Raw genomic sequence first — 273273 nt, forward strand, 5'->3', positions numbered from 1 at the left:
TGAATGATGATAGTAATTCCTTGTTGTATGTGGTGTGGTTAATGGCTCCTGAGTCTATAAGACAGATGTTTTCTTTCCTTACTTGGCTGGCCAAGGCCGTAAAGTGACTGACTTTCTCTAGAGCTGTCTCTATGCCCTCTTCTGTCTCTTGGGTTGGGGGAGTCTCTGCACCTATGTCTGCTGTCTGAGGAGTGCCTGTCTGGGAACTGTGGTCTGTGGTCTAGTCCAGTGGTCCCCAACCTTTTTATCGCCGCGGCCCGCTGAGCGCGCGCAGGGGTGGGGCCGCGGCCCGCTGAGCGCGCGCAGGGGTGGGCCCGCGGCCCGCTGAGCGCGCGCAGGGGTGGGGCCACGGCCCAGGAGCCTTTGCGCAGGCCCATTGCGCACGGCCCAGGAGCCTTTGCGCAGGCCCATTGCGCACGGCCCAGGAGCCTGAGCCTTTGCGCAGGCCCATTGCGCACGGCCCAGGAGCCTGAGCCTTTGCGCAGGCCCATTGCGCACGGCCCAGGAGCCTTTGCGCTGAAGCGTTCCTGTCCCCCGGCCGCTGCGCGGCCCGGTGCCAGGTACTTCACGGCCCGGCACCGGTCCGCGGACCGGGGGTTGGGGACCACTGGTCTAGTCTGTCCCTGCGATAGGCGTGTTCCCTATTTCTTGTGTTTCTGGGACAATCCCTCTTATAATGGTTTCTGGAACCGCACATGAAGCATTCGGGCGTGTTGTGGTTTCTATCTTGGAACTCTACTCTTTTGGCTGGTTTATGATCTCTGCGGCATAAGGATCGGTCTTTCCTCAGGTTGTCCTCAACTATCAATTTATTGGTTAGTGTTTCTAAAGTGAGGTGTTCCAAACTAAGGCTGTCCAGCTGTATAATGAAACTGTCCCAACTGGAGTCTAGGGAATTAATAATAATACTTATCATGCTTCCCTCTGTTATGACTTCCCCCCTCTGTATTAGCTCGGCCCTAGTGGCGTTTCATGTTAGTAGGTGCTCGCTCATGGAGGTCCCTGCCTTGGCTGAGTGGAAGTCTCTAGAAATTCTGGTGGTGGCCATGCTCTTGCTGTAGAACAGACTAAACATTTTTTGTATTAGTTCCAGAACAGTTAAGTGATGATTGATGCTGGGATATATACTGGGTGAAATGCTAGCTATCAACATATAGTATGCTTTGTGGTGCAGACAGTCTAATTCAAATGTCCATGGCTTTTCAGGAGGGTCAGTGATCAGGAATAGCAAGTTCTCCCTTAAGAAGATAACCTGGAGTTGTTGGTTCCACTCTAGGAGATTTGTCCCATCTAATCTTAACGTAGGAAAATCATTTGGCAATGTCCCTGTGCTATGTGTGAGGCTACTTAAAGGCTGTCGCTGTCCATGGTTTTGGACATGAGGGAACTCGCAATATGGCACGGGTATGCTTGCTGTTAGTCTGTACTGACATGCTTCTATGGTCTTTTCTTCTCTCTTTGTAGGCGGATTCTGCGCATGCTCAGGATTCATTCTCATCCAGGAATCGCTGGGGAAGGAGCTTGAAGCTGTAGCTCCTGGGTGGAGGCCCCATTCGATTGGATGGGTCCCCAGCTCGGTCTTGAACAGTCTCAGGTGGTCAGTGGGCACTTGGGACGTCGTCTGGATTGCCGGGGTGCTCCTTGGACCATTCTGGTGACTCGGATGGCTCGCAGTAGTCGGGTGAAGGTGCGGGAGGCCTGGTCCGACGTGGTAGCTGCAGGCTGGGACCGGGCCGAGATCCACGCCTGTCAGATGTTCCAGGCGTCTCGGTTGGGGTCACTGGATTAGTGAGTGCCCGATTTGTCCTCTTGGTTCCGGAGTAGGTCTAGGCGGCGGCATGGTGAGGTCCCCGGTGGGTTGCCGGTTGTAGCAGCATCCTTGTTGTGGCGGTCGCGTCCCCTGAGTAGTTTACAGCGGTGGTCTCTTGCGTGTCAGCTGCCTTTTCGGGCCCCTCCTGGGTGTCTGGGTGTGGGCCTGGTAGCTTTATTTTTGTACCTAAGGCCGTGGTTAACACCCGTATGACCTTATCAATGTCGAGCTCGGTAGACGAGCTTATTTGGTTGGATTCTCGTTCACCCTCTTCTTTGTGGTTGTTTTCCCCAGTTGCTCGCAAGTAGGCCTCGGCTCCCGCCTTGTAATTCAAATCTTGGGAGCCCCTTGGTGATTGGTTGGCCATCTTTGGTGATGTCACTGTCCAAGATGGCCGCCGCGAAAAAAGCACGAATTCATCCTCAGCTCTTTCGGTGGGGGTGTAGTAAGGGGGCATATTTCCTACCATGTCGATGTTTGTGTGATTCGATTCAGCTTCGTCCTCTCCAGTCGCTGCTCTGCAGTCCTCAATCAGGCTTCAGAGGTTCGCGATGAGATCCTGCTTGGTTGGAGCTGACTCTATCAGGTTCAGCAGTTTTCTTCTGAAGTCGCCTTCCTCGCTTGCGATGGCCTCGGAGTTGTTTTCTTTTTCAGTTTGTTCTCTCTCGATTTTGGCTGGGGTGCCTGGGTTAGAGATCTGCTTGTTCATGTCCAATGTCTCTCTTGGCATAGCTCCTGCAGGCAATAGCCGTGCTACCATTTTCTTCATAAAGGCTCGGGTGTTTGCTCTTCCCCTTGCTTCAGGCAGTTTAGGTGTTCTTGACATACCTTGGAGTAATTGGGCTAGTAACCATCCTCTGCTACCATATTGTTACTAATTTCTGAGGATCTGACCCAATAACTCCAGTAAATATTTATTTACAACATGTCTATCTATTACAGGTGATCAGCTGGAACAACCTCTGGATTTCAGAACAGCAACTTATATACCTGAGAGGTGGGGTCAAGGTAAGGAAGAGTTAAGGGGGAGATCATGTGGGAGTGGTTTGTGTTAACCCTTACTTTGCCATGCTGCATGCCTCATGTACTGTATGTTAGGCATTTATATGTGACAGAAAAAGCCCAAAGGAAGCAATTGTGTCTCCTGAGATCTTCCTTTGGAATTTAATAGAAGCATGGGTTGTGTGCTAATTTAAGTCGTATAAATATGGACAAATCCAAACTTCTTGGAGCCAATGTGAAATGTACCAAGAAGTGAAGCAAATACATAGAAAAATTACAAACAAGAGATAGAAGATCCAAAGCCATCATATATCTTAGGTCAAATGAGCTCTTACCTGGAGCGTGAGGTTTCGCAGTATTTCCTACAGTAAGGACAAGAAAAAGTATGTTATTTAAGGACACTTCCAGGTGTCTTTCCTTGCCACCTTCCAATTCTTCCCATTTTTTAAAAAAAAGTTCAGATTAACCACATCTCTTCTGACTGTTTGAAGACATTGGGATGATAGTAAGTATGAAGATGTTTGCATTTTACAAATCTAAAGAGGCTGAACAGAACTGGCATTCAATCCATCTCATTATGTGCTGGAATGTGCTGAGATGGACAAAAGAGCTCAAAGAAAAGGAAGATACGGAATATTATATAATCTGGCATAAATGGTATCAGTAGTTAGAGAGTAGAAATAATGGATAATAAAAATAGGGGTGAAATTTGAAAATGGAAAGAATGAATATGACAATGTATAGAATGTACAAAATCAATATAATTGTTAAGAGGTACAATGTAAATAAAAGAGAAAGGGACAAGAAGAAAATGGAATAGTATAAAGGGAAACGGGGGAGAATGTAAATATTAAAAAATGGTCCCACTCGTCATCTTCAGGCTGGTGCCTTTGGCTTCATGCCTGTGCAAGCAAAGCGTGATCGGAACTGCTGTCTCTCTATAAATACTAGTGGGGAGGTGTGGGGTGCTGGCTTTGTTGCTGTGAGCGGGTTGGTTGCCTGTGTTGTTACATCTTGATTAGTTGATGGAGTTGATGTTTGCAGATTAGTCAGCTGTTTCGTAACATCCTGTGTGGGTGAGGTCCTTGATGACAGTGAGAAGCACCTGTGAACACTTATTGAGTCATATACTCAATGGGGAGACCCCATCTCATAATCATATTCATAAGTTTATTTGTCAAGCATGTATAAGATAACAGGAAAAAGTATAAACATAATTTGAATACATGAAAAGAGTAAGTAAAAAGGAATATTAGGACAGGGATGGTAGGCACGCTGGCTCACTTATGCACGCCCCTTACAGACCTCTTAGGAATGGGGTGAGTTCAACAGTAGACAGTCTAATGTGAAAGTTTTGGGGGTTTGGGAAAGAAATCTCAGAATCAGGTAGTGCATTCCAGGCATTGACCACTCTGTTACTGAAGTCATATTTTCTGCAATCGAGTTTGGAGAGATTTACCTTGAGTTTGTATCTATTATTTGCTTATGTATTGTTGTGATTGAAGCTGAAGAAGTCGTTGACAGGAAGGACATTGTGGCAGCTAATTTTATGTACTATGCTTAGGTCAGACTGAAGTCGGCGTAGTTCTAAGTTGTCTAAGGCCAAAATTTGGAGTCTGGTGGCATAAGGTATTTTATTGCGGTTAGAGGAATGGAGGACTCTTCTCGTAAAATATCTCTGGACTCTCTCAATTGTATTTATGTCTGATATGCAGTGCAGGTTCCAGACAGATGAGCTGTATTCAATAATTGATCTAGCAAATGTTTTGTATGCTCTAGTTAATAGTACAACATTACCAGAGAAGAAGCTATGCAAGATTAGGTTAACAACTCTTAATGCCTTTTTGGCAATGTTGTTACAGCGGGCTCTGGCACTTAGATCTTTAGAAATGAGTACTCCAAGGTCCTTGACAGAGTGAGGGTCATCTACAAGGTCATGTCCATCTAATTTGTATTTTATGTTTTGATTTTTTTTACCAATGTGCAAGACAGAGCATTTGTTGGTTGAGATTTGAAGTTGCCACGTGTTAGACCAATCTGACACATAGTCAAGGTCTTTTTGAAGGGTAGTTCCATTGTTGGTGATGTTGAATAGTTTAACATCATCAGCGAAGAGAACACAGTTGCTTTTAATATAATCACAAAAGTCATTTATGTAAAGTATGAAGAGTGTTGGACCTAAAACACTGCCTTGGGCAACACCGCTATTAACATGTACAGGATTTGATAGAGCGCTTCCTATTTTGACCACTTGTTGTCTGTTTGACAGGGAGGCAGCTATCCATTTATGTAGGAGTCCAGAAATGCCATAGGATTTTAGTTTTAGAAGTAATTTGTCGTGTACCACTGAATCAAAAGCTTTACAAAGTCTATGTAAACTATGTCTATTGCTTTGCCCTGGTCGAGATGTGTAGTCCATATTTTTTGCAATGTAGTTGTAGATTACAGGATAATTTTTTTCTGAAACCAAATTGTTTGTTAGAAAGCAGGTTGTTTGTCTCTAGGTGGAGGGTAATAGATTGGTTAATGATTGATTCCATGACTTTGCGGGTGATGCAACATAAAGAGATTGGTTTGTAATTTTCAACTAGGCTAGGGTCTCCCTTTTTGAAGATAGGGATGAGCTTGGCTTGTGACATTGGTAGGGCAAGATGTTGGTACTGAAAGATTTTTCAAAAATTATGCTTAGAGGTTCTGCAATTGCAGTGGAAAGCTTTTTTAAGAAGTATGCACATAGTCCATCAGGTCCAATAGATAGAGATGGTTTTCAATTGTGTAGTGCCTTTTCAACATTGTCTTCTGTAAAATCAATATGTATAAGATCACTGTAATCGTTGTAATTGTCTGTAGTATGACTGGGAAATATTGGGTATGTGTTGTTGCTGTTTACAAAGACTGAGCCGAAGAACATGTTAAAGAGATTGGTTTTAACGGTTTCATCAATACAGTCTTCATTGTTTGGTCCTTTTAGGGGTGGGATGGATCTCGAGTCTTTAAGTTTGTTGTTTACAAAATTATAGAAGGCACAGGTGGATTTTGTGTGTAGAAGGTTTTCTTCTTGCTTGAAGTGATAATTGGTGCATTCAGTCTTTATTTGTTGGCATAAATTTTTGTAGCGGTTTTTGAACTTAGCTACATAGTTTTGTTTTTTCACCAAAAAGATGTTTTTCTGGATTGTAATTTCCTTATTGTTATTGGTAGTTTATTTTTTCTGGTTTTGTGGGATATTAGTGGTACCTAACGTTTAATGATTCCTTTCATCTTGCTATTGGAACTACACAACTGCCTGGAAGCAACCCAGATGTCTTCAGTGGCAAGTGATAGTTAGAAATCAAATTTCTGGGAAGACCAAGGTTTTTTTCCCTCTTTTCTGTACTCCCATGGGTTCCATGTGGCCAACATGCCATTGGTACCACCCACAGTATTCCCTGTCCCATCTGATTTCATTAAAAACGTGCCTTGACTAATGATAAAAAGACAGGAATTTATTTCTAGTAATGCTTCTGGGGCCCATATGGATTTTACAGAAGTTCTTGCAAAATAAAATGGAAGTGGCTGAAGTGTGTGGGTGTGGGTGTGGGTGTGGGTGTGGGTGTGTAATAGAGAGGGGGGCGAGGGAGGGAGAGACAGAGAGATAGGGAGAGACTAAGGTGGTAGAAAATACTGTAGGAAGCTAGAAAAGTAAGCCTCTCTCTCTGCTTTTGAGGAGATGACCCACAACTCCCATGAAGCCATTGTTTGGGAGTTTCCAAAGGGTATTCTCAAAATTCCAGATCTAGAAAATAAGGGGATCTCACTGGTATTCCTCAATGGGCAACGCTTCCTGATAATACACTCAATCTATATTGTGATATTTTCTACCCCTAAGGTCTCCAGATATCTTAGAACTACAACTCTCAACATTTTCAGCTAACCGAGCCTAGTTGCTTTGCTGAAGACATCAGGAGGAAAGATCTTTGAACTTTCACACTCTGTAGAAAATGTACAGTAGCACACTGCACATTTTAGTACAATTTTAAAAGACACTGTTTTTTGGGGGAGGGGTATCTCTCTCTCTCTCTCTCTCTCTCTCTCTCTTTCTCTTTTCTTCTCTTTCTCTCTCTCTGATAAATATGCAACTATCCAGAAACATATCCAGAAACAGTCACAAAATGGTTTCTATCCTAGAAACAATGACCTCAAAATGCAAAGTACAGTAAATTTCATAAAATACTTTTTAAAATGTTTAATTCATAAGGAAAACAGTTCAAGGAAACGATATCAAATTTCTCAGCAGTTCTTTTCCTTGCTGCTTTGTCATTAAAGGGATAATTTAAAATCCAGGAAGAGCACGGCAAGGCCAAACCATATATTTAATATTTCAGTTACTGAATTACATTTCTAACAACATGGGAATTATTAACTCTTATGAAATGTATCTCGTTAATAAATATAGAATTTTTACCTTGCAGGTATATTAAGTACATGCATAATAAAAAAAAGAGAAACGAAGTTTATCTCTGTATAATGAAACAATAGAGTTGGAAGGGATCTTGGAGGTCTCCTATCCAACCTCCTGATCAGGCAGAAAACTATAAACCATTTCAGACAAATGGTTGTCCAATCTCTTCTTTAAAATGTCCAGTGTTGGAGCATTCACAACTTCTGGAGACAAGTTTTTCCACTGATTAACTATTCTCACTGTCAGGATATTTCTCCATAATTCTAGGTTGCTTCTCTCCTTGATTAGTTTCCATCCTTTGCTTTTGTCCTGCCTTCAGGTGCTCTGGAGAATAGATTGACCACCTCTTCTTTATGGCAGCCCCTCAAATATTGGAACACTGCGATTGTGTCACCCCTAGTCCTTCTTTTCACTAGACTAGACATACCCAATTCCTGCAACCGTTCTTCATACGTTTTAGTCTCCAGTCTCCTAATCATCTTAGTTGCTCTTCTCTGCACTCTTTCTAGATTCTCAACATCTTTTTATATCGTGACAACCAATTCATTAATTAATTCGGGGGGGATATAAAATTGTTTCAACATACCAAATGCATCACAGTCCTTGCTGCATTCGTTGAAGGTCTGAAAATTATTTGCATTGCCTCCGCAACCACTGTAAGTAAACGATCGGCATCTCTTGTTGTGTGCATCATAATAATAGCGAGGAATTTTACCTTTGCACCTTCCTTTCCTGGCCCATAATTTGCATTTCCAAGGTGTTTCTAAAAGGAAAACATGGGTGTTGGAAACTAAAGTTCTGAGACTATTTTTTTTTATGTCCTAGTTTCACTGAAAGGAATACAGTAGCACTAGCACTTAGACTTATATACTGCTCCATAGTGCTTTACAGCAGGGGTGAAATCCAGCAGGTTATGACAGGTTTTGGAGAATGGAAATTTTGAGTAGTTTGGAGAACTGGCAAATACCACCTCTGGCTGGTCCCAGAGTGGGGTGGGAATGGAGATTTTGCAATATCCTTCCCCCAGGAGTGGGGTGGGAATGGAGATTTTGCAGTATCCTTCTCCTGCCATGCCCACCAAGCCATGCCCACTAAACCACACCAAGCCCACCAAGCCACGCCCACAGAACTGGTAGTAAAAAAATTTGGATTTCACACAGCATTATCCCAGCAGGTCACAATGTCAGGATATTGCCCCAACAACCTGGGTTTTCATTTTAGTGACCTCAGAAGAATGGAAGACTGAATCAACATTAAGCTCCTCAAAATTGAACTCTGCTTTGGACAGAGTTAGCCTGCAATACTGCATTCTAACTATTGTGCCACCATGGCTTCTACAGTAAACCCCCATGCAACTGGTCATCAAAATGCAGTGTGATGCAGATACTTGGGAACAAGGCTTGCAGAGATGCTGGGCAGGAGAGCATGCACTGTGGAAGGAGCAGTTGGAGTGGAGTATTTGCAGCAAGATTTGTGAAGGCATCAGGAAGCTTTCCTGGAGAAATGGCAGCTGATGGACAGGAGAGGTGACAGAAGAGGAAATGGGAAGCAAGAGAAAGATCACATATGTTCATTACAGCTTATTGTAGGATGAGGAGTAGACATAATCCAAGCTAGATAGTCCACAATCAGAAAACACACAATGTCTTCAAAATTACCAAGGGAAGAGTCAAAGACTTAGTCAGGAACACTTTGAGGTTGAAAACATAGCAGGAGTCAAGAGCAAGAATAAACAAAGTGCAAAGCTAGATGTCAAAGTTGGTTTCAAGCAACAGAAGGTAGTCCTGGCATGGTTTAAATCTTCTTCCTGCCGGCATGTACAGCTGAACCTTTCCTTGCTCAATAGTTGCCAATAATGAGGCCCCAGGCTTGTTTGCAGAGTCACCATCTTGCTTGTGAGGTCCTTACTTAATAGGATGTGAGATTCTCAGGGTGGGGAGGAGGTTCTCCCTGCTTCTTGACACCCAAGATGGCTAAATCAGGATCAGTGCTGGCTGAGGAGGGACCCAAGAGGGTGTCACTGTTTGTTTCAGCAGCTGTAGTGACATCATCTGGCCAGATCTAATCAGCTCATGTCTTGGAGCCCTGACTCTGAGATCATAACTATATTAGTTCTTGTCCAATCCTCTGACATCTCACAGAATAATACTCCGATATTTTCCAAAAATGATTGTTATTGGTTCTAAAATCATGCACGCCTACTCTTTCTCTACCATCAGATTGACTGACTCTCAACCCTTGTGCCTGTGAAACAGATGCTCTATTCCTAAGCTAGGGTTCATCCCATCATCAGGCTAACAGGGCTCACAGTATTATAAAAGAAAAGTGCCCTGTATATTCTATGCCATGGAAGGAAGATCTCAGCTGCTCTTCAGATGTAAACAGCATACAACCTGCTTCACGCCAGCAGGAGATATAAACAGAGAAAGGAGATTATCAGAAAAGGAAGAGGTGGTGCAGAAAAAGAATAGCTGTCCCATTCAGTTTGTCAAGTGTCATTTTGGGTTCGGTTCTAACATCGCAGCACCCCAACACACTAAGACAAGTTCCCTATCCTTTCCATATATATCCTTTATGTCCTTGTAGAAATGTGACTCTAGTAATGAGATTATCTTGTTTATTTAAAGGCACCCACACCAACAATAAATTATGAATCCCCCGGAGTTTGTTGTGCAGGCAACAATGGACTCTTACTTTTCCTCCATTGTATATCTCCCACGATATTTTCCCAGGTAGAAAAGAAGCCTACAAATAAAAATAGAGACAGCAATGTTAGTAGATAACAATGTGGGAAGAGGGATCAAAAGAGGGCCTAGCTTAGAGTTATTGCACAGCCACAAGAGGCATAACCTTGACCTCCTCCATGAAGTTTTATCTGGTCATTCCCAGGAGAAGGCAAGCAGTGTGGTGAGATTCTTGAACACAGGCAATATACAATAAAGTTACTGATTTTAGCTACTCATGAGTGGCTCTGGTTTCTTGTGCCTGACAACAGTGAGCTTAAAATGACGTCATTTATTTATTTGATCATTTAGACCAGAGGTGTCAAACTCAAGGCCTGTGGACTGCAACTGGCCTGTGGGGTGCTTAGATCTCGCCCACAGGGCCACCCTGGAAACAGTGAAGGACCAGGGGTGCGTGGCCAGCATCCACAGCAAAACAGTGCTTTCTTCAGGGGCTCCCGAGGGATCGTCTATATCGCAGCCATCTGGGGGTCTTTTTTGACCAAAGCTGTCCTGTAGTGACAGTGAACGAGAGAGGCACAGACTGGCAGGCACAGGGAAGTTGCAAATTCCCATGCTGGTCAGAAGAAGCCTCTCAATCAGATGGCTGAGAAAACAGCCAGCGAGAGCTGCTACAAAGCTGGGGCGGCCACAGCAGAAGCATGGAAGTAAAGGGAAGTTTGGATCATCTGGGTGAGATGCCTGCTTTTCTTAAAAATACAAGTTTCTTTTCATATCCTCCTGGAAATAGCTAAAAGAGGAGAAAGTGGCAAAAAGAGAGGAGGGGAGAGTGGACTTTTGTCAGCTCCACTCCAACAATACAGCAGCGAGAAAAGTGGGCAAACCCAAATGAAAGAAGACAAAATTAAATGAATTAGCAGAATTGATTTGGACAATAAGAGAACAAGAGCAGAAAGCCTGATTGAGTATTTTTAAACTTTTTAATCTTAAGAAATGAAATTGAATTAAATTTAAGTGATGGAATGAATTGTTTTTAAAAGGAAAAACTTTTTCTACTACTCCTGGGTGAAAATAAACTGCAGTGCCACCTAGAGGCACCACTAAAAGGATAATGAACTGAATAATAAAGTTAAATGAACAAGACATGACAAGAATGACCTTGATAATGCTTGCTGAACTGATTAGAAATTGTTTGGCCTAATAGACTGAGGTACACTGAGAGCCTTGTATCTTTTGAAATTTGCAAAAGAAGAAGTAACAGGAAAGATTATTGACAACTCCCATTCAGTTTGGCTTTTGGGATTTCTTTTTCCTTTAGTTGTGGATAATAGAGTGGAGATTCTACTTGTTAATTTCTAGTTCCTTTTTCTTTCTTCTTCAGTTGCTTTTTTAACAATTGGTTGGATTGTGTTTTTCTTTTCTTCTTCTTCTTCTTCTTCTTCTTATTTTTGTCTGTGCTTCTTTTTTGTACACAGACATTCCTCTTTTTTTTTCTTCTTTTTTTTCTGGCTTGTTGGCTTTTTGGTCTAGTTAATTCCTCACCAGAGGAAACTTGGACTAAGGTTAGAAAAACCTGAAGATTAAGATCATGAACGTTGGATTTGGATTGTAATTTTTCTATTTTTATTGTTTTATTTTTTGTTATCTCTCTTTGTCTCCTTTTTATTTTTATTTTTTCTTTTTGGTTGGTTGGCTTATTTTTGTACTTTTACTTTTTTCTTTTAATTCACCCAACAGGGTGGATTAAATATTTGGATTATAAATTCTATTTGGATTATAACCTGATGGATTATAATATCAAGACACTACAAGATGAAGAAAACAACATCTGCCTTCAACAGCCTCGGCAACAACTTCTAGCCCTGCAGCTCAGAGAACATTGGACACTATGACTATGCAACTGGAATTAAAAAATATGATACAGGCATTTTATGAAGACTTCAAAGAAAGAATAGGCAAATTAGATGAGAGAATGGAAAAAGTAGAAGGGGAATTAAAAGATGTCAAGGGGATAATTGAAAAAAAATGAACAAAGGTGGAAGAAAAAGTAGAATCAATGGAAAAAAGAGTGGGAGAGCTGGATGACAGACTTATTAATAACTAATAAAAACCAGGAAAAGACAATTATTTCTTTAGAAATAGATCATGCAGATTATTATCTAAGATTTCAAAACATAGGAGAAAAGGGGAAAATTTAGCTGAAATAATGGCAGAGTTGTTGGCGGAAGCAATGGAGGAAACTAAAGAAAAGATATTGAGTGAGATCAATGAGATTTTTAGAGTACCTGTGAGAAACAAATTACCATGAGAAACAAAGCAATGAGAAACAAATTACCTGGGGAGGTGCATGTAAGATTCACCAAGAAAGCAATAAAAACAGAGATATTAAAGACAGCAAGAAACAACCCAATAAAATATAAAGGCAGAGAGATAGTGGTATTGAAACAAATACCTAGAAGAGTAACAGATCTGAGAAAAGAGTACCTGTTCTTGACAAAATGTTTAATTAAAAAAGGAGTGAGCTTTAGGTAGTTAATACCGGAAGGAATATTGGTGAATTGACTGGAGCAAAGACACAGATTAGACTCGCTAGAGAAGGCAGAACTATTTTATGATCAATATTTGGAACTACAAGAAAAGGAGAGATTGAGAGAGGAAAGAGAGATTACATACCAGGAAGAAACAGTGAAAGAAAAAGATGATCAAACAAGAAAAAAGAGCAATAAGAGAAGGGGCAAGGCTAAAAGATGTTAAAGAACAAAGAGAGACAAGAACAACAAGATCAGTAAAGACTATTAATAAGTAAACTATGGAGGAAGAAATAAAAGCAATATTGATAAACATAAATGGATTAAATTCAGCAATAAAAAGGAAAAGAACTTTAAATAAATTGGAAAAATTAAAAATGGACATAATATGTTTACAAGAAGCTCATATTAGAAAACAACATAAAAAACTTTTGGAATACCAAAAATTGGGAGAAGTATTTACTGCACTGGCACATCAAACTAAAAGAGGTGTAGTACTATGCATTAAAAAGACACTAGCACCTAAACAAATATTTGCTGATGAAGAAGGGAGGATTATTATGGTGGAAGTAACAATGAACTATAAACAAATACTCCTAGTGGCAATATACACCCCAAATGACAATCAAGAAGATTTTTATGGAAAATTATACAGAAAAATAATTGAAGTTGAGTATGAAAATATTTGCATGACGGATGATTTTAATGCAATAACAGAAGTTGAACTGGACTATAAAACCACAAAGATAAATAAGAAGCCCAGAAAAACTCTTCCAAAAGCCTTTTTTTTATAATGGTGGAGGAATTAAATATCCAAGATGTTTGTAGAAAAAGATATCCAACAGAAAAATGATACACTTTTTATTCAAATAGACATATGTCATGGTCTAGAATAGATATGATGTGGATATCAACTGATTTATTAGTTAATATACAAGATATAAACATTGAAGCAAGCACATGGGCAGATCATAATTCGATCACAATTATATGGAAGGGACAAAAAAAGAGATCAAGATGGACATTAAATCAAACAATATTAAATGAAAAAGAGTTTCAATAATTTATGGAGAAAGAATAGACTTTCTTTTTCAGAGAAAATAAAAAGGAAGATACTTCATTACAAAATGTGTGGGATACAGCGAAAGCATACATTCAAGAATTGGCAATGACTTATTTGGGAAAAAAGAATAAAAAGAAAAGACAAACTCAAAAAAATTCAAAGAGGAGTATAAGAAATTAGAAATGGAACTACAGAAAGATAAGAGGATTAAATAAGAGGATTAAAAATCAAATGGACCTTAAAAAACATGAATTGAATCTAATTGAAAAAGAGGATTTGGCACTCGAAATAAAAACTTCTAAGCAATTTTTTTTTTGAAAATGCAAACAAGCCAGGAAGATGGTTGGCATACAAAATGAAAAAGGAGAGAGGAAAAAAGTTAATCAATCAACTAATAGATGAGGAGGGAACTATATGCTATCGAAATGATGAAAAGAAGAAAATAGTACAGAATTATTATGAGAAACTCTATAAACAAGACACAATATCAGAATAAAGGATAAAACAATACCTAGAAAAATCTGAATTACCCAAAATACCAGAAGATTATAAAAAAGCATTAGAGGAAAGAATAACAATGATAGAACTAACAGAGGGGACTAAAAAACAAAAGAATGGCAAAACGCCAGGCCCAGACAGATTGCCAGCAGAGCTATATAAAATATTACAAGATGTAATAAGCAACACAATGCTGGAAGTATTTAATGAACTCCTGATAGAAGCGAAGATACCAAACTCGTGGATGGAGGTATATATTACTCTTATACCAAAAGAAGATACAGACCTGCAACAAATAAAGAACTATAGACCGATTTCCCTATTAAATGCGGATTATAAAATATTTGCATCAATAATGGCTGATAGATTGAAGAAATTGTTCAAAGAATTTATACACATGGACCAAAATGGTTTCCTATCCAAGAGACAGATTAGAGATAATATGAGAATAATTCTGAATACTTTGGAATATTATGAAGCACATCCAGAAAAACAAACGGCATTGATGTTTCTTGATGCACAGAAGGCGTTTGACAACGTAAATTGGCAATTTATGATAAGACAACTACAGACTATGGATTTTGGGGGGAGATTTATAAATATGATTAAAACAATGTATTATAAGCAATCAGCAAAAGTGATGGTAAATGGAGATATGACAGAGAAGATTAATATTATGAAAGGCCACAAGACAGGGTTGTCCTCTATCGCCATTATTATTTGTGTTGTGACATTAGAGGTATTAAATAGAAATATAAGACAAAATGAAGAGATAAAAGGTATTAGAATTTAAAAAGAAGAATATAAACTACAGGCATTTGCAGATGATTTAGTCTTTATTTTAGAGAAACCGCAAGCAGTTGGGCCAAAATTAATAGAACAAATAGAAGAATATGGAGAAGTGGGAGGGTTGAAAATCAATAAAGAAAAAACAAAAATATTGGTGAAAAATTTCTCAGAGAAACAGAAAAAGGAGTTAATGGAGAAATTGGATATTCAGATTATTCAGAATTCAGTGTATTATGCAAAGTGTATTATGATTAAGGAGGATAATTACTACAAATCGAAAAGACAAACCGATACAGATTTGGAAAGATGGAAGAATCTACAATTATCATTAATGGGAAGAATAGCAACAATTAAGATGAATATATTAACGGAAGATCCCGGACCTGCGCACGTTTCGCCGTACTCTCAAAACTTTTCTATTTCAGCAAGTTGGCCTGGCCTTACTCCCATTTTTTAAATTTTTTAAATTTTTTAATTTGTGATTTTATAAATTGGGTGTTTTAATCTGTGTTTCGGCCGAAATATTTAAAAATTTTAAGGGATTTTTTTAATATTTGTATTATCTGTATTTTATCTTGGCTGTTCACCGCCCTGAGTCCTTCGGGAGTAGGGCGGTATAGAAATTTGATTAATAAATAATAAATAAATAATAAACAAGATTGTTGTTTTTATTTCAAACCATACCGATAAAAATAGAATTATTATTTTTTTGAAAATCTTAATAAAATAATAATGAAAATTATATGGCAAGGGGAAAAAGTGAGAATTATTATAAAAATGCTACAAGATGCAAGACTCAGAGAAGGCTTTGGACTACCAAATTGGGAATTATATTATCAGGCATCAACATTATCATGGATGAAAGAATGGATTGAATTAAGAAACACAAAGTTATTGACATTGGAGGATCATGATCTGCAACTGGGTTGGCAGGCTTTTTTATGATATGGGAAGAATAAGATACATAGTTACTTTCAAAGACATTATGTAAAAAATGCAGTATGGGAGAAAGTTAGAGAAAAATGTTATTTGAAAATACCAATATGGCTTTCAACAACGGAAACATTAGTACATTCAAATATTATTAACATGGGAAATATTATTAGATATAAAGATATTTTATCTGAAAAGGGGGAATTGAAAACGAAACAAGAATGAGAAGAACAAGGGAGTGATATGGAGTGGTATGCACAATTGCAAATACAATCGAGATTTGAAAAAGATGCAAAGTTATACGGTTTTTATTTGGAGATGACAGAGTTGGATGAGATATTCACAGGAACAAGTGAGAGAATGATGAAAAAATTGTATAGTTACTTGCTTTCTATTAAATTAGAAGAAGAACAAGTAAAAGAAACAATGATAACATGGGCAAAAAACTTTGGATACACACTAGAGTTAGATAAATGGCAACAACTATGGGAAAGAAACTATAAGTTAACAATGGCAATAGCATACAAAGAGAATTTGTGTAAAATGTTTTATAGATGGCATATGTTTAAAAGATTGGCAAAAATATTTAGATAAATCAACTAAGTGTTGGAAATGTTACCAGACACTGGGATCGTATTACCATATGTGGTGGACATGTGCAGAAGCGAGAAATTATTGGGCAAAAATTCAGATTTGGTTAGAGAAAATGACTCAGCAACATATTGACTTAAAACCGGAGCTCAGTATTTTACCTGAGAAAATTAGTAAAGAAAATGTATATTTGATTATTCATGTAACAACTGCAGCGAGAATTGTATCTGCACAAAATTGGAAAGCGGAAAAAATCCGCACAGAGGGAGAGGTAATTAAGAAAATATTAGAATGTGCAGAAATGAATAGATTAACATTAGCAATTAAAGGGAAGGAAGAATCAGAATATTACAACATATGGGGCAATTTTATTATTGGATAGAAAATGAATATGGACAAAAAGTGGTGCAAAATTAAATAAATCCGGAAGAAAAATGTTCTAGCAGGAGATATATTAAATTGAAATGTAAAAGCAAAGAAATGTATATATTATGATGACACAAAAATTTGTACCCAGATTACACACTGAATGATAAATGATGTAATGCTTGTTTTAAAAAATAAAAAACTTTTTATAAAAAAAGAAAAAGAAACAGTGAAGGACCGGCCCATGGTGCCGCTGCCAGCAAAAATGGAGCTCAGGAGGGCCCAGCACGGCTGTCACGGGCTCCATTTTTGCTGGCACAGTGCTCCCCCAACATGTGTGAAATTGAGCTGGCCATGCCCCCTGGCCACACACACCCCAGCCCCACAAGGTTGACCACAACCCTGATGCGACCCTCAATGAGATTGAGTTTGACACCCCTGATTTAGACAGCAGAGAGGTCAAGGATGAAATGAGAAAAGCAAGAGACACTAAATCTTCATCAGTTAAAGAGAACAAAAGTGATATCGCTAAAGTAATGCAATAATTATTAAATTACTGTGCTTGGACCCAGTATGTGAATAATATTAAATTGAAAGCCTTATTTATGGGTTAATTAAATTTAACGATTCTAAATCACAACTTCTAACTTTTTACGCTAGTGATGACCAAAAACACAGTCAAGAGGATTTAAAATGACACAGCATAAATAAATTCAACAGGCATTTTAAAAATCAGTTTTAAAAAGCTTAAGAGGGAAGAGGTTCAGTGGCCTTACCAAATCTTTTACATGTGTAATAACAGTCCAGCAGATTTACAAAGTTATTTTTATTGCCACCACAACCTCCATAGACGAAGCTCTTACACGTATTGCTCTTGTAATCGTAGTAAAAATTCTCAAAGTCTTCATTACATTTTCCCTTTTTGGGTGGTAGTTTGCATTTTCGAGGCATAAATACTGGGAGGAAAGAAAAGGGGAAAAGGAAAAAAAGGTGTGTCAGACACATTAATATGTCTTATGAAAAATGAAGATATCAATTTTGAGTTACATCTGAAGTGCTTTAAGCTTACTTTTGAAAGAAAGAAATAATAATAATAATTTAAAACAATGTTTCCGGATTTCCTGCAAAATGGCAGGTCTTCATTGACTTCGTGAATAACTAGCTGAGTCCTACCACAACATGCTTCACTGATGCCTGAATAAAACCATGGGAAGAACGGGGCAGTTCTGAGCTATAAACTCATTAAATGCCTGGATTCACACAACACATGAAACCACAAAAACTAATCAGTAGATTATAGATGTGTGACTCACCCATTTGAGTGTGTTTTGCTTGTTGTGATCTGGTTAAGTAGGTTTCTATGATACACTTTACTGCGGTTCACTAGACCATATTCATGAACTATGTTATCGGCATTCACACAACACACAGTCCCATCAACTAACCACCCAAGTTGGGTTTTTGTTCAGAACATTAGGCCACATTGTGTTAAACCAGATTGTGGATGAGTGCAGCTAACTGCATAAGTGAAAAATGACAGAGCCTCTCTCGAAGTGTTCTGCAACAACTTTGCTCAGCACAATGACTAGTTATGGTTCTCAATCTGTGGACCAGGGGTTCTCAACCTGTGGTCCACTCCACAGATCTCTGGGTGGGCTTCGATGTTGCAAAGGCTTGAAGAAATGTTATGATTTAAATGTTGAGTTAAGTCTTGTTGGTCCAGGGCCACAAAAGGTATTTGAAGGGGGTCCATGGTGCAAAAATGTTGAGAACCACAGGTTTAGACACTTCCCAATCCACTTAGTTATTTATAAAACTTTCCTTTGTTTCACATGAAGTGGCAATCCACCCGTTATGACATATTCAACAAATCCAGAATAACGGAATTGTGAGAACAGTGTGAAAAAAATAATACAGTTCTGGAATCCCCCAAAGCAAGAAATGAATGAAAGAAATCATGCAAGAGTTGCACAAGTTTAGCTGAACCCGAAGCCCTTTGCAAAATTTACAGTCTCTAAAATTATAAAAGTTACAGCCTGGATGCATTTCAGGCAGTGTCTGAAAGGAAGCACTTTGCCTATAAACTGTACCTTTCTGCACAGATCCAGGTATGTTAAGTTCCAGGAGAATTATAAAATAGATGATGGTGCCCCAATTCTGCATGGCAAGTGCTTGCTTCCAAGTATCTCCTTAATATTGCATCTGAGAAAGGAGCCGATTAACTTTCAATACTCAGGGATGCTTTGAACCTGTTCTATTTTAGTTCATGGTATCCTGTATTTTAACTGCTCTTCAGTTAAGGTTGATTGCCTTTTAGTTCAGGACACCATGGAACCATTAAGTCAATCAAGTGGCCTTCTTACTACCAGGTTTCCAGCCCACAACTGATGAACAGAACATCCTGTTCTTTCAAAAGATAATGCTAATCCTCAGCAAAATCATACCCACACTCCCTATGACATTCACATCCAGGCCACAGTGTTCCTCAACTTCCTCTATGTTGTATATGCAAAAACAATTCTGTGTACCTTTGTCTTATAGAATAGAATAGAATAGAATAGAATAGAATAGAATAGAATAGAATAGAATAGAATAGAATAGAATAGAATAGAATAGAATAGAATAGAATAGAATTCTTTATTAAAGACAAATTCCTTGTGTGATTGGACACACAAGGAATTTGTCTTTGGTGCATATGCTCTCAGTGCACATAAAAAGACAAGATACATTCGTCAAGAATCATAAGATACAACACTTAATGATAGTCATAGAGTACAAATAAGCAATCAGGAAACAATATCAGTATAAATCGTAAGGATACAAGCAACAAAGTTACAGTTACACAGTCATAAGTGAGAGGAGATGGGTGAGAAGACTTATTGTAATAGTAATGCAGCCTTGTGAATAGTTTGGCAGTGTTGAGGGAATTAAAGTCAAGAGCTTCATCATTCTCCATGATCCATTATGCTCCTGTATGAATTCACCTTGTTGTTCATCTAAGAGCTGCGGTGGCATAGTGGTTAGAGTGCAGTACTGCAGGCTACTTCTGCTAATTGCCGGCTGCCAGCAGTTTGGTAGTTCAGTTCTCACCGGCTCAAGGTTGACTCAGCCTTCCATCCTTCCAAGGTCAGTAAAATGAGGACCCAGATTGTTGTGGGCAATAGGCTGACTCTGTAAAACCACTTAGAGAGGGCTGTAAAACACTGTGAAGCGATACATAAGTCTAAGTGCTATTGCTATTGGCAACTGAACAAATTGATTGGGAGCTCACCTACAGTAAAATAATTGTCATTAACGCTACCTTCAACGCTTTGTCTCAGCTTAATAACCACAGTAATAGCAAAGATTAAGAGTTGGTTACAATCAGGGTTTCCTAGAATCTGTTGGACAGGATCTTATAAATCAGGGGTCCCCAACCCCCGAGCCAGGGCCCACTATTGAGCTGTGGTCCATTTGGAACGGGACCGCATAAGCATTGGGTGAGCATGCACTTGTGCAAAGTTCCATTTGTGTGAGTAGTGTGCACTTGCATGAGTGGTGGGCATTTGTGTGAGCAACTGTGTGAGTGGTGGGTGCTCTTTTTCGTGCACAATGCTCCGTGTATGTGAGTGGCGGCTTGTGCAAATGGAGTTCATGTGCCTGCTGCTCACATGGAACCATCCCCTCTCTACTCCTTGCCAGTCCACCAAGCTGGAAAGTTTATAAATCATGATCAATCCACATTCACTGGCCCTCTAACTCCAGTCTGAAAGCTAGTGGTAGGGTGGAGTCCATGTCATTTCTAAGACTATTCTACTTCTTAACTGCTCTTCCTGTCTTAAAATGTTCTTCATATTTATTTTACTTTTCTATTTTTCAAATCTGGTGTCAGGTTCCACATGTCCAAATGTTGATTACTTGACTGTGGGAATGCTGCAACAGTCGTAAGAGCAAGGACAGGTCATAAGACACTGTTTTCAGTGTCGTTGTAACTTCAAATGGTCATTACATGAATGGTTATAAGTCATAACACTTTAACAGGTTAACAGAGTTGGAAGGGACCTTATAGGTCATGTAGTCCAACCCCCCACCCAAGCAGGAGACCCTACATCATTTCTGACAAATGGCAGTCCAATCTTTTCTTGAAAGTCTCAAGTGATGAAGCTCCCACAACTTCCAAAGGCAACTTCTGTTCCATCGGTTGATTGTTCTCACTGTCAGAAAGTTCCTCCTCATTTCTGGGTTGAATCTCTTCTTGATCAGTTTCCATCCATTATTCCTTGTCTGGCCTTCAGGTGCCTTGGAAAATAGCTTGACCCCTTCCTCTCTGTGGCAGCCCCTCAAATATTAGAACACGACTATCATGTCTCCCCGATCCTTCTCTTCACTAGACTAGCCATGCCCAGTTCTTGTAACCATTTTTCATATGTTTAAGTCTCCAGTCCCCTAATCATCCTGGTGGCTCTCCTCTGCACTTTTTCTAGAGTCTCAACATCTTTTTTATAGTGTGGTGACTTAAACTGGATGCAGTACTCTAGGTGTGGTCTTACTAAGGCTTTATAGAGTGGTATTAGTATTTCACTTGATCTTGATTGCATCCCTCTGTTAATGCAATTTAGGACTGCATTGGCTTTTTTGCCTGCCGCTGCACACTGTTGGCTCATATTTAGCTGGTTGTCCACTAAGACTCCAAGATCCCTCTCACATTTACTGCTATTAAGCCTGGTTTCACCCAGTCTATATGTGTACTTTTGGTCTTTCTTACCTAAGTGTAAGACTTTGCTTTTCTCTACATTGAATTTTATTTTGTTAGATAGCACCCAGTGTTCAAGTCTGTCAAGATCCAGCTGGATCTTGAGCTTATCTTCAAGGGTGTTAGCTATTCCTGCCAGCTTAGTATCATCTGCAAATTTGGTAAGTTCCCCTTCTATTCCCTCATCTAAGTCGTTTATGAAGATATTGAAGAGTACTGGGCCTAAAACAGAACCTTGTGGCACCCCACTGCTTACTTCTCCCCATGTAGACTTAGACCCATTAAGGACTACTCGTTGAGTACGGTTTGTCAGCCAGTTGCAAATCCTTCTGGTGGTCTGGTTTTTTTCTAGCTTACGAAGAAGTGGGTTGTGGTCTTCTTTGTCAAATGCCTTGCTAAAGTCTAAGTGTATTATGTCCACAGTATTTTGCTGGCCTACTAATTTAGTCACTATGTTGAAGAATGAAATAAGATTGGTTTGGCATGATCTGTATTTAACAAACCCGTGCTGGCTGCTAAACTTAAAGATTTCTCCTGTCCAGTCTTTTCTGATTCTAGGGATTGGTGTCACTCTGCCCTAAAAAAACCAAAAAACTTACCCTATGACAAAATGTTCATGATAGAAGCTCATACTTTCTTGATAATGGTAGTATTACTTCTAACTAGGCACAAACATGCTGCTTGACAAACTTTTCAGGTTTTTTGCCCAGTATAAATATTAAACTAAATGATCTGTAGATTATGTCCTCCTTCCCTTTTTGAACATTGGGGCATCGTGTTCCTTTATCAACACCTGCATCTCATTATTTCTCTAAGAGATTTCTGAAATTACAGGGTGACTCTGCAGCTGCTCTATTTTAGCAAAAAGTACGTTCTGTGCTTAAATAAAAAAATACAACTGTCTTTCGGTTATGAACACAGTGAAACAATAAAATCGATCAGTTTAACCTTGGTGTTGCCAAGTGTACAGCCCTTCAACAACAAACTGAGCAATATGTCCATTTGAAAATCAACCTTAAATTTACCAAAATAATTTGGAAATGCAGCCAGCCACACAGACAGAGATAGATAGCACGGAATGAAGTTGCTTTTATTCAAAAGGTTATGAGTTCTCCTACAAAACAGATCGGAGAGTCTGTGCTTTGAAGAGTTCAGGAATTCCATCTTTCTTATCATGGTAAGTGTCCTAAAATGATACAGGCAATGTTGTGGAAAAAAGAGAGAGAAGAGAAGGGAAGGGAAAGGCAGGGAAGGGAGAGAAAGAAAGAGAGAAAGAAAGAGAGAGAGAGAGAGAGAGAGAGAGAGGGAGAGAGAGAGAAAGGAAGAAAGGAAGAGCAAAAGAAAGAAGAAAGGAAGGAAGAGAGAGAGAGAGAAAGTAAGTAAGTGAAGGGCAGGCAGGCAGGAAGGAGAGAGAGAGAGAGAAAGAAAGAGAGGAAGGAAGGAAGGAAGGAAGGAAGGAAGGAAGGAAGGAAGGAAGGAAGAAGAAAGGAAGAGAGAGAGAGAGAGAGAAAGTAGGTAAGTGAAGGGTAGGCAGCCAGGAAGGAGAGAGAGAGAGAGAGAGAGAGAAGAGAAAGAAAGAAAGAAAGAAAGAAAGAAAGAAAGAAAGAAAGAAAGAAAGAAAGAAAGAAAGAAAGAAAGAAAGAGAGAGAGATGTTATAAATCCACCAAAAGTAATATATCCATTATTACTATACTCACTGTATCTACATCATTAGCTAGATTGGATGCATTAATACAAGTAATGTAGTAATGCAGTAAAATACAACCACAGGACAGGTTTAGATATCATACAGCTCCAGCTTCTAAAGGCTTTGGGAAACCATGTGATGATGCTATCAAATATACAGACATTTTTACTCCTTTCTTTTATCAAGGAGTGGTAGATTTTAAAGCACACAACAGATAACTGCTTTGGCCTCAATACCATGACCACTTGATTCTTCTTCTTCTTCTTCTCTCTCTCTCTCTCTCTCTCTCTCTCTCTCTCTCTCTCTCTCTCTCTCTCTCTCTCTCTCTCTCTCTCTCTCTCTCTTGCGTTTTTTAATCTTTGTAAATCTCAAATATCTGGGTACCCCTGATAACAGAAAATTACTCCTTACTCCATGGTTCAATCTATGTTCAGTACTAGCATGGAAGCATCTTTTCTAGGCTGCCCTTGAAAGCTACAAGATAGCTTGGAGAAGTTGGGATGGCCCTACCTTCCTATAACCTCTCTTCCCTCTCTACCTGAACCACCTGGGCAATCTACTGCCATAACTGACCTTCTGCCTAGTATTGTAGATCACACCTTTAACTTTTCCTAAGCATGTTTTTTTTTTCAATCTCCAATTCCACCAAACCATTTTGAACTCCATATAATGTTCTTCACTCCAGCCAATTTTAGAACATGGAAGGTCACTCATGGCCCCTAACCACGGCACAAAGATAACTTGTCAATGGTTGGTGTTGCCTTTGTCCCATGCCTGCCCCATAGCAGAGGCAAAGCCACCCGTAGCTGTTCCAGTTTAATGGAGTTTTTTCTCTGGTTGTGGTACCCATTTTGCCATCAACATGAGAGAGGGAACTTCAGTGACAATGTGTTTGATAAGGTGGTCAGGCATTTGGGTCTGCAAGCTCCTTTCTCACTTTGGGGTTGCGTTCATAAAATATGTATGATGAAAGAAAAATTTCTGCTTTGGGCTCATCCTTCCCCCATGGCTGAGGGACAACTTTTTTCCTGGAGCCATTCAGTTTTGAGCAGAGGGAGGCTTTGATTTTTTTTCATCTGGGCTTCAAATGGTTGTCCAACGTATTTGAAGGGTAGCCAGTGATGGAAGGTTTACTTCCATGCATGAATTACACCAGAGGTGTTAAACTCAAGGCCGGGAGCTGGATCCGGCGCATGGGGTACTTAGATCTGGCCTCTGGGGCCGCCCTGGAAATAGCAAAGGACTGGTCCGGGGTGCCTCTGCCAGAAAAAACAGAGCTCGCAAGGGCTGCACACGGCCCTCCCAAGCTCCATTTTCAATGGCAGAGGGTTGCAGAAGGCCATCCCAGCTGAAAACAGAGCTTGCGAGGACTGTGCATGGCCACCCCAAGCTCCATTTTTGCTGGCAGGAGGCCGTCACAGCCAAAATGGAGCTCGGGAGCCCGTTTTTGCTGGCAGAGCACTCAGGCCACCACAGGTGCCCCCAACGCATCGAGCGATGTCGAGCTGGCCACGCCCACCTGGCCACGCCCACCCTGGGCCCCAAGGTCAAAGAGAACCCTGATGTGTCTCTCAATGAAATTGAGTTTGACATCCCTGAATTACACTAAAACAGAAGTGAAGGTGCGATGTTGGTGGGGAAATATGTAAAATGGCTGGAACGTACCAAACACATCACACGCCTTTACACAATCAATATAGTTTGAAAAATTGTTTTCATTGCCTCCGCAGCCATGGTAAGTAAACGCTCTGCACCGATGGAGTTTAAAATCATAATAATATCGAGTACTATGTTTTTTGCACCATCCTTTTTTGGGATATAATCTGCATCTCCTGGATGTAACTAAAAGATAAGAAAATAGGGTGAAGGACAACCCCTTCCCATAATTCTCCCCTCCGTCGTCTGTGGAGATTCTCAGTCATCCAGCTCATAATTATCTCAAAGGTGCTTTTTCAAAAGGCAGCGGGACTATTTTGTTTTTTCTTTCAGGAAGAAGAAGAAAGAAGCTTAACCCGAGAAGCTTCATCAGTTGTGATAGCAGGGGTGGTGGTATATATTAATCTTTATAATCTGTTCCAATCTTCCCATTTTTTTCCATATTCATTTCTTTTATATAATTCTTTATCACAAATTAATCATTTTTCACCATATCTTGTTATTTCAGCTTCTGCCATATTATTCTTTTTTTTCAAGTTTACTGAAGGATCACTACCAGTATACTGAAGGATACGTGGAAGGATACTGTCTTAACTGTCAGTACCTACTGTATTTTTCGGAATATAAGATGCACCTTTTTCCCCCAAAAAAGAGGGTGAAAATCTGGGTGTATCTTATACTCCGTATGTTGCCCCACCCAGCCTCTCAAACGGAGGTTTCAGAGGCTGAAAAAAGCCTCTGAAAGGAAGCTTCAGAAAAAAAGCCTCCAAACAGAGCTTCAGAAAAAAAGCCTCCGAAATAGAGCTGTTTCGGAGACTTTCAGAGACAGAAAAAACAGTTTTTTTCTGAAACAGAGTTTCAGAAGTTTCAGAGGTTGAAAAAGAAGCAAGACACAGAGCTTACAATCAACAAACCTGTTGCAAAAATTCACCTCTGGGAACAGCTGATTGGGGGTATTTCAGGAGGCCGATCCACCCGCCAATCAGCTTTTTTAAAAATTTCCTCCCCAAAAACTAAGATGCGTCTTATACTCTGGTGTGTCTTATACTCCAAAAACTACAGTATCCTTCTATTCCCGCTGTCCCCTGCCATCATAACTGATGAATTTTCTTGGATGAGAAGCTAAATATTTTCTTCTTCCTCCTCAAGGAAAAAAAAAAGCGTCTTTGAGTCTCCGTTACATCACATCTTTTAGAAGTACAGAATGATTCTGGAAAGGAGAGGCAAGAAAACCTGTTCATCTATGCCTTTCCTTTCCTGCCTCCCAAGACAGTCCCATCAAATGTCCAGCAAGAGAGACCTTCACGTATGAACCAGTTCTCCAGGATCCCAGATTCAATGAAGGCATGGATTGGAAGGGAATTTACAGATCGTGTCCAATCTCCCTTTGGCATAAGTTTCTTACTAAACCATCTCTGAAGGGTATTCATCCAATCTGTTCTAAATCCAATCTAGCATGAAGGAATTCTCTAGAGCAATGGTTCTCAACCTCTGGCCTATGGACCAGTGGTGGGTACCTAGTTAGAAAAACATGACCGTTTTTCACAGTTATGAACTTTGCAGCATCCCCATGATCACATGGTCAAAATCCAGATGCTTGGCAACTGGCTCATATTTATGCCTCCCAAGGTCATGTGGTTACTAACTTATCAACGGCAACGATTCACTTAACAACTGTGGCAAGAAAGGTCGTAAAATGGGGCAAAACTCACTTAACAAATGTCTTGCTTAACAACGGAAATTTGGACCTCAATTGTGGTCGTAAGTGGAGGACTACCTGTAGACAGGACGAGAGGTCCATCCACCCATTATTTCAGTCCTACCCAATTTTAGCGTGTTTCAATCAACTTGAAAAATAAAAGTTTACCCATCCCTGCCATTCTTATTGCTGATGGCCTGTCTCTTGTGATGTGATACTCTTTTGTGTGCAGGCACATACACACCAGTGGTGGGTTTCAAATTTTTTTACTACCGGTTCCGTGGGTGTGGCTTGGTGGGCGTGGCTTGGTGGGCATGGCAGGGGAAGGATACTGCAAAATCCCCATTTCCTCCCGCTCCGCTGGGACTCGGGAGGCAGAGAATAGATGGGGCGGGCCAGTCAGAATTTTTACTACCAGTTCTGTGGGTGTGGCTTGGTGGGCGTGACATGGCTTGGTGGGCGTGGCTTGGTGGGCGTGGTAGGGGAAGGATACTGTAAAATCTCCATTCCCTCCCCAATCCAAGGGAAGGTTACTGCAAAATCCCCATTTCCTCCCACTCAGCTGGGACTCGGGAGGCAGAGAATAGATGGGGGTGGGGCCAGTCAGAATTTTTACTACCGGTTCTCAGAACTACTCAAAATTTCCACTACCGGTTCTCCAGAACTGGTCAGAACCTATGGAAACCCACCTCTGATACACACACTTTCATTGTGAGTCCCTGTAATATACTGTACAGACAACAGCATACATACGTTTCTTCCAGTCAATATTTCCAGCTGTGTTTTCCGTGGGTAACTCAAGATCTAAGAATAAGAGACAACTGAGTGAATATTAGATGCAAATATCCTGCTTGGAAATAATATTACAAGAAGTCCTCAGCTTATGGCAGTTTACGTAACTTCATTCAAAGTTCCAACGGCGCTGAAAAAAATGACTTATGACCATTTCTCACACTTATGACCGTGGCAGAATCCCCATGGTCAGGTGATCAACAGTCAGATGCTTGGCAACTGGTTCAGTGTCCCAGGGCCGTGTCACGTGATCCCCTTTTGCTGCCTTCTGACAAGCAAATGCAATCGGGAATCCAGATTCATTTAACAACCAGGTTACTAACTTAACAAATGCAGTGATTCGCTTAACAACCGTGGCAAGAAGAGTCGTAAAATGAGGTAAACTCGCTTAACAAGTGTTTCACTTAGCAATGTAATTTTTGGGCTCCGTTGTGGTCATAACTCAAGGACTACGTGTACTTTATATCATTTTCAATAAAGATCAAATACGGGAAAACATTAATCAGCTCAAATACATTGTCTAAACTTTCATTAAGGAAAAATTCCTTATTAGAATAACATTGTTAAATAAAAAGATTGCTTTTTATATCATATGGGGATTAATGAGGAGTTTAAAAGTGAAAGAGCATTAAAAAAAAAGTGAAAGAGCATAATTTTAATATAGCCATCAGGAAGCTCAAGCATTAGACAGAAAAGGAAAACAGAAACATCCATAAATTAAACAGAATGGTAGTAACAATGTAGATAAAACAAAACTAGGTGATAATGCTTAGAACATTACCTGATATACAGGTGGTTCTCAGTTTACAACAGGTCATTTAGTGACCATTTAAAGTTACACTGAAAAAAAGTGACTTATGTCCATTATTCACACTTACGACCGTTGCAGAATCCTCATAGAGACGTGATCAAAATTTAGATTTTTGTTCTGCCCCAGCTACGGACCCCAAAGAATGCAGCACGCACAAAGTCCATACAAACCTTAGTTTACTAATTAAGGACTACTAATGAGCTTTCTTAGTAGTTGTTCAAATACAAGTGCAGTTTAAATCAGTCTTTTCTGAACAAGGGCTATTAATTTAACTTTATTAACAGCCAACAAAAATCCAAAGAATAATAACTCAATTCTAAGGCACAGTATTTCAGATAACCGTAATCTTACTGTGGTTGGCAGAATGCCCAGAAGCAATTTGCAGGAAGCTGATAAGATAAGCAAGACAAGACACGAAGGTATGTGAATGAAGTTGTTCCCTGCAAATTGCTTCAGTCGGTGTTCTTCCTTAAATAGGCTAAGGGAGTGGCCAATTAGCCCCAAACCTTACTCTCACGGAGACCTCCTCCTGAGGAGCCACTCCTGCCTTTTGGCAGCTCTGCGTGCCCGTGCATCGAGAAGAGGCTCCTCCTTTTCCCCCTCTTCACTTATGGGAGCTTCTGGAGGTTCTGAAGGCCCTGGCTGAATCCCCACCTCTGGCACCACATCTTCTCCAGCCTCCTCATTGTCTGACTTGAGTACCAGCTGCACAGGCTGCTGGTGCAGCATCCCCCCAGCCTCCTCGCTGTCGGAATCAGCTACTAGCTGTACAGGCCGCTAATGGGCCACAACAATGTTTAGAATCTGGTTCATATTTATGACGGATGCAGTGTCCCGGGGGGGTGTCACGTGATCACCTTTTGCGATCTTCTGACAAGTCAAGGGGGGAGCCAGATTCACTTAACAACCGTGTTACTAACTTAACAACTACAATTATTCACTTAACAACTGTGGCAAGAAAGGTCGTAAAATGGAGCAAAAGTAACTTGCCAAATGTTTCACTGAGCAACAGAAATGTTGGGCTCAATAGTGGTAATAAGTTGATGACTACCTGCATAGTAAAACAAATGCACAAACACACACATATCTGCCAGAGAAATCCAGTAACAATAATTACAAATTTTGCAAGAGGGACCAAAATGATTCAGCATGAAGCATGAAAATAAATCTTCAGATACCTTCAAAATTAACAAATTGAGAGTTCAAATGTAAGCAAGTCTTGGCAGCTCCTTACCAAATTTTTTACACTGGTAAAGACAATCCTGTAGAGTGGCAAAGTTATTTTTATTGCCACCACAACCTCCATAAACGAAGTTCAGACATATTTTTTTCTTGTGATCATAGTAAACCCTTTCCAATGCTTTTTTGCATTTTCCTTCCTTTGGTGATAATTTGCATTTATGTGGTAGTTGTCCTGGAAAATATTTGAAAAAGAGAAGAACAAAGATTTTGCAGAGACTTTAATCTTAACTTGAAAAACATCAAGTCCATGAACTGAAAGATGTACTTTATGTACTTTAAACTTCATTTTGAAAACAGAAACAAAATTATTTGAAGTCTTGTTCGCGAAATTACGGCAAAAGAGCTGATCTACACTACACTTGTTACCGGTTAGCAAAGGGCTTCATTCAGTTCCTGAATTTATTTATGTAGTCTGCTTCCTTGAACTGTAACCTATTCCTCGGTTTTACACAATGCACTAAAACAACTATGTAACTACTGTATAGTACCAAGGTAGCACTGAATAAGTGATCTGGTTAAAGATGCTTAGTTTGTCACTGACTTGCAATAATAATAATAATAATAATAATAATAATAATAATAATAATAATAATAATAATAATAATAATAATAATAATAGTGATGCACGAATTGAAGATAAGCAGCAAGAAAAAATCACAAAGTACCGGGACTTACAAATTGAAGTTGAGCGACTGTGGAAAAAGAAATCGTGTGTTGTCCCGATTGTAATTGGAGCCCTCGGAGCAATACCCAAAGGGCTACCCCGCTATTTAGAAATTCTAAATTTGCCGGACTTGAACATTTTGACTCTACAAAAAACCACCTTACTCGGAACAGCTTACATCCTCCGAAGATACCTTAACAGTTCCTAGGTCCTTGGTTAGGACTCGAGCTGCTGAGCTATTAACCAGCCTCAAAGGCTGTGAATCTCACTAAAGATTAACCAATAAATAATAATAATAATAATAATAATAATAATAATAATAATAATAATAATAATAATAATAATAATAATTTTATTTCTATACCGCCCTTCTCCCAAAGGACTCAGGGCGGTGTACAGCCTATTAAAAGCACATGACAAACATCAATTAAAATAATTTAAAATTATTAAATAATTCGGCTCAATTTAAAACCCCAGAAATTTAAAACACCCAATTTAAAATTATTATGTTGATAGCCCGGCCTGGCAGAACAACAGGGTCTTCAGTGCGCAGCGAAACACCCGGAGGTCGGAGATCTTACGCACTTCCGGGGGCAGTTCATTCCACAGGGCTGGGGCTCCCACAGAGAAGGCCCTCCCCCTGGGTGTCGCCAGCCGACATAACTTGGCCGATGGCACCCTGAGGAGACCCTCTCTGTGGGAGTGGACTGCCCGTGGGAGGCTATTGGTGGCAGAAGTCGGTCTCGAAGGTACCCGGGTCTTATGCCATGGAGCGCTTTAAAGGTGGTGACCAACACCTTGAATCGCACCCGGAAGACCACTGAGAGCCAGTGCAGCTCGCGCAGGAGGGGTGTCACGTGGGCACAACAAGTTGCGCCCATAACCACCCACGCGGCCGCGCGGACCAGTTGGAGTCTCCGAGTGCTCTTCAAAGGGAGCCCCATGTAGAGAGCATTACAATAGTCCAGCCGGGAGGTGACAAGGGCGTGAGTGACCGTGCGCAATACTCTGGTTTCTCTTCAGATCGTATAAATCTTTTGCGCAAGGCATCCCGATCCAGAAAGGGCTGCAACTGGCGAATCAGGCAAACCTGATAAAAGGCCCCCCTGGCCACGGCTGTCATATGCTCTTCTAAAGACAGCCGCGTGTCCAGGAGGACACCCAGATTGCGAGCCCTCTCCGTGGGGGGCAAAGATTCACCCCCAATAGTCAGCGATGGCACCTGCTGACTATATTGGGGCGCCGGAAGCCACAGCCACTCGGTCTTGGAGGGGTTGAGTCTGAGCCTGTTCCTCCCCATCCAGACCCGCACGGCCTCCAGGCAGCGAGACATCACATCAAGGGCATCGTTGGGGTGGTCTGGGGTGGAGATGTACAGCTGAGTATCATCAGCGTACAGATGACACTTCACCCCAAAACCACGGATGATCTCACCCAGCGGCTTCACATAAATGTCGAACAGAAGGGGCGAGAGGACCGACCCTTGCAGACCCATATGAGACAGGTTCCCACCAGTCTTCTCTTGGCTTCCCATGTATGTTCTCAGTGCTCCAAAATGAATAATAAATAAAACATAAGATAAAATCACTGCACAATGTTAGCTCAATTCCCATTCCTATGCAACCCTTCCTTTTTGCAGCTGTTGCCTAACATCCAAGATACAGAAAGAGTTGCACCGAGGGTGACAAGCTGCCCAAGAGGAAGAACGTTACCTGTTAAGTCTTACCTTCCTTCTGGCAGCCAGATGTGACAAATTGTAGGATCAGCAGAAGGCAGATGGAGCCCCAGGCGTGCATGGCAATTTGCTTCTAGAAAATATTTATTTCTAGGTAAACCCAGTTTTGTCAGTGCTTAAGGGAGAGAAACCAATCCCTTGGAGTGAGTCAGTTAGATAGATTTTTTTCTGAGGCTGCTCTGCTTTAACTGACGTTCTCTTCCTGTATTTAAATAAAATATGACTGCTTTTGAGCCAGGAACACGGGGAAACCATAAAGTTAACCTTGGGTGGTCAGGCATTCACCTCTTGAGCATATCATTTTATTCATGGATGGATTTGATTTATATGCCACCCATCTGATCCTACAAAACAATTAGGAACTTCCTTGGTTAGAGGCAAGTGGAATTTGGGGATCCTTTGGGAATTGTAAAAAACAATAGAGAGAGGCTATCACAAGATGCGGGGACGTAGTGGCTCAGTGGCTAAGACACTGAGCTTGTAGATCGAAAGGTCGGCAGTTCATCGGTTTGAATCCCTAGTGCTGCGTAACGGGGAGAGCTCCCATTTTTGTCCCAGCTTCTGCCATCCTAGCAATTTGAAAGCACGTAAAAAATGCAAGTAGAAAAATAGGAACCACCTTTGGTGGGAAGGTAACAGCATTCCATGCGCCTTTGACGTTTAGTCATGCTGACCACATGACCAAGGAGACGTCTTCGGACAGCGCTGACTCTTTGGCTTTGAAACGGAGATGAGCACCGCCCCCTAGAGTCAGGAATGACTAGCACATATGTGCGAAAGGAACCTTTACCTTTACCTTTTATCACAAGATAGCTATGGCAGGGCCTGGCCATAATTTGCTCAGCTTTGTGTGGTCTTTTTTTTGCAGATCCAACTAAATCAAGACATTGGTTTTTCTGTCCTCCCTGTTTTTACTTTTATTTGAATGCCAATGAGACCTCTCTGGAATACATAGATATTCTTGGATATGAAACTGTGCATCGCCTTAAAAAAATGCAAATAACCTTAAAAATAGGAATGAGAAAGGGATGTTGCTTATGAATGATGTTTTCATACAGCTCATTTCTGGAAAGTGAATAAAAGTGTTTTTACGTGGATATAAAATCAGAACAGGTTTGGCAGCACTAACTCTGACTAACATAATTTATTAAAAGGCATAAGCTTTTCTGAGCTGCAGATCATGAATCAGCCCTGGCTAACATTAGCCCAGATCCCCAAAAAACAGGAGCATCACTTGATCACCCCTGGCACTGACAAATTCACCATTAGTCAATTGCAAAAGGCAGCTTTACCTGGAACAACTTACATCCTGCGATGATACCTGAAACACCATAGAGCTGTGATGGCGAACCTATGGCACGCATGCCACAGGTGGCACACAGAGCCATATCTGTGGGCACGTAAGCATTGCCATAGGTTAGCTCCAGCACGCATGTGCACGCTGGCCACTTGATTTTCGGCCCTCCGAGGCCCACTGGGAGTCAGGAAACAGGCCGTTTCTGGCCTCTGAAGGACCTCTCGGGAGTGGGGAAGGCCATTTTCACCCTCCCCAGGCTCCAAGAAAGCCTCTGGAGCCTGGGGAGGGTGAAAAACGGGCCTACTGGGCCCACCGGGCCATCATGTTCCAAAAGTGGGGAGGAGCGCGGGGGGCATCACGTGCTTGCGCGGAGGGCGTGGCATATTGAATTATGGGTGTGGGCATGCACGCGTGCAAACCCCCTGCGCTCCCCCCGCTTTTGGCACGCCACGGCAAAAAGGTTAGCCATCGCTGCCATAGAGCATCCATACCTGTCCATTCCAAGCTCCTTTGGGAAGGACTCGATAGGTGGACAAAAATGCCAAATCCAGCCTAGACATCTGCCTCACTGTGCAATGAAATAATTTCCCACATCAAAATCTAAGCCAGTGAACTCGAGTTTATTTATGCAGATTTATTCTAAACATGAGAGTCCTTGGTAACTTTACACCTTGACCTCTTTCAACTATTTTTAAGATTAACGGTAAGGGCTCTAAAGTTACTCTAAGATCAATGGCCACAACTAACTTCTACAACTACCGTATTTTCCAGCGTATAAGATGACTTTTTAACACAAGAAAATCTTCTCAAAATTTGGCGGTCATCTTATACGCTGGGTGTCGTTCTCCTGTAACCAGGCAGACCAGCCCGAAAGGCTTAAATGGCTCTGGTGATCCAAACTCTGATGATCCCAGCTTTGCCTGCTAATCAGGCAACTCAGCTGGGATTGCCAGAGCCATGTAAAAGGAAAAAGGTTTTCCCCCTCCAGCTTGCTTACCTTAGCTGCTAGTCGCAACGCTTGCCTTGCTTCGCTTGCCTGAATCCATTCCATCAGCAAGCCACTCCCTGCCTGCAATCAAGCAGGCAGGGAGTTGTGGACTTCAACTCCCAGAATTCCTCAGCCAGCAAAACAAAGCTGGCTGAGGAATTCTGGGAGTTGAAGTCTACAAGTCTTAAAGTTGCCAAGGTTGGAGACCTCTGTTCTATTGGGTAAGTTTTTTCCCCCTTTGGGAGCTTTAAAAAAAATAGTTAATTGGGGTTTTTTTTAGTTGTTCTTTTTTAGACCTAGCCATTTAAAGTTTAGGAAGTTTTAAATTTAGTTTTCATATAAAAAGAAAAATAAAATAAAATAAAATAATATTTGTGCAGCTTTCTGAGATTTAGTGTGTTTCTGTAGTGTTTCACTCTAACTACACAAACACACAAAATCTCACAAAGCTGTATGTGGAATTTTGTGTGTGTAAAGTGTGAAAGTTGTTTTTTGGGCTTTTTGTGGCTGTGTGAGGTTCCTGCTTGTTGCAGGGGCCATTTTGGGTCTAGCATAGCTGCCTTTACATTGTGGGTGAGCCAGTTGATGTTTTTTAATTTTTATTTGGTGTGCATTGGAAGAGGGGTAGTCTTATACGGCGAGTATAGCCCAAACCTTATATTTTAACAGGAAAAGTCGGGGGTCGTCTTATACGCCCAGTCGTCTTATACGCCAGAAAATACGGTAGTTTTCTATTTTAAGCATTTTTAATGTTTAAACTAGGAACTGTGGTGGCACAGTGGTTAGAATGCTGTATTGCAGGCTAACTCTTCCTACACCCTGTTCAATGTTGACCGGCTCAAAGTTTACTCAGCCTTTCATCCTTCTGAGGTTGATAAAATGAGGACCTAGATTGTTGGGGACAATATGTGAGAGTACTGTAAAGCATTAGGGAACAGTATATAGTAGTTATTGCTAATGCTAATGCTAGCACTAACTCAACAGAGAATTATAAAGATTAAAAACCAATTGAAGGCAGAACTTTTCCTTTAGGACAGATGGATACATGGTTAGAAAAGAGATATGGAAGATTATTTCAATATGTGATTACTGCATATTCTACTACCTCAGACTATTATATGCACAAAGCTGGAAAGATTCAACAGTCTGTGGTTGTTTCACCAACCAGGGCGACATTGGTGAAATTGACAGAAATTGTTGGGATGACCAGACGGATCTGTTTGATTAGGGAAAAGTCATTATCAACATGTGTTATCCAGTGGTGGGATTCAAATTTTTTTACTACCAGTTCTGTGGGCGTGGCTTGGTGGGCGTGGTGTGGCTTGGTGGGCGTGGCTTGGTGGGTGTGGCAGGGGAAGGATACTGCAAAATCCCCATTTCCTACCAATCAGCTGGGACTCGGGAGGCAGAGGATAGATGGGGGCGGGGCCAGTCAGAAGTGGTATTTACCGGTTCTCCGAACTACTCAAAATTTTCACTACCGGTTCTCCAGAACTGGTCAGAACCTGCTGAAACCCACCTCTGGTGTTATCTCTCCTACAGGAGCTGCATTGGTTGCTGATTTGCTTCTGGGTGTTGTTTCTGGGATGGGGGTTATTATTATTATTTTATTATTTTTATTATTTTTATTTCTGGTATATTGTGTTTTTATTTCTCGTAAGCTGCCCTAAGTCTCTCTGAGCCAGCAATATGAATTTTCCAAATGAAATAAATATTCATCAGTGACTGAAAGCTCCTTATGGGCTTTTTGCATACAAAGAAAACAGTTTTGGGGCTTAGAGTTTGATAATAGAAAGAATAAGTTCAGAAAGAAGGGAAATATTTAACCTTGTAGAAAGAGGTTTGATTAGAATTATGTCTCTAACTGCAGAGGGGAAGCTTGGAAACCACTTCTTTATATTTCTTTGTATGTTTTTTGTTCTTTTATTTCCTTTTTTTCTATCTCCTTTTTTCTTTGTCCTCCCCTTTCTCTTTCACATTTACTCTATTTTTTTTATTGCACTTCCTTTGCAGAATGAATCCTTTTATAGCTTGTAACTTCTGTGCAGAAAGAGAGTAGTCGGATGTCAAAAGTGTGGCTGAACATGATGTCTTTTTATCTTCTTTTTATCTTTGTTGTCCTTTTCTCAAATCATAAGAGAAGGGGGATATAGAGAAACAGCCTCCCAAATTAGAGGGTTTCTTCACAGTTGTTGCCTTTTTTCCTAGTAAATTACATTTTTTAAAAATGTGAACGTTCTGGTTTTCTTGCTTCGCTTTCCAATTGTATGAAGGTGAAATGGACGTTTTTGCCTCTAGCCAAAGACGGTGAAATTCCAAGCCAGGTAGAATGAGGTGTGATCACGTTTCTCTCTGCTTTTTTTGTCAAGACCCTTTGACCCCCACATAACTCTTCAGGTTTCTCTCTCTCTATAAAAGAAAATGAGTAAACTAAAGGCAACTTTAAAAGTATTCACTCCCCAAGCCACCAGAATGAATTCCAAAACTAACTGTGAAGCTAACGCAGTACCCGAAATCCCAGTAAGTTGTTTCATTTTTCGGTTCTAATAATGCTCAAACTGGGAAAGTGCATTTGGCAGATGAGAGATATAAAGAATAAAATAGTGCAAATTAAAGGGCTATTGCTAAAATCACTCTTTGTGCTTTTGAGCAGTTGTCCCACCACTATGAACTGTGGATTTTTTTAAAGTCATACAAATGCTAATTTATCAAATTATCAAATTTATTCTCTGTTCTAATCAAACTGCTTATTTTGTATTAATTTATCCATAAATCTTTGGAGAGAGGAATGATAGCGAGGAAGGGTGGGGTTAGGATAGCCGATTAGACTAAGAAATGGAATTTTTTACATTTAGTAAAAATAGTAAAAAAAATTGCATTTCTTAGTCTAATTGGCTATCCAAAGCAGTTGGATGGAGAATAAGCACTCAAAGCAAGTGAACCTTAGAATAAATATATTCATAACACTCAAGCCTTTATCTTTTTAATAGACACTTGAAAAGGAAAATAGCACCAAGAATTCCCCAGTTCAACCCTGAGCTACTTATATTGAAAAGGAAGATAATTTGCTCAACCCTTGCCTTTCTTAGCTGGTCCTTATTTTAAGGGATTATTCCATTTAAGAACTCACTTAACAAGTGAGTTTAACAACTCACTTAACAAGTTTCTCACTTAGCAACATCAATGTTGGGCTCAAGTGTGGTGACAAGTCAAGGACTACCCATACTAAGAAAGGATTTTTCCACTTTGCTCAGGTTATTAAGGGAGTCCACTTTTATTTAAAAGGCTTGGTGTGCAGAAGTAGTTTTCTGCAATTTGGTGACCTCTCTTGTTTCCTGTATAAATGGCCACCTAAGAAGAAAAAGATGGGTGAGATTTGGGAGGGGGTAGAACAGAGGTGGGTTTCAGCAGGTTCTGACCAGTTCTGGAGAACCAGTAGTAGAAATTCTGACTAGCCCTGCCCCAGGGGTGGGTTCGAAATTTTTTTACTACCAGTTCTGTGGGCGTGGCTTATTTTGTGGGTGTGGTTTGGTGGGGGGGGGGTAATGTGACTGAGTGGGCATGGCCAACTTTTTTTAAAAAAACTTTTAAAAGCATTTTTTCTACAACCTTAAGAGGTTGCAGAAAAAAATGCTTTTAAAAGCCTCTGACAATCAGGCAACTCAGCTGGGATTGCCAGAGGTTTTTAAAGGCATTTTTTTTCCCTACAACCTCTTCGGCTGAAGAGGTTGTAGAAAAAATGCTTTTAAAAGTTAAAAAAAAAAGCCTCTGATGAGTTGGGCGGGGTAAGCGAGTGGCGACCGGGCCGGGACCAGTTCGGGGGCATGGCCAGCCAATGTTATTACCGGTTCTCCGAACTACTACAAATTTTTACTACCGGTTCTTGTGAACCGGGAGCAACCCACCACTGCCCTGCCCCCATCTATTCTCTGCCTCCCAAGTCCCAGCTGATCGGGAGGAAATGGGGATTTTGCAGTATCCTTCCCCTGCCATGCCCACCAAGCCACATCCACAGAACCAGTAGTAAAAAATTTTGAAACCCACCACTGGGGTAGAATAACATTCTTCTGAACTTCCGTTTACCAGCTAAGCTGCCGACTCTTTCCCCAGGGATTCAAGTTTATCCCCAGAATCCCAAGAGACAGGAAGCAAGTCATTCTCATCTCCTCGGTGTTGGTGCTTCTGACAGCAGTAATTATTGCAGCCATTCTCATTGGAGTGTATATTACTCAGGAATACACTGAAAGGGTGAGTAGGAGCTATAAGGGCTCAGTCCTTGAGCATTTACTGATTGTTGAAGTTACAACAGCACTGAAAAAGTGACTTATGACCAGTTCTTGCACCTACAATCCGTGCAGCATCCCTACAGTTGCATGAACAAAATTTGGGACTTAGGAACAGGCATGTATTCATGATGGCTGAGGCTTCCCTGGGCCATGGACTTACCATTCGTGATCTTCCGAGTAGGCTACCAACAAGCAAAGTCAGTGTGGGAAGCTGAATTCATTTAGTAACCATGTGATTAATTTAACAACCATAGCAATGAAAGTTCATAAAATTGGGGCACAACTCGTTTAACTGCCTTGCTTAGCAACAGAAATTCTGGTCCCAGTTGTAGCCATAAGTTGAGGATTGCGTATGCCCGTGATGCCGAACCTATGGCACGCAGGCCAGAGGTGGCAAGCAGAGCCCTCTCTGTGAGCATGCATGTAATCGCCAGCTGTTCTGGTTTCTGGCGTGTGCATGCGTGCCAGCCACCTGGTCACACTGGAGCGCTGGAAACCCAAAGACCAGTTGGCCATGCACATGCACACGTGGCCTGCTAGTCTTCAAGTTTCCAGCACTCAGGCGCACGCAAAGACCAGCTGACTGGCACTCATGCGTGTGCAGGAAATCCAAACACCAGCTGGCCGGTGCACGCATGCGCATCAGCCAGCTGGTCTTTTGTTTTCTGGTGCTCCGGCATGTGCAAAGACCAGCTGGCCAGTGCACATGTGCATGCTGAAAGCCCGAAGACCAGGTGGCCAGTGCGCACATGCGCATTGGTCAGCTTGTCTTCTGGTTTTTGGTTCACTGGTGTATGTGCATGCGCGCCAGCCAGCTAGTCTATGCGCGTGCCAGAGCACCAGAAACCCGAAGACAAGTTGGCCACTACGCATGCGCGCACTGGCTACCTGGGCTTCAGCGCAACCAGGTGGCTGGCACACATGCACGTGCCAGAAACCAGAGGAACAGCTGGAGATGGCGCACATGTCCACAGAGAGGGCTCTGTGTGCCACCTCTGACATGCATTACATAGGCTTGCCATCACACATGTGTGCAGCTGTTCTTCAGGTTTCCAGTGCTCCGGCGTGTGCAAAGACCAGGCTGGCATGCATGTGCATGCCAGAAACCCAAAGACCAGGTGGCCAGTGCGTGCATGCATGATGGCAAACCTATGGCACGCATTCCAGAGGTGGTACGCAGAGTCCTCTCTGAGGGCACGTGCACCGTCGCCAGCTGCTCCTCTGGCTTCCAGCACGTGCCTGCGTGCCAGCCACCTTGTCATGCTGGGTTTCCTGTGCTTCGGCGCACGTGAAGACCAGGTGGCATGTGTGTGCCGGAAACCCAAAGACCAGGTGGCCGGCGCGCGCATGCACATTGGCCAGCTAGTCTTCGGGTTTCTGGTGCTACGGCGCATGCACATTCCTTTTCTGCCCCTGCTACGGACATCAAAGAACGCAGCACACACAAAGTCTGTACAAACCTTAGTCTACTAAATTAAATCAGTCTTTTTCAAACAAAGGCTGTTAATTAACTTCCTTAACAGCCTACAAGAATCCAAAGAATAAATAATCGTAATCTTACTATGGTTGGCCGAAAGCCCAGAAGCAATTTGCAGGAAACTGATAAGAGAACTAAGATCAGGACACGAAGGAGAGTGAATGATGTTCCCTGCAAATTGCCTCAGTCGTCGTCCTTCCTTAAATAGGCTAAGGGAGTGGCCAATTAGCCCAAGCCTTACTCTCGAGGAGACCTCCTCCTGAGGAGCCACTCCTGCCTTTTGGCAGCTCTGCGTGCCCATGCATCGAGAAGAGGCTCCTCCTCTTCTTCCTCTTCACTTATGGGAGCTTCTGGAGGTTCTGAAGGCCCTGGCTGAATCCCTGCCTCTGGCACCACATCTTCTCCAGCCTCCTCATTGTCTGACTCAAATGCCAGCTGCACAGGCTGCTGGCGCAGCACCACACCAGCCTCCTCGCTGTTGGAATCAGCTACTAACTGCACAGGCCGCTGACGGGCCACAACAATTCCGGTTTGGGTACTCAGTGCCGAAAAGTTTCGCCATCACTGACCTATGCAGTGGCAGCTTAGATGACCTCCTTGAGATGAATTATGCCAACAAAGAAGAATACACAAAACACGCTTCCTAGTTGTGTCTTGTCTCCTGTGCAGATAATCAAAACCATCAGCAATGGAAAGGATGGTCAGACCGTAGAGCGGACCATGATGGTGAACAACCAGGAAAGAGTGGCTGCATTTTTGATCAAGGCCAATAAGACTTCGGCAACAGTTGTCTATGACTATAAACATGTAAGAAATATTCCAAGCCAAGGAGCTCCCATCCTTGCCCCAACTCCTGCCCACCTAGTAGTTTGAAAGCATGCAAATAAATAGGCACCATTTTGGTGGGAAGGTAACAGCGCTCTGTGACATCACGCTGACCACATGACTGTGGAAATGTCTTTGGACAGTGCTGGCTCAACGGCCTTGAAACGGAGATGAGCACTGCCCCTTAAAATCTACAGGGACTCCTTTTTACTTCAGAGTTGAGGGGCATCCCTAGAAATTAAATCCAACTTCCTAATGAGTGCGGAAATCCAAATTAAAACCTCATTGTCAGACAGCCGTCTTGCCTTTGCTTGAAAATAGCCAACAAAAGGGAGTCTACCAGCTCTTGAGACAGCCAGTTCCATGGTCTTAACATTTTGCTAACATTTACAGTCTCAAAATCTTTTCATTTATTCTGAGCATGCTGGTTCTGTTTTTGCTCCTAGCATCTGATTGGCATCCGAATTAAGGATCAAAAACAATGCTCAGTGGTGGCAATGGATTCAATTGACGTTCCCAGTTTAAATGAAATCACCCACAGAATTGAACAGTTTGATGAACAGGTGAGAAAGAAGGGGTGGGAAGAATTGCTTGTTGCCTTCTTTGTCAAATACTACGATGTAGAAGGGATAACCTAGCAAGGATTTGTAACAATTTAAGTGTCACTTAAGTCAGACAGGTGGCATAGAAATTTGATAGATAGATACATAGAGAGAGAGAGAGAGGGAGAGAAAGAGATGATAGATAGATAGATAGATAGATAGATAGATAGATAGATAGATGATAGATAGATAGATAGATAGATAGATAGATAGATAGATAGATAGATAGATGATAGATAAAAATAAAACAATAGCCATCGGAATTACTTTGCCCGAGAACAGATATGCTTGTTCCCATCATATAAATGGTTTGAACAGAATAATTGCATTCACACATAACATGAAGGGCATTTCCCAGTTGTAGCACGATGTGGGCATAGTGGGGAAGTTTCTCAAACGCAGAACTGCTAGTATGTTATATAAGCTTTCCAAAGGCAACAAGATTGCAATGGCAGCTGGGAAGTTCTGCAAACTTTTCAGTCTATCCATTTCTATTTGTTGCCACAACTTTTCCTGATGTAGCATCTCCTCAAACAGTAATAGATAGATAGATAGATAGATAGATAGATAGATAGATAGATAGATAGATAGATAGATAGATATGGATGGATAGATGATAGATAGATAGAGATAGATAGATAGATAGATATGGATGGATGGATAGATAGATAGATAGATAGATAGATAGATAGATAGATAGATAGATAGATATGGATGGATGGATAGATGATAGATAGATAGATAGATAGATAGATAGATAGATAGATAGATAGAGATAGATAGATAGATAGATGATAGATAGATAGATAGATAGATAGATAGATAGATAGATAGATAGAGATGGATGGATGGATGGATGGATGGATGGATGGATGGATGGATGGATGGATGGTGGGGCATGCTAGCATTTTTCTTTTTGTGAAGAAATAGGTCAATGTTCAAAATACAAGTTTAGAACTATTGTATCTGGGTAGTAGTGAGAAATGCTAGTGATTGGTAGAAAAAACGAGGAATTCACCCTGTGAAATCCCAAAAGATACTGGTTACTGAGGACAATAAATAAGCATTGCGATCCCATTGCAATCCGGTAGTAAAGGTAAGTAGAACCCACCCGTTTGGGGGTTTTTTTGAATTTTTTTTTATTTTTAAAACATAAAACAACATCTTTTTGGAGCAAGAGTTTGGCCCGGTATAACATAGATATAAATTCCCAAATTCATCCATTAACATCTTAAGACAGACAAAAAATAGCAAAAATAACAAGAGAAAAAAAAAAAACCACCCAAAATCTAAACCCAATTTTTATCATTCAATCTAACATCTTATTCTAACATTTAAGTTTCTATTATGTAGTCACCCTAACTCTCAAACTTCAAATCCAAACAGCATTTTATAGTATTCATTTATCATTTATCAATCAGTATTTCATGTATTTTCTGTACTTCAAAGACCCAAATCAAGTCAATGTTTCCTTTAGGACACATCTAATAACCAATATAAAATATTGGTTAATATTATTGGTTAATAATATAAAATATTTCATTCCTCTCTGAAAGACATTTTAAAGTTGATATCCATTCTTCAAAGGTATCTCCTTCATTCCTCCTAGGTTTATTTTTAGCTGGATTGCAGCTTAATTAGTTGGTTTCCAAGGATGCTTTCCTCCACTCCTTACCTTATTTATTGGCTGGATCACAGTTAGTTTTAACTGCTTTACAACATTTTCTCCTTTACTCCTCCTAGGTTTATTTTTGGCTGGATAACAGCTTTTCAGCTGTTTTCCAGGGATGCTTCCCTCCATTCCTAACCTATATTTTGCTGGTTCACAGTTTAGCTTTAACTGCTCCCCAGTATGTCTCCTCCTCTCCTCCTAAGTTTATTTTTTGCTGGATAAGCTATTTTCTAGGGATACTTTCCTCCACTCCTTACCTTATATTTAACTGGCAGAACCCACCCCTGTTGAGCTCATAAGGTCATGGTATCCAAACAGATCTTTAACAGATCTTTTAAAAGCTAGTAGGGCAACTTGACATGTATACAGTAGCCAACAAATTTAACTCCTCTACCCATTGATATTACGTAGCCGAGTAACAAAACAACTGCAGGAAGAGAAATGAAGTGAGAGATCTCAACAATTCAACCCTGAGCTACATTTATTATCCAGTATAAATCTTTAAATAGTCAATAACAGAGTTCAATTTTGGGTTTGTTTTACACTGGGTTGAGATTGGCTTGTTGAGGATGTCTTGAGGACAAAATATAACAGTATGAGCTATCATAGCAACCATGGGCTTCTGCACCAAAAGAATCTTCCAAGTCAAGGAACTGGATCATGAAAAATATGCAAATTTCTTCGCCGTTGAAGAAATTAAGTTCCAATCCATTCTACCAATTTGTTTATAAGCCATTTCATCTTCTTTCATAAAGGTTTCAGAAAACAACAGCTTGGTCTACAGCTTCAAGAAGGGAAAGCTAGCTGTTCGCACCACTCTTGGAACAACTATAAATATCCTTTGTGGTGATATCCCTATCTACTGGGCTGAGGTAAAACACTGCTTACTTTGAATGCTATACTTGCTGGAAACTACTATCTAATAAGGCATACAGTTTATAATAGATTGTTGAAATAAGACCTCCATATTTTGGATAAGGAGGAGCGATACTTTGACGCTTTATAATCTAAAATCATCTCTTCCTTATTTGCGTGGAGGAACAAGACAGCTACATTGTGAAGCTAGACCAGGATTTCTCAGCTTTGAGCCCTCCAGATCAGGGGTCTCCAACCTTGGCAACTTTAAGACTTGTGGACTTCAACTCCCAGAGTTCCTCAGCCAGCTTGCTGAATTCTGGGAGTTGAAGTCCACAAGTCTTAAAGTTACTGAGGTTGGAGACCCCTGCTCCAGATGATAGCATAGTTGTCCTTCACCCAATGAAAGTTGTCATAGCAACCAGTATCCTCCATGCCACACCTGTGCAAAGAGTATCCTCTATGCCACACCTTTGCACACCTGTGCAAAGAATACCTGTCTCAGGAATTCTGGGAGTTGAAGTCCACAGGTTGTAAAAGGGCCACATTTGCCCACCCCTGTTCTAGGGGAAGATAAACCTATTTTAATCCTGTGAAAAAGATGCCTCTTTCATCCTTTCCACCATCCCTGCCATCATAGTAAATTACACATACAGGTAGTCCTTGATTTACAACCACAAATGAGCCCCAAATTTCCGTTGCTAAGTGAGACATTTGTTAATAAATTTTGCCCCATTTTACAACCTTTCTTGCTACAATTGTTAAGTGAATCACTGTAAGTTGTTAAGTTCGTAGCACAGTTGTTAACTGAATTTGGCTTCCCTATAGGCTTTGCTTGTCAGGAGCTCACAAAAGGTGATTGCTTGACTCCTGGGACACTGCAACCGCCATAAATATGAACCAGATGCTAAGCATCTGAATTTTGATCTCCTGACCCCCGGGGGATGTTGCAACGGTTGTTAAGTGTGAAAAAGATCGTGTCACTTTTTTCAATGCCACTGTAACTTTGAATCGTCACTAAACGAACTGTTGTAAGTTGAGAACTACCTGTATACAAAAAGTTGTATACTAAGCTTCAGAGGGGAACTTTGCAAGTCAGGGTTTGTCTGTCCCTCCTTCTGTATTTTTATTAGCCTGTGATGTGGACAGTATCTCTTCTGGGGATATTACGCTCAGGAGATACCCAGTTTTTTTATTTCTCTGATTTTCAACCTTTATACTATTGACTTAATTTGAGGGCGGGTGGGGTTGGGAATTGAACCTGGTAAATACAGTAAAAGGATAGGGCCAGTGGAGACGCTTTTAATTCTTTCAATGCTGTGTTGTCATTAGTTTGAAGTCTCACTTCTAGTCTATCAGCAGTCTTCTACTTGATACTGTACTTCCTTTCCTGTAGAGTTGTCTTCTATGGACTCACCCAATTCTAAGGAGGTCGTACTTGAGGAAAGACACACAATCTTAGAGAAAGGTACTTCTTTGCTCCAATAATTATTTTCTTCTTTTGTAGAAACAAGAGAAGGAATTGCGAATCACCCTTTGCGTAATTTCGATTATCAGTATTTGCATCAAGATACTTTAAACCCATTCATACTTCCATGTGTTTCTGCCTTGGCCATTCCTTATATGTAAAAGTCCATAATTCTTGGTATCATACTAATTTCCAAACACAATAGTGCCAGAAGAACAGGTGCATCCTTGTCATTCAGTGATTCCTCTTCATTGACATTAATTTCCTCAATTAAAAAAAAATAGTCCAGTTGCCTTTTGAAGAAGCATCTTTGAGACTACTGACATTAACAATAATCTGGTGAATTTCATTCCTAAAAGATGGAGAATAAAAGACAGTCTTGAAGTCCATACGAGTGTTTTCTCTACTTTATCGCCTGGTTGAGCAAACGGGACAATCTCAGGATTGGGGTTAGTAAGTTGTAGGAACGATGCGACTTCCAGCCCAGCATCTGGAGGCACATACGTCATTTTATTTTATTTTTATTTTATTTATTTTGTCAAACGTGTATAAGGTAACAGATATAGGTATAAACATGATTATGAATACATGAAATGGATACAAATAAAATGGGGACAGTAGGACAGGGAGGGTAGGCACATTGGTGCGCTTATGCACGTGCCTTACAGACCTCTTAGGAATGGGGTGAGGTCAACAGTAGACAGTCTAAGGTTAAAGTTGTGGGAGTTTGGGGAAGAAACCACAGAATCAGGTAGTGCATTCCAGGCATTGACCATTCTGTTGCTGAAGTCGTATTTTCTGCAGTTGAGTTAGGAGTGGTTTACCTTAAGTTTATATCTATTGTGTTCTCGTGTATTGTTGTGGTTGAAGCTGAAGTAGTCATTAACAGGTAGGAGATTGTAGCAGATAATTTTATGTACTACGCTTAGGTCAGACCGAAGGCGGCATAGTTCTAAGTTGTCTAAGCCCAAAATTTCAAGCCTGGTGGCATAAGGTATTTTGTTGTGAGCAGAGGGCTCTTCTCGTGAAATATCTCTGGACTCGCTCAATTGTATTAATGTCCGATATGCAGTGTGGATTCCAGGCAGATGAGCTGTATTCGAGAATTGGTCTAGCAAATGTTTTATATGCTCTAGTTAGCAGTACAATATTACCAGAGAAGAAGCTAGGTAAAATTAGGTTAACAACACTTAATGCCTTTTTGGCAATGTTGTTATAGTGGGGCTCTGGCACATTGCCAGATGCAATGGATTCAAATTCTGACACCTTCAACCAGCGCGAACATGAGAGTCAAGTGCATTTGAAGAATTCTAGGGAAGAGAAAAAACATCTGCAATCTTTGTGCTGCCTATCAACATCATAAACCCCACCTATAAATATACACCATTCTAAAACCTAAATAAGGCATAATGTTTAGCGTCAGATGTAACGCTACGCTGCATACCGTGGTGTAACCACAATGATTTTCAACTTAAGCTGCTTGAAGATGGGTGAACTTCAACTCCCAGAATTCCCCAGCCAGCATTGGTCTACAACAGGTCTTCAAACGTGGCCGCTTTAAGACTTGTGGACTTCAACTCCACAACTAGTGGAGTTAAAGTCCACTAGTCTTAAAGCGGCCACGTTTGAAGACCTCTGGCCTACAATAACAAGGGCTTATCTCATATACACCATACATACTTGCACAAGATAACATAGTTATAATGCTAAACGTTACAGATCAGCAGAAGAAAGAATCCAGTTTAGGCTCATCCCTGAGCAACCTTTCTGATTTCCCTATTTAATTGCAAGGAGACAACGGGAGGAAAAAAAAATCCTGTTAGGGAACCCGGAACCACCGACTCCACAACTTTCTTCTCTACTGTAGTTTGGTATCCATGGAAGCGAGGAAAGAGGCTACATGGCGGTGGGGGGGGGGGGGCGGGGGGTGGAGAGAGAGAGAGAGAGGAGAGAGAGAGAGAGGGAGACGTTCTAGGATCTAGACTCGTTACAGGGAGGGGGTGTTTGTGTGGAAGGAGATGCCGCTCCTTCCGCCGCCGGCTGTTCTCCTTTCCCGCCGAGAGGTAAGCGGGTTTGGCGTCGCTCGCGGCGGCGTTGACTGGGCGGGAGGCTCCGCTCGCGAGGCCGGGACTTTTGAGCGGGCCTGGGGGTGGAGGTGGTGGTGGTGGGGAGGGCAGACGGGTTGGGGCTGCTTCGCGACCCTCTTCGCCTGCTGGGCACCGCGGCTGTGGCTGAATGGCCGCCCTCGCCCCTCCGCCTGTTTGGAAGGGGAGCTGCTCCCGAGTTTCCCCTCAGTGCAATGTGTGCGAGTGCAGTGTGTGTGTAAGAGGAGCTGCTCCCGAATTTCCCCTCAGTGCAGGTGTGTGTGTGTGTGTGTGTGTGTGTGTGTGTGTGTGTGTGTAAAAGAGGAGGTGCTCCCAAGTTTCCCCTCGGTGCAATGTGTGCGAGTGCAGTGTGTGTGTAAGAGGAGCTGCTCCCGAATTTCCCCTCAGTGCAGTTGTGTGTGTGTGTGTGTGTGTGTGTGTGTGTGTGTGTAAAAGAGGAGGTGCTCCCAAGTTTCCCCTCGGTGCAATGTGTGCGAGTGCAGTGTGTGTGTAAGAGGAGCTGCTCCCGAATTTCCCCTCAGTGCAGTTGTGTGTGTGTGTGTGTGTGTGTGTGTGTGTAAAAGAGGAGGTGCTCCCGAGTTTCCCCTCGGTGCAATGTGTGCGAGTGCAGTGTGTGTGTAAGAGGAGCTGCTCCCGAATTTCCCCTCAGTGCAGGTGTGTGTGTGTGTGTGTGTGTGTGTGTGTGTGTGTAAAAGAGGAGGTGCTCCCGAGTTTCCCCTCGGTGCAATGTGTGCGAGTGCAGTGTGTGTGTAAGAGGAGCTGCTCCCGAATTTCCCCTCAGTGCAATTGTGTGTGTGTATCTGTGTGTCTCCAAAGGTTGATATTTCCTCCCCTCCTTCATTTACCCACTTTGCAGCACTTAGAAAGGGGCTCCCGCCCGGGACTGGCAAAAGCTTGTACAGTTGACTAAGCTATAAATCATGGCTTGCAAGCTCTCTCCTTCCCCCCAATGAAGATTTCCACATGATTTCAAACCCAAACAGAAAGGAATTCCTTTATGGTTTAGCCCAAGGACTAGTAATTAATTCTCCCAAGGGGCCACATGAGAACCTGGGACCCTGATTTTTCCTACTGTTTTCTTTTGTATTTCGTATTATAATATATATATTATATTACGTTGTTTTGATTAGCTGCTCCTGCTAAGAATACATGTTGCGTCTTATTTACATTTGATTTCTAATATCACAGGCCGGTCAAGGACAGCCAAAGGACCACCAGATGTGATTTAGGAGCAGTAAAATGGCCCTTGTCTGGTTTAGCACAATCTATGAACGGAGTGTAATCTGACTGATTCTCTTCGCAGTGAGACATGTTGGCTGTTTTCTTGGGATGTAAGTAGGGAGAACAGATTCATTGGAGAAAATGGCAGATTAAGGATCTAAGCCGCCTTCCAAAAGACAATGTTTTGATTATTGGTCCTGAAAATCCAGAAGAAATTGTATATTGAAGTTAAAAAATATATAAAAAATAAAACCCTTACCAATTTGTGTGTGTTTGGGGTGGAATGTGTTGGGGGGGTGCCTTTTTGAAGTAGGTAGTTTCTCTGAACTGATAGATGGTTTCTTTTTTAATCAGGAAGTGTGGAAATTTTGTAATGGCAGACTATTTGTCAGCATTAATCAGGGTTGAAATCAGATAGTTCCTGCATCTCGAAAATTCTTTCGGTTCCTGCTTTTCATCTCAGCAGATCATGTTTGGCAACTAACTTACTTCCCAGAAATGGGGGGGGGGGGGAGATGGTATGATATATTGTTGATTCGGTGTCGTAAAAGTATGAACTAGAAAGTAAGAGTTCAGAGTTCAGTTGGGTTATAAGTGCCTTGGATTTAAATCCTTCACGTGGGAATAGATTGTCCTGGACTCAAGAGTGACTCCTTTGGGGGATGATCTGTATGTGGTGCAGAGTGCAGAGTGCAGAGTGGGTGATTAAGGCTTTCTATTATTAGCCTTACAGTCAGTCTGTGATCTGTAACTTAAGGACAGTAAAACTGATTTATACTGCGGTTATGGTTTGTCCAACACAAAGCCAAGAGGTGTGGCAGGTGCACCATACTTTTCTTTACATTGCTCATTGCTTTTTATCAATCTTTGCAGCTTGCCATATTGACCCAAAGGTGTGTTTTCGAGAGGCAACTGGAGTTTCTGGTTTTTCTTTGAAGACATTTCGCTTCTTATCCAAGAAGCTTCTTCAGAGCTAAAGAAGCTTCTTGGATGAGAAGCAAAACATCTTCAAAGAAAAACCAGAAAGTCCAGGTGCCTCTCAAAAAAGCACCTTTGGGACAAACAAACATGAGCTAGATGACTGAGACTCTCCATAGACATAATATGGCTTGCCATATTATGTGACTTGGGATTGATCAGTATTTTGACTTTTTGCGTATGAGTTGTGATTTCTGGAAATTCTGCATTATGATCTACAAATCATGTTTCAAGATCAACATGCAATGGAGATTAAACTATGCATGCTTGTTTACTAGGCATTTTGATTTAGCCTGCCATCTGTACAATGCACGGTAGCCTTCCCATTTCATGTCTCTGTGTTTGCCTTCAAACCATTCTTGACTCCTGGCAATTGCCTAGAGAGGTCCCTGCAGATTTCCTGGCAAGATTTTCAGAAGCGATCTGCCATTGTCTTTTTCCTTTATACCAAACTGATCTCCTTCCCCAATTAGTGTTCTATAAATATTTTGGTCAACCATTCCAAATGTCCCAGCAAGCATGAGATATCTGGGAATTCTTAAGAGTTTTCCTCCTTGCAAGATGAAGGAATATACGGAATACAACTTTTGACTTGTGTTTGGTTTTCAAAACAAAAAAAGGAAGGGGAATAGAATGTTGCCAAAGTTGCTGATGGAGCCCTAAACTCTGAACAGCAAGTCACATTTAATCTACAAGAGGTCACTACCCTATTTCTCACATCACACCTGAGGACTTACGCAACTTTTGATGAGAAGACTTCTTGCCAAGATGTTTAATATCTGAAGAATAGGTATAAAACCCTTATTCCTGGCATTCCTAAACTAATCCAGTTTTTATTCCAGGCAGAGCTGTGGAGTCGGGAGATAAATGTTCCGACTCCGACTCCGACTCCTCAGTTTTTTGTACTTCCGACTCCGACTCCGACTCCCCGACTCCGACTCCTCTGTATTAATATGCGAATGTATTTTATACATTCCTTGAAGGAAAGAAAGGCAACATACATGTCATTACCACAGGACTACTGGCTGGGAAGCCAACAGTCTACTGTATTGAACAGTTTAAGCAAAAGACAAACACAATGAAAACAACAAAGTTTTATTAATTTTTTTTTATTAATTTAATTAATCAAGTTGCTGGATAGTAGCAGCAGGCATAAACATCAGGAACAGGAACTTTACCAGTTCAAAAATACAAACCACATTATTTGGTTGTTTTAGAACAAAAACAAAGCTTATCTATATGAACCAAAAACAAAATCTGTAAAACCTAGAAATGGTTTATATTAATCTTGAAATGTAGTTATAGGCTTAGCAAATGCAAATCAATTCAATGTAGAGTTCTAAGGAAGAGAATTGCCTCTGCCAGATCCTCTTTCATAGAGGCTCTTAAGTCAGACTTTATTATTTTTAGGGCTGAAAATAATCTTTCGACACTGACTTGGGTGGGTGGCATTGCAGTAACTATTCTGGCCACATCACTAACGATCTCTGGATAAACAAGGATGGCTTCTTCAACAGTAAGTTTTGATGAGCGATCATACTTTTCAACTTCTTTTAGTGCTTTATAAAACTCCTGTTGGAATTTTTTTATTTGGACATTTACTGGTTCTGTAACGCTTATGCGACATCGCTTTCCTTTAGCAACTTCCATTTTGTCTAAGAAGGAATCAAAGTCTAATTCTTCGTTTGAAGAAGATGATTCTGAGTTACCACTATTGCTTAAAAGAACTCCATCCTCCTGTGGAGGTATTTCAGGTCGTAATCCCTTCATGCGAACTGCTACATCATAGAGGGCCTTTTTCCCAGTAGCAATCTGTTTACTGTTCAATAAAAGTCGGCTCATTGGGTCGACATAAATAGCCGCTAACAAGATTTCATTTTCCAGCAAAAGACTCTCTCTTTTCATCATTGAAGATGCAATGCCCTCAGCTATTAACCCTCCATTTTTGTTCAGGCGATATAACAGGCTCTTCCATTCCAAGAGGAATTTACCCGGGGTTAGATCATCACATTGCAACCTCTTGGTGACAGTGAAGGGGTGAGAAAGAAGGTTCTCCAGCTCTTTTGTTTGTGTCCACTGGCTTGCAGTTAATGCAAGATTTTCATTGTCCATTTCTTCTATGAAGTCTTTAAGTTCAAGCAAACGCTTCACCATTAAATAAGTGCTTCCCCAGCGAGTTGTTTGATCCAAAATGGCTCCTTTTCCTGCACGTCTTTTCAAAATTGCATCTGTTTTTGGGGCCCTGGCTGCAACAGTTACTTGCCGTAATTTGCCAATTAATGTAGCTGCATGGCGATCTTTTAATCCATCTCTTATGGCAAGTTGCAGTGTATGAACAGCACATCGCATATGATGAATAGTAGCAAGCTTCAATGCTTCTTCAACAAAGTTGTCTAAAAAAATGTCAGCATTCTCTTCAGTTTCTAAACTTTCTCTAATACTTGCAGAGCTGTCTTCCTCTAAGTCTAATATCTGTTTGATACCTTCTTCATCTGCCTTCATCTTCTCAATTGTGCTCAACATGTTAGAAGCGTTATCTGTCACAACACATAAAATCTGTTCCTTTTTAATTTCAAAATCTTCTAGAACACCCTCCACTAACTTCTGAAGGTAATCACTGGTGTGATGTGCCTGAGTGTCCTTTACTCCGAGGGTCCGTGTTATTGTTTTGTTATTTTCATCCACAAATCTAACATTAATAGCGAAATAATTGACTCTGTGACGTGTGCATGCATCCATTTTAAGGAAGACAAAACGTCCTTTCATAACTTTCTGTAGTTCTTCCTTTTTACATTTGGCCTCCTCAATTATAAGTTTCCTTATACTTTCTCTTTCCAGAGAAACACCAAGTTTTTTTGCCATTTCTCCATTTAGGCCTAAAAAGGCTGTCTGTGAAAAGAAGGATAGTGGTACACTATTCTTTACTACCATTTCAATAATGTGGTGTTTGAATTTTTCTGGTGTCATCCTTATGGTAACTTTGTCAGATATAAAGAATTTTCTTATTTGTGATTGTTCTCCAGTAGATTTCTGAACGTTTTTTGTCACAGAAGTAGATGCAATGTTTTCATTGCTATCTTTCTCATTCACGGCTTCTAACACTTTGGGATGAAAACGCTGTAAGTGTCTTTTCAAATTTGATGCTCTTGTAGGTGCATTTTTATCAGGCCCACTGAAACTGCTAATTTCTCCTCCCTGACAGGGAACGGCAGGCAGCGCTGGGTAGACTCTGTCAGTTGACCAATCAGGACCGGGTCTGCTAGGAGTTTAAGCCCCGCCCTTCCTGTCGTTCCCCAGTTTATCGACTCGGTCGACTTGGACACTTGTGTCTCCTGCATCCTCTGAGATAGAAGATTTAAATCAATCAATTTAGGACAAAAAAAAAAAAAAAAAAAAAAAACAACGTCTGGAAGGAGTCCGGCTGCGATCCCAGCTTCCCAGCCTGAGAAGGGGGGATTTCTTTCCGCCCCGCGCAGGATCGATTGCCGCTCCTCGCTGCCGGCTGGCAGCTTCAGGCAGGGCCCACGAGTTCGCTCCGTAGCCCTGTCCTGCACCGCGCTTTCTGGCCATCTCTAAATAGGCGCTTTTGCTGCTCATTGAAGCCTTTGCTTCGCAGCTTCCACCTCCGCGCCGAAGTCTAACCGCCGCTTGGAGCCGCTTGCCTCTCGGATCGTTTGGCCGCAGTGAGTAACAAGGGTGGCCATTTTAACTTTGTTTTGGCGCCAACGGGGGTAAATTAAAGATGGCGGACTCCCGTTCTTCAAGATCTGGTCGTGGGGCGGGTGCCCATCAGGATAGGAAGCGCCACAACAGCGATCCGGGTGAGGGGCCATCAGGCCTGCATCGAGGCCACAAAAAGCCCAAATTGCCATCTGCCCCTCCGGAGAAGTCAGCAAAGGCCAGCAAAGATGAGCAGCGCCGCCATAGGGCTCTGGAAAGGGCGGTTCAGAAGGCTCAAATTCAAGCCTCCAAGCAAGGCTTGCCTTCTCTTGCCACCACTCAAGCACCTATTGGGGTTTCTACCATTCAGGCCCAGCCCCAGATTGGACATAGATCTTCACTTTCTCCAGATCGAATTGTCACGGGGGTTTCCCATGCTCCTGATGAAGCGGCCATTTTATTCGCAACTTTACCTCAGGAAGATCATTCTCCTGCCTCTGGGCATCCAAACCAAGGGGAGGTTTTTTCCTCTCCTCCTTCCATTGATCCTCCCCCCCCTCCACCTCCCCCCTCCGATGACCAGCTGCCCTCTACTATTTCCCCTGCTCTGGCTTCCCTCATCGCAACAGCCATCCGCCAGGGCATCTCTGAGGGCCTACAACAGCGTGCTGACTCAGACATTTTAGACTGCTCCAGCCAAGTCAGTCATTTTTCACGGGGGGTGGAACCTTCGTCTCACCTGGAGAGACCATCTTCTCCTGCCTCTGCCAGCCAGATCTCCCTCTCTGCTGAGGATCTTGCCCTGGACCAAGAATGGTCTGAGGATGAGGGCCTAGCTCCTGACCAGCCGGCCTTTATAGGCCTCTTCAAACCTCACCTTTTTCGTTCTTTGCTTTTTAAGGCCTTGTCCGTTACCAAACTGTTGCCGGTTCCATCTGCTTCTGCAGCTAACCCATCATCTGACGACCCTTCCGCTTCTCTTTTCGCAGAACAACCAGCTCGGGTGGACACCTTGCCTGCACCGAAGCTCTTTTCAGATGTGGTGAAAAGACAGTGGTCATCTCCAGGTTCTGGGCCCCTGCCCAATTCCCAGGATAAAAAGCTCTATGCTATCCCTACTGACTTTTCTGACTTATTACAGGTGCCGACTGTGGACGCTCCAGTTGTCGCCCTGGCTTCTACCTCTCATTTGGCAGGTCCTCCTGAAGAGTCCTTGCGTCCGGAAGACAAGCGTGCCGAGCGGACTCTTATCAAAGGTCACCAAGCTTCAGCATGGGCGGTAAGAACCGCCTCGGCGGCGTCCTTTTTCAACAGGGCCTCCATTTTGTGGCTGAAACAGCTGCAGGATCGTCTTCCGGCCTCTGATTCACGCTCCCATCAGGACGTTAATAAGATTTTGGCAGCCATCGAATTTTCGGCCGACGCCACCCTTAATACGGCCCGTTTTGCAGCCAAGGCCATTGGATCCTCAGTTACATCCCGCAGGCTCCTCTGGCTTCGCCACTGGCAAGCCGATGCCAGGAATAAATGGCGTCTGGCTGCCTCTCCTTATGAAGGCTCTAACCTTTTTGGCTCTTCCCTTGACCCGATTCTGGTCGAGACCCGGGATCACAAGAAGGTCTTTCCTGTGGTCTCCCGTCGCTCGGACTTTCGACAACAACCTTACCAACGATCCCAGTCCTTTCGCCCGTCTGATACCGGCTCTTCCTTCAACCGCTCCTCTCGTAACTATTCCTCCAGGGGAACGCAAGGCCAAGACTTTCAGGTCAGGTCCTCTTCTAGATTTCCTCCCAGAAGGTCCTTCCGGGGTGGCAGAGGCCGCCCCTTCCACAAGACCCGTTAACCTTCCTCCAGATTCTCTCGTTGGGGGCCGTCTTTCTTTCTTCTCGGATGCCTGGTTGGTTGCCACCTCTGATCTTTGGGTTCACTCTACGGTTCAAGACGGCCTTCGTTTAGAGTTTAGGGCTTCCCCCCCTCGTGTTTTTGTTCCTTGCTCTCTTTCGCAGGATCCTACTTCCCGTGCCCGTATGGCCTCAGCGGTTGCCCACCTTCTCCACATCGAGGCTATTGAGGTGGTTCCTCCATCGGAACGCAGGTCAGGATTCTACTCCCGGCTTTTTCTTGTTCCTAAAGCTTCGGGGGGTTGGCGCGCCATCTTAGACCTGAAGGCACTGAACCGGTACATAACATACCGCCGGTTCAAGATGCACTCCCTTTCTACCATCTTGGAATGTATCCGGGAGGGGGATTTTCTTGCTTCGGTTGACCTAACCGAAGCCTATTTGCATGTTCCCATCTTTCCTCCCCACCGTAAGTTCCTCCGCTTTTACTACAGGGGACTTCACTATCAATATAAGGCCCTTCCCTTCGGCCTTTCTTCTGCCCCCAGGGTCTTCACCAAGTTGATGGCGGCCCTGGTAGCCCATATTCGTTCCCTCCCTATTCGCATTTTATTTTATTTAGATGATATTCTCATCCTGTCTTCCTCCCTTCAAGGAGCTCAACGGGATGTCTCTACCACACTTCATCTCCTTCAGACCCATGGGTTCCTTATCAACTGGGCCAAGAGCTCCCTGTCCCCCTCAACTCGTATTCAACATTTGGGGGCAGTCATTGACACCCTTTCATCCACAGTTTTCCTCTCTCCGGCTCGCCAGTCCAGCCTATCTGAGCTGGCGTCTCTATGTTTGGAAGGCCGACCCATGTCTATTCTTTCTCTCTCCAGGCTCCTAGGCAAAATGGTTTCTTCTTTCGACATTGTCCCCTGGTCCCGTCTGCACAGCAGGCTTCTCCAGTGGTACCTTCTCCCGTTTCAACGATCTCTTTCAGTTTCTTCCTTGCGTAAGGTTTCTCTCCCCCCTAAGGTTCTAGATTCCTTACGGTGGTGGTGTTCAAGTGCCATTGCCCAGGGCACTCTGTTTAGGGAGCCCCATAGGATGGTGCTTACCTCTGATGCGAGCCTTTCCGGCTGGGGGGCTCATCTGGACTCCCACATGGTCCAAGGAGTCTGGGCTGACAAGGAACGAGGTGCTTCCATCAACTTCCTCGAATTGCGGGCCATCTTTCTAGCTTTACGTCATTTCCAACACCTGATCCAGGGACAGCACGTGCTGGTCCTAACTGATAATGTCTCAGCTAAGGCCCACATTAACAAGCAGGGTGGAACGCATTCCCAGTCCCTTCTGCGTGAAGCTCTAGCTCTTGGTTTCTGGGCTGAATCTCGTTTGGCTTCCTTACGAGCTTCTCATATTTCTGGTAAATCCAACATCCAGGCAGATTCCCTTAGCCGTAATCTGGTTGACCATTCCGAATGGACGCTCCACCCTAGCCTCTTCCAGGACTTATCTAATCGTTTTGGCCGCCCTGAACTTGATTTATTTGCTACTAATATCAACCATCAGGTCCCTCGTTTCTTTTCCAGATTCCCGTCCCCAGGCGCGGAGGCGGTGGATGCCCTCCGATCCCCCTGGCCCCAGGGCGTCCTTCTTTATGCATTTCCCCCTCTCCCACTCATCGCCAAGGTCATCAGGAAGCTTCTGACGGAAGGGTCGGAACTGGTCCTCATAGCTCCGCACTGGCCTCGCCGGCCCTGGTTCTCGGACCTAGTCGCCCTGTCCGTTGCCCGCCCCTGGCGGATTCCAGGCGATCGAATTTGCCTCCTCCAGGGGGCTCTAATACACCCGGAGCCCCAATGGCTGCAACTAACCGCCTGGAGACTGAGCGGGAATTCTTGACTCGAGTTAATATTCCTCCCGCCGCCATTTATACCATGCAAGCTGCCCGACGGCCGTCCACTACTCGTATTTACGAGTCTACCTGGCGTTCCTTCTCGACCTGGTGTTCAGCTCGAGGAATCATTCCTACTTCACCATCGGTAGCACACATCATAGGTTTCCTCCAGGATGGCTTTGAATCCGGACTGGCCCCTTCTACTCTTCGTCGCCAGATTGCGGCCTTGGCTTCCGTCTCGGCTTGTGCGTCTTTGGCAGCTATCACCAAGGATCCTTTGATTCGTCAATTCCTTCGGGGGGCTTCCAACCTGAGTCCCCCCGTAGTCCACCGTTTCCCTACCTGGGACCTCTCAAAGGTTTTGAATTCGTTGACTCGGCCCCCGTACGAGCCTCTCCGGAAGGCGTCATTGAAATTTCTTTCCTTCAAGGTGGCCCTTTTGGTGGCAGTAACTTCCGCTCGTCGCATTTCCGAGATGGCCGCCTTGTCGGTCCGCCAAGACTTATGTATTTTTCATCACGACAAAGTTGTCCTCCGCTTGGACCCCACTTTTCTTCCCAAAGTTAACTCCTTGTATCATCGCTCGCAGGAAATTTCCTTGCCTAATTTTTGTCCCAACCCGTCTCACCACTTAGAAAGGGCGTGGCACACTCTCGACGTACGAAGGGCCTTGAAAATCTACATCTCCCGCTCTGCTTCGTTTCGCAAGACCGAGGCCTTATTCATCTCTTTTCAACCTACGGCAATGGGATCCAAGGTCTCGGCTCCAACCCTGGGTCGCTGGATCCGGGCCACAATTGCATTCGCCTACGAGTCCCAGTCTCAACCGGTTCCCAACCGTGTGACTGCACACTCCACCAGGAGTGCCGCCACCTCAGCAGCCTGGGCTACCCAGGCTTCTCTGGAGGAAGTCTGCAGGGCGGCGACCTGGTCTACTCCAACACCGTTCATCAGACACTACCGTCTGGATGTCTACGCGTCGGCGGATGCGGCATTCGGCAGGCGGGTCCTACAACGTGTTCATCAACCTTGATCCTCGGCTCTTCCCAGCTGCCCGCCCTTGGACATCAAGCTTTGGTATGTCCCAGCGCTGCCTGCCGTTCCCTGTCAGGGAGGAGAATGGGCGTTGGTCCTACCTGAGACGCCAGTTCTCTCCCGTAGGAGGGAACGGCAGGCAGCCCCCACCCTGTTGGGAATGTGCCTCGGTGCCGGGGTGGGGCGGGGTCTACTTACCCTCTCTTTCCTTTCTTAGCAGGAGACACGCCAGTCTGCAGTGAAATCCTCGCCGATAAACTGGGGAACGACAGGAAGGGCGGGGCTTAAACTCCTAGCAGACCCGGTCCTGATTGGTCAACTGACAGAGTCTACCCAGCGCTGCCTGCCGTTCCCTCCTACGGGAGAGAACTGGCGTCTCAGGTAGGACCAACGCCCATTTTGCATCACATTGTTTTTCACCATCATCATCTTTTCTAATACATTGGCACACGTAATGTTTTCCATCACTTGATAATGCAAAGTGCTCATAAACAGTAGACTTTGTTGTGTTTGTTGTTAGCAGTCTTTTTGCCATTGTTTAGGATGCCTCTTTCCCTAAAATATAAAATATGTTATACTAACTGGCATATAATTAGATTTTTAATATCAACATACACAGTCTTGTAAGTTGTACGTACATGGCTTTATACAAACAAATAAGCTATATATCCCAGCACTAAACCTAGACATGATTTGTCCTATACAATATAAACACTTACAGTTGAATCCAAGAAGCTGTTCCACCAAGTTCTTCTAAGCCAGTGGTTCTCAACCTTCCTAATGCCGCGACCCTTTAATACAGTTCCTCATGTTGTGGTGACCCCCAACCAGGGGTGGGTTCTAAATTTTTTTACTACCGGTTCTGTGGGCGTGGCTTATTTTGTGGGCATGGCTTGGAGGTTATGTGACTGGGTGGGTGTGGCTAGCTGGTCATGTGACCGGGTGGCCATGGCTATGTGTATAGAGGGCTGAAAAAAGTCATTTCTGACAGGTCCTCGCACTTTTGACTGGTCCTCACACTTATGACCATCCTCACATTTATGCCCGTGCAGCATTTTTAACAACCATGTCACTCATTTCACAACTGCTTCTCTTCACCATGGTGACAAGATAGGGCAAAAACGTAAAATGTGAGGACAGTCGTAAGTTCGAGGACTGGTCAAAAGGGAGAGGACCAGTCAGAAATAACTTTTTCAGCCCTCTGAGTAGTCCATATACATAAAAGGATACAGCAATAGAGAGGGATGAAGGAAGGGAAGGGAAATTAGAGTAGGAGTGAGGGTAAGAGAGGGAGGAAGAGAGGAGGAGAAGGAGAAAGGAAGAGGAAGTAGGGAGGAGAAGAAGAGGGTGAGGAAGAGAAAGTAAGAAGGAAAGAAAAGAGAGAGGTGGTAGGTTTGAGGAGAAAGATTGCTGTACAATAAAAAAGATGAAAGGGAAGAAAGCCAACCCCAAACAAATATAAAGATATTAAGATAAAGAATGAATTGTTAAACTTTAAAGAATAAAAGAGAACAAATATGAATAAATAACAATAATTAGAAACACACATACAAACATACAATGTATTTTCTTTGAACAGAGTATTTGGCCGGTTCATAAATTTAAACAGTGTTTAGTCATGTTTAAAGTTTAAGCTAACAATCAGAGTTACAAGTTTTTATAGCCTTAGCTGAATGACAGCAGTTTTTCCAATGGTTTACAGCTTCAGTCTTGAACTATTGACCCTCCATTCCCTTCACTTATGCAAGTGTCTCTAGTCCTGCAAAAAACATATTTACTTAATCCCTTATCAGTGAGAGGCTAGGTTACCCATGGGCGCTGCGTTCCCTGTAACAGCAGAACACAACACTATGGAAAGTATAAGTATTGCCACTCCTAATTGTGCGTTGCGTGCCTTATAGTGAAGCACATGAAAAGCATGCTTCTTCACGGTCACTTAACGTGTTCATTTTGCGGTTACGTGAGGCACTGCATGCATTGGTCTTTATTCTTACAGTAGAGAAGTCATTAATTATAACTTTTTGTGAATTGGGACATTTAAACTTGCTTTTTTTAAAATTCCAATCTAAATTTAGTAGGAGTCGGAGTCGGAGTCGGTGCATTGTTTGCTGACTCCGACTCCGACTCCAGGTACCCAAAATTTCCTCCGACTCCGACTCCTCGACTCCGACTCCGACTCCGACTCCACAGCACTGATTCCAGGGTTTTAGGCTGTTTGTTGAATGTTTGCTAAATTAAAGGACAACTTGCCTTCAGGGATCTTTACATAAATAAATTTATCTTTCCCAATTTTTTGTTAGCCAAGCTCCCTTTTAACCTGGTCTTTTTATCCTTTGTTAGCAGACTCATAAAAGGATTGAATCAGTGTGTTCTGTAGTAATTAGTTTGGGGAATTGACCGGGGCTATCTCAGAATGAAAGAGTGAGACCTCAGTGTAAAATAGAATTATAGATAGGATGGAGGAAAACTGCAGGAGAAAAATGCCCTAAGTACCTGGCAGGCCTGGGTGTGTTGCTTCTGTTATTGTTATGTATCATTACAGTTTTACATTTGTAAAGAGTATTTTATTCTATGATAACATCTAACTAAGTATATGAATAGAGGTCTTACCTGAAAATTTTAGTTAGCTGTTAATTGGACTGGGCTATCATAAGAACGTCTCAAAAGAAGAAAATGGCAAACTACAATTATATTGTAGCCAAGAAAACTACGTGGATGTATCTATGTGAGTAATCAGGAATTGGATTGAACCTGAAGGCATCTTTATTTTAAACAAGCTTTAACAGCAGCATCTTAAATTGTAAAAGAATAAGTCACATATTCTCAGGCAGGACATAAAGACTGTTTTTGGCCTGGGGTTTGACAGTAGCTAATCTGCACCTATTGTTAATCTCTCAGATGTGCCATGGAATCTTCCTCAAATTTAAAACAGGTACAGAACTAGTATCCTCTAGACGTCTTCATCTCCACATTTCCATAATCCATTGTTCTTGGTCATGCAGACAGTAGCTGGCTAGTATGGAGGCCAAGACTATGATAAACCTGATCTAATTTAAAGAAATTCTTTGGCCTTTTTTGTTAGTCTTCAGATTTGGTTCTCCCTTTTCTTTAGATACTTCTTGGTGTCACATAAAAACAAGGTAGCACTGCTTTGGCCCTTGAACAACAGGTGAAGTCATTAGAAATAATAGGCTTATATTTGAGTTCACAACCTTGGGAATTCTGGTCCGTGTCCATATTAAAAGCTTGTGTATCTTCTCTTGCTTGGAGAACATAGCTTCCTGATATAAAACTTTTTTCATCCTAGAAACTGGATGGCTTCTAATGTGAATCTCAAGCTGCACAGAGGAATTCTGCTGGAGGACGGCATGCCAGCTGCAAAGAAGCCTAGGTAGGTGGGATACTTTCAAATGGATCTCTAGAGCTGCTGAATTGGGAGTGAAAATAAACTTTGGCCCCTTCTCTGGCATGTGTGTGGAGATATTTTCCAAAGAACAGTTTTCCAGACTAAAATTTGCATTTAAAAATCCTCATTTCAGCCTGCTGTTCTGTTTCCATTTTCATTTCACACGGGAATACTTTCTTTAGGTCAGCTTCTATTTTTCCTCTGCTTTTGGTTCAGTGTAGCTAACCTTTCAAATATAACCACCAGAGTTTTTAAGACTGTACAATTCTGTTACTGCTATCCTCTATAGAACTGCAAGCGTTCTGGCTGCTTTTCCAGTCATTAATTCACAATACAACCTACTTCATGGCACTCTTAGGAAGATGAAGGGGAAGGACCAAGTACTTAAGATCCTAGGAGAAAAGGCAAGAGAGAAATGTAATCGTTAATTATGCTCACATCTTCCCTTCTGTCCTCTTTGGTTGTAGGAAACTCCTGCCAAGTCTAAAATGCAAAAAGCCCCAGGATCTAGTCCTGGTGATTGGAACTGGCATCAGTGCAGCAGTGGCTCCCCAAGTGCCAGCCTTGAAGTCTTGGAAGGGCTTAATCCAGGCCCTGCTGGATGCTGCGATTGACTTCGACCTCCTGGAAGAGGAGGAGAGGAGAAAATTTCAGAAGTGTCTCGAGGACAATAAAAACCTCATCCATGTTGCTCACGATCTGATCCAGAAACTGTCTCCTGTGAGTTGAGGCACCCAGAAGAGAATCTTTTGCAGGCTTGAAATAAAAGATAGGCTTAAAATAGCTGAGCTGCAGATGGCCCACTAAGAATGGATGGCTCTGCAAAATTCCAGCTGTCTAGTTGAATGTCATTGGCAGCAATGCTTCGTGTTGAAACCAGAAGCACAGTTGACTCACTTACTTCCAGTAAGGCTAATGGTCCTGTTTTGAGTTCCATCCTTAAAGAAGGCTGAGCATTATGGCTGTGCCTCCTCTAATAGTGTCACTGTGACACATTCCTCTACTCATAGTCTTTAACCAGTAACATTAAAATGTGTCTCCATAGAAGATCCCCACACCTTACTTTTAAAAGAGCCAAAATTGGGTGGAGAGAAGAAGCTGGGCATCCAAACTAATTTGATGATGGTAACCTATGTCAGATTAAGGTATGGAGTCTGGTGATGCATGTCATCTTTTTTCTACCTGATGCTCTTCTTGTGCGTCCTCTCAATTCCAGTAACCACATTATTTAGGATGATAAGAATTGGAGTTCAGCACATCTGGGACGCTACACTGCTTGGGGCAGGCAAGTGGCACGAGAGTCTGATCTTGGTGTGTCTTGTTTCCTTTGCAGCGTACAAGCAATGTCCGTTCTTCATTCTTCAAAGACTGCTTGTATGAGGTCTTTGATGACCTGGAGTCCAAGATGGAAGACACGGGGAAGCAGCTCCTGAGGTCAGTGCTTCACCTGATGGAGGACGGCGCCCTTGTTCTGACCACCAACTTTGATAACTTGCTGGAAATTTATGCAGCTGATCAAGGGAAACAGCTTGAATCTCTTGACCTCACTGATGAAAAAAAGGTAACGGTGTCCCTTTTCTTGTCCTAAAAGGAGTCACATCTTGTGGAGCTGTTCTGTCCCCTCCCACGAGTGGCCTTGCAGAGGCTCAAATAGCCCAGCAGTAACAAATGCAGGCTAGAGAGACAAGCTGGCCCTTTAATAAATAGTTCTCTTCCAAAGTGTATATCAGTCCAATAGTTACCGGGCAATGTTCCAAAGGTCTTGGCAGACAGCCAATAGGCTAATGCAGGAATGCAGACTCTTTGTCAAAAAACTCCAAACTAACAGTTGTAACTCCACTGCATCCAAAATTCCAACAAATTGTTCACCACGCCTTTCCAGCCCAATCACACCCCTTTTATACTTTGTAGGGTGTGGCCCTACGTCTCCTGACCACACCTCTTAGGACGTGGCAATAGCTGTTCTCTACGACATCTCCTACATCTCTTGCATCCAATAGGGGCTCCCCCTCGTCATTACCGGCCTCTGTTTCCTCCTCAATTTGGCTGGGGTCCATAGGCACATCAGCAACTGTCAGTTCTTGCTGACTCACCAGTGAAGACGGCCCCTCCGGCACATAGCTTGTGACAGCTTCCTCTTCCTCCATATCATCCTCCGAATCAGCATGCGAAGATAAATCAGCCTCCGGGGCCGGGGTCACAACAGGAGCAGTCTCCCAAGAAAAAGTTTAATAAGCCAAAAGTGGCAGGATTTGGAAATTCTGCTAAGCCAAAAGCAAATAAACCATGTTGTGGCTTAGCTTGATATCCGAATACTGTCAAAATGCACATTGATTGCTTTGGTTCTCTCCCGAATAGTGAAATTCCAAATGAAAACTTTGCTCTAGAGAATCTATAAACTACAGTTGATAGCTGAATGCCAAAATGTTGTACATTTGTATCAATAGAAGTTCCGTACCACACAAAAAGCAATCAAAATATAATGTCCCTGAAATTACACATTTTATAGTCTCCTTTCTACTTCTGAAATCTTGGGAACAAAGTTTGAGAGCAACAATGAGACGGCAACAGAGACATGAAAGGGAATTAAAGTGTCAAAGTAACAAATAGTGATCATGAAGTTGCTATGGATTCTAGAATGGGGATGTAGCCTTCCAGCTGTTTTTTCACTGCAATTTTCAGCCTAGATGCTTATATTGGTTAGGTCCTTGAGTGGGCACAGGAGAAGAGGAAGCTGAGTGTTCTTCATATCCATGGAGTCTACACGAATCCCAGTGGAATAGTGCTTCATCCTGCTGGTTACCAGAACGTCCTACGCAATGTAGAAGTTATGGTGAGACTGGCAGGTTCTTTTTAACTGTTGTTGACTTTGGAATGAAGATTGTTTGCAGTTCTTGATGTGTGAGTTTATAAGCATTTAGAAATAGCCATAGTGTTGGAGCGGCACATTTGAAATTGGAAGGGGAGAAGGAGACAATATATATATAGATTCCTACAGACTCCATCTCATCTACATTCTGCCCATCTTCAGCCTGCCATACTAGGCTGGAAATGTCTCCTAAAGACATAAGAGTTCCTATCCCATATCATCCTACAGAGAATCAACACTTTGAATTCTGGGTTTTTTGGGTTTTTTTTAAAAACTTCTGCCCATTGAATTAATCAGACAGGCTGGAAAAAGTGGGGAAAAAAACAAACAAAACAGAATTGGCCAAACCAAGTCATAGTTTCTGTGTTTATCTGACTTGTTCCTGGCTTGCTTAAGACATGAGTGGTTAAAATAATCATGTAATCAACTTTCTCTGTAGACCTTCAGTTCCTATTTGTCTCTGGTCTGATCTCCAGAACAAGTACAGGTTGAGATTTAGAAATGGCTCCATCTTTAGGTGGGAACTAATCCTTAGAATCTTCTCTCAATACCTTGTAGAAGGTTTTTTTCATTGTGCTGTCTCGTTAATATTGAATCATAATACTGTTTGTATGAGTATTTGCAATAGCCTTCAAGCAGATGCTTTCACTGTAATTCTCTGAGGGAGTTGGCTTTTTACTCTCTCATAATCCTAATTTTTCCCTTTCTTATGAAGATAGAGACATTTTATCTTTTTGTTTGCTTATGTGCTTTGTCCTTTAAAGCGGGAGATCCAGAAGTTGTACGAAGCCAAATCTTTCCTGTTCTTAGGCTGTGGTTGGACTGTGGATGATACAACCTTCCAAGCCCTCTTCCTTGAAGCTGTGAAACACAAGTCAGATCTGGAGCATTTTATGCTTGTGCGTCGTGGAGATGTTGACGAATTTAAGAAGCTGCGAGAGAACATGCTTGACAAAGGGATTAAGGTCATTTCCTACGGGGAGGAATACTCGGACTTGCCAGAATATTTTGAGAGGCTGACAAATGAGATCTCCAACTGGAATCAAGCAGGTAAGAAAACAATCATTTTAACAATGAATGTTTTCCTATATTTATTGGGGTTTTTCAATGGTTATATGCTGCCCAGAGTCACTTTTTTATGATAAATAAAAATAAATTTGTTTTCTAACAGATGAATTTACTGGTGTGTCCAGAAATCCCAAAGACAAACAGATCTTACTCATTTCATAGATTTATCAAATTTAGAATCGGTCCATTTCACTTTAGAGCAGTGTTTCTCAACCTTGGTAGTTTGAAGATGGGTGGACTTCAACTCCCAGAATCCCCCAGCCAGCAGCGCCCATCTTCAAGCTTCCAAGATTGAGAAACACTGCTTTAGAGTGATACTGGGTGGTGTACGACCTGGGTTCTTGGGTGTGCCCTCCTCTCCCCCAAGATTTGCCTTTGACTTCTTTTTAATGCGACAGACGGGGATAATTTATGAAGTGCAGTATTAACTGTGCTCTAAACAATATTTAAATGTAGGTTACAATTTACAACAATCAATATAAATTACATACACAGCTTAATCTGGTTCAGATTGTATTGGACCTACCCGCTTTTTAGAAGTTTAGACTCTGAGGTTTTCCAATTAGGGATTTAGTTTAGGTCCTAAAAATGCTTCTGGATTTCTTTCATACATTCTTTGACTTTCAACTCTGTTTTAAGGTCTGTTTTTTCTTCCTTCCAGGTTCACGACAGGGGGGACAACTGAATGGCACAGATACTGTGCGTATTGAAAACAAAGGTACAGAACTTACTTAATATTCAGAATTCCTTGCAGCTGGGAAGATGAATCTTGCTAACCAGCAGCTACCACTCACACCAAAATTGTCTTTTTACGTGTGGTAGAAGCTTAGGACTAAACATAGCAGAAAGTACCTTACAGGGGATGGAAAATGCCCTAGGAAGAACGGCAGTAGATGCTTCCCTGCTTCAAAACTCCCAATAAGAAAGATTAAGGTGGTGTTTTTTGTGACAGTTCTGTGTTAGCAGAGAAAAGTGAAGAAAAGCAATAAATCCAATGGATATTGCCACCAAATTAATTTAAAAACTTATTTTGTTTCTTAGGGAGGAATACTTGGTAAAAGGGGAACTGCCATGTTTTACAGGACACCTTAGCCTAAGTAAGAACTCTCTGAAATCTGGTTTGGTCAGGTGAAACAGACTGCATGTTTCCCATGTGTAGAGTAATTAGGGCAATATCCAGGTATTTGTCCATTCATTTGCAGAGATTGGACCAACTGGATGAGACCTACAGGACACTTTGATATTGTTTCTGATGAATTAATGCAGAAAAACACTCCCGATTGTTTAATAGACCTTGATGCTGAGTAACAGGAAGCACATTCCACAGCACGTTTTCCCAGTTCTGTTCTTTGCAAGATCCCTTTGTGGAAAAAATACCTAGCCTGTTCAAGCATCGAGAATCCTTAGGGGGTGAGAGGCATCACTTCTGCTTAGAGAAGTAATATGATGCATGAAGGATCTGTATTTCATATACAGACTGCTCCTCTCAAAAGAGAGAATTTCTCAAAGCTGCCGTTAAGTTACCACTCCGTACATTCGGGGTTCTACAAAAAGTATGTATGGTTGAGATAATTGGTGGTTTGCCATATGGTGGTAAACTCAAACCTGTGCCTTTTCAGTCTTCTGGGAGCTAGAAGTTAATCCTGTCCGCCATTTTGTGTGGTTTCCAGCCAGCCTTTTTTATATGATTCTCCGTATTCTTATAATGTCTCCCTTCATTGAGGACAGACAACAACTGAAGATTCTTGGGGAGTAACTGAGAACGCTTGGCATGTTGCCAGAGCAAGTGGCATGCAGGTTCTGTAGTTATATGACTGCATGGCTGGCTGAGGAATTCTGGGAATTAAAGTCCACACAACTTAATGTTGTTGAAGTTGGGAAACATTGCAGTAGATTTAAGCCATTATATCTCCTTCCAAGAGATTTTCCCAGAGGTGAAGATATGTTTATTCAATCTGATCTCATTTTCTATTTAGGTTTTGTGTTTTTTAAAAAAAACACCCAATCCTATCAAAACTGAGTTTATTACCTCTATTTTGATATTCTGTAAAAATTTAGACTGAGCCACGTAAACATTTTTTTAAAAAAGTCTAATTTTCTAAACCTTTTAGACTTTGTATAAATTTGAGCCTAGGATTTTAAAAAGAAGTTCATCTGTCTCTGATTGACATGAGCTTTATGTAAATTATGATTGCTAATCATGGTGGTAATCAGCATAATATGCATACAGTACTTTTGGTTTAACTCATGGTTTACATAGCTACCCAAATTCTGGGTTGGCACAATAGTGTACTAAAATAAGTTGACTAATTTGTGGTTTACCTGTTCGATGAATGCTGGTCTGAAGCTAGCTTAGTTAGACTTATTTAACTTTATTTTGTCTGCTTTTATATATTACTAAATTGTGATCTTTTAAAGCTATTGTTTAACTGACCAATCTAATCTGGTGGTTTGTATACGACACTAAGCCAAAAATAAATCAAGTGAAGGGTTGGTGCTTGTGTGTTAATTTGGTCTTTAATAGACGAAGTGGCAAAGCAACTGGATAAACAAAACTTTTCAGATTTTTGTTTCAACTTGTCCAGTGAGCAGGTGGCCGGACAGGGAATGTAGCCTTTATTCCTGCTTGTTCAGATCAAACTACAGGCTTAAAGTAACATGGGGATGTATCCATTCTCAACAGTAGCAGCCTCATGAGTCCTGCTGCTGCAAAGCCGCCCTAAAATCCTACAGATGGGCCTAGCAAGAATAGAACAGAAAGTGAGTAATCTGCACACCTAGAAAACCTGTCGATCACACTTGATCTTAGAGAAGCCGGCTTTTCAAATTCAGGAAGACAAAGAAAAGGTTTTAGAAATTTTATATAAATTTTCAGCAGGCAGCATTCAACTTATTGCACTAGAGCACATTTGCAATGCCGAGCTACCAAGGCGTCTTTGTAGAGACATTGGTGTTATTCAACATAGCACTTTATATCAGGATCAAGAGGCACTCTGAAAGGAGGAGGAAAGGGAGGAATGCAGCAGGCAGCCACCAGGATTATTCCTAGTGGAGGAAGGATAGAAAAAAGCAGACAGGTTGGTTTGGAAATCAAAAGCCAGTGCAGATGGGATAGCATGCAGTGGCTCCTGCTGGCTGGTTGTGTATCCCTCCCCTTTGATGGGGGAGGCAAGGCAGTGACTTCCAGAGCCTGCTTCTTTATGGAGGAGAGAGAAATCATTAAACCCACTCCTTTGGCCAGAAGCTCATCTGCCAAAATTAAAATCCATACAAAGATTTATTTTTCCCTTTAGGGGAAGGACCCTGTTGGCTGGGGAAGGGGCCAGATAAAGGAACTGTCCGTAGAGAATTATCAGGAACACAACCATCTGCTTCTCTGATGTGGATTGAAGATGGTGTGCAAAGATACACGTGGGGTCATCATAGACAATTCAGACAAGCTTAATGCATAAGGGGTTGATGAGAAGACTTTGTAAAAGAATCGGCAGCCCTCACATTCATACTTCCTCCTCAGAGAACTAATTTGCCCTTACTCTGTTGTGGGATTCTTTTTGGTCTGCAGTTGGGGAATTGTGATCAAAGCCAGCTTATGAAGCTTACAACATTAGTGGCCTCTATCTCTGCTCTACACAATAATTGGGGCGGCTAATTTAACTGCTAGGAAAGAGCCATTTGTCCAGGCGTCACCCCTTTGGTTTCTAATCCCCAGAAATGTAATCCAGAGTGGCTGTTCAGGCCCAAGGCAGAATCTGAGGTATGTCAGTCAGCCCAAAGGCTGAAGCACAATTCTCTTCCTCAACTCTTGTGATACCACTAACCCAGGATGAGCTAAAGAGAGCGACCAAGGGAACAAGGAAAAAAAAAAGGCTTTACTAGACAAGGGAGCATGGAGTAAAGAGATACTTTAGAGTAGGTGTTTTGAGAAAGACTTGTCTCAAAGAACTTTAGAGCAGGACAAAGTCATTTTAAATAAGTGGAACACAACTGAAGACAGGCAGCTAAAATTGAACCCCATGCACTGCAGGGAGGAAAGTGTGCAATATATAAAGAAATGAGGACAGTGGCTTTATTTTATTTTTTTCCTAGCGCTCCTCTATTTTCTGTTGCACTATACCCAAAAAAAAAAAAAAAAAAAGTAAGCAAAGGATGAAAGGATGGGGGGGGGCAAGCTTCCAGGAAAAGTCACATTGGAAAGCACATTCTAAGACATCGGCAAACAGGAATTTGGTGCAATGATGGATGCTTAGGCCTTCATAAGAGCAGCAACTACAGCCTTGGCATTAAGGCTACGTAGGTCACAGTAGGTCTGTCCAGTTCCCACAAAGACAATTGGTTTGCTAGTGATGTATGTCATGGAGATTGCGGCACCAACCTGGGAAGGAAAACAAAGGGCAGGTATGTTACAGACCTTCAGGGGACCAAGCAAATCAGGATAAACCTGAAAAGCTGTTTTAAGCCAAACAACCTTATATATCTCCATGGGTATAATTGCAAAAGGATCAATACTTTGGTTGCCATAATTAATCTACAAAGCAAACTGAACAGTATTGGGTTTTTTTGCAGCCAGAAATGCAGCCCTTTTGTTCTATTCAGTGGCCATCATATCAGGCAAGTAAGGCTTGGAGCTTCTTGCAATTCTTTAATTCTTGAGCCTTCCACAAAAATTGCCTAGAGGCTGCCCAGTTGGTCTAAGACACCCCCCAGCCCCAACCAAAACATGTCAAAGGTTCTGCCTGTCACAAGCAAGGAGTTCAAATGACCCCACGCTTACCTTGTCATCAATGGTGTCAAACTTGGTGAGAACAATTCCATCAATGAGACGTGGGGATTGAGCAATGGAGTAATCTGCAAGAGCTTTGTTAAATTTGACCTGAAGGAGTGGTGGAAGGAAAAAAGGAAATGGGTTTGGAAAAATCTGCATATAAATACACTTTTGTCTTTTGTTCACATTATGTGTGGTAGAACCTTCAGAGTTCCACACAAGTGATCTACAGCCTAATTCCTGAATGTAACACACTGCATGATAACCATTCAAATGAGAGATGGATTAGATGACTGGGTTTGCAGATTAATGGGAGGCTCAAATCCACTGTGAATTGAATGATGTGAATGATCAAGGGTTCTTTTGGTTAAAAAAAAACCACTCTCCAGAAGGTTGCCAAATGGTGGAAGAGGCACAATCCTCAATGACTTCCAAGATCACCTGGAAGTTAAACGTTTGCAAGTGGGTCATCTCTGGTTTATCCTTTGGATATTATAGTTAGCTTTGATACTGTAATGTGAACCAAACTACAATCGCTCAAGCCATCCTCCACAAATGATGAAACACTTACCAGCTGATCCACAGCCTCGTTACCCACCAGAGCTTCACCCACAAACAGAACAAGATCTGGGGTGTTAACTGCAATGAGCTTAGCCAGAGCTGTCATCAAGGGAGCATTGTCTTGCATCCGGCCTGCTGTGTCCACCAAAACTACATCGAAACCTTGGTTGCGTGCTGGAAAGAAGAAAGATGGGTGAAATGGTGCATCCTTGGTTAAAGGAATAAGGCTGGGTCAGAATGGTATATATTCTGTAGCACCTTCAGAGGTGGAGAGCAAAGGCAGGAGAAGAAAAAAGACATTTCGAGCACCAACATGATTGGGTGGGGCCAGAAATGTACCGTATTTTTCGGACTATAAGATGCACCTAGCTTTTGGAGAGGAAAACAAGAAAAAAAAATCTTCCTCTGCCTCCCAGCATCCATTCGGTATTCATCTGGCCCATTTGCCATGGCCAGTTTGCTGCTGCCCATTTGCCACCGCTGCCCGCTTGCTGCCGTGGCTCGTTTGGCGTGGCCCATTTGCCACCGCTGCTGCAGCCCAGTTTAGAACAGCTGATCGGCGCCCCGCCCGCTGCAGTATTCGCTGTATAAAACGCACAGACTTTTCCAACCACTTTTTTGGGGGTAAAAGTGCATCTTATAACTCCGAAATACAGTAATCCGTGAACCTTATTGCATAGGCCTTACCATATAAAATTGCCTCCATGGCAATGCCGGCTGCATCCTTCCCATATCCCTTCTCATAAAGTTGCACCATGGTGCGACCGTTGTGGCTTTCTGGTGGATGCAGAGTATTCAGGCGGCGAGTATGAGTACGTAGTTGCTCCACAGCTCCGGCACGGAAGGTATCACAGGCAGCAATGAGGACACTATACCCGTTTTCAATCAGCCAGAAAGAAATCTGGAGGTGGGCAGAAGAACATGAGCTTGCTAACTCTTCTGAGCACATAACCCAATACATTAATAAATTAATATATTATCTTTAAGGACAAGAGAATCATCTTTCCTGCATTTTCCTCTGAAGAAGGTAGGGATCAAGAAAATGAGCAACATTTTACACCATGCTTTATAGCAGAAGACCTTAAGCAAGAAGTGAGCCTCCTATGTCTACATCTCCATAAAATGATTCCCTATGCCAGTCTGAAATCTTGGGATATTAAAAGACTTTAGTAGATTCAAAGTTCCATTTGCTTACAAACACAGAGGTAAGCCTCTACGATACCTTGGCCAAGTTGGTTGACTTCCCAACTCCATTGACGCCACAAAAAGTGATAACGTAAGGTCGGCGGTGAACCTTAGCATCCATCACATCACGCAAGACATCCACCCGGCGCTGAGGCTGGAGGATCTGCACCAGAGATTCTTGAAGGGCTTGCTTCACAGTTGATGTCACCGCTGGAAAATTGAAAGCGAGCAATATATTTCCTCCATATGATGTAATTTCATAGAAAACCCCCATACCCCATAGCAAATGTGGAGAACAGATAGACAGCCTAGGGCAAGATTAATCAAGGATACCAGCAAATAGCAAACTGAACTACAGCCTAGTTACTCTTAAGTGTGCCACATGTGTTATGTTTCTGTGTAGGTATCTCCTCCACTCTCATCAAAACATTTAATGAGATATTCTTTTGGTGGATTATGCTTTGGATTTAACACAATCTCTTTCTAGTTGGGAATGGAATAGAACAACAGAAATCATTACAGACTGGTACACTTGCAGTATGCCCTATTGCAGCAGTCCCCAACCTTGGCAACCTGGTGGGGGTCGCGGGGATGGTTCCATGTGAGAGGCAGGTGTGCATGAAGAGCATGCAGCATGTACAAGTGGAACTTGGTTCTGAACGGGCTACGGGTCTTGAGCCATGGCCTGGGGGTTGGGGACCCCTGCTCTATTGGGCAAATGGAGTGTTATAGCTCTACTGTGATGTATGCTGTTTTTTCTGATGGAAGACTGCGAACAATCTAATCCAGAAAAACCAAGCTACTTTGATAGATGGATTCCACTATGAATGAGTGTATTTAGGTTCGTATCCAAGGATGGTCACAACAGATGAGATAGTCTGCAATATGGGGAAAAGCTACCAGAAAGTTAGAAACACTTACTAGTGAAGGTACCCATCACTTTGCCTTCCAGTTTCTTTGCAACAGATTCACACAACTGAACTGCAATTTCAGCAGCAACATTCTTCGCTTTGGGAAAAGAAAAGGCACATGGTGAGTTAAGAATGTAATGTTTCTAGTTTGTATTGTAAGGCACTTGAGTCTTGTAACAAATGAGGTAAGACAGTGCTGCCTACATTCATTCTAGATTTGAAGCCAGCATCCCTCAGTTGAGCCTTTCAGCTTCTTCTGTAGTCAGGAAGTTACTTTGGGAAATAGTAAGCTTTGGCCATGCAGACCATCTAATGCTTCAAAGATGGAATTAAGCTGTGAATGTGAGGGAGGAAAGGAAGTGCAGATGTCACAGATGATTTTATGGAAAAAAATCCCTCCAGTTTTCATTTATTCAAGAAAGACAAAGAGACATTTTAACAATCAAAACTATAAGGGCTGTGGAAATGGGATTTGCGGGCTGCTCGGTTCTGCTATAAATTCAAATCTGACTGATGGTTCAAGATATATAGCTTCTACATATCCCCACGGCCTCTATATCTCTCTAAAAAACTAACATGATTCTGCAGTATACAGATCTAAACCAAGTTCTGACAGCCCTTCCAGAGATTCTGTCCAATCTCCAATAGTTCTAGATTAGAAAATTGCATCTTAACTGGAGGATCAACTCTGAAAGCAAGGAAAGTCAAAGGCATTTGGGGCGTTGACTAAGTTATAAACCAAGGACTTTGTTCTGAAAATACGGTAGAATCAAGAAGAAATACATGAAATGATACAAAACGCATTTTGTAAGAAATTTGGGGAGTTGCAAATCTTGAAACTCTTTCCTTGCTCTACCTTACTTTCATTTAGCCTTCAAGACAGAAACTCATCATTTCCAAGCCCCAACTAACATGGCCAGCTTTTCTGACTCTGCTGGGGGAATAAGTAGAATGCCTTGATGTAGCATCACTGTATGAAGCCCAAAATTGACCTCTGGCCAAAGGAAATCAGCTTACCGATCAAATGATCTTTCATCTTCTCCAGCACAGGCTCCATATCCTCTCTTGACAAGCTTTTAGAACCCACAAGGCCCTTCAGCATCCCAAACATGCCTCCAAGACCACTTTTCTTCTTGCTGGAAACAGGAAGGAGAGGTTAACATAGTGGAAAAAGCGAATCAAATAAAGGAGTTTCCTCAAGTTCTCCCTCTTCAGTAAAATAGTGATATGATCTTGTCCCAAAGGTGCTTTTGAAAAAAAGCACCTGGACTAAAGCACCTTTGGGACAACCATGATCTGGATGACTGAGAGACTCCATAGACATTTAATGATATGATCTTGTTTTGAAACATTCTTTCACAACTTCTCTAAGTTACTTTTCAGCAAGCTGACATGGGGTGAACAAAACACCCCAATATTGAAGAGCACATGAGCTACAAAATATAGAATGGCAGTTTCTTAGGTGCATGTTCCTTCATCAGGAGCCTCAACTTGTTGTTGTTGTTGTTGTTGTTGTTGTTTAGACTTCTATACCGCTTCATAGTGCTTTACAGCCCTCTCTAAGCGGATATCCTCCAATTGTTTTGAGCTTCAGTTAAACATAAGCCCCGGTCAACGTGACCAATGGTTTATGACAGTTGTAAAGCACAATAGCTGAAGAACATCAGCTTGCCCTTTTGCAAACTACTTTCAAACTGACACTGGTCTCTTGAAATACGTTCCCAAATCATGAGAACAAAGGCACAGAATCGGGAAAGTGCTTACATGTGTGTTGGCAAGCAAAACCATTTACATACTAAGTATTCCGTGACTAGCGTTTGATTTTTGTTTTATTGAAAAGGGAATTATGCTATAAGATGGGAAAAGGCATAGACATAAGTTAGTAAGGGAGACAAAGATTGGGAATTAAGGCGTATCATGAATATGCTGACTGTCCATTTTACTTCTAGCTCGCTCTTTTCCATATCAAAATAGACCATAATTTCAAGGCCTTAGCATGCCCTGCAGCTGTTCTTCGTGGCAGTTACTTCTTGTTCCAACACCAGAGGGATTCTGTCTGAAGCAGAGACTGAGTTCACACATTACTCTAAGCTAGCATTTCCCAATCTTGGTAAACTGAAGGTGTTTGGACTTCAACTCCCAGAATTCACAGTAATGATTATGCTGGCTTTGGAATTTGGAGAGTTGAAGTCCATATACCTGAAAACTGCCAAGATTGGGAAACCCTGCTCTAAGCCATAAACTCATTAAAAGTTACAATCTGTAAAAATCAAGGAAATTTCACAATGGCGCCCACACCTGCAAGTTACTTTGCAAAGCAGATCAAGAGGCCCAGAGATTTTACCTTGTGTTTGAAGAGTTTGGAACCACTTTGTCCTCTTCTCCGGGATCCTCCTCACTATCATACTCAAGATCAAGAAGACGGCCAGGCTCACGACTTCCATCTACTAGCAGCTGAACCAGAAACAGTTTGTCTTAGGCCCATGAGCAAACATCGCTTATTGTGGCTTAATTAATAAAGGGTGGTTCAATCAGAATTCAGTTAATCTTTTACTTTTGCAAATGTGGCTCAACCATTGATTAGAACAACGTGTTTGCTTTAGTGGAAATGTCTGTACTAATGTCTCGTGATACAGAAGCCCTGATAATCTTTGCTGAAGATTTCAGTGCAAGAAAAATCACTTTAGCTATGGAGAACCCTAATCAAGGCTCCAGACAAAGCCACCAGAAGGACAGGAAAGTGGAGATCTTACCATTTCTGGATCATAATTCTCAATGGGACAAGCGTCTGTGTTTCCATTAGTAGTGGAGTTACTATAATCAAGTACTTTGGCATTAGAGTTCCCTGTATCCCACACACGGGGCTTCTTCCCCTTGTCCTTCTGAGCATCCGGCTTTGGAGACTTGCTAAGGGAGGCAAAAGGGAAAGTCCTTTAGATCTCCTTACCGAGCTAAGCAGAATTCCTGTTCCGAATGACAATACATGCAACTTGGTTGGACCATAGAGAGAAGGGATTAGAAATACAAACTGCCCCCGGCTCCATCTAATAAAATAATAAACTGCTCAGAACTACTGAGATTTCAAAATTTTGAGAGATTTTGGCAATCCTCCTTGAGAACGTGGCACCTGCAATCTGCTACACTGAGCAAGGTATAGGTTGTGTTCTATATTATACCTCATCTATCATATTTTTCGGAGTGTAATGCACCTTTTCCCCCCCAAAAAGGTGAAAATCTGGGTGCGTCTTATACTCCGAATGTATCCCTGCCCAGACTCTCAAACGGAGGTTTCAGAGGCTGAAAAAAGCCTCAGAAACAGAGCTTCAGAAAAAAAGCCTCTGAAACGAAGCTTAAGAGGCTTTTTTTCTGAAGCTGTTTTGGAGGCTTTCAGAGGCAGAAAAAAAAGTTTTTTCTGAAACAAGAGTTTCAGAAGTTTCAGAGGCTGAAAAAAAAAAGCAAGGCACAGAGCTCACAACCAAGGAACCTGTTGCTAAAATTCACCTCTGGGAACACCTGATTGGGGGTATTCTGGGAGGCCGGTCCACCCGCTGATCAGCTTTTTTCTTATTTTCCTCCCCAAAAACTAAGATGCGTCTTATACTCCGGTGGGTCTTATATTCCGAAAAATACAGTAGTTAAAATGGTTGGTCTTGCTGAGGCAGTTTGCATCTTTGTAGTAACAAAGAGTCTGGCAATTCCTAACCGAAAGAGGTTTTTGTCCATGTGTTGTGCCTGCACAGAAGCAGCTTCCAGTTAGTGGGGTTTTAGAGAGGCAACTGGACAAAGCAAAGCAAAGCACCACAGCCATTTCGCTTCGTGTTTCACTTATGCCTGCTTTGCAAAAATGAAACACATCAAAGAGACCCTTCTTTGAAGCATCTCTGAAATGAAACATTCCTCGAAAGCTTTGTGGAGATATAGTACTTATCCTGGCTGATTGCGGTAAAGAGTAATGTTAGATGTTTGGAGGGCATATCTGGAGACATACAACCGTCCAAGATAGGTTCTGTTGGATGAAGAAACAAGAGACATCCATCCAACTTGTCCAGTTATTGGCCTCGCTTACTTGGACTTCTCTCCACCCTTCAGCCGTTTCTTGAAGAATTCTTCCCGGTTCTTCCTCAGAATTTCATCCTTGCTCAATTCTTCCTTTTCCCCGGTTGGAAGAGGAGGGTCCAGCTTAACGGCAGGAGCGGTTTTGGGAGCTGCAGCCATTTCATTTCCTTGAGCTGAAATTTAAAAAAAGATGTCATTGTCCCATACAATGTTGTGAAACAGGAACGGGCAGAAAGCAGCTGTAAAGCTGAATGTACCCTCACAAGATACATTACAAGGTACCACAAACACAAATCCCATTGTTCTTCAGGGTTATGAGTCATTGCTCATTCCAATACCAACTCACCTTCCTTTTTGGAACCTTTGTTTTTCTTATTCTTAGTTTTTTCTTTTGGTTTCTCTCCCCGAGTTTCTATCATAGACTTCACGGTTTTTTGGGACTTTGCTGATTGTTCAAAACTCTTCATGGCAGTGGGAGCTCGGATTTTACTGCTCTCCTCTGCTTCCCTGATCAGAAAGAGGAAAAATCATGTAATATTAGGAATGCCATGAAAAACGCCCACGTTTAAGGCATAGAATCTGCTTCCCTCCATTCCTCCTTTCCTCCTACTGGGCGCTTCAAGACATGATTTTGACCTATGTACTGTAGCTATATTTCAATGTTATTTGCAGTGATTATGTCTTCTCCCAGAATCTCATCAAATGTGTCTGTGAATATATCCTTCACAATATTTCCTAAAAAATGACTGTCTTATAAATCAGTTTCCTGGTTGATCCTAAAAATAGGGCCCTTCTGAATTATTCTTAGCATAGGAGGGTATTAACTAATCTTATTTTGGGGTAATTGCCTGGCTTCTAAATATGGATTGCACACATTGCATACATCCATACTTTCATAAGAGAAGTTTGTTATCACAAACAGGTATTTCAAATTCCTTTCCTCTTTTATGCAGGGAGAGAGTAAGAGGAGTTCAAGGTTTGTCAAGACAATTGCATAATGTTCTGTGTCAGTTCTATTTCTGTTAGTCAGAAGAAAACATCTCCTAGCAAGATTATATCCCTTAAGCCAGGATTTCCCAGTATGTGAGGTCAACCTCCCTTGGGAAATTTCTGACAAGAGTCCAGGGGCATGAAGGAGAAAGGCATTAGTTGTACATTATTACAATAAACCACCTTTCCTAAAGCTTTATTGTATTGCTTTCATTGTCATTTGTGTTCATTTTGGTGCTTTGATTTTTAGAGGAGGTATGTACTAGAGGAGGTCCTCTAATGTGGAGATTACACAGATGTGATGACAAAACTTTTAGGAACCCTTGCTATGATCTACTTTAAATGAGAAATATATAGCAATAGCACTTAGGCTTCATATTACTTTACAGTCCTCTCTAAGCAGTTTACAGAGTAAGCCTATTGCCCCCAACAATCTTAAGTCCTCATTTTACCAACCTTGGAAGGGTTAGAAGGCTGAGTCTACCTTGAACTGGTCATGGTTGAACTCCTGGCTGTGGGCAGTTAGCCTGCAATACTGCATTCTAACCATTGCGCCACCACAGCTCTTACTACATCCATTATTCTGGACCAAGTCCTACTTGCCAGCACTCTCAGCGGCCAGGAATCTAAGAATCTGATGAACACCAAGCTACCTATCTCAATATCACCAGTCATAAGACTGGGTATAGTTAACATGCTAGCCTACAGCTAGGAAGAACTTGGCAGCTCTGGAATGGGTGGGTTTTTGAACACAAATTTAAATTGATAGCCAAGACAAAGCAAATAGCTTCAAAATTCCTAAAGTACACTACAGCAAAGTGCACAACAACTGAATTGAACTAAACTGAACAAAAGGACCATCCACAGCCTTTTATTTTGCCCAGCTCTCAGCGATTCGCACTGGTCTTTCAGCTGCAAAAGATAAAGCAATTGGGATAAATCAACACCAGGAGAACGTGTGTGACCATAAAAGCGATGATTCTGTTACCGCTGGAGACGTAGAAAGTCCTCCTTAAAATCAAAGGTGCCATTAAGGATCCCAAGAGTTCCCTTCTGTTGAAACTCGTTTCGATATTTATCTCTGAACTCTTTATGGACATCATCTATCAACTTATCCACATAGGTTAAAGTCAAGATTTTCTGAAATCCAACCTGCAGAAGAGAAGACGTGTGGTTAAGAAAAAAAGGTACATAGTTAAGAGGGCTCATATTTAAGGATGTGAAAATTCTTCTGCCTTAATAGTCCACAATATGAATCAGTTGCCTCCATTCTATGTTTCTTTTCACACAAGCAGAAGGACACACACAAAAAAGACTAGATTTTTTAATGTGCTTTCTAAACAAATGAATGATTCAAATAGAAAAGAACATTTATAAGTCACTGCTATCATGACACATTAGGCTTACAGACTCCATAAAACATGAGATGCATTTGGTTCTGGCGTCACATCTTGTGGTTCCAGCCAACCATAGTTTATCAGACAAAGCAGGATTAAACATTCCATGACAATGGTGTGATTTGTGAACCTCAACACAATAGGATTACAACATTGGGAAGGAAGAATATGTTGCTGAACTGTGACTCATAATGTTCTTCATCACTAACTGCACTACAAGGAGTTATAATTTAGTCACTTGTAAAAGGCCACATATTTTTCACCTGTTCTACAAAACTAGACAATAATGATGAAACTTTTTAATTCCAGTTTAACATTCATTTGCTTTTGAAGCCTCTTTCTTTCAGCACAAAACAGCATACGCACCACAAATACAAGCTCAAATTGATTGTCCAGTTTATATTTAAGGGTAAGGGCTTCATGGTTGAAAGAGTTGCTGCCACCTCGCTCCTGAAAAGAAGAAAATTAACATAATGAAACACAAGATCTACATGTCAAACGTGGCTTCTGCAATTATTCTTGGCAGTGGGGAGTAGAGTGCAGACCAACATGAGAGAGGCAATCTCCAATGGGCAAGTGGTTGAATAAGCACACTGATTCCCCTACCCCCCACCCCAAGACCTTAGTTTTCAAGAGATACAACCTGTCCCTGCTAAAAGTATACCACAATCCATTCAACAATATGAGACCCATAGGAAGGTTTTAAAGCTTTTGTAGTGCCAGTTGAGCAGCCTGCATGTGTCCCCGTGATTATTGATTTACTGGATTTATAAGGCTCCCCAACTCAATGTCTCTCTGGCCAACATATGATGGGAAAACAAACAATAAACTAAAAGACCCAATTTATGTAAAACCTAGACAATGTATAAATTTAAAATAGAAAATGGAGAGCAAAGACAATGCAAGTAACTAAAAGGGAATTCAGCTCAATGGGATCCTATCTGTGATCCTATGTAGAACCTGGGGAATCTAGTTGAAACCAATTTATGTTGTTCTCAGTAAATCTTATTAATTAGCCCAATTACAACTTGCATGGTAACTGATTTCTTAAGATTAATATTTTTATAAAATAAAAGTCAGATCAGTAGGATAAAGTACAGAATGTTCTCATTTGAGCATTTCTTGCTACACGGCTTCTAGTGCACCATGTGTGTTGAGAACCATTGAAAGTCATCTCACAGCTACTTCCAGACAATCCTTTTCTGCTGTGGGGCCTGTGCTGCACTGCTCCAGGCTCTCCACCTTGAGATCTAGGATCTGCTTAATGTATGAATGCCTGTTAAAAACTCACAAATATGAATGTTGGGAAAATGCCTCTTTTAGTGAATATAATCTCACATTGTGGTAATGTATTTTATTGTTACTTTTCTTGTCAATTCTTTAAGAAGACATAGCATAGGAAGTGGCACCTGAGTATGGTAAATATCAAGAAAACAAATTCAAGAAGGGTTGTTTCAGATTCTGGAAATCCAAAATCAATGAAAATCAATCTTATCAATCTTATCTTTAACTTATCTTGGACTAGTTTTAGATGCTTGAGTACCATATACCAATTCATTAATGTCATGCCTTCTGAACCAGCAAATGCAAAGTTGAAAAAGACCATCTGGAAGTTGCTAAGTAGCCCTTTTAAGGCCTGTTAGCAAGGGACCTGGGAAAGCAGATAGCTTCAATCCCGTGGAACACAGTACAATCTGACTCATCAGCATAGATTTTGAAATCATCAGGTAAAGGAAAGCTTTTAGATATAAATGGATAATAATGCCAAACAAGTCCTGAAGACTTCAGAACCATCTGGTACTCAAAGTTGTGATTGGGAGGGGGGAGAGGTTTTTGAGTTATCTTACTTAAAAAGCAGGCTTTGAGTGCAGGAATATTTTGGAAGGAGGGAAGATCTATGGTCGAAAAGATCTAGCTCAAATAATCTGACTGAAATTTATACAGTATGGTGAAATTTATACAGTACGGTTCATGAAACATGTTACATTGTGTGTTGTTTCAATTTGATTTAGGCGCTAAGAATAAATTGAAAACTGCTAGTTACCTATAGCTTAAAGTAACATGCCACTTGCACATTTAATCTCTCAGATACGGTAACAGCGAAGCTTGGAGTTAACTAGTATAATTATTAAAGGCCACAAAGAATGACAAAGAAACAGATGATAGTCATGCAGTTGAACACTTACCCAACCATCCCACCAAAACAAAATCCCTGCTAGTTTAGTTTGAGATGAAAAGAAAGAAAAGAACCATACTACAGCAAAGAAAACCATACTGAAAGAATCTAGTCCCTTTGTAACATTTGCTGTAGGCTCAATGACAGAGCAGTATGCTGGGTAACTTTGCCTGTCCCAAATAGACTCCTAGGACAAAGTGCCCCAATTACAAGATGCTGCAAGAACTACTCAAAATATTGATTGATAGGCATGCAAATTAAAGGGAAGATCCTGTTTATTCAAGCTGTGTTCTTAACTATTACTCAGGCACAATCATATTAAGCATACAGGGTGTTATTGTTGCAACAGCCGCACGGAAAATATATAACTATAATAAGTGTATAACTATGTATAACTTGTATTTATAAGTATACTGCTCAAAAAAATAAAGGGAACACAAGCAGAAGACATCCGAGATCTGAATGAATGAAATAGCCTTATTAAATACTTCGTTCTTTACATACAGTCGTTTATACACTGTTCAAACAACTAAAGGGAACACAAAACTACTGTGTGTAACGAACAAAGTATTTAATAAGGCTATTTCATTCATTCAGATCTCGGATGTCTTCTGCTTGTGTTCCCTTTATTTTTTTGAGCGGTTTATATAACTATGTATAACTTGTATTTATATATCATTATACAGAAGTCATGAATTAACCCTGCTATTTCAACTGCATCCTAGACGTAGCATCAAGCCGTTAAAGACTTCTAAAAAGGGCCAAACGGACTGAAAGGTTGATTGACGGGATATCTGGGAAGGTGGAGGAGTGAAGATAATGGGGGAAGACAGAAGGTCCAAAAAAAAGGGGGGGGGCTTCATGATCAAATAAGTTGAAAGTTCCCTTTAATTGATCTCAGACCAGCTCGACTCCTTGATTTTCTCTCCCTCTTTGGCCGCTGCCCACTTCTACATTCTTCCTGTGATCTCCTGGTGGTCTCCCATCGCAGGATTAACAAGGGAAGCCTTCGTGAATTCCGCCCAGATCGTCTGGGGCTCCCCCATCCCCCCAACCCACGTCATCACCCCGCGTGGACGAAACATGCGACCCCCCGCGAAGACCTCAGGTGCAAACGGGGCCGAGGTGGGGCTCTTACCTGGAGGAGGACAGAGCGGATCAGCGCGTTCACGGGTGCAGTGCAGGCCGCCGCGGGGCCGCGCACGCCTTGGAAGCACCAGAGGACGAGCCCCCCCTTGCTGAAGATGGTGAAAAAGTCGAGCATGGCGGGATCGGGGGCGCCGGGCCCTGACCCGGGGGGGAAGGGGGGAAACCGGGGGGCGACGGGACCGAAGACGCCGGGAAACCAGCCCGACTTCCTTACCCACGTCAGAATATTCTCTAAGTACTACTCACATCCGCCGGAAGCATCTCGGGCCCCTGAAGTCTGATTGGATCCCGTCCCCGGGAGAGGCGTGACTTGCGTAGCTCATAGAGATAGAAAGTAAAGAGCTGTTTCGGCCCTCAGACACGTCCGTCGCCTTTATCACTTATTCCTTTTTTCTTTGGAACGGCCTAGATTCATGAGGGGTGAGTGAAAATCCTGGGTTTTGTCATTCGAAACACAGGATGCTTACTCCAGGAAGGAAACATGCTCAAAATAGGCCGGCCTTCCCCCTTGAATTTATAGAGATAGAAATACAGAAGAAAAGGATTGATAGGTTGGAAAAGTAAACGGGGGGGAGGGGGAGGGGTTGGACACGACAGCCTTAAAGTGGCCTCCGCGGTAGAGGAAGAGGCGGAGCTAATAGTGAGTTGGAGGAGGGAAAAGACGTTCGGATTGGCCTACTCTCCCGAAGGCCGCGCGTGACGTAGAGAGTGGGGCGGGGCTTGGGGAGTTCCCTGGACACGTCAGCGAGGAGCGGCGTGGAATGGATCTCTCGGGGGGGGCGGGGTTGCGAGGTGGCCGCCGATTGGTCCTCGAGCGGGGAGGATGAAGGGGGGGCGGTGATTTTAAACGTGATTTTTTTTGCTCTGACGTCAGAGAGGCGCCTGTCAAGCCGAGCCTCGGTGGGGGGGGGGGGCGAAGTGGGCAGACACGGGCACCGCCATGCTCGGCCGAGGGAGCCCGCTGGCCGGTTTGCGACCCTTGCTGACGGCGCGACGGCGGCTCTTCGCCAACCCGGAGGAGCCCCGGAGGCCGCTTCGGCTCAGCAGCGTCCGCGGCGGGGATTTCTTCCGCGGTGAGCGAGGCGGCGGAGGAAAAGACTTCTCTCCGCCTGCAGCCTGTCCTACCTGCCCGGGTTGTTGTGAGGACAAGAGCGGGAGATGGGGAGGCTGAGAAGAAAACCGTGGAATTGAAACGTTGAATAGCGTTTTGCCTGGTGGGGTCACCCCAGCCTGGGGGATCCTTGGTGGGGCAGCTGAGCCCCCAAACTGGGCTCTGCAGGGCTGCCCAGCCAGCACTTCTCTGGGGACGGGGATGCTCTCCGGGTTCCCCTCCCTTAAAGAAGCTCATCAAATAGGTTTTCCTATTTAGAAATCCCCCCCCCCCAGGTGTTTGGAATCAGCAGATCTAACCTGACTTATTGAGCCTTGGTGGCGCAGCAGACTAAAGCACTGTTAAGTAACACCAGCTGCCTGCAATTACTGCAAGTTCAAATCTCACCAGGCGCAAGGTTGACTCAGCCTTCCATCCTTTCGAAGTAGGTAAAATGAGGACCCGGATTGTGGGGGCAATAAGCTGACTTTGTATAAAAAAGAACACCGCTTGTGGGGGAGCGAAAGCCCTACTAAGCAGGTATATACAAAAGTATGAAGGCTATTGCTTAATGCATCGTAAGCCGCCCTGAGTCTCTGGAAAAGGGCGGCATATAAATCGAACCAATAAATAAATAAACAATAAATAAACTGATTTATTGATTTTTTTTTTCTTTTAACAACCCTGTACAGGTAGTCCTTGATTTACAACAGTTTAACAGATTAAGAGAGTTGGAAGGGACCTTTGCAGGTCATCTAGTCCAACCCCCTACCCAAGAAGGAGACCCTACATCTGCCTCTACTTAGGATCGAACTCACAACCTCCTGATTGTGAGGCAAGAGCTCCACCTTTAGGCCACAGCAGCTGGGCTATTTAGTGACCATTTGAAGTTACAGCATCAGTGAAAAAAAAAGGACTTACGACCGTTTTTCACGCGACCGTTGCAGCATCGCATGGTTTACGTTTGGATGCTTGACAACTGACTCACATTTATGACGGTTGCAGTGTCCTGGGGTCATGTGATCACTTTTTGTGACCTTCTGAGAAACAAAGTCAATGAGGAAACCAAATTCGCTTAACAAACTGTGTTACTAATTTAACAGCTGCAATGATTCACTTAAATGTGGCAAATAAAGTCGTAAAATAGGGCAAAACTCACTTAACAAATTTCTCACTTAACATAAATTTTAATTGTGTTGTAAATTGAGGACTACCTGTAATCCCTTTTATTGAAGTGGGGGCAACTGAATGGAACCGAACATTTACTGTCCGGATGCCCTTCCTGATGCCTATACAGAGTTCACAGCAGATATTTTCTTTTTGTCGCTGCCTGGAATTGAACTCTCAGCCTCCTGATTGTCAGGCGAGCGTCTTCATCTCTAGGCCACCATGTCGCTGTGACAGATTTATTATGTGCTGTCCAATTAGTGAGCCTCAAATTTGTGAACCTGAGGTTATATAAGAATTTATAAGAGCATAAAGACATGAATGGCTGTTAGAATGCACAAAACACTGTATAACATGGCCGTCCTGGTTTAATTTTCACTCTTTTTCAGAATTTAAGAAGTTGACCAATTTCCAGAACTTTGATCCCTTCTTTCCAACAAGAGATCTCCCTCCTGAGCATTCCGATGTGGTGATCATTGGCGGTGGGATAATAGGCTGGTCCATTGCCTACTGGCTGAAAGTCAAAGAAACACGCAGAAATGCCATTCGAGTGTTGGTAATTGAGAGAGACAATACTGTGAGTTTTTATCTCAGTTCCTTTTAAACAAAAAGAAGCATTAGATTGAGGGTTATCTAACGATGAAGTGCTGTCTTCATTTCCCTTCCCTGGATATTCAGGTTTATTCCTAAAGGTTTACTGTTGGAGAGTAATTAGATCAGCAGAACTTTAATGGCTGTTGAAAAAGTCCCTGTAGCCAGGGTCAGCCAGCCTGGCCACTTGAAGAAATTCTGGGAGTTATAGTTTAACTAAATCTAGAGCAGGTTTTGCACTTTGGCTGTGAGTTCCAGGGTGCATTTGTGAGACTCTGGCATCAAGGTTTAGTTTAACCTAGTCGGTCATCTTGGATCGATATTATTTCTCAGCTTGTTATCTCAGTGTTGTTGAATATACAGTTGGGAGAGACTTTATCAGGAAAAGATAGGATAATAATGTAATATTTGAAGAGCCTTGGTGGCGCAGCAGACTAAAGTGCTGTTAAGTAACACCAGCTGCTTGCAATTACTGCATGTTCAAATCTCACCAGGCTCAAGGTTGACTCAGCCTTCTATCCTTTCGAGGTAGGTAAAATGAGGACCCGGATTGTGGGGGCAATAAGCTGAATTTGTATAAAAAAGAATACCATGGGGGGGGGGGGGGCAAAGCCCTACTAAGCAGGTATATACAAAAGTATGAAGGCTATTGCTTAACGCATTGTAAGCCGCCCTGAGTCTCCGGAAAAGGGCGGCATATAAATTGAACCAATAAATGAATAAAATAAATACAGTAAATAAGGGGTAAAGTGCCACTTGATTAATTGGAATAAATAATACATTAAATTGCAAAATAGCGATATGTGCAAATTCAGTATTTTGTCCTACAATTTTATTCCTCGTCTTTTTGCTACTATTTGTCTGACTGAAAAACTTCAGGGGAGGGAAGGTTTAAATATAGCTAAGTAACTCCTTGCTACTTCTCTGGTTTCCCTGCAGTATTCCAAAGCATCCACAGTTCTTTCTGCCGGAGGGATACGGCAGCAGTTTTCAGTGGAAGAAAATATCTGGATGAGCTCTTTCTCAGCAAACTTCTTGCGTTTAATCAATGTATGTTATGCACTCTGAGTTTTTGGTTCTGTGGCTAACATTTGCTTCTCCTCCTCCCTGCCTTCCCACCTCGTCTCCCCATTGCATCCTTTGGTGGAGTACGCAGGTAATCTTAAAAGAGAAAAATGAGTGAAGGAATTAGGCAGTTCCTTGGATATCAAGAACAATTTGGCTGTTTAAATGTTTAATGTTTAAAGATAAATCAGCTAAATGTTGGAAATGTCACCAGTTACCAGGTTCTTATTGGTGGACATGTCCAGAAACTAAAAATTATTGGAATAAAATTAAAATATGGTTGGAAGAAATGATACAACAACATATTGATTTAAAACCAGAATTGTTCCTATTGGGTATCCTGCCAGAAAAAATTAGCAAAGAAAATATTTATTTGATTATACATGTAATAACAGCTGCAAGGATTGTTTATGCACAACATTGGAAAGCAGAGAAAATACCTTTGGAAGGAGAAGTAATTAATTTTTTTTTAGATTGTGCAGAAATGGATGGATTGACTTTGATGATTAAAGAAAGAGGAGATTCAGAATACTTTAAGATATGGAATCAATTCTACTATTGGTTAGAAAAGAGATACAAATAAGTAAATTAATAGTTATGTATAAAAATGCTATAATCAGAATATTTTGTTAGTGATGAATTGTAATTGATTCGATGAGAATGGAGACAGAAGAAACAACAAAAAGAAAAACAATTGGAAACAACACCGAGATGTCACATGGAAGGAATGACAGATGTATTAAATGTTTGTATAAAAAATAAAAAACTTTTTTTTTAAAAAAGAACAATTTGGCTGAATCGCTCAGAAAGAAGTAATAAATATTGCTTCTTGATAGATATATTGCTAAGAGATAAGGCTTGGTTAGATATTATATGAATCCATTATACCTGCAAGCATTTCCATCAAGTGTTTATTAGTTATATTCACTGTTATCAAATGCATGATGTGAACTTGTGAAATAGCCTTAGTAAATCCCTGATTTCTCTCTACCTCATGGGGAGCTCATCCTGGGGTCTTTTGTATGAATTTGTAGGATTTTATCAATCATCGTGAAATAATCTCGATTTCTCCAGAATCTATAACCATGATGGTGAACCCGTGCCAAAGGTGGCACACAGGGCCCTCTCTGCTGGCATATGTGCTATCACCCCAGGTCAGATCTCCATGGCGTTTCTTCCGTGAGCTTCTGTTTCCCTGCAAACGATGAAACAGAAGCTCATGAAAGAAAAAGATCTTACCTCACACCGCACTGCCGATGTTGGGATGCCCTGCCTCCCGCCACCCAGATGATCTTTGCTGCACATGCACACATGTCCACGCGTTCGCACACACGTTTGCACGCGCACCTTTCAGTTTGGGCATGCGCACACGCGCAATTTGGGCACTCGGTGTCTAAAAGGTTCGCCATCACTGATCTATAAGCTATATTTCTCTTTATTTTTAAAAAAGTGTTTAAAACAAAGGTTTCAAAAGACATAAAGCAGTAAGTGGAAATAATTACTGAAGTTACATAATTAATGCTTAATATAACCAGAAAATGCAAACCATACAATGGACGTTGCATTGTCTTTTTGATACGAAAAAGAAGTATAAATCTTTTTGAGTTTAGTGCCCCAAAAACCTAATATTTATAAATACTTTAAAAAAAAAACCAAAGTAAAGAAACCTATGAAAAGTAGTATAGATAAGTAGGTAATTTCTGATTTCCCCCCATTTTGAGCTCCAAGCAAAATTTAGTTTTTAAAGATAAACTGTTATTTGCCTTGTGTGATATATAGGTGCATGAAAAGGCACACTTTTATTAATTTTCATTTTATCCCTTTGTTCATTTCAGGATCATCTTGGTGTTGTTGGAGAACCACCCATTGATATTCAATTTAATCATTCAGGTTATCTCTTTCTTGCTTCGGAGAATGAAGCTGCAATTTTGGAGGAGAATGTAAACCTTCAAAGGTTGGGATCTTTTGAGTTTCTGATTGAATGGAGAAAGGTGCTAAAACAGGGCATTAATAATTTCTTCTTTTTACCACATTTTGCTCTACAGGCACAGTGGTTGTCTCTCTAGATTACTCAGATTACATTTTTTTATATTAATACACATTTTCTATTTGTTTGCTGTAATCCAAGAAAAGTGGTATTTGAAACAATAATAAAAAGGGGGAAAAAAGTAATATAACAAAGAAATTATGTCTAGAACCTTGTACACACACACATATATATATACCCCCAAAATAACCGTTGATTAAGGATGATGATACTTTAGTTTCAAATTCTGTGTAGTGACTTGATTCATGTATGAAAGGCCCTAAAGCATGGGTGAAATGCTCCCGGTTCGGACTGGATCGCGTGATCCGGTAGCGATGGCGACGGGTGCTTCGAGAACCGGTAGCAAAAATCCCTGCCCCCCCCCCCCATGGCCAGCTGAGCCACGTGATCATCAGAGGGTTTTTTTTTTTACTTTTAAAAGCATTTTTTTACAACCTCTTCCGATGAAAAAATGCTTTTAAAAGTAAAAAAAAAAAGCCTCTGATGATCGCGCAGCTCAGCTGGGATTGTCAGAGGCTTTTCAAAGCATTTTTTTCTGCAACCTCTTAAGATTGTAGAAAGAATGCTTTTAAAAGTAAAAAAAAAAAAAAAAAAAAAAAGCTGGCCACGCTCACCCAGTCACATTGCACCTCCGAAGTCACGCCCACAGAACTGGTAGTAACAAATTTTACATTTCACCACTGCCCCAGTCCATGGACTGGCACGGGTGCAGCATGCCAGAAACCAGTCTGCAGAAAAACCTCTCTCTACGGAACCGGTCCCAGGTGCCCAAAAGGTTGGCAGCTGCTCTTGTTAGTCCACCATGATTTAATGAGATTGCATGGCTGGCTTCATCAGTAGAATTGATGAAGCTTTTATCTGCCAAATTGTCCATTTTGGAGAAATATCTTTTCCGCCTTGTAGATTTTCAGTAGAAGGTCCGATTTGGGCCTTTTTTTAAATTGATCTCATTGATTGAAAATTAATATTTTTAATAGTATGAGTTGCTAAAGGTTGTAATGAAAGTTATCTAATTTTTATTTTATCCTTTATTAGGAAGGAAGGTGTAGCTGTCTCTCTGCTTTCACCAGCACAACTGAAAAAGAAATTTCCATGGTTGAACACTGATGGCGTAGCTCTGGCTTCTCATGGTACCAACTGCTAATTTCTGTTAATCCTAAAGCAAAATGGCAGCATCACTATTTTGACTACACAATTGCAGGCCAAAGACAAGATTCCTTTTTTGTAGGCTAAAATCACTTGGGATCCAAAACTGGAAAGCCAGTTTTGTTTTCCTACTTGCAGTCTGCCTGCAGATAGTAGTTCAGTCAGCTGGTTTTTCAGTTCCCAGTTCAACTGAAGCAATTACCATTCTGAGGCTTTGTGACTTTCACTCTTCCCAAATCCTTACTAGTTAATAGAGCAAATTCTGCTTTACACAAACTTTTCTGTGTTGAATTTGCAACTGGGATGTGTTCTTTGTGGGATGAAAGTCTTGGTATTACCTATTGCGCCCAGGCCTCTGGTGTCACCCTGTCTGCTAATTATTTCTCTTAAAACTACCTAGCCAAGGCTGCATAGTCCAATTATTCATTAATTCACCCATATTTCAATCCGTGATCAAGCCCGAGCATTCAGCACCTGCAGATAAGAACTTTGGGAGCAAGGAGTTTTACTAAATTTATCAATGAGTCATCAAAGGACTTTGAATTTGTTTTTTATGTCACGCATCTAGCAAAAAAAGATCAAAACTTCTACTTCTCTAAAATGATGCATGACCAAATTAATATTTGGTACCTCCTTATAACCCATAGGGATGCAGCGGCTCAGTGGCTAAGATGTTAAGCTTGTCGATAGAAAGGTTGGCAGTTCAGCGGTTCGAATCCCTAGCGCCGTGTAACAGGGTGAGCTCCCGTTACTTGTCCCAGCTTCTGCCAACCTAGCAGTTCGAAAGCACATAAAAAATGCAAGTAGAAAAATAGGGACCACCTTTGGTGGGAAGGTAATGGTGTTCCGTGCGCCTTTGGTGTTTAGTCATGCTGGCCACATGACCACGGAGACGTCTTCAGACAGCGCTGGCTCTTCGGCTTTGAAACGGAGATGAGCACCACCCCTAGAGTCAGGAACGACTAGCACATATGTGCAAGGGGAACCTTTACCTTTAATAACCCATAGAATTATCTCAAATGTGGTTATTGAGCAAAGCACAATGGGATGGATTCATGCACTGACTAAGCCATGAATTACACATTTCAGGGTTTGTGGTCAGTCTAATTCCCAACCAGTTATATTACGTTGCTGCAGCTTAGAATTCTTGTGTAGTTGGCCTTTGCTGTTATGTTTAAATGCCAAAGCTTTTAATTCCTAGTATGTTTCTTGTATCCTCTTCTGGCTTTTCCTTCAGGCTTAGAAAATGAGGGCTGGTTTGATCCCTGGACTCTTCTCAATGCTTTCAAGAGAAAAGCTGTCTCTCTGGGCACGCTCCAGTATAACGGAGAAGTGACATGTAAGCATTTTTCTTTGTGCTTCCTGCTGTAGCCAGTATGTAGCTTTATTGCCAACGGAAATATTTGCCAACGGAAATATTTTCTAAGGTACAATACCTGGAACCGAATTGGTGACAGTCTAATGGGTTGAATCAAAACAGTGTTCTCTATACTTGGAGTCAGTTGGAAACTAATCAAAGAGAGAAGCAACCTGGAATGAAGGAGAAGCTTCCTGACAGAATAATTAATCAGTGGAACAACTTGCCTCCAGAAATCATAGGTGCTCCATCACTGGAGGTTTTTAAAAGGAGACTAGACAGTCACTTATCTGAAATAATATAGATTCTCCTACTTGAACAGGGGGCTGGACTAGAAGACCTCCAAGGCCCCTTCCAGCTTCTATTCTATTCTATTCTATTCTATTCTATTCTATTCTATTCTATATTCTATATTCTATATTCTTTTTTTAAAAAAAAGTTTTTATTTTTGTTTCTCATAAACATATTTACACGTACAGTCATTTATCCATCATTTTTCATTCATCTTGCCACAACCTTTCTTCTTCTCCTCCCCTTCTCTTCCTTCCTCTGTCACTTCCTACTTTCTTCGTTCTTCCTCTCCTTCTCTTTCCTATTTCCCCTTCCCTTCCCACACTCCTCTCTTCTTCCCCCCTTCTAACCTTCTCTCCTACTCCTCTTTCCCCTCCCTTTTCTTCCTCTCCTTTTCCCTTTCTTCTCTCTCTCTCTCTCCTCTCTTCTCCCTCTCTCTTATTGTTTCCCTTTTCAGTTCAATCTAGAATGGTATTCTGCCTCTGAAACTTCTGAAACTCTGTTTCAGAAAAAACTTTTTTTTCTGCCTCTGAAAGCTTCCAAAACAGAGCTTCAGATGCTTTTTTTCTGAAGCTCTGTTTGGAGGCTTTTTTTCTGAAGCTTCGTTTCTGAGGCTTTTTTCAGCCTCTCAAACCTCCATTTGAGAGGCTGGGCGGGGCTACATTCGGAGTATAAGACCTACCCAGATTTTCACCCCCTTTTTTTGGGGAAAAAGGTGCGTTTTATAGTCCGAAAAATACGATAGTATGCAAAAAAAGATAATTAAGATTTCCTAAGGCACTTTGCCAAATTTCAGCCATTTAGTTAGGAAGGAGAGAAACTTCAAAATATCCTAAGACCCACATTTAGTGTTGGCACTATTATAATTTGCCCTAACCTCCACCCCCACCCCATTCTAAAAACTTTATGTAGGCATTTCAGTAGCCTTGATTGATTGATTGATTTGGAGAAAAAATATTATTTTAAATAATATTTGTAAGAGGAACATTTTACGATTAGGGTTCGGTTCTCACTATAAAACACGGTAATCTGATAGAATGGGTTATATGTTTTAAATAATCATATTGTAAATAGCAAGGAAGTTTTAAAAAAATCTTTATATTTCAGGAATGAATCAACGGCAGTTGCTTTACTGTCTCCTCCATCTCTTTCCCCTCTCCTACAGCTTTCAACTCGGCGTTTTTTGAAATGAAGAGTAACGATCAGGATTGTATAGTCTCGCGTATTCAGTCTGTAAATGTGAGTCATTATTTTAGGGCTCGGTTATGCCTCTCATGAATGACATAAAGTCATATATTTTCTGCCTACGAGTGGTGTGGTGGCCTAGAGGTAGAGCTCTCGCCTCACAATCAGGAGGCTGTGAGTTCGATCCCAGGTATAGATAGATGTTTCTCTCTTTGGGCACACTGAGAATATATCTGCTGAATAAAACTCCGCATTGGCGACAGGAAGGGCATCTGGCCAGTAAAACACTCAGCTCCATTCATTTGCCCAGGCTCCACCCAGCAAGGGATTATGGGGTCGTTCAAAGAGGATGATATATTTTCTGCCTACCTAACGTACTTTTGCTTTCCTCTTGGATGCTTTCTTCATCGATGGCTCAAGGGAACAAGACGCAAAGCATTTTAAAAGGCAAGACAATAATGCCTGCTGAACACTGTAATAAATCAGTGCAGGTAGTCCTTGATCTATCACCATTCGTTTAGTGACTGTTTGAAGTTATAATGGTACTGAATAAAAGTGATGTATAATGGTCACTTATAACCATTGCAGCATCCCCAGGGTCACATGATCAAAATTTGGATGCTTGGCAAATGGTTCATATTTATGACGGTTGCAATGTCCCGGGATCATGTGATTCCCCCTTTTGCGACTTTCTGACAAACATAGTCAATGGGGAAGTCAGATTCACCGAACAACTGGGTTACTAACTTAATAGCTGCAGTGATTCACTTAGCAACTGTGGCAAGAAAGGTTGTAAAATGGGGCAAAATTCACTCTGTTGCTTAGCAACAGTAATTTTGGGTTCAATTGTGTTTGCAAATCGAGGACTACCTGTAGTCTGTTTATTGCTGCTGATAAAATTATAATTAAGGCCCACTGATGCGGCACCATTATTAGTTCAATTTGTATCATCATCGATCTATGGAAATTGGAAGGCCACCCCACTCATAATATATACATTGGGCAACTTACATTATTAAACCAGTGCATATAGGCAGTCTTCAACTTACAACCGCAACTGAGCCCAGAATTTCTGTTGCTAAGTGAAACATCTGTTAAGTGAGTTTTGTCCCATTGTACAACCTTTCTTGCCACAGTTGTTAAGTGAATCACTGCAGTTGATAAGTTAGTAACTCGGTTAAGCGAATCTGGCTTCCCCATTGATTTTGCACATTGGAAGTTCGCAAAAGGGATGACCTTGGGACACAGCAACGGTCATAAATGTGAACCACTTGCCAAGCATCTGAATTTTGATCATGTGATCATGGGGATGCTGCAAAGGTCATAACTGAAAAATGTTCATAAGACACATTTTCCAGCGCCGTTGTAACTTTGAGCCATCACTAAATGAACTGTTGTAAGTCAAGGACTACCTGTATATGTTTCTGTGTGTATGTATATGTGTATGTACAGTAGATAAGACAGCTAAAGCTACAGCTATCCACAGATGAGGCTACAATTGCAAACACCCAGTCTCAACTCTTGAAACGACTCTAGCTGAAGCCATATTTTTCTTGCTTGGTTTCTTAGTTGTCATACTTATGGGTGGGGGAGTGGTACATGTTCTCCATGCACACCTCATTGATCCCCCTAAACTCTATGCATAATCTCATCGTCCCATCCTTCTTCTCCTTAAACAGGACTGGGGCCACTACTCGGGATTTAGCCGGCTGGATGAAGCCCCTAGCTAGGTTCTTGTCAATGTACTTCCTCAGTTCTTTCGTCTCCTTGGGGGTCATGGAGTACATCTTGGGCTTGGGTAGTTTTGTCCCTGGAAGGATCTCAATTACGCAGTTCGTGGGACTGTGTGGGGGTCAGCATGCCCTAGCAATGGCAGGAGGGAGTGCCAAGAAGTTCATCATCTGCTTGGTTGGCTAACATGACCTGTGACACAAGGGAGGGACAGCATCTATTCTTTAATTATGCCCAATGATTGGGGGAGGACCTAGGACAGTGATGGCTAACTTTTTTGCCATCGCATGCCAGGAGTGGGAGGGGAAGGGGGGGGTCCCATGCCCACACCCATTCTATGTGCCTGCCCCCGTGCATGCATGCGTGACCCCCCCACTCCACCCCCACAGCGGGCTCCAGAGCCTTTCTAGGAGCTTGGGGAGGGTGGAAACAGCCTTCCCCACTCCCCCAGAGGCCCTCTGGAGGCTGGAAATGGCCTGTTTGCCAACTTCCGGTGGGACCGGAAGGCCTGTTTCTTTTCTTTTCCTCAGGCTCCAGAGCCTTTCTAGGAGCTTGGGGGGGGGGGGGCGAAAATGCCCCCCCCGAGGCCCTTTGGAGGCAGGAAACAGCCTGTTTCCCTACTTCCAGTGGGCCCAGATCAGGGGTGAAATGCTCCCAGTTCGGACCGGATCACCCGATCCGGTAGCGATGGCAGCGGGTGGTTCGGAGAACTGGTAGCAAAAATCCCTGCACCTCCCCCCCCCCATGCCCAGCTGAGCCGCGAGATCTTCAGAGGCTCTTTTGTTGTCCTTAACCTTCTAGGTCCAGTTGCCCGAAAGTTTTGAACGTGCCAAGGTAGACTGTTGTATGGTGGTAAATGCGGCAGGAGCCTGGTCAGGCAGAGTGGCCGAGATGGCTGGCATTGGGGCTCCGTCCGAAAACATCCTAGCAGGGATCAAGTTTCCAGTAGAACCCAAGAAAAGGTGAGGTCAAGTTCCATTACTGGTACAACATGTATTTTTTTGACCCAAAGAGCAAAACTTGGGTTTATTATATTGTTTGAACTGAGCTGTTGAGGTTTCTAAATTGAGGTTTCTGGCATAGTTTATTGTGGGACTCCAGACATCCAATTAAGGTGGCATGCATTTGGCAAGGTGTGGAGATCCGTATGTTTCCAATTGGAGTTTAAGGATTGCAGTTTCTACTACATTTCTCAGCTGCTGCTCAGGATACGTTTTAATTTTCTCCTCTTTTACCTAAATAGCTTATCATCTTTGGCCTGCACTCCCCTAAATATGCTGTGGATCGTGCCTAAAATAGTTGACTTGCAGACAACTCATTTTACAGTATCTACTGGTCTTTTCATGCCTCTCTTTTGCCAAGTTTAACCCTTGGCCTTTGAAATTGAAAAGATCTAAGGATGCAATGCCAGGGAAGTAGCCTTTGAGAGAAGAGCGGACAGAATAAACCGTACCAGAATAGACAAATGCAAAACTGTTGGTTCAAGACAAGTTCATATATTAGCAACAAGTCAAATGATACGCAAGTGTTTCCCTTTGCATGTGAAACTAACATGGTACGAAGTCTTGTGTCTTGCGGTATTGTTATTTCTTTTGCATCTGTTCGCTTCAATTCTTGCTCTCCTTCCAACTCACAAGCAAATATGTTGATATGAAATATCGCAAAAGCATCTCTTTATCCCTTCACTCCTAGGTATGTCTATGTCTGGCACTGCCCTGAGGGACCCGGTTTGGAGTGCCCATTCCTCATTGACACCACTGGAGCGTATTTCCGAAGAGAAGGTTTAGGTGGCAACTATCTTGGAGGCTTAAGCCCAACAGAAGTGAGTTTATCAGGGCTTTGGGACTGTTTTCTACCAGGTTTGTAAAGATTCTTTAGGGTCAAAGTGACAGGTGTATTTCGTCTGGTTCTAGTAAGAATCAAGACTTTTCTAAAGCCCTTCATCTTAAGTGCTCAGATTTCTACCCAGTGTCCCAATTTTATAATAAATAGTTTCACAATAATAGCAATTCTAACAGTAGTTATCAAGCGAATGCCAGAAAACCATGCAGGAACTATTGTGTTTCAGCAGGAATTTAAATCTAAGCTCTGAATTTCACCTCAAAGTGTAAATACCATTCTTGAGCAACCTGGATTTTGGTTTCAATTTTCAGTATACTCAAAAGCCATTGAAACTTCATGCTGCTGTTTCAGGAGTCACTATTGTTTCTTAGCAATAGCAATAGCAATAGCACTTATTACCGCTTTACAGCCCTCTCTAAGCGGTTTACAGAGTCAGCCTATTGCCCCTAACAGTCTTGCTCTTCATTTTATCAACCTCAGAAGGATGGAAGGCTGAGTCAACCTTGAGCCGGCCAGAATCGAACTGCCGAATTGTAGGCAGCCAGCTGTCAGCAGAAGTAGCCTGCAGTACTGCATTCTAACCACTGCACCACCGTGGCTCCTTAAGTTCTTAAATTCATTTTTATCCTTTTGGGATGACCTATCTTAAAAGGATTGCTTTTCTAGGAGAAATTCAAGATTCATGTACTCCTCGACTTATAACCCCTTGTTTAGTGACTGTTCAAAGTTACGATAGTGCTGGAAAAAAATAACTTACGGCCATCCCTGTAGTCATGTGAAGAAAATTCAGTTGGCAACTGGCATATATATACATGATGGTTGCAGCATCTTGGAGTCCTTTCCAGCTGGCTTCCAGCAAGCAAAATCATAGGGAGAGCCAGATTCGCTTAACAACTGCAGCAAAAAAGGTTGTAAAATTAGGTGAGACTTACTTAACGGCCACCTCACTTAGTGACAGAAGTTCCACTCCCAATTGCGGTCATAAATCAAGGACTACTGTACAAATCAGATTGAATACACTTAATCTTTGTGGGTATCCATCTTGTTGATACAGTTGTCATGTCTGCATTTACTTTTCAGAAAGAAGAGCCAGATATCGAAAATTTGGAAGTAGACCCTGAGTTCTTCCAGGAAAAAGTCTGGCCTAAGATTGCCTACCGAGTGCCGCCCTTTGAATCTTTGAAGGTAAGATATTGATTTAAGTAATGAAAAAAGAAACCCTGAAAAGTTAACAACTGCATCTTAAATTTTCTTACAACAGTTAACCCAAGCACACAGTAACAGACATGATAAAAAGTCCTTTGCTGCCATTTGTCAGAAATTGTGTAGGATCTCCTGCTGGAGTAGGGGGTTGGACTAGATGACCTATAAGGTCCCTTCCAACTCTGTTAATCTGTTTGACATTTTGAGCTACAACACTTTGTTTAGGTTTGATATAGTTGACTATAGAATTGTTTACCATTGTTGTCGGGACTGCATATAAGATTACTTGGTAATATATCTTCTAGATTACCCAGCACAGCTGAAGGCTTATCCGCTGGTTATATCAATTTAAAGACAAGATTCAAGAATCTGAATCCAGTGGTTCTTATAGGATCATCCAGACATCTCATCCCTTGGATTTCAGTGTTTGGAACAGATCCTTCTTTGTGTTATTTTACTCCTCCATTTGTGTCTCCTATTTAAGCATGTTTTCAGTTTGGAGCAGCAAGTTAGGATTGGATTCCTAACCTAAGTACCATATTTTTTGGAGTATAAGACTCACCTTTTTCCCCCTAAAAAGAGGATAAAAATCTGGGTGCGTCTTATACTGAATGTAGCCCCGCCCGGCTTCTCAAATGAAGGTTTCAGAGGCTGAAAAAAGCATTAGAAATGAAGCTTCAGAAAAAAAGCCCCCAAACAGAGCTTCAGAGGCTTTTTTTTTCTGAAGCTCTGTTTCGGAGGCTTTCAGAGGCAGGAAAAAAAGAGTTTCAGAAGTTTCAGAGGCTGAAAAAAAAGCAAGACACGGAACACCCAACCAACGAACCTGTTGCTAAAATTCACCTCTGGGAACAGCTGATTGGGGGTATTCCGGGAAGCCGATCCATCTGCCAATCAGCTTTTTTCTTATTTTCCTCCCCAAAAACTAAGGTGCATCTTATACTCTGAAAAATACGGTATTTTGTTGACATGACTTGGATTAACTCAGCCAACCAATTGCTTAAGAAATCAGCTCTCTGTGGGTTTTTGGGGTACGTGTGGGGGTGGGACCATGGCTTTTATATTGTTTACCCTTCAGACTTGTCTCTCAATCCATTGTACAGTACATCATGCCCAGGACTAATGGGAAATTGATCTCTCTCTCTGGCAGGTAAAAAGTTCCTGGGCCGGTTACTATGACTACAATACGTTTGATCAGAACCCTGTGATTGGCAGGCACCCACAAGTGTCAAACCTCTTCTTTGCGACAGGCTTCAGTGGGCATGGGTTACAGCACGCCCCAGCGGTGGGACAAGCTGTAGCCGAGCTCATTCTGGACAATAAATATAAGTCCATCAACCTTGAGAGATTCTCCTTCGATAGGCTTATCAAAGAAGAGAAGCTTCTTGAGAGAAATATAGTCTAAAGCCACCCAAGCTGGGATTCATTTGAAGAGTGAGTTTTTAGTCGTTTATTCTCCCTCTACTTTTCATCCTCAGGCCTAGTCATTACATCAGAGCAGGGTGGATAAAAATCAATGATTTTTTTTAAAAAATAAAAAAATCAGATTTTTTTGATTTAAATCAGATTTTTTTGATTTTTATCAAATTCATTTTAATAAAATGCTTTGGAAGTAAAAATCTATCTAAAGATAGTTTTCTATTTAAGATACATTAATAATTTAGTTTAATCAGCATGAAATGGACCTTAGTTATGTAGCATGAGGCTGTATATTCTGCAATATTGGGACTGTTGGTGAGTCAACAGCGGGTCAGAGGAGGAGCCGCTGCCAGAAAAGAGATGTCAGCTGCTCTTTAAAAATTATGATTTAAATCAAGTTGATTTAAATCAAGCCTTTTTACTAGTGATTTAAATCATGATTTAAATTGTGATTTAAATCAACTTGATTTAAATCAAATCCACCCTGCATCAGAGGCTTTCAAACTTGGCCGCTTGAAGACTGGTGAACTTCAACTCCCAGAATTCTCCAACCAGCATAGCTGGCTGGAGAATTCTGGGAGTTGAAGTCCACCAGTCTTCAAACAGCCAAGTTTGAAGACCTCTGCATTACATGCTCAGGCGGCAGCACAAGGAAGTTGCTCTGACTATGATACGGCACAGCTGCGGCTCATTTGAATAGGTCCATTTTGTGCAGAATAACTCAAAGAGTATCTGAAGAGTTGTGTCTGATGCTGCTGTGATCAAAGCTCGCGGAACCGGAAACTGAAGAGGAGACTCGTGGAGAAGAGGGTTTTCCCCTCCCCAGCTATACTTCTTCTGCTCCCCTTTGTCATTTCTCCTGTGCATTAGAGCTTAAGTGTCTCTTTCGGCAGAGGGATTTGGAGAAAGAGGAAGGAGATGACAAAAGATCTGCTGTCCCTTTCTAACCTCTTCCTCCACCGTTTGGCTTAGTAGGACTCTGGCGTCTGCTTAGGTCAGCGTGAAGAGGAAGAGGAAGTGCAATGGTTTATTCCAGATCATTTGTAGGATTGTGGCTGAAGAGAGACAAAAGGAAACGACTGAATCAGGCCGCTTCTTAAATATCTCTCCCTTCTCTCTCCTTCAAGTCAAAATTTAGATCAAGAATAGGGATGTCCTGGACTGAAATAGAAGGTTACTGAGGATAAAGCTTTACCTGCAGCCAGTCATCAGCTAGGTTCCTCTAGATTCTAGGCAGTGTTTCTCAAACTTAGAAATATTAAGATGGGTGGACCAATTCCCAGAATTCCCCAGCCAAAAGAGTTGAAGTCTACACATTTTATTATTTCCCAGGTTTGAGAAACACTACAGTAGCGGACAAAACTCTGGAAACGTGTCTTTTGTAAAACTAGCTAATTACACCACTTTTTGGGGGAGCAGTACCATAAAATTATGTATCAATGGAAAGATAATTTAATCAAGAATGTAATGCAATAACTTTTATGAAGGATTTGCTATTAGAATAACAGTTACAGTATAAAGAAGAAAGGTGAAACCCGTAGAAAAAAATGAGATATACAAAAATTATCACCATAGAAAGAATGAGATATACAAAAGTGATCTCCATGTCAGTTAATACTTTGTTGGATAACCTTTAGCATGAATCACGGCCTTACGACGTCTTCCCATGGAGTGAACCAAGTCTTTTAGTTCTGCAGCTGTTATAATGTGAAACCAAGATTGAATGGGTTTAACTGGTTTATTAACTGGGTTTTATTGCAAGGTAGCTCCTGACTAACAAGTTTCTTTAGTTGGCTCCATAGATTTTCAATTGGGTTAGGGTCTGGGCTATTCCCAGGCCATTCCAACAGTGGAATATGATTGATCTTGAAACTCCCCCCAAAAAGTGGTGTTATTAGCCATCAAACCTCAAAAATACACTTTTCCCAAAAGGTTTCCACAATTTTGGCCACTACTGTACTCTAAGGAGCTTTCCCTTCTCTAGTTCATTTCCAGTACCTGATATGCAGAAGTATACCGAATCGATAGGAAATTTTAATTTATTTTTCCAACTGAAAGTTACTCCTAAAATATCTACTTTAACCCCCTTACAAAGTTCCTAATTTGATTTTTTATAATCGAGTTTTGGAAGAGGGCCACAACTGGGACATAAATACAGTGTGAGGTGCAGAGAAGGTGCCATCAGCATTCTCTTCTAACATACGTGGATCATGTACTGTAAAACATGTTGATTTTAGACATAGACTCGGGAACCTTAACTACAGAATGGAATAGTGATGTATTGAGTTTAGTGCATCACAGTGCAAATAATTTTTAACAATGTTGACAGTGTAAGCCAATAAAACAAATTATTTCCAAATGCATACCTTGCAGAACATACAATTATTTTGTAACATTTATTGTATAAATATTTTGGCATACTTAGATGACACAGTGGATATCACAACCAAAGTGAATTGGGGTCAGTAATTCTTTTATAGCTTTTCAAGCTGGTTTTTTTTTTTTTTTTGCCATGTACTGAACTGATAAATGTCTCCATGGGCCCTGAAGAAAGACTGCCAGTTTTTGGTCTGACGAAGATTCATTCCAAATAATTAATCTTTTCCCTCTCCCGCCTGCTGAGATAAGCTTACTGATCTCACATAGCTATTTTTCTCTTTTCAGAGAGGTGCCAAAGGATCAAGGTTTAAGAAATTAATTTGCCTTCCTGCATTTAAGACTCTTACTTCTTCCCTTTCATTCTGCAATCTCTGCATATACGTTGAGGCACAGTAGAATTTTTGGAACAGAGAATTTGAATTATTCCTTTCTATCTTACAGGTTTCTCACCGAATGTATCCTCAACCTACATACTCTTTAAGTTTCCTTTGCCGTACTTGGCAACATATAATTTTAGAGACTCTTCCGCCTCCCATAAAAAAAACCACATTCTGTTCTTGTGAGATTTCTTGCCAAGAGTTCATTTTGGAAGCATGTTCCATTAGCAAAGAAGCTAAGACATCTTATTTGAGCTTAACTCCTGGATGACTGCTTTTTTAGCTAAATTGTAGAAATGGGTTGCCACTGTTTTCCAGCTGGCCAGTGCAGCCAACAACCCTTGAATTCCTAGATAATGTGATCCCAAATAATAACCAAGGCCGGTCCCACTTAACTTCTGAAATAGGAGCTAAATTACAACACAACTGGGTGTCAAGTTGCTGTCAACTTAGCCACCACATATAGATGTTCTCCAGGATGTGAATGAACAAAATAAATAATTTGATATTTCCATAATGTCTTCTGAACTTCCTGCTTGATGTGGAAAAGAATGAAACTCCGACTTTAGGTTTACCGATTATTATTATTATTTTAATTTGATTTATATGCCGCCCTTCTCCGAAGACTCAGGGCGGCTTACAATGTGCTCAGCAATAGCCTTCATCCTTTTGTATATTTATACAAAGTCAGCTTATTGCCCCCACAAACTGGGTCCTCATTTCACCTACCTTAGAAAGGATGGAAGGCTGAGTCAACCTTGAGCCTTGGCGAGATTCGAACCCTGCAGTAATTGCAGGCAGCTGGTCTTAATAACCAGCTTAATAACAGGGTGCCTTAAACCCCTGTACTACCAAGGCGATTAGACCAGAGATCTTCAAACTATGCTGGCTGGAGAATTCTGGGAGTTGAAGTCCACAAGTCTTAAAGCTGCCAAGTTTGAAGACCTCTGGATTAGACTGGCAGATCTTTATAGAAATGACTTGTTTATACAAGTCAAAGCAAAAAGTTGTGATTTGATCATGTTAATGCCTTATTTTACTGTTATGGAGAGTTGGAAGTCAATGCTTCTTTTTCTTTTCCATATCTTTCCTCACTTCTCTTTCTCCCTCCCCCCACTGCTTTTCTATTTACTTTTGTATTTTATAATACTTTATAATAAAAATGTTAAACGTGAAAAAAGAAAGAAACTGAAATCCGGGAAGGGGGGGAATATTGGTGCAGCTGGGTGCAGCTGCCGCCACTCTGCGGGACCCTAAACGAAACTCCGAGGTTGCCTTGCGGTGCAGCATGTTGCATTCCGGCAATAATAGAATAGAATAGAATTATTGGCCAGGTGTGATTGGACACACAAGGAATTTGTCTTTGGTGTAGATGCTCTCAGGGTACATAAGGAGAATAAAATACATTCAGGGGGAATAAAAAGATACAACACTTAGTGATAGTCAAGGTTACTCGTAAGCTATCAAATCGAACTAGGAAACAAGTAAACACAATATAAATTGAAAGATACGTGGTTATAGTCATAAGTGGGAAGAGATAGATACTAGTAAGGAAGAGAAGAAGAATAGGAATACAGTCTTAGTAAATTATTTGACAGTATTGTGGGAATTAGTTGTTTGGCAGAGTGATGGTATTCGGGGGGAAAAAACTGTCCTTGTGTCTAGTTGTTCTGGTGTGCAATGCCCTATAACCATGATGGCGAACCTATGGCATGCGTGTTACAGGTGGCACGCGGAGCCATATCTTTGGGCACGCAAGCATTGCCCTAGCTCAGCTCTGGATGGCCTCTGGGGAGGTGGGGAAGGCCATTTTCGCCCTCCCCAGGGTCCAAGAAAGCCTCTAGAGCCTGGGGAGGGTGAAAAACGGCCTACCGGGCCCACGTGCCATCACATGCCAAAAGTGAGGGGAGAGTGGGATGCACTGAGTTATGGGTGTGGGCACGCCTGCACATGACACCCCCCCCCCCCCACGGTCCCCACACGTTTGGCACGCGACAGCAAAAGAGGTTAGCCATCACTGCCCTATAACGTCGTTTTGGGTGCAGAAGTTGAAACAATTCATGCCCAGGATGTGAGGGGTCTGTAGATATTTTCACAGCCCTCTTTTTGACTGGTGCAGGATACAGGTCCTCCATGGAAGGCAGGTTGGTAGCCATTCTGCAGTTCTAATTACCCGTTGAAGCCTGTGTCTGTCTTTGTTGGGTTGCAGAGCCAAACCCGGGTGTCCAAAGGGGGCATCCCGAATCTAGCCACCCAGCAGCCCCGACTGAACCCAATCCCGGGTGAAGCCCAGTGCGCGACTCTTAAGACCCACGGGCGGCTCGGGGGGGGGGGGAAACCTCTGGGCTGTTCAAGGAAGGCGGGCGTTGCTTTGCAGAGGATCGCCCAAGGAGCGAAGGGGGTGAAAGGGCAGCGCCTGCGGGAACCGCTGAAGGGCGGAGGGGTGGGAGGAGGTCCCCGGCTGGCAGGGCTGGGCGAGAACCTGCCCCCCGGAATCCCTCGCGCAGCTCTGGATACGCGTTGGGCGTGGAGAGGAGGCGTCGCGCCCTCGTCGGAGAAGCCGAGGGGGAAGTTGGCCAACGGCTCGGTTTCTTCGGAGGGCCAGGGATGGCTAGGCCGCCTTCCCGCTCGGGTCTTCGCGTCGCGGAAGAAAGGAAAGCGGGCTCCAGCGGTTAGTCCTGGCGCCGGGGAGCAGGTGGGTGAAGGTGCCCGGGGAGCCTCGGGGCGCGCCGGTCCCAGGTTTCCTTTACGCGCCGCGCCTTCCTCGGCTCGGATTTCCCTGGTTCCGGGAAGCTTTTTTTCCCCTCTTTTTTTTTTTTTTTGAGTTGAAAGTTTTATCTAATCAAAAGATCAATTAAGAAGAATAGAAAAGGAAAGCAGAAAGAGGGAGAAGGGGGGAAAAGAAACGGAAGCGGCTTCCGATCTTTGAAGTTGCAAACTTTTTAAAACTTTCCTTCCCCCTTTTAGAATGATATTCTATATTGTTCCCTTCTCATATTGAACCTTTTGAACCGAAAAGAAAACACCGGGAGTCACAAAACCTGGCTTGGCGTGGCCAACTCGATGGCACTCACTTCCACTGGTCACATGACCCCCCATAGCCACGCCTACCCAGCCAGTCATTAGGGCAGAGAACCAGTTGTTAAAAAACACCGGGAACCACAAAATCCTGTTGACATCTCTCTCTCCCTCCCTCCCCCCCTCTCCCTCTCTCCCCACCTCTCTCTCTGTATCTCTCTGTCTCTGCCCCGGCCACTTCTCCATCACCTGCCATCACCCTTATCTTCTCAGGCTAGGCGAGGAGTGACTGGGACGGGACGGGAGGGCGAGGGACGGGGCCAGCCAGTGCTGGGATCACCCAACAGGGAGCCACAGCAGAGGGCCCAAAGAGCCACATGCGGCTTCCGAGCCATAAGTTGCTGCCCCTTGGTATATATATTTGCTTCTGAATGGCTTCTGTTAACTCCTGGGAATCTGGCCAATGTGATAATCCTGTTTTGCTCTTCCCTGTTCAAATTCAAAGTAGATGAAAAGACCCAGGGGCAAAGAGTAGAGCTGAGCTGAGTTGGGTTCCTTTGTGATGTGTGACCAGCACAGCCCTGGCAGTCTCCTCCAGATGTGGATAATTCACAGCTGAGGCTTGCTGATGGATATGGCAGGTAAGGATGTGTCGGTGTGCCTGTGCGTTCAATGTTCTTCCCACACTTCTTCACCCTAACTCCTCCTTTCACATACTCCATTGCAGGAATGTGTGAAAGCAGCCACGGTTTTTGTTCCACTAAAAGAAACTAAAAGGGACGCGGTGGCTCAGTGGCTAAGATGCTGAGCTTGTCGATCGAAAGGTCGGCAGTTCAGCGGTTTGAATCCCTAGTGCCGCGTAAAGGGGTGAGTTCCCGTTCCTTGTCCCAGCTTCTGCCAACCTAGCAGTTCGAAAGCACGTAAAAAATGCAAGTAGAAAAATAGGGACCACCTTTGGTGGGAAGGTAACAGCGTTCCGTGCACCTTTGGTGTTGAGTCATGCCGGCTACATGACCACGGAGACGTCTTAGGACAGCGCTGGCTCTTCGGCTTTGAAACGGAGATGAGCACCGCCCTCTAGAGTCGGGAACGACTCTACCTAAAAGAAACTTGACCAGTGTTCTGCTACTGACCAACTTTCAAGATGTCTTGGGCTGCAACTTAACAATGTTCGGCCACTGACTCTTTTGTGGAAGAGTGGAATTTGTTTTGGCATCTTGATTTGTCTAGAAGATACCAGAGTGAACTAGCTGAGCAATTATTGAGCAATATATAAACTTAAAAATGATGGCTGTGATCATGAAAGGAGCAGAAGGAAGGTTCCGGAAAACAATACAGGCAGTCCTCAACTTACAACCACAGTTCAGCCCAACATTCCTGTTGCAAAGTGAGACATTTGGTAAATGAGTTTTGCCCCATTTTATGACCTTTTTTGCCACAGTTGTTAAGTTAATCAGTATAGTTGTTAAGTTAGTGACATGGTTGTTAAGTGAATCTGGCTTCCCCATTGACTTTGCTTGTCAGATGGTGGCCAAAAAGGGGACCACGTGACCCCAGGACACTGCAACCGTCATAAATATGAGTCAGTTGCCAAGCGCCTGAATTTTGATCATGTGACCATGGGGTTGCTGCAACAGTCATAAGTGTGAAAAATGGTCATAAGTCCCTTTTTCAGTGCTGTTGTAACTTTGAGCGGTCACTAAATGAAGTTGAGAACTGTTGTAAGTTGAGAACTACCTGCATTGAGAGACCAACCATGTCAGTCTGCTGTATTTTTGAAATTTTAGCTTTTGCATGGAGAAGTGGAAATACGCTAAATTGCAATAAAGGGAACTTGGTGCAAATAGACACCTGATAATTAACCAAAGGCGTAGGTTTCTGATTGGACCCTGTTCCGAAGAATCACAATTGTCGAATGATTGTAAGTCGAGGTCTACCTGTACGGTAGAGATTCTTTCATAACTTTCAATGATAGCTTATACTGTTTGTGTTACAGTAGTCAATTCATTGGTGAACCAGTGAGTATTGATAAGAATAAAATATAAGTAACTTTTTTTCCCCCTTTTCCTTCTTAGTTTGCATTTTTAGCTTGTCAGTTTAAAATTTTAATAAGCTTCTTTTTTAAGATGAAAGATCCTTTTGTTACAAAAAAAAGTTGTAAAAAAAATGATGATACCTTTGGTTAAAGCAGGGTGTCAAACTCGATTTCATTGAGAGCCGCATCAGGGGTTGTGTTTGACCTCTGAGGGCCAGGGTGGGTATGGCTAACTCAACGTCACTTGTGCCAGGGGCGCCTGTGCTGGCCCTCACGTTCTGCCAGTGAAAACGGGTTCCTGAGCTCCATATCGCCTGCAACGGCCTCCTGCAACCCTCTGCCAGCGAAAACGGAGCTTCGGAGGGCTGCCTGTGGCCCTCACGAGCTCCGTTTATGCTGGAAGAAGCACCACGGGCCGGTCCTTCGCTGTTTCCAGGCCAGTCCCTGGGCCAGATCTAAACACCCCATGGGCCAGATCCAGCCCCTGGGCCTTGAGTTTGACATCCCTGGGTTAAGGTTTCAGGAGCTGACTTCCTCAAACCCCGCCTATTTCTGATTTGTGCAGGCTGGTTCAAGACGTTGCTGCAGAAACCCAGGAAGAGGCCGGACGCCTCAAATGGTACTCCTGGGTGTTCTCCTTCCTCACCTTCCCCTCCCGTGCAGAAAAGTCCTAGTTCACTCCCTCGTAGCTTGACCAGCAGCCCCAAACTGGGATACTCCATCGCCCGGATTGTAAGCCATTCTGATAGTGCCCGATGGAGCAAGTTATACGACGTCTGCATTTGCCACAGCGAGGGGGACCTTGAGTTTGTGGAAGAGCTGGTGGCCTACTTGGAGAAGCAGCCCGAACGTTTCCGTTGCTTTCTTCAGCTGCGGGACTCTGTTCCAGGTGGGGCTGTTGTGACGGAGCTGTGCAACGCTGTCCAGAACAGCCACTGTTGGGTGCTGTTGATCACACCCAACTTCCTTAAGGATCCTTGGTGTTGCTACCAGATGCACCACGCCTTGACCGAGGCGCCCATGGCGAACGGGCGTACCATCCCTGTGCTGAAGGATATAGACCGCACCGACTACCCCAGGGAACTCCGATGTATTTACTACATCAGCGTGGTGCTCCAAGAGAGCAGTTTCCGACAGATCAAAGAGACAATACTGCGTTGTAAGTGATAAACTAGATTGTGGGGTGTCTTTAGAACAGGGGTGGGCAATTCATTTTTCCAAGAGGCCACATGAGAACCTGTGAAGGTGCGTAGGTATGCGTGGAAATTGAAAAAAAGTAGCAATCACCTTCAAGATACAGGTGCTCCTCGGCTTACAACTCTGCCTGAATCAGCAAGCAAGCTCGGAGCGTGTAATGGGATAGTTTGACCTGTTTGGGAGAAACCTGAAAGTTAGAGAGATGCTGCCAGTCACCAAGGGAGTGGGAAGATGGGTTCCAATGGTGAAATCCTCCGAGGTTTGCAACCGGTTTGCTGCGTGCGCATGCACAATGCGCACTAAATGCACGCTGTGTGCGCATGCGCACCACAGGTACTACCGCACAGCATGGAAAAAGGAGGCTTAAGAAGGTAAGTAGAACAGTGAGGGGGGGGGAACAGCTGTGCCACGCGAATTAGATTTGCTAGAAAGCAGGATTTCCTGCTTTCTAGCAAATATAAATTGCGTGGCACAGTTGATCATCGGAAATATTGGTTCAGACAAACCGGTAGCATTTTTTTATTACCGATTTGCCCGAGCCAGTAGCTTTTATTACTACCGGTTCGCTCGAACTGGTGCGATCCAGCTGAATACCACCACTGATGGGTTCACATCTTGCATAAAAACAAGATTGGTTTTGGCTGAGCAAATTGTGCAAACTCAGTTGTAGAATAGAATAGAATTTTATTGGCCACGTGTGACTGCACACACAAGGAATTTGTCTTGGTACATACACTCTCAATGTACATAAAAAGAAAAGATACGTTCATCAAGAATCATAAGGTACAACACTTAATGATAGTCATAGGGAACAAATAAGCAATCAGGAAACAATATCAATATCAATCGTATGGATACAAGCAACAAAATTACAGTCATACAGTCATAAGTGGGAGGAGATGGGTGATAGGAATGATGAGAAGATTAATAGTAGTGTAGACTTAGTAAATAGTTTGACAGTGTTGAGGGAATTATTTGTTTAGCAGAATAATTTATTAAATAAAATAGCAGCCGAAGGAACCATGGCTTATGATGAGTGAGCCTCTTCATTGGATTCAAATTCTCCTGATGGCTTTCTTTTTTCCTTTAGATCTCCTGGACTTTTGTCAAAACGCAAGAAGCAAAGACTAACTGCACTTTTGGATGGAAAAAAAAAAGATTCTTGGTTACAGGAAGGTCAAAGGAAAGTCTTTCGGTATACGGGACTTGGAGAAGAAGCCTTTATGGTGAAGGTATCTTCTCTCACTGCGGTTGACTTGATTTGAAGGCAGATTCCATTTGATGCTGAGATTTCACTCTCCACATTTGACCGATTAGCTTTATTTTGGAGATGAGTTTATGCTTTAATCATCCCGTTTGCCCTTGGAAATAGACCTGGTCAAGAAACAAGCACGGCAGGGATTTCAGGAATGCAACTATTATGGAAGACAGTTAAAATCCTTCCAAAATGCCCCTTTTAAGGACACAACAAGATTAAGGTCAAGGCAGGACTGTTTTTGAGTTTCATAATTTTTACTTTCCCGGAACTGAGGAACCGTTTCACAGAGCTAAATTCCATCGTTATACTTAACGATTCTGATGAGATTTGGTGGACAGTAGAACACTAATTTGTAACAAGAAGATGCAAGTGGTTGTGTTCATAGATCAGCCAGTCAGGTCCCATTTCCTTTCCTTCCCATCTAGTTTGGCATTTCTCTGCAGTCCTAACAGTTGGTCAGTTCGCTGCGGCTTTGTTCTTTTAGTCACATTCAGCTGGTTTCCAGTTTTCTTCCACCTATAAAGTCTCCCTATTCCCCCCCCCCCCGGCCTTTTTTTGGTATTGGTTTCCTCCAAATCTGCTACTAGCTTCTTGATAGTCCTCAATTTACAGCTATTTGTTTAACGACTGTTCAAAGTTACAACTGCACAACTGAAAAAGGGACTTATGACCAGTCCTTGCACTTATGACCATTGTAGCATCTTCATGGTCATGCTTTTATGGTCACATAAGCAAAATTCGGATGCTTGGCAACTGGCATGCATTTACAAGGATTGTAGCATCCTAAGATCATGTGATTGCCATTTGTGACCTTCCCAGCAGGCTACCAAACAAGCAAAGTCAGTTGGGGGAGGGGAAGGGAAGCTGCATTCGCTTAATGACTGATTCAGTTAACAACTGCAGTGATTTGCTTAACCCTGGCCAAAAAAAAAAAAGGTCATAAAATTGGCCGTGACTTGCTTAATAACCACCAAGCTTAGCAATCCAAATTGTGGTTGTATAAAGTTCTTCCTGAACATCAGGCACAGTGAATTCTAGACCTGTGAACATCATTGTATTGAGTGACTGAAGGCTACAAAGAAGGTTTCTGCAACATCTGGGACTTTATACATAGGTGTCCGAATTATATCCAAATACAGGTAATCCTCGATTTATAACAGTTCATTTAGGGACCATTCAAAGTTACATCATCCACTGAAAAAAGGGAGTTACAACTATTTTTCACACGACCATAGCAGCATCCCCATGGTCACATGACCAAAGTACAGAGTACCAGTTGGCAACTGGTGCGTATTTATGACAGTTGCAGTATCCTGGGGTCATGTGATCACTTTTTTGGCTTTCTGACAAGCAAAGTCAACGGGGAAACCAGATTCACTTAAGAACTGTGTTACTGATTGAACAGCTGCAGTGATTCACTTAACAACTGTGGCAAGATAGGTTGTAAAATGGGGCAAAATTCAGTTAACAAATGTCTCGCTTAGCAATATAAATTTTGAGCTCAACTGTGGTCGTAAATTGAGGACTTCCTGTATTATAGCTTTAATAAAATGGCAGTATTAACCATGTTTTTTTTAAAAAAACAAACAGCATAATACTCCCTTGAGTTTGTAGCCATGGTTGGCTTTACATTTCTTGGCAGTACACAATTATTAATTTGAGAGAATTCAGATCCCACCATTTACACCCCAGTGAGCTGCCTGAGGGTGACAAAGCTGCTGTGAGATTTTGTTTCCACATTTGTATGATTTACGGAAAATGTAGGTGGCTAAATTTGCATATTGTGCTAAACTGAAATCCTTGTTAGTTTTGGTTTAGAGGTATGAATCGGGCCTTTTTCTGGTTCTCTGCAAAGCCTGCTAACTGTAGCTTATTCAACAAAGATGAACTAACCTCTGATTTAAAAATCCAGACTGTGTTTATACGGTGGGTGTTTAATTTAATCCTGGGTCATCCAGGGTTAGTATTGCCTTGAACTGTCACTAAAAATAAAATGTTAGCCAATGATCCTTCTGGGAATGGTTTGTGTAATTTGAAATGGAAGGAAATTCTGAGATTTCATTCTAAATTGCAGGTGCATTTCCCATGATGTAAATCTGAATGCTGAATTGCATTTGGAACGTAGTTGGGTTTACCTGCAATGTTTGGAATACTGGTTATGACTTATAATGAATGGCCCATGCAATAAATTTGGAATAAATTTGGTTTTTTGTATCAGAGGACAAATGGCCAGTAGAAAGCATATGATTATAAGATGAAAAGGGTCTTTGCTGCTTCAATAAATTTTGGAACTCCCTGCAAAGGGCGGCTAGATTCATTTTTTCTATGACCTTTTTATTTAGGTATCTCTTTTCGACAAATACACCATGTTTCTTTTTTTTTTTAATTTTATTTTGATTAAAAAACAAAACAAAAACAGCAAACACAAATATGACAATACAATATACACAACAAATATACATATATCAAGTCTTACGACTTGTATTTTAGATATTCACATCAGTAAACTATATTCCTCTATATATATCTCTACACCTTTACATATATAACGATATCTTAAATTCCCTTTTTGATTTATTGTTTTCTTATTTGGTACTTAATTCCTGTCTTAACTATTTCCTTTCTTTTTTCATGTTCCTAGTTCTATTTTATTTTCTTTTTCTCCGGCCAGTCGTACCATCTTTGCCATACTAGGTAATATTCCCATACTAGATAATATTTTTCCTGCATTTCTTTTGTAAGTTTATCCATCTCCGCGCACTCCATCACTTTTAAGATTATTTTATCTTCTGGTGGTGTATCTCCCAATTTCCAACTCTGAGCAAAAACGATTCTTGCTGCTGTTAAAATATGGGTAATTAGATATTGTATTTCTTTTTCATATTGGATTGTACATATTCCTAATAAATAGGTTTCTGGTTTCATTGATACTCTCTGACTTGAATACACCATGTTTCTTATAGACCTCCTTTTTAAATGCCTGTTATGTGTCCATGAACCAATGTAATATCCTTTTTTATAGACATATAGGTATATATTGAGTAAAGCATTTGGAACAGTTTTGAAAAATCTCCATATATAGAAGCTAGTGCATAGCCATGCTAATTTTTCATTATTTCTCTGCTTTGGGGCGTCATCTAGTAGAGGTGCCTGCTGCAGGAACTTGAAGGAACCATGAAGTCGTAGTCCAAAACTATTGCGCGACTACTCTACATTTCCTGAGTCTAAGTCTAAGATTTGCGAGTGTACGCAGGCACTTGGATAGTTTCTCTAAACAGTTCCTAAGTAATAGGGTCCTCCGGCCGGTAGAGGGCGCCGCTGAAACGTCACTGGCGTGCGCTTGGCGCTGATCCAGATGCGCCTGCGCGCTAGCTTTATGCTACGGAGATGGCCGAGTCTCCCGCTCTGAAGAGAAAATGTGAGGAGAAAGAGGGAGAGAACGGATCCGCCGCGTCCCAAAATGAAGGGCCGGCCCCCGGCAACTTCCCTTTGGCCGAGCTCTCTGTGATGAAAGTGCTGAGGGAATCTGCGCGGGAGAAGGCGATCTTCCTCCACGGGCGGGTAGGGGAATTATTGGTTCTCGGGTTTTGGAATTGTTAGGTGGCGGCCAATAAGAGAACAGGGGCGGGGCTTAGCCGGCGGAGTCTCACTCCCCGCCCCTTGAGAAGGGAACGTCACGATTTGCATATTTGCATGACGGGCGGAGAGCGTGTGACGTCATCGCACACCTGTCCTTCCTGCGTGTCGCTCCCGCTGCAAGGTGTGCCAGAACTACAGTTCCCATCACCCCCCCTCATTAACAGGCCGTGTAGTAGACGGGGAGGGGGTGATGGGATTTGCGGTCCAAAGAATCTCAAAGCCTCTCTAGGGGAAAGGGATGGAAGGATTGGATTGCTTGCTCTGGCTGCAGAAAGATGGATTGGAGAAATGAGGATAATGAATGAAGACAGTTGAGAAGAGGGGGAAGGGAAGGGAAGGGACTGGTCTCTTCCATTGAGTGCAGAGGAGGAGTGTGTGGGGTGGGTTTGCACTTCTCCAATTTTGGGGGATTCCCCATTTGTTTGCTGAGGAGTGTGAAAGAAGCAGCAGGAGGTGTTTCTTCTCCCAAGTTGGGCTGATGTGGGAAGACTGCACAAAATAAAAATGTGCATAGACTTCAGAATAGACTCCTGGTGAACAGTTCCCATGAATGTCTGATCTTTGGGCTTTCTGCATATTGTTTTAATTTAATCAAAAATATACAAATAATTTATATATTTTATATTTTAATTGATTTGTCATATTCATAAGAATATATAACATGATATATATAAGATATGATATGATATGATATGATATGCAATGCTATATAATATATACCCTGTTTCCCCCCAAATAAGACATCCCCTGATAATAAGCCCAATTGGGCTTTTGAGCACATAGCAATAAAGCCAAGCGCTTATTTCAGGATTCAAAAAAATAAGACAGGGTCTTATTTTCAGGGAAACACAGTAATAATATATAATATATAATATATATGCACAACTCAGAAATATTAAAAGAGGCACAATGGAAGCATTGGAGCAATGTTTCAGCCGCAGTGGGGCTTTTTTTTGGCAACCTGAGTCTACACTCATGGGTCTTAAACTTGGCAACTTCAAGAAACTTCAGCTTCCAGAATTCCCCATTCTGGCTTCCTTGGGAAACACTGCCAATGAGTAAAGATGGAAGAGATCGAGAGGTACCAGGCAAAGATGGGAAAGAACTTGGGCTAGTTATAGTAAAAGCTCCTTCAAGCTCATGTTCTGGTAATGATATGGACATGGTAGTTCCATTTTCTTGGCAACAATACAGAAATGCATTACCATTACATTATTCCAGTGTTTTTCTAAGCGTTCCAATCTAGCATATACTCTGAAGAGATTTTTTGTGGTCTTCCATGCAAGCACTGGCCAGATCTGACACTGTTGAACTTTTTCAAGATCAGCCAAGGTCACTTAGAGGCTGCCATTTGCTGTAACGTGGAAAGAAAGAAAATATTTTGTACTCTAACCTCAGCTGATGGGTTAGCATCAGGGATGGGTTCTACTTACCTTTACCACCGGTTCGCAATGGGATCACACGTGCATGCTTGCTTTGCTCGCGCGTGCTCCTTGCTTCTGCGCAGATCGCTGATGATGACATCCGGGGCGGTGGGCGGGGCTTCCTGCCAGTTTTACTATCGATTCTTGCAAACCGGTCTGAATCGGGGGTAACCCACCAATGGTTAGCATCATTTATTTACCTATGTTTTCTTCCTTCGCTGCCCCCCCCTTCCAAGCTTTTGTGCTATTCAGATTCCAACTACAAAGCAGATTTTTTTTTTGACAAAATATATTCCAGAATATCCAGGCTATATATTGGGAAGAACCCACTGATAATGACCTGGGTTATTGTTCAATCCCTAGGACCGAGATGGCGAATCTATGGCACTCGTGCCATAGCTGGCACACAGCGCCCTCTCTGCGGGCATGTGAGCCATCGCCCCAGTTCAGCTCCGCCACGCATGCCCACACGCTTCCCACCGGCCAGCTGGTCATCGGGTGTCTGCCATGCATGCGCGGGAAACGTGCGGGGCCCCCTCACGCATATGCGTGGGGGCGGGACACATGCGTGGGGGCCATGGGCACATTGCATTTTTGGGGTTCAGGCACGCACATTTGCGCACACGCGGTTGCTTTAGGCACTCGGTCCGGAAAAGGTTAGCCATCGCTTCCCTAGGAGAATACATGGATTTATATCACACAGTAACCTATACAATCATTGTTTGTTGAATAAAGCTTAAGAAACTACAGTGGATTGTGTGCTGAGCCAAAAACAAATAAAATACTGTGGGTTTTAGCAATGGAGATGTCCTAGAGGAGACCTAGTCTACAGGTTTGACAGTGAGGAATAGTAGAGCAGTCATGCAGCTGAATGAAATTGTGTAGCCGAGTGCCCAGATTGCTATTATTTCACCTAACAAAAGCATTACCTACGTATCTCCAGATTTAGATTATTTTTCTTATTAGCATATCTATTGCTTTTGGCCAGGAGATCAGTTTTTCATTTTTAGTGTTTAAAGCGAAATCGAATTGCAAACTAGCAGTTAACTTGAATGCTGTAAATAAGATGGATGGACTTGTCACTCAGGGCCTATAAGAACTGGAAAATTGCAAGTACTCTTTTAATTCGCCATTTACAACTATATTGTGCTTCAAAGGCAGATTCTCCAGAGTGCAGGGGATACAGCTGGATTAATATTTTTATTATCTTCTGTAAATCCACCCGGAGATAACCAAGGCATGCAGTGAAGTGTCAGGAAATTGCTCGCATCTCTATCATTTTAAAAAAAGAGTCTAAATTCTAGAGGAGTGCTTTTTTTTTTTTAAAGGAAGGTGGATTAGATTCAAGGTCAAATTCAAAGTGCGGGTGAGTAAAACTATTAAAGGGAGGAAGGATCGATAAACTAGAGTTACAAAGCACCACCAAAAGCAGGTAATATGCTTCCTGGTGGAATAGCCAAGGTCAGATTTAGTACAGTAGATACAGATGAATTGTTCCACCATTCCTCATCCCAGTTCAGTGTATCACAAGGTTAATCATGGCATACATTTTTTCTACCCTAATCATCTTACCAGGCAACTGGCTATGATAAAGTATAGTAAATTCTTATTAGTGCCTTGTGCAGATCCAAATCCTCCTCCTGTATCTTATTACCCTGAGTTTCTTCTCCACTCCTCTTAATATCTAAAGCTCCCTGATACCTGTAAGCTAATATGTTTGATAAATGTTTAATTTACATATTTCATTACTTGTACATGGTTTGCCAATTTACATCTACACAGACCAGTGTGTTCACATTCAAGGTTTTAGGGTTTAGAACTTGACTGATGACTATCTCAACAGATACTTGAGGTCTGCGTTCCATATGTGATTATCTGTGCCAATGTATCAAAATAAAAACGCTTTATATCATTCCTGGTTTTTTATCCCATTTTTTAAACTTGTGGCTTAAGGATCAACTATTCATGATCATGGATGGTAATGATTCAAAAAGTAAGAGATACTGGAATAAATTATAACCAGATCTCTCATTATACTTGTGATACTTTCTTCATACATGTACTATACATACATAAATTGGAGGGAAGAGCCGAGGATTTTGTTCAGTAAATCACTCAGATTCGGGCAGGTCTGGACTCTGACGGGATAGATCCAGCGAGGGTGACGAGGACAGGTCTTGAGACTGTTATCTGGGATGAGTTTGATCCTGTGACCCCCAGATGACGTGGACAGGATTCTGGGTAGATTGAACGCGACCACATGTTTGTTGGACCCGTGTCCCTCCTGGTTAGTGCTGGCTTCCCGGGAGGTGACGCGAGGCTGGCTCCAGGGGATTATAAATGCTTCGTTGGGTGAGGGTGTCTTTCCCGCCGCCCTGAAAGAGGCGGTGGTAAGGCCTCTCCTCAAGAAGCCTTCCCTGGACCCGGCAGTATTGGCTAACTATCGTCCAGTCTCCAACCTTTGCTTCGTTGCGAACGTTGTTGAGAGTGTGGTTGCGCGACAGCTACCCCAGTACCTGGATGAAGCGTCGTATCTAGATCCGTTCCAGTCGGGCTTCAGACCTGGGTACAGCACGGAAACGGCATTGGTCGCGTTGGTTGATGATCTCTGGAGGGCTCGGGACAGGGGTTGTTCCTCTGTCCTGGTCCTGTTAGACCTCTCAGCGGCTTTTGATACCATCGACCATGGTATCATGCTGCACCGGCTGGAAGGGTTGGGGGTGGGAGGCACCGTTTTACGGTGGTTCTCCTCCTTTCTCTCTGACCGGTCGCAGTCTGTGTTGACAGGGGGGCAGAGATCGACCCCGAGGCCCCTTATATGTGGGGTGCCGCAGGGATCGGTTCTCTCGCCCCTTCTGTTCAACATTTATGTAAAGCCGCTGGGCGAGATCATCCGTGGTTTCGGGGTGAAGTACCATCTGTACGCTGACGACACCCAGCTGTACATCTCCACCCCGGACCACCCCAACGATGCCCTTGAAGTGATGTCCCAGTGCCTGGAGGCCGTACGGATCTGGATGGGGAGAAACGGGCTCAGGCTCAACCCATCCAAGACCGAGTGGCTGTGGTTTCCGACGTCCCGATATAGTCAGCTGGCGCCATCGCTGGCTATTGGGGGCGAATCATTGGCCCCCACGGAAAGGGCTCGTAACTTGGGCGTCCTCCTGGACTCACGGCTGTCTTTAGAAGAGCACTTGACGGCCGTGACCGGGAGGATTTTTCATCAGGTTCGCCTGATTCGCCAGTTGCGTCCCTTTCTAGATCGGGACTCGTTATGCACAGTCACTCATGCCCTCGTCACCTCTCGTCTGGACTATTGTAATGCTCTCTACATGGGGCTCCCCTTGAGGTGCACCCGGAGGCTCCAACTGGCGCAGAGTGCGGCCGCACGGGTGGTTATGGGAGCAACATGGAGCTCCCATGTAACACCTCTCCTGCGCGCACTGCACTGGCTCCCGGTGGTCTTCCGGGTGCGCTTCAAGGTTCTGGTCACCACCTTTAAAGCGCTCCATGGCTTAGGACCTGGTTATTTACGGGACCGCCTACTACCACCAACAGCCTCCCACCGACCAGTACGCTCCCACAGAGAGGGGCTCCTCCAGGTGCCGTCGGCCAAACAATGTCGGCTGTCGGCCCCTAGGGGGAGAGCCTTCTCTGTGGGGGCACCGACGATCTGGAATGAGCTCCCCCCAGAGATACGGAGGATTCCGGATCTGCGCACCTTCCGCCGTGAGTTGAAGACGCTTTTATTTCATCAAGCTGGCCTCGCCTAAATCTTCTCCCTTTTAAGTGTAAATTTTAAATTTTTAATGTATTTTAAAATTAGGGGTATTTTAAATTAGGGGTATTAATTCAGCCAAATTTATTTAATTTATTTTATTTGATTTTAAATTTTGTATATTTATGTGTTTTATTTCATGGCTGTACACCGCCCTGAGTCCTTCGGGAGTAGGGCGGTATAGAAATTCAATAAATAATAATAATAATAATAATAAATATCTGCATATGCATACATACATACATATACATACACACATACATACATACATATTTGCAGCCAACTATTCAATGTGCTAATCAGAACTGGCTGCTGCAATATTTATTTATTTATTAAATTTATATACCGCCCTATTCCTGAGGGACTCAGGGCGGTGAACAGCTAACGATAAAAATACATGTAATACAAACGTTAAAAAAAAAACAACAATTAAAATATACTAAACACTCTGATCCTAGATAATTCAAGACATCCCAGTTTAAAATAAAATCAAAAGCAATATAAAGGGAAAGTTAGGCTAAGCCGGCCTGCTGAAACAGGAATGTTTTGAGGGCACGGCGGAAAGTGCGCAGATCCGGAATCTTCTGTATCTCTGGGGGGAGCTCGTTCCAGATGGTGGGTGCCCTCACAGAAAAGGCTCTCCCCCTGGGGGCCGCCAGTCGACACTGTTTGGCTGACGGCACCCTGAGAAGCCCCTCTCTATGGGAGCGTACTGGGCGGTGAGAGGCTATTGGTGGCAGAAGGCGGTCTCGTAAGTACCCCGGTCCTAAGCCATGGAGTGCTCTAAAGGTGGTAACTAAGACCTTGAAGCGCACCCGGAAGACCACAGGGAGCCAGTGCAGCTCGCGCAGGAGGGGAGCCACATGGGAGCGCCATGCTGCTCCCATAACTACCCGCGCGGGCCGCATTCTGGACCAGCTGGAGCCTCCGGGTGCTCCTCAAGGGGAGCCCCATGTAGAGAGCATTACAGTAGTCCAGGCGTGAAGTGATGAGGGCATGAGTGACCGTATTTAACGAGTCCCGATCCAGAAAGGGACGCAACTGGCGAATCAGGCGAACCTGATAAAAAGACCTCCCGGCCACAGCCGTCAAGTGTTCTTCTAAAGACAGCCGTGAGTCCAAGAGGACGCCTAAGTTGCGAACCCTCTCCGTGGGGAGCAATGACTCATCCCCAATAGTCAGTGATGGCACCAACTGACTATATCGGGACGTCGGAAACCACAGCCACTCGGTCTTGGATGGGTTGAGCCTGAGTCTGTTCCTCCCCATCCAGATCCGTACAGCCTCCAAGCACCGGGACATCACTTTAAGGGCATCATTGGGGTGGTCCGGGGTGGAGATGTATAGCTGAGTATCATCAGCATACTGATGATACTTCACCCCAAAACCACGGATGATCTCACCCAGCGGCTTCACATAAATGTTGAACAGAAGGGGTGAGAGAACCGACCCCTGTGGCACCCCACATACAAGGGGCCTCGGGGTCGACCTCTGCCCCCCTGTCAACACAGACTGCGACCGATCAGAGAGAAAGGAGGAGAACCACCGCAACACGGTGCCCCCCACCCCTAACTCTTTCAACCGGTGCAGCATGATACCATGGTCGATGGTATCAAAAGCCGCTGAGAGGTCTAATAGGACCAGGACAGAGGAGCAACCCCTGTCCCGGGCCCTCCAGAGATCATCTATCAATGCGACCAATGCCGTTTCCGTGCTGTATCCAGGCCTGAAGCCCGACTGGAACGGATCTAGATAAGCCGATTCATCCAAGTACTGAGGAAGCTGTCGCGCTACCACACTCTCAATAACCTTTGTAACGAAGCGAAGGTTGGAGACTGGACGGTAATTAGCCAACACTGCTGGGTCCAGGGAAGGCTTCTTGAGGAGAGGCTTCACCACCGCCTCTTTCAAGGCGGCGGGGAAGGCACCCTCTCTCAAGGAAGCATTTATAATCCCCTGGAGCCAGCCTCGTGTAACCTCCCGAGAGGCCAGCACCAGCCAGGAGGGACACGGGTCCAATAAACATGTGGCCGCGCTCAGTCTGCCCAGTATCTTGTCCACGTTTTCCGGAGTCACAGAATCAAACTTTTCCCAGGTAATATTCTCAAGACTTGCCCCCATCCTCCCTCCCGAATCTACCCAGTCAGAGTCCAAATTTTCCCGAATCTGAGCGATTTTGTCATACAGATATTGTACAAAGTCCTCGGCTCTACCCTCCAAGGGGTCCTCCCGCACTTCCTGGTGGAGCAGGGAGCGGGTCACCCTATATATATATATCAAAACGGTCTTTGATTTTTTGCATCTTGCTTGTGTGCTTCCAAGCACATCTGTTGTTGGTTGCTGGCATCAGGGAATGACTTTGGTGTAGCAGAGAACTATTTATGTTCTTATTTCTTTAGGTGAATAGTACTTCTGGGGATAAGACAGATGCTGTTGTGATCCTTGAGAAGATTCCCTTCCAGGAAGAGAACATTACTGAACTCCTAAAGAAGCACACTGGACTTCAGCTCCAGATGTCCAATGACATCTATAGTACTTACCGCCTCTTCCTTCCTCCGGAATTAAATGGTGAGTGGCCATCAAAGGAAGCTTAGTTGTATCTGTGAGAAGCAGTCCCATATGTGACCCACCAGCCCCTTTTGGTGTCTTTCAGAACCTTTCTGTAATGGTTGTAGAAATGCTCTAATGATGGTCCATCATAACTTTGAATGGTCGCTAAGTGAGTGGTCATAAATCAAGGACTACCTGTAGACTGCAGTTGGGCCTGCAAAGTATGTTAAGCAATAAAGCATGCCAAAGAAACAACATAAGTTGTGTTTTCTACTTCTACATTCACCATCCATTTCTCATTGTGGCTATAATCTACCTAAATTATAAATTATATGTCCTCAATGCACATTATGGCTTCAGCAAGTAATAGTCCCTTAGAGAAGTCAATGCTTCTTGTTTTGTGGTTCATCAAAGGATTGGATTGTACATCCTGCCGCTTGCAGTGTGAGGAGGTCAAGTAAGTTTCCTTAGATAGCATTCTTAAGTGTCTGTGTCATGCACCTTAAGACTTCATTGGGATTTTTATTTGTACCCCAGGGTTTGTATCTTGGAAGTCAGGGGAAACAGCCAGAGTCAGGGAAACAGGCAGGTAAGCAATAGCTGAGCTACAGCAGGTATTTGAGCATGGCAAGTGTCTCAAAAAGGCCCTTAATGTTGTGGCCTGCCAGCGGCCAGCGAAACTGGTAGCAGAGTCGGACAGTGAAGAGGTTGGGGAGGAACTTGGGCAAGTCCTGGGGGCTGGGGAAAGCTCGGACGAGGGCTCTGCTTCAGAGGCAGAGAGGGAGATAGACAGCAGCAAGGCAAAGGAACAGCTGGAGCCCATTCCCAGTGTGCAAATGCGCAGAGCTGCCAGAAGACAAGAACAATTAAGAAAGCAGGGTAGACTCGTGAGTAAGGCCACACCTTGCAGATGATTGGCCCCTCCCATAGGACAAAGGAGGAGCGAACGGGATGTGGGCTTTTGCAGGAAGCAATTAGTTCATCTCGTTTCAAGATTGGAAAGATCTGTTTGTGACTCTAATAGACTCTGTGCCAAGTTTGGCCTTGCTGTGCATATGGAATTTGGTTCTCTGGCAGCGTTCCAAGTGAGATAAGGTGGGAGTTGATAAACATTCCACTGAAAGACTGTTTGCCAAAGCCTTCTTGACTGTGAATGAACAGTCGTGTTAATAAAAGAGGTTTTACGGGCTTCCGGTTTCCTCGTCTTCGGCGGCGGCGGTGCCTTTTGAAGCTCCGCCAGCCCCGCCGCTTGTAGAGCTGCTTTGCGACCAAGAAGCGGCTCGAAAACTTCAAAATCCCTAGGATTTTTGAAGAGAGATCGCAGGGCACAGGTTGAGCCCCTGCAACCCCCCCAGGGAATAGTTTCTGGGGAGGGAACAGGAGCGGCTCCCGTTCAACCTGCTGGAACTCCGGGCGGCGTGGGACAAGTCTGCTTTTGCAGAACAAGCCGGCTACAGGAAACTTCAAACTGAAAGGAAAGGAACCAGCCTTAATAAGCAGCATATTTTACTTGAACCCTGAAACTCGGAATCGCAAATATTAGAGTTTTCTTGGCTTTCTAATCTGAGTGAAAAATGCGGATGAGTGAAAGTGAGTCGTAAAAACATGGCGCTTAGCCTCAGAGTTAACGAGCTGGCGAGTGTGGATTGCTGAACTCATCTTGCTTTGTCACAAAGTTTCTAAACTGTTACGAAGTTGCTTCGTTTATAACAAGAGAAATAAGAGAGTAATTTCTCCTTTTTCAATACTGGACTTTGCTTTACTTTAGTTCTTATTCGATTAAATCTGGGGGACTTTTTCAGAAGTCTTTGTGGAGGTGGGAGAGGAAGAAGAACTTCCCTTTTTAGTAAAACCAGCATACGTGGCAGGATGGCCTCAAAGAAGCAGGAAGTGAAGGCAACAGGAGGTGGATCTCCCACACATAAAACACAGCCTCCCCCTGCACAACAGATACAGACTCAGAAAAAAGATGTTGATGTGGGAGATTTAAAAGAATTTATTTCTAAAATTTTGGATGATAAATTTCAAAAATCTCAACAGGAGATAGATGATAAACTTCAAAAGTCACATCAGGAATTTATGCAGGAAATTAATGAAGTTAAAGATATGGTGAAACAGAATCAAAACAAGGTGACCAAAAAAATATCAGAAGTGGCGTCTGGCCTGGCAGAATTTATTATGAAAGTTGATTCTAAAGTTGAAGAACTTAAATCAGAAGTTAATGTTAAGATGAAAGACAATGATTATAAAATTGCTGATGTTGACAATAAAATGCAAAGAGTTGAAAATGAGATTGTGATGGTACAATTCAGGGCAATGGAGTTTGCCATACGGCTTCGAGGAATTCGAGAAGAGGAAAGACAGGATTTGAGACAGGTTTGTTCTGAGGCCCTGGCCAAGATTTTACAAGTTAATCCTGATGTGGTTTTTCACAAAATAGATAAAATTTACAGAGTGAATTCTTGGGTGGCCAGACAAAGACAATTGCCCAGAGATGTGGTCATATATTTTACAGATAGAGAAATAAGAAATGACATCCTGCAAAAATCCTTTTACACCTCTGTGCAAGTGGGGGGCTCACGAATTGGAATTTATAAAGAATTACCTCCTAAAATGCTGAAAACCAGAAAAGAATTTGGCTTTCTTGTTAAAGAATTGCAAAATCTACAGATACCATTTCGGTGGGACGCCCCAGTTGGTATAATTTTCAGATACAAGGGAGAAAGATATCGTTTGAACAGCGTGGAGAAGGCAGAGCACTTTTACACTACTATTCTTAAGGAAAGAACACCATCCCCACGTACATCTACAGTTTTGGAGATTAAGGAGAGTGATGAGAAGCAACCTCAACGAGAATTGCAAGAACAGTCTAAGCAGGAACTTGAGGAAATACAAGGCGCAGAAGGAGGTTTTCTGGATGAGCCTTTGCTGGAATCTTCTCCAATCTTGGACCCGGTTCAGATGATTGAAGTTAAGGATCAACGTATAACTCGAGCTCAATCTAAGTTACTTAAACAAAAGCAACAACAACAACAGGAAAGACAAGACAAGAAGGCAGTTAAGAGTACTGCACAAGAGACTGGAGCCATGGGGGGAGCAAGATCGAAGCTTTCGGATGACCTTCGATTATTTTGCTCTTTGCTCCAGAAGGATGAAGATGACGCTTAAGTGTTTATCTTGGAATGTGAATGGGTTGAATTCAGCACAGAAAAGGAAGAAATTATTTACATATTTGAAACAATTTAATAATGATATAGTTTGTTTACAAGAAACGCATATTACAGTTCAAGATCAAAAATACTTGATAAACTCCAAACTAGGAACACATTTTATATCTTCAACGTTGCAAAAAAAAGAATGGTGCGGTTATCTATGTAAATAAGAAATTTACGGCTAAAGTTATAGAAACAGATGAAGACGGTAGGTTTGTAGCAATTGAAGTACTTACAACATATGGCCAAATTCTTTTGATAGGAATTTATGCTCCCAACCAACAACAGGATTATTTTTATAAAATGTTACATACTAAAATACTACAATGGGACTATAGATCTATTTTAATCATGGGAGACTGGAATGGAGTAATAGATTCTAAATTAGATAAAAGGAGTTCAGCGAAATCTAGGATTAGGCTACCTCAGACTTTTTTTGATATGAAAGAAGATTTGGAACTAAAAGATATTTGGAGAATACATAACCCAAAAGAACTGGACTATACTTTTTTTTCAGATAGACATAGATCCTTCTCTAGGATTGATTTTATTTTGTTGTCAGATGATTTACTTGTCAAGACAAAAAGAACAAAGATTTTTCCAAGAACTTTGACTGACCATAGCCCAGTATGGATAGAAATTGAGATGGACAAGATTGAGAGACGTTCTTGGAGATTAAATGAGAACTTGTTCAGATATGAAAAAAACACAACAGAACTTAAAAAGCACTTGAAAGAATTTTTTGAAATAAATTTGAATAAAGGTACCCCAATAGAAATTGTGTGGGATGCAAGTAAAGCTTATATGAGAGGGGTGCTTATCTACATGAACTCTAAACATAGACTGATTCGACAAAAGAAAAGATCTGAATTGGAAATAGAAATAAAGAATAAAGAACAGTTACTTATTAAAAATCCAACAGATGAAAGAATATGCGGTGCTATAAAACTTTTGAAAGATCAATTTCAAATGCTTATGGCGGAACAAGTTGCAACAAACATACAATATGCGAAGCACAATACATTTTGTAACGCTAATAAACCGGGCAGATGGTTGGCTTACACATTGAGGAAAAAACAGAGTATACGGACTATTGATAGTATTGATATTGGAGGGAAAGAAATTTTTCAACAAAAATTAATTAAAGAAGCTTTTGTGGACTATTATACCAAACTATACGCCAAAGAGGAGGTGCAGAATGGACTTATAGAAAAATATTTAAACGATAAAAGAGTTACAAAAATTACTGATCAACAAAAGGAAAGAATGAATTATCCTATAACAGAGGAGGAGATAATAGTAGCAATTAAACAGTTAAAAACAGCCAAAGTCCCTGGCACGGATGGTTTGACTGCAGTGTATTACAAAACTTTACAAGCTGAAATGGTGGGACAACTTAGAGACTTATTTTGCAATATTCAACAAGGGGGTAAAATACCCCCATCATGGACAACAGCTTATATATCTTTGATACCAAAAGAACAAGTCGGTCCTAAAAAACCAGAGAATTATAGACCAATATCTCTTTTGAATACAGACTATAAAATTTATGCGAAAGTATTAGCCAACAGGTTGATGCCAGTAATCCAAAAGGTGATTCATGATGATCAAGCGGGATTTATCGAGGGCAGATACATGAAGGATAATGTAAGGCAAGTAATAGATTTATTGGAATATCTTGAGAAGAATAAACAGATTCCTGCAGTGCTGGTCTTTTTGGATGCAGAGAAGGCCTTTGATAGAGTGGATTGGAATTTTCTACTAAAGACTCTAAAAAAGATGGACTTTGGGGATCAATTTATACAGGCGATTTCAGCAATTTACCAAGAGCAAAAGGCACAGATCATTATTAATGGAAGTTTGACAACAGAGTTCAAAATTGAAAAAGGAACAAGACAGGGATGTCCGCTGTCCCCACTTTTATTTATCTTAACACTAGAAGTCTTGCTAAATACAATACGGGACTCTAATATCTTGAAAGGTATAATGATTAGGCAAGAGGATTACAGAATAAAGGCATTTGCAGATGATCTGGTTGTTACCCTATCACAGCCAATGGAATCAATAATCATGATGAAGGACATTATACAGGACTATGGTAAAGTTTCAGGTTTTAGATTGAATCCAAAAAAGACTAAAATGATAGCTAAAAACATGACACAAGATCGTAAACATGAGCTTGAAAGGAGGGCAGGTTTTGAGATTGTACCAAAGGTAAAATATCTAGGAGTTCAGGTTGCAGAATTAAACATGAAATTGTTTCAAAATAATTATGAGGTGTTGTGGCGAGAGGTGCAGAAAGACATGGAGACTTGGAAAAAACTGCAGCTGTCTTTACTTGGAAGAATAGCAGCAGTTAAGATGAACATTTTGCCAAGATTTCTTTTTTTGTTTCAAATGATTCCGGTGCTTAAAAGTGATAAACAATTGAAAGTTTGGCAAACTGGAGTGAATAAGTTCGTCTGGAACGAGAAAAAGCCGAGAGTGAAATTGAAAATTATGCAAGATGTTCCAGAAAGAGGAGGTCTTAAACTTCCAAACCTACAGTTATATTATGAAGCAGCAGCTTTGACTCAAGCAAGCGATTGGTTTGGAAGGAAAAAGACTGGAATATTGAACATAGAAAGTTTTGATCTTCAATTTGGATGGCATGCCTACTTATTTTATGATGACAAAGTTGACAAAGTATTTAAAAGCCATATACTTAGAGACTCTTTGATGAGAGTTTGGAAGAAGCACCGATCCAAATGGGATTATAAAATACCGCTATGGCTGGATCTTGGTCATATTTTGTGGAATACAAATATAATGTCACTCGGGGGGTTTTTATATAAAGAGGTTCTTTTTACAGATGCGGGCAGATGGCAGCTGAAGACATTGCAGACACTGTTGGACGAAGGGATTAATCTAACTTGGTTACAATATAATCAATTACAATTGAGATGGAAAGAGGACCAAAAAACTGGTATTATGTTGCACAAGGAAGAATTGGTTAGACATATAAAAGAGAAAGGTCCAATGCATATCAAAAGGCTTTATAATGTTTTGTTAGAAAGGGATTCAGAAACTGAATTAGTTAAAGATTGTATGATTAAGTGGGCACAAAATTTTGAAGAACCAGTAATGTTGGAAACATGGGAAAAAATTTGGGTTCAGAATGTTAAATTTACACAGTCGCAGAATTTGAGGGAAAATTTCTATAAAATGTTTTATAGATGGCATTTAGATCCCAAAAAGTTGTCATGTATGTACCCTAACGTTCAGCCAAAATGTTGGAGATGTGAATGTTTGGATGCTATGTATTATCATGTTTGGTGGACCTGTAGGAAAGTTAAGGCTTTTTGGATAAAAATTTGGTGGGTCATGCAGAATGTTTTGAAGAAAAAAATTCAATTCTCTCCACAATTGTTTTTATTGGGCATAGTTAAGGGTTTTACATTGGGTGAAACAAAACTGATATTGTATATGATAACAGCAGCAAGATTGTTGATAGGTAAATATTGGAAAAATGAAGCTTTGCCCACTATTGAGGAATGGACTTTGAAGATGGCCAGTTTTGCAGAGATGGCGAAGATTTCAGCATACTTAAAAGATTGTTCACAAGAGACTTATGAATGGGAATGGAAAAAGTGGATAGAATATGTTCAGAACAAATATCAAACTAGAAAGTATCAAATAGCTTTTATGTGAAAATAATGTATTAGAAATATTTTAATGTAATGAGGGTAAAAAGAAAAATTATAAAGGGGAGGAAGGGGTTCAAGTTTTTACATAAGTCTTATATTAAGGGTTTTTTTTTATTTTTTTTTACTTTTTTTTATTAGATATGAGTATAATATAAGGAAGTCCGGGGGGAGGGGAGGGTTAGGGAGGGTTAGGGAGGTTGGGAAGTTTGGGGAGGGTGGTGGGGGGGGGGGGAAAGGGGTGAAAATGTAATTGTAAAACTTTTGCAATAAAAAAATAAAATAAAAGAGGTTTTACCAGGATTAAGACTTGCTTCATGCTTTCTAAGGAAGCCTAGGTCAGAACACTTCCCTAGTTTCTTGTACTGTAAGGGCAACGGGAGAAATGTAGTTTCAGAGTTGCATGATTCAAATTCAAATCCAGAGTCAAGGGATGCTTTCCACTCAACTGTGGTGAGAATTATACCCTTACCAAATCATATCTCCCTTGTATCTCAGCACATTCTGCTCTGGTGTCTTCCAGCATATCTCAAATTTCTCTGTCCTGCTAGAGTTTGCCATGTCTGCAACAGAGTTCATCTCCAAGATACCAAATAGGATTTCTCACCCTATCAATTTTTTAAAATTTGTACAGAGCATGCAAGGTAAAATTCTGTGTCGTGGGTAGAGGGCCTTCTAGGTTTTCAAGGTTTTTCCTTCCAGGATGGAATCATCAAAGAGGCAACCTTGCTTTGTCTTATCTAAGTCTTTTAGATGCTTTAATGTTTAAAAAAGTGGGGGAAGCTTTTCTATGTCATGGTCATTGTCTTGAGTGAAGTTTTCTGTCTTTGTGGCCGATGAATCCTAAATCGTGGCAAGAACATAATACAGATTTTCTGTGCCGTTTTTAAATCATCAGAAGAAAAGGGTGGCACTTACCTGCTCTCCCCAGGAGCTCACAATGTAGGAGAATATTTGCACTAGCACTTGTGATCTTGCTTTTTCTTGAAGGGAGCCACAAGGTGGCTCTCTTGGATAACTTTGAACTTCGAAAAGTAACTGTATTATGTTGCATCTAAATGGCAAGCAGGTGTTATGTTATTCCCCTTGCCATGTGTTTTACCCTAAATCCTGAGTATCAGTCCGATTCAGATTCTAAGGTGCAATCTCTATTTGTTCAAAACCTAAATCATTAATGTAAAAAAAAAATATCTACAGAATCAGTAGACGAAGATAAAAATCTAAAGTACAAATTCAGTTGGTCGCTTGGTTCAGATGTGCTAGGGTGAACTAAATATAGGTAGCCCTTGATGTTATGACCATAATGGAGCTGATCATAGGGTTATGATGGTTGTAAAATGGGGTTGACCATGTGGCAGACCCAGTTTTACGACCTATTTTGCAGTGATCGTCAAGTGAATGCGGTAGTCGTAAAGCAGCCGTCCAGTTGTTAAGCGAACACCAGAGTTGCTAAGCAGATCAGTGGTTCATCATGGGAGCGAATTTACTGAAAACCAGAAGTAACTGCTGTTGGGTTGTTGGTTTTTTGGCAAAACTGTTCTATAATGCAGTCACACGACCACTGGACACTGCATACAACCATAAATACAGCCCGGTTGCCAAGTGCCCCAAGTTCAGTCATGTGACTGCAGGGGATCTGACTGTTGGTACGTCACATCCAAGTCGTAAGTAAGGCCTGATAGGTCCATCTTAATTTTGAATGGTCACAGAGTGAGTGGTCATAAATCAAGGACTGCCCATAGATTGCAGTTGGGCCTGCAAAGTATGTTAAGCAATAAAGCACACCAAAGAAACATCATAAGTTGGGCTTGTTATTTATAACATTCGCCATCCGTTTCTCATTGTGGCTGCAATCCTAAACAATGCATATTATGGCTTCAGCAAGTAATAGTGAAGTCCACGGATCTTGTTTTGTGGTTCCTTAAAAGGTTGGATTGTACATCTCGGCCTCCTGCCTGTGGCAGTGTGAGGAGGCCGAGTAAGTTTCCTTGGATAGCATCCTTAAGTGTCTGTGTCCTGCACCTTAAGACTTCATTGGGAATTATGAATTTTTACTTATTTATTTGTATCTTGTCTTTTTAAAATGATTTTTACAAATAACTCAAGGCAGTGAATGCATCCAACACATTTGATTTTAAATTTGGGGGTTTTATAATTGAGCCAATTATTTAATAATTTTAATTATTTTTAAATTTTGTTTGTCTTTGTGCTTTTAATCAGGCTGTACCCCGCCCTGAGTCCTTCGGGAGAAGGGCGGTATAGAAATATAATAATAATAATAATAATAATAATAATAATAATAATAATAATAATAATAATAAGTAGTAGTAGTAGTAGTATTGTTATTATTATTATTTCCCCACAACAACAACAACCCTATAAGGTGGGTTAGCCTGAGAGTGACTAGCCCAAAGTCACACTAACTGGCTTTCATATCTAAGGTGGGACTTGAACTCACAGTCTCCCATTTTCTAGCCTGATGCCTTAGCCACTAGATGAAAGTGCTTCTGATGATAATATAGAGAGATGGTGGTAAATGAAGCTCCAGGTATTTTCCAAAACACCAGACAAGGCAAGCAAGACAAGAAGCAATGGTGGGAAACTAGCAGAAGAGAGACACACCCTAGAATTAAGGAGACATTTCCTGACAGTGAGAAACCAGTGGAACAGCTTGCCTCCAGAAGTTTGGGTTGCTCCATCATTGGAGACTTTTAAAAAGAGACTGGACAGTCATTTGTCTGAAATGGTATAGGGCAGGAGTCAGCAACCTGCGGCTCTGGAGCCGCATGTGGCCCTTTCACCCCTCTGCTGTGGCTCCTTGTCACTCAAAATACGTGTCACAACCGCCAATATGCGATACCCGCCGGCACAGGATTTATTGAGTTTTTCAACCCCGGGTAGGCCAACCATGGATAAATCCAAGAAAAGAAAAGTTTCAGAAGAAAACAGAACATTTAATTCAACTACATATGCTAGTTTTGTCGCCGTTCAAGAAATAGTCAGGCACGGGAAGGGTTTTGTGGCTCCTGGTGTTTTCTTTTCTGTGGGAAACGGGTCCAAATGGCTCTTTGAGTGTTTAAGGTTGGGATAGGGTCTCTTGCTTGAGCAGGGGGTTGGACTAGAAGGCCTTCAATGTCCCTTCCAACTCTGTTATTCTGTTAAAATCAACCACAGAATATCAATCATCAACCTGTCTGCAGAGGGCGATGAGCAGAGGGTTTTAGATTTCATCTGTATGGTGAGTAAAATAGGATGCTGTTGGCTCCACTTAATAGATTGTTAATCTGATCCAGCAGAGACCAGATTTTTTGCCCAGATCTGGGATTACCACAACACAGCCGAGCTGGAAAAAAATATCAAACAATATACTTGGAGCAGGCCCCTGATGTTTTTTTTTGTTTTGTTTCTTTTGTTGCTTTGAAGTAGAGACATTACAAGCCAGGAAGATGAAAGTTTGTGTTTTTCAGACACTAAATGAGGAGTTTGGAGCCATTGACCCATGACTTCAATGCCGGCTTCCTTTTTCAGCACAACACCCCAGCAATCAGTCCAGGGGGATCAGAAGGAGCCAAAGCATATAATTAGCCTTCCACTCTCTAACCATTCCCACACGCCCCTCCCCGGCTGCTAAAACATGAGGAGAGTGTGGCACCGAGGGTTTAGTCTGTGCATTTGTGTATGTATAAATGCATGCACTTCTAAATTAAGAGGATGAGGAGAACGGATGGTCATGAGGGCACGTTCTTGAAGGTGTGTTGTGTGTGAATTGAAGAAGGTGGCTATAAGCATTTTAATAGGGGAATGTGGATATGCAGGTAGTCCTCAACTTACAGCAATTCATTTAGTGACCATTCAAAGTTATAATGGCACTGAAAATGACTTATGACCATTTTTCACACTTTTCAGCATCCCCATAGTCACGTGATCAAAATTTGGGTGCTTGGTAACTGACTCATATTTAATGACGGTTCCAGTGTCCCAGGGCCATGAAATCAACTTTTGCGAACTTCTTATAAGCAAAGACAATGGGGAAGCCAGATTCTCTTAACAGCTGTGTCACTAGCTTAACGACTGCAGCAATTCACTTAATATCTGTGGCAAGAAAGGTCGTAAAATGGGACAAGATTCACTTAACAAATGTTTTGCTTAGCAACAGAAATTTTGGGCTCAATTGTGGTCGTAAGTTGAGGACTGCCTGTATGTAAGCTGCAGATGGGTGTGAAGGGGGTGGGATTCAGACCTTGTGTAGATTTCCTATACTCAGTCCTAAACACAGATACAAACACACACACAAATACACACATGTGCACATGTTCCCAAACCTTGAACAATTCCAGAGTTACTTCCATAATGTGGACTAATGCATGCCCAACCAGAAGTCCAAGTATTTGAAAATGAGACACAATAACATCTGAACATTTTCTTTTGTGAATTTCCCATTGGATTAAGAGGAGACAACTTGCTTTGTAGGACTAATACCGGCCTTAGAATAAAAGGGCCTTCTGTTTATATTCAGTGAAAATTCTTTGAGTAGCAGAGGGCTTTGATGACTCTTTCTTGTTACACTTTACAGACTGATAAATGGTTTATTGGGTGATGGTGTAAAGAAATAAATAGCTGCTTATACGTGTCCTCGCGTTTCAAGTAGGCTTGAGTTATGGCATCTCTTAACGCAGGAACCATATGCCGCTGGTGGTGCTTTGCATATCTACAGCTGCAGATTTGATTTCTGTATTCAGTTAAAAGGCTTTTTCCATCGCTAAGCTTTATTAGGTGTGGAGTGGGGTGGGATTATCTCAGAGAAGTCCTCCTGCCAGTTGGAAAAGGGTCAGATGACGCCTTGAGTTAATATTGTATTTTCCTTGAAATATTACCGTGTTTCCCTGAAAATAAGACCCACCCCGAAAATAAGCCCTAGCCTGATTTTTAATGTGTGCACCTAATATAAGCCCTACCCCCAAAATAAGCTCTAGTGAAAGGTGGTGGTGTGGCCAGCATAGGTACAGCCTGCACAGTGCAGATGAGTTGCTTACTTGTCCAAGCAGCGGGCTGAGGTAGAGGTGCAGGGGGGGGAGGCAGGTGATCCAGACGCACTGTGCGTGCTGTGGGAAAGCCAAGAGTCAGTTGGCCAAAGTTGGTGGCCAACCATGGGGGGCTCATCTTCACGTCTCTCAGCTTGCCTGTAACCTGCACTTGGACAGGGAATCAACTCACCTGCACTGCGCGGGCCGCACAGCCCCAGAGTGCGCCGACCAGCTGCTGACAGATACCATCGGTCCCCATGTGCTTGCCACCTCTTGTGCGCATGCCAGGGGGCAGAATGCCCAGCCGGGCTGATCACCCTGAAATTGCATTTCTCCAAAAATAAGCCCTAGTGCTTGTTTTGGAGCCCGAAAAAATATAAGACAGGGTCTTATTTTCGGGGAAACATGGGCATATTCTGAAATGCTCTAAAATAGAGGAGTAAAGGAAAGCAGGCTGAGGAGGTTTGACATTTTCATACCTTTTGGCTGCACGGTCTTTGATCCCACTAAAGCTAATCAAGAAATGAGCTTCATCAGAATCAATAAGGAGAAATAAATCGATTGTTTGCTTTTCTGTATGCCTTCCGTTCAGCCGAACAATTCGAAGAAGAACATCAAATATTGGTTCCCAGTGTTTATTTTTAGATAATGAAACTAAATATGTGATAAAACGTGTTGGTTCAAACGGAGGTAAAAAGAAAACAGGGCTCCAACAATAAGTGTAAAAGCACACTTGGGCAGGATTTTCCAAATTTACGCGAGTTGTGTAATCTATAGGTAGTTCTCAACTTACAACCCTTTGTACCTTTCAAAACCATACATTGGCACTGAAAAATCGGCCCTCATACTTACGAACACCAAGGTCCACCCCATGGTCATATGTTCCTATGGTCATATGATCCAATGCAGTGGTGGGTTCCTCCCAGTTCGGCCCGGTTCCGCCAAGCCGGTAGCGGTGACGATATGACATCACCGAACCGGTTCTGCCCCCCCGCCCCCCACCCCTGCGTTATTCTTACCTTTTATTTGGCCCCACCCCCAATCTATTGCTGCCTCCTGAGTCCCAGCTGATTGGCTAGAAGGAAAAAAACTATTTAAACTCTTGCCACGGGGCTTCAAAGGGCGGCCCTACAGCTGATCAGTGTTAAAAGGCAGTGTGGTGGTAGACCAGTGCCTCCAAAAACAAATGAGTAGACCGCTGCCTGCAAAAATACATGAGTAGACCAGTGCCTCCAAAAACAAATGAGTAGACTGGTACAGCTCTGCAAGCAGTTAAAAGCCTGGTAGATCAGTACCTCTGCTAAATCCTAAAGAATTGTCACATGACCATCAAGCCACGCCCACAAAATAAGCCATGCCCACAGAACCGGTAGTAAAAAATTTTAGAACCCACCCCTGATCCAATGGTCATATGATCTACCCCATGGTCATATGATCCAAATCTGGGCACTTAGCAACTGGCATTATTTACAACAGCTGCAGTGTCCCTGGGTCATGTGGTTGCCATTTGCAGCCTTCCCAGCCATCAGGGAAACTCAATAGGGGAAACCTCGCCGCTTAACAGCTGCCTGATCCATTTAACAACTGCAGTGATTCGCTTAGCAACTGTGGCAAAAGAAATATCATAAAGTCGGGTGTCTTTAACATCTGCCTTGCTTAGGAATAAAAATTCTGGTTCCCAATTGCAGTTATAAGTCGAGGACTCCCCGTATCATCTTCTAAGAAGTGGAACTAATCAGGTAAAACACTTTTAAAACAGGAAAGGTTCACCTCCTCATTCTACAAGGAGGTTTTTGGTGACTGCATTCACACCTCACACTAAGCTCTGAATCGGCAGTGAACAACGTTTAAAAAAAAACACTACCCAGTTAATCTTCTTGCTTTAAGTATGTTGAAAAGGAAAATAAAAGACTCTATTCAGGCTGCCAAACCCCTGAGATATTTGAAGCTTCACGCCAATTTCCTTTTGACAGCATTTAAGAGCTGCAAGTTCTGGTATCCCGCCCACCCCCAAACCCCTCCCCACGTGCTTTTCCATTTTACCTCTGCTTTGCCAGCATCCCTCAGAGGCATGTTTGAAACACTTACTTACTTTATTGTCTAGTTAATGTTCCTTTCAAGGTTTGTCTCCTCTGAGCTTATATAAGCTAACGTGTATAACTAAAGCCATTATAAGGCTATTAAGCATTACTTTAATTTTTAATAGCTTGCGTGTGTTTGCGTGTGTGTGTGTGTGTGTGTGTGTGCGTGTGTGTCTCAGATGCTTTTTATTTCACTTACCTGTGATGCAGGCTTGTGGGTACTGCTTCTGCTCTAAAGCAAATTAATTGCTTTCTGTATCAAAACCGAAATGCGTTTTTTTTCTTCGACCTTTTCCCTCCCAAATTAAAGCAAAATTGGTCTTTTAGAGGGCGGGGCCAGGGTTGTTTGGGGAGGGCTTGGATTTATGTCTTTCCGCTATTTTTCAGGACCTTGAAAGGAGCTTAGAATTCTCCCTTACAACACATCCATTACATGCAGGTATTAGTATATGACATACTAATCATTGCAGAAGCCCTTCCCGCAGCCCTCGTTCCCCTGCTTCATAAATAATAGCTAACCATGGGGAAAATGCACAAATGCTGGTGTGGTGGCCTAAGTAAGATACACCTACTTAGCATTTTATGCAATGAATCAGAATAGAGCTGGAAGGGACCTTGGAGGTCTTCTAGTCTAACCCCCTCTCAGGCAGGAGACCCTATACCATTCTGGACAAATAGCTGTTCAATCTCTTATTAACCAGTGGAACAGTTTGCCTTCAGAAGTTGTGGATGCTCCAACACTGGAGGTTTTTAAGAAGAGATTGAAATTAATCATTTCCATCTGTTGCTTCTTGTGCTGCCTTCAGGAGCTTTGGAGAATAGCTTGACTGCCTTTTCTTTGTGGCAGCCCCTCAAATGTTGGAACACTGCTATCGTATCCCCCATGGTTCTTCCTTTCATTAAACATACCCAATTCCTACAACTGTTCTTCATATGTTTCGGTCTCCAGGCCTTTGATCATCTTAGTTGCTCTTCTTCACACTTTTTCCAAAGTCTCAACATCTTTTTTGTAATGTGATGACCAAAACTGGATGCAGTACAGGTAGTCCTTGACGTACGACCACAATTGAGCCCAAAATGTCTGTTGCTAAGCAAAACATTTGTTCAGTGAGTTTTGCCCCACTTTATGACCTTTTTGCCACAGTTGTTAAGTGAATCACTGCACTTGTTAAGTTGGCAACACAATTGTTAAGTGAATACGGCTTCCCCATTAACTTTGCCTGTCAGAAGATTGCAAAACTAATAACAGAATCCTGGGACGCTGCAATAAATATGAGTCAATTGCCAAGCGGGCGAATTTTGATCACATGACTACGGGGATGCTGCTCGAGTCATAAGTGTGAAAAACAGTCATATGTCACTTTTTCCAGTGGTTGTGTAACTTCAAATGGTCACTGAACGATCTTTTGAAAGACGAGGGCTATCTGCATTTAAAGAGGAACATCCTGCTCATTCTTATGTTGTCCACTTGTTTCAGTTCAACGTATGGTCCAAGGAGACAAGTACGAATTGGCCCAATGCGTGCCCTCCCTTTTACACACCTCTTTTGCACACATAAAAGATGGTGCGGTGTGAGTTCCAGAGTGTGCAATTCACAATCCTGGTCAGGGTTTAAATCTTAGAGCCAAGTGGATTGAACTCTGTGGGAAAACTTGTAAAAAGCGATTTGGCAGAGTAACGGGGATCCACTTGGTGAGTTTTATTAATCTGTGCACCCAGTTCATGTGATCCCAGTATGGCAGGTGCAAGGAAACTGTCATTAAATAGTAAATACTATTTATTGTTGTGGCCCGCCAGTGGCCAGCAGAGCTGGCAGCAGATTCGGACAGTGAGGAGGTTGGGGAGGAACATTAGCCAGTCCTGGAGTCTGAGGAAGGTTCTGATGAGGGCTCTGTATCAGAGGCAAAGAGGGGACCAGGGCCAGATGCCAGCTATCAGCTGCCTTCGGAGTCAGACATCAGTGAGGCAGATGAACAGCTGGAAACTGTTCCCAGTGTGTGCATGCGCAGAGTTGCCAGACGAAGGGAACAGCTAAAGAACAAGGGTCGACTTGGGAGTAAGGCCACAGGTGATGATTGGCCCCTCCCAGGGGGAATAAAAAGGAGCGAAAGGGGAGTGGACTTTGTAGGAGACAATTAGTTCCCCTAATTGGTTTGTGACTCTCCCAAACTCTTTGCCAAGTTTAGAAAATATCAGCCTGGCAGCTCTCCAAGCCAGATAAGGTCTGTGACTGTAAATTCTCCCTTGAAAGACTTTGCTGAAGGTGAATGAGAGGAATTCACTGTTTGTTTAATAAAAGGGGTTTTGTCGGGACCAGGATTCTGCTTCGTGCTTTTTGGGGAAGCCTGGGTCAGAACATTTATTTACAGTATTTGCTTCTAGGAATATCACTGGAGGAACTGCAACTTGGTTCACCTTTTAATATATATTTTTTTTAATTTTTATTAAACATTTTCAGCATTAAAAAAAACCCCACAATTTTTCACTCATTACAGCATTTCCATATTGGTATCAATATCACCCATAACATTCATATTTACATAGGTTCTATTTCTATGGTTCACTATCCTATATTTTACAGTCATTTGAATTATAATATTTACAAACAAATACGATATAATCATATTGTCATCAATATTATATAATTCTTATAGAATAATTTAACTCCTATTCTCTAGCTATGTATACCATCTACTCCAAACTTGATAGTACTCCGATTCTTCTCTTTCTTCCAATTCCATAGTCAACCTATCCATCTCTGCACACTCAAGTATCTTTCTTATTATCATTGCCTCTGAAGGAATATTAGTCTGTTTCCAATTTTGAGCAAAAACGATTCTGGTTGCAGTTAATATATGTAATATTATATATTGAAATTTTTTACCCATTTTCCCATCTAAAATGCCCAATAAAAATAGTTCTGGTTCAGTTCCATCTTTTGTTCAGTAATTTCTTCCAACCATTCCCTTATTTTATGCCAATACTTTCTGGCTTTGGGGCAGATCCACCACATATGGTAGAAAGTTCCCTGTTTATAACTATATCTCCAGCATTCAGGTGAACTGTTTGGAAACATTTTGGCCAATCTCGTTGGGGGAAAATGCCAACAATAAAACATTTTGTAGAGGTTTTCCTTATAGGCTGCTTACATCGTTATCTTATAATTTTTCTCCCATAATTTTTTCCAATAGTCTAATTCAATACTATATCCGAAATTTCTAGCCCATCGTCTCCTTCACAGTTTCTTCTTCCACTTTAAATCTTAGGAAGAGATTATATGCTTTGGTAATCATTTTTTCCCCTGTCCCTAGCAATATTTTATCCAATTCCAGTTGTTTTCCATAGATGCTATACTGTTCTAAATCTTTTTTATATCTTGTCCTGATTTGGAGATGGGGCCACCAATCAATCTTTATTCCTTGATTCTTTAGTTCCTGATCAGATTTTAATTCTCCTTGTTCATCCAATAGTTCTGTATATCTCAGTTTGCCTCCATTGTTGATAACCAAATTGGAATTTTCATATAATGATTTTTTCTTAAATTTTTTCCCAGATGCTTATAAAAGCATCTCTCACTAAAGTGTCTCTGGAAATATGGATGGGCTTTGTTTTTCCCCTCCCAGAGGAATGCGTGCCAGCTGAGTTGGAGGCCCTTTAATGTTAATACCCTTTTATTGTTCAATTGAATCTAGTCTTTAAGCCACATCACGGCTGCCGCGTGGTAATAAAGTTCCCATCCAGGGAGGCCAAACCTCCCTTATTTCTAGAATCTTGCAAAAGTTTGAGTTTTTTTCGGGCTTTTTTCTCTTTTAATATGTTTTCAATGGTTCTGTTTTGCCTAGTAACACAACTTTTTACAGGTTGTCCTTGTCTTAACAACAATTCGTTTAGTGACCATTTGAAGTTACAACGGCACTGAAAAAAGTGGCCTATGACCGGTTTTCACACATAGGACTGTTGCAGCATTCCCATCGTCATGTGATCAAAACTCAGGTGCTTGGCAACTGTCATGTACCTATGACGGTTGCAGTGTGATCCCCATTTATGAGCTTCCCAGCTGATTTCAATGGGGGAAGCCAAATTCCCTTAACCACATGATTCACTTAACAGTTGCAGTGATTCACTGAACAACTTTGGCAAAAAGGTTACAAAAAGGAGGGCAACTCACTTAACGACCGTCTCTCTCTTAGCAACGGAATTATGTAAGGTTACTATGCCATGGTAGTCAAGGAAAGGGGAACTGGTGATCTCTTCACATAGGGAGATATGCATAATTCTTATTTAGTGGCTGTCCTTGTTGTGACATTCCACTTTGTCCAAATACTTGATTGTACAAAGGCCTTTTGAATAGACGATGTTGCTCTCCAAACAGAGTCCTGAGCAGGTATGTTATTGTGGTATTCCTGGCCTCAGCAATGAGATAAGGACCAGACAGCCAGCCACCCACAGAAATGCTCAGGTCTCATCTGCAAGCTGTACCTTGTGAATTAGTTGTGGGCGAGTGGCTGCCATTGACCTTGGTACTGATTCCAAAGCTTTGCTCTGCACAAAGCTGTGTGATCTAAAAAGTCTTTCCCTTTCTTTCTTTCTTTCTTTCTTTCTTTCTTTCTTTCTTTCTTTCTTTCCTTCCTTCCTTCCTTCCTTCCTTCCTTCCTTCCTTCCTTCCTTCCTTCCTTCCTTCCTTCTTTCTTTCTTTCTTTCTTTCTTTCTTTCTTTCTTTCTTTCTTTCTTTCTTGTTTCTCTTTCTTTCCTTCTTTCTTTCTTAGTTACTCTTTCTTTCCTTCTTTCTTTTCCTTCTCTTTTTCACTCCTTCCTTCCACCCACTTTATTTATTTGTTTGTTTATTCTTTATTTATTTCTCTTTCCTTTTTTCTCTCTCCTCCCTCCCTCCCTCTTTCTTTTTCTTCTTTCTTTCTTTCTTTCTTTCCTTTTGTTCTTTCTTTCTTCCTTCCTCCCTCCCTCCCTTTCTCTCTCTCTTTTCTTTTTTCTCTCCTCCCTCTTTCTTTTTCTTTCTTTCTTTCTTTCTTTCTTAGTTTCTCTTTCCTTCTTTCTTTTCTCTCTCTCTCTCTCTCTCTCTCGCTCCTTCCTTCCTTCCATCCTCTTTGTTTATTGGTTTGTTTGTTTGTTTCCTTATTTCTTTTTTCTCACTCCTCCCTCCCTTCCTTTCTTTCTTTCTTTCTCTCTTTCTCAAAAGGTGGATGACTTACAAGATGGCATGTAATCTCTGGTATTTGATACTATAAACCTCTTGCTGAAATTTCAGGGAGGGAAGTTTGCAGGCATTGTAAATAATGAACTATCCTGGCATAAGTCTCTGCTGAAGTTCTAGCCAGTTTGAAAAAAAGGAGGGGTCTCGTTCTAAAGGTCACATTCTTTCAGGCAGAAAAAAACAAACAAAAGAGAGAGTTCATTTGCCAGAAAAGGAAGTGTTTTTGTGATGCCAGTTATCTGACTCTTGGTAAAGGCTCCAATTTTTCATCTCTACATAATGCTGGCAGATTCCTCCTTTTGGTTCTCCCCAAAGGATTTATAGGTTTTTCTTAGTGGTGGATATCCATGTCATTTAATTTCCCCATACACAATGGGGGAATAAAGAGGAAAAGATATTTTAAAGCCTGGTAAACATCTATAAAGAGACTCAGAGGGGTAGTGGTTAAGATGCTGTGCTTGTCAATCAGAAGCTTGACAGCAGTTTGAGACCCCAGCAACCGCATGACGGGGTAAGTTCCCATCACTTGCTCCAGCTCCTGCCCACTTAGCAGTTCAAAAGCATACAGGGGCAAGTAGATCAATAGGTACCACTTCGGTGGGAAGGGAGCAGCGTTCCGTGCACCTTGGCGTATAGTCATGATGGCCACATGACCACGGAAGCGTCTTTGGACAATGCTGGCTTCCTTGACTAGCAAATGGAGATGACGCTAGAGTTGGACACAACTGGAGAAGGGAAACCTTTACCTTTAAATGTCTATAGAGCTGGTCTCCCAACATTTCCAGATGATTTGTCTGAGGGCACCACATTTTCAAAGACTGTGATGACACAGGAGCCCAGATTGGGATTTTTTCAGTTATGTGTGCAGCTGCCCCAGGTAGTACATAACAGGATGGTCAATTTTGAACAACTTATGGGGAGTGGAATAGTCTCTGGATCTGCCCTCCCAACTAGCCCTTGATTGTCTCTTATGAAAACTCAATATTCTTCTTACATATATACTTTTCAGCTCTGCTTCTGGGTCTTAGTTCTGCCTATGGCAAGAGGCTCCCATTAAGAATAATTGCGGCCACCTCACAAATTCAATAAACTAGATTAGGCCAAGCGTTGCCTTTTTGAGTTCTGTAAAACTTTCCAGGGCAGTTTTGCTTGCTGGTCTGAGTGAGAAAGATGCCCATAAAAACAAAAAACAAAAAACAACGGTTTGCTTTCTCCTGGCACCCTTCCATCCTGCAACCACGTTACGTATAAATTATTGTTTGACTAGAGAAACAGTAAATAGCACCACTATTTGTTTAAAACCTTGTGCAGTGTTAATATTTACTTTAAAAACCAATATTGATTTTGCACGGGGTCAGTGAGTTGCAATCAATACATATGGATCAGTGGAAGCAAACATCCTTATTCACTCAATCCATTTGGAAAATTGGTATAAATTAAGTTCCCGGAAACTGACAACCAGGAGCTGCACCTTCCCTAAACAGGTTTCATGCTACACTTGAATAGCCTCCAATAACATTCACATTTGGGAGAAAGTTCCGAATTTGCCAGCATCCAAGCTGGAGGTCTGTAGCGTTCCTGATTATTCGGTGAGCACCATCTCCTGCCAGTTGCAGGCTGATGGGCATCCAAACACCTTGGTGCTTTCTCATTCATTTGTAAATGTCCATTCCACCATGCCAACTGGTTCTGCATGATATTTAAATTGTGGTAGCCCATTTGTTTTAGCTAATGTCTGGTTTCCTTCAGGAATCTTTCCTTGTTATTTTATTTTATTTATTATTGATTTATTTATCCCACTTTTTTTTTTTACAAGTAACTTGAGACAGCAAGTTATCCAACACACCTTCTTCCTGCTATTTCTCTCACAACAACAATCCTGTGAAGTGGGTTAGGGCTGAGAAAGTGTGGCTGGTCCAAGGTCATCCAGCTGGCTTTCATGTCTAAGGTGGGATTAGAACTCACAGTCTCCTGGTGAGTCACTCATCTGGCTTTCATGGGTAAGGCAGGACATGAACTCCTGGTCTTTAGCTTTCTACCCTAGTGCCTTAACCAATAGATCAAACTGGCTCTCTAGGTTATGAGAGCCTGGCCTTCTTTTCTATTGATTTAAACAGTAAATATAATTTACAGGAAGAGGTAATGCTAATTAAAATTAGTTGCAGAATAGGACTGCATTCTCTAGCAGAAATTCTGGGGTATTTTTAATGCTTTGCAGAGATCAGACGCAGGTGTGCGTTAGCATCCCATTACGATAGGATTATGTGAACAGCTGCTCAAAGCCGCATACAATTTTAACATGTGTTTATGCATTTGAAAGATCCTGGCATGGAGGAAAGTCAAACGTCTTTTGAGGCAGCAATTAAGAAAACATACCAACTTGCCTGATCCAGTTCCTTCATGCCTATCCCCAACAAACAATGAAAAATAGTATGGCTAGCAGATTTAAGCAGTCTGATTTAGTTCTGAGATAATAACTCCAAATCTGTGCAGAGAAGAGGACTGGAGGCTAAAACATTTGAAGAATAGTTGCTGGAATTGGATATGTCTAGCTTAATGAAAAGAAGGACTAGGGGTGACATGATAGCGGTGTTCCAATATTTGAGGGTTGCCACGAAGAGGGGGTCAACCTATTCTCCAGCGCACCAGAAGGCAGGACAAGAAGGAATGAATGGAAAGTTACTAGCCTTGATAGTACAGGGGTTTAGTGCACCCTGTTATTAACACAGCTGCCTGCAATTTCTGCTGGTTCGAATCTCTCCAAGGCTCAAGGTTGACTCAGCCTTCCATCCTTTCTAAGGTAGGTGAAATGAGGACCCAGTTTGTGGGGGCAATAAGCTGACTTTGTATAAAATATACAAAAGAATGAAGGCTATTGCTTAACGCATTGTAAGCCGCCCTGAGTCTCCGGAGAAGGGCGGCATATAAATCAAAAAAAAAAAAAAAAGGCGAGAAGCAACCTACAACTAAGGAGAAATTTCCTGAGAGTTAGAACAAATAATCAGTGGAACAACTTGCCTCCAGACGTCGTGGGTGCTCCAACACTGGAGGCTTTTAAGAAGAGGCTGGACAATCATTTGTTGGAAATGGTATAGGGTTTCTTGCTTGAGCAGCGGGTTGGACTAGACCTCCAATGTCCCTTCCATCTCTGTTATTCTATGCACCATGAGAACATTCCTAGGAGTTTGCTATAAATAAATAAATTGAACAAAGTTAGTTGCAATCCCTTATCCCTAGAGAAGCTGGTCCACTACATCATGCAACGTTCACTGATCTGGCCATACTAGATTCCACTCGGTCTCCAGTAGTAGTGATTGAACATCTAGTATTCATCTCCTACCCACGGTAATGATGTAGTAGAATTGGTTCTACCCAAGGTAATGATGTAGTCCATGGGTGTCAATCTCGCCATGTCACATTGCTGTCATGTGATGTTTCATGATATTTTTCCCATTCGCAGAGCTGGGGTGGGTGTGGCCTGCATGTGACGCATCTCTCCCGTGGGCCGCCAGTTTGACAGTTTCCCTGATGTAGTAGAACACTTCACTCTCTGAGCGATTTTCCACTTCTATCTCCGTACAAGTCAGCTTGCAATTCATTCAATCATTCATTTATTCAGTTTATATGACTGACTGAATGATACCAATGATACCATCTCAACCAATGATAAATAAATTAAACACAATTTCAACCCCAAATACAAAAAAATTCCAATACTCGGCAGCTGTTCTTCTAGTTTTGCCAAGTAGAAGACACATGCAGAACTCAGCATGGGTCGAAGGGCAATATGAATGGGCCTTCTTAGATATAGATTGTTCTCATCCTTTTGTCTATCATAAAATTAACCTGGAACTGTTTCCTTGAGTTTTAATTCAGAAAACAAATCTGCCTCCGATAAAATTATAACTAGTTCTCCTTTAAGCCATGTATGGGGTACTGAAAATAGGAAGGTGGCAGAATTGAAGATTTTGGTACAATTCAACCATTTTGGGTTGATTGCCAAAGCAACGTTTTTGGCAATAGTTTCTGAAATACTAAGAGTCAACTATCATTGGCAAGCTGGAAAGATCAGGCACAGTAAGACAAGTCTTTTTGGAAATTCAAATGTTGTTTTTGGCTGGGTGCTGGGAAGGAACAGTTACAAAAGTCATTATGTCGGATGCTTTCAGCAAGGACCTAATCTTCCCTTAAGGTGTTATCCAGCTCATTTCCCTGCTTCCCAACTGTTGCTGTTTTTCTTTTACTCTCCCCTACTGTCACTCCTGCCAAAGAAACCTACATTATTCAGTATAATTCAGGGCCCTTCAGCTAGAATTATGATTCGCTCCACCATTTTTATAATGCATCAAGAGGATTTATGGTGGCAATGGTATGCAAGAGCAGGGTGCAAGGTGGAACTATGTGGTATTTACATAGAACATAGAATAACAGAGTTGGGAAGGACCTTGGAGGTCTTCTAGTCCAACCCCCTGCTCGCATTTACTCTCACATATCTCCAAACCCGTGCAGGAAACACACAAAGACTGCATTTTTAACTTTGGAGGAAGATGTTTGGATCACTCAACATTCAGGATGTCGTGTTCTTTATCTATTAAACCAAATTGTTATAGTCAGGGCTCTGTGTGCTAAGTACAGTTAGGAAGTTTTGTTGAAGTTCTTAGGCCAAATCAGATTCTGCAACATCACTTGGTGATTTTCTTGATCTATGCATGGTTTGCAAATTAAGGGAAGTGCCCTGTTTTTTTTTCTCCTATTTTGTATATAGTTAATTAATTATTGGTTTTGTGTAATTAATCGTGCTTCTGATAATCACATATGGACATCAAGAGCTACGTATAGTTAACAGTTACAGAGTTGGAAGGGACCTTGGAGGTCATCTAGTCCAACCCCCTGCTCACACAAGAGACCTATACTAGGGATTCGAACCGCCGAATTGCCGACCTTTCTGATCAGCAAGATCAGGGTCTTAGCCACTGAGCCACCTAGTGAACCTCATAGATCATATTCACTCCCTCAATTTAGTTTGGTTTCTGAAATTTTTGCCAAGAACCTTCACGTAAGTTCCACATGTTTTAAAATTAACTAAACGGTAGGGAAATGTTCTAAGAATATGACATTCTAGTGACAGAATAATCACTCATACAAGCCTGTAGTATCGTATTTATACTACTTAAAAGCTACTATTTGCAATTTAGCCCTAAACACGTGCATGCTATTTGCCATCAGCTGCTGTATTGTTGCAGCCTATTGTTGCAAATGGAGAAATACTGTTCTCTATTTACAATACATTATCACAGAAATAACACTTACGTGAAGACTTTATTTGGATAAGCACAGAGAAACACAAAGTGTCCGTGGAGATTCTCGGTCATCCAGGTCACAGTTGTCTCAAAGCTCCTTTTAAAAAAGGCAGCTGGACTGTTTTTTCTTGAGGAAGAAGGTGTTTCGCTTCTCATCCAAGAAGCTTCGTCGGTTCTGGCAGGATGGTGTGGGTTGGAAGCAGTAGTGGGATTCAAATCCCATTGCTACCAGTTCGCTCGTGGGCACGTGGGTGCGTATGCACATGCGCAATGCTTCTGCACATGCGCAGAGACATCCGGGCGGGTGAGCAGAGCCTCCCGCTGCCACTGCTACTGGTTTACCCGATCCGGAGTGAACTGGTAGCAACCCACCACCGGTTGGAAGGATCATATTTCTTTGAGGTCATCTGGTGCCTGCAAAGAAATATGATCCTTACAACTCCCATCTTCCTGTCAGAACTAATCCTTCCATCGTCCCTACCATCCTTGCAGAGCAGGGGTGTCATTAAACTCGATTTCATTGAGGGCCACAACAGGGTTGTGTTTGACCTTGGGAGGCTGGGGTGGGCGTGGCCAGCTCGATGTCATTCGTGTTGGGGGTACCTGTGGTGGCCCGAGTGCTCTGCCAGCGAAAATGGGCTCCTGAGCTCCTTTTTGGCTGCGACGGCCTCCTGCAACCCTCTGCCAGTGAAAACAGAGCTCGGGAGGCCCGCAGAGGGTTATAGGAGGCCATCGCAGCCAAAACAGGAGCTTGGGAGCCCGTTTTCGCTGTCAGAGGCCCCATGGGACGGTCTTTTGCTGTTTCCAGGGCAGCCGCTGAGGCCCAGATCTCAGCTCCCCGCAGGCCAGATCCGGCCCCCGGGCCTTGAGTTTGACACGCCTGTTCCAGAGGGTCTATGACTATTCACCAAGGCCAATTCGCCACAGCCATCTTGCCATGGGAGAACTCACTGCAGGACAAGAGTTACACTAATATCAAAGAAGTGGTGGAGTGGAATCATTAAAGAAAGGATGCAAAAGGAGGGAAAGAATGAAATGTGAACTGCAAAAATTAAAATATTTATAAAATGTATTTGAAATAGCTACATTGGATTGTTTAATTGTCCAGCGGCGAGTTGTCCCATGGTGAGTTGGCTGCAGCGAGTGGCCCCATTCCGCCTTCCAGAACCGATGAAGCTTCTTGGGTAAGAAGCGAAACATCTTCCTCAAGGAAAAACAGGGAAACATAAAGTTGCATTACGGCCCATTTTTATTAGCACTTTCAGTTTAAGATCAGGTCAGCACCTGCAGTGATTTGGTCTTCCCTGCCAGCCCTCTGGTCTCTCTCTGTAATTTCCCAAAAATGCAGACAGGAGTATTGTCTGTAAATCTGAAAACCCGGCACTTAGCAAAACTAAAATCACTTTGTGAATTTCCTTCTCTGTACGAAGGTCGCAAAAGGTTCTGAAGAAGGAAAATGAATTTATGTGCCTTCTGGGTAGCAGGGCAAGATACCATATAATTAACACTAACCACAACATGTTGCTCACCGTAAACTGCTTGTCATTAAACCTATTTTCTCAATTTAAGAGTATAGAACCCTGCGTCTTATCATGGTGCCATCACCAACTCCACCCAAGGGCTGGAAACACACGTAAGCCAGAACAGACAAACAAGTCTTCCCAATTATATAAGACTCCAACTGCCATCAGGCCCAGCTCATACAGTCACTGGCTGGTAGGATGACTATTGTAACTCCAACCAGGTGGCATTTTGTTATAGTAGAATAGCTGGCTTGGCGTTTCTCAACCTTGCCAAGGTTGGGAACAGGAACAGAACAGAAGAATGAAAAGAAAAGAAAAAAAGAAAAGAAAAGAAAAGATTTCACCGAGACTGCTGTCGGTGGTGCCATGTTGTGTAATATCAGAAATTCTGAGCGGTATACAGGTAGTCCTTGATTTACGACCAGAGTTGAGCTTCAAATTTCTGGGGCTAAGGGATACAGTTGTTAAGTGAGTTTTGCCCAGTGGTGAAATGTAAAATCTGTTACTACCGGTTTTGTGGGTGTGGTTTGGTGGTGGTGGGGTAATGTGACTGGATGGGCGTGGCCAACTTTCTCTTTTTACTTTTAAAAGCATTTTTTCTACAACCTTAAGAGGTTGCAGAAAAAAATGCTTTTAAAAGCCTCTGACGATCAGGCAACTCAGCTGGGATCGTCAGAGGCTTTTAAAGGCATTTTTTTTTCTACAACCTCTTCAGCCGAAGTGGTTGTAGAAAAAATGCTTTTAAAAGCCTCTGACATCCCAACTGAGCCACGCGATCATCAGAGGCTTTTTTAAAAGCATTTTTTTGGCCGAAGAAGTTGTAGAAAAAATGCTTTTAAAAGTAAAAAAAAAAAAAAAGCCTCTGATGATTCCATGGCTCAGCTGGGCATGTGGGGGGGCAGGGATTTTTGCTACTGGTTCTCTGAACCACCCACCACCATCACTACCGGATCAGGCGATCCGGTCCGAACTGGGAGCATTTCACCCCTGGTTTTGCCCCATTTTATGTCCTTTCTTGCCAAAGATATTAAGTGAATCACTGCAGCTGTTAAGCTAGTACAGGTAAAGGTAAAGGTTCCCCCATACATGCGTGCTAGTTGTTCCCGACTCTAGGGGGTGTTGCTCATCTCCGTTTCAAAGCCAAAGAACCAGCGCTGTCTGAAGATGTCTCCGTGGTCATGTGTCCTGCATGACTCAACACCAAAGGTGCATGGAATGCTGTTACCTTCCCACCAAAGGTGGTCCCTATTTTCCTACTTCCATTTTTTGCGTGCTTTCAAACTTCTAGGTTGGCAGAAGCTGGGACAAGTAACAGGAGCTCACCCCGTTATGCGGCACTAGGGATTTGAACCACTGAACTGCCGACCTTTCAATCGACAAGCTCAACATCTTAGCCAACACAGTTCTAAAGTGTATCTGGCTTCTCCATTGACTTTGCTTGTCAGACGGTCACAAAAGGGGATCACATGTCACCCCTCCCCCAGACACTGCCACCATAATAAATATGAACCAGTTGCCAAGCTTATGTGACCATGGGGAATGCCATAAAGGTCGTTAAGTGTGAAAAACAGTCATAAGTCCTTTTTTTTTTTACACTTTTTTGTCATGCCTAACGGTCACTAAACGAATGAATGTAAGTCAAGAGCTACCTGTGAAAAGTTTGAAGATATTTTGTCCAAAGCTATACTCAACCATGAAATTCATCGGATGATGAATTTATTCCTATTTCCTTGTCTAATTTTCTTCCCAGAATCAAAATAGGTTCCGTATTCTTTGTGATGGGCACAATCAGGACAAAGCCTTGTTTTCAGTTGTCAGGAAGAATTATCTGTTCTTAACTTGAGACATAATTAATGGACTTAAGTTGTCAAAGAGTCAGAATGACTCAGGTCTGTTTTGTTAGGCTCATGGAAACCCCATCCGCTTACTACGGTCTGATTATCCTAGCAAAATCCTTGATTGAGCACTTGGAGTATAAATCAGACATCCATTGAAAATATACAGTTAGTCCTTGACCTCTGGCCACAATTGAGCCCAAAATTTCTGTCACTAAATGAGACGTTTGTTAAGTGAGTTTTGCCCCATTTTACGACCTTTCTTGCCCCATTTTAAGACAACCGCTGCAGTTAAGTTAGAAACACGGTGGTTAAGTGAATCTGGCTTCCCCATTGACTTTGCTTGTCAGAAAGTCGCAAAAGGGGATAATGTGACACCTGGACACAGGCAACGGTTATAAATATGAGCCAGTTGATCTGTCCCCGTCCACACACACACACACAAACACAGCCAGCCGAGGGTTAAGGAAGCACTTGGCACACACCCAGGTCTTTATCTCCAACTTGGCAGCGATATACACACCGTCTGCCAAGTGCTTTATTTCCACAGAAACAGAAAGATAATATACTCAGCGTACAAGAGTCCAACAAAAATAAATATTCCTCTCAGCAGTTTCGGACAAGGCTTTAGTGACTATCCAAGGTTTATTTTTGTTCGTCACAAGGATCACTGGCCACCACCCTCTATTATATAGTCTCTGGGGTGTGGTCCAGTGACTCAGTTCTAATCCCTAGCACGCCTCCTGAGCTGCTGCAATCGTTTATCACGCCTTCGGAGGCGTGCGTCCAGGAATGATGTCTCTCCTTCGCTCTCATCCGAGACACCTGTCTCCCTGCTAATCTCCTCTCCCTCGGCCGGCACCTGAGACAGTGCCAGAGGGGAGGGGCCTGGAGAGGGAGGCCTGGCTGACTCCTCTTCCTCATGCTCGGAGCTTTCTTCCTCCGATGGGATAGGCTCAGAGGGTGGGGCCACAACACCAGTTGCCAAGTGTCCGCATTTTGTTCACATGTCCGTGGGGATGCTGCAATGGCGATAAGTGTGAAAAATGGTCAATAATCACTTTTTTCAATGACATTGTAACCTTGACTTACAGCGAACTGTTGCAAGTCAAGGTCTACCTGTAAAGCGGTATATAAGTCTAAGTGCTATTGCTATTGTATCTCCAGACTTGGTTCTTAAATAGCCAATCACGGAGAACCAGGTGGCCTAACTATTTTTCTTAAATATTCATGCTCTCTAGAAAGCGCTAATTCCAATATAGTGAAACGTGATTTCATTTAAATAATTTTTTTTAAAAGGATCTCTGTGCAGCCTTTCAGGGACACTGTGGCTCAGTGGCTAAGATGCTGAGCTTGTCGATCGAAAGGTCGGCAGTTCAGCGGTTCGAATCCCTAGCGCCGTGTAATGATATGAGCTCTCATTACTAGTCCCAGCTTCTGCCAACCTAACAGTTCGAAAGCACGTAAAAATGCAAGTAGAAAAATAGGGACCACCTTTGGTGGGAAGATAACAGTGTTCTATGTGCCTTTGCCATTTAGTCATGCCACCCACATGACCACAGAGACATCTTCGGACTGCGCTGGCTCTTTTGCTTTGAAAAGGAGATGAGCACCACCCCCTAGAGTCGGGAACGACTAGCACATATGTGTGAGGGGAACCTTTATCTTTACCTTATGCATCCTTATGAGGACAGTTTCCCTGGTACCTATCTGATATATTAGGCTTCAGCTTTCATGATCTTAGCCAGGAAATACCAGAATGCCAAAAAACCTTGGCTGTGATTTGCAAAGTCTCCCTTTGCTGTAATTGGTCTGTCTGTGGTTTGATTTGGCTGACTCTGTGGCTTGCTAAAGACATTCCTGTCTGAACACAGCTCTGTTGAAACATCTTCCCTTTCTCTCTTGCCTTCTACTCACTGAGTCATGCTTGTAAACTAGTGATCTTGGGGCATCTTGGGGTGGCTGATGATAACTCTTAGAAAAACCACACTCAGACAAACCTGCCTTGCCTTTTGCTGCATGAGAACCTCCCATACCGTTGTGCGCTATTCTTGTTTCTTGCTGAGATAAATACACATCAAGCAACCTGGAGCCGTAACTTTCCCTGCCCAGAGTTGTGGTCTCTACAATGCCAATTTTCCTTGGCATTGGCATAAAGAGTTGAGCCAAGGAGTTACAGAAGCAAATGCATAATAATAGCTGCTGTTGGGCTAGCTGTCTACTTTCATGAGGCCTATCTACCTTTTCTGTATTCAGGTAGTCCCTCTTTAGCGACTGCCTTATTTAGTGACCATTTGCAGTTACAATAGTGTCAGACTTGTGAGTTAGTGCAAACATGACCAGTTAAATTAATTCTACCGAATGGGTTACATTAACAGAATCTTGCAAGTCTGAAAATACACTTCTTCCCTTCGTCTTCACAACCCAAGAATCTAGGCAGGAGCCCCTCTGAGACATTTGTTACCGCCATTCTTGCTGTGGACTCAGCTACCTCTTATCTGGCCATTCCGCTGGCCTTCACTTTCTCCTTGCCTCGCAAGGTCATTTTCACATACCGTTACAGACGGCAATGAATAATCCTCGCACTGATGACCTTTGCAGTCTGGAAAGCAAAGGAAAGCTGATATAACAGTGCAGGAAATCGGGAGCCAGAGCAGTTCAAATGAACATAGGTTTACTGCAAGCATAAGCTCTCTACCAGAATCTGAACTAGTAATGGTCAAAGCCAATTGGCAGTAGATAAGAGTCAATGGAATTCAAGGTGGGCTGGACTTAGATCTATTGTTGGCGCGAAGGGACTCGAGACCCAATGATGTCCTTGACCCCTCCTTTGGTCATCTCCTACAGCTGATGTCAGATCGTAAACACCATTGCTTAGTAGCACCAGTGTTCTGACCTAGGCTTCCTGAGTCAGTAAAACACACAAGTAGTCCCAAAAACCTGTTTTATTTTAACAGCTGTGAATTCTCTTCATTCACAGATGAATCCCAAATAGTTGTAAAGAGTCCTTCGGGATAATCACCCACCTTTATCTCCCTTGACACGCTGCCAAAGACCTAATTGGCAAAGCCACACGGAGTCCAGAATCAAACAGAGCTTCAGACTTTAAACTGCTCAGAATTAACAACATTGCTTCCTGCAAAGGCCCACGTGCCTTTGCTCCTCTTTTAAGTCTTATGGGAGGGGCCAATCATCTCCAAGCCTTACTCCCGAGTTGTCCTTTTTGTTTTAACTGTTCTTGCCTTCTGGCAGCTCTGCGCATGCGCGCACTGGGAACAGGCTCCCCCTGTTCCTCTGCCTTGCTGAGGTCCGACTCTGGAGACTCCGTAGGCAGCACGTACCTCCCAGATGGCCCCTTCACTGCCTCCGACGCAGAGCCCTCATCCAAGCTTTCCCCAGACTCCAGGACTGGCCCATGCTCCTCCCCAGCTTCCTCACTGTCTGACCTGCTGCCAGCTCCGCAGGCTGCTGGCTGACCACAACAACCACTTCACTTAAGGACCGAGTTGCCAATCCCAATTGGGATTGCTAAATAAGGACTCCCTGCAACCCAGAGAGAGAGAACAGCACTCTTTTTCAGCTGCCAAAGTGAGACAAGTACCGGAGCAGGCTGCCTCCATCTGAACACCCCATTAGGCGACATTCTTCAGGTCCAAAGGGAAGCTTTGATCAGCCGTCTCATCATGATAAGCCAAGTGGAATATCGGATCAGGTTAATTGTCCAAGCCCAGCCATTTAGCTGGGTTTCAACCAGGGGTGAAATCCAGCAGGTTCTGACAGGTTCTGGAGAACCGGTAGCAGAAATTTTGAGCAGTTCTGAGAACCGGCAAATACCACCTCTGGCTGACCCCAGAGTGGGGTAGGAATGGAGATTTTGCAATATCCTTCCCCCAGGAGTGGGGAGGGAATGGGGATTTTGCAGTATCCTTCCCCTGGAGTGGGATGGGAATGGAGATTTTGCAGTATCCTTCCCCTGCCATGCCTATCAAGCCACGCCCACAAGTCACACCACGCCCACCAAGCCACACCCACAGAACCAGCAGTAAAAAAAATTGGATTTCACCACTGGTTTCAACAAAACACTTAACTGGATTAGATAAAAAAAACTAAGGGCTGCATATACATTTATTTATTTATTTAATTGTTTGTCAACAAATACAAGGAAACAAGTGTCATTATAGACATAGACATGGACACATGAAAAAAAAAATTGGCACAAATAAATGGCTATAAATAGGCAAAACATAGCCATAAACACATAAAATGAGTACATATAAATAAGGACAGTAGCACAGGGACAGGAGGCACGCTGGTGCCCTTATGCACACCCACTTAGAGACCTCCTAAGAAACGTGTAAGGTCCACGGTAAACAGTTTAAGGTAAAAGGTATGGGGGTTAGAGAAACTAACAACAGGATCAGGTAGAGTGTTCCAGACATTTGCTTCTCTATTGCAGAAGTCATATTTCCTACAATCAAGATTAGAGCGAATTACATTGAGTTTGAATCTATTGATAGCCCTCGTGTTATTACGCTTGAAGTTAAAGTACTCATTAACAGGTAGGACGTTATGGTAGATAATCTTGTGTACTAAGCTTGGGTTGGAATGTAGATGGCATAGTTCAAGGTTATCCAGGCCTAAAATGTCAAGCCTGGTGGTATAAGGAATTTTATTGTGAGCAGAGGAGTTGAGTACTTTTCTTGTAAAATACCTCTGGACCAGTGGTGAAATCTAAAATTTGTTACTACCGGTTCGGTGGGCATGGCTTGGTGGTGGTAGTGGGTAATGTGACTGGGTGGGCAAGGCCAATTTTTTTTAACGTTTAAAACCATTTTTTACATGTAAAACCATGTAAAAAAAACGCTTTCAAAAGGCTCTGACGATCCCAGCTGAGTTGCCTGATCGTCAGAGGGTTTTTAAAAAAATCCTCTGCCGATCAGGCAACTCAGCTGGGATCGTCAGAGCTTGGATCCTCAGTGCTTGGATCGTCAGATGCATTTAAAAGAAAAAAAGCCTCTGATGATTGCATGGCTTAGCTGGGCATGGGGGCAGGGATTTTTGCTACCGGTTCTCCGAACTGGCCGCCGCCATCGCTACCTACTCGCCCGAGCCGGTCCGAACCGGGAGCATTTCACCCCTGCTCTGGACCCTCTCTAATGTATTAATGTCCGAAATACAGTCCAAAATATACATGATGTACTGACTCTGGGTTTTGTTAAACCAGGTTGAATTTTCACATCTTAGTGTAGTCTGTGAACCTGTCCCACTATTTACTCCATCATCTTGTTCAAACCCAGAATGTAGGCTAATTCAACAGTCGGATTTATGCACATTGTGTGAATCTGGCCAAAGTCTGAAAACTCAAGTTTTTTGTTTGTTTTTTTAAAGAAAAACACAAAGGAAGAAAAAATGTCTTGAGTTTGCTAACTGCACTTTCCGGCTGAGCTTGTCATCTGAACACAGCCAGTGAAACTTGCTGGATGTGTGAGAGAAAAGTGGTTGAATGGATTGGGAAGACATGCCGGGAAGCCATTTTGCTCGCCTTCCTCCCTTCTTAAAGCAAAAGCAGTATCTTTTCCAGTATATGGCAGACTTATTTCTATCCTCCTATTTTTTCTAATAGTTCTCATGATTCTCCTTTCTTCCATCTTGGACTTTGCAGACTTCAGCAAGAACCGTTTTGCGTTTAGCGAGAGTTCACACTCGTCTTTCACTCTGACTTCATCTAAAAGGATATTTGACTAAAGGCTGGAGATTCTCTTCTTTGCACATATGGATGATGGGAAGTGGACTAGATTGTCTTTGTGGTTGTTGTTTTTAAAAAAATGCTACCAGAGTTTTCCTATGAATGGTGTTAAAAGAGGTTTTGGCACAGTATTAAAAAGCATCATCTTTATAAGCTAACTCAGAGTTGGGGTGGGTGGTAACAATGAAATTCTGGTTTTGAGACAAATTACTATTTATGTTGACAAGCCTTTATGGATATACTTCTACATGTTATTATCACATCAGACCCCCCAGATTTTTTTTCCATGTTATAGTTCCAATTTTTTTCCTAGTCTTGGTTACACTGTACAAGGAAACAAGGGTGGTTGACAACCATCACACAGAGTTTAGAAAGATATATACCAATATTCCATTACTTCCAGAATGGAAACATTTATTACTAATGTCAGTTGTATTTTAGCAAGAAATAAATGAATAATGAGCAGGTCCATTTGGAAAAAAGACACAAGTGAGCTTGGAAGAGAGAAGAAGACTATTTAAGGAAATGCTCTGTTCCTAGTTCTTTGCTTTCTTCCTGTAAATCTGATCACCATCACAGAGAATACCTGCAGCAATTCTGTCCATTTGTGTCCCAGGTGCAAAATAGCAGTACATATGAATTAACATGCAAGCTGAATCCTTGGAAAGAATCACTGCAAGTTTTATTTTTACAGTATTGCGTTAGTGTTTACCCCCTACCAGACAGCAAAGCAAAATCATACTTCATATTGTTTAAAAGCTCAAGTTTTAAACACAGTCTTGCTTTGTGGCTCCATAGAATAATATTGATCAGTCTTTCCATTATGTTATGGGCAGAGAGCTAGTCATAGAGAATAAACATGTCCATAGAGAATAAACATGTGTCATCATCCAGGATTTTGAGTCTGGAGGACTAGCATCGTTCTGTTCTAATAAGATAATCTTCTTTGCTATACCATAGAGGGATCCGAAGCAGAGCATCTAGATTCAGTCACAGCTTTGTTCCATATTGTATCAACCTTGTAAACTCTCAGGTTTTCTCTTTCCACTATGAATTCAAAATGGATAGTTATATGTGTATATATACTGTGTTTCCCTGAAAATAAGATCGGATCTTATATTGATTTTTGCTCCAAAAGACGCATTAGGGCTTATTTTCTGGTTAGGTCTTATTTTGGGGAAAATATGGTACTAAACGCACCTATCTGGCTGACAACTGGGGCTTATTTTGTGGGTAGGGCTTATATTACGAGCATCCTGAAAACTCATGCTAGGACTTATTTTCCGGTTGGGTTTTATTTTCGGGGAAATAGGTATATATTTCATTTTTAATGTGGGCCAGTGTGCCCACAGTAAAAAATGACAATAAAGTTGTCTTGTCTTATCCTATCTTGTCCTGTCCTGTCCTGTCCTGTCCTGTCCTGTCCTGTCCTGTCCTATCCTATCCATGTGCTTGATAAAGCCAATATTTTCCACCTGATAAATCCATTGATCTGTTCCAAGGTTTTTGTTTATAGGTAGCCCCTGAATTACAACCATCATTGAGCCCCGCAATTGTGATGGTAAGTTGTGACAGATGTAAAGTGGATCACCACATGACCGGATTTGATTTAATCCGAACTTTTTTGCTGTGAATTGTTAAGCAAACCCATTGTTTGCTATGGGTGGTTTGGCCAGAAACCAGAAGTAAACAACTGGTGTCCAGCAAAAATGGTGTAAATCATGATCACGTGACTATAGGGCCGTAATGGCGAACCTATGGCATGTGTACCACAGGTGGCACTGGTGGCCATATCAGTGGGCACACCAGCTCAGCTCCAGCGTGCATGCGCGCACCAGCCAGCTGATTTTCAGGCTTTCTGGGCCCACCAGAAGTAGGGAAACAGGCTGTTTCCTGCCTCGGGGGGTGAGGAAGGCCCTTTTTCTTTCTCACCTGGCTCCAGATCCTCTCTGTGTATCTGGGGAGGGTGAAAACAGCCTTCCCCACCCCCTCAGAGGCTCTTCGAAGGCCCAAAATGGCCCGTTTCCCAACTTCCGGTTGGACAGGAAGTGACTTTTTTGCTGTCCCCAGCCTCCAGAGACTCCTAGAGGTTTTATAAGAAACTTGCACGAATGTTGTTTAAAACCTTAACCATTGGTTTGCTAATAGAGAATAATCCAAGTCTTTATTCTTAAAAGTCATGCAAGTAATATCAATATTTTCCTGATTAATGTTTTTAACGGTGGATAGTACTTTTTAAAGTATTGGAGATTTGGAATGATCAAAAGCACCTTCTAATAATAGTTCAGACATTTTAGATAATGCTAATGCATTCGGTACTTTAATTGAATATTTTAATTGAATTCCTCAGTTTTGGACAATGCACATTTCTTTGACCATACTTTGAATGGTTTGAAAATGTGATTGACAATAAAATCATCCAAAGTACTAATAATATTATAACCCATGAACTTTTTTAAATTTTTAAATGCAGTTTTGAGCTGGAATTATCCCAGTATGTAAGTTTTATAAGACTCAACAGCTTTTCTTTTTCTTTTCCAGAATGAATAGACGTAGGTCTATTTTAAAAATGAACCAAAGGGCTTGTTTTTAGTTTATAATTTTTTCCCCTGGGTCTTGTAACACAAATGTAATCTCCAGGTTGCTGTTTCCTCTATTGGAGTCCCCCATTATTTGTGGACAGTAATAGATCATCAGTTTTTAAAGAGCTTAAAAATGATCTCCTTTCCACTCTTCCCCTGTTTCATTGTTGGATTAATGTTTCAGTTTGCTTATTCTTCTTGAGGTCAGAACAAGCAGGCTCCAAGTGTGAAAGCCTCCATCCCCCGTCCCTGGACATCATGAGCCGAGAATGTTAATTTTAAGTTAAATAGACTCTACTGTAAAGTTATTGAATATATTCTAAACCAGTGTTTCTCAACCTTGGCCGCTGGACGATGTGTGGACTTCAACTTCCAGAATTCCCCAGCCAGCAGAGCTGGGAAGCTCTGGGAGTTGAAGTCTACACTTCATCCAGTGGCCAAGGTTGAGAAACACTGTAAACAGTTTGGGGCTCATTTAGTTCATTCAGTGACTGTTTGAAGTTACAACAGCACTGGGGGTAAAAAAGACTTACGGTCATTTTACACTTACGACCAACTACTAGAGCCTCCCCATGGTCACCTGGTCCAAATTCGAACTCTTAACAACTGACTTACGCAGTATCCCAGGGGTCACATGATCCCCTTTCGCGATCTCCTGACAAGCAAAGTCAATGGGAAAACCAAATTCCCTTAACAGCCACGTCACTAATTTAATTTAATTTAATTGATTCACTGTGGCAAGAAATGTCGTAAAATGGAGCACAATTCACATTACAAGTTTGTTACACTTAGCAACAGACATGTTGGGGTGAATTGCGGTCGTAAGTTGAGGACTAGCTATATATGCGTGCACAGGTAGTCCTCGACTTACAACAGTTCATTTTGTGATCGTTCAAAGGTACAGCGGCACTGAAAATAGTGATTTATGGCCGTTTTCCACACTTACGACCGTTGCAGCATCCTCATGGCCACATGGTCAAAATTCAGATGCTTGGCAACTGATTCATATTTATGACGTTTTGCAGTGCCCCCAGGTCACGTGATCCCCTCTTGCAACCTTCTGAGAAGCAAAGTCAATGGGGAAGCCGGATTCACTTAGCAATCGTGTCACTAAGTTACCAAGTGCAATGGTTCACTTAACAACTGCGGCAAGAAAAGTCATAAAATGGGACAAAACTCACTTAACGAATATTTCACTGAGCAACCTAATTTTGGAGCTCAATTGTGGTCGTAACTCAAGGACTACCTGTATATACAAACTTCACCCACATACACACATTGCCTTGTTTTCTTCCACCGCATTTCAAAATAAATTCCTTTATGTTCTTTAGTGAGCCAGATACACTTATTTAACTGCATAGCCAGATCAAGGAGAAAACTCGGGGAAACTCAAAAAAAAAAAAAAAAAGGCTTCGCTGCCAAGAAGATTTGTGGGCTCCACCGTCACCTCTTCCCTTCTTCCTGAAAAAGGGGTGATTTCTGAGCCGAGTTTGTCAAGGAATCAAAACGTATTGCCCTACCATTGGACTTGATTTTCAAAGGATTAATGGCTTAGGTGCCAGCAGAGGTGAATGGGATCCTAAACCTAAGCTGATTATTATCATCATCATCATTGGTGGGGATGATAAATTGTGCCTGAACTACAGGAAAATAATGTGATACAAGTACTGATAGCAGAGGAAGCTAGACTCGGAAGCAATCAGTTGGCTTATATATGTACGTGCATTACATTATTTATATTTATTTATATATTTATTTATATATATATATATTTTCTCTTTAGCCAGGTTCTACCTACGTAAACCAAGATATTATGCAGCCCTAGTTCAGTTAAATCACAATTCACTAGTTTCTGGGCTTTTTTCTTCTGGCAGCCAGCAGACCCTTTGCTGCCCATTGGGAGACTAAGATAGATCTATTTCGGCCTTATAAGGTTTCACTGAACTAGGGCTGCATAATATCTTGGTTTACGTAGGTAGAACCTGGCTAAAGAGAAATACACATAAAACCTACGAAAAAGAAAGAAAAACATATATATATATATATGTCACACACCGTTATTATAGTCATTGTGAAAGGGGAAGTTTGATAGTGAAGAGGTACATTATTCTGTTCATTTGACTTTCGGGGCTTGGATTTTGAACTACTGTCATAAACTTTTTTGCAAGTGGTGTCATTAAGCCCTAATGTAAAGACAATTTGTCTTCAAGAGTTAATCCTGTGTTAAAATAAAATAAGGTCCCCAATCTAATGATACTGTTTATTGAAATGGGGCAATTTGTCAACTTGCTTCAGTATACCGTGTACACGTAGTCCTCAACATACCATAACAATATAAACCTTTAGGACAGAGATATGGAAAAGAGCTGGGAGAGATCTCTTGGGCAGTAAATCCTCTGGTTCAGGAATCAGCAACCTGCGGCTCTGGAGCCGCATGTGGCTCTTTCACCCCTCTGCTGCGGCTCCCTGTCACTCAAAATATGCATCACAACGGCACATGATTTATTGAGCGTTTCAACCCCCCGGTAGGCCAACCATGGATAAATTCAAGCCAAGAAAAGTTTCAGAAGAAAACGGAACGTTTAATTCAACTACATATGCTAGTTTTGTGACCGCTCAAGAAATAGTCAGGCACAAGAAGGGTTTTGTGGCTCCTGGTGTTTTCTTTTCTGTGGGAAACTGGTCCAAATGGCTCTTTGAGTGTTTAAGGTTGCAGACCCCTGCTCTGATTGAACACAGTACACATAATGCTAAACTAGATTGTTCCAAAAGCGCATTTTCAGGGGGCAACTGGACTTTTTGGATCAGAAAGTCCAGTTGCCTCTTGAAAAAGCACCTTTGGGACAACCATGACCCGGATGACTGAGAATCTCCATAGATGCTAATCTAGATTTGTGCTATAGCTGTGGTTTGCTGAACAAGCCATAATATCTGGCTTTATACCCAGTTATGTGAATCATCAACCATAGCGGCTGAGTTCTTAACCAAAGTACTGAGCCCGGCAGTTGTTGCTTATTCAGCAAAATATGGGTTAACCCAACTTGAGGGAAAGATGGCATCTTCCAATAACTATCACATATGTGGAAATCTCTGGATATATCCAAGCAGCCTTTTAGGTCCTATGCTCTGTTTCCATGATGGCAAAAAGATTCTTGCAGAGAAGTCCAGCGATATAATTACTACATATAATGTAATTGCTACATCTATCCTAGTGCTTCGTGTAGCCTTCCTTGTTGTGTGTTGGAAAGTCAAATTGGGCTGAATTCACGCAGTATGCCAAACTATAATGTGATTTTTGTGGTTGTGGCTTAGGGCATTGTCTAATCTCAGCCAATGGCTGAATAACAACCTATGGCTTATATTTACTGTATTTTATGAAGCAAGCCAGCTTTGCTTGGAAGTATAAACCATGGTGAACCATGCCTTTGCACGCTGTGTGAGCCCAATTGTAGTATGTCAAGGAACAGCTTGACTTCCTTACATCCCCTTTTTTTTCCACACTCAGCAAAACCCTTTCTCTTAGATGTGCAATTGTGGTTTCAGTCTCCATCTGATTCTAATAGCACACAGCTGTGGAAGTTAAGACATCCAATGATTTATGTAGGGATTGACTCGAGTAAGCCTGGTAGTTTGTGAACTGGGAATATTAGCTGTGTTTCATTAAGCACAAGGCAACCTTCTGAAGTCCATTAAACGAAAAAGCAAGCTATTGGGGGCGGGGGGCGGGGGGGGGGCGGGGAGAATCTTCAGAGCGAACTGCAAAGGGAGAGGTAGGTGGTGAATCTGAATTGCATCAGAAGTAAATGAGCATCATAAAAGGTATATATTGTGTGGAAAGTTGAGAGTAAAAAAAGAGCAAGTAAGGATTCTGAATATTCTAGTTTTGCTGACCTAGGCTTGAGAGTCTTGTCTTCATCGATGAAGGGCAAAATTTTAAAATGTGAAAACATTGCAATCTTAGTTGAAGACTTAACTACTGAAGAATCTAAGTACGGAAGACAGCCTGGAAAACTCAAGTCTTTAGTTTTTTGAGGTGAAATGGAAAACAGCAATACAGATAGTCCTCAATTTATGACTATAAGGGAGCCTGTTAACCGTGGTCATAAGTCATGACCGTTGTAAATCAGCTCACCCATGTGACTGACCTAATGTTAGGACCTTTTTGGCAGTGATTGTTAGGTGGTTGTTAATGGTTCACTGTTGGCTGGTTTTGCCAAAAACTGGAAGTAAAGCCATTGTAAAATGCAGTCATATGACTGTAGGACATTGCAAAAGGCCGTAATTGCAGACTGGTTGCCAAGCAACTGATGTATGGTCACATGACTACGGGGAGCTGCTGTTGGAACTTTGAAACTGGCTTGTAAATACAGGTAGTCCTCGACTTACGACCACAATTGAGCCCAACATTTCTGATGTTAAGTGAGACCTTTGTTAAGTGTTGCCCCATTTTACCACCTTTCTTGCCACAGTCGTTACGTAAATCACTACAGTTGTTAAATTAGCAACATGATTGTTAAGTGAATCTGGCTTCTCCACTGGCTTTGCTTGTCAAAAGGTATGAACCGGTTGCCAAGCATCTGAATTTTGACCATGTTATCATGGGGATGCTACAAAGGTTGTAACTGGAAAATGGTCATAAGTCACTTTTTTCAGTGATGTAACTTTGAATGGTCACTAAATGAACTGTTGTAAATTGAGGACTACCTGTATGCCCAAGGAGGTCCCCTCATAACACTGAATAGTTGCTGAATGACCAGTCGTAAGTGGAGAACTACCTATGAAAGCCCTCATCTCTACTTGCTTGGGTTTCTTACTTATTTGAGATTACAGGCATGCTAAATCAGCTGAAGAGATGCATTTCTGAATTGGATTAGAAGTCATTTAAATACAACTGAGGTTTGGTTCACCTTCTGGAGTGAAGCTCAGTTAAGTTTACACAACATGCTAAGCAGGGGTGAAATCCAGCAGGTTCTGACAGGTTCTGGAGAACCGGTAGCGGAAAATTTGAGCAGTTCGGAGAACTGGCAAATAACCATTTCCGGCTGGTTCCAGGGCGGGGTGGAAATGGAGATTTTGCAGTATCCTTCCCCTGCCAGCCCCACCAAGCCACGCTGACCAAGCCACACCACACCATGCCCACCAAGCCATGCCCACAGAACAGGTAGTAAAAAAATTTGAATTTCACCATTGATGCTAAACCAGAGCTGAACATGGCATTGTGTGGCTTAGTGCAATGTGTGAATTCAGCCACTGTGTTTCTTATTCCAGTGTTCTTGTATTTTATGTGCATATAAAAGAAAGTACAGGCCTCAGTGTATGTTTACTATTGCAATTATGAAAGGATATGCAAGGATGACTTTTTACTTAACCTGAGCGAGAGGTTTGGCAGCTAAGGGAGAGCAATAGAGCAAGGATTTTCAAATGAAATTTGTAATCTGATGCTGCAGCCTTAAACTCAAATATGGTCTCTGGCATGGAAGGTTGAAGAAAGAAGTTAATTGTCCAGTGTTTCTTGGCCATCTTGGAAGGCGAAAACTAATCAAGGAGAGAGAATAGCAGAGTTGGAAGGGACTTTAGAGGTCTTCTAGTCCAACCCTCTGCTTAGGCAGGAAAACCCTACACCACTTCAGACAAATGGTTATTCAGTCTCTTCTTAAAAACTTCCAGTGTTGGAGCATTCACAACTTCTGGAGCCAAGTCGTTCCACTGATTAATTGTTCTAACTGTCAGGAAATTTCTCTTTAGTTCTAGGTTGCTTCTCTCCTTGATTAGTTTCCATCCATCCATTGCTTCTTATCCTGCCTTTAGGTGCTTTGGGGAATAGCTTGACTCCCTCTTCTTTGTGGCAGCCCCTTAAATATTGGAACACCACTATCAGGTCACCCCTACGCTAAGGTGACCAGATTTTAACATTGGTAAAGAGGGACATTGTGGGCGTGGCTTATTTTGTGGGCGTGGCTAGCTGGTCATGTGACTGGGTGGGCGTGGCTATGTGTATAGGGTAAGGTGAACAGATTTTAACATTGGTAAGAAGGACACCATTGTGGGCGTGGCTTATTGTGTGGGCGTGGCGTGGAGGCCATGTGACTGGGTGGGCATGGCTAGCTGGTCATGTGACCGGGTGGCCATGGCTATGTTTATAGGGACTACTCAGAGGGCTGAAAAGTCATTTCTGACAGGTCCTCACACTTTTGACTGGTCCTCACACTTATGACCATCCTCACATTTATGCCCGTGCAGCATTCTTAACAACCATGTCACTCATTTCACAACTGCTTCTCTTCACCATGGTGACAAGATAGGGCAAAAACGTAAAATGTGAGGGCAGTCATAAGTTCGAGGACTGGTCAAAAGTGTGAGGACCAGTCAAAAATAACTTTTTCAGCCCTCTGAGTAGTCCATATGCATTAAAGGATACAGCAATAGAGAGGGATGAAGGAATGGAAATTAGAGTAGGAGTGAGGGTAAGAGAGGGAGGAAGAGAGGAGGAGAAGGAGAAAGGAAGAGGAAGTAGGGAGGAGAAAAAGAGGGTGGGGGGAAGAGAAAGTAAGAAGGAAAGAAAAGAAAAGAGAGAGGTGGTAGGTTTGAGGAGAAAGATTGCTGTACAATAAAAAAGATGAAAGGGAAGAAAGTCAACCCCAAGCAAATATAAAGATATTAAGATAAAGAATGAATTGTTAAACTTTAAAGAATAAAAGAGAACAAATATGAATAAATAGCAATAATTAGAAACACATATACAAACATACAATGTATTTTCTTTGAACAGAATATTTGGCTGGTTCACAAATTTAAACAGCGTTTAGTCATTTCAATTAAATTTACAATTTCTATATTTCCTTTTTGCCATATTTATTCCTCATCTATTTTTTAAAAAAACCAATATTACCCTTCATCCTCATCTCTAATCTTAATCAAATTCAATTTTTCCCTTCTATTCTATATTATACCCCTTCCCATTGTCATCTATTTTTATATCCATCCTCACATTGTTTAATTATGTAATTATGTAATACAGTTGTTTAATACAAATTCAACATTTTAATATAAATCAATTAGTTATAAAACTATCTTTTTTGTATATTAATCAATATGAACATGAATATTCCAATTATTTCCATGCAATCCAATTTCTTACAAATCAATTAATTATATTTACCAATAATAATAAACCAAATAATTTCCCCCATATATTCCTCTGAATCACAACTTAACCATTTCTGCTTTCAACACAATATACAATTAATAGTATCTCAATTATTACAATTCCCTAGTTAAATACAGCTTTTTTTTCTTTTGTGTTTTAAAATCTTGAACTCTCCTCCTAAATTTCCCATTGTTTGCAGTTTTTCACCTACCTTTTTTGGGGAGGAAAAATAAAAATAAAAATAAATCTCTCTCTGCCTCATTTTGTCACTTTGCACCAAAGATCCTGGTTTCGGTTTCGTTTCTGCAGCTTAGCTAGGGGAAAAAAAAACTGCTTCAGGAACTCTTTACACTGATTGCCTGTAGGGCGGCCCTTTGAAGCCCCAGGCAAGAGTTTAAACAGTTTTTTTTTCTTCTAGCCATCAGCTGGGGCTCAAGAGGCAGCGGGACTCAGGAGGCAGAATGAAAAATCGGGACTTTTTTGAAACGCCGCGGGACGCGGGACAAATTGCTAAAAATCGGAACTGTCCCGCCAAAAGCGGGACGTCTGGTCACCTTACCCTACGCCTTCTTTTCACTAAACTAGGCCTACCAAATTCCAGCAACTGTTCTTTATTTGTTTTAGCTTCCAGCCCCCTAATCAACTTTGTTCCTATTCTCTGCATTCTTTCTAGAGTCTCAACATCTTTTTTTATATCGTGGTGATTAAAGTGGACAACCCCCTTTCCTCTCCCATCATGGGTTTCTAATGAAAAATCCAACCTTACTCCTTTGCGTGGCATTTCTTGAGTAGGGATCAACATGTTTACATACAACAGCACATATTTGGTTTTTTGGAGGAAATGCCTCTAAAGGACAAATTTAATTAGCCAGTGGTGCTCAATCTCATTCCATGCTTGACCCTAACTTAGAAAAAAAAAGAGAGAAAGAAATCATTAGAAAAACAAGAGTGGAAGCTTCTTAGAAAGGTCATAAAGTAATAAAATTACAGCAAGAGTGGATTCATTCGGGAGTTCCTGGATAATGCAGGCAAATCTGTGTTTCTTTTCTTGACAGCAGAGTTGATTTAGTGTGTGTCTCATCCATCTGTGAAATGCATCAAGAGGTCACTACGAATTATCTTATTTTAACTTCGCTTTGCAATATGGCAACAATTTCCTCTTTCCTGGAGTAAGGAGAGGTCCGAGCCAGTCTGCTGTTATAGTTAATCTCCTCTCCATTACAACGAGCTGTTTGCTTCGGCAGTGCTGGTTTTGGGCCTCCACCAAGAAAACTTCATCGCAGGAACAGAGTCCAGCAGAAACAAAACAAAAGATGAAGGTTTTGTAAATCCAGCCTGGACACCTGCTACATATATCGATCTCCCAGGCCATCAGGGACTCTGTTTGGCATCTTATGGATAGATTTTTTTTTTTTTTTAAAGTCCTGGCTCATACTTGAGAGCTTAGTTCTTGGAAGGCATTGATAATTCTAGATCTTGTTCCACTTTGGTAATTGCCCCTGAAAAATAAATGGTTACATAAGACAATGAGGTTGCTCCCTTCCCACCCATATTTTTCTTAGGGCGATTTGCAAAAAATTGTTTTGAATGGCTGGTATTCCTTGGCCTCTGGGAGGAAGAAAACTTTCTTTTGGATATTGTATTTTTACAGTCAATTGCTGACTTCCCACCTGCTTTCCCACGAGACCCATTACACCCCTCCCCCCAATCGTCCCCACTGCTGACTTAACTGCTGGTATTTGTGCTTTCCTAATTACTGTTTAACATGTGTAAGTATTTGTGTATATGCACAAAGAGGGACAACCCCATCCCCCAAATGCCTTGGACTTTCTATCATTTCTCTGCTGTGCTGTTGACCAAAGTCAACCAATAGTTTAGTTCTTGACTTAACAGCCATTCGTTTAGTGATTGTTCAAAGTTACAACTGCATTGAAAAAAGTAGCTTACACTTACAACTGTTGCATCATCCCTCTGGTCACGTGATCAAAATTCAGGGGCTTGGCCTGTACTTTGCAGTGTCCTGGAGTCATGTGATCTTCCCAGCTGGCTTCCAACAAGCAAAATCAATGGGGAAGCCAGATTTCACTTAACAACCACTTGATTCACATAACTGCAGTGATTCACTTAACAACTGTGGTAAAAAAAAAGGTTGTAAAATGGAACCTAACTCCCTTAATAACTATCTGACTTAGCAACTGGAAATTTTGCGCTCAATTGTGGTCGTAGGTCAGGGACAATTTGTATTATCCAGTTATTCCATCCAAAAGGTTTTGTTTGTTTGTTTGTTTGTTTGTTTGTATAGATGGGAAGATTGTTAGTTTTTTTGGGGGGGCGGTGGCTTTTTACTGCTCATTGTTTGATATGCTTAATAACTTATTGAGTCCTTTGTGATCATGAAAGCTGATGAGAAGTAAGTTTAGGTAATGCTCACATAAAATATGCAATGAACTTTCTATCTATGACTATCATGAGCCGTTCCTGGAAATCATCAAGACCGAGAAAGGATTGGTTTAGACTCCCATTTTCTCTGATAATGACATTCTGCTTACATTTCCAGAGATAAAAACTACAGTGGTGTACCCAGCAACTGAAAAACATCTTCAAAAATACCTGTCTCGGTCAGTGTATCTCATCCAGGAGATGGGAGAGGATTATAAGAACATCACTCTGCCTTTTATCGAATCACAGAGTATCAGCATTCAGGTACGAACGTCATTCCTTGTTACGAATGTGCCGTCAAAAAGAATGTGGCTTAAATCCAAAGAGATAATCTAGGTGTACCTCAAAGTCTTGAGGGGTGCTAAGGATTCTTCCCTCCTAAACGTTGCTCCCAATACCTAAAGCTCTTTGTTCTGAACTGCAGAAATCCAGATAACTGCTAAAGAGTAGACAAGAGAGATGCTTTTCTTTGCTGTCAGCTAGTCACCTTGCAGATTTTGGCTGCCCAGTTCTGTTTGTTAGCTCCACCTGTAGGTCAGGACAATTTCAAAAACAATTCTTTACTAAGATAATTGGGTAACGGTTATTCAGGAATCTGAAACTGGAATTTCAACTCGGGAGTGAGGCGGCAGATATCTTTGAACGGCATAATTTTTTTTGAAACATAAAAGGAACTTTAGCTGATTGCAACCGATAGCCTTTTTCTTTCCCGATTTTGTCTTTTCAGAACGGCTTTATGATTCAAAGGAGTAATTGTTCAAACCAAACAAGGTTTAGCAAATGGTTTGGCTTTTTTTCTTGCGTTGTTGCCCTTGGATGTAATTTCATTCTGTTTCTTGCAGCATTCAGTATGCAGGAGAGCTTGGCTTTTTTCCCAGGACGTCACCTTTGTGGCCTCTCTTCTAGCTATGACATCACTGGCAGATATTGAATGAGAAATAGTTGGGTGATGGGTTTGCCTGTTTATTTTGACAACACCAGGCTCGTTTTCCAGCCCAAAAACTAATTTTCATCCCTAGAACAGTCATGTATGAGTTGAGGCCCTCAAGCTGCATGCAGTAAAGCCATTCTAGAAAATGTACTGACTTGTAAAGGCTTAATGTCATACAAGAGAACAATATTAACATTATACTGGGAGTAACATGATTATTCTCTGGCGCGCTGCTTGGAAGAATCCAAGAGCGTGGGTAATATCCCTCAGGTTGCCTGAAAATACTGAGTGTATGTCACTTTAAATGTTTGTTGACTCCTCCCCTAGGGACTGGCTGAGGCTCAGTTCCTTTCACTCAGTGCAGCCTGAAAGAGTGCTTTTTTGAGACTTCCTCTTTACTCGCAATTTGCTTCTGTATTATTTTATTAATTTTATTATTTTTGTTAGTTTCCTGCCTCTTCCATCTTCATTACTGTGAGTTTTTTCCCCAACTTCCTCTAATCGAAGGGCTGAGGCGCTCTGAAGGCGCTGGCCTTCAGACGTTCCTCCAGGGCTTCTACCTGCCACAGGGCTCTGCTTGCCACCTCGGCATCCCTGCGAGCCATCGTGTTGCCCTGTATATATAATTAGCCCTCGCCGCCGAGCTCTGCCCCAATAGGCATCTCTGCGTGCCATTTCAACGGGGCGCTCCGGAGGTGCCTTTCCTTGCCGCGGCCCGTTTTTCCCTGCCGCCCACGCACTCTAGCGTCGCCTGCTAACAAGCGCCTTTAATTTAATTGAGGAAGCGTTAGGAGCGCTCGTTAGCGCCCGCACGCAACGGAAGACGATTTTCGCGGTCCGATCCTTCGACCGCCATCGCGCTCCAGCCCCGTCTGCCTCGACCGCCCTTGCCAGCAGTTCAAGAGGCGTTTGGAGCGCTCTTTAGCGCTCGCACGCATCCAGGCACCTTTTCTCTGAGCGCGGAGGCAATCCCCTAGTTCTGACAGCCCTCCAACCTCTACAGAGAGGCCTCCTTGACTGGGACTCCGGTGACGACGTTGCAGGACGCCTTTTCCCGCGCGGCCGCCATTTTGTGGCTGCCGCCATTTTGTCTTCATCAGAGCCGACCCTCAGCAACGCTCCAGGGCTTCCTTAGTGACTTTGCTGCTCCATTCAAGTAGGATCCTTTTGTCACTTACCTTGAACTTTTGACTGTTCCTTACTTCCCAGTAAGGAAGGACTTAAAAGACTCCTTATAGAGAGGGGTGTGTTTTGTCTATTACCCCCCCCCAAAAAAAAAAAAAAAAAAAAAAAAAATAGAAAATAAAACAAAATAAAAAAGAGAGCGAAAAGAGGATAAATTTTCTGGCCATGGCAGATCCAGATCTTTCGTCTGACCTGGATCAAGACCAATCTTCACCGCGGCCTAAGAGCTCTGACCGCTCGTCTGGGAAGGCACCGAAGAAGGCATCGAAAAAGTCGTCACGCTCGTCTAAGTCTGCCTCCTCTAAAGGCCACAAATCTTCCTCGGCTGAGGATAAGGCTGCTAAGCGCCGCCATGATGCTCTTGAGCGTCAATTTCAACAGGCGCAACGCAAGGTACCTGCTTCCATGCCGCCAGTCAGTCACCCTGGAGAAGAGCTTACATCATCTTCTCTCATTGACCCTTCACCTCATCCGGCCCCTCCTCAAGGGCTGACAATTGGAACCGAACCTGCGACTCAGGGATTCATCTATCCCCAACAGATTGAACCTCCAGCAATTCCTTCAACTTCTTCAGCAGTCTACCAGCCTCCTCTTCCGGTCAGGGCGCCTGAGGCCACCTTCACGCCCACCGCGGCAGGTCTCCGGCCTCCAGAAGGTCCTCCACCTTCTTACTATGATATTCAGGCAATGATCACGGCCACAGTATCCAGAATGATGGCGGGAGGTTTTCCTCAAGCTCCTTATCTTCAGGAGACTTCGCAGCCATACATGCCGGAACAACCCAGACCAGCCACTCATCGGCCTGAGGCTGACCCTGGTGATTACTCACTACAGGATTCCGACCACAGTGACGAATCCCAATTTGGCTGTGATGAGGGGGGGGATATGGAGCTTTCGGAGGACGAGGATGAACCACCGGAGAAGCCATCCTCTACGGGACTCTTCCGGCCTTCTCTCTTCAAGGCTCTCCTCCGCAAGGCAATCGCTACTACGCAATTAGCATCTTCCAAGGCCTTGCCAGACACCGAGAGGTCCTCTAACCCTCATGATGCTCTTTTTGCCGTGCCGCAACCCGACCAGGAGTTCATTCCCTGCCCACAACTATTCTCTGAAACCGTTCAGCGGCCCTGGGCCCAGCCGGGAGCGCTCGCAGCACCCAACGGCATTGACAAAAAGCTGTTTTGCTCAGCGCCCAGTCTGCAGGATTTACTTGAACTCCCGTCGGTCGACGCACCAATTGCAGCCCTGACGTCCTCCACGGTGCTGTCCAACGACACTGCAGACGGCTTGCGCTCTGAGGACAAGAGAGCCGAACTAGTGTTCCGCAAGGCCCATCAAACTGCGGCCTGGGCCATACGCGCCGCCACCTCGGCCTCTTTCTTTAACAGGGCCTCCCTGATCTGGCTCCGCCAGCTTCAGGAGCGACTCCCGCCTGATGACCGGCGCCTCCACCAGGATGTTAACAAGCTGGTGGCAGCGACGGAATACTCCGCAGATGCGGCTCTGGCAGCAACCAGGTTCGCGTCGCGATCTCTGGCGTCAACCGTCACCTCTCGTCGCCTCCTGTGGCTCCGACACTGGCGTGCGGACGTAAAATCCAAATGGAAGCTTGCTTCAGCTCCATATAAAGGATCTCGGCTGTTCGGGGAGGCACTCGACCCCATCCTCATAGAGGATAAGGACAAAAAGAAAATCATGCCATCGTCCTATCGCAGAGCGGAGCGTCGCTACTTACCTTATAATCAGCGGCCTTCATTTCGGGCGGATCCTGGCCCCAGCTCCGCTTCCACCTATCGTCCTTCATCTTTTTCTTACGACCGTCCGTCGGACAGGCAGTCCTTTCGGGACCGCACCAGGCGGCAACAGCCTCCGAAACGCCCCTTTCGCGGAGGAGCCTCCCGGCCCTTCCGGAGAGGGAAATGACTGCTCCGAACCCTACCCTATCGGCGGCCGCCTGCATCATTTCTTCCACCAGTGGTTCCAAACTACGACAGACGAATGGGTCCTACAAACCATTCGTCTGGGACTCACCCTGGAGTTCTCCTCCTGCCCTCCTCATCGTTTCATCCGATGCCCGGTCTCCAGGAACCCCGAAAAGAGACGCCTGATGTCCTCGGAAATACATCACCTCCTGGACATTCACGCTATAGAGCCCGTTCCCACAGAACATCGTGGGACCGGTTTCTATTCAATATTTTTCCTGGTTCCAAAGAGCTCGGGAGGCTGGAGGGGGATATTGGACTTAAAGCAGTTAAACAAATTGATCGCCTACCACAAATTCAAAATGCAGTCCCTTCATTCGATCTTGGCCGCCATCAGACAAGCCGACTACATGACTTCCATCGACCTCAAGGAGGCCTACCTCCATATTCCGGTCAGGCCCTCCCATCGGCGATTCCTTCGCTTCTCCTACGACAACCAGGACTTCCAGTACAGGGCCATGCCGTTCGGTCTCTCGTCTGCCCCCAGAACCTTTACGAAGATCCTCGCTGTAGTAGCAGCTTCGCTTCGGCTCATTCCCATCAGAGTCCTCTGCTACCTGGACGATATCCTCATCCTGTCCGACTCTCAACACAAAGCCTTCAGGGACCTGGAGGCAGTTCGAGATTCCCTTCAACGGCATGGTTTCTCCCTAAATTTGGAGAAGAGTTACCTCCAGCCCACTCATCGTATTCAACACCTGGGGGCCATCATCGATTCGGCCTCGTGTCACGTCTTCCTGGCCCCGGATCGTTGCCACAGCATCGCCACGGCAATTGCCCAGATTCAGTGTTCCCGGACAGTTTCTATTCTTCAATTATCACAGCTCCTCGGGAAACTAATCTCATGCATCAACATCGTGCCGTGGGCTCGCCTACATTCTCGCCCCCCTCCAATGGTTCCTCCTGCCCCATCAGAAGTCCATGGGCAGCAATTCAACATCGAGGGTCAGGCTCCCTGGTCCCATTCGCCGATCACTCCGTTGGTGGACTTCCCCCGCTATTTCGAAGGGATGCTTCTTTCAAGAGCCAGTAAGGATAACAGTGACAACGGATGCGAGTTTACTGGGGTGGGGTGCCCATCTGTCCGCGAAGATGGCCCAGGGTCTTTGGTCAACCTCGGACCTACATCACGATATCAATTGGCTGGAGTTGAGGGCCATCCACCTCGCCCTCCGGCATTTCCAACCCGACATCCAAGGTCAACACGTGCTGGTCTTGACCGACAACACCACGGCCAAGGCACACCTGAATCGGGAGGGCGGCACGCATTCCAAACCATTGCTGGACGAGGCGATCTCCCTTCTTTCCTGGGCGGAGGGGATCGTCCTCTCCATCTCAGCTCAACACATCTCCGGGAAGGAGAATACCCAGGCGGACTGGTTAAGCCGCTCTCAAATCGACCATGCGGAGTGGCGCCTGGACCCAACTCTCTTCCGGCTTCTGTCGGCCAGATTCGGCCTTCCTATTCTGGACTTGTTTGCGAGCCCCTGCAACACACAGCTGCCTCGCTTTTACTCCAGATTCCCAAGTCCGGGGTCCGAAGGGACGGACGCCCTGCGATGTCCATGGCCCCGCGGCCTATTATACGCCTTCCCTCCAATCCCTCTTCTCCCAAGGGTAGTGCGCAAAATTCTGTCGGAGGGCGCGGAGGTCCTCCTGGTCGCCCCGCACTGGCCGCGACAACCGTGGTATGCGGATTTACTGGATCTGTCGATATCCCAGCCATGGAGAATTCCCCAGGACAGGGTCTCTCTCAGCCAGGGAGCCATCCTACACCCGGAACCGGAGTGGCTCCAACTGGCCGTCTGGCATTTGAGAGGGCCCTCCTGAGGAAGGACAACCTGTCGGGGCGAGTCATTACCACCATGCAAGCCTCCCGTCGGGCTTCAACTCTACGAATTTACGAGGCTACTTGGCAGGCCTTTCGCCGCTGGTGTCGCAATAACAGCGTAGACCCGGCCGGGGCATCAGTTCCTGTTCTCCTTGAGTTCCTCCAGGACGGATTGGACAGCGGCCTAGCCCCGAATACCCTGAGACGGCAGGTAGCTGCCTTGAACTCGGTTTTGTCAAAGTCACCGGATCGCCCACTGACCTTGGATCGGAGAGTTCGAACATTTCTTAGAGGTGCCACGAACTTGCATCCGCCAGTAATACATAGGTACCCATCCTGGGATCTGTCACTGGTGCTCCAGACCCTGATGTCTCCACCCTTTGAGCCCCTGTCTTCTATTCCTCTTCGATTCCTGACCCTTAAGGTCGTTTTTCTAGTGGCGATCACGTCGGCGAGGCGGGTCTCTGAGCTCGCGGCCCTTTCTGTCCGCTCAGACCTTTGCATTTTTCATCAGGACAGGGTGATTCTCCGACTTGACCCCGCCTTTGTGCCCAAAATCAATTCGCTCTTCCATCGAGCTCAAGAGCTAATTCTGCCGGATTTTTGTCCGCGACCTCATCATCACAGAGAAGCCCAATGGCATAAACTCGATGTCCGGCGCGCTCTCCGGCACTACATTAAGCGGACTTCCCAGTTTCGGAAATCGGAAGCGCTATTTGTATCTTTCCTGCCAGCTTCAATGGGGCACAAAGTCTCTTCGTCCACCATTGGGCGGTGGCTCAAAGCTTGCATCTCTACGGCATACACCCTTCGCAACAAGTCTCCACCGGGACGCATCTTGCCGCATTCAACTAGGAGCGCCGCGACTTCGGCGGCGTGGGCCACACAGGCATCCGTCCTGGACATTTGTCGAGCAGCCACCTGGACCTCCCTCATTCCCTTTGTGCGACATTATAAAGTTGACTCCTTTGCCTCGGCTGAGGCGTCCTTCGGACGGCGAGTTCTGCAATCTGTGATCTCTGCTGCAGACAACCGGGAGCATCCAGCCTCCCCTCCCATCTAGTACTTGCTTGGGTACATCCCACGCTCTTGGATTCTTCCAAGCAGCGCGCCAGAGAATGGATGTTGCTTACCTGAACATCCTTTCTGGGCGCGCTGCTGAAGAATCCAACCCACCCGTTGCGGCTTCTGCTTCCTGATCCTGGATGGACTTGACTCTTGTTAGGACATCCTTCGTGAAAGAAACTGAGCCTCAGCCAGTCCCTAGGGGAGGAGTCAACAAACATTTAAAGTGACATACACTCAGTATTTTCAGGCAACCTGAGGGATATTACCCACGCTCTTGGATTCTTCAGCAGCGCGCCCAGAAAGGATGTTCAGGTAAGCAACATCCATTCTTTTAAATTCCCTGTTAGTTACGGTAATTTTTGTCCCGATTTGGCCAATTGTTCTGGCACCTTAGATATTTTGTAAGGTGTGGTTCCTGGCAGGCTACTCAACAACAAAAAGTTGAGAAAGTTATAGGGACCAAAGAAGAAGTAGAAAGTGCAAGGGGAAGGCAGAATAACAAGAGCTGAATCTCAGCTTACACATGCTTACAGTACAATATTACAGAAGGAGCACTATTTGATTTAATTGAATTCACTCCCAGATATTGAAAAAAAAAATAGAATTGTAATTCTGGAGTTTATTTAATTTACTTTATTGTCATTGCACCTCGTACAATGAAATTAAATGCCATCTTCAGTGTACATTATAACTATAAAAATAAAACACAAACACATGTCCTTCACATTCTACACAATTGAATTGAAAACCCCTGATATTGCATTAATATTGCACTATACAGTAGAATTCAATATAGTTACTGCTCTGGGATAGAAGCTGCTTTTCAGCCTATTTGTCCTTGTTTTTATTATCCTGTACCGTCTGCCAGATGGTAATAGTTCAAAAAAAAGGGTGCCCAGGATGAGATGGATCTTTAAGAATGTTTTGAACTTGGAGGAGGACTAAGGACCTTAACAGGCTCACCCTTTTCCTCCTCCCCCAAATTTAATGTGGCTTCTTCACTAGAGATGTGTGTAGTAGGGAATCTGCTTTGTTGCACCGATCTTTAATATACATGTTCAAGTAGGGAGTTATTATGTTTATGGTGTATGAACCTGGGCAGGTCATTATTACACAGGCTTCACCTGGGAGCATTATAATGATCCGTTGGCCTTTTCTTCTCCTTGCATTTGCAAGCTTTGGTATTCTGTCTTTTGATTTTAAAAATGCATAAACAGGGATGAATGAGATGGTTCTCCTGACCGATAGCTCAAAGCGAGAGAGAGATTGTTTTGGAAATACCACCGGACTCTGACATTATGTTTAATTAATTAGATAATACTAGGACAAGAGGTTTCGATGAAGAACCTCGCATTTTAGGTGACAGGATAATTGATAGGGGCTCGATCTGTTTAGCAAGCGCTAGACAAAAATAACATTCTCTAACTAGCGTCACATTGTGCTTGGCAATTGCTGCTGTATTTCCCTCACCTCCTGCTGGCATTCTTTAACTTCAGCCCTGCAGATTTCTTTCTCAGCCTATTTCAGAAGCACCCTGCCACCATCTGCTTTTTCAGTCATACAGACAATATTCAATTATGGGTTACTTGATACAAGAGAACTAAGGCCTGTCACCTTCACTCAGAGCTTCTCCTAGGGAGATGTATTTTTCCTTCAAAAAGGATGCAGTCATTTAGTAAAGGTAAAGGTTCCCCTCGCGCATACGTGCTAGTCGTTCCCGATTCTAAGGGGCTGTGCTCATCTCGGTTTCAAAGCCGAAGAGCCAGCACTGTCCGAAGACGTCTCCGTGGTCATGTGGCCGGCATGACTAAACGCCAAAGGTGCACGGAACGCTGTTACCTTCCCACCAAAGATGGTCCCTGTTTTTCTACTTGCATTTTTTACATGCTTGCAAACTGCTAGATTGGTAGAAGCTGGGACAAGTAATGGGAGCTCACCCCATTACGCGGCACTAGGGATTCAAACCGCTGAACTGCTGATCTTTTGATCGACAAGCTCAGTGTCTTAGCCACTGAGCCACCATGTCCCTTTTATTTATTTATTCATTTGTTACTGGGTAAAACAGTCTACTTTCAAAGACCTGTATATGCCGTGAGATTTAATTTATCTGCTCCCTTAGGTTATAGGGTTAGAGTAAATAATTCTGTTTCCTTTAATCAATTTCTAATTATAATTACCTGCAGTTGCCACTGTGCCCCTTCTCTGGGATGTAAAAATCCAGATTACCAGCAGATGAAAATCGGCGGACATTTAGATGAAGGAGAATATTTGTAGCTCAGGTTCACCGCAGCCAAATTGCTATGGCCAACCCGCCATGGCCAACTTGCCATGGGACAACTCGCTGTGGGATATTAGAGTTACACTAATATCAAAGAAATGATAGAAGAGAATCATTAAAGAAGGGATGCAAAAGGAGGGACAGAATGAAATGTGAATGAGAAAAATTAAAATATTTATTTTAAATAATTACATTGAATTATTCAATTATCCCACGGCAAGTTGTCTTGTGGTGAGTAGGCCGTGGCAAGTTGTCCTGCAGCGAGTTGGCTGCAGTTAATTGGCTGTGACAAGTTGATTGTGGTGAGTTGACCACAGTGAGTTGGCTGTTGGCAAGGTGTCCCACTTGGCTGACATGAGGGATCCTTGGTGCTCTCTGATCTTGCTTGTTTTCTTGCAGACGTTTCCTTACCCAAACAAGGTAACATCATCTGTGCTAGAAGAGAGTGGGGAGTGGGGAGTGGAGAGGGAGGGGGAGGGAAAGGAGGAGGAGGAAGAGGATTGTGGCGTCCCTGGTGCTCTCTGATCTTGCTTGTTTTCTTGCAGGCGCTTCATGACCCAAACTAGGTAACATCATCAGTGCTAGTAAGGAGTGCTGTTTGCTGTCAGTTTATATTCTGGTGGCTTGCCCTCTCAGTGTTGGTGGGGATGATTTAGATTTTTGGAGCCTAAATAATGGTAGCCAGTGGTGGGCTACAAATTTTTTAACAACCGGTTCTGTGCCCTAATAACTGGGTGGGCGGGCGTGGCCAGGGACGTAACAGCACTCAGCCTCCTGCAGCACTCTGCCAGTCAAAACGGGGCGCAGGGGTTAATTACAAAATGTGGGCTTTGCTTTGTGACATCCAGATCCAGTGAGCAAGGGGTGTGAACTGCACAGAAAATACACTTTTGTTTGGTTAGGAAGAAATATCCCCAAAGTCAGATGTACACTAAATATAGACTGACTTTTAGCTACACATCTTCCTAGCAAACAGCAAATGTTGAAGCTCCAGGTAAAGAGGATTCATTTTAAGATGAGTAACCACAGTTTGCATGTTGGAGGTTCCTAAAGGAATGCTGGGAAACTCCGTATTTTAAAGAACATTTGAGGGAGGGGTGCAGAATAGCCTTCTCTGCCTGAGGCTGTAGAGATCTGGCACCAATCAAAACATTGTTTGTGAATCAACTGATCAATACTGACAGGGTAAGCCGCTAGTATAGGAAAATAAGAGCAAACTCCACTCCGTTCTAGTACTGATGATGTTACTTAGTTTGGTAATGTTGGAAGAAACATCCATCTGGGTTCAGTTCCAAGTGGGGAGAAAGACACTGGAAACATGGAGACTGCTTGGAAGGATGGTTTTAATAGCGGACAAGACCACATGGTTTGGTCCTGGGCAAAATGAGCACATGGGTGAGAGAGAAGGATAGATTTATACCCTCTTTTGGGCTATGACCTTGCTTCCTGTTCCTGTGGCAAGGGCAAGTATCCTGATTGGTTGTAAGCTCCCATGTGGGGTCATGGGTCATGATTCTGATGCAATGATGGGCTTTGTTGGTGCCATGTAGTGAGCTGGGTAGAGGGCTAATCCTATCATGTCCTGAGGGTGAGATTCTTTTGTTTTGTAGATGAACTGGCTCAACCTTTTGTCTTGCAGATAGGTTGGCACCAAAATATCTGCTGGGGCGATCAACAAAGGTGGGGGCTGCTTTCCAAGAGCATGTTTCTCCTTTTCTCATCCAGGGAGCTATGATATTCTGCCTTTTTAATATTTCCTAGAATATTTCATTCTTCTAGGACAGGGGTGGGTGCTAACTTTCTACAGTAATGAAACATCTGCAGTTCAACCCTGAGCTACAAATATTCTCTTCTATCGATAAACACTTTTTGGTTAGAGGGACTCAGAGCTGCCTTATATGAGATGGATCCCGGTGGATTTCATTCTAAATTTTGATACGATTTCTGTAAATAAGGAATGTAGAATTATAATGGCTGAGTATTTGATCCTTCATACATCAAAAAAATACAAAGCTAAGGGATAAACAAATAAAAAACAGATTTGAAAAAAGAAAAGGCTCAGGAAAGAAAAAGAGTGAAAGTGCAAGAAAGAAAGAGGAAAAGAAGGAAAACCAAAAAAGAATGATTTCTAACTTCCTTTGGTACAGATATAAGTACAAAATATATCAAACTCTTACTCTAAGATTAACATTTGTCTACATTATTTCCAGAATCCCATATATAATTACCAAAGCCCAGATCAACTTTTAATTTCAGTTTCTCACAAAAAGTCCAGTAATGGTTCATATCGCTTTAATCACTATTTGTTAAGGAAAATCCTAAACTCTAATGTAGACCTATGCTTCTCAACTTTGGCAACTTTAAGGTGCATGGACTTCAATTCCCAGAATTCCCCAGGCAGCATGAAGTTGGTCTATCTTACACTTGCCAAGACTGAAAAATGCTGATCTACAGATAGGGATTTTTCTATTCCTCTTTTACTGGTTCCTACTTACTTATGAGCAAACATAATGCAAAATCCCCATTTCAAACTCACCCCACAGTTTTCTGGCAGCCAAAACGCCCCACTCCGTTTTGGGCCTGCTACAGTGGTGGGTTGCCCCTGGTTCAGACCTGTTCTATAGCAGAAGCGCACGCACGCGAGAGAGCAAAGGGAGTGCACGTGCGGCCCCGTTGTGAACCAGTAGTAAAGGTAAGTAGAACCCACCCCTGGCCTGCTAGCCTCCCAGCACCACCCTGGAAGTGAAAACAGGGCATGGGGGGGGCATGACACCCCCCACCCCATTTTGGGCCTGCTAGGCGTCCCAGCACCACCCTGGATGTGAAAACGGGGTGCAAGGGACAGCTGGGAGGGGCGGGGTGGGGCGGGGCCAGCCAGAAGTGGGATTTGCCGATTCGCCGAATTGCGCAGATCCTTAACATCCAGTTCTAGAGAACCGGCACAAACTGGCAGCAGCCCACCTCTGATGGTAGCTCTAGGCTTATTACATTACAAAGCTTAAGCATCCAGTGTTTCTGGTTGGACTGTTTTAACTTTGTTTGAAACCATGATTAATAGTTTGTATATAACTTGAAATAAGGCAGATGAGAGGAATAGAATAGTGCCTTTTCTGTTGGCTCACCATCTGAGCCCCCCCCCCCCCCCCCCCAAGCTGCACAGAATTCTTTTTTAGGCAATCCACTCCTTGAAAGAAAAAGACATAGAATTTCCTTTCATTTGAAGTGTGAGAATTGGAACAGAACAGCAGGGCTTTAGCAGAGGTTCACAGAGTGCAACCCTATTTGAGATTTTTGCACCGTCAAATGTGTCATTGTGATATGTTTGTAATTATGTACAGCTGCAAATGTCTGGCCTTTTTCTTTCTTGTATCTGGCAGCACAATTTGCTTTTCGTGCTCCAAACGTGCCTTGATTTTTTCTTCTCTTATATACACACACACACACACACACACACACACACACACACACACACACTCATTCATACATACATACATACATACATACATACATACATACATACATACATAAAAAATGAAATAAAACAAAATACTTCCTCCAGCCAAGCCAAGTCCCTAGTTGTGATACAGTCCAACTGACATTTGATTTTGTGAAAAGGCATTTGTTGTGCAAAGCAGCTCAGTCTGTCAAACACCAGATCTTGTATCCTCCTTAAAATGCTTCCATCCTATTATAAGTCATGCGACTGGCATAACTTCTTGGTGTGTTCCATGTGGGCAGACTTACGCAGAAATATCTCACGCACCCTGGAGTTAAATAGCAAGACTTAATGATGGTTTCAAATGTTCAAGTACAGCAGTTTCTGGTGTACTAAATTTCTAAACTCTTCCTTCCAAGTGCTCTTCGTGTCAAAAGCTGCCCCTGAGGGGGCCCGAATCATGCTGAGCCTCAGCAGACAACTTCCTTTTATTCTGATTTATTTATTTTACGATGCTCATAAGCCACTCCATTTGAAGCTGACTTTATAAGGCTCAAGAGAGCCCTATAGTTTTAAAAGGTGCTCCTGGATTTACCCTGGAATTAATTTGGGGCTTCCTGGCCTAACGTTTCCCCAATGGGCGCTATGGCCTTGAATTTTGTACAGAAATTAGTAAAAATAAAAATAAAAAAATAAGGGACGATTCGATGCCTAAAGAAATTTGAAAGTTGTATCATTTTGTACATGATTTCTTTTCCTTGTCCTACTTCCCAATCTAGTTTTGCTTCACTGCAGTCAGTTTCATGGCAAATCCATTATCCTTTTTATGTGGGAGGTTGCGCCAATGTTCTTCGGAAGTGCTGCCATTTTATGTGTCTAAGCGTTGATTAAATCGAGTGTTTTGCTTTCAGAAGTGACAGGGTATGATTCACTTTGGAGAAAAAAAAGAAAACCTATTTCTTCAATCACTGGCTAGAAATGCAGTGGGGATGAAGATGAAAATAATTCTATTTCCTCTCCAAGATTGACCTCGGCTCTGACATGATATTTGATTGTTTTCAGGTCAATGAAGTGTAGCTTGCATTAGTTAGGAAACTAATGTTGTTGTTCTTTGTGGAATTCAAGTGACATTTTGTATTTCAGAACCCAAAATGAAATTTCTGTGAGCAAAGAACAAATTAAAATAACAGCCCGGCTTGGAGATATGCATTGCATGAGGTCAATCTGATTTTAAGCAATTAATTTGTCGCTTGGGCAGCATATACATTTAATAAATAAATAAATGCATTTTATCTTTTTCTAGTGGGTATACAACATCCTGGAGAAGAAAGCTGAAGCTGATCGAATTGTCTATGAAAATCCAGATACCATCAACGGTTTTGTTCTCATTCCAGATTTTAAATGGAATCAAAAACAGGTAAGGTAAAAAAAAACACTCTTTGAAGGAGGAGTTGCTATTTTGCAAGTAAGACCGGCTCTTGGAGAATAGGTTGCTTTTCCTGACCTCAGAAAAGTTTCAAGCCTCTCACATCCTCTTTTGCTGCTTGATAAAACGAAAGTCCCCTTGGTTGGGTTACAGGTTGTATCAACACCACAATTTTTTTAAACATGGTTTGTCGAAGGAGCCACAACTGGTTTAGAACAGCGTGCAAAACCGAGTCCTTTCTCTACAAAAACCTCTGTGGGTCCAAGATGCATTTGATGCACCTGAAGTCTCTGAAATGCTTCTGACCAGGGGTGAAATCCAGCAGGTTCTGACAGCGGAAATTTTGAGTAGTTCGGAGAACCGGCAAATACCACTTCTGGCTGGCCCCAGAGTGGGGTGGGAATGGAGATTTTGCAATATCCTTCCCCTGCCTCGCCCACCAAGCCACGCCCACCAAGCCACACCGACAGAACCAGTAGTAAAAAAATTTGGATTTCACCACTGCTTCTGACATACCAGCCATGGCCAGCCACAGGATTTTTCCAGCCATGGCCCAGCACACAGGATTTTGACACTTCTAGATTAATACATGTAACTAAGTTGAAATAGAATTGGAGAACTGTTAGGATGTCTTCAAGTAGTTACCAGCCTTGCTTTAAGCACCCTGTAGTGAAAACCAAGACAATGACTAAAATTAGAAGCTTGAAATTCTTCGCACTCTGTAATGAATGCAATGTTTCATTTTTACTTATCTTGTACCAATCTCCCTTGGTGATTGGGTTTGTAAAAACTTTTTTATTCGACCTTCAGGCCACGCTTTTTAATTCACCAAATATATATCTTGTTCCCCTAGCAACTGGTCCCTTGCTATAAGATTTTATACGAAAGAACAGATGCCTTAAAAATCTTTGCCATGTTCGGAAACACCAACTAGTTTAAAAAGCAATTTATAAAAAGAATTCATTGTAACCAAGCTTTTTGCTTTACTGTACATCTCTTTGATGGTGAAGTTAGTAAAGGCCATTAACAGAAGATATACTGTTATGATATACATCATAAGCTTTTAGAATGTGGCTTTTTGTTGTTGGGGGGAAAAAATCAATCTTTTTATGTTGCTTCCCAAATATAGATCCTTTGGGATATCAGGCCTATTTCCTTACACTTATTTATTTATTAAATTTATATACTGCCCAGTTCCCGAGAACTATGATTATTCCATACATGGGTTTATAGGGAGTTTTTTTAACCTCCTTTTGTTGTGTTCACCCATTTGTGAACGCTGGCTGTGAACTCTGTTCATCTGTGGCTTATTCAAACCTTGGTCAAACAAACCATGATTTATGTGTCACCTACTGAACTGAAAGAGTGATGGTGTACTTTAACATAGATGGTTTTGGTTGCCACTCTGTAATTTTTAATGAACTAATTTTAATAAGTAAGGCTGTGAGGTTTTTTTATATGTGATTTCTTCGGAAGGCGTTTTCTGGTTTGTAAAATCATGAAATTTCAGCTCATCCTCATTTTAAATATGCATCAACTTCATGCCTTTTTATAGAGCTTCCTGTTCTGAACAGAACAGAAATCAAGAAATGTAGCTCAGCCATCTATAGATAAATGTTCTTTTTCAGAGTTCCCATTTACAAGATCAGAGTTCAAAATCGGTGCAATGAAACTGCTTTATCTGTCTACCAAATTGCTTTAGGCATGTAAAGCTTGTATGAAATAATTGTGCTTTTCCACCATAATGCTTGTGAGCTTACAATTAATTCTTTGTTTCAATATTTTCTTGCTGGATCACACCAGCATAGCCTGTCCATAGCTGTTGGCAGAAGATAATGGACACTGCAAAGGGAATGAGAAGTAAACTCAAATTTTAAAGTTGCAAGACACCAAATTCTTACTCTAGCAAACTGAATACAATGGAGTTGTGTTGTCAATTACACACCAAGATCCACACAATGTGCCACATGAAATAGTAATATTTTCTGTTCTGGAACCAACAAGGCAGCTCCTTTGTTCTCACAATTTCCTGTATTGTCATGGGGTTAAAAAGTGACCATCCGTGAAAAAAAACCCCAGTTTAAATTTGGTGCATCAAACTTACCAGGAGCATAGGGGAGTGTCATGATCTTGAAAAACAACGTCCTGCTTTAAAAATCTAAGTCATGTAAAGAAGGACTTAGATCAACCATTATACTTTTCATTGTCTTTTGGGTTTGATGATGTTACTGTTTTTAATGTGCATTTCAGGAAGTTTTATTTGACTTGGTTAGCTTTCTTGCAGACTCCACAGTAGATAAAGACATTTGAGATACAATTCAGTGATCTTCGGTATATCAGAAATCAGTATGTGTAAAGTTTGTAGTATGTACAATCTGTTTACATTCATGACTGAATTTATTTCCAGCATTTTAACTTTATTCATTCCTCACTTTTAATTGTATTTTTATTGCTTCTTTACTCTTACACATACTTCTTGCAAGCTATAATTTACTTCTATCTAGTACCGTGATGGCGAACCTATGGCACACATGCCACAGGGGACATGCGTAGCCATATCAGTGGGCACGCCAATTCAGTTCCAGCGTGCATGTGTGCGACGGCCAGCTGATTTTTGGGCCTTTTGGGCCCACCAGAAGTAAGGAAACAAGCTGTTTCCCGCCTCCGGGGGGCCCAGGGGGTGGGTGGGTCGTTTTTCTTTCTCACCTGGCTCCAGATCCACTCTATGCATCTGGGGAGGGCGAAAACAGCCTTCCCCACCCCCTCGGAGACCCTCCAGAGTCCTGAAACAGCGCATTTCCCAACTCTCGGTTGGACAGGAAGTGACGTTTGTTGCTGTCTCCAGTCTCCAGAGATTCCTAGAGAGGCTCTGGAGGCTGGGGACAGCAAAAAAGGTCACTTCCTGTCCAACCAGAAGTTGGGAAATGGGCCATTTTGGGCCTCCGGAGGGCCCCCGAGGGGGTGGGGGCTATTTTCGCCCTCCCCAGATGCATAGAGAGGATCTGGAGCCAGGTGAGAAAGAAAAACGGGCCTACTGGGCCATCGTGTGCCAGGAGCGGGGGGGGAGGGGGATTGTGTGCGCAGGGCAGGGCGCATAGAATTATGGGTGTGGGCACGCATGTACATGAACCTCCCCCGCCCCCTTCCTGGCACGCAATGGCAAAAAGGTTATGTCAGCCTTGGAAGCAATATTAGGCCGGAAGCTTCAGTGCTGCCACCTCCTCATGTGTGGGAAAGTAGGAGGGGTTTTTTTCAGATTCGGGATAATGTCAGCATTCCAGAAAACCCCCGATTCCCAGTAAAGACGCAGAAGCAGGCATTTTCCAAAGTTCTCTTTACTAGAAATAGGTAAACTGGCACATCTGGGAAATCCCGAATCTGAAAAAAACCCCTCCTACTTTCCCACACATGAGGAGGTGGCAGCATTGAAGCTTCCGGCCTAATATGGGGGTTTTCTGGAACGCTGACAGGTTAGTCATCACTGATCTAGTAATTTGTAGATCATTTTTACAGGGGGGAAAAGTTAATGTTGCTTTAGGATTGACCAATGCGAAAAGTGAAAAGCATTTAATTATACCTCTGACTTCACCAGCCTTGTTCTGTATTTACAGCTTGAGGATCTATACTTGATTGCAATCTGCCACCGCAGGGGAATCAAGTCAGTGAGAGATCTTACGGCTGAGCATCTCCCTTTGCTGAGAAACATCTTGAAAGAAGGAGGGGTCGGTATCTCTTTCACTTCAACCAGGTTTTGAATCTTCTAATTCTAAGTTTCCTGATCATCCCAGATTCTTGTTGTGTTGCTGAAACTGAGTAGCCTTCTCTTATTATTAGCTCTAATATTAGCTCGCAATTAGAGAAACTCTGACAATGATTTTCAAAATAGCATTTTCCCTGCAGATATCCAAGGTTGCGAATTAATGAGGGCATAATTCACAATTTATAATTCCATTGCAATTCTGAATTGTGAATTATAATTCCATTGCAATTCTGCAATGGTCTTGTGTTTTTGAGAGAAAATGAAGAGGGGGCGGGGAGGTCTTCTTTTGCCACTGTTGTTTTTTTTCCATTTCTAGAAAAAAAAATAATATATTTAGAACTTCCTAGCTCTTATTTCCTGATCCGCAAGAGCATTCATGTAGATCTGTAAGAAACTAAGAAAGACACAGAATGCTTCAGATTTATTTTTAAATGTCAGTCTAACTTAGGAAATGTTTTTAATCACAAAGACAGTGATGAATATTAGCAGTGTAATGTATTTTCTTCACCCTCAGGTGCTTTACCCTGTTATAAATCTTTCAAAATAGGTTCCTTTTTCCTTGTTAGTTTTTTTTTAAATAAAAACTATGAATTGTTTTACCTCTAACATAAGCAGTACAACATCAGTTCAATCCTCTCCTTTTTGGTAGAGATGAGTTAGCTCCCCGTTGGCACCCAGTCCATGAAAGGGAAATTCCAGGGTGTGGGGAGGAAATCCTACATCTCTTCCCTCAAACTGCTTAGTCATTTCCGAAGAAATTCTGAGAAAATGTTTCATGACAGCAACAGAATTGCCTCTTATTAGATCAGCATGGCGAAGCTGCGGCTGGCAGACCAGAGGATGTATGCCGTCTATGTAATTTATTGTGGAGTTTTCATGTTGAATTTATTCAACTCGTTGCTTATGGGGCACATCGTCACTTTATAGCAACTCCTTTGTTAGTTGATTGTCTGCACCTCTTCCCTCAGCTGTCCCCTGCCTCTTCCTCATCTTCTTCTGGGCAGAATTATTTTTCCCTTGCGATGAATTGGCCGATGCCAGGCAGAACTGGAAAAACGAAATGCGTCTCTTCGGGACCAGATGTTGCAGAGAGGTCTTTTCAGAATGGGATGGCATTGTGCCCGGCGAGCATGGGCCCAAATGGAAAATCTGGGGGAAGCGGCTTCCAAGCCCATGGGCAGCTGCAATTTTCCCCCTGCTTGTTTAAGAGTCAGCTCTGCTGCAGGCAGAATGTAGTCCCTGTTGAGGTGCACAGATCTGCTTTGCAAAAATGGTCCTATTGCACAATTACCTGTGGTAGACCCTTGAGTTCAGTGCACCTGCCATAGTAACCACAATAGGTTGCAAAAGCGTAATGTTGTGGTTTGAGGAGGAGATGTGAGAGTGAGCCAATTGTTCTCCTTGGACTGCTTCGGAAACCATGCCTAAAGGTTTCCAAAGCACTTAACTGCCTGTATTTAATTTGGTCGGCAGTTGGCAAATAAGCAAACACCAGAACAGATGGGAGGAGAAAAACTAATACAATTGGGTTCAAACACTAAGAAATGGAAGGAGAGCCGATGACATTTCTGTACAATGCTTGCATGTAGTTAGGAGTAGATTGAAGTTCTGAGAAACAAACAAGAGCTATCAGTTCACAATGAGTAGGTTCTCTCTGACAACCTGTGCTGGTGAGGAGTTTAGGGCCAGCATACCCAGAATGCACCAGGCTGGGAAAATCTACTGCAAGGAATTATCTTTCTTAACGAGGGCAATTCTGATTCTTATCAGAGTCCAGGATGAGTGTTAGACACAGTGATGTGCTCAGATAGCAGAGTTATTTTTTAAAAAAACAACCTTCTGCTTACTATGACAATAGCTGTTGCATCAGACCAAAGATTATCCGGTTTGAAATGCAGTTTCCAGGATGGGCAACCAAAAGGACACACAAGGACATAATTATTCTCTCTTTTATGTTCCTTCTGAAATAATAGAGAGAAATAGAAATAACTACTTAGTGCAGTGATGGCTAACCTTTTTGCCATTGTGTGCCAGGAGGGGGGCAGGAGGGTCATGCGCGTGCATGCCCACAACCATAATTCTAGATGCCCCGCGCATGCGTGTGTGACCCCCCCCTCCTGCCCCTGCTCCTGGCATGCAATGGCCCGGTAGGCCCATTTTTCTTTCTCGCCTGACTCCAGGGCCTTTCTAGGAGCCTGGGGAGGTGAAAACGGACTTCCCCACCCCCCCCGGAGATCCTCCGGAGGCCGAAAATGGCCCGTTTAACAACTTCTGGTAGGACTGGAAGGCCCGTTTTTTTGCTGTCCCCAGCCTCCAGAGTGTCTCTAAGAGTCTGGGGAGGGCGAAAACGGCCTCCCCTCCCCCCCCAGAGGTCCTCTGGAGGCCGAAAATGCCCTGTTTGACAATTTCCGGTGGGACCTGAGCTGAGGTCGCATGCCCACTGATATGGTGGCATGCGTGCCATAGGTTTGCCATCACGGATCTAGTGGTTATTGTAGGTATTTAAAGCAACCCAGTTAACTGTCAGTGGGGATAGCAGAAATAAATTCCACCATATGTTGGCCTTCAGGGAATGATCTGAGATACCAGAGTTTAGAGCAGAGGTCTTCAAATTTGGCAGCTTTAACACTTGTGGACTTCAACTCCCAGAATTCTCCAGCCAGCTGCCAAGTTTGAAGACCTCTGGTTTAGAAAATGAAATAAATAAATAAATAAATAAATCCGCTTTCTTTCTACCATGCCTCATTTGATACATTTTGTTATTTATCCTATGTTTTGCGTTATAGGTAGTCCTTGTTTAGCAAGTCACAGTTGGGACCAACAACTTGGTCATTAAGTGAAGCGGTTGCTAAGTAGCTGTCCATTTTCAATATGATCGTTAACTTATTGTCCATTTCTTCTAGGAGGCCATACAAAAGCGCTTTGGCCTTGCAAAGGCCCAGCTGAGGGTTTACTTGCATTACCAGCCATCCTATTTCCACTTTCATGTGCATTTCACTGCCCTGAGCTACGATGCACCGGGGTGCTCTGCGGAGCGGGCCCTCCTGCTTTCCGATGTGATGTATCATCTGGAGCTGGACTCCCAGTATTATCAGAAGTGCCCTTTGACCTTTGCTGTCCGAGAAGGTGAACCTCTGCTGAAGAAATTCCAGGAAGCTGGTAAAGCTTGAACCTCTGAGGATGTTGAAGTAAAAATGGAAGAAAAATATATATATACATAAACAAGAAATGAGGCTACCCTTATATGGCCTGGATATTTTGGGGTGTTTTTTTTTAAAAAAAGACTTAATTTGTATTTTTTTTTCTATTGGAAGATTTTTTTTTTTAAATAAAATCAACAAATAGCTGTGTTCAGGAGTTCCAGATGTATCTTCCTTCCCCTAGCTAGCTCCACTGTTTTTTGGGTGAGTTCCCATTTACCCAAACCAGCATAAATAATGGCCAAAGTTGATAGAATTTGAAAATCAACAGCATCTGGAAGGCCACAGGCATCACATTCTTGTGCTATGTGGACCATGGATTTGACACTGCAGATATTTCAACAGATGGCAGGTTGGTGCCCTTCATTGGATTTGGGAGTTCAATAGTCTTCAGCCCTACCAGCTTCTGTGATGGTGACAAATTATGGACATTGTATTAAAAAAAGATGCAGAAAACGTAATGATGCAAGCAACGGTATATGTGCTTCATGTTTCTATTTCCTCCTGCCAAATCTTACAATACTCTTATTATATTTGTCCTTCTTTTAAAGCAGCAATACTTGACATTAACCTGGGTGCCTTCCCTGGGCTGGTTGTTCTCCAGATTATTTTGGACTACAGTTTAATCACCTGACCACTGGCTACCAAGGACCATGAATGGAGAAAGAAGCTCTACATCAGTGTTTCACAACTTTAAGATATGTGGACTTCAACTCCCAGAATTCCCCATCCATCATTTTAGGTTGAGAAATCCTGTTCTACACACAACCTGGAAGAAAGCCACAGTAAAATGAAAAATGGATGGAGGTGCTGTATAAACATCATAAAAAGCCCAAATCAGTTCAGTCTATGGAAATTGGCTTTTTTTTTCCTCATTCATTTTCCAGCTTTGCAGTCAATAGTATCTAGACACTGTATTGGCTGGTCTAGCTTAGGGTTGGGGCATGTTTTCTCCAGATGTTAAACTCCAACTTTACATAGTCTTAGCCGGTAAAAGAAGATTGCAGCTGCAGGCTAACATCTGGAAGGCCACCCATTGCCTATTCCCCTAAGTCCTTATGTGACTTTTTTGCTCCAATAAAACTGACCATGTGTTTCCTGTAAAGCAACTGCATTGTTCCTCAGCATTTTTTTAAAAAAATCCTAAAATCCATGTGTTTTAATTTTAATAAAAATTACATGACATCTGAGCAGCTCTGCTAAAAAGGAGTTTTCACTATCAGGAGTGTAAAAGAATGGATTAAGAAAAAAGAAAGACGATATAAAGAATTATAAAAATAATACCTTTTATGCTTCTGCAGACTTCCATCCCCATAGACCCCGTTTTTTCCGCCTTCTGTTGCTGTGATACTGACCTGTTCTTGCAGAATGAAATCACTATTAAAATACAGAGGAATGCAGAATTCTGTTCCATTTCTATCGCTGTTAGTATTTCTATCAAGGTACGATTTATTTCCCCAAACTGCAAATATTTCGTGATTTAGATGGCTTGAACTTAGAAAAAAAAAAAAGGCAGTTTTTTGCTAATACAACTTACAACTGAGAGAAGAATTTCCATTGCCAAGCAAGGCAATTTTAAATCAGTGCCCAATTTTTTTTTTTTTGCCACAATTGTTAAACTAATCTCTGCAGTTGTTAAATGAATCAGGTGATGCTTAAGCAAATCCAGATGCCCCCGTTGACTTTTTTTGGCAGAAGCTGGCTAGGTAGGTTGCAGATGGCAATCACTGGGATGTTGCAACCATCGTAAAATATATGCCAGCTGCCAAACACCCAAATTTTTAATTTGTAACCTGGGGGATGGTTTTTTCCATTAAAAAAAAAGTCTTCAAAGTTGATCTGTGTTTTAAGTATATGAAATTATAACCCAGAGCTAACAGATTCATTAGGTTTTCATTGTGAATTGGGCCAGGATGAGTAGGTACGGTCTGCAATACTCATTTGCTAATTTTTTCCAATGTCTTCTATATTGATTTACTGTCACTTGCCAGAGAAAGAACTGGGGCATAACAGGCCAAAGAGAAAATAGGGGAAGAAGATGGTTAGAACAGCATTAACCATCTGGCATCTGGATATTAGCGAGGACATTGCTGAGTCAATCAAAAGAGAGTTGTTCCTAAATTCGGTGCCATGAGACAGAACTTAAACAATTAAAGGTCCCTATACACAGGAGAAGTAATGCCTGGGGTGTATCAATATGACTCACAATTTTGGCAGAGGCTAATTCTGTGTGGGTTTGCACAATTAAGTCTTATCCAATTTGGGACAGTTAGACTGGCTGTTCCCGTATTTAGTATAGTTAGTTTAGTTTAGTTTATTATATTTGTATACCGCCCTTCTCCCAAGGCATTCAGGGCAGTGAACAGCCATGGTAAAAACAATGTACAACAAAAATTAAAAGCTTATTAAAATAATTCAATCATTCAGCCAAATTTAAAACATCCAACTAAGATCATTTTAAAACCCCTATCAAAACCCAATTTAAAAAACCTTTATCCTGTCAGTCCAGCTTGCTGGAATAATAGGGTCTTCAGAGCGCAACGGAAGGCACGGAGGTCGGGGATCCTTCGTATGTCCGGGAGCAGTTCATTCCATAGGGTCAGGGTCCCCACAGAGAAGGCTCTCCCCCTGGGGGTCGCCAGCCTACACTGTTTGGCTGACGGCACACTGAGGAGGCCCTCTCTGTGGGCCCGTATTGGTCGGTGGGAGGCAATCGGTGGCAGAATGCGGTCCTCTAGATAACCAGGTCCTAAGCCATGGAGCACTTTAAAGGTGGTAACCAACACCTTGAAGCGCAGAATAACAGAATAACAGAGTTGGAAGGGATCTTGGAGGTCTTCTAGTCCAACCCCCTGCTCAGACAGGAAAGACCTATATCATTTCAGACAAATGGTTGTTCAATCTCTTCTTAAAAACTTCCAGTGTTGGAGAATTCACAACTTCGAGAGGCAAGTTGTTCTACTGACTAATCGTTCTCACTGTCAGGAAATTTCTTCTTACTTCTAGGTTCTTCTCTCCTTGATTAGTTTCCATCCATTGCTACTTGTCCTACCCTCAGGTGCTTTGGAGAATAGCTTGACTCCCTCTTCTTCTTGGGGCAGCCCCTGAGATATTGGTAGACTGCTATCATGTCACCCCTAGTCCTTCTTTTCATTAAACTAGACATACCCAATTTCAGCAACTATGTTTTAGCCTCCAGTCCCCTAATCAACTTTGATGCTCTTCTCTGCACTTTCTAGAGTCTCAACATCTTTTTTACATCAGTGACCAAAACTGGATGTATTCCAAGTGTGGCCTTACCAAAGCCATTCTAAAGTGGTATTAACATTAATTGGCTTTTTTGGCAGCTGCAGCACACTGCTGGCTCATATTTAAGTGATTGTCCAGTAAGACTCCAAGATCCGTCTCACAGATACTATTATTGAGCCAAGTACCACCAATACTGTACCTGTGCATTTGGTTTTTCCTACCTATCTGTAGAACCTTACTTTTTTCACCATTGAATTTCATTTTGTTAGATAGGACCCAGTGTTCACGTCTGTCAAGATCCTTCTGTATCTTAAGCCTATCTTCTAGAGCGTTGGCTATTCCTGCCAACTGATGCTTAATACTTAAAGCTTCAGTGGCCCACCCTTTCACCTAAACCATTGCCATCATGGCTTCTGCAGTAGTGAAAAGGAGTCTTTGGGCTTTGGTGTAAAAAGACACACCATAGGAAGAAAGAGGAATGGGGAGGGAAAAAGCCAAAAAAAATGGTTGCCAGTTCTTAATAGTCTGTGGTTTTTATAACAGCTGCAGTGGAATTTGGCACTGGCGTGGCTTAGATAATGCCATTATTTTCTCAGGAGCAGATGGCACAACTACTTTTCTCAGAGGACAGTTGGCTTTGCAAAGATGCACAGCAAAATAGCTCCTCTTCCAAGTGTGTCATCCACGTCAGTTGCCGCGACATCCCTGTGATTCATCCTTAATAGGAAGCCCCAAAGGGAAGGATAGGTTTTCCGAGTGAAAGTAGAGAAGCAAGGAAACATGTGGTAAGGCAGAGAATATTTGTGCCTGGCTGAACACTGCAACTGACTGGTTTCACAAATACACTAGGCTGGGGATACAGTAGGTAACTTTTAATGGCCAAGGCTGCTCCTCTCCCACCCCCACCCCTCCAAATAAAAAGGGAGAGGAGGAAAAACCCTTTCCAAGGATCACCACAGTACTACATGGCTTGTGATATAGTGATATCATATGAATGGGTGGGGCCAAAATAATTGGCTGGGAGGAGTTGGAGGGATTTAAAATAGGGTTCTGCAAGACTTTGGATCTGAAAGCAGAAAGCGGCTTTGGAGGTTCCCTGAGACATAGCTTTGTGCAACTCTTTGAACCGGTTGAACCTGGTTAATTGGGGAAAAGACATCATTGTTTTAAGAAGTAGCAGACAGGTGTGATGCTCTTGCGTCTAGATCAGAGGTGGGGAACTATGGCCCTTTAATGTCCTGTGGATTTCAACTCCCAGAATTCCTGAGCCAGCATGGAAGCATCTAGATCCCCATCACTGATCTAGATGCTTCAAAGCATCTTTTTGCAGCCCTCCGGAGCAGGGGTTCCCAACCTTTCAGACCTCAGGAACCACTAAATTCATAATTTTAAATCCTGTGAACCACTAGTATGATCTGCTTAATTACCGGTTGGGTGGGTGTGGCTCAGAGGTGGGTTTCAACAGGTTCTGACCAGTTCTGGAGAACCAGTAGTGGAAATTTTGAGTAGTTCGGAGAACCGGTAGTAAAAATTCTGATTGGCCCCGCCCCCATCTATTCTCTGCCTTCCAAGTCCCAGCTGATTGGGAGGAAATGGGGATTTTGCAGTAACCTTCCCCTGGATTGGGGAGGGAATGGAGATTTTGCAGTATTCTGCTGCACCCACCAAGCCACACCCACCAAGCCATGCCCACCAAGCCACACCCACAGAATCAGTAGTAAAAAATTTTGAAACCCACCACTGGTGTGTCTAGGTAGTCATGTGGCTGGGTGGGCATGCCCATGGTCACTCATGTTGAGGTGCGCCTCGCCGGCCTCTACTTGCCCTTCCCCTCCTAGCCACTCCTCACCTGCCTTTCCCGGCTCCTTAGGGCCCCACCAGGAAGCAGTTGTTGGAGCTAAGCAGCCACCATGAGAAAGAGTTGGCAAAACAGCTGGCTCAGTTCAAATTGGATCTGACCAAGAAGGAGGCTCAGCAGAAGCACCTCACTGAGGACTACGAGCATAGGCTTTCCGAGCAGTGGGAAGACCTGTGGGAGTTCAAGGCCAGGTACTGGTGCCTGGAGGCTCAGCAGGCTGAGATAATCAGCCAGTTCCAGGCCATGATATAGTCCCCCTGGAACAAGGCCCTCTAGCTCTTCGCCACCAGCAACACTTCCCTTCAGCCTTTGCCCAAAGCCATGCACAAGGAGGCTGAAACAGACCCCAAGTCAGAATTTCTGCCCCCCTCCAACCTGCACAAAAAGACCCCGAAGCAGGAGACTCTTTCAAGTGTTCATTGCACGTATCCGGCCCAGGAGCCATGTTTGAGGACTCCTGATTTAGTGCAATATAAAAAATGCAAATAATTTTTCTGCGGACCACCAAAATTTTCTCACGGACCACCAGGTGGTGACCGCTCTCTGGAGCTTCAAAACAAAAGGCTCAAGAGATGCACCTGGCCCAGGGGTTGTGGATTGTTTGCCCCAGTATTAAGTCAATGCTCTGTAAATAAAAGGTTAAGGATTGTGTGTTGTGGGAAAGAGACCTTCCACTTTACATCTTCTGTGAACACAATCCGATAGAACTCTTTCTACAAAAGTGTTTTCATTCAGCTGTAAGCAATGATAAAAACACAGGTCATTAATACAGACAGTACACTTTGAAAAGGCTCCTGTGATATGTACTCTGTGCAACATGGGACTTTTCGGTGGTGGTCTCAGAAAGAAAAATATCATTCAGAGTATCCTGTGGTGCAAACCAAATAACCCTTTGAACCGATGTGTACAACTCAGGATGTCCAGGTGCTTAAAAAAAAACGCAAGATGGGCTTTTGAAACAAAGGTTTGGGGCTTGGAATAATCAAAGCTCCTCTGTTTCAGCGGAATGGGAGCTGAAACAACCGTCTGACTTTTCCTTGGAATTCCCAGAGTGTGACTAGACTTGGCAGTCATGCAGAAAACCACTTGGTTTTGCAGCTGGCAAGCGTGAATCCCTTTTTCTTACACAGCTGAAGTTGGAGCAGACAGAGCTGGTTGTAGACAGGGGGAGAATTAAGCAGGCAGGCAGGGGGGTTTCACAAAAAAGCAATGGTTTGTTTTAACCATGATTTATAGCCATGGTCTCAAATTGTGGGCTATGAGCCCCAGAATGGTTGTCAGCGACTGGTGGTAGGGATTGCCAATATTTTACAGACTTGATCAGCTGGCACAAATAAAGCATGAACTATTGGCAAAATTTGCTGTAGTTTTACTCCATGCAGCAATCTGCAAATTTGGAGAAGTCTCGCGATACTTTGAATAAAATTTAACTCTAAGTCTAATCGCAGTCAAATTACACTGTGACTTAGTATAGGTATGAACTCAAAGAAAAGTGTGCAGCTGACATGTAGCCATGGTTGCTTACAATTGTCCTATTTATTTCAGGAGGATTTAGATTCAGGCAAGAATAGGCTGGATTTGCTTCTTTGAGAAACTGACTGGGTTCTTTTTGATAAAATGGGGGATAGAGCTGTTCATATGCCATTGGGTATGGAGCAGAGTGGCTGAAATAGCCTCAGTAAAATAAAATACAGGTAACCCTTGACTTATGATCAAAATTGGATCCTTTGCTTAGGAAGGAGTTTATTAAATAAATTGAGCCCAATTTTATGACTTCTTTTGCTACAGTTGTTAAATGAATCACCGGTTAACTGAATCATGTGGTCATTAAGTGAATTCCATTTCCCCCATTGACTTTCCTTGTCAGAAGCCAGTCTATTCACTTTTTATACTTAGATGTTTTGTCTTTCAATTTACCAGAGTGTTCTTTATGCAACCATGCTTGTTTCATGTTGGGTCTCTTTTTCTTTTTCAGTGGTATTGTGCAAGGCTGGGCTTTTATAATCTCATTTTTCAGAGTTTTTCAAGCTTCTTGAGTTGTTTTTGCCTTAAAATTTCCATCCATGGAATCCTTCCCAAGGTCTAAGTTTTTTGAAATCAGTTCTCTTAAAGTCCAAGACACTAGTTTGACTTTGTTCTTTTGCTTGTGGCTGAATTATGATGAATTCCAATAAGAAATTGTCACTCTCCCCCAAAGTTCTCGTATCACCTGTACAGGAACTCCCCTAGTGTGCCATACAAATTTCTGAACTGTTCCCTACAAAATTCCCATATTACCTGTCCCATGAGATACTACCAACACTGATGTACGTGCTGATATATATTTATTTCAACATTTAAAACTATTTCTTTTTACTTGAGTTCAAGACAGTGTAGCGAGCTAGAACTTTTGGCTATAAAGATGATGCAAATTTAGTGAGTGCTGCATTTCCCCCCCTACGTTTGGCAATAAATACATGCTGACATGGCAGCTGAATGTTGCAAGTGTTTACAATATTAATCCCACTGAGCAACAGCCTGAATATCTAAATGCCTCCTGAATTTGGGAGATTTGCCACATCATAAAATGATTATCACAGAGGCGACCTAGATCCCTTTCTCTGAAAGCTAGGAATTTGTTCCCCTCTTAGCCCTCCCTTCAAACTTCTCCCTCTGAAGCTGATCCTGGCTTGGCTTTTGGCCCAAGGTCCCCATCGTGTTTCATATTTCAAGGCCTACAGAAGACCCAAAACCCATTCTTTTCCATTATGCTAAGGATAACCTGTGGTGTGCAATGGTGAAGGGCTATGGGTGGCACCAGGGAAACCCTTATTTGAATCTACCCCTGGCCACAGAAGCTTTCTGGGGGATTTGGGGCTTGTTCTAGCCCCGCGAACCTGTGGCATGCAGTGCCCTCTCTGTGGGCACGCAAGTCGTCACCCCAGTTCAGGTCGGCCCACATGTGCACGTGGCTCCTGCAGGCCAGCTGGTCGTCGGGTCTCTGGCACGCATATGTGGGAGTGGGGCGCATGCATGCACATGGGGCAGGGGGCAAGGGGGGGCCATAGATGGGTGGGGCACGTGCAGGGGACCGCACACGCATGCACATGGGGCAGTGGGCACATGGGGGGCTGTGCGTGCATTGCATTTTGAGGGTTCAAGCGCATGTGTGTGCTTTGGGCACTCGGTCCGGAAATGGTTAGCCATCCCTGTCCTAGCCCAACCAGCTGCCGTTACGGGGAGAAATGGACCCTATGGCTGCTCTGTTGGGTCCTAAGAAAAGATGGGAGATTCACTGCATGTACGATACTTGCTTAATGACGCTAATTGGGAATGGAAATGATGCTGTTAAGCAACATGTCTGCAAGTAAAAAAAAATGACAGTGACGCTTAGTGACAGCAGTTCCAGTTGCTGTCGTTAAACAATAACTGTGCAGGTAGTTAAGGAGGACCTCTTATGATTTCAACTTCTGATTTCCCACTGGCTTCCCCTTTGATTTTGCTTGTGGGAAGCTCGTAGGGAAGGTTGCCAATGATGATCACGTGATTGTGGGACACTAAGATGAACATGAGGTCTGGTCATAAGTACCACCCATTCAGCATCATTATACACCTGGTTGGTAACGAGTGGTCTTCGATGAAGGCCACCTCTAACTAAACAAAGAGAAATACTAGGGCATTACTGCAAACCTCAGTTTGTCAGTTGCCATAATGGAACCTAAATGGCCTCTGTATGAAAGAGCGATCACAGAAGGATGTGGAGAAGGACTAATGCAGGGGTCACCAACCTTTCGGACCTCAGGGACCACACTAAATTCATAATTTTAAATCCCGCGGACCACTAATATGATCTGCCTAATGACCAGCTGGGTGGGTGTGGCTAGGTGGTCATATGACAGTGGGCGTGGCCAACACAATGTCACTCAAATCAAGGGACGCCTTGCCAGACTCTACTCGTCCCTACCCTCCCAGCCACCTCTCGCCTCCCTGCCCAGGCTCCTTAGGGCCCCACCAGGAAGCAGTTTTTGGAGCTAAGCGGCCACCATGAGAAAGAGTTGGCAAAACAGCTGGCTCAGTTCAAATTGGATCTGACTGAGAAGGAGGCTTAGCAGAAGCATGTCACTGAGGACTATGAGCATAGGCTTTCCAAGCAGAGGGAAGACCTGTGGGAGTGCAAGGCCAGGTACCGGCACCTGGAGGCTCAGTGGGCTGAGATGGTCAGCCAGTTCCAGGCCATGACGCAGTCCCACTGGAACGAGACCCTCCAGCTCTTCACCACCAGCAGCACTTCCCTCCAGCCTTCGTCCAAAGCCCTGCACCAGGAGGCTGAAGCAGACCCCAAGTTGGAATTTCTGCCCCCCTCCGACCCACACAAAAAGACCCCGAAGGGGGAGACCCTCTGCAGCAACACAAATGTTCATTGCATGTATCCAGCCCAGGTGCTGTCGTTTGAGGACCCTTGATTTAGTGCCATATAAAAAATGCAAATAATTTTTCTGCGGACCATCAAAATGTTCTCGCGGACCACCAGTGGTCCACGGACCACCAGTTGATGACCGCTGCACTAATGTATTCCAGAGGTTGAAGCAAGTGTAGGAAATTCAGAGTAACTCATCTTTGGGGGACAAAAAAACTAGGAAGGGTTTTTCTAGATGATTATTATAACCTATAATAATGCAGCTCTCCTGCAATCCATACAGGGTCTCTCTCTAAAGCCGAGGTAACTCAAAGGATTGAGAGTTGTTTAAAAAGCCTCAGGTGGGACAGGCCAGGCGAGGTGAGGTGAGGAAAGGTGCCCACAGATATTCTGTCTCTCCTGCTCTTCCTCCTTTCTAAGCTCCAATAATACCCCAATCTTCTTCTTTTTTTTTTTTTTTGATTTATATGCCGGCCTTCTCCGGAGACTCAGGGCGGCTTACAATGCGTTAAGCAATAGCCTTTATACTTTTGTATATTTTTACAAAGTCAGCTTATTGCCCCCACAATCCGGGTCCTCAATTTACCTACCTTAGAAAGGATGGAAGGCTGAATCAACCTTGAGCCTGGCGGGATTGGAACTTACTAATTGCAGACAGCTGGAGTTAAATGACCATGCATTAGTCTGCTGAGCTATCCAGGCTCTCTGTCTGCCAATTCTTGCTTCTCAACATTGGCCGGTTACAGGCATGACTGAAACACCTGTTAAGCCTTTGGGGGGATGGGGTGTGTCCATTTTTAACCCCTTCGTGGCTACCCTCAAGTTCCAAAGCTTGCAAAGGAATGCAAAGTCCCGGCTGCCTTAGCAAAAGGAAAACCTCAACCGGCTTTTTCCTCCCACAAAGCAGCCGCCCCGGCTCTAACCTCGGGTGAGCCGCTTACAACTGTTGCACCCCCACGGCGCAGCCATGCCCGCCCCGCCCCCCCAACCCCATTCCCGGGAGGGCAAGCTCCGCGCTGAAGAAGCCCAAAGGAGCCCAGCCCAGAGGCAGCATCGGGGGGAAGCCTCGCTAAGCGAACCTCGCTTTCTTCGGCTTGGCGAGCCACGCGCCTCTTCGAGACAACCGCTAAGCCGCCGCCGCCTCCTTCGTCCCGGCCCTCGCCCGCAAGCAGCAACTCCCGGCCGGCGAGCCGATCTGATCCGAGCGCGGCCGCCCCCCTCGCCTGCCCACCGCAGCTGAGCCGGGGGCTGCTCCCTCTGTGCGCAAGCGTGGCCAAGGCAGGGGCGGACCGTTTCTCTGCCTTTCTCCTCCTCGCTCTTCCTCCGGCGCTCGCCTCGAGCAGCCGCGGCGGCCGATTGCGCCGCGCTCCTCCCCGGCTCCTCTGCTGAGTTGGCGCCGCTGCAGACCGAAGCTCGCCGGGGCGCCCGAGCTGCAAGCTCCGGACGGAGGACCACGACCGCCCCTCCGCTCTCCTCCCGCCGCCTTCGCCTCCCCGCCCCGCTTGGATTACAAGCAAGCCGCTGCTCGGCGGCCACCCTCCGCTTCCTCCCGAGCCGCGGGGGATGGCTGGTGGCGAAGGGTAAGTTGGCTGCGCTGGCGCTGCGCGGGGCTGGCAGGGACGCGCTGGCATTGGGGCTCCTCCTGGAAGGCTGGCGGTGGGAGCGTCCTCTTCACCTTGCCCATCCCGCCCATCCTTCAGGCGGTCGCCTTCGGCTCAGCTGCTCCCGGCGGCTTCCCCAGTTGGGGCGGGTGATGCCCGCGCGGCTGCCCTGCCTCCCTAGCCGAGGGTTGCGTTTCCTGCATTGGCCTGATGCTGAAGGAGGATTCGGAGGACTCGCTCCATCCGGGCTGGAAACGATCCCGGCTTGCTTGGGATCTCCCAGCCGCGACAAAGCGCTGGGCTCCTTTTTTTCCCGGGCTCCCGCAGCCTGGCTTCCCAGGGCGCATCTGCACCCGGCGGCGGCAGTTCGTTGCGTCTCCAAATGTGTTCCAACTTGTAGCTGGGCTCTGCCTCCCTTTTGTTCCTTTCTTTGTGTCTGTGTGGCTGTTGGGAAGCCACGGGAGGAATAGATCTGGGCAGAGGAGCTGGGATGGGCGCTTTGGATGCCCTCCCGAGGGGCAAATGGCTGGCTAGTTGGTGTTTGACTGTGGGCAAGGGCTTGGCCGGACTTTCTGCAGGTGCAAACCAAACAAAGCTGGCTTGGCATTGCTTTGACCCAACAGAAGCTTGCTTGAGCATCATCACTTCTGTTCTTGCTTCTTGTTGGACTCCATTAGGAAACCCCAAAGCCTGTTTTAGGATGAGTTATTTTTCGAGTTAAGTCTACTTCTCTTTTCTCACATCTGGAGGCCTTGAGCCATCTGGATGCAAAGCTCGTCCTCATCCCCTTGATTTTCCCTCCTTCCCTGACAGACCTTCAAACAATCCACCAAGAAGAACCACAAGTCTCTGGAGCTTTACTGAATGCAGGTGACATGGCCTCAAATGCTGGAGAAGAAACTGAGACCTACTGTATGAGAAGCACGTGCTCGACTGCTGAGTGCCTTGCCTCAAGCAATAGCTTTTTCAGATTGTTGTGAAGTTTGACTTGTCACATTGTGACAACTTGGGGAGAAGGCACAAAAAAGGGCCGTCTCCTATCAGAGCAGCATCAGCAACAGGTCAATGTTCAAATTACTAAAAGCTATTTTGGCCTTTGCACATAATTCAAAGAAGGGTGTTTCTCTCAGTCTGTAGAAAACGTGTTTGGATCGACATTATATGGCCCTTGGATATTGCTACACTACTATGCCTATCAGCCTGGCTACTGGGAAAAGGAGTTGTAATTCAGGAACATCTGGCATGATGACTTCCTTCATTTTTATCCAGTGGCTTCTTGCTGATGATGCTTAGTCTTAGAATGAGTCCTACAAAGTTTTAAAAGTATTTTTGTGTTGAGTAATTTAAATGAATCAGACCAAGTTTAATACTCAGATGGGAACTGGATAATCTGCATGTTTTTTTTTTTAAAAAATGCTATGGTCTGTGAAAGTCTGGAGTTAAGTTCACATTATAGCAGGTTTTATGATGTTGGGAAGTGATTCAATGGTTCAGGTTGAATTTTTTTTATATGAATCTCTACAGTTGGTTGTGTTGTATTTTAATTCAAGACTAAGGCCTGAAGGATTTTAAAAAACACGGGTGTAAGTGGGAGTTTGAGAAAGGAACAATAGACTCACTTTCCTGAGTCTTTGGAATAATTTGTAAAACTTCAGTTTCTGACTGTTTTAAGAACCCTCCTCTTCCTGAGAAGAATGGGTTCAAGAGTGAACAGTGTGCTGCTCGTGTAACTAACATTTCCAGAGGTTAACATCTGCACCCCTTCTGGATGAGAACTGAAGTGGCTGCTGGTACCTGCCAATTACTTAACTCTGGCTTAAAATATTGCACTTGTCTATAAGGCTGTCCTTGATGGGACATATGGAACTTGTAACTGGTTTAGAAAGTGGCAACTAGGCTCATGTTGAGGGTATTGAGTTGGAGTTATAGGCATATATAATTGCTGTTTGAGATTTCAGTGACCTTCTTTGGCAAGTTTAAGATGCACATATAAATTTCTCTGTGGCTCATGTGCCTCCTACTCAAAGGAAAGGCTAGCCCCATATGTGATCACCTTGCAACCACCATCATGGTTGGTCATCTAACCATCATCTAACTACTGCACCACCATCAAGAGCCATGGTGGCGCAGTGATTTGAATGCAGTATTGCAGGATGACTCTGCCCACTATCAGCAGTTCTCTTCTCTCCAGCTCAAGGTTGACTCAGCCTTCCATCCTTCTGAGCTCGGTAAAATGAGGACCCAGATTGTTGGAAGTGATATGTTGAATCTGTAAATGTCGTAGAGAGGGCTGTAAAGCACTGTGAAGCGGTATATAAGTCTAAGTGCTATTGCTATTATCTACAGAAAACTTTCTCTGAAGACCTTCCTGGAAAAATGATTGTGGGCAATTTCTTAGAATAGGGCCTTTTCGGTGACAGCACCAAACCTTTAAGATTCCATTTCTTTGGTGGTTTCTTTGTCAAGCTTTAAGAAAATTCTCAAAACTTATTTTTATTCATTTGCTTTCCCATCATAGTAGTCATGTCTATTTGCTCTCTGTTTTTGATTGCTGGCATTGGAGATTTGTCTGCTTTTTTAATTGCATTTCTGGTTGTACGTCTTTGTTGCTTTTCTGTTGATTATTTTTTTTTTCTGTAATCTTTTCTTTGTTTATGGTTTTGAAAGCTTTATGATTGATTTAGTTTAGTCTGGATGGGTTTTATTTAGCTTTGATGTTCATTATTGTTCTGTTGTTAACCCCTGGGAGCTGGCCTGGTAATTGAGAACATAAGTATATAAACGAATGGGAAACATATATACACATGCACACATAAATACACATACAGTACATATCCTTTTAATGTATGAGAATGTTAGAAAGGGGTCACAGATAAATTCAAATTTTAATTTCCCGTTAACAGGATACTGCCTTTTTAAGTATTATTTTAAGTATTATAAGCCCAACTTCACTACAATAAACCATAAATATATTTTGTTTATTTTAGGCTTGTTTAATGAGCTAAATAAACCTGGACAATTGAAATCTGGGTCATTTGTCTTTTATGCAGAATGGCACATTTCAGCTTGACAATTTCTGCTCATGCATGAAAGCTAAAACATTTTAGCTCTTGCCCAAAAAAAATTGTCTTATTTATGTATTTATTGCTTTTATGGCTTATTTTTCCCTAAGAGACAGAGGTGATGCTGATAGTTCTTCACTTTATCCTTGCAGTGATACAGTGAATAACTTTGGCCCAAATTCCAACCACAATACCACAACGGCATTATCTGTTTTGCTTCTCGACTTGTGTTGTACCAAAAGAAAGCAGCTAAGAAAGAAGGAACACATTATTTTTCTTCTGTTGTCTTGACTTTACAGCTTAGGGTTCTCCACAGGAAGTTCAGCTATAGATGTAGATTAGTCCGTTGAACCCCTCCTATGGTTTTAACAGCCACAGAATTTTGGTGGAGATAAGTAAAAGATTTCTTTGTTGGCTGGATTCAGAAAACACTTTAGACTTGGCTTTTGACTCAGTTTGTTGAGCTAATCCTTCCAGTGGGTACTCAGCCAGTTCAGTTAATTCAATTTCTTCAAGTACAGGTAGTCCTCAATTTACGACCACAATTATTTTTTTAAAAAAAGTTTTTTTATTAATAATTCAAATTTAAAAAACAATGGACATGGTTTGATACTTCTGGTTTCTAACATTTCCATCTAATTCAAATTAATAAATAATATATTCCTTAATCTATATACAAATTTACATATATCTTACTTCATTACATGTCAATCATACTACATAATTCCTCCTAAACAACTATATCCATATCCAATAAACCTATATCTCACTCACAAGTTCAGCATACAATGACATGTATATTTCTAGACATTCACTACACCTTGGCGTTCTTCCTCTTGTCTAACCATTCATAAAATTTAGTCCAGATTTCATAATATGTTGATTCACTTTTATTTTTGAGATCCAAAGTGAGTCTGTCCATTTCTGCACAATTGAAGATTTTACATAACACTTCTTTCTCTGAAGGTCTTTCTTTACTCTTCCATTTCTGAGCAAATGCTATTCTTGCAGCTGTTAATATATCTAATATTAGGTAGGTTACATTTTTATTATATTTACCGTCTGTCATTCCCAATAAGAAAAATTCTGCTTTGACTTCTATTTTAATCATTAAAATCTCTTCTAGCCAGCTCTTTATTTGATACCAAAAACTTTTTGCTTTCGAGCACTCCCACCACATATGGTAATAGGACCCTGGGACCACCTCACATTTCCAACATCTTGAAGAATATTTTTTGCTCATTTTTGTCAATCTTGTGGGTGGGAAGTGCCACCTGTAAAACATTTTATATAGGTTTTCTTTATATGAGGAACTTACGACCACAATTGCTCGTCAGAAAGTTGTAAAAGGAGATCACATGATCCCGGTCATAAATATGAGTCAGTTGCCAAGTGTCTGAATTGTGATCACATGACCATGGGGATGCTGCAATGGTCATAATTGTGAAAAACGGCTGTAACTCATCTTTTTCAGTGCCATTGTAACTTTGAGCAGTCACTAAATGAACTGTTGTAAATCGAGGACTACCTGTACTTAAGAAAACTGTAGATTAGTTTGTGGGCCTCCTCTGCAGAAATCATTTACATCAAGGAGACTACATCTATGCCAAGACTATGTCAGATGGCTAGATATTCTGGATAGTGGAGCTCCATCTTCTGCTGTATTTTCATGCACATAGGACAGGGGTCTGCAATCTTAAACACTCAAAGAGCCATTTGGACCTGTTTCCCACAGAAAAGAAAACACCAGGAGCCCAAAAATCTGGGTGGGCGTGGCCAACTTGAAGTCACTCACTTCCACCAGTCACATGACCCCCCCAAGCCACACCTACCCAGCTGGTCATTAGGGCAGAGAACTGGTTGTTAAAAAACACCGGGAACCGGGAACCTGTTGACATCTCTCTCTCCCTCCCTCCCCCACTCTCCCTCTCTCCCCACCTCTCTCGCTGTATCTCTCTGTCTCTGCCCCGGCCACTTCTCCATCACCTGCCATCACCCTTATCTTCTCAGGCTAGGCGAGGAGTGACTGGGAGGGGAGGGCGAGGGGCAGGGCCAGCCAGTAGTGGGATCACCCGACAAGGAGCCACTGCAGAGGGCTCAAAGAGCCACATGCGGCTCCGGAGCCGCAGGTTGCTGACACTGACATAGGACATTTGTTGAAAGTTGAAGAAAACTGCCTCCATGGACTCACAATTTGCATGCAAGACAGAGAGGAGGAGAAATCTCAGGCTATTTTTGGACTAAGCTATACAAAACTTGCTTGGTTAAGTTTTGGTTCTCTTTGTTGTGTGAATTGTGGTTTATTCAAACCATGGTTAAGGAAACAATGAGGACTTAATGGTTTGTGTTAACCCACAGTTGGTTAATGTTGAAGAACTAGGCAGAAATAGTTATACTCGCATCTCTTGGGTGGAAATCCATAAAGTACCAGTGAACTAATGTTTAAAAGAAGATGAAAAAAGAAAAGATGAGTGACTTAATTCAAGGAATCTAATGATACATTTAGAGGACAGCTTGAATCAAATAGCTCTTTAGATATGTCTATACTTGCCCCGTGACAAAAATATAAGTAGACAGCCCTGAGTAAGTGGCTCTAATGAGGTCTATTTGACTTCATCTCATATCCCAAGCATAGTGTTTTCTAATAAATTGGTATATAAATGTAGCTGCCGCTCAAAAATAAACAATAAGTGTGACAATGACATTTGTGTGAATGAGATCTTCATATTCCAGGAAGATTCAGCAAGGCATGATGACTAAAATGTCTGTGCTTTTGAGTTCATATAATTAATTAGGCAATGCCTCTCTATATGGATGAAATATTCCAAGGGATTTTGATCTGAAATAATCAACACAACTCTAGCCATTCATAAAGGGATGATTATAGTTAACAACTGGCTAGGTCAATGAATCTTTATGTGGAAGACAAAGTACACATAATTTAAACAAATTCATTTATGTAGAGCAAACAAAGCCAGCCTTTCATTGCATAGAAGGAAAGGGAGTTCAAATGAAATGTTTTTTTTCAGTGTATTTCATTATCTGCTTCTTGCTCTACTCCAACCTACTTGCAACAGATAAATGTTAACTTTTCAAGGCTACCTATGAACCAAGAAACATTTCTAATAAAGTGCATTGATGAACTAATTTCTCAACATGGGACAGTTTTACTGTTAGAGCAACACAGCCAGTATAAAAATCAGAATTAACTAAAAAGCTAGAAAAACGGAGCAGTGATAAAAAGTCATATGATATGTTCTGCTTGGTGCACTCCGAGAGGCCTGGCTGAAATAGAGACTCAAAGGGTGTAGCTTTTTCTGGAGAAGTGAGAAGTTTTATAAACAGGCTGTGTCATCATTCTTCCCAAGAAAAGGAAAGTGCTGGACAGAAAGAGGAAGATTAAAATTCTTCAAAAACAGCTGGTGGTGAAATCTTTAACATAGATATGTAGAAAAATATATTTAATTTTGGATGCGTCTTGCAGCTCATTCTGTCAAGCCTATGGTAATGTGCTTTCTGCTTCAAAAGGGTGAGACATTGTACCCTGAATTTTCAACATTTTGGATCCGAGGAGGTTTTGGGGCCACAAAGAGGGAAGCTTAGAGCAGGGGTCTCCAACCTTGACAACTTTAAGCCTGGCGGACTTCAACTCCCAGAATAGCTGGCTGAAGAATTCTGGAAGTGGTTTTTTTTTTATTTATTTATTTATATGCCGCCCTTCTCTGGAGACTCAGGGCGGCTTACAATGTGTTAAGCAATAGCCTTCATACTTTTGTATATTTATACAAAGTCAGCTTATTGCCCCCATAATCTGGGTCCTCAGTTGAAGTTCTCCAGGCTTAAAGTTGCCAAGGTTGGAGCCCTTCGGTCCTTCCTTTAAGATTATTCTGCATTAGAGGGGCTAGAAGGAGCAGAGCAGGGATAGGGAAGTATGTCCAGATGTTGATAGGCAGCAGATCACTACATTCCTGATAGTCATTTTGGGTGGGGCTGCTGGGAATTGTGGTTGAAGAACAACTGGAACACCTCCTAGTAGTTCCCAACCCCTGGATCCTAAAATATCAGTACTTGTCCAGCCTTCTCCCATGGACACCTGCTGAGGTGGAGGATCAAAATGGGTTAGTTAGGATCAGGAAGATGCTGTTAAATATTTCAATTGTATTTGCAAAGACTTAGAGAAAGTCCATGCAAGAGTTCACAGTGAAGACAGAGATCTTCCAAAATGGTAGGGGGAACTCATGTCCCTGCCAAGAAGGACATTTTAAGGTCCCTCACCAACGATTGCATGGACCTCTTTTGGAAAAGGAGACCCAAACCACTGGATATATTTTCAAAGAGTCCTCAGTTCTGACATGTTATACAAGATACAGAAGCTGATCCATGGAATTCAAGCCAGCCTGTCCACTATGCAAAACCAGAATGGCAGATTTCCTTACTTACTTCTCTGTCCAACCATCCCTTTCTCTGCTATGGTTTGGAACGGACGCAGAATTGTCAAAAATACATATTCTTCCCATTACTTAAACTTATGGCAAAGTGAGGCAATCCAGTATTCATTGTCTTACTTGCATTAAAGAAGTATTTTGATCGGATGGTATAAATTAGGAACCTTGAAAACTGCCATGCTGGTTTCACATATTGAGTCCTTGTGTAATTTCTTTGATTTTAGCACCTAATGTGTTTGGTAACTGAAGAGAATATTTGTAGCTCAGGATAGATTAAGAGTAGAATATTCTTTATTGACCAAGTGTGATTGGACAAACAAGGAATTTGTCTCCAGTGCATAAGCTCTCAGCGTACATATAAACAACAAAGTTTGTTGTTTGTTGAACCGTGGGGTCCTTGGTGCTCTCATTGTTTTCTTATAGCCATTTCTTTAGCAAACTAGTTGTATCATGAGTGCTCCTGATCAGTGCACTGATGAGGTTGCTTAGTTTGGTAATGAAACATCTGCAATTAAACCACCAAGCTCAGAGAGCACCAAGGACCCCAAAATATGTTTTAGTTGCCTGCATGAATCTAATATCATGTGAACTCAATCCTTTTGTCCATCAAAGATGTGGACATTGGGATGATTGACAGCAAGTCTTCAAGGGTTCAGGCAGGAGATTGCCAATTTTATTTGAAGGCACCGAGACTCCGGTGGAAAACAAGCAGTCATCCTTAAGCTACAAAAACATGGCTTGTCTTTTGGTTGGCGGGCATGTGAAGCCAGCTATAAATTTTCAACGGGAAGTGGTTAGAAACAGAAAAAGCAAAGCGGAGAAATTATGGGATGACTGATTCTGTGCCTTTGAGAGTTTTACATTAATCAAACATAATGAAATGCAGAAGGTAGAAAGCAGAAACTGGTTTCTTTCAAGCATAGTTTCGTTGGTGGTAACGGCAGGATTTATTGCCTATTATGGCTTTGCAAAGCGGTCAGCTTGTTACCCAAAGGATTTATCATCAGATATTTGCAATGCTTCCCCCCCCCCCCCCCATCTGAGAGGTTTGCTCTTAATCATGGCTTTGGGGGTATTCTGTATTTCTGAGCATGGACTTGATCAGGGCGGGCAACTATGGTAACTTTACAACCTGTGGACTTCAACAACAAGAATTGATTGATTGATTGATTGATTGATTGATTGATTGATTGATTGATTCGATTTATATGTCGCCCTTCTCCGGAGACTTAGGGCGGCTTACAGTGCGTTAAGCAATAGCCTTCATACTTTTGTATATACCTGCTTAGTTGGGCTTTCAGGCCCCCCCAAGCGGTGTTCTTTTTTATACAAAGTCAGCTTATTGCCCCCACAATCCGGGTCCTCATTTTACCTACCTCGAAAGGATGGAAGGCTGAGTCAACCTTGAGCCTGGTGAGATTTGAACTTGCAGTAATTGCAGGCAGCTGGCAACTAAGTGCTACTTTAACAGCAGTTAGTCCACTGTGCCACCAGGCTCTTAGAATTCCTGAGCCGGTATTGGTTCTGGAAGTGGTCAGTTTCCGGGGGCAGTTGCAAGGAAGGCAATTGAAGGCACATTAAAAACGACCCCTCCTTCAAAGATTATTATGAAATGAGCTATGTTTGGAGGTTGGGCGACCTACCAAACAGGTTGAAGCTGCGGCATTTCTTGCAAGAAATTGTGATTCTCGTTTTTTTCTGCCATTGGGTGGGCCACGGCTAGATTTTTCTTTAAGTTTGCACAATATTTTTGGTTTTTAAATCATCTGGACATGGTAATATTATGAGCAGAAGGCAAAGGACCAGCAAAATAATCTGCCATTGATGGAAAGGTCACACAGCCTTGTAATTAGTTGGTTTCTGTAGCTCTCCTCCCACTTTTGATTGTGCAAGAGGTTGCAAACAACTGAGCAACATCTTTGGGTATAATTTTTACAGAAAAACAAAGTTGAGTCGTTGGCTCCCGGCAGTGGTGAAATCCAAATTTTTTTACTACCGGTTCTGCGGGCGTGGTGTGGCTTGGTGGGCGTGGCTTGGTGGGCATGGCAGGGGAAGAATACTGCAAAATCCCCATTCCCTCCCCACTCCTGGGGGAAGGATATTGCAAAATCTCCATTCCCACCCCACTCTGGGGCCAGCCAGAGGTGGTATTTGCCGGTTCTCCGAACTGCTCAAAATTTCCGCTACCGGTTCTCCAGAACCTGTCAGAGCCTGCTGGATTTCACCCCTTGCTCCCAGTTCAAATCCAAATATATAAATTACAATAATTTTTTAAAAAGTCAAATTGCACGTTAAAGCAAACCTATTTTCTGCATGAAAAACTCATTTTTTTCATGCAGAAAATGCAAATAAAATATATTCAGGTAGTCCTTGACTAACAACCAAATTGAGCCCAAAATTTCTATTGCTAAGTGAGACATTTGTTAAGTCAATGTTGCCCCAATTTATGACTTTTCTTGCCATAGTTGTTAAGTGAACCACACTGCCCTTGTTAAGTTAGAATCACAGTGGTTAAGTGAATCTGGCTTCCCTATTGACTTCGCTTGTCAGAAGGTTGCAAAAAGGTATCACTGCAACCGTCATAAATACGAGTCAGTTGCCAAGTGTCTGAATTTTGATCGCATGACCACGGGAATGCTGCAGCAGTCATAAGTGTGAAAAACGATCATAAGTCACTTTCTTCAGTGCTGTTTTAACTTTCAATGGTCATTAAATGAACTGTTGGAAGTTGAGGACTGCCTGTATATGATTTGAGACATGAATAGAATAGAATAAGAGAAGGAAGGGACCTTGGAGGGGACCTTGGAGGTCTTCTAGTCCAACCCCCTGCTTCGGCAGGAAACCCTACACCACTTCAGACAATGGTTATCCAACATCTTCTTAAAATCTTCCAGTGTTGGAGCATTCACAACTTCTGGAGGCAACTTCTGTTCCACTGATTAATTGTTCTAATTGATTAAATGTTTATAATCAGAAGTAGTTTTGCGGAGTTCATTCCACATCAGAAGGTTCTGGATTACAATCAGTGTTTACTTCCGCTGGCTTCCAAGCAGGCAAAAAAGTATAAAATCTTGAACTCAGGCAATGTCTGGAAATGTACTGAGAGAAGAGAATATTTGTAGCTCAGGGTTGAACTGTGAGCTCCTTCGTGCTTTCTGAGTTTGGTGGATTTTTAGGCTTAGTGGCTGATGATGTTACCTAGTGTGATAATAAAATGTCTGCAAGAAAACCACTACCCCAGAGAGTATTAAGGAACTCAGATTGATAATACTATTTGAAACCTTTTCTGCCTCACACAAGCGCCAAAGCTTTTTATTTCATGTTCATGCCACCTACATTTTTTAGGAAGCTTAAAAGCTGTAGCAGGACTAAAAAGACTTGGTGGAAACCAAAGTGGGACAGATACATAAAACACTCACGAATAGTAAGTTTGAAAGAAAATTAGCTGAGGAGAAACCAACTTGTCAAAATGGGGTGGCATTTAGTCTCAGAAAATTTAGGTTAACAACTACTCAGATATTTTTCTTTTTAAATGGGCAGTCGGATAGTAAACCAATGAAGATTTTTTTTCTGGCAGGGAACCCATTTTGTAGAGGAGACATGTAAGCCAATTTAATTTCTGGAATATAGAAAATGGCTTGGGAGAAGCAATTCACCTTGGACTGAATTTGGATCCTCTTTATGTAAATTATTCTGCCGGCTTGTGTCGCTTCATTCAAAGAACATAGAGTAACACAGTTGGAAGGGACCTTGGAGGTCTTCTAGTCCAACCCCCTGTTCAGGCAGGAAACCATTTCAGACCAGTAGTTGTGCAGGGTCTTCTTAAAAGCCTCCAGCAATGGGACATCCACAACTTCTGAAGGCAAGGCATTCCATTGTTTAATTGTTCTCACTATTAGGAAATTTCTCTTTAGTTCTAGGTTGGTTCTCTCCTGACTAGTTCAGGAGACTAGTTCCATCCATTGTTTTGATGGAAAGTGGATTCTTATTAAAGGCACAGCTACATCCATATTCTTAAGACTGTTTTGCTGATATGTTTTCCTAAAGCTGATCACTCATAGGTAAAATGTTTATTTAGTTTAGATTTTAAAGTGTTTAGACCTTAGGAAAGTGCTTTAAGAAACAAAAAATTGGGTTCAGAAGAAATGGCTTCAATAGCCGAGTTCTTCAAATCCCAGGATATAAAGGCATGTCTAATGCTTGGTTAATGCACAATTTCCGAATGGGAAATTTATTTTTTTATTGTTTATTGGTTCGATTTATATGCCACCCTTCTCTGGAGACTCAGGGCGGCTTACAATGCGTTAAGCAATAGCCGTCATACTTTTGTATATAGCAGTTTAGTAGGGCTTTCGTCCCCCCACAAGCAGTGTTCTTTTTTTTTTTTTTATACAACGTCAGCTTATTGCCCCCACAAACCAGGTCCTCATTTTACCTACCTCGAAAGGATGGAAGGCTGAGTCAACCTTGAGCCTGGTGAGATTTGAACTTGCAGTAATTGCAGGCAGCTGGTATTACTTAACAGCACTTTAGTCTGCTGCGCCACCAAGGCTCAGTGTCCAAGATGACACTTGGTCAAGTGTCCAAGATGACACTTCCTTTTGCTGAATATATTTATAAACTTGATGTGTTACTGTCATTCACCTGCTCTTTGGAATTGTAGAGATTTCCATGCCAATTAAGTAGACTGCAACAGTTGAAATAAAAGCTGTATTAGTAATTTTAGCAACCAAAACATTTTACATTGCAAAAACATTGCAATAGGATTCATTCATGATGCACTTAAAAAAGTTTTCAGATATAAAATGCTTTGGACATCAGATCACAATACAAGAGATTGGGGTGATAAACCTTTTTGACACAGTGATCCATAATGTGGTTGCTATCCATTTCTGCTATTTGCCATTCTCCAGCTCTACGGGATATTCAATGCATGGCTTCAGTTGGTGACAAATTACAATGGCTGTGGACTTTGTTTCATTTCCCCCACCCCACCCTTTCCTCTATTTTATGGTCTGTTCCTGTAGACAAAGGTGGGCTTTTCAATTTCACTTACCCAAACTGTTTCCCACTTTCTAACTTTAGTTACCCTCGGTATTTTTTCTAACACTTTCAGGTTATTGTAGTGTGTCAGAGACCATGCAACCTTTCTTAATAAGACAGCAACAGCTGCCAAATGGGGAACATGAAAGGCTAATGGCATTTATGAATTTGCAGCCAAATGGTTCCCCAGTGATGTGGAATATAGGTGACAGAGGAAATGGTTGCTTTAGTTTTAACTTAACTCCAGCTCTGATCTTAGCCTGTTTATTTCGGGATAGTGAATCGTTAGCTTGACATAATTCTGATTTCTGTATTTTGAATTTCAGCTGTTATTTCTGATGGCTGTATAAACTAGGTCTGTACAGAGATTCAAATTCAAGGGCAAACATGATGCAGACCAGGGCTGAAATCTACTTACCTTTCCAACCAGTTCGGAAGTACACACACATGCACGAGTGGACCCTCTGCGCATGCGCAAACCCTTCTGGGCATGCGCAGAGGGTAAAAACATGTTACTTCCTAGTTTTAACCGGGCGGGTGGGCGGAGCCTCGCACCACCATCGCTACCGGTTCTCCGAACCACCGGCCGCCATTGCTACGGGTTCATTCGAACTGGTCCGAACCGGGAGCATTTCACCCCTGATGAAGACCAAGTGTACATACAGCCCATCTAGCATCGGTCAGGAAGGACTTTTAAAACAGCTGTTGTGTCTTTTCTTTGAATGCCTTCTACATCTGACCTGGATTTCTGGGGGAAAATAAAATATTTGGTTTCGGGTATTTCCAGAGAAGTCATATTCACACACATATTCCAAAATAGATTTTCCCCTTCACATCCATTCCTCTGCAAAACCCTAACAAAACATGTTTATCAAGTGCTAAGCAATTTACAAATACATTGCCTTTCACCTCCCAGCTTGGATAACTCAACAATTGTGCAATGTTTCTTTTGAGGTTCCACCAGCGTTTCGCAAACTGTTTAAGTAAAACAGAAAGCAACCAGTTTTCAGCGAGATGCTGCCAAGAAAGCATTTAATCTCAGTTTTCCAGGGATGAACCGAATTGTCGTTTACAACAGGTTGGAAGAGATTTCTCCCAATTTAGCTCTTGTTTCTATTTATTCTCTGAAAAGCCTGCTAGGCTGGTCATGGAGATCTTGGGCAGTGACCAAAAATACAAGTAATTCCTAGAAGAACTTCATTTCGACCACATAAAAACAAAGTTGCATATGAAACTCTGCTGGCTTGCAAAATCTTGGCTGTTCTGGAAAGTGTTTGGAACGTAAGTGCTGCAGAGAAGCCAGTGCCAGGACTATTATATGAATTATACCTTTTACCGTAATTATGTATTGAATTTCTGCTAGTGTGTGCTACTGTTGTTCCTGCATTGTTTGCAGCTGTTCCTTTTGAACATCCCATAGAGCCGTGATGGCCAATCTATGGCACCCGTGCCACAGGTGGGACGAAGAGCCCTCCCTATGGGCATGCTAGCCGTTGCCCCAGCCCAGCTCCACTGCGCATGCACACATGCCTCCCGATGGATAGCTGGTCTTCGGGTCTCTGCCGCGGATGTGCAGGGGTCGGGCGCATGCAGGGGATGCGCACGTGCATGTGTGAGGGAGGGGCGCATGCGTGTGGGGGGGATGCAGGTTGGTGCAGGAGGCTTCCCAGGCCCAAAATTGGGTGCGGGGGGGCTCTCATGCGGCACCCTCGTGCTCTGTTTTGGCTTCCAGGTTGGTGCAGGAGGCTTTCCAGGCCCAAAACGGAGCGTATGCGTCCAATCACACTGTTGTTCAGTGAATCAGATGGTCACTAAGTAAATCCAGCTTCGCCCCATTGACTTTGCTTGTTGGAAGCCAACTGGCATGATTGCAAATGTTTATCACATGACCTTGGGATGCTGCAACCATCCTAAATACATGCCAGTTGTCTAGCGCCTGAGTTTTGATCATGTGACCGACAATGGGGAGTGCTGCAACAGTCATAAGTTTGAGAACTAGTTGTAAATCACTTTTTTAGTGCCCTTCTAACTTTGAATGGTGGCTAAACAAATCATTGTAAGTTGAGGACGAGCTGCATTGCAGTATAGAGTCCTCTATTCTCTCTTCCAGAATATTCCTTGCCATCTCCAGTTGCTTAAATTTCTTTTGGATAGTATTCTGGCTTTCTCTTTCAAGATTTTATCCATCTGTATATGTAAGGTATGTGTGTATATACATTCCCACATACCAGTGGTGGGTTTCAATTTTTTTTACTACCGGTTCTGTGGGTGTGGCTTGGTGGGCGTGACATGGCTTGGTGGGCGTGGCTTGGTGGGCGTGGCTGGGGAAGGATACCATAAAATCTCCATTCCCACCCCACTCCCGAGGAAGGTTACTGCAAAATCCCCATTTCCTCCTGATCAGCTGGGACTTGGGAGGCAGAGAATAGATGGGGGCGTGGCCAGTCAGAATTTTTACTAACGGTTCTCAGAACTACTCAAAATTTCCGCTACCGGTTCTCTAGAACTGGTAGAACTCTAGAACTGCTGAAACCCACCTCTGCCACATACCCAGAAGCATGTTGTTTTGGATCTAGGACGACTTTGGATCTAGAAGGAGACTGTTTGACCTAATGGTGAAGTCACCAAGCTAGAAAGCAAGAGACCATGAGTTCAAATCTTGCCTTAGCCATGAAAAGCCAGCTGGATGACCTTGGGCCAGTCACCATCTCTCGGCCCAATTCACCTCACAAAATGGTTGCTGTTGTGGGGGAAATAGAAGGAGGAACTTGTGTTGGATATGTTCGCCACCTTGAGTTTATTTTTAAATATAATAAAGGCGGGATATAAATAAATAAATATAAAATAATAATCCCCTCAGAATTGTTTGTTATTAGCAAGCACGGTCTCTGAAAAAGCAGACCTCTCATCACACAAGTCTCAGCCTTCTCCTTTTGGTTGAAAAGCCATATAAAAACACATCTTCCTTTGTTGAAACTGTCTTTCTCAGTAACTTCATTTTTGTGGGCTGTTCCATTTCAAACTACATGGTTTCCTCCCCTGTCCTTAAGAATGTAAGAACATAAGCAGCACCTTGATGGATTGGATCCTGGCCAGCAGCTTGTTCTCACAATGGCCAACCAACTGCCCAACGAAAACTATCCCTCTCTGAGCAGACGGCTTTCAGAAGCCACCCCATTGCCATCAAAGCGAATAGCCACAGTTTCCCCAGGACTTCCATTTTGCATCCAAATGACCATTAGTTTTCATCCTTTGGTTAAAATGAGCCAACAGTATTTTTTTTTTTTTTAAAAAAAGCAATGTTTTAATCATTTCATTGAATCCCACTCTTCCTTCAGGCAGCTTGGATGGTATTTATCCTATAAGAAGAATCTTTCCAAGTAGGATAAAGGATGTTTGAGAACATTTGTAAGTTTTTTTGGAACTGGGAAGGATATACAATATATATATATATACAGCTGCTTTGTAACATTTGATTAAAGTTGTTCATTTGTTTATTTGCTTATTTAAAATATGTGGATGCTTTCTCTTTCCATGTATTGTTTCAATCAAGCCTTTAAAAAGGCAGCCAAACATCTATATGCAAAAACAAACAAACAACAAACAGATTCTGTAAAAAGCCCCGTTTTCAAAAGCTCTTCCTAAAGTTTACGTCACAAGACTTTTGTTGAAAAGCTGGAACGCTTCTGGGTCATTGTGTTGCAACATTACCTACCTCAGAAACTCAATATGGAGCAGATTAGATTAGAATAGAATATAATTTTTTAATTGGCCAAGTGTGATTGGACACACAAGGAATTTGTCTTGGTGCATACACTCTCAGTGTACATAAAATAAAAGATACGTTCATCAAAAATCATAAGGTACAACACTTAATGATAGTCATAGGGTACAAATAAGCAATCAGGAAACAATATCAATATAAATCGTAAGGCTACAAGCAACATTATCCATTGCGTTGCAGCTTCTCCCATATTCAACCAGAATATGCAAGAAAATTAAGCAAAATTTTCAGTGCTGTCGTTAGACTCAAAGCTGGGAAAAGCTGATTTTAATGTACAATTGTTCCTTCTGCCTGTATCTCTGGGTCAAAATATCACTTTCGAGCAATTTCGAGCAATTATCTGAGAAAGAAATGGCCTACTCTTGAAAACACATTTCCCTACAGCGCTCTCTCTAAAAATATCACCACTTGCATTTTTTCCCCATTCCTTGCCTAAATGAATACACACAAGAGCCATCCAATTCTTGAAAAACTGACTGAGTTTAATTGACTATTATTTCCTTCCTATGAAAACTCAGAGGTTGCATTTTCTGCCATATGTAGCCTTCAAGTGCAGATCAACAGACCCCTTATATATTAGAATATTAGAAGCAATATTAGAACCAACAGATTCATTTTTCCTGGTTTTGGAAGCCTGTCTGACTCTTCAGCAATTGAGAATATAATAAAGAAATTGTGTTCATTAAATGCCATAGGAGGATAATTAAGAGACTGAGTGGATGTTTGTCTTTCTAAAAAGAAGAATGTGGAGAGGGGGGATGGGGGGTGGGGGGTGGGTGGAGGAGGGAAGGGGGGGAGGAGGGATGGGGAAAAATGTTGTAATATTTGATAAAACTTTTTAATTAAAAAGAAGAATGTGGCAATACATGTTGTTTTCAATGGTTGTGAAGGCCTTGTGTAAAAGTCAGAACATATACAACTTGAGTTCAGGTTACTATCGTGATAACTCATGCTTAGAACATAGTAAGCATGAAAGGATTTAGTCTCGTTCCTTAATCTTGTGTTTTCATCCTGTACTCCATTACTCACACAATCTTTTAATTCCTATAAATCAGGGGTGAAATCCGGTTCGGACCGGATTGCCCAATCCGGTAGCGATGGCGGTGGGTGGTTCAGAGAACCGGTAGCAAACATCCCTGCCCCCACAGCTGAGCCGCACAATCATCAGAGGCTTTTTTTTATTATTTTTAAAAGCATTTTTTCTGCAACTTCTTCAGCCGAAAAAATGCTTTTAAAAGTTAAAAAAAAAAGCCTCTGATGATTGCGCGGCTCAGCTGGGATCGTCAGAGGCTTTTAAAAGTATTTTTTCTACAACCTCTTTGGCCGAAGAGGTTGTAGAAAAAATGCTTTTAAAAGCCTCTGATGATTCCAGCTGAGTTGCCTGATCAGAGGTTTTTAAAAGCATTTTTTTAAACAACCTCTTTGGCCAAAGAGTTTGTAGAAAAAAATGTTTTTAAAAGAAAAAAAAGCCTCTGCTGATCAGGCAACTCAGCTGGGACCATCAGAGGCTTTTAAAAGCATTTTTTTACAACCTCTTCGGCCGAAGAGGTTGTAGAACAAATGGTTAAAAAAAAAAAAAGTTGGCCACGCCCACCCAGTCACATTACCCCCTCACCACCAAGCCACGCCCACAGAACCGGTAGTAACAAATTTTAGATTTCACCACTGCTATAAATGCTTTGGGGAAGTGGGTTTTGATAGTTCTTTGATATACAGTGTTATATCCATCTGGTTCATTCCAAGCCGGAAGAAAGACACTAGAAACATGGAGGCTAATTGGAAAGATGGTTTAATTATGAACAAAACCACCAAGCACATGGTTCTGGTGTAGTTGACCACATGGAGTTGAGAGTTGGGGTATTTATACCTTCTCTTGGGCTTTGAACTTGAGCTTCCTGTTCCTGTGCAAGAACATGTATACTATTGGCTGTTGTGAGGGGTCATAGCTAGCTTTGTAGGTTGTCTGAGCTCCCAGGTTTGGTTGAAGTTTGGACTCTGATGCAATGTCCTTAGGAGATTGTGCAATGTAACGGGTGGGTTCCACTTAACTTCGCTACCGGTTCGTAACTGGAGTGTGCACATGCACAGAAGCTTCTGCGCATGCGCAGTTCGTCTGTGATGACGTCAGGGTGGGTGGGTGGAGTCTCCCTCCATCGTTACTACTAGTTCGCAAGAACCAGACCGAACCAATAGCAACCCATCACTGCAATGGAGTGATCTCTGTGTCTTAGTGGGTTAATCCTATTATTTCCTGGAGGGTCATGTTTTAATCCCATCATCCTGAAACTGAAGGTCTTTTGTTTTGCAGATAGGATGGCCCAGTCTTTCTTAATGGGGAAAAAAATATCTGCCGGGGGCTATTTAAAAAGGTGGGGGCTGCTTTCCAAGAGCGTATTTCTCCATTTCTCATCCAGGAAAATATAATATTCTGCCTTTTTACTATTCCTCAAAATATTTCATTCTTCTAGGGGTGGCTTCCCTCAACAGATAGTCCTTGACTTACAACCACAATTGAGCCCCAAATTTCTGTGGCTAAGTGAGACATTTATTAAGTGAGTTTTGCCCCATTTTGTGATCTATCTTGCTACAATTGTTAAGTGAAGGACTACAGTTGTTAAATCAGTAACACGGTTGTTAAGTGAATTTAGCTTCCCCATGGACTTTGCTTCTCAGAAGGTCACAAAAAGTGATCAGAGGATCCTAGGACACTACAACTATCATAAATATGACATCTGAATTTTGATCATGTGACTGTGGGAATGCTGCAACGGTCAAAAGTGTGAAAAAAATGATCATAGCTCACTTTTTTTCAGTGCTGTTGTAATTTTGAATGGTCACTAAACGAACTGTTGTAAATCGAGGACTACTGTATTGGCACTGGAGGAGTTTAGTCTGGAAAAATAATTTAAGCAAATACTAACTGTGAGAAAGGGGCCACTATGTAGTTCTTTCAGTTTTTAATCTGTCGGGTTTTGATGCTCTCTGAGCTTGGTTATTTGCTTACAGATGTTTCATTACCCAACTAGCTAATGCACTGATGATGCTACCTAGTTGGGTAATGAAATGTCCTTAAGAAAACAACTGAGCTCAGACAGTGCCAGACTCCACAGTTCAGCCCTGAGCTTCAGATATTCTCTTCTATTGGCATTTATAATCTGAATGTTGATTCTCTGTAGAATGTCTACTAACAGGTAGTGCTTCCAAGAATTGATGTGTCAATGCTTATTATTGAGTTTGTTTGGTTTACAGTCAGCTCACTAATAGTTAGAGCTTTAGATATCAAACCGACATCAGAGCCACTCCTGTCAGTTCTGTAAGAAGACTACAGATGTGCATGTATGTCTACAATTTTTGTGATTGTCACATTTAGGCATTGAAAAAGTGCATGTTTCAATTCAGCTAGTTTTTGTTAAAAGCAGGGTGGATAAAAATCAATGATTTTTTTAAAAAAATAAAAAAAATCAGATTTTTTTTATTTAAATCGGATTTTTTTATTTAAATCAGATTTTTTTATTTTTATTGAATTTATTTTAATAAAAAACTTTTGGGGTAAAAATCTATCGTAAAATAGTTTTCTATTTAAGATACATAAATAATTTAGTTTATTCAGCATGAAATGGAGCTTAGTTATGTAGCATGAGGCTGTATATTCTGCAACACTGGGACTATCGGTGAGTCAACAGCGGGTCAAAGGAGTAGCAGAGATGACAGTTGCTCTTTAAAAATTATGATTTAAATTGAGTTGATTTAAATCAAGTCTTTTTTACTAGTGATTTAAATCATGATTTAAATCATGATTTAAATCGACTCGATTTAAATCAAATCCACCCTGGTTAAAAGAAAATTTCTTTGAGTCTGATGGTTGCAGTGAGGCAAACATTTTTTAAAGTCTTATAGCAAGAAGGTGGAGATTCATTCCTATCTTTATTCCATTGGCACATTCAGCACGAAGTTACACTTTTATACTGAATAAAATAGGATTTATTCAGCAAAGATCCAAATACTTTTTTTAATATTGTTTTGTTCCTTCTCTTACCAATTCACAAATCAGTTTCTATGCCCCACATTCAATCTTGCAGCTGGTACTGTGCAATAATCCAGATGTGCGGGCAGTCTTGCCACATCTGTCACCCCATGGATCACCAGGGCCAGTTCCTGTCATGAAACTGGCTAAACAGGAGTCTCCTTCCTTTCCCGTCTCCCAATGCCCAATAGAAGAAAAGGACCATTGCTGATAGAAGATGTGGTCAAAGTTACACAATAGCTGACTCACATTCCCACATCCTGGCTCAAAAATACACTGCGCGATAACAAAAAAAATAATAAAATAAAATAGCACATTATTCACCAGGCAAGATGGCAGAATATGGTTCTGCTCTAATTCATTCTATAATTCTCTTATGGCTTGCCATCACAAAGGAGGACAGAAATAGGAAGACAAATCTGAAGTCAGGTAACGGGTGGTTGCTAAGAAAATAGCTCAGAATATACAACAAAGTCAGCAAATTCCCAATATATCTGTGACTTGTTTTCTCTATCCGCTGATTCCAGCTTCTTTATAAGGCAGCTAAACGGCATAACTAAAACAGAGAGTTTAGTGTAGATTGTAGAGTGGATTGAAGATGCTTAATGTCACAGCCAATGTTGCATTGGAAAGCTGAGAGGCAGGTCATGAGTGGAAGAATACCAATTTTCCACTCAAATTCCTGGCAACGCTATTCAGAAGCATAAGAAATAGTTGTTAGGGTTAGGAGGCCCAGATAGCTTTGGCCTCCAGAAATATTTCCAGGTTGGGGTCCACAGTTCAGGCTTTTGTACTTAAGACAATGTCCCAGTGAAGAGAAGAGAAGAGAAGAGAAGAGAAGAGAAGAGAAGAGAAGAGAAGAGAAGAGAAGAGAATTTGTTATTGGACACACAAGGAATTTGTCTTGGTGCATATGCTCTCAGTGTACATAAAAAGAGAAGATACATTCATCAAGAATCATAAAGTACAATACTTAACAATAAGTCATAGGGTACAAATAAGCAATCAAATCATACTAGGAAACAATATCAATATAAATCGTAAGGATACAAGCAACCAAGTTACAGTCATGCAGTCATAAGTGGGAGGAGATGGGTGATAGGAATGAAGAGAAGATTAATAGTAATGCAGCCGTAGTGAATAGTTCGACAATGTTGAAAGAATTATTTGTTTAGCAGAGTGATGGCGTTCGGGAAAAAACTGTTCTTGTGTCTAGTTGTTCTGGTGTGCAGTGCTCTATAGCGTCGTTTTGAGGGTAGGAGTTGAAACAGTTTATGTCCAGGATGCGAGGGGTCTGTAAATATTTTCACAGCCCTCTTTTTGACTCGTGCAGTATACAGGTCCTCACTGGAAGGCAGATTGGTAGTAATTGTTTTTTCTGCAGTTCTAATTATCCTCTGAAGTCTGTGTCTGTCTTGTTATCCTCAGCCAGAATTGATCTATTACAGGATGGAAACCTTTTCATTGAAGATTATGGATTGGCTAGTATAGGTTGATAGAAGTTTTATCACTTCCCAGTCTAGGGTCGAGAAAATGTGAATGGTCCAGTCATCCAGTTAGCTTCTGTGTCTAAGGAAGGACTAACCTGGGTCTCCTTAATCACCACTCTGGCATTCATAGGTAAACACACATACACGTATACACACACACACATACAACTCACACATAAACACACATGTATATATGTATGTGTAGGAGACGGAAAGGCAGAGTCAAGAGAGGAATTAGCCTGGAGTCATTATTTTCCCACAAGTGATCCAAGTTCCAGTTAAGCTGATTTATTAATCATGCCTATACATAAGAATCTAGTCAACTAATGGTCAGCACTAAATTAACTCTTATGTAGAGCCAATTTAGTGCTGACCGTTAGTTGACCAGATTCTTGGGCATAGGCATGACTAATCAGCTTAACTGGAATTTAACACGTGGTCTTGATTCTTGATGCCTGACAGTATCTATGCATTGCCTGGTTACTCCCCCCAAAATATCTGAAAGCTTGCCCACTCCAGCCATGAAGATTTTGAATAGTTTAAACTCTGGCTTTTTTTAATTGGAGTGACACATTTTTGGCTTCGGCCGAGTCTTTTTCTGCAACCAGTAGCTGTCTAAAATTGGCTTCCCCATCCTGGTGCTAACCAGGTGAATTAGACTCCGGCATCCAGATTCCTGGGCTGACTGGGGGTTTTCTAGGGAATGTCATCCCAGTGCATCCAGAAGCTAAGGGAAGTCTTTTCAAAAAGCTTTTTCACACCAACTTTCTTTGGCCTGTAATCTCCTCTCCTCCGTGATCTATTTGCCACCTGGGACTTTTGAGACTTAATACACAATTGCTTGTAATGCATTTGTGATGCTTAGAGGAAAGTGCTATTCAAGACCCAATTACTGTGTTGACCAAATTCCCAGAAGAAAGAGTTTGGCAATAGAAGCATATTTCCCGTTCTCCTACCATCTTCTCCTCCTTCAAAGTGACCTCAGCCAAAAATGCTATTGATGGCTGAATCATTGAAAAACAGACTTTTTGCTCTTTAATTTGTTTTTTGCCTGGGAGGAAATTTTGAAACACATAACCACCGAGTCCCTCTTGCTGGGCCGTATCAAGTTTTTTTCCGCTTTCTCACATTATAAGTCTTCCCTTGTAAGCAGAATATACTTTCCTATTCTGGAAAAAAAAATCAAAACAGTTTTTCACTGCTTTATAGGATTACAGTAGCAAACTTTGGGATGCACTAAAATCCAAGCTCCTTTTGCACAATTTCCAGTTGAAGGATGCCTGCCTTTTCTTTTCCTTTTTATCTTGCATCTGAATGAACTTAGCAACTGCCTAGTGCTGACCATGAGATTTAATCTTGTTAAACCAGGCAAAATTTAATTACAAAAAGGTCTCTGATTTGGATAAAGTTCTAACATGAGCTTGTTGGGAATTAGACAAAATGTTTTTTGCAGATACGGGTGGAAAATCATGAACATGTAGGCGGAAGGGACGGGCATCACTAAGAGGAGCAAAGAGAAACACAGGCTTAAAGAAGTGCCTGGCAAATCATTTGTTATTAGAAGTCTAATTTGTTCCAGTTCTGCTACCCCAATTAAAACAACTACAAGAGGCGTTGAATATTTCTCATTTAGCACATTTCCTGTTTTCCTGTCTCATCCCATCCCAACAATAATGGCCTATGTAGAGCTTCCTCTCTCTGGATTCTGTCTGTTCCAACCAACTGTCTATCTAACCCAGATTGGCAGTAAACAAAGGTTTACGTTTTGTTTATTTGGGGAATTCAGCAATTGCTGCTTAATCAATAAGCCGGCATTACATTGACCTCTGGCTTAGCCTGACATGAGAAGTCAGTCATAGTAAGTTGGGGGAGTTTTTACAGCTGAGCCAAGAAATTATCTATTGCTGGAGGGGTTTTGTAGTTGCGTTCACAGGCAGTGTAAAGCTTGTAATGTTGTGGCGTCTATTAAATACCCTGACCGGTCTGACATTTTGCATTAAAAATTCAAGGAGGGGAGGAAAGAGAAGCTGGCAGGATAGCGAGCCCTGGGCCAGCCTCCAGGGCCAATTTTGTTTTTAGAAGAATGCCTCTGACCCACATAGGCTTCCTATGCTAGATAGATGAATTTCAGGGCTTTGTTTGGAAGGGTGCCCATCTGCATAGATGGGAGACAAATAGAATAACAGGGGGCATCGGATGGGTGGGAAGATTTGCAGAGATAAGAAGTAGTATCTGCCAAACCTGATTGGGAACTGGAGGGTTTCTGGCAGTTGTTTTGCCAGCAGCCCTGAATAGTCAGGGTGTCCTATGGTGAGTAAGGATACTCATCACACTAATCACAAACTAAACAAACCAAGGGGTGTGTGATAATTAAGGGGATTAATGCATCCGTATCTTCCACCATTGCTTAGCAGGCACTGATGATAGCCTTGTTCTACACCATGGTTGGGCAGCTATGACCCCTTCGACGCCCAGAATTCTTGACCCTGGCTGAAGGTCATAAAGGGGCCATAGAGGTAGTCCTCAATTTATTACCACAATTAAGCCCAAAATTTCTGTTGCTAACCAAAACATTTGTTAGCATTTTCCCACCTTTCTTGCCAGAGTTGTTTACCGAATCACTGCAGCTGTTACTAACAGAGTTGTTAAGTGAATCTGGCTTTCCCATTGACTTTGCTGGTCAGAAGGTCGCAAAAGGGAATCAATCACATGATCCGGGACACTGCAACTGTCATAACTGAATTTGGATCATATGAACATGGAGATGCTGCAATGGTCCTAAGTGTGAAAAATGGTCATAAGTCACTTTTTTCAGTGCCGTTGTAAGTCTAAATCAGGGTTCCTCAAACTACGTCCCGCGGGCTGGTTACGGACCACTGAGGCCATTAATCTGGCCCGTGTGGGACCATGAGGCTGCCCCGCCTACATCACCCCACCTATCCGTTGGTCCCCACCTCTGCCTTCCGGAGGCTGAGGAGGCCAAAAACGGGACACATGGAGGTCCTGGGAGACCAAAAACAGGCCCATTTTTGGCCTCTCCAGCCTCCAGAGAGGGAGAGAGAGAGACGGGGAGAGAGAGACACACACATACACAAACCAAAGTCCCTCACCCCCCCCCCCCCAACCCTCAGCAGCCACATCCCTTCTCTAACCCGCTTTCCACCCCCAGGAGCATAACAAATTAACATTTAATTTGTGTGTATTGTTTAATGGACTGCTAAATTGGCCACGCCCATCCAGTCACATGACCACCTAGCCACACCCATCTAGCAGGTCTGCCCCCAACCGCAACAGTCTGAGGGATCGTGAATTGGCCCCCTGTTTAAAAAGTTTTGAGGACCCCTGGTCTAAATGGTCACTAAATGAACTGTTGTAAGTCAAGGACTACCTGTAGTTTGCCCACCCCAGGATTCCACAGACAGTTGCTGAGATGTCTGGGAATTGACATTGATGTACCTGGAAAATATTCAGGTTGAAAAAAGTTGGCTAGGATCCCAATGTTTGCTTCAGATTAATCCTTTCCGGAATATATGTAGTACTACTTCTGGATAGAGTTTTTTTTTTTTTTTCAGTTTAACAGAGCTGGTCATCCAACTCATTGGCCAAGCAGGAGACCCTACACCATTTCTGACAGATGGCAGTCCAGTTTCTTCTTGAAAGCTTCCAGTGATGAAGCTCCCACAACTTCTGTTCCATCGGTTGATTGCTCTCGCTGTCAGAAAATTTCTCCTTATTTCCAGGTTGAATCTCTCCTTGTTTAGTTTCCATCCATTGTTCCTTGTCTGGCCTTCCGGTGCCTTGGGAAAAAGCTTGACCCCTTCCTCTCTGTGGCAGCTCCTCAAATATTGGAAGACATCTATCATGTCTCCCCTGGTCTTTCTCTTCACTAGAATAGCTATGCCCAGCTCCTGCAACCATTCTTTGTATGTTTTAGCCTCTAGTCCTCTAATCATCCTGGTTGCTCTTCTCTGCACTTTTTCTGAGAGTCTCAACATCTTTTTTATAGTGTGGTGACCAAAACTGGATGCAGTGTGGTCTTACTAAGGCTTTAGAGAGTGGTATTACTACCTCATTTGATCTTGATTGTATTCCTCTGTTAATGCAATTTATTATTGCATTGGCTTTTTTGGCTACCGCCACACACAGTTGGCTCATATTTGCTTTCCATTCTTGTTGAATTAAAAACAGGGTGACCATATGTATAATACAGGTAGCCCTGGCTTGCAACAGTTCATTTTCTAACCATTCAGAGTTATGATGGCACTGACATACGTGACTTATGACCGTTTTTCACAGTCACGACCTTTGCAGCATTCCCCAGGAGCAAGTGGTCAAAATTCAGATGCTTGGCCATTGGTTCATCTTTATGACTGTTGCTGTGTCCCGAGGTCACACGATCCCCTTTTGCGACCATCTCACGAGCAAAGTCGTGAGACAAAGACAAGGGCCTTGGTAGTACAGTGGTCTAAAGCAACCTGTTATTAACACAGCTGCCTGCAATTACTGCAGGTTCAAATCTTACCAAGCTCAAGGTTGACTCAGCCTTCCATCCTTTCTAAGGTAGGTTAAATGAGGACCCAGTTTGTGGGGGCAGTAAACTGACTTTGTATAAATATACAAAAGTATGAAGGCTATTGCTTAATGCATTGTAAGCCGCACTGAGTCTCCGGAGAAGAGCGGCATATAAATCAAATAAAAAAAAAAAAAAAGTCAATGGGGAAGCCAGGTTCACTTTACAACCGGGTTTCTAATTTTTTTTTTATTTTTTATTTTTTATTTTTTAATTTGATTTATATGCCGCCCTTCTCCGGAGACTCATCTAAATTTATCAACTTTAGTGATTCGCTTACCAGCTGTGACAAGAAAGGTCGTAAAATTTATTTATTTATTTATTTATTGGTTCGATTTATATGCCGCCCTTCTCCGGAGACTCAGGGCGGCTTACAATGCGTTAAACAATAGCCTTCATACTTTTGTATATACCTGCTTAGTAGGGCTTTCGCTCCCCCTCCCCTAAGTGGGACAAAAGCTCACTTAACTTAGAAATTTTGGACTCCATTGTGGTCATAAGTCGAGGACTACCTGTGCGTGCTGTTTTCCTTCCGTCCTTCTGTTTGATCTGCAAGTGTGGAGAACGAGCAATCCTAGTGAAATAGTTACAGCTGCTTCTCTTCATTCTGAGAACTCTGCTGGGTTCTTCTTTGGCTGCATGTGCCAGATGACGACGGGTGGAAAAGCAGGCTGGGCTCCCTCCGGTCCTGCCATCTTGCAAGCATCTCCTCTCTGCTCACAGTAGAACGACGTGAAACTTACTGAGCACTTACGCAGCTTTAGATCTCGCAAACTTTACTCCGAAAGTTTCATTTTCTATGGGAAGTCTATTTTATGACAGACCTTCTGTAAACAAGTCTGCCTTTTTCTTTCTTGTTCTAAAACTGTCGGCTGGATTTTGATCTCATCCTAATGGAATTCTTCTCTCTCTGGGTGGGTGAGGTTCTTATGCCGTAATTATTAACATCTGCAGCTTTTGTTTGGATGTTTCTCTGGCTCCTCACTGCATCCACCTCTCAGGCTTGGAGGCATCCTTGCACTTTTACCACCCCAGTTTAGGATGCCCTTGAAGTCTGCTGGAGCTTTTGTAGGAAACCTTGAGGAGCCTTAGGGCAGGATGGTTAATGAGATCAACAGACTGGGTGGCCTGAGAAACTGGCTTCACACAATGTCAAGCCACATTCATTTTCTTGTAACGGGGCTGGTTTGGTTTCCAGTTGGTCTAAAACCCAGACTCTATAGTTTGGAATCATGGTTTGTGGTTTAGCTCAGTGCCTGCATTAGAATAGAATTCTTTATTGGCCAAGTATGATTCAACACACAAAGGAATTTGTCTCCGGTGCATAAGCTCTCAGTGTACATACAAACAAGTGATAAATCATGATCATAATCATAATGCAATTGTCCTAAATCATAAGATGCAATACTCCGTGAGAGACATAAGATGCTAAATAAAGGCAATCGACATAAATCATAAGATGCAAACACCAAAATGATATTCATAAGATGATAAAGGGATAGTTAATAGGAAAGATGAGAAGGATAATAGTAATATAGCCCTACTACATGGTTTGATATTCTACAGCATATTTGACATTGTTTTGGGAATTAGTTGTTTAGTAATGTGATGGCATTCAACCAATATAGATTATTCAAAAAGAAATTAAATTAAACCACAATTTAGAGTCTTGTATGACTTCATCCAATGTTCCCCCTTTTTATCCTTACATGTAACCCAACTCACTCAAGACACTTTAAGTTAGCAGCTAGTTTATTATAAAACCTTATCTTATATATGGATAATGATATAGATGATATAGGAAGCTGTTAAAGGTAATCCTTGATTTGTGAGAGCATCTGATCATGATCACCCATGTGATTGACCCAATTTGGGGGCAGTCATTAAGCAAACACCACAGTCATTAAGTTAATTAGTGGTGCATTATCGGCTAGTTTTGCTGGAAACCAGATGTAAGTGTCTGTTTTTGGCAAAACCATTATTAAACATGGTCACATATTTGTAGGACACTGCAGATGACATAAATGTGAGTTGGTTGCCAAACACCCAACACGTGTTCTGTGACCATGGCATGGTGGCTGTTGGATCTTCAGAAATGGATCATAAGTACTCATCGGAGGTCCATTGTAACTTTAAACAGTCACTGACCGGTTGTCTATGCAGGTTCTCAGTCATCCAGGTCATGGTTGTCCCAAAGGTGCTTTTTCCAAAGGCAGTTGGACTTCCTCGGTTTTTTCCTTGAAGATGTTTCACTTCTTATCCAAGAAGCTTCTTCAATTCAGACATTTTGCTTCTCATCCAAAAAACTGAAGAAACTTCTTGGATGGAAGTAAAAAGTCTTCAAGGGGGGAAAAAAAGTCCAGTTGCCTTTTGAAAAAGCACCTTTGGGATAAATGGCCAGTTGTAAGTAAGGGCTATCTGTGCATGCTTCCTCTTTGCCTGATGTTACTTTTTTCAAGGGCTCTCCACCATCTCACTCATGGTCATTTGATTTTGGACAGTCCAGGGGATTGAATAGGAGAACCTATTGATCAGTGGTGGATTCCAACCGGTGTTACCACCAGTTCTCTTCGTGCATGCGCTTTGCGCACGATCGTCGTGCACCTGCTTGCTTCGCTTGCACGTGTGCAAAAATTGCGGTCCGCATACGCGCATTAGGTTTCTGCCCAGCTGAGGTGCGGCAATCCATTCTGCCGTGCCTATCAGCTGGGCTAAAAACCAAGAAATAAAGGTAGGAATAAAGTGGGGGCGGGTGGGAGGGCCCAACTCCCAGTCACAGAGAACTGGTTCGGTGACGTCACATTGTCACTATTACCGGTTCGGCCGAACCAGGCCGAACCGGGAGCAACCCACTACTGCTACCGATGCCAAAGAAGTGCCATATTTTTTATGGAAAACTCACCCAAGATAGAAGAAGAAGAGCAAGTAGGGAAGAGGGCAGACATCTTAAACCAGGGGTCTCCAACCTTGGCAACTTTAAGACTTGTGGACTTCAACTCCCAGAATTCCTCAGTCAGCAAGCTGTCTTTAACAACTCAGCTCAGTTTGGACAGAGGGTATTGTAGCTGATAGGAACCCAACAATATATTTTGCTGTGTCAGTGACTGCATCACCTTCTCACCCACTTCCCGAGATCAAAAGCGGTGGTGACGGCGCCTAGTATCTCTGCTTGCTCACTAATATGTTGCATCAGAACATTCTCTAAGCTTGATTAACAACAGGATTAAAAAGCAGAATAACAGAATAGTAAAATTGGAAAGGACGTTGGAAGTTTTCTAGTCCAACCCCCTGCTCAAGCAGGAAACCCTATATTCTTTCAGACAAATGATTGTCCAATCGCTTTTTAAAAATTTGCATTGTTGGAGCACCCACAACTTTTGGAGGCAAGTCATTCTATTGATTAATAGCTCAGGAAATTTCTCCTTAGTTCGGTTGGTGGATCATTTTTTTAAGACCGACTTCGCTAATCTGGTATCTTCAATTGTGTTAAGCCAGGGGTGAAATCCAGCAGGTTCTGATAGGTTCTGGAGAACCAGTAGCGGAAATTTTGAGTAATTCAGGGAACTGGCAAATACCATTTCTGGCTGGCCCCAGAGTGGGGTGGGAATGGAGATTTTGCAATATCCTTCCCCCAGGAGTGGGGAGAGAATGGGGGATTTTGCAGTATCCTTCCCCTGGAGTGGGGAGGGAATGGAGATTTTGAAGTATCCTTTCCCTGCCATGCCCTCCAAGCCATGCCCACAGAACCGGTAGTAAAAAAATTTGGATTTCACCACTGTGTTAAGCTTCATCTCCAAAATATGTAGGCCGCAATTCCTCTGCAGAAGATTAGCCTGGAGAAAGGCTACCTTAAAACATCAGGAAGAAGCATCAAACTCTCATGACCTCATACTTATAACTTTGCCTAGCATGTCAACTCACCTTTTACTTACAGTGCTTTTGTAATAATGCTTATTGGTCATCAGACTAAGTCCATTGAGGTATAGGGTTTTTTTTAAATAAATAAATAAATAAACTTGATCCCAGAATTCTGTCAAAGGCTTCACTTTTGGTAGTTTGTGTGACCCTTTGTGGGTTGGCATTTTGTCATCACCTAGATCTGCTGAGAAGGAGGAAGAGGAAGAGGAAGAGAAAAAATAGTTTAGAGGCAAAGCTACCGGCGGAAGTTCAGGGAGCCAGATGGTGAGAGCTACAGGTTGTTGTGACTATATAGTAATTTTTCAGTTGCTTAGGAAGGGGCTGGCAGGCTTCGAAGTTGGTGGAGATGAAGGATAAGGAAACAACAAATAGCAGAAGCCAGATTGCCTTGTTCAAGGCCCTAAACAGATAGCAGTGACTGAAAATGCCTTTTTTTGCAGTTGGCACAGTGTGGCTTTTGAATTAGTTGCAAAGTCTGGAATGGCTGTTGCAGTTATGTTTGCCTGGAATGATCCTGGACCTGAATTGTCTGAATTTAAGATGAGGGTCATAAAAATGTGGAGGGTATTCTTTTTGCTTTTGTTTCTCAGCATAGGTTCTATAAGCCTTCCTTCCTTCCTTCCTTCCTTCCTTCCTTCCTTCCTTCCTTCCTTCCTTCCTTCCTTCCTTCCTTCCTTCCTACCTACCTTCCTACCTTCCTCCCTCCCTCCCTCCCTCCCTCGCACCTTCCTTCCTTCCTTCCTTCTCTCCTTCCCTTCCTTGTACCTTCCTGCCTTCCTTCCTCCCTCCCTCCCATCTTCCTCCCTTCCTTCCTCCCTCCCTCCCTTGCACCTTCCTTCCTTCCTTCTCTCCTTCCCTTCCTTGTACCTTCCTGCCTTCCTTCCTCCCTCCCTCGCACCTTCCTCCCTCCCTTCCTTCCTCCCTCCCTCACACCTTCGTTCCTTCATTCCTTCCTTCTCTCCCTCCCTTGCACCTTCCTCCCTCCCTCCCTGCCTCGCACCTATCTCCCTCCCTCGCACCTTCGTTCCTTCATTCCTCCCTCCCTCCCTCCCTCCCTCCGTCACACCTTCCTTCCTTCGTTCCTTCCTTCCTTCCCTCCCTCCCTTGCACCTTCCTTCCTTCCTTCCTTCCTTCCTTCCTTCCTTCCTTCCTTCCTTCCTTCCTTCCCTCCCTCCCTTGCACCTTCCTTCCTTCCTTCCTTCCTTCCTTCCTTCCTTCCTTCCTTCATTCTCTCCCTCCCTCGCACCTTCCTTCCTTCCTCCCTCCCTCCCTCCCTCCCTCCCTCTTTACCTGAGCACACTGTGGTTGCATTCACCTTTCTTGCTAAGCCATAATGCAGTTCACTTGGTTTAGCTTGAGTGTTTTATGTCAACCCTGTCATGGCTAGCAAGAAAAAACAATTCAAAGGGAAGAGATACCAAATTAGAAAAGGATTTGTATGGCTACTAAAGAGTGTTACCCTGAGTTGTACTCAGCCACACAATGGTAGAGAGTTAGCACTGAACCTCCCTGGCAAAGGAGCTTTGGTTATTTGGGAGAGAATTGGAACACATGGCCTGTTTCTTCCTCCTCTTATCAGAAAATTGGGGTCCTGGTTGCTAGTGTTTCCTCTTATTTCCGAAAATAAGACCCTCTCTTATATTTTTTTGAACCCTGAATTAAGCGCTTGGCTTTATTGCCATGCGCTCAAAAGCCTGATTGGGCTTATTATCAGGGGATGTCTGATTTTTTTTGGGGGGGGAAACAGGGTATTTCCCAATGAGAGTACCTGTGGCCAAAAATCTCAGAGACACTTAGACAAAATAGTGCCTGCTCATCGTCCCTATTAGAGGACAAGCAAAGACAGGCGTCTTTGTGTAATGTTGGAATAAGACTGGGGACAGATTCCAGATCTTGCTTTTACTTGATCATGAAACATCTTGGCTGATTTTGGACTGGCTGTTATCTCACCACTTAATCTATTTTAGGGATGTTGTTGTTGTACGAAGTTTCTGGGTGTGTGCTGTGTGGTTGTGGCAGGCTGCAGTATATAGGCTGCCTTGAATTCCCAGAGGAACATGGGCTATAAATGCAACAAGTATGCTTTTTATGTTAAACGCTGAAAGGATATCGCTTCTATGATGCCTTTTAAATAATTCCTTAATCTCTTTGCTGATCAGATGTAATACTCGTTTTCTTCATAGGCAGTTAGTCAAATAATTATTTATTGCCTATTTACTGATTGCCAACTCTCTGAATCGGCCTTCCCTAGAGCGTAGCCAAAAGGTTGACAGCAGATCAGGGACAACGATCAAAAATTGCAAAACTGGGACAAGTACCAGTACTAAAAATAAAAAGCCAAAGAGCGGAAAAACAAAAACAGATCCCACAAAACGTTTGTAAACTGCCCAGAGTCGCCTCTAGACTTGATGGGTGGCACACAAATCTAATAAGTAAAATGAAAATGTATGACTATATTTAAAGGGACAGCTTAGTCTAGTGCAGGGGTTGGCAACCTTAAACGCTCAAAGAGCCACAAAGGTCCTAACTGGAAGCCCCCCGTTCAATTCTGGAGCCAACTGGAAGTCCAGTTCCCCCACCATAGAGTCTCCTCCTAGCACGGCATCCTTTTTCATCTACTTGTTTTAACTGAAAGCCCTATCAATTGTGGAACTGACCGGCAACAAGGAGCCATAGCAGAGGGATGAAAGAGCCACATGCGGCTCCAGAGCTGCGGATTGCTGACCCCTGGTCTAATGGTTAAAGTGCTGAACCAGGAGAGTGAGTTCTAGTTCTGCTTTAGGCATGAAAGTCGGCTGGGTGATTTGGAGTCAATCACCAGGAGACAGTGAGTTCTAGTCCTGCCTTAGGCATGAAAGCCATCTGCGTGGTTTTGGGTCAGTCACTAGAAGACTGAGTTCTAGGTATGAAAGCTGCCTGGGAGACTTTGGGCCTATCCCTCCCTCTCAGAACAAACCCACCTCACAGGATTGTTGTTGGGAAAATAGGAGGAAGAAGGCGTATTAGGTATATTCACTGCCTAGAGTTATTTATAAACAATAATAAGGCTGGATGAAAATCAAATAAATAAACTTTTCCTCTGCCACTGACAACGTTTGATTACATGACTAGAGAATTGGTGAACCAGTAGATGTTGTTTTAAAGGTGCTTTTCAAAAGGCAATTAACTTTTTTGTTTTTTTTCCCTTGAAAACATTTTGCTTCTCATCCAAGGAACTTCTGGATGATTGAGAATCTCCATAAACCTTTAGATGTTGCATCCTCATGATAGCTGGGGCTACTGGAAATGATCGTTTCCGGACTGCAGGCTTTTTATCCACTATATAAAAAAAAAAATTAAGACCATGATTTGCACCGGGCTTGATATGATATTAAGTGTCTGATAATAGTATTAATTTTTCCTTGGTCTAGCAGTGACTAGGAACCGAGTTGGAGAGATGAGAATCAGCAGTTTCCACGCTTGAGAGGATGATTAAGTCAACAATCCCAGCTGTCTCCCACAGCCCTGAAGAGAAAATAGCAAATAGCTATTGACTCAGGAGGGCCAGAGACTCAAATCGAAGCCCCTGAAACACAAGCCTGTGCTTTGACTGGTGTTTAATGTGGCATTCAGATCTTCTAGTATATTTTCTAAGGCTTTATTGTAGTCTGCAATATAGATAAGTATCTGGCCATATCGCGTCTGTGAATCTTTTATCAAATAGGCAATTTCTGAGTTAGGGGTTAGGAAAGTCTAGATTGCAACCATAGCATGATAGCCGTTATGGACAAAATTTAACAACAGAGCAATGAGAGAAGCAATGGCTGAAAAGCTGCCTTCCAGATCTATGGGTGAGCTGCATCTTGAGAGCTGAGAGTCAGGAAAAGAATTTTCCAGTTGATAGACAGAAGCAATTCCCAGGTTTTGTGATATGGATCTTCTGCTAGCTAAGTTGGATGCACCATGCTCATTTGATGGCTTTCTTAAGTAAGTCCTCCAATCATTAAGTCCTCCATGTAAGCCCTCCAATCATTAATAGGCTGTGGGCTGCCACAAAGAAGAGGAGGGGTCAACCTATTCTCCAAAACAGCAATCTCCAACTTTTTTGGCACCTGGGACTGGTTTAGTAGAAGACAATTTTTTCACGGATTGGGTATGTGTGGAGGCGGAGCACGCAACCTAGATCCAGTGGTGGGATTCTGCCAGGTCGCACCACTTTGGGAGAACCGGTTGTTAAATTTCTAAGCAGTTTGGTGAACTGGTTGTTGGAAGAAATCATTAGGGCAGAGAACCGGTTGTTAAATCAGTTGAATCCCACCACTGCCTAGATCCCATGCATGTGCAGTTTTGCTCACCCACCGCTCACCTCCAGCTATGCGACCCAGTTCCAAACAGGCCATGGATTGATACTGATACATGGCCTGTAGTTTGGAGAGCCCTGCTCCAAAGCACCTGAAAAAAGAACAGGAAGCAGTGGATGGAAACTAATCAAGGAGAAAACCAACCTAGAATAGAATAGAATAGAATTCTTTATTGGCCAAGTGTGATTGAACACACAAGGAATTTGTCTTGGTGCATACGCTCTCAGTGTACATAAAAGAAAAGGTACATTTGTCAAGAATCATAAGGTACAACACTTAATGATGGTCATAGGAAACAAATAAGCAATCAAATCATAAGAAACAGTCAATATAAATCATAAGGATACCAGCAACAAGGTCACAGTCATACAGTCATAAGTGGGAGGAGATGGTTGATGGGAATGATGACAAGATTAATAATAGTGCAGACTTAGAAAATAGTTTGACAGGGTTGAGGGAATTAGTTGTTGAACTAAGGAGAAATTTTCTGACAGTGAGAACAATTAATCAGTTGTACAAGCTGCCTCCAGGTTGTGAATGTTCCAACACTGGGAGTTTTTAAGAAGAGATTGGACAGCCATTTGACTGAAATGGTAAAGGGTTTCCTGCCTGAGCAGAGGGTTGGACTAGACAGCTTCCCAAGTCCCTTCTAACTCTGCTATTCTGTTCGTATGTTGTGTTCCCAAGTGACCTACCTATTTGTCTATCATACTGCAGTGGTTCTGGCAGAATGTAAAGAAGCACATTGTGAAATTGGTTTTATTGTGAGCTTCCTAAGTTATGTAATCAGCAAGGAGCAGATACTCTTTTGTTCCCTTCATAGCTGTGAGAAGAAGTCTTGTAACTTCTGCCAGAGAGGGTGGGTGCCAGGTCACAAATGGAAAAGTGGAAAAACAGGTTTCTAAACCCTTTTAGCTGACTGCTATAATTTGAGTCTTTCCTAAAGGCCTTTCCTTCCCTTGTCAACTCCAGATTATTCCCTGCAAGGAGGTTATGATGATTATAATGTCGCCTCTGGCCTCCTTAGGAAATAAGAATGACAAGTGACAACAGCTTAGCAGTGTTGGCTTGGTGTCCATCTGCCTAGGGAAAAAGACAAAATGGTGACAGAAAGAGAGCAGAGAGCCAGATTGTGTTCAGGGCCATCCTCAGACATGGAAGCTCAATAACTCACTTGGGCCCAGTTGTCTTTCAACCCAACCTGCCTTATAGGAATGTGGTTATGGGGGAAAAAATGGGAGGTTGCCTTGAGCTCCTGAACAAAACATGGGATGTGAAACTGAATAGCAAACAGACAGATATGTAACAATAGCAATAGCTCCTAGATTTATATATTACTTCACAGCCCTCTCTAAGCAGTTTACAGAATCAGCCTATTGCCCCCAACAATCTGGGTCCTCATTTTACCCACCTCGGAAGGATGGAAGGCTGAGTCAACCTTGAGCCTGGTGAGATTCAAACTGCCAAATTGCAGGCAGTCAGCAGTCAGCAGAAGGAGCCTGCAGTACTGCACTCTAACCACTGCACCACCGTGGCTGAAATACAGATAGTCCTCAGTTAGAGACTGCCTCCTTTAGCGACTGTTCACGCTTATGATGATGAAAAAGTAACTTTATGGCCTCACAATTATGATCTTTGCAGGTCTTTAAATCAAAGGAAAACTGAAGTTAGAACATAAGCACAGTCACAGTTTTACTTAGTGACCACTTCGCTTAACCAAGTTGCTGGTCCCAATTTAGGATTGGGGATCTATCCTATTGGGGATTTATCATATTAAATGAGGATCTATCCAAGAAGCAAATGATGCACCCATGAAAACATATCTCGTTGTAGTATTTATTAGTTTATTTATTTATTTATTTATTAGATTTATATGCCGCCCTTCTCCGGAGATTCAGGGCGGCTTACAGTGCATTAAGCAATAGCCTTCATACTCTTTATGCTTAGTAGGGCTTTCGACTCCCCCCAAGCGGTGTTCTTTTTTTATACAAAGTCAGCTTATTGCCCCCACAATCCGGGTCCTCATTTTACCTACCTCGGAAGGATGGAAGGCTGAGTCAACCTTCAGCCTGGTGAGATTTGAACTTGCAATAATTGCAGGCAGCTGGCAACTTAAGTACTACTTTAACAGCACTTAGTCCACTGCGCCACCAGGCTCTTACCTGGTGGCGCAGGTAACTCTGCAATTGTTGTCAAATGCCTTTGATAATGGAACAGCTCTAATGGTATACAATAAAACAGCAGCCCCAAATCTTTTTGGCACCAGGGACCGGTTCCGTGGAAAGAAGCTTTTCTGTGGAATGCAGGGGGTTTAGATTTAGATTAGATTAACAGAATTGGAAGGGACCTTGTAGGTCATCTAGTCCAACCCCCGCTCAAGCAGGAGACCCTCCACCATTTCTGACAAATGGCAGTCCAATCTCTTCTTGAAAGCTTCTAGTGATGAAGCTCCCACAACTTCTGAAGTTCTGTTCCACTGGTTGATTGTTCTCACTGTCAGAAAATTTCTCCTTATTTCCAGATTGAATCTCTCCTTGGTCAGTTTCCATCGATTATTCCTTGTCTAGCCTTCAGGTGCTTTGGAGAATAGCTTGACCCCCTCCTCTCTGTGGCAGCCCCTCAAATATTGGAAGACGGCTCTCATGTCTCCCCTGGTCCTTCTCTTCACTAGACTAGCCAGGCCCAGTTCCTGTAACCGTTCTTCATATGTTTTAGTATCCAGTCCTCTAATCATCCTAGTTACTCTTCTCTGCACCTTTTAGTAGTTGTAACACAATGGGAATTTGGTGACAAAGGCAGAACTGGTGAGGCTGTTTATGTGTCTTTGACACATAAACATAGAATGTTTGTAATTTCTCCCCAGGGGGAAAAAACCTTCCTTTTCCCCACCCTTGCTCTGTTTTGCCCATTAGAATAAAGCGCAGAACTGTTTGCTAACAGCAACTTTACAACAGAGGCTGTTCAAAAAGAAAATAGAAGATTATTTTCGTTTTGCTCTTGAGGGGATTCTCCCTGGGGAGCTTGCATGTTTCACAGCTTCTCCAATGTTTCTTTGCAGGAAGAGAACAAATGAAGTCACACAGTGTTTCTCAACCTCTGCAATTTTTCTCATTTGAGATTTGATTAATCTAAAATGCAAAAGAATATAATAGTGTAGGAAGAAATGTCCGTCTGGGCTCAGTTCCCAAGTAGAGAGAAAGACACTGGAAACATGGAGACTGCTTGGAAGGATGGTTTAATGGTGAACAGGATCACATGGGTTTGAAATCCCGGGTAGCTGAACATATGGAGTGGAGAGAGAGATATATTTATACCCTCTCTTGGGCCTTGCCCTAGAGCATGATGGCTAACCTTTTTGGGACCGAGTGCCGAAAAGATTGTGCGGAAACGTTGCACATTTGTCAGGGCCGCGCTCTGGAAAAGCTGAACTTGATTCTAGCGCGCATGCGTGCCCAACGATCAGGTGGCTGGCGCGCATGTGCACACCGGTTTTTGGCACTGCCACTCGCAAGAAGGGATCACTCTCCGGAAAAGCCTAACTTCTGGGTTCTGGTGTGCATGCGCACCTGACTGGCGCACATGCACACACCGGTTTTCAGCACTGCTGCGCACATGAAGAACAGCTGATTGTCGCATGTGCATGCGCGCCAAAAACCCAGATGACAAACAGGCAAGGCCAAGCATGCTGGGCAACATGGCTTTGTGTGCCACTTCGGGCATGTGTGCCATAGGTTTGTCATCACAGCCCTAGAGCTTCCTGTTCCTGTGTAAGAAAGTTATCCTATTGGTTGCTGTAGGGGTCATGTGCGAATCCTAGGAGTTTGCCGGATATAAGCTTGGTTGAACTGTGCTGGGTGATGTAATATCCCCAGGTGCCATATGGTAAATAATCCTATTATGTCCTGGAGGGTCATGTCTTAATCCCATCAACCTGGAGCTGGAGGCCTTTGGTTTTGTAGATAAGGTGGCCCAGTCTTTCTGGGACTATTAACAAAGGTGGGGGCTGCTTTCTAAGAGCATGTTTCTCCTTTTCTCATCCAGGGAGGTATAATATTCTGCCTTTTTTAATATTTCCTAGAATATTTCATTTTTATAAGAGGGGTGGGTGCTAACATTCTTCAATAGGCAAATAAGGGAGGAAAAAGGGAAGGGAAAAGTGTAGGGCAAAAGGAAGAAAGAAAGAAAAAGTGTTGACTTCCAACTCCTTTTAGTGCAGTAGAATAAGATAATAGCATCCAACCTCAACTTTGTACTTCAATATAAAATAATACAAACTAGCCATTTCTATATCAACAAACCTATCTAATCGGCAACATCCCAAAGGTTTCATTCTTTTTTTCACTTTTTTTCCTCCTCGAGCAGAAAATCCAAAGTAGAAACAAGGTTGTGTTCTTTTCTTTAATCAAAGCAGTCAATTTGGCCCTCTGCTAAAACCACAAACTTTTGTAGCCAAACTTCAGCAACTTTAAGATGCATGGACTGCAACTCCCAGAATCCCCCAGCTGCCAGCTGGGGCATTCTGGGAGTTGCAGTCCATACATCTTAAAATTGCCAAGGTTGAGAAACAGGGAAATAACATAAATCTAAGCAAAACTCATTCTTCCTACATTGACTTTGAGCATCTGCACCATCAATATTTGGGCATCTTGATAGCAGCCTGCTCAGTTTTTGGATGTTGTCAGCCAAGGCAAGTGTTTTCTTAGTTTTAGCTATCACATGTGAAAATGATGGAATTCTCTTGAGGAACCAGGGAGGAGAGAAATAAACAAATTATGAGAGCAAGATGTCAGTTCTTTTTCTTTTTTTAAAAAAAATGCTCTTAGTTGGAGTTATTTATATGATTGATTTAATATACAGATAATATTCAGGCTTGGTCTTCAACTATGTTGTTAATTTTCATCAGCTGCACACCTAGCAGAATATATTCCAGGTAGTCCTTGACCATTCGTTTAGCAGTGGTGGGGTGGCGGCGGAGGGAGGCTCCGCCCACCACCAAGATGTCATCACAGACGCTCTGCGCATACTCAGAAGCGCCGCACACGAGTTCTCACAATTCCGAACCAGTAGCGAAGGTAAGTGAAACCCACTACTGTCATTTAGTGACCATTTGAAGTTACAATGGCCCTGGAAAAAGTGATTTATAACCATTTTTCACCCTTATGCAGTGGTGGGTTCCTCCCGGTTCGGCCTGGTTCAGCCGAGTCGGTAGCGGTGATGCTATTATGTCACCGAACCAGTTCTCTTTCTTCGGGAGCTGGGCCCTCCCACCCGCCCCCGCGTTATTCCTACCTTATATTTCTTCTTTTTTCGCCCAGCTGAGAGGTGCGGCAGAGCAGATTGCCGCACCTGAGCTGGGCAGATTTGTAACGCGCTTGCGTGAAGCGCGCGACCGAAGAGATGATCACACGCAAAGCGCGTGCACAAAGAGAACCGGTAGTAAAGCTGGTTAGAACCCACCACTGCCCTTACGACCATTGCAGCATCCCCGGGGTCATGTGATCAGAATTGGGGTGCATGGCAATTGGCATGTATTTATGACAGTTGCACTTCAGGTAGTCCTTGACTTAAAGACCAAAATTGAGCCCAACATTTCTGTTGTTAAGCGAGACATTTGTTAAGTGAGTTTTGCCCTATTTTACGACCTTTCTTGCCACAGTTGTTAAGTGACCCACTGCAGTTGATAAGTTAGTAACACAGATGTTAAATGAATCTGGCTTCCCTGTTGATTTTGCTTGTCAGGAGGTCGTAAAAGAGGGATCACATGACTTCGGGACACTGCAACAGTCATAAATGTGAATCAGTTGCCAAGCATCTGAATTTTGATCGTCTGTCATTGGGATGCTGAAATGGTCATAAGTGTGCAAAACTGTCATAAGTCACATTTTTCAGTGCCATTGGTCACTAAATGAACTGTTGTAAGTCAAGGACTACCTTTTATTCCAAGGTCAAGTAATCACCATTTGTAACCTTCCCACCTGATTAGCCTGACCAGGTGGCTCAGTGGCTAAGAAACTGAGCTTGTTGATTAGAAAGGTCGGCAGTTCGGCGGTTCGAATCTCTAGTATAGGTCTCCTGCGTGAGCAGGGGGTTGGACTAGATGACCTCCAAGGCCCTTCCAGCTCTGTTACTGTTAATCTCTGACAAGCAAAGTCAGTGGGGGAAGCCAGATTCGCTTAACGACTGCACTATCCATTTAACAACTGCATCAGTGGTGGGTTCCTCCCGGTTCAGCCTGGTTTGGCTGAGGCAGTATCTGTGACAATATGATGTCACTGAACTGCAGGGTGGATAAAAATCAATGATTTTTTTAAAAAAATGAAAAAAATCATATTTTTTTTATTTAAATCAGATTTTTTTTATTTAAATCGGATTTTTTTGATTTTTATCAAATTTATTTTAATAAAAAACTTTGGGGGTAAAAATCTATCATAAGATATTTTTCTATTTAAGATACATAAATAACTTAGTTTATTCAGCATGAAATGGAGCTTAGTTATGTAGCATGAGGCTGTATATTCTGCAACACTGGGACTATCGGTGAGTCAACAGCGGGTCAAAGGAGTAGCAGAGATGACAGTTGCTCTTTAAAAATTATGATTTAAATCGAGTTGATTTAAATCAAGCCTTTTTACTAGTGATTTAAATCATGATTTAAATTGTGATTTAAATCAACTCGATTTAAATCAAATCCACCCTGCTGAACTGGTTCTCTTTGTTCAGGAGCTGGGCCCCCCCGCCCCCCCGTGTTATTCGTACCTTTTATTTGGCCCCGCCCCCAATCTATTTGCTGCCTCCCGAGTCCCAGCTGATTGGCTAGAAGGAAAAAACCTGTTTAAACTCTTGCCACGGCACTTCAAAGGGCTGCCCTACAGCTGATCAGTGGTAAAAGGCAGTGTGGTGGTAGACCAGTGCGCTCAAAAAACAAATGGGTAGACCGGAACACTCCAAGAACAAAAGGGTAGACCGGTACAGCTCTGCAAGCAGTTAAAAGCCTGGTAGACCAGTACCCAGGGCCGGATTTTCCTATAGGCTAACTAGGCTTCAGCCTAGGGCCTCAAGATCAAGAGGGGCCTACACAGTGGTGGGATTCTGGGGGTTCTAGGGGGTCCGGCCGAACCCTTTGTTAAATTGCTGGCTCGCCCGCCCCTCGCCTCCCACCCGTGCGGCGCCAGCCTACCGTAGCCAGGGGTGGGCAATTGTGGCTCTTTTACAACCTGTGGACTTCAACTTCCAGAATTCCTGAGACAGCTTGGCTGTCTCAGGAATTCTGGGAGTTGAAGGCCACAGGTTGTAAAAGAGCCACAATTGCCCACCCCTTCCCTAGCCTGAGTTCCGCTGCCTGGGATCCACGTGGGCTGCCACGTGGTTCCCCACCGGCTCCGGACGCAAGAGAGCAGGATGGAGAAAGCAGCTTCCACGCCTTCACTCACCCTCACTCTCTGCTCTGTTGGATCGCGGCCGTTCGCTTACCCCGCCCACTCCCCATCTATTGCTGCCTCCGATGGCTAGAGGGAAAAAAAACTTCAAATTCTTGCCGCGGGGCTTCAAAGGGCCGCCCTAGAGCCAGTGCTGCAGTCGAACCCTTTGTTAAATTGCTGGTTTGCCCCGCCCCTCCGCCCCACTATTTATTGCCAATAAATAGTGGTGGGCTAGGGGCGGGGGAGCCAGCAATTTAACAAATGGTTCGGTGTTTTTTTGTAATTTTATTGGCCCCCGGAGCTTCAGCACAGGCTAATTAGCCCTTGCTTTGATCGGCTCCCGAGTCTCAGCTGATTTGCTCTCAGCTGTTTTGCTCAGTGCTCTTTTGCTTGCTTGGAAAGAGTGCAGATTTTTTTCCCCCTAGCTATACTGAAAAACGAAAGTAAAGCAGGCTGTTGGCTTTGCACGTTGGAAAATTAGGCAGGCAGATTTCTTTTCTTTTTCCTCACCAAAAAAGGTAGGTTCAAACAACTAGAAATTTAGGGAAAAAGAGGAGATTTTAAAACACAAAAGAAAAAAAGCTCTATTTAACTAGGGAATTGTAATAATTGAGATACTATTAATTGTATATTTCTGAAAGCAGAAATGGTTAAGTTGTGGTTTGGAGGAATATATGAGGGAAATTATTTGGTTTATTATTATTGGTAAATATAATTAATGAATTTGTAAGAAATTGGATTGCATGGAAATAATTGGAATATTCATGTTCATATTGATTAATATACAAAAAATATAACTAATTGATTTATATTAAAATGTTGAATTTATATTAAACAACTAATATTACATAATTAACCAATGTGAGGATGGATATAAAAATAGATGACAATGGGAGAATAGAATAGAAGGGAAAAATTGAATTTGATTAAGATTAGAGATGAGGATGAAGGGTAATATTGTTTTTTTACAAAAATAGATGAGGAATAAATATGGCAAAAAGGAAATATAGAAATTGTAAATTTAATTGAAATGACTAAACACTGTTTAAATTTGTGAACCGGCCAAATACTCTGTTCAAAGAAAATACATTGTATGTTTGTATGTGTGTTTCTAATTATTGTTATTTATTCATATTTGTTCTCTTTTATTCTTTAAAGTTTAACAATTCATTTTTTTATCTTAATATTTGTTTGGGGTTGGCTTTCTTCCCTTTCATCTTTTTTATTGTACAGCAATCTTTCTCCTCAAACCTACCACCTCTCTCTTTTCTTTCCTTCTTACTTTCTCTTCCTCCCCCTCTTCTTCTCCTCCCTACTTCCTCTTCCTTTCTCCTTCTCCTCCTCTCTTCCTCCCTCTCTTACCCTCACTCCTACTCTAATTTCCCTTCCCTTCCTTCATCCCTCTCTATTGCTGTATCCTTTTATGCATATGGACTACTCAGAGGGCTGAAAAAGTTATTTTTGACTGATCCTCGCACTTTTGACCAGTCCTCGAACTTACGACTGTCCTCACATTTTACATTTTTGCCCTATCTTGTCACCATGGTGAAGAGAAGCAGTTGTGAAATGAGTGACATGGTTGTTAAGAAAGCTGCACAGGCATAAATGTGAGGATGGTCATAAGTGTGAGGACCGGTCAAAAGTGCAAGGCCCAGTCAGAAATGACTTTTTTCAGCCCTCTGGGTAGTCCTTATGTGCATATGGACTACTCAGAGGGCTGAAAAAGTTATTTTTGACTGGTCCTCACACTTTTGACCAGTCCTTGAACTTACGACTGTCCTCACATTTTATGGTTTTGCCCTATCTTGTCACCATGGTGAAGAAAAGCAGTTGTGAAATGAGTGACATGGTTGTTAAGAAAGCTGCACGGGCATAAATGTGAGGATGGTCATAAGTGTGAGGACCGGTCAAAAGTGTGAGGCCCAGTCAGAAATGACTTTTTTCAGCCCTCTGAAAAAAGTCTATGCACATAGCCACGCCCACCCGGTCACATGACGAGCTACCCACGCCTACACAGTCACGTGACCAGCTAGCCACGCCCACCCAGTCACATGATTGCCAAGCCACACCTCCAACTAAGCCACGCCCACAGAACCTGTTGTTAAAAAATTGAATCCCACCACTGGTGAAAGGGCCTCATAAGTGGAATAGCCTAGGGCCTCTTTCAATCTAAATCCGGCCCTGCCAGTACCTCTGATAAATCCTAAAGAATTGTCACATGACCACCAAACCACGTCCACAAAATAAGCCACCCCCACAGAACCAGTAGTAAAAAAAATTAGAACCCACCCCTGAACTGTATTGCTTCACTTAACAACCTTGGTGGCCAAAAAATCGTAAGATGTGGCGCAGCTCACTTAACATTGCTTAGCAATGGAAATTTTGGGGTCTATTGTGGTCGTAGGTCGAGGACTAACTGTATTTGTATTTAACGTTGGTAGAAGGCTCTCAAGATTAGAAATCTCGATTTCTAAATACAATGAGGGCAGGTGGCACAAACTTTGCATCCTAATCTACGCTGCCTTTCAGGAAATGAGACCATTTGCGTACTAGCCCAGATGGTGCCAATGAATATGAGAAAGGCGGTGTGGGTTTTTTTCCTGAAGGAGCCATCTTTGATTTACATATACTAATTTTTGGCTTAACATGCGATGTGGCTCCTCCATCTGCATCTGGCAATGTCCAAAAAGTGAAACCAGGAGTGTGTCCGCTGTTTTTCTTTTAAGAAACCGAATTACGTTTGTCGCTTATAAAAAAAAGAACAACTGGCAAAACAATAACCAATCAGCTTAACAAAGTTTTCTTTTGGAATTTTTTTACTAGAAAGCCAATAGAGAATCAGCAGTCTGTTCCCACCCACCCCCACCCCCACCCCATAGCTGGAGATAAAAAAACCTGTGAAGGATCCAGGTGGTAGAAGTCAGATTATTTTTTTCTCCTTTCTCAAAAATGTAAACGAGTCGGAGTTCTTTTAAGGGAGAAACTGTCTTGCTGTCGGGAAGCGTTCTAAAACAAATGACGTGAACACTTGGCTGTGAGGATGTTTCTGTGGTGGAGAGCTGTCAAAGGAAGCTTATGTGACATGAAACAGTTCCAATGCTCAACCTTGATCAGCAGGCAAGATTAGTGCCAAGAAAGAAAGCAGAGAGGACACTTCTGGTCTGGTCTGGCATTAGACCTTTAAGCGTTCTTGATCCTTAAAAGTTGTAAGCAAATAAGAGGCAGAAGGATTGATTTTTGCGCTAATTACTTCATTTTCTGCTTTGGAGTTCAGCACTGGTAATATATAAATAAAGGGGCATGATGGCTCAGTGCTTAAAGACGCTGAGCTTGTCGGCTAGAAAGCTGACAGCCTGAGTTTGAGACCCGAGTTCTACGCGATGGGTGAGCTCCCTTTTCTTGCCTCAGGTCCTACCCACCTAGCAGTTCAAAAGCATGCAAATGCAAGTAGGTGAATAGGTTAGTGGTAGGATTCAAATTTTTTTACTGCAGGTTCTGTGGGCATGGCTTGGTGGGTGTGGTGTGGCTTGGTGGGCATGGTGTCAAGTTTCGAAGTCGTCTCAAATAAATTGCATTTCAAACAAAGTTTTTGAAGAAAACTCCCATTTATCAAGCACAACATTCAAAGCCCGAGTCATCGTAGCCAACACTGACTTCCAGACCCAAAACCCTCCCTTTCCGTTCCCCACTCCCCTGCACTCATTGGCCATCTTCCAAGTCACTCTACCCCTATCTACTGCTCCACTCAAAGGAATTTCCCCCCTCCCATCCCATCTCCTAGGGGATATTATCTACAGGGAAAATAAGTAGGTGAAAAGTCAAACGTCCCTTTCCAGACGCCTCCGCTCCTCCTTCTTGTGTCAGCACTAGAGTAAATGCAGCTTGAAGTGCTGACACATGGCTTGGTGGGCGTGGCAGGGGAAGGATACTGTAAAATCTCCATTCCCTCCCTACTTCAGGGGAAGGTTACTGCAAAATCCCCATTTCCTCCCAGTCAGCTGGGACTCGGGAGGCAGAGAATAGATGAGGGTGAGGCCAGTCAGAGGTGGTATTTACCGGTTGTCCGAACTACTCAAAATTTCTGCTACCGGTTCTCCGGAACTGGTCAGAACCTGCTGAATACCACCTCGGGAATAGGTACCATGTCGGTACCTATTCCAAGGTAACAGGTACCTATTCCAAGGTGAAAGGTAACAGCCTTCCATGGGCTTCAGCATATATAAATTCTGGTCACATGACCATGGAAGTTCTTCGGACAATGGTGGCTCCCTCAGCCAGGAAGCGGAGATGAGCAAAGCCCCCCTAGAATTGGACATGACTGGACAGGGAAAACCTTTACCTGTAATACATGAGAGTGAATGGGTCACTTGTGACCAGGAAGTGTGTGGGTTCTCTGGTCTGTTCTTGTTGTGGTTAAAAGTTGGGTCTGCATTAAGTTAAATGGAGGAATGTATTTCTGCAAGGCACAGCTCTAGGTGGCCACATCTTCTGAGCATCATTTTTGCATCTGGAACTGTTCGTGGATACGGGATTGTTGCCAAAAAAGAAGTATCTCTCACACCAGCTCAAAGTCAGCTCATGTTCCCATGAAAGAGTTTCCACGATCAAGAGAGATTCCAAACGACCAAAGTTCATATCGTCTAATCTGATTCAACTTTCCATAATTAATATCCATGATTACAAGTGTCTTCAAATAGACTTCCATACCTCTGGCTGGTGCAGGGCACCTGTGTATCGGTGGGACCAAGTTTGCAATGGCAGAAGAAGCATTATTTCAATGATTTTTGCTATGCTTTGCCTAAGTAATGCATGCATACTGAGATAGAACCAAAATAGAACTAAGAGCCGTGATGGCGCAGTGGTTAGTATGCAGTATTGCAGGCTAATTCTGCTGACCACCAGCAGTTCGATTCTCACCGGCTCAAGTTTGGCTCAACCTTTCAAGGTCGATAAAATGAGGAACCAGATTGTTGGGTGCAATATGCTGACTCTGTAAACCGCTTAGAGAGGGCTGTGAAGCGGTATATAAGTCTTAAGTTCTGAGTGCTATTATGAAATAAATACATAAATGTGAATTCATCCTCCAACATGAATCATATTTCCAGCAACTTCCAGAGGAAGAAATGGCAAACTGCAGAGAGCTTCACACAAAAAATGGAGCCAATAACCACAGCAAAGAACAAAGAGACAGTGAATAATCGGCTCTTTGGAATCTCTGATGTAACTGGTTTTAAAAGTAACCTGGTTCTAAATGTTGATAAAACAAAGGAGATCATTGTAGATTTTACAAAGAGCCGGCATAGTCAGACTCCACTCAGTATTAAGGATGCAGCTGTAGAGGTAGTCAACAGTATTAAGTATATGGGGGTGCAGATAACTAACAATCTGAATTGGTCTCTCCACACATCATCCTTAGTGAAATATGCAAACCAGTGTCTGCATTTCCTGCATCGGATGACATCTTTCTCCTTCTGTCCTGGCCACTTTTTACAGAAGCACGATTGAGAGCGTTTTAACAAACTGCATCACTGTTCGGTTTGGTGGCAGCAATGCCTCAGATAGGTAGTCCATACAGAGGACAGCAGAGAAGATTACAGGGAAGATTACACTTCCCGTTATTCAGGATGCTGCTTATAAGCGCTATGTGCTTAGAGCTCAAAGCATTGTTAGAGACCTCACACACACACTTTTATGTTCTGTTTCTGTTGCTCCCCTCTAGGAGGCGGTTTCAAAGTATTTCTAGCAGGACTACCAGATTCTGTAACAGCTTTGTTCCCTAGGCCATCCGTCTGGTAAACTCACAAGATTTGTTTTTCTCGCCATGTACATGTATACATCCAAACTAGACTGTGTTGTTTCTGTGTCATATAATATATGGGGGTATATGCATAATTATGTCTGTGTGTGTGTATGTGCTTATTTATTTATTCTGTCATGGTTATGTAGTGTATATTGGATGTGGTGACCCTTTGAGAGCTGTAGGCAATGAAATGTCATTTTAATGTATGCCGATTAGTGTACATTCAAAGTGACAATAAAGTTATTCTATTCTAAATTCTATTCTAGCCTATTCTCTGGGGCAGGGGACTGCAACCTTAAACATTCAAAGAGCCATTTGGACACGTTTCCCACAGAAAAGAAAATACCAGGAGCCACAAAACTCTTCCTGTGCCTGACTATTTCTTAAGCAGCCAGAAAACTAGCATATGTAGTTGAATTAAACGTTCTGTTTTCTTCTGAAACTTTTCTTTTCTTGGATTTATCCACGATTGGCCTACCGGGGGTTGAAAAGCTCAATAAATCGCGTGCCGGCAGGTGCCACACATTGGTGGTTGTGACGCATATTTTGAGTGACAGGGAGCCGCAGCAGAGTGGGGAAAGAGCTACATCAGGCTCCAGAGCCACAGGTTGCTGACCCCTGCTCTGGGGCAAGGAGAGGGTGGAAGATCTCCCACATACATTCCAAACGGTTGTTTCTCGAAAAGAGACCGCAAGGCAGGACTCCTAGTGGTTTTGAGCACTGGGAGATAATGGGAATAGCCCTATTTCTTTCCATTTGCAGTGGGTGCCTTTGCTGCAGACCATCTGCAACCATTGTGGGTTAAATAAATCACAGCCCCTGGCTGTTATTAATAAGCTTGGTAGCCAGATGGCCACTGCCTTACTGATGTTTGCCTCCCTCTCCTACACCAGCTCTTCATCCTGATTTGCCCTTGGCTCTGAAGTACAGAAACTGTGGGAGTCTGCCTCCTCCTCCTCCTCCTCCTTGCAGGTTCCTCTCTGTTTTGTCTCCAAAAACAATGCATCATCTTAATTAAAAGTAACATCAGTGCATGTCTGGCCGAGGCCGGCTGATAAAAGTTTGAAATGTCGCTTTTCCTTGGATGGAGCCAAAGCGAGGATGGATGGAACCATACCACGTTGGCTGAGATATAAAGGCAAGCTGTTATCTGTCCAGAACCAGGAGGAGAAGGGGATAGAAAATGGTTTGAAGTGCCAGATGCATTTTGTTTCATTTATGCCCTTCTAGGCAGTATTTCTGAGCTCAGGAGTGGATGTTTTTGAGATAATGCAGTGATGTTCGGCCCCTTTGATATGCAGGCTTTCTCAATGTGTGTGTGTGTGTGTGTGTTGGTGGTGGTGCAAGGTGTTTCCTTGCATTTGGAGGCAGGGGGTTGACTTTACAGCCTGCAAACCAGGGGTGAAATGCTACTGGATCAGACTGGATCAGACGATCCGGTAGCAATGATGGCCTGTAGTTCGGAGAACCGGTAGCAATGGCAGTTGGAGACTCCGCCCACCCGCCCCATTCCGCGGAGTCAGGGAATGCATCATTCCCCGACTCCGGCCTTATTAAATTCTCAGTCCACACGATCACTGACTGAGGCGAGGCGAGGCGGCTGCAGCAATCAACAAACTTTATTAAGAACGGCAACAAGTTAACAGGAACAACAGCCGCGCTTTTGACAGCTCTTTTATACCCGAGCTGTCCGCGGTTTAACCAATCAGAGAACGGCTGAACCATTTGTGCCGGTTGCTGGGGGGGAATCGCTTCCGGCAGCCTTAGTATTCAACACCCCTTCCCACCCTGGTGGCGCATGCGTAGTCTTGTAAGTACGCTGGCCTATGCCGGCTCCGCCCTGAGCGCTGGGGCGCGGGAACTTCAGTTTGGGGATTACTAACTGCTTTGTCTCCTAATACTGACACATCGCCCAAATCTACCCCCTGAGTGTCCTCGACCGCTTCATCTGCCTTAACCGGTGATTGTGATGAGGTTGCCTCACTTTCTGTGTACGTGGGAGAGGGGGGAGGTTGATCCGTAAGGACGGCGGGTGGCTCCGCCTGATGTTCTGCTAGAACGCCATCCCCGTGAGGTAGGCTCGTGGTCAACCCCCGTTTCCGTAGCTGATCCTGATGTCGTTTCCAAATCTTACCCTGGCCCATGTCTACCTGATAGGAGCAAGGCCCTGCAATTCCTACCACTCTCCCCGGTAGCCATAAAGGCTGTCCCGCGTAATTCCGAGCATAAACTGGATCCCGCAGTTGAAATGGCAGGTGTCTCCGCACTGCGTCCACTGGCTTAGCAGGGCAATATAGAGGGTGTATGCGGTCAAGCGCAGTGTGCAGTTTACGGCCCATTAACAACTCGGCTGGGCTCTTATTCGTAAGCTGGCACGGGGTGGTATGCTGTGCTAAGAGATAGCTACTCAATTTTTCTTGCCAATTCCCTGAGCCTAGCTTCCGCAATGCGTCCTTAGCGGATTGGACGGCGCGTTCCGCACATCCGTTGCTAGACGGATGGAACAGGGCGATGAGACAGTGCCTAATCCCTTGGGTGGCTAGGAAAACCTCGAAGGGGGTGGACGTGAATTGGGGCCCATTATCCGACACCAGAATGTCAGGTAACCCGTGGGTCGCGAACAAACCCCGGAGAGCCCGTATGACAGACTCCGACGTGGTGGACTGCATCAGGACTACCTCCACCCACTTAGAATATGCATCGGCCACTATGAGGAATGTCTGTCCCTGCATAGGACCCGCAAGGTCAATATGCACCCGAGCCCAGGGCGTCCTGGGATCCTCCCACTCCCTGGGGATGTCTCTCGGCGGCATAGGACTATTTTCCTGACACTGCGGGCAGGCGGCAACCCAATTAGTAATATCCCTGTCCAAGTTGGGCCACCACATATAGCAGCGACCCCGGGCCTTCATACGAACTATCCCTGGGTGGGCCTGATGAAGTTGGGACAACAGAGAATGCCGCAGCGGGGGCGGAACAACTACCCGGTGTCCCCATAAAAGGCAGCCACTTTGAGTTGACAACTTCAGCTGCCGGCTTGCATAGGGCTGCAATTCCGGTGCAAAAGGTCCCTGTGGCCACCTCCTTGCCATCCAGTCCAAAACCTGAGACAATACGGGGTCCCGGGCAGACAAACGGGCAATGTCCGAAGCAGTGACAGGCAGCGGGGAACAGTCGATTAGGCAGATGGCCGCAGCAGGTACAGGGTCAGGCAGGAGAGCAGACACGGGGCAGCGGCTCAAAGCGTCAGCATGAGCCAGGTCTCGTCCTGGGCGGTGATGGAGGGTATACGAGTATGCAGCCAAGAACATTGAGTAATGGGTCATCCGCGGAGGTAGAATAAGCGGGGCTGGACGGTCACCAGCGAAGATCCCCAGAAGCAGCTTGTGATCGGTTACTAGAAGGAATGAGCGGCCGTAGAGATAATGATGGAAACGTTTAACCCCCATGACCAAGGCCAGGGCCTCCCGATCAAGCTGCGAATAGTTTCGTTCTGCCGGACCTAAGGTACGAGAGAAGTAGGCCACGGGGACTTCACGGCCATTTGGCAGGGCATGGCTAAGGACTGCGCCCACGCCATACGGGGAGGCATCACAAACCAAAACAAGGGGCAGACTCTCACAATACTGGGTCAGGACAGAATTTGAAACAAGGAGGCGTTTAACAGCATGGAAAGCGGCAGCCTCCCTAGATCCCCAAACCCAGGCTGCCCCACGATCAAGCAAATGATGTAAGGGCTCAGCCACAGATGCCTTATCAGGTAGGAAAATGGCATAAAAATTCAAAAGGCCAAGGAAAGCCTGAAGATCAGCCTTGCAGCGGGGGGGAGGGGCATCCACAATTGCAGCCGTTTTAGCAGGAGTGGGGTGGATGCCAGAGCTGTTTATCATGAACCCCAGAAATTCCACCTCGGGTACTGCCACCTGGCATTTGGAGCGGTTCACCTTAAGTCCTGAAGCCTCAAATTGTCGGAGAACTCTGCGTAGCCTGTCCATCAGTTGCGTTTTGCTGGTGGCGGAGATCAAAACGTCATCAAAATACGGTATGACCCCGGGGATACCTTGAAGAACTCTCTCCATTAAGCTCTGGAAGAGCCCCGGGGCGACACTCACACCGAACTGGAGGCGACAACACCGGAACGCCCCACGGTGTGTAACAATAGTTTGGGCCTCTGCGGTGTCATCATCGACCAGTAATTGCTGGTAGGCTTGAGAGAGGTCCAGCTTGGCGAACACAGAACCTTTGCCTAGAGAGTGCAACACGTGCTGTACAACAGGGACAGGATACGCATGGCCCAGGAGCGCCTTATTGATTGTTGAGCGGTAGTCCGCGCAGATGCGGACCGAGCCATCCGCCTTAATGGGTGTAACAATTGGAGTTTCCCAACGGGCAAAATCCACAGGTTCTAAAATCCCCTGGGAAATGAGCTTATCAAGCTCGGCATCTACCTTAGCCTTAAGCGCGAATGGTACACCCCGGGGCTTCAATCTACAGGGAGGGAAACTAGGATCTAAACTAAAAGATACCGGGGTACCCTTATAACATCCCAGCTTGCCATCAAACACAGCGGGAAACTCCTTTACTAAATTATCCAGCCCGTCCGAACTAATAGCATTAGCCCCTTGTATGGTGAGCCCTAAAGCCTCAAACCAGTTAAGGCCAAGTAAGCTTGGCAATGGGGCGGCTACTACCACTATAGGCAGCCTGCCGTTAAACTTCTTGAACCTCACTCGGAATTTTCCACACCCCAAGATAGGAATTTGGGCGCCCTGATAGTCTCGTAGTGTCACATCGCAAGGTGTGAGGCAGCGTTTGGCCAGGCGCGGCACCAGTCGTTTCATCATGCTCCAGCATGCGAGCGTGGTAGCGGAGCCGGAGTCCACCTCCATCTGACAAGGCTGGCCTTCGATGGTGACGTCGACATAAATCTTCTTACGGAGTGGGGCCGTTGCAGCGAGGGTAACCATGTTCACATCACCTGGGCCCCGCCCCCAGTAGGGCCTGTCCTCCTGTGTCCCAGGCTGCCGAGGCAAAGACCGGCGATCTCTATTCATACGCGCTGGCGCTGTGGCGGCCTGCTGTGCTGACTGGCACACATGAGCAATATGGCCCCGACAACCACACCTGCGGCAAACTGCATCTTTAAAACGGCAAGCAGATCGCAAATGGAATTCCCCACAACCCCGGCATTGTGAGATTGCATCTGCATTTGGCCGAACTGGCCTCTGTGCGCCTTGAATGCGGTTTACATTTCTTTCCTCGTCCCGCTCTTCCTGATCACTATAGTACTCTGAGCTGGGCGCTGAGCTGGAATGAACGGCCTCCCCCTTAGGTTGCTCTATGCTGTGGCCCCGAGGAAGGTCGGCTATAGATAACATAGCGAGTTCTGCCGCACAAGCCTCATCTAACGCTTCTTGGAAAGACAGCTCCGGTTTAGCAATCAGCCATCTCTTTAAATTTTGATCCCTCACGCCACTGACAAGGCAATCCAATAAGTAATCATCTAGGTCAACAAATTGACAGTGCCTAGCTGCTTTCCTCAATGCGGCTACATACTGGCTGATGGACTCCCCTTCAGCCTGGTCCCTGTGGTAAAAATGTTGCCGCCTAGCAATGCGGGATGGTGCGGGGGCGTAATGTCTCTTTAATTTGGCCATAAAATCATCCCATGTTCCTGCGTGAATAGACTGAGGGACCATCAAAGTCATTGCCGTGTCGAACATTTCTGGGCCACAAAAGCTCAAGAAATATGCTCTCTTACGTTCGCTTGACAAATCACGGTAATCATTTGCAATGAGGAAGCATTCAAAACGGGCGACATACGCCTCCCATGACTCTGTTGCCGGGTTAAACGGGGCGAACTGTTGGGGCGTAGCCATTGTCTCTCACCACAGCTGAGGCATGCCAGCAACGTGTAACTGCCTCACTTTTTGATCTTCTCCACGACAGCCACCGACAGCGTACTCTCCACTATGCCCCCAAATACCGCTGGGCATATCCCATCCTCGTCGCCACTATTAAATTCTCAGTCCACACGATCACTGACTGAGGCGAGGCGAGGCGGCTGCAGCAATCAACAAACTTTATTAAGAACGGCAACAAGTTAACAGGAACAACAGCCGCGCTTTTGACAGCTCTTTTATACCCGAGCTGTCCGCGGTTTAACCAATCAGAGAACGGCTGAACCATTTGTGCCGGTTGCTGGGGGGGAATCGCTTCCGGCAGCCTTAATATTCAACAGGCCTTGCCGCAGAGCCGCTGCCTGCTTGCCCTTTGCCACGCGGTCTATCCTACTGCTCACCTTTCTCCCGCGGCTGGCTGTCAGGGAAGGCAAACACCCGAAAGTTACTGGGGTCACTCACTCTCCTTCTTGAATGAGACACCACCGGCACTGGCTCCCGGTGGTCTTCCGGGTGCGCTTCAAGGTGTTGGTTACCATCTTTAAAGCGCTCCATGGCTTAGGACCTGGCTATCTACAAGACCGCATTCTGCCACTGATTGCCTCCCACAACCGGTACGCTCACACAGAGAGGGCCTCCTCAGGGTACCGTCAGCCAAACAATGTAGACTGGCGACCCCCAGGGGGAGAGCCTTCTCTGTGGGGGCCCTGCCCTCTGGAATGAATTACCCCCGGATATACGAAGGATCCCCGACCTCTGCGCCTTCCGTCGTGCAGTGAAGACCCTGTTATTCCAGCAAGCCGCTCTGATGGGATAAATGATTTTAATTTGGTTTTAAGGGGGTTTTAAAATTGGTTTTAAAATGAGAGTTTTAAATCCGGCCTATGATTTTAATTATTTTAATCTGCTTTTAAATTCTATTTTTGTACATTGTTTTTATTATGGCTGTTCACCACCCTGAATCCTTCGGGAGAAGGGCGGTATATAAATTAAATAAATAAATTAAATAAATAAATAATAAAATCACCGCCCTGGTCCATGCGCCGGCTGTGCAAGCGCACACCGTTTATTTAATTCACTTATCAGCGGCAGGTTGGGTGTGCACTTGTGCATCCAGCGTGTGGACGAGGGTGGTGATGGTGGCGGCTCATTCAAGAAGGAGAGTGAGCGACTCCAGTAACTTTCGGGTGCTTGCTTTCCCTGATAGCCAGCCGCGGGAGAAAGGTAAGGACACGCCACTTGGTGATGACAGAGCGGGCAGCGATTCCAAGGCAAGGCTGGTATCGGGGAATGATGCATTCCCCGACCTGGTTGAGGCAAGCGGCAAGCAGACGGCGGCTCCAGGGCCCCAGGGAATGGCACATCCCTGGGCCCTGGCCCCCGACCCAAAGTGAAGAGAGAGCAGGTAGCGAGTAGGTGGCAGAATAGAAATTTAAAAAGTTTCCCTACCGGGTTCTGTGGGTGTGGCTTAGTGGGAGGGGGTCTTGTGACTGAGTGGGCGTGGCTGTGAGTGACATCGAGTTGGCCATGCCCACTCAGTCACAGGACACCCCCCCACCAAACCACGCCCACAGAACCGGTAGGGAAAAATTTTAGATTTCACCCCTGCTGCAAACAGCAGCGCTCTCTCCATCTCAATTTTGGCTGCTAGTGGGTTTTTGTTTCTTTTCCAAAGCATCAGAAGGCAAGACAAGAAGCAATGGATGGAAACGGAACAAAAAGAGAAGCAACCTAGAACCAAAGAGAAATTTCCCGGCAGGGAGAACAAATAACCAGTAGAACAGCTTGCCTTCAGAAGTTGTGGGTGCTCCATCACTGGAGGCTTTTAAGAAGGGACTGGACAACCATTTGTCTAAAATGATATGGGGTCTCCTGCTTCAGCAGGGAGTTGGATTAGAAGAGTTCCAAGATCCCTTCCAGCTCTCTTATTCTGTACTCTATACAGCAGACAAAATAAATTGCTTTTCCTGCTTTGGTTTGAACCTGCGGAATGCAGTCACAGAATATCCAGCTGTTTTCTTTTGGTTTCCCCCACCCCCACCCCCACCCCCAAACTTGGGTTCTGCTTTGGCCTTCAGTAGACCTGCTAAGTTGCTGAACTCCTTGGCATGCTCTTCCATTCCGTTAGGCTAATTTGCTCACTTGTATAACTTGAGAATTTTTTTGTGTCTCCTTGGAATCATTTGCAAACTTACTCTGATGCACAAAGCATGGAAGAAGTTCTGTATCGCCCATTTCTTCTCTCAAATGGATCCATTCCAAGCTTTCTGTTTAGTTATTGGATTTAATGAAAGCTAGGTAGGGTGCCAAGGCCCGTGAATCCATCCAAGGCCTTTGTTGAGAAGCTGAATTTACAACATCCCCAAGAACATAAATCTGAGTGAGATGCTTCAAGACATGGCTTTTATTGTGCCTGACCAGCCTTGGACACAGGATTTCATGGCCTTTCTCCTGCTGTTTGGAAGATTAAAGGAGACCATGCGGAATGTCAGAGGGCAAAGAGCATATAAAATGATGTGTAAATGATAGTGATGATGCTGGTGTGATATTTTAGGTTGTCTGCTGTGATTTGTCATGCAAAGCCGCTCCAAGCGGCTGTAGAATATTAGATACAGCAAGAGTTAAAAATAAAATAACCAGACATAAATAAATCAATAGAGCCGGAGGCCACAAACTATGGAAGTATATCATGGTGTACTGTCAGCTGCCCAGGGGAAGAACAGAAATCTTAGAATGAGCCTAAATGATAGAATTGCACTATAATGCAAAAAGTCTGTCCTCATGGTTAACGCCACATAAACATGGACAGAATATTTATAAAAGCAGACATCCTGAGGACAGTTTTAGCAATTGACAGATCTCTGTGGAAGAAAATGTCCTCTCGGATCTGCCTGCCTGTCCATCCATCCATCCATCCATCCATCCATCCATCCATCCATCCATCCTCTCAATCATCTCTATATCTGCCTGCCTGTGTGCCTTCATGCCTGTCTGCCTGCCTACCTACCTGCCTACCTACCTACAAAGGTGAATCTGGGCAGCGCACAGCAATAGATAAAACAATCAATTAAGATTTAAAAAAATCTACCTTGGGAAGGATGCCATTTTAATAAACTTATGGTTTTTTCCCCCCCAAGATGGCTTCATGCAAAGAGGCAGTAGATTCTGGTTCATCCGTATCCTTTTCTATCTTCAGGAGACTGCATTTGTATCTGTTAATTGCCCATAATCTGATGCAAAAGCAATTTTTGCTCCTTGGAAGCCAACTGGTTTGAAGAAGCGGTGTTCTCATCAACAGTTGTTGTCAACAACAATATATTGATTGGCGAAAGATTGCAAACCCTTCAGACAGCCCGACATCGAGACAGAATTAACCTCCTCATCTTTGTAAAGTAGAATACTGGTAGGAAGTTCTAGATCAGTGACGGCACACCCTTTTGGCTTGACATGTCAAAATTAGGAAAATGCTTAACTTGGCTCTGCTGGTGGATCACACACACATAGAGGTGTTATGCTCACTAGTTGTGACCATCCCAGGAAGCTTCTGACAACGAAAGAGCGATGCTGGATTTGCTTAACCACAGCAGCTTTTACAAGTTTTTTAGGTCGCAAAATATGACTCATTTCATGACCATATTGCTTACTGGGTAATGTCCTGGTCTCAGTTGTGCTTGTTAAATTGAGGATTATGGGTAGCGCAGATTGGTTCTGATAAAACCATGCATTTTAGGGCCTTCCGGGATCCTCACTGAAAAGTCCCACTTTTTCTGAAACGTTCTGTTAATTCTACGCTCTGTGTTCTCTGGGGCCTCTAAGCAGAAATGGCCATGTTCAAACTAGATGGAAGATTATTTGGGATGTTTCTGGTTTGGTGTCTCTCGAGGGCTACCCATGAAGCAACAATGTGTGCAGGATTCTGTTTTGCTTCCTCAATGAATTGATTGTGATCAAAAGAAAAACAAAAGAGGGAGAAACAGGAGGCTTACACATGGAAGATGCAACTTCACAATGGAAGCTTTGTCTTGGAGGACAGAGCTGACGGTAACTGATGCTGGAGAAATACGATAAGGCTGTGACCCCGACTGTTTTAGGGTTAATCCAAAAGTCATCGTGAATCTGGCTATCCTTGTAGCCTGTTTTACAAGCGTTCTGTATGCAGAAGTACTTTTTCTTTCTATCGGTGGATGATTGTTCTTTTTTCAGGAAAAAGAGGTTGAGCCAGAGGTGGGATCAGTGGTGGGATTCAATTTTTTTAACAACCGGTTCTATGGGTGTGGCTTAATTGAGGGTGTGGCTTGGTCATGTGACCGGGTGGGCGTGGCTATGTGCATAGGGACTACTCAGAGGGCTGAAAAAAGTAATTTCTGACTGGTCCTCGCACTTATGACCATCCTCACATTTATGCCCGTTGCCGCATTCTCAACAACTGTGTCAGTCATTTCACCACTACTTGTCTTCACCACGGTGACAAGATAGGGCGCAAAACGTAAAATGTGAGGACAGTCGTAAGTTCGAGGACTGGTCAAAAGTGCGAGGACCAGTCAAAAATAACTTTTTCAGCCCTCTGAGTAGTCCATATGCACAAAAGAACTACCCAGAGGGCTGAAAAAAGTGATTTCTGACAGGACTTTGCACTTTTGACAGGTCCTCACCCTTATGACTGGTCATCATTTATGCCCATTGTAGCATTCTTAACAACCATGTCACTCATTTCACAACTGCTTCTCTTCACCATGGTGACAAGATAGGGTGAAAAACGTAAAATGTGAGGACAGTCGTAAATTCGAGGACTGGTCAAAAGTGGGAGGACCAGTTAATAATAACTTTTTCAGCCCTCTGAGTAATCCATATGCACAAAAGAATACAGCAATAGAGAGGGATGAAGGAAGGAGAAGAGAGATGGAAGAAAGAAGGAGAGAGAGGGAAGGAAGAGAAGGGAGGAAGGAAGGGAAATTAGAATAGGAGTGAGGGTAAGAGAGGGAGGAAGAGAGGAGGAGAAGGAGAAAGGAAGAGGAAGTAGGGAGGAGAAGAAGCGGGGGGGGGAAGAAAGTAAGAAGGAAAGAAAAGAGAGAGGTGGCAGGTTTGAGGAGAAAGATTGCTGTACAGTAAAAAATATGAAATGGAAGAAAGGCAACCCCAAACAAATATAAAGATATTAAGATAAAGAATGAATTGTTAAACTTTAAAGAATAAAAGAGAACAAATATGAATAAATAGCAATAATTAGAAACACACATACAAACATACAATGTATTTTCTTTGAACAGAGTATTTGGCTGGTTCACAAATTTAAACAGTGTTTAGTCATTTCAATTAAATTTACAATTTCTATATTTCCTTTTTGCCATATTTATTATCTATTTTTTTAAAAAAACAATATTACCCTTCATCCTCATCTCTAATCTTAATCAAATTCAATTTTTCCCTTCTATTCTATATTATACCCCTTCCCATTGTCATCTATTTTTATATCCATCCTCACATTGGTTAATTATGTAATATTACAGTTGTTTAATATAAATTCAACATTTTAATATAAATCAATTAGTTATATAACTATCATTTTGTATATTAATCAATATGAACATGAATATTCCAATTATTTCCATGCAATCCAATTTCTTACAAATCAATTAATTATATTTACCAATAATAATAAACCAAATAATTTCCCCCATATATTCCTCCAAACCAGAACTTAAACCATTTCTGCTTTCAACACAATATACAATTAATAGTATCTCAATTATTACAATTCCCTAGTTAAATAGAGCTTTTTTTCTTTTGTGTTTTAAAATCTTGAATTCTCCTCTTTTCCCCTAAATTTCCCATTGTTTGCACCTACCTTTTTTGGTGAGGAAAAAGAAAAGAAATCTGCCTGCCTAATTTTCCAACGTTGCAGCAACAGCAAAGCCAACAGCCTGCTCTACTTTCAGTTTCGCTTTTCAGCATAGCTAGGGGGAAAAAAATCTTTCCCAGCACTCTTTGCAAGCAAGCAGCAGAGCCCTGTGCAAAACAGCTGAGAGCAAATCAGCTGAGTGTCGGGAGGCCGATCTAATCAACTGGCTAATGAGCCTATGCTGAAGCTCCGCGGGCCAATAAAATTACAAAAAAACGCGAACCGTTTGTTAAATTGCTGGCTCCCCCGCCCCTCACCCACCACTATTTATTGGCAATAAATAGTGGTGCGGAGCGGTGGGGCAAGGGGCGGAGCGAGCCAGCAATTTAACAAACGGTTTGGCCGAACTGCCTAGAACCGGCAGAATCCCATCACTGGGTGGGATTCAGCAGGTTCTGACCAGTTCTGGAGAACCCGTAGCGGAAATTTTGAGTAGTTCAGAGAACCGGCAAATACTACCTCTGACTGGCCCCACCCCCATCTATTCTCTGTCTCCCGAGTCCCAGCTGATCGGGAGGAAATGAGGATTTTGCAGTCTGGAGTAGGGTGGGAATGGAGATTTTTTAGTATCCTTCCCCTGCCATGCCCACCAAGCCACGCCCACCAAGCCATGCCATGCCCTCCAAGCCACGGCCACAGAACCGGTAGTAAAAAAATGTTGAATCCCATCACTGGTTTGAGCTGGTATGTATCTGAGATCAATGGCGAACGTTTTTCTGGTAGTTTGGAGAAGAACACTGAACCACCATTTTGTTAAGATCAGCCACGGGCCTGGTGTTCTTCAGCAAATTTATTGAGAAAGAAAAAGAGTAATATGGTTCATATTTATGACGGTCGCAGTGTCCCGGGGTAATATGATCTCCTTTTACGACCTTCTGACAAGCAAAGTCAATGGGGAGGCTAGATTCACTCAACAACCGTGTTAGTAGTTTAACAACTGCAGTGATTCACTTAACAACTGTGGCAAGGAAGGTCGCAAAATGGAGCAAAGGTCATTTAACCAATGTTTCATGTAGCAACAGAAACGTTGGGCTCAATTGTGGTCGTAACTCGAGGACTACCTGTATTCCTGTAAAACCAGATCCCAAATTATTTTGATTGTGGCTGCTTAAATCCTTCAGAAAATAGCTAAACCGGGATGGTTTTTTGGTGCCGCCCTAAATATTTGTGAGAACAAAGATTCAAAGATAAATTGAATTAATTTACAAGAGATTAATTCAGGACCAGAATTGTGGACAGTCAGGTATGATTTTCAGATCGGTTAAGGCTATATAGGTAGTCCTCAACTTACAACCACAATTGAGTCCAAAATTTCTGTTAAGTTTACTTTATTGTCATTGCACCTCGTACAGTGAAATTAAATGCCATCTTCAGTGTACATTATAACTATAAAAATAAAACACAAACACACATCCTTCACATTCTATACAATTGAATTGAAAACCCGATATTGCGTTAGTATTGCACTAATTGTTTTTAAGTGAGACAGTTGTTAAATGAGTTTTGCCTCATTTTACAACCTTTTTTTGCCAAAGTTGTTAAGTGAATCACTGAAGTTGTTTAGTAAGACGGTTCTTAAGGGAATCTGGGTTCCCCACTGACTTTACTTGTCACATGACCCTAGGGCACTGCAATTTTGTCATAAATATGAGTCAGTTGCCAAGCAGCTGAATTTTGATCAGGTCACCCTAGGAATTCTACAATGGTTGTAAGTGTGAAAAACAGTCATAAGTCACTTTTTTTCAGTAACGTTGTAACTTCGGATGGTCACTAAACAAACTGTTGTGAATCAAGGAATACCTGTAGTTACTCCCTTTACAAGAGGGTATTTTCATTGTTTAGCTAGAGAAGAGCCTTGGTAGTACAAGGGTTTAAGGCACCCTGTTATTAAGCTGCTTAAGACCAGCTGCCTGCAATTACTGCAGGGTTCGAATCTCGCCAAGGCTCAAGGTTGACTCAGCCTTCCATCCTTTCTAAGGTAGGTGAAATGAGGACCCAGTTTGTGGGGGCAATAAGCTGACTTTGTATAAATATACAAAAGGATGAAGGCTATTGCTGAGCACATTGTAAGCCGCCCTGAGTCTCCGGAGAAGGGCAGCATATAAATCAAATTAAAAAAAAAAAAGAAAGAAAGAAAGGAATTCACAAAATACAATTAATCAAGTTTCCTAACGTGGATTCACATGAATCTTTAATTAAAAGCTTAAAGAACTCTGGGAATTGAAATCTAAACCATTTGGGGAGTACTTAGCCTGGGGAAAATTGGATAGAAAGTTCAGGTTTGAGAAAAGCAAGCACTGTTTTGCGTGACTCATGTTTCACTTACCAAAAAAAGAAAGAAAGAAAGAAAGAAAGAAAACAATTTCCCTTTACATCATGTTTGTTATAGCTGCAGGCATGATAGCACAGTTACAGCTGTTTTGGGTTCAGCTCCACTCTTCAGTCAAATAATATGTTCACTTACTTAATGCGTTTCGCATGTGATTCAACAGGCTAGAAATGTTTAAATGTTTCTGCTTTATTTTAAAGTTTTGTTTTCAATGCATGAATTCCTAAAAGCTTGCTGATGGCAAACTGGATCATAGATGAAGAATTCACTGTGATGTCAGAAAAAAAGGACAAATTATCCTTTTCAATGCCTGGCTGTATAAATAAAAACCCAAGTCACCTGCTGGGGCGCAGAGTGATCTGCTGTCTCATTTTTTTTTTTTTTTTTAATTTGATTTATATGCCGCCCTTCTCCGGAGACTCAGGGCGGCTTACAGTGCATTAAGCAATAGCCTTCATACTTTTGTATATTTATACAAAGTCAGCTTATTGCCCCCACAAACTGGGTCCTCATTTAACCTACCTTAGAAAGGATGGAAGGCTGAGTCAACCTTGAGCCTTGGAGAGATTCGAACCAGCAGTAAATTGCAGGCAGCTGTGTTAATAACAGGGTGCTTTAAACCACTGTAGTACCAAGGCTCTTTATTGATTCATTTGAAAATCCTTTAGCAATAACAATAGCACTTAGACTTATATACCACTTCACAGTACTTTTACAGCCCTCTCTAAACAGTTTACAGAGTCAACATTTTGCCCCCAACAATCTGGGTCCTCATTTTACCCATCTCCAAAGGATGGAAGGCCAAATCAACCTTCAGCCTGGTGAGATTTGAACTGCAAAATTGCAGGCAGTCAGCGGAAGTAGCCTGCAATACTGCACTCTAACCACTGCGCCACCGTGGCTCTCTCTCTACTGCTTTATAGAGCTTTACAGCACTCTCTAAGCGATTTACAGAGTTAGCCTCCTGCTCTCAACAATCTGGGTCCATATTTTATCGACCTCGGAAGGATGGAAGGCTGAGTCAACCTTGAGCCGGTCAGAATCAGATTCCTGGCAGTGTGCAGTCAGTTAGCCTGCAATACTGCATTCCAACCACTACACCACCATGGCTCCTTTAATTAAATGAAGGATGGGATCACATCGTAATTAAGATGTTGCATGTAGAACTCTAGGTTTAAGTTCTCACATGAGCAAGGACTGGAGTGGGTGAGCCTCACTCTGTCAGACCATTCTGGCAAACTGACTGGTGTGGAGATAAAGAGGAGGCTGCCAACAAGCCATTTTGAGTTCTCAGAAGAAATGCGGTCGATAATCACAATAAATAAATGAATATTTATTTACAATCCTGGCCTAGACTGTGAGAAATGAAACGGTAACCAAGCGTTACCCGAAGGAGAAATTTCTAACGGGCACATTAAAAGAGACTCTTGCCTGCAAAAGCTAATTTTATTGCTTTAATCCTTTTTAGTTTTGATTACCAGATTTTTCTACTCTTAAGCCCGCTGTTGAAACCGCTTGAGATCCAGAGATGTGGGTTAGAAACAAATTACTGTCCAAAGGTTACTACTTGCAACCCAAAGAACCAAATCATTTTGCAAGTAAACAAACCCTTATGGTGCTCTCAGAGCTTGGTTGTTTTCTTGAAGATGTTTCATTACCAACTATAGGTATTCCTCAACTTACGACAATTCATTTAGTGACTGTTCAAAGTTACAATAGCACTGAAAAAAGTGACTCATGACCATTTTTCACACTTATGACCATTGCAGCATCCCCATGATCATTTAATAATGACAATTGGTTCATATTTATGACGGGTACAGTGTCCCGGGATCATGTGATCATCTTTTACGACCTAATAAGCAAAGTCAAGAAGGAAACCAGATTCACTTAATAACTATGTTACTAACTTAACAGCTGTAGTGATTTATTTAACAAATTTGGCAAGAAAAGTTGTAAAATGGGGCAAAACTCACTTAATAAATTGTTCACTTAGCAACATAAATTCTGGGCTGAATTGTGGTTGTAAGTCAAGGACTACTTGTTCTCATCAGTGTTTGTTAGTATGTAGTTTGTTCCCTGTAAGGGTTGTGGTTTTCTCCTTGGTAGTTCTTGATTAAGGTATTGTTTCCTGCTTGATTGTTTGTCTGCTGTTAATCCCTGCTTATCTGGGTTTTAGCTGCTGCTGGAGAGAAAATGTTTTGGTCTTTCATTTCCTTCTTAGCGGGCAGTTTTGGATATATCCTGGTCTAGGATGCTTGCGGTTTCCCACTACAGTAAAACGCACTAAAGCACAACCAATTTTATTGTTTCTTTTGAATGGTGTGTAAATATGGTTTATTTCAATGTGTCTGTTGATGGCTGGTATGGCTGAATGCTGAGCTTCCCCTAGTTCCTTTGATTGGTGAATGAAGCATCCTGAACCGTCTGGTGTTGCTCATGCTTTTTCTTCTTTGACACGCTTACCATGTGGCATTTGGTTAGATCACACATTGTGGTTCTTTTGCTGTAAAAAAGTTTTGCGGTTTGGATTTTGAACCAAAAAAATGCAGTTCAACTTCTGGTTAAAGGTTTCTAGGGCCACATTCTTAAGATGTTTCTCTGGAAAGACTGGTTTTTTTTGGCAAGAACTTCTCAATGGACGTCACTAGAAACCCTGCAGATTGTACCTCCTTCCTCTGAGCTGTTTCCTCAAACTTCCTCCAATTTCTTAACCTGAAAATGTCAGGTTTCCTTTTGCCTTCAGCGTTTCTGAACCCCTGTGTTGAACCCCTGGATTACGGGGAAAGATCACAAATGTGATCAGGTGGAAATACCAGGCATCAATCAAACATTGTCCCAGAGTGGCAACCTTTTTGGAATTGAGCCAAAGCATCTCATATATCAGCGTGAAAACTCCTTTATCTTCATTCCTTGCCTCACCTTAGTTTTCCTGTGTGTCTCCCAACAGTAAAGGTAAAGGTTCCCCTCACACATATGTGCTAGTCGTTCCTGACTCTAGGGGGCAGTGCTCATCTCCGTTTCAAAGCCGAGTGCTGTTACCTTCCCACCAAAGGTGGTCCCTATTTTTCTACTTGCGTTTTTTAGGTGCTTTTGAACTGCTAGGTTGGCAGAAGCTGGGATAAGTAACGGGAGCTCACCCCGTTATGCGGCATTAGGGATTTGAACCGCTGAACTGCCGATCTTTCGATCGACAAGCTCAGCGTCTTAGCCAATGAGCCACCACATCCCAACAGTAGGACTACTTTTTCTCATTAGATAATTTCAGTGGGAGGGGAACTGAGGCATCTGTGCCTTATCAGTTCCTAATTGTTCCATTCAGAAATAGGTGTTGAAAGACAGTTCCAAAAGAAGAGGGTCAGAATTGAACTATGGAGTCTTGGTGTTCTCTGAGCTTGGTTATTTGCTTGCAGACATTTCATTACCCAACTAAGTAACATCATCAATGCAAACTAATGCCCCTGCCAGTATTGCTGAGCAGTGGTTTCCCCTTCCCTACACACGAACTGACGATGTTGCCGAAGGTTTCCCCTTCCCTACACGCGAACTGACGATGTTGTCGGATAATGAAATGTTTGCAAGCAAGCAACCAAGCTCAGAGAACACCAAGGACTCTATAGAAAGATAATGATAGTTGATATTACACTATTTTCCATTTCCACGCAGGAAAAAAATGTCTTCTGCAAGTTTACACACTTCTAGGCAAGCATTTCAGAAATTCCAACACTGTCAGCATCTCCAGGCCAGCCTGATTCACACCTTTCAGTAAATCATTGTTTGTTTGAGTAACTGCAGTTGGTTGGTTTGGGCAACCTGCTATATCATGAAATGTGACTTACGAGTCCACCATGGAAGCCACGGTTTGACGGAGCTCCATGGGTTAATAAACCATTCAGAGGCACCATTATGTAAGCTAAGTGTGTACTTAAGCTTGTTGTGCAGAAGATATGCTATTTCGTCTAATGAGGTATATTGTGTCTTTTCATGGAGGTCTGGTTTTCATAAATATTGCTTGCAGTTGCTTTTCCTCCCATTTTGAAAGTCCGAGTGCTTGGGAAACGACCGGATGTTTTGAATAAGACCGAATGAAGTGAAAAAGAAGAAAAACTCAGAAAATAGGCCCTCAAATGAGCATACATTGTATGTGTATAAAGAGTTGAAAACATCAAACTAGTTGAAAAACATTGAGGCAAGATAGAACATAGAATCACAGGGTAGGAAGGGACTTGAAGGTCTTCTAGTCCAACCCCTTGCCCACCTCAAGAGATTCTATACCATTCCAGACAAGTGGCTGTCCAGTCTCTTCTTGAAAATCTCCAGTGATGGAGCTCCCACAACTTCCAGAGGCAAGCTGTTCCGCTGAGTAATTGTTCTCATTGTCAGGAAATCTCTTCTTAGTTCTCAGCTGGACTCAGTTGGACTTGATTAGTTTCCATCCACCGCTTCTTGTCCCGCTTTCAGGTGCTTTAGAGAATAGGTTGACACCCCGCCCCCTCTTCTTTGTGGCAGCCCCTTAGATTTTGGAACACTGAACCGAATAACAGAGTTGGAAGGGACCTTGGAGCAGGGGTGAAATGCTCCCGGTTCAGACTGGCTTGGGTGAGTAGGTAGCGATGGCGGCGGGCAGTTCGGAGAACCGGTAGTAAAAATCCCTGCCCCCGCCTCCCAAGCCCAGCTGAGCCGCGCAATCATAACAGGCTTTTTTTCTTTTAAATGCCTCTGACGAGCCAAGCTCTGATGATCCCAGCTGAGTTGCCTGATCGGCAGAGGATTTTTTTAAAAACCCTCTGACGATCAGGCAACTCAGCTGGGACCGTCAGAGCCTTTTGAAAGTGTTTTTTTACATGGTTTTACATGTAAAAAATGGTTTTAAAAGTAAAAAAAAAATTGGCCACGCCCACCCAGTCACATTACCCCCCCCACCAAGCCACACCCACAGAACCGGTAGTAACAAATTTTAGATTTCACCACTGCCTTGAAGGCCTTCTCGTCCAACTCTTTGTACAAGTGGGAGACCTTACCATTCTGGTCAAATGGTTGTCCTATCTCTTCTGAAAAACCTTCAGTGATGGATCAGTCACAACTTCCGAAGGCAAACCTTTCCACTGGTTCTCGCTGACAGGAAATTTCTCTTTAGTTCTAGGTTGCTTCTCTTCCTGATTAGCTTCCATCCATTGCTTCTTGTCCTTCCCTCAGGTGCTTTGGAGAATAGGTTGGCCCCCTCTTCTCTATGATAGCCCCTCAAGCATTGGAAAACTGCTATCATGTCAGCCCTAGTCCGGCTTTTCACTAGACAATTGATTCCTTTTATTATAGACCAGTTTGTGGGGGGCAATAAACTGACTTTGTATAAAAAAGAACACCGCTTGGGGGAGGGGGCAAAAGCCCTACTAAGCAGGTATATACAAAAGTATGAAGGCTATTGCTTAACGCACTGTAAGCCGCCCTGAGTCTCCGGAAAAGGGCGGCATATAAATCGAACCAATAAATAAATAAATAAAATAAATTCACACTTCTCTCTGTATTTGTCATCCTGTCTCTTGCTCATCCCACAAGCTACTCAGCTTCTCCCACTCTGTTTTCGCACGGAGAACAGGAAATCTTTCTAAATGTATAATCTCCTTTTTCTGTTCCTCTGTTGTGGAGTGTTGTATTTGCTACTGCAGGAGTTTTATTTTTAATGACTGAGCCATCATTTGGAAAACTCTATAAAAATATTAAGCGGTGGAATTATTTTTAGGGTTTTATTTTATTTTGAAATGGATTTTGCACTCTGCCTGCCATATGTTTCATTAGGATTTAAAGCCTTTAGATATGACTAAGTTCCTAAACCAAATTTGTATGTAGAACAGATATGAAAATAAAAGTCCCTTTAGGATTCAGGATTACAAAGGAAGGAGTTGGAATCCAGGGGTGTCTGCAGGCTCTGGTCCAAAAGATCAAAATAGCATTGAGATACTATATTGTAAATTTCTGCCTATTATTTATGTGTACCATCATTGTGGCTGCCATTTTGACTTTGTAGGAAGTTAGCACTCCTAGAAGAATGAAATATTATAGGAAATAATAAAAAGGCATAATATTATATCTCCCTGGATGAGAAATGGAGAATTCACTCTTAATAGCCCCCACACTCTCAATAGCCACAGCAAATGTCAGCACTTAAAGGATAAAGAGATAACTAGGTCTATTCATAAGCAAACGCCCTTACTCAAGATCCAATAAAGATAGGATTACCCTCTCTTTGCAACATAACTACCCATCTACCAACAGAACTCACCACATGGCACCTGGGGAGATTTACATCACCCAGCAAGATTCAACCAAGCCTGGGATTCAAAAAACAACCTACAAAGTTACCCCCTGCATGGCCCCATGGGAGTCTGACAACCAATCAGAATACAAGCTCAAATTCAAAGCCCAACTCTCTCTCTCACCCATGTGTCTTTTTGCCCGGGACCTCAAAACCATGTGGTCCTGTTCACCATTAAACCATCCTTTCAAGCAGTCTCCATGTTTCCACGGTGTTTCTTCCCACTTGGAACTGAACCCAGATGGACATTTCTTCCAACAAGTTGTTTTTTTAACCATATCCTGTGGACATGAGTGTTTCAGTAGTTATTTGCTCTTTTTGCTTTATTCAAGTTGTGCAAAGGGTGAAAAAAAAAAAGACCAGAGAAAGAGTGGAAAGAAAGCATTATAGCGGAATGGAATATAACGCCTTCCATTGCACAACAACAATAAATCCGAGCGATAGAAATTACATGCCCTTTAGCATAAGAGAAACACAAATAATGAACACTTGCCAAGTGTAAAATAAATGTAATAAATACTAATGGTAACAATTATATGGGTTTTAGAATAACAGAAACATGGATAATTAACGCCTAGCAAGTGTAAAAACAGCAGCTGGCAGGGCACTAATGTATATATAAGGAAAACTCTGAACTTTCAAAAATTAAAATCTTGCTTTTAATCCCTGGGAAGGGATTGTGTCTCTAGGAAGATGGCAAGGCCATCTTGAAGGTTGAAGGTTATTCTATTTAATCTATGCTGGCAAAAAATCAGAAGGAACCTGACGGCCTCTTTTCCAATTACGGTAACAAATTTTATTAACATGAACACCTTTGTAGGCTGCAACTCACTTCAACTGAGGCGTAAGACACTAAACACTTCAGTAGGGTAGGGTAGGGTATGGTAGGGTAGAGGAGAGGAGAAGAGAAGAGGAGAGAGAAGGAGAGGAGAGGAGAGGAGAGGAGAGGAGTATTCGCTAAGTGATTGGGCACACAAGGAATTTGTTATCTCTGGTGCATAAGCTCTTAGTGTACATACAAACAACAAAGTAATATAATCATAAAATACCAATAGGAGAAGGTAGCAGGAAAGATTAGAAGGATAATACTAATACAGCCATATTGCATGGGTAAATATCCTTGGACATGTGGTAGTACTGTGGTAGACTGATTATTTTAGTAGTGAGGCAGCAATTCAGGGCAGCTTACCCCTTGCTATGCTCTGAGCTGTGTAGTAAGGTCATTTACTTTGAGGAGATGCTGTGATTTGTATCGGTTACTAGCTGTCTCATCAAGAAAGTAGTTTCAGGTGTCAAGAAAGTCCAGTTTGGCAAAGCATTGAGGACTTAAATTGGATCAAACCTCTGAAAAGAGGTTGAGTTGAATGGAAAAATTGAGGCCACTCCTCCTCCTCTTTTCTGTGTTTGCACATTTCTAACAGGTCGGACAGGGATTTAACGTTGAAAGGATGGGCCATTTATGACCAGAGAGAATGCACCGTTACTGGGGCAGAAGTAGATCTCTCTCTCAAAGCGATTGGTAATGTCAGCCCTGGAGTGGCCCAGCGAGGTGAGCTTTTGCAATTCTGTTCAGTCGATCTCTTTGGGGGAAGTGATCAAGTGGGTCATGACAAAACAAGAGCCTCGTGCAAAATGGGGTTGTATCTTCACGATTCTATACATGACTGACCTTGGTTGAGCTGTCTTCTTTCCTTGTGTGTAAGCTTTGAAACCTTTCCATGGCACTGAAACACCTTGGATGAGAAAGGTAATTTCTGGCGTTTTTGCCTATTTCGATGCGATTCATTTTTAGTAGCTTCTCTGAAAGATAGTAAAACGCTGTCTGCTCCACAGTGGGGAAACTACTGCATAATCTCATTAGAAGTAAATCTTTTTCTAAACTTCAGAACTTTGCCCGCAAGGTGTGAGGTAAGGAGATACAGCTGGGAAGGGAAAAAATACTTTAAATATCTTACTTTTCCACTCCTTTTTCTAGCTCTGGAAAAAGATGATGTTGTGGCAGCATAAACCATTCGATCCATTCCATGGTGGTATTGATTTAGTACCTCAAAAGTTGCTTAGATAGGTGATCAATCTGGGTTGATTATAATTTTAAAAAGCCACAGATCTCCTGGGATGAGAAGGATTGTTGAAGTGGTTCTTATATCGCACGGATGCTTAGACAACTTAGAAATAACTTCTGAGTAAGTCTACTAAAACCTTACCTGGTGGTGGATACATTACTTTGTCTCTCTGGGTTTCTCACTGTTATCTTGTAAGTGGATATCTGCATTATAAGCAGTGGAAAGCAATGGGTAGCGTATAACCTGTTCAACATACATCAGAAGTATATTGAATCAGTCAAGATGACGATTGATTCTTCTCTTGATCTTGAATAATCTGCTCATTGTCATTTTTTAAAAAAAAACTTGAGAAATTAACCCTTGGACTATTTCTGTGCACAGATTTATTTTCAAAAGTCTGAGCTGTTTCTGATGTTTGCTGTAGGAGCAGAAGAAATAACAATTATTTGCTAGTTGTTTACGTGGCTTGGAATGGAAGAATGCATCTTTATATAATAGAACATATTAGTAAGATTATCCCTTTCCCCCTTCATCCTCATCAAGGGCTCAAGGCCCTTAAGCCAGTTTATGTAAATATGTTTGATAGTTTAGAAAAGAGAACACAGATATTCACTCTTTGCTTTTCCTCTAGTTTTTGTTTGCTTGTTTTCAATTGTATGAACAACCAGTGATTTTTTTTAAAAAGGTGGCTGCGTGTGGAAAGGAGCTGCACACTTCTCAAACACTTGGATAACAGTATTACATCAGGATTTGACCTGCATAAGGCTGAGCCAAAGTACTTTGAGAAGGAACATTTTGCAAGTGTTTTTCCCATGAATGAAAGAGGCTCTCCTTTTGGAATTAGAATTAGAATTCTTTTATTGGCCAAGTGTGATTGGACACACAGGGAATTTACCTTTGGTGTATATGCTCTCAGGGTACCTAAAGAAAAAATGAATCCTGTCTGTGCTGGGAAACAAAGCAAGCCCAGGGCTGAGGAATACTTGGGTGGGACATTCCCAGGGAATCCCAGGGCTAGGAAATAACAAAACATGTCAGGAGAAGATATAATGGCCTCTGGTTGCCAAAAAAAAAAAAAAAAACCTGGATGCACAATCCAGGAAATGCTTTTCAACTGCAACGTGGAAGGGAGAGATTTTTTAGGAAAATTCCAATGGAAAACTGCCTCCCATTCAGTCGGCAGAGAAATTTGGAGAATTTGGTGATTCTGAGGAGCCGTGGTGACGCAGTGGTTAGAATGCAGTATTGCAGGTTGACTCCGCCCACAGTCTGGAGTTCGATCCTGACCAGCTCAAGGTTGTCTCAGCCTTCCATCCTTCTGAGGTCAGTAAAATGAGGATCTAGATTGTTGGGGGCAAAATGCTGACATTTTTAAACTGCTCAGAGAGTGCTGTAAAGCACTATGGAGCTGTATATAAGTCTTAAGTGCTATTGTTATTGGAACTGTCCCCCTTTTCAATCTCAGTTGCATCTGCAGGATCCAATCTGGGTTGGTCGCCAGGACCAGATGTTTAATCTTTCAAGCTTTTGGACTCCCATCCTCAGGGAGCATCTCTCTTTCACCAGAATGTGTGAGGGAAGTTCCTTGAGGATGGGATCCAGCATGCATCCGAAAGGTTGGAAGCCTAAACCTCTGGTCCCGGTAACCGATCCAGATTGGATCCTGCAACATTATCCTGGGACACATATATTTGCCTTTATTCATCAGTCATATCTGTTTGACGCACCACATGTTGCAGAGAAATCTGTTCCTGATAGTTTAAGACTATCCATGTGGCCAGTCCAAGAATTTAAACTCCTGGGGCATCTGTTGAACATGTGGCAGAAGGAACAGGATTTTTGTGATCTTAACTCTACAGACATACATTTCCCATTAATGAGTTCTCTGAGCATTCAGATGTTTGGAATAGGGTTTGATACAGATTCTCTTATTAGCTATCTAATTGTTTGGGGTGGGTGGGGATAATGTCTCAGTCTGAAATCACTCACGGGAAATAATTGAGTACATTCCATTCTTATTCCCAAGCTTTGACTGTTAATTTTAATTCTTCCTCATTTATAATTCAGTTATAGAAGGATGCAATTGGTAGAGCTGCTTGGGGAAATGGCCTTCTCATCCATCCTTGGAACTCGAAGTGCCTCATTTCTTCCATTTTATTTATTACAGATCAAGTCTTTTTTTTTCTCCCTTTGTAATAAATGTAATTTTAAATGTATGTGACACACTGTGCAGAACCGTATCCTCAGTTCTACCAAAGTGCAGTCTTCCTAAATAATCAGTTAAAATCTTATATTTAGAATGTGCTATTTTCACTCTGTTCAAAATATTTCTTCTTATGAAGAGATTGCATAATACACTTCTTCGAAGTGTGTGTGTGTGTGTGTGTGTGTCTGTCTGTCTGTCTGTCTCTATCTATCTATCTATCTATCTATCTATCTATCTATCTAAGATTTATTCTTCTCACTTGCCTTCTTAAATAGCTTTCTTCTGTGTATGGCTGATGAAGCTTAGAGGGCAAATACCTTCAAGCAAGGAACTTTGGTTCTTTCTGCTTTTTGGTAATTTGTAAAATGTCCTGCTTCTAGAACAGGGATGTCAAACTCAAGGCTTGCAGGCCGGATCTGGCCCGCAGGGTACTTAATTCCGGCCCATAGGGCTGGCCTGGAAATATCAAGGGACTGGCTTAGGGTGCCTCTGGCAGCTAAAAGGGGCTGCATACAGCCACCCCGTACCTCATTTTCACCCTCCCGCAGCACTCTGCCGGCTGAAAACGGGCCGAAAAACAAGCCCGAAAACGGCCAGCACATAGTCTTAAACTATCAGAGGGTGAAAACGAGGCCACGGGGGGGCCGCACAGACACCCCCCTGCACCCTGTTTTGGCTGGCAGGGTGCTGCAGGAGGCATCTGTTCCACCCCCCTGCCGCCCCCCCCCCCCCCCAGCTGGCTAGCGGAGTAGAACTACAATGCTGATCCGGCCCTTGAAGAAATCCAGTTTGACACCCCTGTTCTAGAGGGTATATAATGCATAATAGAATTACGCTGGTTTCCTCCACATTAAAACTTCACCGTTCAGTCCGTCTCTTCCCAACCTGGCTTGCTGCATGAGGACATCTTGAGAACCCCAGATTGCCAAAAGCTGATTGATACAGGTAGTTCTTGATTTACAACCCCAGATTGCAAAAAGCTGATTGATACAGGTGGTTCTTGATTTACAACTATTTGTTTAGTGACCATTCGCGCTGAAAAGAGTGACGTACAACCACTCCTTGCATTTACAACCATTGTAGCATCCCCATGGTCACGTGATCAAAATTTGGGTGTTTAGCAACAGGTATGTATTTACTTAGCAATGGAAATTCTAGACCAGGGGTGTCAAACATAAGGCCCTAGGGCCAGACCCAGCCCGTAGGATGTTTAGATTGGGCCCATGGGCTGTCCTGGAAACAGCAAAGGACTGGCCTGCGGTGCCTCTGCCAGTGAAAAAGGAACTCGCGAGGGCCACGTGTGGACCTCCCTAGCTCCATTTTCACTGGCAGAGGATTCCAAGATGCCATTGCAGCTGAAAATGGAGCTCAGGAGCCCATTTTTGCTGACAGAGCACTCAGGCCACCACAGGTGACCCCGACATGAGTGACATCGAGCTGGCCACGCCCACCCTGGCCATGCCAACTCCGCCCCCCTGATGTCAAACACAACCCTGATGCAGCCCTCAATAAGTTTAATACCCCTGTTCTAGACCCATTTGTGGTCGTAAGTCAAGGACTACCCTGTTTCTCCAAAAATAAGACTTCCCCTGATAATAAGCCCAATCAGGCTTTTGAGCGCATGGTAATAAGGCCAAGCGCTTATCTCAGGGTTAAAAAAAAATATAAGACAGGGTCTTATTTTTGGGGAAACATAGTAGCTGCTTTTACAAACAATGAACAGAAACATATTACACCACTAATCTGAGATGTGTGTGTGTGGGTGTTTGTTTGTAAGATTTGCTCGTCTCCTTTTACACGCCAGATGTTGACATTAATTTTTGGCATTAAAAGTAGTATCAGTTTCAATAGGGCCAGTAGTATGTACAGTACAGGTACGGTAATCCTCGACTTAGAACAGTTCATTTAATGACCGTTCAAAGTTACAGCGGCATTGAAAAATGTGACTTACGACCATTTTTCACAGTTACGACCTTTGCAGCATCCCCATGATTGTGTGATCAAAATTCAGATGCTTGGAATCGGTTCATATTTATGACCGTTGCTGTGTCCCAAGGTCACATGATCCCCCTTTGTGACCTTCTCACGAGCAAAGTCAATGGGGAAGCCAGATTCACTTCACAACTGGGTTACTAACTTTTCAACTGCAGTGTGATTCACTTAACAACTGTGGCAAGAAAAGTCGTAAAATGGGCGCCAAAACTCACTTAGCAATTGTGGTTGTAAGTTGTGGACTACCTGTATGTGTTTGAAAATAGTTGCTTTAGAGAGCAGACCTTGGACTCTACCCCAGTCAGTCAGGAAGGAAAGCAAGAGTTCACCATGGTAAGCAAAACAGCCTCCCCATGCAGTCCAACCTCAATCCACTCAGATTTGTATGAGGTTGGATAATTATATGGATTGTCTTGTAGGAAAGCTAGTAGCATGGTGCTTCCCTTACACTTCATTC

At 42.9% G+C, this 273273-nt stretch overlaps 6 protein-coding genes across 13 annotated transcripts; 4 read left to right on the forward strand and 2 right to left on the reverse strand.

Annotated features, from left to right (window-relative positions):
* Positions 1-24272: 24272 nt before the first annotated feature.
* LOC139323096 (kunitz-type serine protease inhibitor A-like) lies at positions 24273-31785 on the reverse strand. The gene is made up of 5 exons (XM_070952315.1): positions 31731-31785; positions 29318-29497; positions 27234-27284; positions 24791-24967; positions 24273-24382 (listed from the first exon to the last, which is right to left on the reverse strand). Exons 1-5 carry the CDS (start codon positions 31783-31785, stop codon positions 24273-24275), a joined length of 573 nt encoding a protein of 190 aa, XP_070808416.1.
* A 15405-nt stretch (positions 31786-47190) lies between these two features.
* FAM118B (family with sequence similarity 118 member B) lies at positions 47191-82066 on the forward strand. 6 transcript variants are annotated; one of them, XM_070952580.1, is made up of 8 exons: positions 47191-47257; positions 48488-48630; positions 61230-61313; positions 61796-62048; positions 62662-62889; positions 64033-64161; positions 64962-65247; positions 65927-67758. In XM_070952580.1, the coding sequence occupies exons 3-8, from the start codon at positions 61237-61239 to the stop codon at positions 65998-66000; spliced, it is 1047 nt and encodes a 348-aa protein (XP_070808681.1). In that variant the 5' UTR covers positions 47191-47257; positions 48488-48630; positions 61230-61236; the 3' UTR covers positions 66001-67758. The 6 variants fall into 6 exon arrangements, with proteins under 6 accessions (XP_070808681.1, XP_070808683.1, XP_070808680.1 ...); XM_070952582.1 differs by lacking the exon at positions 48488-48630 and adding an exon at positions 81990-82066 and having other exon boundaries at positions 47200-47257; positions 65927-65983; XM_070952584.1 differs by lacking the exons at positions 47191-47257; positions 48488-48630 and adding exons at positions 58205-58303; positions 73556-73769 and having other exon boundaries at positions 65927-65983.
* SRPRA (SRP receptor subunit alpha) lies at positions 68110-82657 on the reverse strand. The gene is made up of 14 exons (XM_070952578.1): positions 82442-82657; positions 79494-79577; positions 78719-78882; positions 77087-77247; positions 76751-76913; positions 75438-75591; positions 75029-75138; positions 73702-73820; positions 72695-72781; positions 71811-71983; positions 71276-71489; positions 70599-70762; positions 70037-70135; positions 68110-69637 (listed from the first exon to the last, which is right to left on the reverse strand). Exons 1-14 carry the CDS (start codon positions 82565-82567, stop codon positions 69509-69511), a joined length of 1947 nt encoding a protein of 648 aa, XP_070808679.1. The 5' UTR covers positions 82568-82657; the 3' UTR covers positions 68110-69508.
* Positions 82658-83376: 719 nt separating this feature from the next.
* On the forward strand, positions 83377-101479 carry FOXRED1 (FAD dependent oxidoreductase domain containing 1). 3 transcript variants are annotated; one of them, XM_070952376.1, is made up of 12 exons: positions 83377-83525; positions 85099-85286; positions 86240-86350; positions 88201-88319; positions 89448-89542; positions 90796-90897; positions 92372-92445; positions 94924-95084; positions 95815-95944; positions 97045-97149; positions 98315-98598; positions 101404-101479. In XM_070952376.1, the coding sequence occupies exons 1-11, from the start codon at positions 83393-83395 to the stop codon at positions 98567-98569; spliced, it is 1473 nt and encodes a 490-aa protein (XP_070808477.1). In that variant the 5' UTR covers positions 83377-83392; the 3' UTR covers positions 98570-98598; positions 101404-101479. The 3 variants fall into 3 exon arrangements, with proteins under 3 accessions (XP_070808477.1, XP_070808478.1, XP_070808476.1); XM_070952377.1 differs by lacking the exon at positions 101404-101479 and adding an exon at positions 101248-101360; XM_070952375.1 differs by lacking the exon at positions 101404-101479 and having other exon boundaries at positions 98315-100922.
* Positions 101480-104894: 3415 nt separating this feature from the next.
* TIRAP (TIR domain containing adaptor protein) lies at positions 104895-109380 on the forward strand. Its single transcript, XM_070952421.1, has 3 exons — positions 104895-104998; positions 106958-107551; positions 108680-109380. The coding sequence occupies exons 1-3, from the start codon at positions 104986-104988 to the stop codon at positions 108718-108720; spliced, it is 648 nt and encodes a 215-aa protein (XP_070808522.1). The 5' UTR covers positions 104895-104985; the 3' UTR covers positions 108721-109380.
* A 2854-nt stretch (positions 109381-112234) lies between these two features.
* On the forward strand, positions 112235-188539 carry DCPS (decapping enzyme, scavenger). Its single transcript, XM_070952283.1, has 6 exons — positions 112235-112408; positions 120088-120256; positions 166138-166283; positions 180034-180147; positions 183768-183878; positions 186820-188539. The coding sequence occupies exons 1-6, from the start codon at positions 112235-112237 to the stop codon at positions 187084-187086; spliced, it is 981 nt and encodes a 326-aa protein (XP_070808384.1). The 3' UTR covers positions 187087-188539.
* Positions 188540-273273: the final 84734 nt, after the last annotated feature.

This window comes from Pituophis catenifer, unplaced genomic scaffold, assembly GCF_029215685.1.
Source record: "Pituophis catenifer annectens isolate HBS135680 unplaced genomic scaffold, rPitCat1.0.hap2 SCAF_12, whole genome shotgun sequence".
NCBI lineage: Eukaryota > Metazoa > Chordata > Lepidosauria > Squamata > Colubridae > Pituophis > Pituophis catenifer.

Bases quoted from the DNA above. Each gene is read 5' to 3' on its own strand.
- DCPS (XM_070952283.1), top strand. From the start codon at position 112,235: ATGGCCGAGTCTCCCGCTCTGAAGAGAAAATGTGAGGAGAAAGAGGGA. The intron at 166,284-180,033 runs GTACGAACGTCA...ATCTTTTTCTAG, and splicing joins CACAGAGTATCAGCATTCAG to TGGGTATACAACATCCTGGA. The intron at 180,148-183,767 runs GTAAGGTAAAAA...CTGTATTTACAG, and splicing joins TTAAATGGAATCAAAAACAG to CTTGAGGATCTATACTTGAT.
- FOXRED1 (XM_070952376.1), top strand. From the start codon at position 83,393: ATGCTCGGCCGAGGGAGCCCGCTGGCCGGTTTGCGACCCTTGCTGACG. The intron at 85,287-86,239 runs GTGAGTTTTTAT...GTTTCCCTGCAG, and splicing joins TAATTGAGAGAGACAATACT to TATTCCAAAGCATCCACAGT. The intron at 88,320-89,447 runs GTTGGGATCTTT...ATCCTTTATTAG, and splicing joins GAGAATGTAAACCTTCAAAG to GAAGGAAGGTGTAGCTGTCT.
- TIRAP (XM_070952421.1), top strand. The intron at 107,552-108,679 runs GTAAGTGATAAA...TTTTTCCTTTAG, and splicing joins CAAAGAGACAATACTGCGTT to ATCTCCTGGACTTTTGTCAA.
- LOC139323096 (XM_070952315.1), bottom strand. From the start codon at position 31,785: ATGCACGCCTGGGGCTCCATCTGCCTTCTGCTGATCCTACAATTTGTC. The intron at 29,498-31,730 runs GCTGCCAGAAGG...AATATTTTCCAG, and splicing joins CCTACAATTTGTCACATCTG to GACAACTACCACATAAATGC. The intron at 24,968-27,233 runs GTATGTATGCTG...CTTATCTTTTAG, and splicing joins AAATATTGACTGGAAGAAAC to TTACATCCAGGAGATGCAGA.
- FAM118B (XM_070952584.1), top strand. From the start codon at position 61,237: ATGGCTTCTAATGTGAATCTCAAGCTGCACAGAGGAATTCTGCTGGAG. The intron at 62,049-62,661 runs GTGAGTTGAGGC...TTTCCTTTGCAG, and splicing joins TGATCCAGAAACTGTCTCCT to CGTACAAGCAATGTCCGTTC. The intron at 65,248-65,926 runs GTAAGAAAACAA...TCTTCCTTCCAG, and splicing joins CTCCAACTGGAATCAAGCAG to GTTCACGACAGGGGGGACAA.
- SRPRA (XM_070952578.1), bottom strand. From the start codon at position 82,567: ATGCTCGACTTTTTCACCATCTTCAGCAAGGGGGGGCTCGTCCTCTGG. The intron at 78,883-79,493 runs GTGCGTATGCTG...TCTCTTCTGCAG, and splicing joins AATTTGAGCTTGTATTTGTG to GTTGGATTTCAGAAAATCTT. The intron at 75,139-75,437 runs GTAAGATCTCCA...TTTCTGGTTCAG, and splicing joins AGAATTATGATCCAGAAATG to CTGCTAGTAGATGGAAGTCG.